This window comes from Podarcis erhardii (assembly GCF_964252035.2).
Source record: "Podarcis erhardii genome assembly, chromosome: 1".
In the NCBI taxonomy this organism is placed as follows: Eukaryota; Metazoa; Chordata; class Lepidosauria; order Squamata; family Lacertidae; genus Podarcis; species Podarcis erhardii.
In genome coordinates, this window is record NC_138497.1 from 110633924 (window position 1) to 110922281 (window position 288358).

General features: G+C 42.7%; 3 protein-coding genes across 15 annotated transcripts; all 3 read right to left on the reverse strand.

Annotated features, from left to right (window-relative positions):
• Positions 1-64434: 64434 nt before the first annotated feature.
• Positions 64435-114723, reverse strand: GRB14 (growth factor receptor bound protein 14). Of its 4 annotated transcripts, none has more exons than XM_081872226.1 (14): positions 114509-114723; positions 107964-108096; positions 87426-87582; positions 77622-77743; positions 74935-75009; positions 72922-73059; positions 72245-72355; positions 71921-72016; positions 70826-70903; positions 69097-69213; positions 68931-69000; positions 68741-68828; positions 67674-67767; positions 64435-64866 (listed from the first exon to the last, which is right to left on the reverse strand). In XM_081872226.1, the coding sequence occupies exons 1-14, from the start codon at positions 114553-114555 to the stop codon at positions 64720-64722; spliced, it is 1473 nt and encodes a 490-aa protein (XP_081728352.1). In that variant the 5' UTR covers positions 114556-114723; the 3' UTR covers positions 64435-64719. The 4 variants fall into 4 exon arrangements, with proteins under 4 accessions (XP_081728352.1, XP_081728351.1, XP_081728353.1 ...); XM_081872225.1 differs by lacking the exon at positions 114509-114723 and adding an exon at positions 111778-112160; XM_081872227.1 differs by lacking the exons at positions 72922-73059; positions 114509-114723 and adding an exon at positions 111778-112160.
• A 9158-nt stretch (positions 114724-123881) lies between these two features.
• On the reverse strand, positions 123882-207017 carry COBLL1 (cordon-bleu WH2 repeat protein like 1). 5 transcript variants are annotated; one of them, XM_081870772.1, is made up of 15 exons: positions 206843-207017; positions 151589-151774; positions 147714-147915; positions 146791-147019; positions 143424-143462; positions 141917-142014; positions 140901-141140; positions 135624-135774; positions 135159-135233; positions 133880-134038; positions 132426-132663; positions 131291-131376; positions 129181-130739; positions 128809-128988; positions 123882-125815 (listed from the first exon to the last, which is right to left on the reverse strand). In XM_081870772.1, exons 1-15 carry the CDS (start codon positions 206887-206889, stop codon positions 125726-125728), a joined length of 3579 nt encoding a protein of 1192 aa, XP_081726898.1. In that variant the 5' UTR covers positions 206890-207017; the 3' UTR covers positions 123882-125725. The 5 variants fall into 5 exon arrangements, with proteins under 5 accessions (XP_081726898.1, XP_081726897.1, XP_081726901.1 ...); XM_081870771.1 differs by lacking the exon at positions 206843-207017 and adding an exon at positions 198410-198621; XM_081870775.1 differs by lacking the exon at positions 206843-207017 and adding an exon at positions 192931-193028.
• Positions 207018-238885: 31868 nt separating this feature from the next.
• On the reverse strand, positions 238886-264564 carry SLC38A11 (solute carrier family 38 member 11). 6 transcript variants are annotated; one of them, XM_081872999.1, is made up of 12 exons: positions 264544-264564; positions 256114-256231; positions 255586-255660; positions 253294-253428; positions 252368-252433; positions 250908-251017; positions 250054-250133; positions 245268-245338; positions 243565-243726; positions 241154-241266; positions 239786-239917; positions 238886-239297 (listed from the first exon to the last, which is right to left on the reverse strand). In XM_081872999.1, exons 1-12 carry the CDS (start codon positions 264547-264549, stop codon positions 239031-239033), a joined length of 1335 nt encoding a protein of 444 aa, XP_081729125.1. In that variant the 5' UTR covers positions 264550-264564; the 3' UTR covers positions 238886-239030. The 6 variants fall into 6 exon arrangements, with proteins under 6 accessions (XP_081729125.1, XP_081729124.1, XP_081729122.1 ...); XM_081872998.1 differs by lacking the exon at positions 264544-264564 and adding an exon at positions 262313-262342; XM_081872996.1 differs by lacking the exon at positions 264544-264564 and adding an exon at positions 257995-258237.
• Between the last annotated feature and the right edge of the window lie 23794 nt (positions 264565-288358).

A 288358-nucleotide genomic window follows, 5' to 3' on the forward strand; every position in this document is an offset into this window, starting at 1 on the left:
TTGTCAGGTTGCGTTCCCATCAAACCATGCCTGGGCTATGGGATGTCATTCCCAACTCAAGAGCTGGAAATTATGCTCTAAGTTTTATTGTTCTGAAATCAGTGGCTGGAACTGGGATCTTGAGATTGAAACAGAGAGCCTGAAATATGATATAGCATGAAGGAGGTGTGACTCTGGAAAAGGGCTGAAGCACTGGAGGCTTAAGGGAGATTGGGACACTGCCCTACCAGATTCATTCTGTCCCTAGTCAGTTCCCCTGCCCCACCTGCTGTCATACTTGCAATCAGCCCAGGGGGTGGTGGTGGCTTAGGGTTGCCATATTTCATGAAGTGAAAATCCAGACACAAAAGTTGTTGAGCTGTTTTTAAGGAGCTGTTTTTAAGGCAAAAACAACACTGCTGACATGGATTGCCATATGGCCAGATTTTCCCGATTTCTGCCCAGAAACTGCTTCCAACTGCAGTGTTCCGGGTATGTCCAGAAAATTCCGGACATATGGCAACCCTATCTAGCTGCTGGCTTCCTCCTCAGCCTCAGTGCCTTTGTAGACTTCAGCAGAGAGGAGGATAAGAACAAAACTAGAATCAGCTGGCTCAACTGGCATATCACTATTCCCTTCCTTATCTGAGGGTGGCTCTTGGGACTAAGCACATACCAGTCTATGGAGCTGACATGGGTAGGTATCCAATGGCACCTGTTTTTGGTCCTCCCACTTGATCTATTCTGGGCTTGGACTTACCAAGCAGGAGCAGTGGACAGTTGACAAATTGCAGTTGGGGGCAGAATTAAGGTCATAGGGGGCACAAAGAGAGCACATTGGATGGAACCCCCTAAAACTGGAGCCAACTTTACATGATGTTTCAAGTTCCTACTCCAGATTCCCTAATATCTTATTATCCCCCATCCAGGCAAGGGATCATGCCAAGTCCAACTTGAGTGCAAAGTAGCATGTCATAGAGGTCAACATTCATGCAAGAAACAACACCACAACCAATTGTTGCACCTTATGCCTTTCAGGACCAGCTGGAAACCATTGCTAAAGAAAGGTTGCAAGAGCAAACCAATAACTTGCAAGAACCTTTTGCTTATTTTTGTTCGTCAGTCCCTCCTTCCCATCTTGTTCAATAAGTAATATGAGCCTTAATGGCCTTTTCAACCTGTGCTCATGCATTGATCTCTCCTTTCCACTCAACTCACTCTGCATAAGACCTTCCCTGCTGAACAAGATGGCCAAACTTCCTTTTGTATTCAAACCTTCTCCAAAACAGATTTCTTCTGTGGGGGAATAAAAAAAAAAAAAAAATCTGCTTCTCACACAGTGACATGCCTTCTTATTGTGGCAAGAACCACGAATTCCAGTGAGCTAAAATTTTGTGACTTTCAGAATCAGGGCTGTCTTGAGCATATGCAGCGCCAGGGTGCAAAGATCCGCCCAGCACACCCCCCCCCCCAGATTGCCCAGTTCCAGGCGCGCAGGAAGGCGGAGCCGGCCGGCCGGCTGCCTTAGTGTCTCACTGGCTTGGTCACCCCCAAACTCCCAACACAGAGCCACCCACAGCAGAAGAGCCCGTCGTGGCGCTCTGACCGATGGGCGGGCTCTTCCCTGGACTCTCGGCCTGGTGCCCCTGAGAGCCCGGCACCTGGGTGCCCTGCACCCCTAGCGCCTATGGGTAAGACGGCCCCACAGGTGATAGTAGGACACATTTTGACAGGAGATCTCTTCATCTCACATTTTTATGCAATCCTCAAAAATATGTCATCCACAATCTTACTGAAGAACATTTCACCTCTATCGTCGGAATCATCAGGAAAAACCCAAACCCTTGCATAAACACATAATAGCTATAAAGTTATTTAAGAGCAGGAGTTAGAAAGGATGGGAAACAGACATCTGGTTGGCCACTGTGAGCACAGGATGTTGGACAAGATGGGCCATTGGCCTGATCCAGCACAGCTTGTCTTGTACTTTTAACTAAAGAGACATGCTACAAAAGGAAAAAAGGAACGAGGAAAGAAGAAGCAAATGAACTTGTGTTCCAATTATTTCATACCATTACATAATGTAGTGACATCATCACCAGGTAGAATGGGAAGGAAAGAGCCCAATGGCAGGCCGTTCCCAGGCAAGCCAATGGATGGGACCCCTCAGAGACAGCCATGAGAATATCATATGGAAGGATTTCATGGCCTGGACACTCCCAAACAGCCTCCTTCTCTCCTTTTCACGTGCCATGGGCAAAATTAAATTGCGGGCACCTCGAGGCCAGAGGCCATGCTTCCCCGTTTCTGCTAAGATGTGTCCAGCACACTTGTTGGATATAAAAATAATAACTAAGAGAAGGATGCAGCATCTGCTCCCTCCTCATAAATAAGGAAGTATGATTATTTTCTATACACATTTATACTGCAAGGTTAATAGGCATTTTGCTGGCATACTTATTTTTAAAAACAGACTTTGGCTTCCAATGCCAGGTCAAGCACATCAAGACTCAAAGGTTGTGAGAATCTCTATATTATATGCACAACAGCCCAGTATTAATTTGCTGGTTGCTCAGGCTGCATATTTAAGTTTGGCTACTGAGCATCAAAGAAAGTGGAGATGCTGCAATCAGCTGTGCGTAGCCACTTGGTGAACGTTATTCAACTGCTTTAGCAGCACCACCATGCATTAATTACAGAAACAGAAAGATTAGCCCTGACATACTTCTCTGTCAGCCGGTGGTCAATAAAATGTTATCTGCCATCTTGACATAATCAAGCCATTCAGCTTTCCAGTGTGCATCAAACGTACAGATCCTTGTTTTGCACACCCACCCACTCGCAACAACAGCAAAATCACTGCCCACAAGGGGTTTCTCTGGCACAAACCCCACTGAAATGAATGAAAGCTGTGCAGTGTGGTAACGGTCCTTTACAAGAGTCTGCTCCCCATCCCTCAGCATCTGCCACGTGAGGTGGCTGCCTCACTCTGCCTCAAGGGCAGAGTTGGCACTGGCTGCAGTTGCTGAAATTCCCCCTCTATACCCAGCATTCCGGAGCATTGCAGACCCTCCAAGTGTCCCTGTTTTCCGGGGACATCGCAGATTTACAGAAGCTGTCCCGGTTTCTGATTTGATCCCAGAATGTCCCACTTTTCCTTAGGATGTCCCTATTTTCTTTGGAGAAGTGTTGGAAGGTATGGTGAGATATCCCTATTTTCATTAGAGAAATGTTGGAGGGTGTGGAGTTATCTGACCCCTGAGCAGCCCTGTATACGGAAGTTATTTTAACGTTTAATGCTTTATTATGTTTGTAGATATTTTGGAAGCTACCCAGAGTTGGGTATGATTAGCAAAATAATAATAATAATAATAATAATAATAATAATAATAATAATAACAATAATAATAGAATAAGACGTCTTTATTTTCATAAGAGAGAGACGCGGGTAGCACTGTGGGTTAAACCACAGAGCCTAGGACTTGCCGATCAGAAGGTCGGCAGTTTGAATTTCCGCAACGGGGTGAGCTCCCGTTGCTCGGTCCCTGCTCCTGCCAACCTAGCAGTTCGAAAGCACGTTGAAGTGCAAGTAGATAAATAGGTACCACTTCGGCAGGAAGGTAAACAGCGTTTCCGTGTACTGCTCTGGTTCGCCAGAAGCGGCTTAGTCATGCTGGCCACATGACCCAGAAGCTGTACGCCGGCACCCTTGGCAAATAAAACGAGATGAGAGCCGCAACCCCAGAACCAGTTACGACTGGACCTAATGGTCAGGGGGCCCTTTACCTTTATTTTCATAAGAGAAATGGAGAAATGTTGGACGGTAGGCCTCTGGGCACCCTATGCCTCATTGCTTTGCATATTTCTCTTGCGCATATAAACCTCTATTCTACACAAATGTCACATTCTCCAATATGCCCATGTGTGTGAGAGAGTAATATAGGACCCTGGCATATATTAGGCTCTTTTTTTCTGATTACACCAAAGTTAAACAAGCAGTGGCTGAGAGCCAAGAAAGAACCCTCTTGTCCGACAGATGCTTTTTCTATATAGCCGAGCACTCTTCCAACTGATAGGAACGATGGTGTCGTTGCAGAAAGAGGAGAGTTAACAAAAGGAAGGGATGCTGTCTGTTTCAACATGGGAAATAGGGCAAAATGCAAGGGCACGGGAAAAATCTAAAAGACAGTGAACTGAGTCCATTTCAAAACAGATAAAACATTAACAGAACAGCCGAACCTTTTGTGACAGATCACACACAAATGGTAAAACAGTAGGCATTTATTTTCATAGCCATCATATGTCCATGATAAAAGTCAAAATAAATCATAAATACTGGCATAAATATAGAGTATGGTATACATATAGCCATGGCTGCAATCTTGTGCCCAATTAAGTAGCTAAAATCCCACTGGGTCAATGGGATGCCAGTCTTTTTTAATTTGTAATGTATCCATCTATCAATTGATTACACTCACATACACGTACACATAAAGGTTGTGTATAACTGCGTACAACTGTTATTCTCCAATGGCTTAAGATTTTTCACTACTGAGTTTTACAAACAGCAGCAAAACCATTTACAGCATTGTGGAGTGCTGCCTCTCCATTTTAAACAAAGCATTCATACTGGAAAATAATGTGAATACTTCAGACATGAAACAATATGCACCTTCTCTAAATTGTTTCTAATGATAGAGGGATATTAATAAAATCCATAAACCATTAGTACTGTTATGGCTGCTTTGTTCTGAATTACACATAGACCTTTTTATGTTTATTCCTCACAGAAAATGCATGAAAAAAATTGAAATCCTCTCTAATTGCACTCTCTGAAGATAGCTGGTAAAATCATTTCTAGCAGCTATAAATCAATTGCAGTATTTAAATGACCTGCCAGGTGCATCTTCTGGGTATCAGACTAATTAAGGGAATGTATTAATTGCAACTATTCATCAACACCACCAATGTTGTTAGGTAACGCTTTCAATGAATCTTTTCACCATATTATCCAGCAATAAAACTGCAGTTTGGCCAAGTGGTAGGGGGAGAGAAGGATGAATTTTAAAGAGGTAAACACATACCATACCTTGTTTCAAAAATTGTATTGGTGCTTGTCTCATATAATGTAACAGAATATGACTAAATACATCAATCCTGCATATAAAGAAGCAACAGCATAAGGTATGTAAAATATTTCGCTTGCAGCAGAAAAAAAAAATCACAATAAGCTGGAAAAAAATAGTTTAAAAGCTAAAAGAAAACAAGACTCTGGGTAATGGCTTTATTAATGTCCTTTATATTTATATTTTCCCCTGATGATGAAGTTACGGATCAGTAATAGGATTTGGCAAGTGATTTGAGTACTTATATGTAGACTTAATACAACTCAGTTCTAATCACTGGAATCAACCACCTTTGGTTGTAATTCCCTGTAGATCTTAATTTTTTTAAGTGCCTGAACCAGCTTGTTCTGGCCCAGAAAATGCTTGCCAGACAGGATATTTCATCCAGGTGTCTCCCAAAACTTTTAACCCCCTTTTATGGAATCTAGTCTCTCCAGTTCCTTCAGCAAAAGTGCTGGGTCGTGGCATGTTCGAAGGCGGACTCTGGTGCCTTTAGAGACTGCAGAACCAAACAACACAAACACAAAAGGGTATGTTGAGTCCTTAGTCCATTTTTAAGGCATGATTGTCCCACAGTCGAAAAATCACATTCAACACTCAAATTTCACCTGTAATTAAGTAACCTACTGAAATATCGTTAACCAAAACTGGGATGCTCCTGTGGGAACAATCACAGGCCTGGCTCATACCATTACTGTGGCCTAATTGGCAGCTTCCATATTAATGAGAGCTGGGATATATACCTATAGCCAACAAGGAGCTATTTTCACACCCCACTCCCCTCCCCCCAAATTTCATAATTCCTTCATGCCAAATAGAACTCTTATTGATTCAGGTCCTAGCTTTATGTACTGTTAATGGCATGATTAACCATCATATAAAGGTTTTTAAATAAATAAATAAATACCAGGTATGGGTAGGGAGTTGTCATCAGTGCTACATGGGGAAGCAAGGTTTAAAATTTTCTCTCCAGCTACGATCTCAGTAAAAAATACTCCTCACCAGTATAGCTTTTCCTAATGCTGTATGTTGTGTGGGGTTTGATTGTTTGTTCGTTATAAAGGTCACAACCATGTTGGGAAGCAGAAACTTGATGACAATCTCCCACCCCAACGCAACTGGTTTAAAAACTCAACAAGGTGATTGCAAATCATGTCACTCGTTTGGCATGTAGCCAGACCCTCGTAATGCTTAGTTTCAACATAATATGCACACATTACAGCCCCTCAGATATGACGGAAACTATGTGGTGCAATGGGGTAAAAGCAGTGAAGCAACAATGGGACCATCTATCTTGGACCTGGTCCTCACCAGCAGGGAGCAACTGATCAATGAAGAGGAAGTACTGGGAACCTTGGGAGGAAGTGATCGGGTCCTCTTGGGTTTCATGACATTGAGGTAAGAGGAAGCTGAGTGCAGTCAGACATGCACTATGGGCTGTGGGGCTCTGAATACAGGTCAATGAAAATGGTGTGGCAGGGAGGATTTTTTAATATTATATTTTATATTTATATGGTTGTAAAGTTTGACTATGGGTTTCCTAGGAGTAAGTTCAACTGAAATCAGTGGATTTATTTACCAAGTAAAAATGCAGGCGATTAGGATCTATATCCCCTGGATACTAATCAATGCTCATTAAAGTTTTACTTCTGTTTGTACTCCAGGCTTCCAGCTACTGCAGCGTTTACAAGGCTTGCTGCGTTATATCCACTTTTTAATATTAAATTATTTTTATATTTATAAGAAAGACCCTATTTTCTTCAAGTATATGATTGTACACACCTTGCACCATGGTTTGAAAATGGCTGTTAAGTGCTCACGGAATGGAACATTTAACTGTCATTTATATATTTAGTCATTGTTATTGCTATTTATTATTCCTACTGTGGGCACAGTGTTCCCAATCAAGGGTCAGGGCTCAATTGTCTAGCGGCTAGCACTAACAAATAACTGAAAAGACAGCTAGGCAAGTCCCCTGTCCCAGAGAGGTTACAGCCATAGACTCAGCAGCGTACTTATGTATTTCTAAAATGCAGACTTCAGCAAAAAAAGAAACATCTGGGAAATCTTTAAAGGGGGGAAAAACTCTGAAGGGATTTAAACTGTAACAGGACTTTATCACAAAGAAGTTTCCCCCTCTCGTTTTTTTTTGGGGGGGGGCACTTTAAAAATTACAAATCTACAACATAGGGCATACTTTTACCTGTGGAAGAGGAAAAGCAGACACTCACAGACCACCAGACATGCCTGACACACTTGCATCAATTTTGTGTTGTAGGCGCTCAGAAGCCAAGGCCAATCACAGCTTCCCAGCAAAACAGAAGTGTGTGCGGTTGCTACAAGTGGCAATCGATGTGTGAATTACATATGCTCTTTCCTAAACAGAAGTGCAATCCATGTGGAAAACAAGATGCGCTTAAGGCAGCCCTTAAACATTCGTGTTCCTTAAGCAAAAAAGGCATATCCATCACTGGTCCTGCATAACCAAACAGGGTTGGTTGGTTGGTTTGTTGTTTTAAATAAGACTAGTTTTGAGAATTGTACCTGCAACAATCTGGGCATTCTAGTTTGGATCATTTTTATGTTCAACAGAAGTGATGCAACATTCTGCAAGCATTTTAAAATACCGGACTTCATGTTACAATGGTTAAAAACGAGTCTCCCGCCCCACCTTTTTTTCTGTCTTAGGTGGATTGGGTTTATCTACCTTTTTGTAGTATACTGAATTGGGTATTTCTCACTTTTTTTTTTTTTTTTTTTTGTCTAAACTGCAGAAATAAAAGTTCACAATAAAAGTAAGATATTGCTCTCGGCTTCCCTTCTCTTTCCCTACTGCTGTATGATCTTCCTTTTGTCCTCGATCCCTCCTTTATCCTTTTCACCTTCTCTTTCTTACTCTCACACTGTCCCCTTGATCCATCAGACGCAGCCAAGCCATCTGATACGTATGCCTGAAAGTAATTTTGGACAGAATCAAAATGCCCTAGAATCCTTAGTAATCCTCCTCAGATCCCTATACTGAGCTCTGGTTAGGCCCTTATATATTCAGCGAACAGCCTTTCAGTCAACCGGTGAGGAAATTGAAAACCTTTTTACAGTAACACTGGAGAGAGATGGCAAGTCGTGAAACAAACCAGTCCGCTAGAAAGAGGGGGAGAGGGGGGAGGAGAAGGGAAGGGTTTGTGCAGAATTAAAGTTATGATGGCCATAGAGCAGCAATTGGAAAGAGGGAAGCCATACTCAAGAAAGCAAGTTGTCCTATGCATGCTTCCATATTTCATAGATAATTACTTCAACTGCCTCAGAACACCTTGCATTTAAAAATTGCACTATAGTAATGGGACTTGTGTACCATATTTCTTTCAACAGCTGGCGAAGGAAGAGTGAGAAGTAAAGTGATAGAAGCAACACAGCTGTTGAAATATATAAAAAAGGAAGGGAAGCGGCAATGCTAATATGAGGCTAAAGAGGGAGCAACGTGGCTGGGCCTGTAAAGGCGCATAGAGGTTGGAAGGGCAGATTTGGGAAGATGCAGACAAGTGGGGTCAGACAGTGGTAATGCGTTGCCTACAGAGGGGTGTTACTTGCAGAAAGCTAAGGCTCCATGAGAACAGAGGCCTGAATTATCTCTGTGTGAAAAGGTCTCAGTGCAGCAGCCCATAGGGTGAGGCCATTTGCCTATCTGGGTGATGACCCTCGCTTCCAAATACAGTGGTACCTCAGGTTAAGTACTTAATTCGTTCCAGAGGTCCATTCTTAACCTGAAACTGTTCTTAACCTGAAGCACCACTTTAGCTAATGGGGCCTCCTGCTGCTGCCGCACCACCGGAGCACGATTTCTGTTCTTATCCTGAAGCAAAGTTCTTAACCGGAAGCACTATTTCTGGGTTAGCGGAGTCTGTAACCTGAAGCGTATGTAACCTGAAGTGTATGTAACCCGAGGTACCACTGTAAAAAGAAGTCTGAGGCTGCAGTCCTATAGCCATGCACCTGGGAGCGGGCCCTATGGAATCCAATGGATCTTCCTTCCAAGTAGCCAGATACAGAAGAGTATGTGTAGGTCCCTGCATTTGACATTTCCCTCTAACTCTTACCTCAGACTTTCCTCCCTCTCCTCAGTCCTCTTGGGATTATATATATTACATACCATCCAACATTTCCACATCAAAAACCTGGATGCAGGTCTTCCGGAATGTACTCCGGGGGTGAGTCACATGACCTGTGCCATGATCTCGCCCCAAGCGTTTCTTATTTCTTTTTCAAGGCAAGATTACAACAAAATGGCCGCCTTGATCTCACGCAATAAAATGGGGTGTCGATTTTTTTCTGGGACACTTGGTGGGTATTATATTAGCTTCCCCGACTCTGTCTCATTTCCCCTCTGTTTCCATTTTAATTTTTGAAGGGCTTTTAAGAGATGGCTCAAGTTTTCTCCTCTTTCAGTTTTGTTTCTTCTTTTGCATATACTGCTTCAAATACATGTATCTGGTGCATATGATCAGCTCCTGGCTTAATAAGCCAGGGCATAAATAAACTCAAGTCCTTTGCTCTTACTTTACTCTTTCTTTTCTGTGAGTGGGAAAGAAAGCCAGGAAGCAGCAGCTAACCATAGCTTCCTTACGTCTGAACTGGGAAATGATGGTTAATGACTTTCAAAAAAGCAAAAATAGAAACCAGTGGGTCCCATAGCTTGGCTTGTTTGGAAGCCATTAACCACGGTTTCTTTGACGTAATGAGAAGCTATGGTCAGCTGTGCATTCCTAACATTCTGATCACCCTGAAGCTCAATTATAACCACTATGTATCTTTGTTCTTGGACATCTTTTTATTAAAATACATGTACTGCTGTAAAGGTATTTATGCTTTTAATAACACTTTATGCCAAGGGTGGCTAACAGTCCATGGACTGGATCCAACCCAACAAGCCACAGTAAGTGTCCCCACCAGCCAGAGATCATCCCTCTGATTAGGAGATAAAAGATCCTTCTAGCAACCCTGTAGAGAAAATCTCTAAAGAGCGGTCAGAGGGATCTTTCATCTTCAGTCTGAGGGCTAAACACCACAGCACTGAGGTCAGAGATAAAAGGCAGCATTTGTTCCCACATCTTCACACCAGTAACAGAGGGATTATATCCTTGGGAAATGCATGGCGGAAGCACCTAGAACACCAAACCAGCAAACCACCAAGTTGGAAGACAGTAACAGGCTTTGGCTTGGTTATGAAGTCAAGCCAAAATTTGTGGAACCCCATGACTAAGATAAACAGGATCAATATTGTTCATTCCACATGGGGAAGCTGAGAAATAGTGCCTTATTCAAGGCTACCTGGTGAGTTCATTGCCAAGGTGAGATTTTACCTGGATGCTTCGCAGCTCATCACTCACACTCATTACCCCTAAAGTGCAGCAGCTGCCGTGTTGCCCTGGTTTGCTCCACAGCAGGGATGGTGAACTTGCAACCGTCCAAACTCCCACCATTCCTGAATGTTTGGCATGCTGGCTGTTGCTCTTAGGGCAGCAACATTTGGAGGGCCACAGGCTCCCCACCCCTGCCTGCAAATAAGAACGGAGGCATAAGATAAAATAAGTGAAAATGAGAATTTTGATGCTTCACACATTAAGAATTGGTTACTTTTATACCCCTGAATATCAGATCTATTTCTCTAACATCTCTCTGTTTGCCTGGGTTAATATTTCACAGCTTAGGCACTCTCGTTCGCTGCATTGTAGAATAGGTGAAGTGCCCAAGAACAACACATTTCCCCTGTTGCTGAAAACTCAATAAATATGATGGAAATGGGAAAGGAATTATATTCTCTCTCATGGTCTTCTTCTGCATGATTAAATCATTAATCATTCTAAACATTCTCCTCTCATGATTCATGAGACCATTCCTATAGTCTTATATATTCCTTTATGACTATATAGTCAGTCTGGTATCTTTGACCCTTTCTTTGCTTTCTCCACCATCTGCCTTCCTCAGGTTTCTTCTAATTAGGCCACTTTCTGCATCCTTCCTCCAGGTATCGTCCTACAGCTGTGAAAGTCTTTCTTTCTTTCATCCTTTCATCAGATCTTACCCCATACATAAGCTTTTCCTTTGTCTCCTCTTTTAAAGGGTTTGGTCTCAGCTATATCTCAGATTCCTAAAGTTGGGTTGTTGGAGGCCATGGAGAATAGAAAGGAGGAGGAGGACGAAAAAGAGAAATATGGAATGATTAAATAAAACATCAGAGTTGTCCGAAACCAGTGTTGCTCATATTGGACCCAGTGACCCTTCTGTGCTGATGAAGATGTCAGGGGGTTGGACTCGATGGCCCTTGTGGTCTCTTCCAACTCTATGATTCTATGACCAACTGCATATAAATAATATTGTTTTATTTTAAGGATTCATTTATTCTAGTGATTTTGTATTTTGCCTTTCAATAAAATTCCAATGATGGCTTTATTTGTTTATTTATTAAACCACTAGGGTTAAATCAGGCAGAACAAATCTTGGCTTAACCATGAGTCCCAGCTCAGATGCTAAGACAACCTTTGGATTAGGTAAACTTGGCATGGAAGTGAAGATGACCAAGCTGGTAATCCGTAACATTACACTGAAATGCCAGAGCAAATAAAACAACTTAAAGCATCTAAAAGAGGTGCTAGCATTCAAGAGGGTGGGAGGCCATCACAGAAAAGACTCCTTCTCCATCTGCTGCAAACAAAATCGTCACTATCTGTCTGACTAGATGGCTCCATGGCTGGATGACTAGAAGGTGTTGATGTGCTGTTTTATTTATATGTTATTATTTCTGCATGATAAGCATGGAAACTAATGCATACTAGGCTAAACCTCCTCCTCCCAGAAATTATCACTGGTGCTTAACTGATGGTGACATCTCTGTGAGCCTCAATTCAGGTGACAAATCTCTTTCCCCACACCTATCTATTTCACTTCCTCTGGAGCAGAACGAATGGTATGTGTATTATGACCACAAAGCAAGAGCCCTGTAGATAGTGACAGAGCTCAGTAAGGTTGCCAGAGACCTGAAGCCAAAAGGCGTCTTACTGAGTATGTCAGAGGAAGCAAGACAAAAGTCACCAACTGTGAGTCAAGCTAGAGGCATTGTGACAGTTCAAGACATTTAAGCACAGAACTGTCCAAACCACAGGAGTGGGAGGCCCTGATGTAAAAAACCAAACCTCCCCTTCTGCAGCTTGAAGGTGGAAGAGTTGCCAAGGCAACACGGTCAACAGATGAATCTTGAATCCTCAGGAGGCGGAAGGATTTAGACCTGGGGTGAAAACCAGTTGTCCAGGTTGGCTGGGGCTCAGGGGAGGAGTGTGGGGGGCTGCCGGGGCAATGGCCCCACACACATTTGGGGGGGATTGCTGGCAGGGTGGTGTGAGGAGGATGAAACAGGCATTCATCTTTCCGATCAGTCCAATCAGACCGATTGGAAGGGCACACGCCTGCCCTGTTGCATCCTCCTCAAGTCGCCCTTCACACACCAGGTACCATAAAGACACACTTTGCCAATAACCTTTGGAACAAAATGTTCTAAGCCATAGATCACCCAGCCCCAATTTGGATCCTCTCACTTCTCCTTTTCTTCCTCTCCTCCTTAAAACAGCTTTGTGTATCGAACATTGGAACTGCTGTGGTGTGGTGTGGTCCTAAGACTTTCCACAGAACTTCTGCTTCCTGCCTAGTTTTGACTGTATTTGCTGCTAAGTTTGACACTTCCCCTTCCACAAGACTCCGGTACCTTTAAAAGTTGCATGATGACAGGCAGAAAATTCACAAGTACACCATTTTCGGTTGTGGCCTTTCTGGGCTCAGAATAGTTGAAGCTGTTACCTTCACGCCTAAAGATATGAGGGGAGGGGTGTGCGGAAAGTCTACTTGCTGTAGTCCTCAAGTTTAAATAAATGGTTGCTGAAGTTGTAGATAAACCACTGAAAGGATTTGCTCTTGTAAGTTACAGCAGAGCAGCACGGGAGAAGGGGTTGGTGGGGAGGATGAAAAATGGAAATTCTGTCTTAACAGGCAAAGGAGGGAAAGAGTTTGACAGCCCTGTGCTATTAGAAACTGAACCAATTCTTGTTCAGCGGCATGAATTTCAACCATAACAGCCTTGTGTTATAATTAATATGGCAAAGAGCTTCCATTTTGTAAGACCCGCAAGTTACCTCTCTAGATAAAAAATTATATTCTATTCTCTCTTTACGTTATGCAATCTCTTTACTGTAAATATTGCTGCGATAAGGAGAGGAACAAACATCAGCACCAGCATTTTGTTCCAAAAGCATCCTGCAGAAATCACACTATGCTAGTGATATTTAATTGTAACATAAAAATTAAACACCATTTACTCGAAATAAAATCAGGGTAGTATGTAAATTAAGTAAGTTTCAATTCATGTCTTCTTACTCACATCTGTTGGCAGTTTAAATAGTTTTAGTGTCATTAATTGTTATAAAAGTGCAAGATTTGCTGTATGCTTGCCACTTAGGACCAAAGGCACAAAAGTCTAATTGAACTAAGTAATTAGTAATTTGTCATTTCCTATTGTCAGCAATTACTTTCTATTGGAAATCCGCACTGAAAATTCTAATTTGAAGTGAGGTTTGCATTTTATTGCTGTCCATCCAAATTAGTTTTAAACTGACAGCTACATTTTCATTAAAAATGTAAAGATATTAAATATACCTGCAGAGACTGAAAGGGAAAGTCTGCTACACATGAGTTCAAACTATATTTTTGACACTTAATGAGGAAAGGTTGAAATCCAAAATACTTCTTGTTATTCCAATGTAAAAAAAAAATAATAAAAAAATAATCGGGGGGGGGGGAATCACATACATGATTCCTTTTCTCCTTTTCAGTAGTTCCATTAAAATCTCATTGGTGGAATAATTCATGTGAGTAGCATTTTTTTTAAAAAATCTCATCATAAATCATAAGATTTCACTTCTAGTTTTCATTTTGCTTAAGGAAACCATACTCCACAGATGCTTTTCCTGTTCCTCTGTAAGATTCTGAGTGCCAAAGAAGGATAGAACTAAGGATAAGGGGGGAAAATGGGTCAGTTCAGATTTTAATCCAAACCTACCTAATTCACAATTCCTGAAAGAATATGCAAACTGAAAAGCAGTTGTTGTACGCACAATTTGCACTTGTTTGAATTTTGCATTCAACCAAATGATGTGAACAAAAAATGCTTATTAGGAGAAAGTACATTCAAGAATGCATACACTGCTGAAAACAACATACAATCCATGCATTGTTATATTAGGCAAAGTTGCATGCATAAATGCATACAAAGGCAATTTTCACATAAAAACTGTATGTAGATTGTTATGTTTTGATTGTGTTTTTATCATTGATGTTCTGTAATGTGTTTTTAATGTTGTATACCACCCTGGGATCTTCTGATAAAAGGTGGTATATAAATTGAAATAATAATGATGATGATGATGATAAATAATAATAATACTGACAAATTTTCATGAAGTGAAAATTTTCATGAAGAGGCAAGTATGAAACTGAAACTGACAGATTTGTCTGACCTTAGATAGAAATATACAGTTTTGTGTGACTTGTCCCGTTAGCTTTTCCCCATGTGACGTTTGATACAAAAGTGCAAGAGTGATTTTTCTGGAGTGTGTTTTTTAGTCTCCATTTAAAAAACCACCAGTGATGGCTATTATGATACATAACTGGACTCACATGGTGGGCAACAGAATATTGTGCTGATTAGCAGGTGAGATAAATGAATTCTGCCAAATGGACATACATACCCCTTCCAGAGAGCAGGCTCCTGCATGGGGAGATATTTTCCTTGCCTGAAGCCAAATATCCAGGGCCTAGATGTTCAAAGCTAAATGGTACTATTGATTCTGGTTTACTTATAAAAGGGAAGACATTAGTCCAAAATCTTTTTCTTTTTTTTACCGCGGAGCTGTTATGAAATTATCTCCTTCACTCCCATTGAGCTCAAACCCTCAAACCATAAAGAAGAATATACTCTTTAAAGGGTAAATGCTTTTGAATAGTTAGGTTTCTAACCACTATATCTGCTTACTTATGTGAAACTGCTATCTCCATGTGCACTATATAACACCTACTTCAACAGGTTTTTAGTATGTGCACGTTTGACAGACTATAGAAGCACACAATCTCAAAAAAGAAAATCAACAAGGAAGCGAAGATCTCTCAGGGTGAGAGAGAAGAAAACTCCCAGGTGAGAGCTTGTAGGGTCCGCCATTTTCTGTGGTTGACAAGGGTTAAGAGCTACCTTTGAAAGAGGACTCTGTGTTTTCTTTTCTCCTTCTTTCTCTGTATTTGCTTTTATTTGGATTGGTTTCTTTTTATCTTATTGTATTATGAAAAAGGGTTAATAAAATCTTAGGGGGGTGGGGAAACAAAAGCAAGGCCAAAACAATATGCTGAGTTCCTTCCTAACATGGAGCCTAATCCTGTCCACATTTACTTGGAAATAAGTCCCATGAATGGGAGTTACTTACAAGAAACCACACGTAGGATTACAGCTTTGCTCTATGTTTTGAACTGTTCACATAAATGTTTCTCACTTCATGAGAAACCTGAAACAATCCTGTTAATGGATCCTTCATCCAAAAGAATGATTTGATTACAGTACAAGGTATCATTAAAAGCAAACAGTAAATGAGAACCAAAGTTAAATTGGTACCAGGAAGAGGGTCATTGATTGTTCTTCTGTTTTGTTTTGTTTTTGCTAAATTCAAACGTAAGAGAGCAAGCCCAGTTTTGGAAATCTGTTAATAGAAATGTAACAATTGATTTATTTATTTTTTAAAAAAAGAATACTCATAGGGAAAAGACAATATCTGGGAGAATTTTCACTCTTATACAACGTTAAAGGAACATAACCTTGATCTGGGAAGGGCTGGCAAAACTGGTAGGGATAGTGCTCAATTATTAACTCACAAATCTAGAAATCTATTGAAGTTACTATGAAACTATGTAAATGCATAATTTGTGTTCTTGATGTCTCAATAATTACTCAGGATGGCACTGGGTCCAAATTGCGTGTTCTCTCTCTCTCTCTCTCTCTCTCTCTGTGTGTGTGTGTGTGTGTGTGTGAATTCAGGTGAAACTAGAATTAACTTCATCAATAAAGGCCATTTCTCTTTGTTGGAAACAGATTGTCTTAAACTATGTACACTGAAAGCATGTACATTTCCCACAGAAACCCATTCTGAGTGCTAACCATGATGTATATCTCAGCTCACTCTATTAAGTGGATATTAATTAACACTACTTTACAGCAGAATTCCTACGAAGTAGCACATATTATATAGACATTAAACCCCAAAGAGCTCACCAAAGAGCTCCTTCTGATTAATGTTGTGACAAAGAAAAGTGAAGAATCGCAATGATTTATCACTAATTAGTGACAGATGTTGTCCACAGATCTTTAAACAGATGAAATGGCCTTAATATTACATCTCAAACACACACACACACACCATGTGGTACAAGCGTGGGAATCAATTATGTATCTATAAGGTGGTTTTTTCTTGGATTCAAGAATCTAAATGCAAAGGGGTCAGCTGGACTGCACATAAGTTGATATGACTGGTAATGCTTTATGCCACTGCAATCAGTTTTACTTATTACTGTATTAATGGGAGACTGATTATAATTGGATGCTTGATTTATGCTAAAATCTTCAAATAGATTGATGGGTTTGAAGATCTGGGAAACAAACAAATAAACCCCAAACCATGGCTTTGCTACAGTTCCAAACTCACTCACTCTCTCTCAGCAATGTACATGCAAAGTGTATTTAAAAACTTCTATTCTGCCATTTATGCAATTGTGCTTAATTGCCAATAAGGCGCTGAGCAAAACAGAGAATTAAATTAAAAGTTCAATAAACACAGATCAATATTCTTGTAAATACCGAGTCTATAAAACGATCTCCTCCTTAAATGTAGTTATACTGCAGGTGCCGTGCCGTATCATCTCTGTTTGAATTTAGCTGATTGTTTTCCAGTCAAGCTAAATTCCTCTCTAATAAAAACATGCTGAAAAATCCAGGCACGATGCCAGCAAAGATTAGAAGCCGGCCCCTTATTCCTAAACTGTTGCAGTCTCCTGCCTCAGCATTAGCTCACAATCAGCTGAATAAAGAAGTCATCTTCCGTCTAACATGTAAATAAATCATCAGCTTCACTTACTTTACCACTGGCTGTTTGTCATTCAGGAAAATAATGGTTAATCAATGGTTAATCAATGAAGATGTGTAACGTATTAGTTTGCAGTCCTTCATCATCCTATTTTCTTCAATTGCCTGGGGGTTTGTGTTCAGTACTTACAGAATCGATTACAATTGGGAGTGATCATTCAGCTCATGTTGAGAGCTGTCAGCTGCGCTTTCTGTAAAGAGTTTTTACCCTTCTGTTTAATATAAGAAGGTAATATTTAGCTGCATCTGACAAGTGCTAGTAGGCATTCAGGGCATGAGTGGTGGAGGAAAAAAGATAGATACGGCAGAGAGATATATACTAAATAACTAAACACAACACTATGCGGCACTTGGTGAAACTAAACTTTTCCTGACTCCACAATAATCATAAGCATTTCTGTGTTGTTGAAGAAAATTAAAAGAAAATAGCCGTCTGCTTATCATGCCTGCAGGGAAGGGCTGAGACAGACAAGTGACAATAACGTCTTTGTGTATAACCAAAGTGGGGGGGGGGAGAGAGATAATTTGTCCATTTTCTTCTGAACAGACACCCAATTCTCCACTCTTTACATGTGGGTATGCCTGACAAGCCTTCTGCCAGAGTCAACAGAAAAGTTTAATATAAACATTTTGCAAAACAGCTTTCATGACCAGCAAAGATAGGCACAGCAACAGCTTGAAAAATCACTTTATTGTGTGAATTGCCTGCCTTTAACTTATTTTTCTTTTTAAAGGAAGTATAAGCATCCCTTGTCACCAATGTTAAGGTTGGGACAAAGCTGGCTGGGCTCCCTTAAAGGCCCCCTGCAAATGTTGCAGTCAATGAATGGAGTTATTTGTGTTAATTATTGTTTTTGTCATTTTCTCTGCAAATCTGCACCACTGATAGTCATTGGGTGTGGGGATGGAGACTAATAATCATTAATGTCTTTCATTAAATATTTACAGTGCAACAGTATTGATTAAAGGGAGGTGCAGTATATAAAAATAGTGTCATCTATTAGCGTTTTAGTTCCAACACCACCCTCTTGTGGCTGAATGCCTGCAGAGATTTTTCTTTCCTCTGCGTGAAACAAAACACGCTGCTGTTATGCAGAATTTTCAAGTTCTCTTTATAGCTGCTTATTATGGAACTTTCAAAACGAAAAGGTATAATCAGAACCTAGGGTTAAACTAGAGGGGATTATGGGGGATTTTCTCCCCTATTTATTTTTAAAATGCAGGGGGAGGTGATTTTTTTTTTTTTTTTAGCAAAAAGGTGCAAGATTGAACCTCTCCTGTACTCATTTATTGCCTCTCCCCTACCCCTTGCAACACATTTCTCCAAGGTAACCTCCTGTTTCACCTCAAGAGCTCAGCTTAAAGAATGTCTTGAGAAGGGGGCACAGACTGCAGAGAGAACCGTTGAGGGCAGTAAGGTAAAGGTAAAGGGACCCCTGACCATTAGGTCCCGTCTCGGACGACTCTGGCTGAGAGACCCGGCGTACAGCTTCCGGGTCATGTGGCCAGCATGACTAAGCTTCTGGCAAACCAGAGCAGCGCATGGGAACACCATTTACCTTCCCGCCAGAGCGGTACCTATTTATCTATTTACCTATTTATCTACTTTCACTGTGTGCTTTCGAACTGCTAGGTTGGCAGGAGCAGGGACCGAGCAACGGGAGCTCACCCTGTCGCGGGGATTCAAACTGCCAACCTTCTGATCGGCAAGCCCTAGGCTCTGTGGTTTAGACCACAGTGCCACCCACGTCCCGTTGTGGGCAGTGGGAGGGCATAATTTCTCCAAATCTTGTCTTTCCCCCCTCACCCACAACTGAATGTGTCCTGGGTCAGAGCTAGTTTTAAACAAACCACGCCTAGCTTAGCCCAAATCACCATTACATCTAGTTCAGCCCTAGCATGAGTCAAGTGCAGTCACGGCCACGTGCAGGCCTGGGCAACTAGTGAATGCCCATAAGCTAAATGCAGAGCACATGTGCAGAGAGCCAGCTGTCAGAGTGTTGGAGGGGGACGAGGGAGACCCAGGTTCAAATCCCGACTTAACCATGAAACCTGTGGATGGTCTTCAGCCAAACAATCACTTCCTCTCATTCTGCCTCACAGGATTAAAAGGAGGAGATGAATATATACCTCCCGGGGGGGGGGGGGGAGAGGATATAAATACAATCAATAAAATAAATATGGAAGCTCATGGAGGGGAACGCTAAAACCTCTGGATGTCAAAGCTTCTCAGGCCTTTCAGAAATAAGTGGAGTGGGTTGCCAGGTATGAGATGGCCTGTAATACACAGTGGTGTCGACTTGCATTCTCCTCAACAAGTTGTCCAGGCTTAGGCATGTAAAACGTGAAACTTTTGCTATGATTAATATAGGTGTTTTATAAAAGCTGAGTCTTGACTTGCAAAGGTTTTCATCCAGTGCTTTAGAATTGTATAGATATATAAAATAATAAAATAAAATAAAATAACACCCTTCATCCAAGGATCACAGTGTGGTTTCTAGTATAAAAACACAAAAAAACCACATAGCATAATAAGAAACAGACTCATAACCCTCCCCCCATTTCATTCAGAGATATATTTCATTGATGTGCATGTATGTAAATGAAATGGGGGGGGGGTTATTGGTTGGTTGGTTGGTTGGTTGGTTGGTTGGTTATTACATGCTTTTGTGTTTTTGTAGTGTGTGTGTGTGTGTGTGTGTGTGTGTTATGCGGTGCTTTTTTCTAAAACAAATGTTTAGGGGTACAGTCATACCTCGGGTTACAGCCGCTTCAGGCTGCATTTTTGGGGTTGCGGACCGCCAAAACCCGGAAGTACTGGAACGGGTTACCTCCGGGCGTCGGCGGTTGCGCATGTGCAGAAGCACTAAATTGCGCTTTGTGCATGCGCAGAAGCACCAAATCACAACCCGTGCGTGCACAGACATGCCGCTGCAGGTTGCGAACGTGCATCCCACACGGATCACGTTCGCAACCTGAGCGTCCACTGTATTCTCATTTTGACTGAAGAAAATCACCATTTTATAGTTCAAATTAGGAAAAATAAATACAATAAATGGACAAAAGTACAAAGATTCACATAATGCTTAGGGGTATGCATACCCCTGCGTACCCACAGAAAAAAGCACTGACTATATGTATATACACAGTTGTCCCCAACAGCTGCAGATAGGCAGGGACATAAACACTGCTAACAGGGGTGTTTTCTGAAAGAAAAGGGGTAAAAGACTACTTGGGGGTCAGAGAGTGCAAGGGAGAGGCTAAGAAAGAAAACTGAAAGTGATCACATGTCATTAGATGGATTTGTACGATATGAAGAGAAACCAGAGTGATCATATGCTGTTATTCCAGTGACTTTTCTTTTTGCCCTTTAGTCAAAAATTAGTTGTTGTTTCTAACTGAAGTAGAACATAACTTAAGCAAAAAAAAAATTTAGTTCATTGCTTCATTTGCAAGGTTTTTTGGTTTAGATGCAGACATTTCTGTTGCATCAAGAAACAGACAGACAGACAGACCATGGCTATATAGCAACAGACCATGGGGATGAATAAATGGTCTTGTGCAATTCAAATAGAGAAGAGAGAAGATGGGGGCAAATAAAGCAGCCACATTTCACCTTTGCAGAAAGGCGAATGAATACAGCTTTGGACAAAAAAACCAACGAAGCACAAAGACCGCAGGAAAATGCCTGTGCTGAACTCTAGTCAGGCCACTGCAGTTTCCGCAGTGGTCAGTCCTGCAACCTTTGTTCTGTAAAGCCACACAGACCAGAAAGCAGAGTAATAGTTTAAGGATAAAAAGGCTGCAATGCCCCATTGCATGTGGTTTTAAAAATTGAGCATCACAATAACACTGAGTAAAACCATAGTGATTGTGGACCCAGCATTAAAACAAAACAAAACAAAAAAGGACTTCTTAAGGAAATTTGACCAATGGAAATTCCAGTATGAACTTACCCAAGCAGCTCCTCTGGAGTAATGTGTAGATTATAATTTAGTTATCCACCAGCTCTCCTTCCTAACACTTTCTGGCTCAAATTGAGATGGGTGTGTGTGTGTGTGTGTGCTTTAAATTGCATATTTGGATGGTAAGTATATTTAGAAATATGCTTTTTCAAGGAAAATACATTTTTAAATAGTTTTTAAAACACAGATTGTGTGTGTGTGTGTGTGTGTGTGTGTGTGTGTGTTTAATTACAGATAAATGCAGAAACAGAACAGAATGGACTTTTTAGCAAACATATGTGAACACAGAATAGAAATACCAAGTTTCATCAATCTGTAGTTAAAATGTGGCTGGTTGTCTAGAATAATACAAGCACATCCCATAGTCTGGAGAAGTCTTACTGTAGAAGAGGGTCACCAAAGGTCTCAATTTACATGACTCAACTCATCTGATATATTTTGGTGCCACTGAATCAAAATTTTCACTTTAATCAGCCATTGGAAGTTGGCTTTTGACAAAAATAGCCTCTGTTGCTACGAGGCATATATTTGTGAATCATTCCTGAAAGGCTCTCTGCAATAAAGATATGACATTGAAGGTTGAACATGTCAATGGACCCATATCTGCAAGTATCCTTTTCTGCTATAGTGCCCAGTTCTCTTAGCTCTATTCAAAATCACATTTGTATCCAATATTTGCAAAAGGCAAATAAAACACATTACACATGTTGCCAATGAAATCATTATGTGATTAAAAAAATACAACAATTTAACATTTTAACATTTCACATAAAAGTAACCAACAGCATTCTGTTTCTGATTAAAGTATTCCTGTGATCATACAGATGTAGACAAGATGGCACCAGCCACAAACAGAAAAGGGAGCGATCAACTGATTCTGGGTAACCTTGAGGTTTGCAGGAATATGAAGCATCTTTTTGGGGAGGGAGAACTTACAGAGAGAAACATTTGTGTGAGAGAAAGAGAAACAGGGCGTATGGGAAAGTGAGATGAAGGAGGAGATGTGGAGGTGTGGAGAGAACCATCTTGTTTTCTGGATAGTTCATTTCCTGGTTCACACTAAGATGCTATTTGTAAATATCCCAAAGGTCAAAACTGAGGCTGGCATATAGAAACCCACAAATACAAGATTTTAACATAGCTGGAACTGGGCAGCCGAGTGTTCTCTCTCTCTCTCTCTCTCTCACACACACACACACACACACACACCCAAAAAATAGAGACAGAAGAAATCAGAACAGCCCAGTGAGAACAGAAGTGATCTATGGGAACAAAGTGTAGACTGGTGGGTGGGTGTGTATGTATGTGTGTGGAGTGGCCAAAACTCTGAACAGAAGAACTCCACCCTGCAACATTTTGTTGCAGACCCCACTTCACTTGTGATAACTCTATATGAAGCATTATGCACCAACTTGCCATGGAAAATACACAAGCAATATATTGTGATCATGGTTTTCTCTGCACTGAATATCTGTACAATGGTACCTCGGGTTACATATGCTTCAGGTTACATATGCTTCAGGTTACAGACTCTGCTAATCCAGAAATAGTACCTCAGGTTAAGAACTTTGCTTCAGGATGAGAACAGAAATTGTGCTCTGGCGGCGTGGCAGCAGCAGGAGGCCCCATTAGCTAAAGCTAAAGCTTCAGGTTAAGAACAGTTTCAGGTTAAGAACAGACCTCCAGATCAAATTAAGTTCTTAACCCGAGATACCACTGTACTTTATTATGCTAGCATCATGTAAAAAGTATAGTGGTACCTTGGTTTGCTACCGCTTTGGATTACAGCCGTTTTGGATTACAACCACGTCAAACCCGGAAGTGTGTGTCCCTTTTTTTGGATTACAACCCATTTTTTTTGAATGACAGCCATTTTTGCGGGGAGGCCACATTGGTGAAAGCGCGCCTTGGGTTACCACCTGTTTTGGTTTACAACCAGACCTCCAGAAGGGATTATGGTTGTAAACCAAGGTACCACTGTATTTATTTGGATCAAAGCTGCTGGAGTTTTAATTCTCTCCCCTCATTTGCTGCTTTCTGGTGCACCGGCCACATCTGAAATTTTCTACAGCATTATTGCAAATCAACTGCTGTACAACATATGCATGATAATACATAATATTAAATAAGTGAAAGGTGATGGATGCATGAATATCAAGATAGCTTCTGCTAGTCAAAATGTGCGCACGATACTTTATACAAATTCATTGGTTTGGGTGAAGTGACTAAGTTTTGATGCTTTGGAATCAAAGTTTTATTGCCGAAGCCTCTAACGAGTCCACATGAATAGCAAAAGGAAAGTTATAATTCAATTTATAAAGACAACTGACAAAATAAAAGTAAAGGGAACAATGATACATGTTTATTGACACAAATGATGTTAAATATTATATTTATATCATCAGCAAAACAATGACAAATGAAAGATTCAGCAAAGGTTACGGCTTGACAAAGTAAGGTTTTTTTGAAATGTGGACCCCAATCAAATTGATAAAAGCATAAATGATGCAACACTTTCTGACACTAAAGTCTTTACTTCTGCTTATATATATATATGGAATCCTCCACTACGGTGGCCTAATGTCAGCATTTGTCCATAAACTCTTTCATAAAACAGAAATGGGAAAAATGATTTAAAGCAGCTCAATTTGTCTGTTTACCTTAATCTTTAACTATTCCCAGATGTCTTAGCTACATGATGTATGACTCCTTATAAAACAATTTTTCAAAGATATCCAAGACAGGGCAGGGGGAGGGGAGGGAGTCAGACTTCTGTCCTTTTAGCCACATAACTTTACTAAACAAGTGACAAACAGCAACACTTTTTAGACTGTCAGGAAAAAAATAATTAACGGGTTGTTCATATTATTTTAATCACTCCTGTCTCTTTTCGTAAATGTCCATATACAACTCATATTCTCTCCTTTAACCAAAGGCCAAAGAAAATTTGGTGTCACAACTTCAGCACTGACAATTGCCAGTACAGTGGTACCTCGGGTTACAGACGCTTCAGGTTACAAACTCCACTAACCCAGAAATAAATAGTACCTCAGGTTAAGAACTTTGCTTCAGGATGAGAACAGTGGGAGGCCCCATTAGCTAAAGTGGTACCTCAGGTTAAGAACAGTTTCAGGTTAAGAACGGACCTCCGGAACAAATTAAGTTCTTAACCAGAGGTACCACTGTACAATCCTACTCCTGTTTCAGATTTTGAATATACAGTTGCATTACACAGCCTGTTCCTGCAAAATTCAGGTTTGATACAACCTCAGGTTATAATATTGAGTGCAACTTGAGATGGAAGATACGGGCTTATGAATATATTACACCGGGGAATGATCATCAATTCATGTGGATGAATGATGCCTTGAGTCCTCTCTGACGAGTATTATTATGGTGATTATCTTCTATATTACAGACTCCATGCCAAAAAAGAGAATAAACCACTGTGACTGTTGGGCTCTTTCTTTGTTCTAGAGTTTTATATGTTTAGAGGTGCCGACTGCTGTTTGTTTTATTACTGGTGGTGGTGGTTGTTTATTTCATTCATGAATACCTTCCTATGGAACATCTCAAAAAGTTTTCAAAACACATAAAAAACATATACGACACTGTCAGTACACACACAGGCACTGTCAGTACCTGGGACCACCCCAGATACAACCCCCCCCCCCCAAATCCTGAGCAAATGAACGAAGTACAACATAATTTCAATGAGAAGATTCCATTTGTTATTTAATATTTGCTTTTCTTCTGCTCTTTTAAACCAGTGTACCAAAAACAAAATAGCTCTCAGTTCTAGTAATTGAAATTCACTTTCATCCATTAAAAAATGTCCCTTGCCAGTTTGCCAACCAAAGCGGGGGGCATCTCAGGCTTCGAGGCCAAATGCCCCTTTGGTGCTTCCCAGGCCAAATACCCTCTAGGAAGCCACAGAAACCCTCAGCAACCCTTCTCCATCCCCTCTTTGGGCTCTTTTGCTTGAATGTAATGTGTTATTGAACTGTATCATTCCTCTTGTTTCCCAGTATTTATTTATTTTTTATTAGCAGCGATAAGCCACTGGAAAGTAGCCTGCAGGCACAGCAGACCATTTCAAAAAGAAGGGGGTGGATGTAAATTCCCACTCAAGGTTTGCTCACACAGTGATACATTAAAATTAAAGGCCACAATCCACCAGGCAGGACATTGAACCAAAATGGGAGCAACACAACTGCATGACAATGCTGTTGAGCTACTCTTGTTCACTCTGATGGGCTCATGCAAGGGGAGATCTTGAGGGACTTGGGCCAGACTCACAGATTCTCAAAGTCAGAGAGTAATTATGTCAATCTCCCACTTGATTTTCCCAAAGGGAAATGTGGCACTGAAACGCCGTGTTTTCTTTAAAAACCTGCCTCTCAATTAATATTCCAGGAAGACAGCTGAACACTATGGTGAAAACAAGCATTTCTCATGAATAGCATTTCCACAAAGTATCGCATGAAGTGTGTGCACTGTTTTAATGTTACACATATATTGTACTGTGCTTATCCACAAGGCAACTAGAGAGAAAAGGGATGGAAATCCCTCCGAAAGAGAAGTAATTTTCATTTGGGATCCCTCACCACAACATCAGCACCCCCTCCTCCACCACCAATTTCTAGGACGAAAATGGCTGTTTTAAAAACTTCAAGTAAGCTTGAGAAACTGACTGTGGATCATGTATACAACACAGGGTCAATGCTGTATTGAATTTCTAGACCATTTTCAGACTACCTTCTGGCAATGGAAGCATTTTGACCACTGACACTCCCTATGGGTATATCTGACTATCCCGGTACAATGCGCCATTCTCCATTATTGAATCTACAACAAACTGCTGTAGGTTATTCATTGATTGAGTGTTTAAGTGTATTCTTTGGGAGTAAATGGAAAGTGAATTCTGTAGACAGCCACATAAAATAAAATTCTAAAAAATCAGCAGAATTCCTTGCTGGAGAGAGATGTGCATTGGGGCCAATGTGATTATTTTTGTACTTGTTTTGTTTTTCTGCATCACTTGCTACCTACAGGAATTATTATTATTATTATTATTATTATTATTATTATTTTGTTCATCTATTGAACAGGTGTGGGTGTGTGTGTGAGTAGTTTATTCTCACAAAAAATTAAGCTATCATTAAGATGACAACATAGGGATATAAGGTGAAAGCCTATCTCTCTCTCCACCCCCAATGTCTTTAAATCAATTATAACAGGCAGACTGTTAATCAACCAACACAGATGCAAGAAGGTAGTCTTTAAGTATTCCTAAAAGAGGCCAGAGGAGGAGGATTAAAAGTGAGCATTTGTTCAGATTTAAGGCAAGTGTTGTGCATGCCGTAACGTGTCTATGCAAATCTTCAGTTACAGCGCTCAGAAAATATTCACAAATCATTGCCTTTCCAGATGTAGCTGGAGTCCAGCTCCTATCAGCCCCACCTGCATGGTCCATAGTCAGGAACAGTGGGCGTTCCAGTTCAGCAACATCTGGAAGGCCAATGGTTCCCCATCCCTGATCTAAACTAATTCAGCAGGGGACCTTGAAGGCACATGAGGGTCCCCACATCATTAAAGAAGTCAGGGTCTGGTCAGGGCCTGGATGAATGATCACCTGGAAAACACACGTGCGCCATTCTGGGTAGCATGATGACAGAAATGTGGAATATAAATAAATTTAATAAAATGCCCATCTGTAAGAGATAAGTCAGCCCGACTTTGTTCACAACACTGTTGCACTACAGTGGTACCTTGGGTTACAAACACTTCAGATTACAAACTCTGCTAACCTGGAAGTAGTACCTCGGGTTGAGAACTTTGCCCCAGGATGAGAACAGAAATTGCATGGTGGCAGTGTGGTGGCAGTGGGAGGCCCCATTAGCGAAAGCACGCCTCAGGTTCAGAACGGTTTCGGGCTAAGAACGGACCTCCGGAATGAATTAAGTTTATAACCTGAGGTACCACTATATTTTGAGTGTGTGGCATATTGCCCCTGGCTGGTATTCAATCTGCTGTAAGTCACTAAACTAAGGGTAGTTTTAAAATAAAACAGAATGTATACATATTACTCCAGAAATTCATTTGCAAACAAAACAAAGCCCAAATATTACACAGCATACACTTACTGTCATTGGTCTTTTTAAAATACAAAACAGAACACTGATTTCTACCATGTATATGAATCATAACATTGCCAGCATTCATCTGTCTCAAGAGACTATGTAGTGCAGCTGCAGAGGTAAAGTCAAACCGCAGGAGAATCACAGCGCCTGCTGTGGCTGCAGAGACCAGTACAGTGGTACCTCGGGCTAAGAACTTAATTCATTCCGGAGGTCTGCTCTTAACCTGAAACTATTCTTAACCTGAAGCACCACTTTAGCTAATGGGGCCTCCTGCTGCTGCCACACCACCGGAGCACGATTTCTGTTCTCATCCTGAAGCAAAGTTCTTAACCCGAGGTACTATTTCTGGGTTAGCGTTGTCTGTAACCTGAAGCGTATGTAAGCCGAGGTACCACTGTAACCAGTTTTTGCTGCATTAGCAGCACCAAAGTGACCTCTCTGGTGCGCAAGCCTGGCCAGTGTGCATGGAGGTCCTGGGCTCCCCAGATGACAAGGACCGCCCCCCCCCCCAGCCTTGCTCATGTGGTCCAAAGGAAAGCAGAGCAGTATGTTTGGCACCGGCATAGTTGCAGGAGTTGCTGGCAGGAGGCATACAAGACGCCATCCAACTGTCTTAGGATTTACTCCTTAGCCTTTTCTTCTCCCGAATATGTCCTGCAATGCAGTGGGTATGAATTTTTCCTCAGGGTTTTCCTCCTGAAGCATTTCTCATGAACAAGTACAGATGCAAGGCAGTGGAGGTTTAAGATCAGAGTTTTCCTTCTCCTGGATGAGAAGGAAACATCATAACATCATAACATCAGCAACATTCATGTATTAAGGCATACTGCTGGCATCAAAGAGTCCTCCACAAGCAATCAGTTCAGATCCTCCTGTCCTCAGTGGGCAAAGAGAGGAAGTTGCAGATGGAGAAAGAAAGAGTTTCAAAAGAAATGGGGATGGCCTAAAGAGATAGACATTTTGGTTCCACCCCACACACTGCTGACATGCAGTCCCCAGTAAATTACACCCAAGGCACTGAGTGACCCTCAGTAGGAAAGAAGTTTACCAAAACTGATGCTCCAATGCTCTGGTTTAGTATAATGCAGATTCCTATGACACAATTCCCACTGCTAGGGAGGCATCTTCTATGGTCTTCTGGAGCCTTTTCCCACCACCACCCCTTACACAACATGAGTCCCTGGGGGAAAGGGAAGCAGGTTGAGGATTCTGCATATGAGCAGAATCAAGGGGAGGGGCCTTCTGGACTTGAATTTTGATCCTGCTCAAAGCAGTTCAGGCAGAAATGCTTGCATAACCCAGAATACTTGCTTCAAGCACCACCTCTTCAGTTGCAGTTTGCCATACTGCAGAGAGCTACTGTTTGAGGAGAATCGGTTCTATGGCCCCCTTGAGCTCACAGAAATAGTTTGGTGGGTCTCTGGATCCTGGCCCATAAATTCCAGAAGGAACACTCACTCACTCTACCATACCAAACGTTTAACTACCTTGTGGATTTTTAGCCATTTAAGAAGTTGCATTCACGAGACCTTGCTTTCAGGACTGTTCCTAGCTTGGGTCAGTTGACAGCCATCTTACATGCTACAGCTTAACTCTTCACGTACAAAAAGGAAAAGGAAAAATCAAGGCAAGTACTTTCTGAACCAGGTGGCACTGCAGGAAAGATTTTCAGCCGAAAGAAATTCTGGTATTGAAATTCTGAGTGGACACCAGGGAGCCCAGCTGGAGAGTGATTGGCAGACTTGTGGGGACTGAGGTTGGAGGTGGGGAAGATTGATGCCTTGGCTTGACACACACAAAGAGGGCTGTGTGTGTGTGTGTGTGTGTGTGTGTGTGTGTGAGAGAGAGAGAGAGAGAGAGAGAGAGAGGGAGAGGGAGAGAGAACCCACCATAAGGCATGGCACTCCCTATAAACATGGGGAATGTCAGTTTACTGTTTTGCCTATGGTACAAAAAAATAATGCTTCATTCAAGTGCTGCATGCCATAGAAAAGAGTAGCATATCTAAAATGTTGCCATTCGCCTTCAAAAACACTGCAGCTCCCTTTATGTATGGAGTGGTGGCTGCTATTGAGTTTTTAATGTAGTATTGTGAAGGGTTTTTTTGGAAGTAGGTATGTGAGACCCTTCTAACCTCTGGATGCAGAAAGTGTTAAAACATGAGCCAGGCTAGCTTCCTGTGTTGAGGTGATCACCTGGCCATTAAGAAAACAAAGGAAAGGGGCTCTGTGCCAAATGGGTGGGGCTAACAGGGATAGTTAGAAGGACAAAGCCTGAGTTTTAGTCGAAAGTGGGCAGTGATGTGACCTAGAAAGAAAGTAGCAAGCTGGAGAAAGAGAGAGTCAGAACAATGTTTGAGAGAAATGATTGATTTCTGTTTGAATCCCAAGGCTACAGCTATGGGAGAAACAAGGCCCTTTGGGGTGTTAACGCTGTAAATCCCTCCATCGTAGGCTCAGGTTGTATATATGTGTAAATAAACCACATATCATAAAGACACCAGAGTCTCCACTATGCCTCATTTCCAAAAGGGAACATGAACCCTGAAATTGCGTGCCGCTCAGAGATTGGGGTAATGTGCAACAGTATTGAGACCAAAGCTTCAAGAGACTGAACTGTGCTAACAAAGAGGGTCCTTTTCCACACACACAAAAATCAGATTTTAGGACACTTGTGTAAACACATTTTCATAGCAATCTCTCAAGCTTCCAGAAAGGCACTGCTCAGGTTCGTTGAGTAAAGCACACCGGCTTTAAAAACAATTTACCAAACCTGTATAAAAACCTTGGTGCAATTCACAAACCCTCCAGTCAAGTGGGCAGAGACGACTAATAGTTAACACCCAAAGGAATTTAAAGAGTTCATTGGGAGTGTTGCATTAAAAGACTTTAAAAAAAAAAAACACCACCACCAAATGCTTCTCTAACCACAAGATTCATGCTTCATCAGGAGATTCTAGCTAGACTCTATGGAAGTTTTCCAGAAAAAGAAATCACCCACATTGTTTACCTTTTAAAAATTAGAAACAGGAAGGCAACTGAGGGTGAAAAGGTGTACTCTCAAGTCTTAAATTCATCACCAAGCTTTATGATCTTTTAAAACCCAGAGGGAAATTATGAGATTTCCCTTTTTTATTCTTGTTACCAAACCCCGCATGGGGTTTTAAAGATGGGATTTGCCATTTTACACAGTGTTTGCCATTCACCCCCAGATTAATCATAAGGACCTGTGGGTGGGGAGCATTCAAGCTTTCTAGCAGATGCCGGCATTTTGCTTCCCCCAGATGATGAGCAGCAGCGCAGGCAATTCACACCCCTGCTGTTTTCGCTGCACACCTGCACCTGCCGTGCCTGCAGCCAGTGATGGAAAGGAAAGGTGAGAGAGAGAAGCCACCTGGTCACTGCCTTCAGAGAAACCTTGATGTAACCTCCTTGGTAAGCAGTGAGTAGCAGGGAGGAGACTTGTCCACAAGTCAAAGAATAAAATTGAGATACAAGAAATGTAGGAATATCCTGAAAGGCATATTGACAGTAGGGAGCCCTTGTGCAGAAGACTCTTTTCCACATGAAGGAGGTCACAAAGTCATATGCATTGTGAATTTCTTTCCCTCCACTCTAGGGGGTGTGTGTGTGTTTAAGAGGAAGTCCTCCCCCCTGTCACTGCTGTACTACTATAAACTGGCAGCCTGGTTCCATCCGACTCCAGCCTTGACGCTACTCATCTTTGGAAGCGGAGTGCTAACTTTTGCTCATTCCCAAATGATCTTGTGTATGTTTATGTGTGTTGCGGGGTGGGGGGTGGGTGGGTATCATTTTGACTTTTGCTGCAAAGTGACAAAATGACAACAGGTGATACAGCAAACAGGCAGAGAGGGTGGGGTGACAAAGTCGAGGCTGCTACTGGTACTAATGTTCCCCACATTTCATTTTATTATCTGTTTTAATTACGGATGTTTGTACAACTTCTTCTTTTTACACTTTGCAAACCACTAAGCAGCCTGTTTTGGAGTTATGTAGTATATAAATTCATAAAGAACAATAGTTCAGAGGTGCTAAGACAGCTGCATTACAGGTGGAGCTTCTTGCTGGGTGGGTGTGGGTGGGTGTATGTAGATCTCAAGAAACGTGTCTGCAGCTGCTGGAGATGCTCGTTCCACCATCCTTCCTATCTGTTGCCTGAGACAATTTGTCCACTGTGCATTTTGGACTCACAGCTGTCCATAGAAGCACAGGTCAAATCTGTGTCCGGGGCAGCTGTTTACCAGCTCCATCTGGTACATAGGCTGAGACCCTATCTGCCTGCGGACTGTCTCGCCAGAGTGGTGCATGCTCTGGTTATCTCCCACTTGGACTACTGCAATGCACTCTACGTGGGGCTACCTTTGAAGGTGACTTGGAAACTACAACTAATCCAGAATGCGGCAGCTAGACTGGTGACTGGGAGCGGCCGCCGAGACCATATAACACCGGTCTTGAAAGACCTACATTGGCTCCCAGTATGTTTCCGAGCACAATTCAAAGTGTTGGTGCTGACCTTTAAAGCCCTAAACGGCCTCGGTCCAGTATACCTGAAGGAGCGTCTCCACCCCCATCATTCTGCCCGGACGCTGAGGTCCAGCGCCGAGGGCCTTCTGGCGGTTCCCTCATTGCGAGAAGCAAAGCTACAGGGAACCAGGCAGAGGGCCTTCTCGGTAGTGGCCCCCGCCCTGTGGAACGCCCTTCCAGCAGATGTCAAAGCGATAAACAACTACCTGACATTCAGAAGACATCTTAAGGCAGCCCTGTTCAGGGAAGTTTTTAACGTGTGATATTTTACTGTATTTTGGGTTTTTATGGAAGCTGCCCAGAGTGGCTGGGGAGGCCCAGCCAGATGGGCAGGGTATAAATAATAAATTATTATAATATTATTATTATTATTGGTAGGGCCAGACCCATCTGGAGCTCTGCTCTTTTCTAGAGAAAAACTACCTTGGATATGTGCTTCATAGGAACCTAAAAGTAGGGAATAAAGATGAGGATGAGGGGAGAGAGAGAGAGAGAGATCGAGGGAGAGAGATCCCTGCACAGCACTAAGAAGCCTTTATCTCTGTATTTACTATCAAGTGATCCCATGATGCATTAAAAAGGTGCACTATCAATTACAGCCGCACATTCAAGGGAAGATGGCAGGCTGCTTTCCACTGGGTCAGACGACTGATCCATTTAGCCTTTGAGAGGGACTCTTGCTCCCTAGTGCTGCCAGACATCAGGGTCTCTCCTTCTCTTTCTTGATGGTAGCAAATTCAGGCATTAAGAGGAATCCTCGTTTCCCAGTAGTGCATCTCCTGTACACATCCAATATACCCAACCTGTGCTGTGCTGAAAAGTGTGCAGCTGCACATAGAAATGAGCCATAGCACCAGATGCCTGAATTTGTCTGTTTTCTATTTGGGATTGTTAGCTTCAATATATGGGTACGCCATGTAGGAAGAACTGCAGGTACACGTAGTATAGCCCCACGGGTTCCATTTTATGGGGTGAGAGGAACATATATCACAAAGATATAGGACAAAAATGGGAGGAACAAAACCAGCTCGCTGTTTTATAGGGAATCTACTAAACTATTCATTTCCCATAACTTGGTTTCACAACCTTAGCTTTAAACGCACAGCCCTTCACATTTTATGGAAAACAGCATTGATCAGGAGTTATATAATAATGGCTGAATGTGCCAAGCTCAGCATATATTTTTAATTATCACAGGCTTTGTCATAGGCTACACACCAGCAGCCGAGCAGTGCAAATTAACAGTAGAAATACCTTTTTTAAAAAACAAACTCTTTCAAAACCATTATGTTACCCATATCCGTATTATCTGTGTCCGTTTTCAAAGCAAACAAATAATGATGATGAAATGCACACATATCACGCAGCTGTTATATATTAAGGCTACTTATTCTGCGCAAGGAAATGGGGAGGTGGTCGAGCTGTGAGCTTGTAGAATGGACTGTAGCACTACAGACATTCACAATGTGAATGTTCCCCAGAGTTCTGAGAGAAAACGCAAGTGAACAGGCTGCACTAGAGTCTTCATGCATCATGTGGTTGCTGTTCTTCGTTTTGTTTTACTGTTTTAGTTTGTTTTAGTGTGGCAATTTTAAAAAAAACTAAGCACCCCAATACCTGCAGTCTGAGTGGGACGCGGGTGGTGCTGTGGGTAAAACCTCAGCGCCTAGGACTTGCCAATCGTATGGTTGGCGGTTCGAATCCCCGCGGCGGGGTGAGCTCCCGTCTTTCGGTCCCAGCTCCTGCCCACCTAGCAGTTCGAAAGCACCTTTAAGTGCAAGTAGATAAATAGGTACCGCTTTCTAACAGGAAGGTAAACGCCGTTTCCGTGCACTGCACTGGTGCTGGCTCGCCAGAGCAGCTTCGTCACGCTGGCCACATGACCCGGAAGTGTCTCCGGACAGCGCTGGCCCCCGGCCTCTTAAGCGAGATGGGCGCACAACCCTAGAGTCGGACACGACTGGCCCATACGGGCAGGGTTATCTTTACCTTTACCTTTTACCTGCAGTCTGAAGTGGCACAGCCCACACCACCACCTCTTAATTCTTAAGAGCCAATGCATCATCTTCCAGAGGTTCTGGAGGTCACCTCAAAAGTGCATAAGAAGAGCTGGATCGTGCCAAAAGTACTCTCCCCACTTATGATTCTCAGTGAGTTTTATTCAGAAACACGCTGCCTCTTACACTGGAGGGACTTGCTACACAGCTACCACGGCTTGTAGTCACGAATAGTCATATCCACCATGAATATGTCTAAACCCCTTCTGAAGCCATCCAAATCAGTGGCTATCACAACTTCCTGAGGAAGTGATTTCCGCAGGTTAACTAGTAGAATTTCCTTTAGTCTATACAGCATCGTCCGGCATTCAGCTTTGTCAGAGGACCCAGAGAGGGAGAACTTCTCTGTGTCAACTCCCACAAGCCTGCAGCCAGCACAGCAAATCCTTGGGGATAATGGAAATTTTAAGGGTAGGTCAGGGCTAAGCTAAAGCATTGATTCCAGCAGTAAAATGTAAGTTGTTCATTCATTTATAAAATTTATACCCCACCCTTCCTCCCGAATAAACCCAGAGTGGCAAACCCTAGAGTGATAAAACAAAACAGTCATACCTCATGTTACATTTGCTTCATGATACATTTTTTCAGGTTGCGTCCTACAAGTACTGGAAAGGGTTACTTCCGGGTTTCACCACTCACGCATGCGCAGAAGCGCTGAATCATGCTTCGCACATGCGCACAAGAGCCAAATTGCACCGCACACCTGCGCAGATACGGCGCTTCCGGTTGCAGGCTTTTCATGTTGTGAACGGGCCTCCGGAACGGATCCCGTTCGCAACCAGAGGTACCACTCTAGAAATGAAGAATTGACTCTATACTGAAACTATACAACTGCTATTGGCCTCAGACTATATGATCAATGGTTAGGGATGATTGAAACTGAGAATCTAATGGATTATAGGTATCAAATTGGGGAAGGCTGGTGCATAGGATTGAAGCCTGACTCCAGAAGAATTTTTTAAAAAACCAAAAACTTATTGCTGATTGAAGCTTAGGATTCCAGAACAATTTGCTTCTAATATAGAGAATTCTTCTGGCGCTGCCTGTCCTAAATCGTCAAGGCCTCCAGTTTGAGAACATGTGAAGACCCGTGACAGATATATTCTGTTAAAGCCAGCCATTCATACTATACCCACTGAAGTATAACTCTGATAACTGTTAACTCTTAGTGTTTAAGATTAATGCAGGAGGAAATTGCTTTGCCCAGCCATGCCTGGTTTTATTAGGTATGGTGTCTATTTTTCGGATTAAACATAAAGCTCCTAGCTCCGACATAAAGTCACCCATGGTCAGCAAGGGGAAAGTATGTTCAAGATGGCAGACATCTAAGACAACTTCCACATATACCTCTTTGAGGGTTGAGCCATGCAAAAGAAAACGTTTTCACATTTTTCAGCTTCACTTTGATTTGTGTCCCATGTAGGAAAGGCAGACATGTTGTACAATAATTGTGTGTTCACATAGGAGCTGCCATACAATTTTAATACAGTTAAACCTCAGATCCCGAACGCCTCCGTTTTGGAACGTTTCGTCTCCCGAATGTAAAAAACCCGGAACTACCGGTAAATGCTCCGGTTTTCAAACAATTTCCGGAAGCCAAATATCCAATGCAGCTTCTGCTTAAGTGCAGGAAGCTCTTGCAACGAATCGGAAGCCGAGCCTCGGTTGTCAATTTCGGAAGCCAAACAGGCTTCTGGAACAGATTACGTTTGACAACCAAGGTTTGACTGTAATAATTATTATAATTTATTCTTCGCCCATCTGGCTGGGTTGCCCCAGCCACTCTTGAATAACTTTTCAGCATCCAATAGAGCTTCTTGTTACTCCATGAGAGAAAAGGATTTGGTGGGTGTGAAATTCAGAAAATGTTGGTATAGGGGTTGTCGGAGCCTCCGCTACGACTGAGCTACTCCTCCGGTCGAGTCCTTCGGAATCGCCTCCGGCGATGATTAACGACCAGAGCCTCTGATAAGGCTCCAGGCACATTCCCTCATTATGCAGAGTATCCAGCAGCAGGGAAGGACGAGAAATTTGAGCAACATTGCTAGGTTTTATTTCTAACTACGCAGACAGAAAAGAAATATACATGCTCTCTCTGTGAAAGCAGAGAGCAACCGGAACACAAAGGAACAGAAAACCAGTAACGTCACATCCGTCTCCCATCTTCCGTGAGACTTCCAACAGCCTGGAATCTCTGGAATGCAAACCAGAGTCTTGTGACTCCAAGCACTGCACAGTGGCAAAACACAGAAACCAACAGGGGTATGAGAAAGATGGGGAAATAAGTTGCTCAAGGGACTGAACATGGATTTTCCAGGTGACTCCCATCCTTTCATTGAATAGACTCAGACCTGCTTCACTTCAAGTAATGCTGCTGTGTCATTCACCTAGACCCTAGGCTGTGGCATGGAACTGCGCCCTAGACCCTAGACTAGGGGTTCTCAAATTGTGGTCTGTAGACCACCAAAGGTCCATGAGCTTCATTCAGGTAGTCCATGGCCTAGATTTGAGTTTGAAGATGGGAGCTGCTACATCCATCATATTAAATATTTTATTTTCAACTGTATTTCAGCTGCTTCTTTTATTTCTTATATTTTATTTTGTGGTACTGCCACTTGAGGTGTATGGAATACAATATATAATAAAGTAAGGAATTAAAATACAATTAAAATCACACAGTATCTAGTACAGCACATTACAATTACCACAGCAGGCAGAAAAACCATTAAGTGGTCCACCAAAACCATTAGCAATTTTCAAGTGGTCCTGGGGAGAGCGAGGTTGAGGTTACCACCCCACAGTCTGAGGTGAAGGAGGTGGTGGCCAGAGACAGAGCCTTCTCAGTAGTGGTACCCTATTTATGGACGTCACTCTCTAAAGGGATTCGCCCAGCGCTCACTTTGTTTTCTTTTCATTACCACGAGAAGCATTGCTCTCTTCTGCCTTGGTCAGACCACACCTGGAGAACTGTGTCCAGCTCTGGGTGCCACAGTTTAAGTAGGATATTGGAGCATGTGCAGAGGGGGATTCAAGTCACAAGAAAGGAAATTCAATCTAAACATCAGGATGAACTTTCTGGCAGTAAGAGCTCTTCAACAGTGGAGCGGACTCCCTTGGTCGTTGGTGGACTCTCCTTCTTGGAGGTGTCTAAGCAGAGGTTGAATGGCCATCGGTCATGGATGCTTTAGTTGCAATTATTTCATTGTAGGGGGCTGAACTAGATAACCCTTCCAGCTCTACAATTCTATGGTTCTATGAAGTGTTTTTTTTTAAAAAAAAATCTTTTGGGCTTTCTTTGAAGCTTTAAATTCTATTCTGGGATCTGCTGCTTTATTGCTAAACTATTCCTGTGTGTTTTATTTCTGTTGATTGCATCGTTGTTTTATTTTGAGGGGGACCAATTGTTTGAAGCATTCTATGTAAATGCAGCTGCACAACACAACCATTTAACATGGAAATTAAGAGTATATTGAGGTATATGAACCTATGATCAGGTTAGGTGATAATGGAACTAACTATACTATTGAAACTGTGCTTTAAAAAAGAAGAAGAAGAAGAAGAAGCATTTCACTATTTGTTGAACTATTTTTAGTCAATCCAAATATTATTTCTAATCCTTTTTTAAAAAAAAAATTATCCAATGCAGCAAATATACATTTGTCACTATCTTGATTTATTGGAGAGGGGGAAGAAAAGCAGGTTAATTGAACCGATTTCATTCAATATTTTCCCAACCTTAATTGTTAGAGACACAGATAGGGCTGTCATGATCAATTATACTGTTTTCTTGAAATCCCCAAAGATGGGGTGCTTGGGGGGTGCACAGTTAAGGAGCTTCAAGGCCTAACCTTTCATGTGTGTGCTAATTGCAATCTTTTATTGGCCAGAATATTATACTTCAAGATATACCAAGGAGAGCTCTGAAACCTTTCTTCCCTTTGAAAGGTTAAAAAAAATGTTCTAAAAACCTAGCAGGGCTAACCCATCTCTCTCTTTAAAGTCTATTTTTGGCTAATTCTTTCTCTCCTTCCCCCACCCCTTTGTCTGAGGTCAAACCAGAGAAAAAGAATGTGAAGGATATGAACGAGAAATTTAAGTTTACTGGCCTGGGGTGCAGTGGGGGGGGGGGGGGGAGGGGACGGAAACACAAACGGACAGCGGCAGACGCCAGGAAGAAATTGCAAGACCAAAGCAGTAAATTCTCCCCACCAGCAGAGGGAGCCTCTGCACTTCAAAGGATAAACTATGCCTGTGAAGAAGCCTTTGCTGCTGTTTTTTAAAAACACAACTGCACAAAGCTCTCTAGAAGCAGCAGACAATTAAAGCATGCTAACAGATTTGTAGGTGCTAGAAAGCAGGAGCAGAGAGACAAAAGGTTTTTTTGCTTAAGCACCAAATTTTGAATCTAAGCCGTATCAGAAGTTCTTTGGGTTAGAGGGGAATCCACAAAATGGAGAAATTCAGAAAACGTCTGATTAGGGATCGCAGTGATCTTCTGAGTAATATAAGTGCCACCGAGAGAGGCTGAAAGGAACAGCTCTCCCTGTGTGTTGCTATTTTGAAGGCCAGCATTCAATTCACACCAATATAATTACTATTATTATTATTATTATTATTATTATTATTATTATTATTATTATATTTATACCCCGCCCTCCCCAGCCAAGACTGGGCTCAGGGCAGTAACAACCAATAATAAAAACAAATTGATTGAAATACAACTTAAAAAACAAGATTAAAATACAAGATTAAAACATTAAAATGCAGCCTCATCATAGGAGGAGAAAGGAAAAAAGAAAGAGGGGGAGGGAATCAAATTGATTCCAAGCCAAAGGCCAGGTGGAACAACTCTGTCTTACAGGCCCTGTGGAAAGAAATCAGATCCTGCAGGGCCCTGGTCTCATGAGGCAGAGCATTCCACCAGGCCGGAGCCAGTGTTGAAAAAGCCCCGGCTCTGGTTGAGGCTAATCTAAATTTCTTAGGGCCTGGGACCTCTAGGGTGTTGCTATTTTTGGACCTTAAGGTCCTCCGTGGAGCATACCAGGAGAGGCAGTCCCGTAGGTACGAGGGTCCTAGGCCGTGAAGGGCTTTAAAGGTCAAAACCAGTACCTTAAATCTGACCCTGTACTCCACTGGGAGCCAGTGCAGCTGGAAAAGCACTGGGTGAATATGCTCCCATGGCAGAGACCCTGTGAGGAGCCTCGCTGCAGCATTCTGCACCCGCATAATCTCCAAGGGTCCTGATTTTCCAGGGACAGTCCCAGAATTACAAAAGCCATTCCGGCTTCTGGTTTGATCCCAGAATGTCCTTATTTCTCCTGCTGGTGCTGTAGCCACTGAGCTCAGGCAGGACAATGAGCCGGCACTTGTCCCAAGCAAAAGCTATAACTGCAAAGGAGCATCTTGCTGCTACTCTGTGGCCTCTTCATGGCTGCCACTTCTGGCTTCCTTCCTTGCGCAGCTCATAACATTCTGTGAACAGAGTTGACACAACTGCAGCCACACGAGTGTATGGTTACGCACACACAACTTCCACTGGTGTCAGTCATGAGGCTGGGGTAATGCGAAACAGCATTCAGCGGTGGCCAACGCAAACTTTTAGCGTGGGAATCAAAAGTGTTTCTAGCTGAAACTGCAGAGGAATTTTAGGTAGGCAGAATAAAATTACTAAAGCTTGGACTTTGGCCAGGTCACTGGCATTAACATTCCTACTCCAGCAAAAAATAAAAAATCCCATTAAGACATTAATGACCACAAATGGCCAAGACCTTGATTTGCATCTCATCGGAAGGAGCTTAAGTAGGCCACACTGTTATGTATCCCTTCCCCTCTCACACATCAACCCCCACCCCCCAAATTAAGCCATCTTAATGGGGCAATTCTTCCAGTTAAACTTTGGGTTGAGAACGACTTAAGAGCAAACAGAAAATGATCTATGAGCCAGTCCGAAGAAAGACCCAAGAGCAGCCCCCCAGCCGAGGTCAGATTCCTCAAGCACAGGCCATCCAACTTTTGGAGAGCGCCTGAGAAATGACTAAGTTAAAACCTAATTAAAATAAACATGCAGACAATAGCTTTTGATGCCACTCAGCAAAGATCACTCCTTTCTCTGAAATTAAGATACACCAATTCCAGGAACCTAAACTATTTTTCATCCCCAGATTTGGAGGGCAAGCGCACGGCATGAGCGGATGTGCCAAAAACATGTCAGTGGTGCATACACTGATGAGAAAAGAAGGGGAAGACGGATGGTCGTGCTCCTGATAATTTATTTCTATACTCAGATCTACAAGCGGCAGGAAAGCCGAGGGAGGGAGGAAGCAGAGGTTGCCAGTCGCCTCCTTCCTCAACAGCCACAAGGATGTTTAACTGAGCATGACTCATCTTCACAGTGACTAGTCAGCCTATAGACAATAAAAGGATCTGGCTAGCAAGGAAAGGTCAGTATAGGACACGAAGCAATGGATTTCTTTTCTTTTCTTTTAAGAAAAAAAAAAGGATATTGCAGGGTTACAACAAAGCTACTTTGCTAGGCTGAGTCTGTGCCACAATTATGAATGCGCTCCATTATTAATATGCCGTTGTGATTTCTGCTCCATGCAAGGAATGGATAATGATATGCTTTGGCGGGTGTTCCGGTGCCCCAGACCACAATGGACTAATTTCAAGAAAGAACAGAGTGCTGCAGAAGCACCAGATAGATACAGAAGCCACAGCAGAAGATTCAGATATTACCTTCATCTTAAGATATACCGCTATTTCCCCCATCTCCTACTTACTCGGAATTCTCTAGTAATTTTTAAGAGTGCTTTACGGTCTTTATTGTGTTTACCTATGAAGTGGGCTATTCCCATTTTACAGATAAGAAAGGGAGAGAGCTGGGATGAGCCTGAATCAAGTCATAGTCCCCTAAACCCCTTTATTCCCCATCTGTCTGCTCCTCAAGCTCCTGTGCTTTGTTTGAGAAAATACAAAAACTTAGCCTCTAACTTTGTGGTAGACTTGAGATTGCCTGCACAGGGAGCAAGATTCCTTCTGACAGCAAAGCCAGAGACCCTCTTATCCCCCCTCTTATTGGAGACTATCTTCTACTATTTGTCCATACTACTCAGTATGGTCTACTCTGAGTGGCAACAACTCTCCAAGGTGAGTCTCAGACAGAGAGAGGACTTTCCCCATCACCTGCTTCTTGAAATCCTTTTTACAAGCAATTCCAGGCCTGAACCTGACACCTTCTGCACACAGAGTGTGTCCCTTGCCACTGAACAAAAACACTTCTGCCTTGCATCCTTTGCTATCTGAATCTAGACAGCCTTGATGGCTCCAAGATCTTCTGTACTGTTATCCTTTTACCTGTACAGCATGCTTATTCCTCGGGGGAGGGGAATTTTGCACCTGTAGGCTAACTGAACCAGCACTTTTAGAAACCTGTGCTCCCTGGGACAAAGTGACCACTTGGCATCTGCATCTCATTCAGAGAGGTTATCTGCATTTCGAGAGGGAAGGGTTGACCTGCCATCTCTACCACAAGGACCGGGATGTGTGTGTCTCCCTGTTCTGCCTCAAGGTCCCTCAACACAGGTTGCTCCTCTGTGGCATTTGGCTTGGGGAGCTCCAGGTCAGCTAAACTGGTGGCTGGCAGTGGCTGCTGAGACCATAGAACACTGGTCCTGAAAGACCTACATTGGTTCTCGGTACATTTCTGAGCACAATTCAAAGTGTTGGTGCTGACCTTTAAAGCCATAAATGGCCTCGGCCCAGTATACTTCAAGGAGCCTCCCCACCCCCATCGTTCAGCCCAGACACTGAGGTCCAGCTCCGAGGGCCTTCTGGTGGTTCCCTTCCTGCGTGAAGTGAGGTTACAGAGAACCAGGTAGAGAGCCTTCTTGGTGGTGGCACCCGCCCTGTGGAACGCCCTCCCATCAGATGTCAAGAAAATAAACAACTATCTGACTTTTAGGAGACATCTGAAGGCAGTCGTGTTTAGGGAAGTTTTTAATGTTTGATGTTCTATTGTGCTTTTAATTCTGTTGAGAACTGCCCAGAGTGGCTGGGGAAACCCAGCCAGATGGACAGGGTATAAATAATAAATTATTATTATCTATTACCCTCTTAAGAGGATTCCTCCAGCTGAGACATGACACTACCTAACAACAACACCACCACTAGCACCATGAAACTTTGAAAAGGATATGGGGAACATACTCAAGTTATATGAAGTGCTAAGCCCACAAGCAAATATATTTTCACCCAGAATTTGGGCAGTGAGAATAAATTATTTGAGATTCAAATGGGGGAATGGAACGGAGCACAACTTCAGAGACATCTGCATCCAGGCCTCCCTGCTAACCAAAGTGGTGGTCAATCTACCACTCCTCTGATGATTTTTGCAACGAGCCCTGAGCCAACGGCTGTTCCCTTATCAGTACAGACTGTACAAAGTTCGGTGAAGTAGAGATTTGTGGCCAATTCACAAAGACATTTTTATCAAGCGGCAGTGGCAATCCGAGGGGGGGGGGGAGGAAATTCACATGGATCTGCAGAATTAATCAAACTGAACATTTGCTATGAATATTCATCCCCACTGTAATTAATATATAAAACAGTTTAAAGGATAGAAATGACAGCAGTTTCTACATTTCTCCGAGCCTCGTGATGAAAGTCTCATTGCCTTCCTTATTTCTCTCCCCTTAGGGCAAGGCTGCGCCAAGTCATTTCCCCATTATCTGTCTCTGAAACTACTAGTACAGGAACCTGCTGCAATCGGAGGTCCTGAATACTTTCCTAGCGATTCTGGAAGCCAATTGCCATCTTCATGCAGCAACTGTAAATGCTAGGGCTACATTAGTGTTATACTAGGCATTCCTGCAGTAAAGGTAAATGCAAATTGGAACTAAGCTAGTCTAAACTGTCAAAATGTCGATTGCAAACCCCTTGGGGCAGAGACTCTCCTTTTATAAAGTGCTATCATGCTCCTTGATGTCACTGTTATGGCTCAATATTATAATCTAACTATCTCAGCTAAATGTCTCTTTCCTCTTTTAGTGGCACTAACCAAGAGGCATCCACCATCAATGATTTGCTCTCAACTCCTGGCAGTTGTGACTCAGGAATGAGCTGTACAGTGTATTAGTAAAGTCTGTAACTTGCCCCCCCCCCCCCAAATCTGGCTACAGATCTACTCCGAATTTGCATTTCCCTTGTAAGTTGTGGCAAGGTGGGGCTTTTGTCTGTCATGCATCATTCCCTAAACTGATTTTGAAGTTGCAAAAGCTAAGAATTCTGGGGAAATAGAACTCCTGACTTTGCAGCAGAACTGAATATATAGAATTAGGAGTATGCTAGTACCAACTGCTTGATTTTTTTGGGGGGGGGTGTAGCTATTTAAAGCAAAGGTGGGGGACCTGCAGCCCTTCCAGATGTTGCTGGACTCCCTATTGAGCCACGCTGGCTGTGGCTGTTGGAAGCTGGAGCTCACCCACATCTGGAAAGCCACAGGATCCCCACCCCTTTGAGTGTGATGCAACTCTTTCAATCAATTTATGCTTATCTATTTCCTACTGCCCCCACCAGCACCACCACAATCAGTGAGCAGGTATCACCTGCACATGGCATCCCAGAAACTGAAACGTGTGTACAGGTATATTCTCATTTGCAGGCTAGAAAGCTCATTCGTGCCAAGAATCTGCAACATTTGCTTTGGAAGAATGGAGTTGAATTTCTACAATTTATTGTCAGGCACAGAACATCCAGAGTGAGGAGTCCACTCCTTATTGTCCAAAGTACACTTGCAAGTTAGGGAGAGGCATGTCCTACATCTCTGAGCTACTCCTTGACTCGGCACCAGCCTGACGGATCTCTCTCCCCTCCTGCACCTGTTTATCATTCTCCAACCCTGCAGCTTCTCCTGCGTCTGATCTCCCGGCTGTTACAGGTTCCCCCAGATCGCCGATCCCTTCATCCAAGGCAGTCTCCAATACCCCCCTTCTCATCAAGATCCAGCCCCCACTCCTCAGTGGCCAACCAGCCCCTGACATTTATTAACTATCGTCACCTCTCACCAAGATATGCAATAAATAGTAGATTTAATAATTGATTTAATTCTTTGGCTACGGTCATATCAAATTTTCATATGCATTTTTGGCTGTCATATTTTATTATGCAATTACTTTTCTGCCTTGTTTTAACAGGCATGTGGGAAATAAACACTGTTTTCCCTCCTTAAAATGTCAACCATTTCTTACACATTTGCCTAAATGTGCATTTTATATTTGAGTTCCTTTAACAATGTTTTCTTTTGAAATGATTAAGATTTTTTTAAAAAAAAAATTGTGAATTTTGCTGCGACAAATGTGCATTCTGTAGTTGACCTTTGTAATGTTTCATTTTGGAATTTTTAAGATAATATTTTATTTGCCTGTTAATTACATTTCTTTGAATGTATACTTTTATATTTAGCTTTCTTCAGCAATGTTTTTTCCCCTGGATTGTTTCATCTGATGTTTTAATGTGCTGTAAGCCAGACTGAGATTTTTCCCCCCTTACAAATATAAAGCGGTAAAGAAATGAAATAATTAATAATAATAATTATAATAATCTACATACTCAGGGATAGATCCTCTTTCTGCCTAAGGCAGGCATGGGGAACCTTTGACCTGCCAGATGTTGCTGAACTACAACTCCCATCATCCCTTGCCATTGGCCATATTTACTAGAGCTTATTGGAGTTATTTCCTCAGAAATAAATGTCACCAGCTATCCTTATATCTCTCAGTTACTCAAAATACTACTCATACTCATATAATGCTAAGTGAGATAGTAATAGACTGAGAAGAAATGTGGAGAGGACCAAATTTAGCTCATTGCCCAATATATCAACAGGATTTGAACCCAAGGCTTTTAAGGCGGAAAGGAGATATAAAAGACAGCCTCATCCCCACACCTCACAGTGTCGATCATATTTTAATATTAATTAGTCATTTGGCTGATTATTCAGTCAAAATATGCTAGACCGAAACAAATTATATTCTTAGCACATATTTCACATATTGGATCAAGTCTTGCAAGGGTTTTCTTTTATTATTTATAAGATCATATGATGCCTTCCTGCAAAGACAGAGAGAGGGAGGGAGGGAGAGAGTCTGGCATGAGGAAAAAGGTAAAAGAAATGCAGAGAAATGAAACAATCAGATATTCCCTAATGATATTTTAAAATAGAAAATTTTGCCACTGCTACATACAGCATGTTCCATCTTTTGAGATTTAATGGCTCTCTTGTGATTTAATGGAGAATTACTTTCAGTAATTGATTATTAAAATTTAAAATTGCTAACCATCTTCATTATTAGACGAGTGAACATGTTATCCTTGTAATTAAAAAAAGCTTGAGATTCGCTTTCATCCTGTTGACAGACTGGGCAGACAGGCTCAGCACTCTAGCCTGATGGTTTCGGGCTGGCTTCCCTGTTTGACAAAAATAACCAGCACGTTATTTTGCGATAAAAATGCAGAACATCCGCAGAGACCGAGCAGAAAATAATGAACAAAGATAAAATAATAAGAGAAGTGACAAAGCCTTAGAAGCTAATTAAACTGCTCAGGCCCAAATGTTGCCTACTCTCATTTGAGAAGCGCACATCCTATTTCCTTGTAATAACATATTTTGCACTGCATCAGAAACTTCCCCACTCAGGGAAGAATTGAGTGTGGAAGTAGGGCCATAGCTCAGTGGGGCAGCACCCACTCTGCATGCTGAATCTCTATCATCTCCAGATATGGGTAGGAATGTCAGTCAGTATAGTTAAAGCTATGGTTTTCCCAGTAGTGATGTATAGAAGTGAGAGCTGGACCATAAAGAAGGCTGATCGCTGAAGAATTGATGCTTTTGATTTATGGTTCTGGAGGAGACTCTTGAGAGTCCCATGGACTGCAAGAAGATCAAATCTATCCATTCTTAAGGAAATCAGCCCTGAATGCTCACTGGAAGGACAGATCCTGAAGCTGAGGCTCCAATACTTTGGCCACCTCATGAGAAGAGAAGACTCCCTGGAGAAGACCCTGATGTTGGGAAAGATGGAGGGCACAAGGAGAAGGGGACGGCAGAGGACGAGATGGTTGGATAGTGTTCTCGAAGCTACCAGCATGAGTTTGGCCAAACTGCGGGAGGCAGTGGAAGACAGGAGTGCCTGGCGTGCTCTGGTCCATGGGGTCACAAAGAGGCAGACACGACTAAACAACAACAAATTTAATTTAATATTGTTTCAGAGCACTTATCAATAGCTGTGACGTTGCCTTGAGTATTGCCACACAATGCTTCAGTGTTGACCTGCAGAAAAAATGAGCTGAAAGTGCAAAGGAAAGTTTGAGTGCTTGGAAACTAAAGTGTAAGTGGTCACAATTTATTTACTTACTTACCGTATATACTCGAGTATAAGCCAACCCGAATATAAGCCGAGGCACCTAATTTTACCACAAAAAACTGGGAATACTTATTGACTGGAGTATAAGCCTAGGGTGGGAAATGCCGACAGCTGCAAAGGCAGAGGAGGAGGAACAGTCCAAAAAGGCTGCTTTTGGGCTGCTCGTGCCTCCTCCTCTGTCGACAACAGCTTCTGCCGCTTGCAAGGGCAGGCACAGGAGCCACGCTTGGCAGAGCGGTGGCGGCATGAGCAGCGGCAGAAAACAGTAAGTGGGACCCTCACTCAAGTATAAGCCAAGGGGGGCTTTTTCAGCATAAAAAATTGTGCTGAAAAGGTCAGCTTATACACGAGTATATACGGTAATTTAGATCCTGATCCTTCAACATAGATTTATGTTCCCAGGGCAGCTAAACTATATTATTATTTTGAGGAGGGAAGGAGTGGGAGAAGAGGGGAAGAAGATTGCACTGGCAATGTTTAGCCTTAGTGCGATGCAGAATACAACGTTGTTGTTGTTAAGAAAGAAACGAATGAGTAAATATAAAAGCTAAAACAGCAAATTAGGTCAACAAACTGAAACAGCAACTGCTGAGTTGAATGCCTACGCTGGGAGCTTCTAAAGGTCTGGGAAAATAAAGATTTTTTGCCTGGGACGTAAAAGATAAGTGTGCCTCCTCTGGGAGGGCATTCCAAAAGCAAGGAGCCACCACATAAAAGGCTCCTAGTAGGAGACTATGGAATATGTTTATTGCTGACACAACACAGAAGAAGGTGCCTTAATTTAACATTTCCATGATTAGGGGCATTAGCAAATTTATAGGCACCTTAGCTTTCTACTTCTATCTGAATATATATATATATGGTTGGATCCAGAATTTCCATAAGCACAGTGCCACATGGGGATGCTTCCACTGTATGTGTTTTTTGACCTTAACCCTGTTCCTCCTCCTGCTTCTGCCTCCCTTTATGCTCCCTGAAAATCTGTTCTGGAAGACTGGGAGACCGAGGGCACAATTTACAGAGCTGTTACTTGCCAAACGGGGCAGCCATTCATTCAAATCCTAATATATGTATCGCTTACTGTCAGGGTAAAACAAACATCACTGCCGATTCCTAATGCCACTCACTGTGCTCTCATATTGTCTCCAGGCTATCATTTCCTGGGGGATCCACACTTAAAATGTTACCCCATTAAATTCAGAATCTGCCAAGCTACTCTATACCCTGCCTGCCCCCAAACGCCATAATTTACTGTTTTAATTAATGGAAAGTGTGTGCACAACATCTGTTAGTAAATGGCAACATGTCAAAATCAACAGCTATTACTGGACGACGATGTTTTTCTTTGTCTGCCTACCAGCGAAACTGGCTTAGCCAGATCGTGGGAGAGAACGTCCCCCACCATTTCCCTTCCCCTTATTCAACTTTAGCAAAAAGTTGGATCTTTCCACTACTCTCTCAAGAGCCTAGTAATGTTATTTGCTCAATCTTTTTGTGTCAGCATGGATAGAAGCAATCTCACTACAATGGAAATGGCAGATTGTGAATAATTAACATCAGGCATCAAGGCATTGACATGTCATTCACTGGTAACACCATGGGACGGAATGCCAATAATACTTTCTAAATATGCCATAGAGGGAATTCCCAGATCCTTAACAGAGTATGCCTTGATACATAATGTATAAGGAAGCATCCACCTTCGCCTGCAACAACTGTGCCCAGATGAGAAAAGGTAACTGCATTAGCTGTAAAATATTGAGGATATTGGCTCCAAGCATCAAACAATTTTGTAGAGTTAAAAACACACACACCATAAGCAGAGTAAAGTTTTTAGGGTAAACTTCAACCTTTTGTTGAAAATGCCATACATTGCATAAGCAAACGGTGATGCAGTTCTTCTTTTCAGAAGTGAAAAAACCAGATATTCACATCCTACAGTGCAATAGCCAAAAAAGAAGAAGAAACTGAATCATGACTCAGACCCAATAAAGGAAAGCTGCTCACAGGAAACAGGATTCCTTTCGTGAATGGATTGCTCCCTCCATGAAGATAAAATTCTCCTTGTGGAACCTCCTACTTGGTCCTGCAGTCAATCAATGGAGCTTCAGCTATTGAAACTGTGGAGCTCCCCTCTCACAGCACCATAATCCTCCTGGGGATTCAAGCGCCCTGTATCCTCCATCAGCTGTCATCAGTTCAGTAGGGAATGAAGGAAGGAGACGCCAGTTGTTTCGAAAGAAATCAAGATAAGCACTTGGGAAACTGAGTGCCGCAGGTACAAACCTTTAAACAAATTCATTCTAATCTGTTGTTTCTACTTTCAAAGAAACCTTAGAATGCAACAATGTTTTAGTAAGTGACACACACTCACACATGTCTGCAAAAATGTCAGTGTTACTTCCCATCTGCTTGGTAATGTCCTTCTTTGTTTAATTGGCATAGTTTAATGTGACTCATTATGTAGTCGGTTAACAGCTCTCTATTAAATGCAAGGTGGACATTTTCGATGCTTAACTTCAATTGCTTGCTTTCCCCCTTTTTGGGGCAGGAAATTCTGTCTAAGAACAGGAGTGTTGAGAAGAGGAGACAGACCTACGAATAATTTCCAGCCCTATGATCCGACGACAGAGCAGCAATAGTAGCAGCTGCAAAATTTCTGTTTTAGCAAGCTTCATTTCATTCGAATGATCATGGGGTTGTTGTTTTTTTGGTTGTACCACCCATTCTGTTTAGGATGGTGTAACAATAATTTAATTTGCAAAACAAAAATTAAAAGAATTTAAGTGCGTGGACTACATCCCTCCCTTACTCTGTCTCACTGTTTATTGTGGTAGCCCATTAGATAGTTTAACTAAGCATTGTGTAAATAAGAGAATACTTTTGTCCATCCTGAGTCTCCCACCATTCAGATTCATTGGATGACCTCAGGATGACCTCAGGACCTCCCCAATATTGTGGGAGGGGAAAAAATATTTTCCCCGTCCACTGTCTTCATAACATGAATAACTTGATACAACTCTATCATACAGGCATCATTTTGTTTGCATGCCACCTTTCCATAGTTTAAGCCATGCTCAAGGCAGCTTACAACATGGAAAAAAAAAAACACCACACAGAATTACAAACGTAACAAAAGTCACAAATAAAACATAAAAAGTGCACAACCAAATAAAACAATTTCCAGATAAATCATAGTAAGATAAAGAAACAAAAAATAAAATCAACAGCAGCAGCAACAACCTCCCAACAAAACTCCCCAAACCTTGCCCCAACCCAAGACTCTGTTCAGCAGCCTCAGCTTTTGCAGCTGGAGTCAGTCCGGGCCTTGCATTCCCAGGCCAGGTGGGAAAAGGTCTGCAAAGCAAGGAGCAGGTCTCCCAGGACTCATAGCCAAGACAAATGCAATTACAGTCATACCTCAGGTAACAGATGCTTCAAGTTGCGGTTTTTTTTGGTAACGGACCGCTGAAACCCGGAAGTACCGGAACAGGTTATTTCTGGGTTTCGGTGGTCGCGCATGCGCAGAAGTATTAAATCACATTTTGCGCATGCGCTGAATCACATCCTGTGCGTGCGCAGATGCGGGTTGCGAACGTGCATCCCGCACGGATCACGTTCGCAACCCAAGCATCCACTGTACTCACAGTATCATGTTCTCCCTTATTCATTCTTTTCTAACCTAAAAGTTGTGGGTGTTGTAGGTTTTCCTCATAAAGGAGTTACTCCTGATCATTTTGAATACCCCTTTCTGCACATTTTCCAATTGTGCCATATACTCTTTGAGGTGAGGCAAGCAGAACAATAATCTATTAGGCATTACGGCATCATTTTCAATTCCTTTCCTAACAATCCCCAACTGGAATTTCCCTTATTCACAGCAGCCATACATTGGATTGATGTTTTCATCCAGCTCCTCACCACAAATCCAAAATCCCTTCCTCAATCAGTCACAGAAAAGTCAAATTTCACACTGCACTATGTAACCAGCGACAGAGGAAGTATGCCATGTATAACTGATGACAATATTAGCTTTTCCCTCCAGTAACTAATATATGTAACAAGCAAAAACGATAATGAGAACAACTACATTCTAGAATGTGATTTTAAAAAAAATTAAAAGAATGAGAAAAGCAGTAGAGATTTGAGAGAGATGTTATTTTACATCAGAAGCTGCACCTTCCTCCAAAAATGGATTTAAAGGTGATATGCACACACAGAATTAGGAAATACCAACCAACAATAAGGGAAACAAAACTATCCAACCAGCTAGAATATAATTGTAAATGCTTTGGCAGATAGAAAGGGTTCTAACCTGTTGCTGGGAAGAGCAGAGTGTTTGGTTGATGGGAAGGACTGGAGACGAAGGGGAAATGCCTGGGAGAAGCACACCTGAAACTGAGTTTATTTCTGCTCCTACTTAGCTGGGAGCTGCTTGCACACAGGTGTGATCTGGAGAGCGAAATCAAGGGGTTTTCAGCCTTTGGTTCTAAGCCAGTGAGTGGGTCATCAGTGAACCAAGAACACCTGCAGTTGTTGATAGCAGGCAAATATCATAACCACTCAAGCTCAGAACTTGACAATGGCTGGCCTTCACATGACCATTTCAGCTCATCAGTGGAAGTTCTCAGATCAGAAGCTTTGTGACTACAGCAGAGACAAATTGTCTTCAGAAGATGTTCTCACTCTGACAAGGTGTTTAGCCAGTTGGTATGTGATTAGTCCTGCTGGGATCTTGTCATTTAAAACTTGTTTTTCTTGGGGCATTATTGTTCCTTAAGGCACATTTGCTTGTTGTTTGAAATAGGTCATGTTACATTAACAGCACCTGTGCTTGGGCTGCCATCATTCTCTCTTACCTCAAAAGAGGACACCTGTGACTGGGCAGTAGTTGTTATAATCATATGGGTCCAGGAAGGATCTCACCTCCTTCAGGGTGACCAGGATGACTGCCTTTCCCAAATAGGTATCTAATCTTCTGGATCCACTGCCAATTCCCTTTGGCTTGAAGGGGAAGTCAAACTGGGGAAGGGTCAAGAATACAAGTGGTTGGACAGAACTCTCCAAGTCCACATCCTCATTGTGCTACATCTCTGCCACAAAACAGGAGCAGAGAGTGCTCTGGATTCTTCCCTCTTGAACATTTGCCAACGACAGCATCTAGGTTGCAAGGCTAGTAAACTTGGCACAACATTTCATAAATCTACTATTGTCACTTTCAAGTGAATTGACTCTTTATTACTGACTCCTTTGGGGGGGGCGTGTTTGAAGAACATTCCCTGAACTACAGCCATTAGCATACAGGCATCCCTAAGTGTTGATTATGAATGAATGTACATTCAAATAAGGTCATACGAGAGTGTCCCAGAGCTTGGTAAGCAAAGCAGAGAGCTAAAAACTCTCCACCTTGCATGGGTGGTAAGATCAATTTGGCATGCCTGCTTCTGGAAAAATAGAAGTGGTCACCTGGGGGCTGTACTGAGGTTGTTCTGACTCTACACTATTTTGGCTTTATGCTCAATTCTCAGACTACCTGGGTCAACTATATATTAAAATTTGAGTTTGAAAATAAAAACCTACCTACAACTTTGCTCAGAAGCACAAAGATTTGTATTGCTCAACGAAAGCCAAGAAAATTCCAAGTATGCTTTGCTAAGAGTGGCTGGGAAAACCCAGCCAGATGAGCAGGGTATAAATAATAATTATTATATAAATTATTATTATAAGGAAATACAGTGGTACCTTGGGTTACATACGCTTCAGGTTACAGACTCCACTAACCCAGAAATAGTACCTTGGGTTAAGAACTTTGCTTCAGAATGAGAACAGAAATCGCACGGCGGCAGTGCAGCAGCAGCAGGAGGCCCCATTAGCTAAAGTGGTGCTTCAGGTTAAGAATAGTTTCAGGTTAAGAACAGACCTCCAGAAAGAATTAAGTACGTAACCAGAGGTATCACTGTATAGGAAATCTCCTTAATGATCAAAGTAACTTATGAGAGAAGAGCACTAATTAATCAGCAAAACAACCTGTTTATTGAAATATGGGTTCTCTTTATCAGCTATTGGAACAGGAAAATCAGTGACAACATCCCCCTCCCTACAATTTATTCTACCCTATTTAACTTACCTTATTTTTTCTAAATCAATATAGCAAATTTCAAAGCTTTTACAATCTCATGAAAAAGTAGGGGGGTGGGGGGGGTGGGATAATGAAATCCAACCCTCTAATACTGTCTTTATACAGGATAAAGAAGGGCTGATTCTGATGTTTAAAAATAGGATGGGCTGTGGGTTTTTCGACATATTTCTAGAATATGATGTAAGAGAAGGGCACTTGCCAGTATAAGAATCTAAAAGCTAGGTGTGGGGATTCATAAATAGGGTTAACAGTAACAAAAAAAGAGAGGTTATTTTAAACAGCTCATTTGTAAAAAAAGAAAGTCGAAACCCAGCCTGGAAGTTAAAGTAGCAGCAATTAGTTTCATACCTACAGCAAATTTCATTGAAGTTTTCCTTTCCGGTGTCTTGTAAAAAGCGAGAGAGAAAAGATGATTGGGTTTGATCCAGTTGCCAGGGAAGTCAGTGTCATAACCACCAGTGGCTTCCAAGGGAACAGGATCAGACACCTCTTCGGATTTTAGTTTTAAAGTACCTACATGGTTCCAAAAAGATCAAGGCATCGTTCAGTGTAACAAAGGGGCCTCAAAGCATAAATCATTTCATAAACGTATTTATAGGATCAGCTTAGTTGTCTGTCCCCCCCCCAAAAAAAACCCAATGTTTGTGTTACCTTCAGCTTCTTTAGGTTAGATCCACTATACTAGGCTTTATACATTTTGTGCAAATAAATTTACCAACATTGCATCCTAAATTCAGAGATCGGTTGTGGCAATGATTGATGACAGGAGACTTAAAATTAATGTCACATGAGTTACATTGACCGACAGACTCTCCGCATAGCTCTTAGACACGAATCACGAACAGAAGCAACATTTAGAGAGGCAATGGGACGAACTTGCCTTCTGTGTTTCTAATCCTGTATGAATATTCTCCCGAGAGCATCTCTGGTTCTAAACATGAATTTACTGTTGTCACAGTTAAATGGGAAGATATGTAGCTCCTATACAGTATCAAGAAACATTCTGCATTGTTTGAGCACTGTCACCCAAACATAGAAGGACAAACGCACTGCCGGATTCAGGCACATACAAATAGTCTCTTGGCTCCCTTCTAGGCTGAGCAAGAGCCTATGGTTGTGACTTTTAAGGAAGCATACTACTGCAAGCTTATGGTGCATATACGGTAAACAGATTTGGAGAGATGCAACATTTAAAAACAACACATCCTCCAATTATTTGTGGTTCAAATCTTTGATCCTCCCTCATAGCACAGTTCTCCAAGAATCTAAGATACAGGTGTTATTCAACAATGCAGCAGTGTCTTACCTGCATCATCCCTAACGTAGCTGAGCTACTGCTTCCATCGTCCCTGACCACTGGTCATGCTGGCTGGGACTCATGGGAATTGCAATTCAACAGCAATTGGAACCTTACTGCTGTTTGTACTCTGACCATCACAATAGACCTAACTATTGCTCCAGTCTGCTAGGCAGATTACCCAAGGAAGAGAGGGATTTCAGGAGGCCAGTTCTGTGTGGCTTTTAGGGATTAGCTGGGTGGAATGAGAGCACACATCCATGACCCTGGAAATAGTTTCTTTGGATATGGCCTTAAATGGTGAGATTCAGATTTTTGTGAAGTACCCTCTTAACGGCCAGGCTACATATGACATTAACTATGTGGTTTAACACTGAGTGTATCCTGGTTTTTAGACTACCAAGGAGGGTGTGATCAGGAATGAGACCATGGGGTGGGGCAGAAAACATATTGCAATCCCAGAAAACATGCCACCTTCTCCGATGTAAATGGACAACAGCACAGCAGAACAAAAGTAAGGCTCATTCTCCTGTTCACCATGGTTCCATTATTCTCAAAATGGAAATGAATGCACTTAGAATTAGAATGGTGTTTGAACCATGCCATTTGGTTCAGATCAGTTTTCACAATTCCAGGATTTTTGGTAGGTTCCCTAGCATACCTAAAATCTGCCCCAGACATGTGGGCCCTACATTAAATGATGCATCCACACAGCTGCACTCCCAGTTACAATGATTCCATCAGAATAATGTGAAGCAGGCATCCCCCACCGCTCTCTGTTTAGACAGCAACTGTGCCTTTCCCTCCTCTGCTTTACAAAATTGATTAACTGCTCATCCAAGGCCAGTCTGGGGAACCATTGGCCCTCCAGTTGTTGTTGAACTACAACTCCCATCCTCCTTGACCATTGCCATGCTGATTAGGGATGATGGGAGTTGTAGTCCAAAAACATCTGGCAGACCAAAGGTTCCCCAGCTCTATTAAAGCAAAGGTAGGTAACATGATGCCATCCAGCAGTTTTGGACTACAACTTTCATCATTCCTTACCTCTGACCATGTTGGTTGAGGTTGATGGGAGTTAGAATCCAACAACATCTGGAGTGTACCATGCTGGTCCTCAATGTTGGGTCTTTAGATGCTGTTAAACTATAACTCCTATCAACCTCAGCCAACCTAGCCAATGGTCAGTTATCACTTAGGTTAGGGTTGTCATATTTTAAAAAGTGGAAATCAGGACACAAAAGTTGTTGAGCTTTTTTGGCAAAATTGCAAAAACAAATTCAGGTTTTGAGCTATTTTTAAGGGGGAAAGGGAAAAAAACACTCCTGACATGGGCTGCCATACGTCCGGATTTTTGCAATTTCCACCCAGACATTTTTGCAATTTCCAGCTATGTCCAGGAAATTCAGGATGTATGGAAAGCCTAAGCTAGGTTACACCTGATTTAAACAGTCACAAACTTGTATTCTCCTTTGTATGCCTGGTGCTTTCTTCTGCTCTGTTCCAACATGTATGAAAAGTGAACATCTTTGGTAGTAGACAACAGAACATTTAAATAAAAAAAGAGCCACAACTTGGGCTGGAAAGTAACAACATTCTCCCGTATCATCCAATATTTATGTAGCAAATATCTTTTGCAAGTCTGCCATTTACTGTGTTTTCCTTTTCCTCTTAGCAGTCCAAGATTATTTAAAGTGGAAACTTATATTAGACTTCCTACAGTCTGTACATGTCATAATAAAAAATATACATCGCTCCTATCATCATGGAATAGATAGAATTGGAGAAAACTCAACAGGTATGGCAAATGATGTAGATTAGGGGAAATGATCTTTTTTGCTGTTTCCGTAGGCTCTAAAACTGCAATTGTTGATGCACTGTATATCACCACTTTTTGTTATTTATAAAGTGTTGCAATGTGACAAAGTAATGCTATCCATCAGGATTCAATCTAAGATGAATCTGGCAGAGGGAAGTGGAGTGGAGTGGATGACATTTCTGTTGTTCATTCAAGGTGGCAGCTTGGGAGATTTTGTAGGAAGAATTTTTAAACCTTGTTTATTCAATTTTTAAAGTACATGGATTACTTCACCAAGCAAAATTGAAATGGGGTTCCAATTCAGATAGTTGCAATAAAGAGATAATTTCTCTGCTCTTTTTGCAGTTCCCTTATATACATCTACATGTATACATGCCTGTGTGTGCATATGAGAGAGAAGAAATAAGAATTTCATATATTTATCTCTTTTTCCTCATCTGCATTGAAGATGCAATTGTATGCATAGTGCATGACTCACAATCAGAGGCATGGAACCCAACATAACTGAGGTCTGAAGACCTATAAGCCTGGCACAGGATGGCTTCTTTAAAATGCAAATGCCAGTTCTTCATATTTTAACATAGTTATGGATTTTCTATATTACTCATCCTTCTAGATAGTGTTGGTTGTCTCCACCCTTATTTTAGGAAATTATTTTAGAAATAAGGTCTTGTTTTATTTTTTAAAGCCTGCTTGTTTCCTGTGTCTTGTTAAGGCCAGAAAATTGCAAAATGCTGTTTTGCCACTTTTCTGTGTTATATATATATATACACTCTAATATATACTTCTCGCCCTGCTTCTTCTTCATTAGAATTCCCAGCCAATTAACATGTCTCAATGGCCTTCTCTATTGGCTATAGCCAAAGGAGCACCAGCCAATCATGCCTGTTTCCAGTGTTGTTCACCTTTGAACAAGTAAAATACATTGCAATAAGTCTTCTTGACTTGTATCACCACAGCACTGCTTAAGAATTGGATATTGCCTAACTGGGGAATTATATACAGCCATGGAGACGTGTTCTTCTTTATTATAGGTTTCTTACTGTAAAGCTACGCAGGTTGAGAGATGTATAAGGAACAAGGATCATAATTTAATACATGAGAAAATTGAAATGCCTTAGGACAACAGCATAACTAATGCCAGCTAATGTACTGGATTCAGAAACGGAATTCATTCTCTTAACTTTTTTCCACTGTTCACGAACCACATTCAAAATACATTACAAAAAGAAATGAATGTCTGTTGGAGGCCAATGCTAGTTTGAAGAGCATAGGATCTAGTAAAGACGCCAGTGGGAAAACCGGGGGGGGGGGGGGAGAGAGAGAGAGCAATTGTGGGGTGCTCCCACACGTGCCCCATCAATGAGATCCATCTACCCTCTTTTGGAGCAGACAGATCCTAAGAACGTAAGAAGCAGCTGATGGAACAGGTCAATGGTCCCTCATCCTGTTCTCACAGTAGCCAACCAGATGGAAGCAGGATCCAAGCACGAGAGCAATCTCCCCTTCTGTGGTTTCCAGCAACCTATGCACAGGCAAAAGGAGCATGGGGTCGAGGACAGGTATTTGATGCACAAGTCATGCACACAATGCTGTATCTATTTAAATACATACATACATATGTATATATTTGAGAGTAAGGTGCACACGAGTCAATGATTCACTCCTGAATCCTGTCAAATAGTGCTGTGTGGAAACTCTGGGAACCAGTCCTCAAATCAGTCCTTACTATAATTATGTCCCCATGGTGGAAGGACGTGTGGATCCAGAATTGGCCTCCACAGTCACTGTTAAAACCGTGTTTATGGAAGACAATCTTACTCAGCTACGAGTGATCGCCAAAAAAGAAGACAACGACTATAATTAGGATAAAGGTAAAGGTACCCCTGCCCATATGGGCCAGTCTTGACAGACTCTTGGGTTGTGCGTGTCGGAAATGAAGCCTATATCAGGAGTAACTGGCAGCACTCCCAGGCACCCAGCTTGGTTTCCTGTTGACCTCCCTGGCTGCATTCCCCAGCAAGATCCAGGCTAGGTTGTGATAGGCAATTCTTCTCAGTGTGAGAAGAACACACACCCTCTTTCCTGCCGCCCCGGCAGGGGAAAGAGATAGACAGAAACGTATTTACATGCCTTTATTTCTGTCTTTGCAGCATTACAGAAAACATGACTGCTCTCTTCAAGCTCCAGCAGTCGAGAGACAAACACTTCCTGTACTTCCTGTACAGGAACAAGAGGAAGAGCTCATATTACACTCTGAGCTACTTCCGGTGCTTCGCACTGTGAATTGACTGTCCCTCTGTTTCCCACGGACAGTCCCATCATGTGATGTTTTCAAGCTAGCAATTTGCAGCTGCATTGCATCCATATCGTAACAGTGCGCTCATCTCACTCTAGAAGCCGGGAGCCAGCGCTGTCCGCAGACACTTCCGGGTCACGTGGCCAGCATGACGAAGCTGCTCTGGCGAACCGGCACCAGAGCAGCACACGGAAACGCCATTTACCTTCCCGCTATAAAGCGGTACCTATTTATCTACTTGCACTTAAGGGTGCTTTCGAACTGCTAGGTGGGCAGGAGCTGGGACCAAACGACGGGAGCTCACCCTGCTGCGGGGATTCGAACCGCCGACCATGCGATCGGCAAGTCCTTGGCGCTGAGGTTTTACCCACAGTGCCACCCGCGTCCCTATAATTAGGATAACTCTAGGCAATTTTAGTGCATACTTTCATAGTTTTGTTGCTGATTTGGTGTATACTCTGCCTTTCAGTATATGAGAAGACTTTTCAAAAAGAGCACTTAAACTTATAAATATGTTAGGCAAAGGATTCATTTCACCATTTAATTCTGGCATAATCCCCCCCCCCCAACAGTCAAAGTACCTTAGTGAATGAAAACACTAGGCAGGTGCCTCTCCCTGGTGTCAAGGCCTAGGTTTCTCAGGGGAACTGGGCAAGGATGTAGTGGATATATCTGACTAGGAGGAGACTTTTGAAACAGCCCTCCTGTTTATGCCTCCTCAGAAGGTCCAGCAATAGAGGAGCCAGTGATACATGGGCTTCTCCAGCCTGAAGAGGCTGGGAGTGGGGATGAAAAGTGTTTAGTTGCTCATGAGCCATGAAGTAAGTGTCTGTTAGCACAGAGTGGGGCCCTCTTTGTGGTCAACATCATGAGCAACATCATGGGAGAGGTGTTTCTAGGACAAAGGTGAAACTATCAAATTCTCTTGTAATTTTTCCTACAGGATGTTGTTAATGTAATCTTGCTATATTTAATAGTACTAAAATGCTTTATTTCTTTGCATGCTGTTATATTTGCTATTGCATTGTTTTAATGTGTTTTTGCACTGTTTGATTTTGAAAAACATTCCTCTTTCTTTGCTGCAAACACGTGTGTGTGTGTGTGTGCCTGGCAAAGTGAGATACAAATAAAATTATGAATGAATGAATGAATGAATGAATGAATGAAATGGGGGTTGGATCTGTTTGCTAAGCCACTCGATTGCTTCAGTGTCATATTTTGGTTATAAATTGGAAACTCTAATTGTCGTCCTCACTGCCATATAGCATTGCTTGTTTTATGATGGAGTTGTGGATTTGTTCATGTTATTTACTGAATTAGTTTTAAGGAGGCTGCAATTTTTGTGTTATCTTTTTCCTGTATATTTTTCATGTCATTTTATTTCATTGTTCCCTGCTCTGGGATTGAAATATCCAACGAAGAACAGATTATAAATACCCAAGAAAGAAAGAAAAAGAAAACTACCTCCACAGTACCCAACGGTCTACCTTTAAGTTGTTACAGGAAACACATGTAACATTAGACATTCTCCAGTAACTGGCATTCAAAAGCGTGCCACCTCCAATTCTGGAGGTGGCACGCAACCATCCTGACTGGCAGCCACTGAAACCACACCAAGACATTGCAGACCTGTACCAGCATATCTGACTGCAGAAAACAGAAACATGCCTGAAATAAATGCCATAAATGCCATCATATTTTGGGCCATTGCACAGGAGCCGCAACTGAATTGCACGACATGGCAGAACCGGGCTATAAAATTACTGTGCGGATAAGCCATTGAAGGACAAACAAAATGATAGCATAACAGCAAAGAAACCGCTACTTTGCGATCACTAGTAGACAAGCAAAGGGAAACGCAAGGGGCTTCATCACTTCACATTACCATTCTGAAATAAAATAAGGAGTTAGCCTCGGTTCAAGTGAAAAATAAAGAGCAGATCCAGAACTGATGTTTATGTGACAAAAGTAGCAATAATGTATCATTTGCCCGAGAAGTAAAATTGACAGTTATTACCAAGGGTTATCTGGTAGCAAATCACATTGTTCAGGTGGCAGGAAGGGCAAGAAATAGCCTATTTGAATATCAGAAATTATTTCCCTTTTTGCTTCCATTCTGTCCTCAGCTTGTTTTCCCCAAGGGATGACGGTTAGCAGAGAGATTATGAAAGTATTATGAAAGCACAGAGAGGAATTTTCCTCCCCGATGTGTTTTGTTACCTTAGTTCTCTGCTGTTGTTTTTCTCTTACCACCACCTCTGAGCTTTTCAAGATCTCCAGGAGCAATTTGATATCAGAATATTTTATATTCCATCCCTTAAGATGTTGTACATGTCAATAGACTTCAGTATGGGAAATGTCCTGCCCAGCCTGATATTGCAGAAATATCTGCGCCTTTGCCTTCCGAGAAATCTACGTTACGACCTAAGTCACTTTCTTAGCTAAGAGGAACCTGCTTCTCCAGGCCTGTCTTTAGCCCAGGGAGATAAGACAGCTGTTTCAGCACCTTGGATAGCTCTAAGCATGGTTGTTGCCCAACAGAAGCTGGAAGTTGACTGCTGCCTTATGAATTCCTCCACTCAAATGCTAGGCTAGACTACCTGCTGTGAAAGCAAGCCCTTCTTCTCTCTGGCTCCTCACCTGGCACACTCCCTGAGTCAGAGAGGAAGAACTGTGGAGTGGAAGGTGTTTGGCTCATTAGCTGAAGTACCCACCTAGGATTCACCTTGGGTGAAGAATCAGGAACCTGGTGTTGTTTTCTCAGCTTGCATTGGAAAAGCCCTGGGCTCAACTGGCTCATCCTCCTCCAACTTGGCTATTGCTTGAGCCCAAGCAAAAAGGTCTACCTATCACGCTGTCCAAAGTGGCCAACCCAAATACTCCAGCAAGCAGGACACACTGTTGCTTCCCAGCAACTGATGCCTAGTGGCTTGCCATCTCTGAACATATACATTTAATGCAATGTGTCATTGTCATTGTCGTTGTCATCATCATCCCCCTTGCCAGGGCTGGATTAACCATTAAGCAAAATAAGCACATACTTAGGGCATCATGGGAAGGGGGCGGGCACCAAAGAAATTTTCCATTGCTGGATTTATTATGGACCATATGGTGCATCTGAAAGAAAAGGCATCCACAATAAATGAGAAAATTACACATACACACACATACACACACAATAATAAAATAGTAATAATAGATATAGATGGTATACATTAATATTGGGAATACAACAAAATAGAATCTGGTAACTAGTAAGCTGGCACTTGGTCCATGGATGTTCATGCATTTATATTTTGAATTGGATATATATGGGGGCACCAAAATCTTTTAAGTGCTTAGGGCCTCTAAAGTCTCAATCCGGCCCTGCCCCCTTGCCCCAGTTCATGTTCTTAGTGAGCTAGTCACAAACCAAAAATCTCTATCTGAATTAGTCACTGCTATTACCCATGTATCTGTGAAGTTAGGTTTGTCACAACATCCATCACCTTACTGATATTCCACCTCATTTGCAAGTTTTGCTACCCATTCACCCCATTTGGAGAAATCCTTTCTTTGGGAGCTCTTCACCACCCATCTGGGTTTACGCCACTCTGAGTAAACCGCAAAATTAGGCTCGTGAAATAGCACCAGTCCCAATACATATCTTTGAGGGAGCCCACTTTCTATTCTCCTCCATTGTGAAAACTGCCTGTTTGTTCCTCCTGCGATTCCTGTTGTTTAAGCTGCCTCCTAATTCATAAAATCAGCTTTTAAAAGTATATGCTATTTCCTATTTAACCTCAGCTAGTAGATAGTTATTGGGCTAGTCACCATAAATAATAATAATTTTATTATTTCTCCCCCACCCATCTGGCTAGGTTTCCCCGGCTACTCTGGGCGGCTACCAACAGAAACAGCTCCCATGCATATCTGAATGTACAAGTACTGTTACATCAGTAGCATTACGAAACTCGGATGAAAAGAGCCTATTCGTGTCTTCCTGGCAATGGAACCTGAAGGCAGAGAGGCTAGTCTGTTGCTGGCACTGTGATCTATCCCAAAGTCTTTGGAATGGAAACCAATCAATCAAAATATGTAAGTGACACTCGCCTGTTAGCAGCTGTTTGCAAAGCATTCTCTCGAAAATTTGAAGGTGAAGCGAACCAAAGCATGAAATGCAGTACAGATATTGCAAGTGCCTGAGAGAGGGCATTCCCTCCCCCAGCCCATAATCTTCCCACCCTCCCTCTTCTCAAAGGGTGCAGGAGTTCTTCCGTTCCTGTTAAAAGCAATTATGGTTTAAAGGAGACATTTGGCGACACGTGACTTGACGGGATAAAGGCTAGGAAATTTGGCAGACCCCGTTGTGAACGTAAAAAGTATAGAGCTCCCCCTCCCCTCGAGATCTGATAAGAAATATTCTTATTTTCTTAGGACTAGACTTATAGTTCTACCTTATTCTGAGATGAGAAGGTGTAGCTGCCAAGACAGACGAAGCATGGAACTTGTAAGACCTGTGACGGATCAGAAGAATATGGCAGTGTTACAGGATTCCTAACATGTTTTTAAAAATTGTATCACTCCAAGAACTCCCGTTAAGACTGGTATCCCCCAGAACTATTCTTCTACTCCTAAAAGCTAAGGTGGTGACAGAAAAAAAGATACACAGTTAGAGTTGTAGGTACTGTTAGGTATGTAAGTGTATCTCTCTCTCTTTCTTGCCTCTCTGAAGTATGAATTTCGATGGAATGAACTGAGCCGTCTTCAAAAATTGCTAAACAGTGGAACAATTAGCACCGATCATAGGGAAAGCTTCCCAAGGGGCTCATCTGAGAACCATCATTCTCTCATATATATATATATATGTCATTAACTTTGGAGTCTTGAATAGGATCCCCACCTTCCTAGCATTTCACAGTCTTCCTTTTGATGTCCTGCAACCCTCTGACCCCCTGAAAACTCTCTCAGTTCTGCTTTTATAAAATCTTTCAGGCTCCCCCGCACACACTTAATATATAAAAAAATTAATTATACAAATCATTAGTATTTTTTGAAAAAGGTAATAGAATGGTTCCAAGAACAAGCTTCACAGAGTATCTGCATATTTAATCATCTGCGTTAATAAATATTTAATCGTTCATTGAATTCAGGTTCTGTCTTGAAGCTTAACTTGATAACAAACCTTGCAACTGGTAGAACTAATTGGTACAGAACAAGTGAATAATTTATAGGGAGAAAAAGCGCTGGGTTTTCGGAAGGTGCGCAGAGACCAGGAAGCCACAGCTGTTTCTGGGAGCTGACAGGAAAACAATGGCGCCTTCTACAAATTCCATAGCACGCTGCTGCCCTCCTGAGGCCAACATTTACCATTGGTTCATATGTCTTAAGAAAGGGCTGTAAGGCCGACTACAAAGTCAGATCCATTAAGTTTTAAATATTCATGCATTTCATTAAAGCTATCATAATTGGTCTACCGTACACATTGATTATGCACAGACCATCAAGTGTTTAACCTCTGAAAGCTTGCGTGCGTATTTAAATATATCTGTTATGTCCTGTCTTGGTGGCTTCAGAGAAATCTCCAGCAACAAGGAGTTGAGCTAGGCCAGGGAGGGGGAAAGAGAGGGAATGATAGCGCAGGGCTGAAGGAAAAGAGAGAGTGCCTCCAGATGTTTCAGAAACAAAAAAGAAGTGGGGAATATTGCATTAAGTTTCCCTGATTATAATACCAGTGCTTCTGTCCCATTTGCTAACGTTCTTTTCACGCTGAAGTACTTGTTGTGTTATGGACCTGTGGCTTTTTGAGCAATATACAGTGGTGCCTCGGGTTAAGTACTTAATTCATTCTGGAGGTCCATTCTTAACCTGAAACTGTTCTTAACCTGAAGCACCACTTTAGCTAATGGGGCCTCCTGCTGCTGCCATGCCGCTGGAACACGATTTCTGTTCTCATCCTGAAGCAAAGTTCTTAACCCAAGGTAATATTTCTGGGTTAGCGGGGTGTGTAACCTGAAGCGTATGTAACCTGAAGCGTATGTAAACCTGAGGTACCACTGTACCAGCATGTCACACTATTATTCACACCAGCAGCAGTGGGTGCCCCAACAAAGAACATCATTGGACGACGTCATTACTCCTCACCCTTTCCACAAATGCGTGCTTCTGTTCACCCATGATCTCTCCATGAAAAAAAAAAAAAAGAACTGTGCAACAGTTTACTGCCCAAAATTTTTTCACTTTACTCCCACCATTTACCAAATCTGTTGAAGTTTCAACTGGCAAACTTTGAAACAGAATCCAAAAATACAGTGCAAAAAATGTGCCACATGCCGATTGGTCTCACTGCACCCCACCACCATGTGTGCGTCTTTTTTATGGTTTACAATAATTGTGTAAAAAGGATTTGCCTTAAAATGAGACACACCTTGAAAGGGATAAAGGAAACTAGTGAAAAAGACATTTATTGGCATTTGAAAAATACTCCCTAGGATTGCAGCGTTACAATTTCAGCTTCAGATTCATTTTGTGGAAGATCAACTGTTGATTAGCCAGCTCTAACACGAAAGTACTGGATTTTGTTTTGCTATGGTAAATACAAATCCTTCTTTGCGAGCTGAAATTTACATTCACTGGCTTTTTGTTTACTCCCTTCATTTACAAAACTTCTTTGTCAAGAGGAACATTCAGCCTTTCTATCCTACGAGGCTTTGGTGAGGTGTTAACATTTTGGTTAAAATGCAATTCGGGCACAGTAATGTTTTAACTTGCAAGGTAAGATGCCTTTATTGAGCTGGTAGAACTCCACTAGTTGAATGAGATCAGAAAATCTGGTGTGGCCATCATCCAGCGTATAAAACAGCTTGCCTTCCTCTTCCAACTGCAAGAAGAGGAAACACCACATCAACAATAATTTCCATTGTGCTCTGCCATCCTTATTTCATTCATCCAGCCTCTGCGATGATGGTTAGGTGGATACTCATTTGCCACTAAGAACATCAAGACCAAGTGTAGATTGGGACTTTAGATTCTCCAACACCTAAAGATCAGCTCCCATCATTTTGGAGCCTCATTTTCAGGCTGTGATGTTGGATCTCCATGTTGCAAAAAGTTTGGAGGGGGCATTGCAAAACTGAGTAACGTTTGCCCATTCGGGGGGGGGGCAGGGGGAAGGAAGCACACCCTTGTGTTGCCAAGGCAACAAGAAGATGTGCCCCTCTTTTTCTGTGATGTGCCGTAGCTTCTCAACAAACACTGGGAGCTAATCACTTAAAGGCTGCAGTTCTAAGACAAATAATAAGGAAGGGGATATATATTGCTTTGAAGGTTTTTGCCCATTGTCACTGATTTGCTTCTTCGTTTTTGTGATGTTCTACTGGTTAATATTATTTGCCTTTCTCACCAAGAAGGTAAGCCATAAATCTGAAAACAAAGAGATAGATTTGAATACGCTTTGCTTTAACTCTGGAAGCCCTTGCATATGCCAGGCAGAAGAATGGCACAATGCGGGAAGCTTATCCAGAGATCTGATATTGCTGAAAATATATTAGGAGGGATGAGCAAAGTCTCAAAAGCCACAGGGCAGACTTCCAGCATCCGCAAAATTGGGCCTGCGTTCCTTGGATAGCTCCATTTCGCCCATCCCCATGTCCAACAGGAGCATCGGGCAAAGCAAATGAAGCACATGGGTGTCCTTCCCTTTAAAAATGTTTTCCAGTAGCCCATTCTAGCCTTTCACGGTGCAGAACTCGGCTGCTTAACTATACCTACCATATTTTTTGCCCTATAGGACGCACTGGCCCATAGGACGCACCTAGGTTTTTTTGGGGGGGGGAATAAAGAAAAAAAATTATCCCCCCCCCCAGCCGCGGCTTCAGCACGCCCAATGCTCCGGGCAGCAGGCTGCTATCTCACGGGCTCCCCAGGCTTGCTGATAGCTTCCTGAAGCCTGGAGAGCGAGAGGTGGTGGGGGATGAGTGTTCAGACCCATGGGCCCTCACTTGTGGGGTGCCTCAGGGTTCCGTCCTCTCCCCCATGCTTTTTAACATCTATATGAAGCCGCTGGGAGAGATCATTCAGGGGGTTTGGACTGGGTGTCCATCAATATGCAGATGATACCCAGCTCTACCTCTCTTTCAAATCAGAACCAGTGAAGGCGGTGAAGGTCCTGTGTGAGTGCCTGGAGGCGGTTGGAGGATGGATGGTGGCTAATGGATTGAGGTTGAATCCTGACAAGACAGAAGTACTGTTTTTGGGGGACAGGGGGCGGGCTGGTGTGGAGGACTCCCTGGTCCTGAATAGGGTAACTGTGCCCCTGAAGGACCAGGTGCGCAGCCTGGGAGTCATTTTGGACTCACAGCTGTCCATGGAGGCGCAGGTCAATTCTGTATCCAGGGCAGCTGTCTACCAACTCCACCTGGTACGCAGGCTGAGACCCTACCTGCCCGCGGACTGTCTCGCCAGAGTGGTGCATGCTCTAGTTATCTCCCGCTTAGACTACTGCAATGCGCTCTACGTGGGGCTACCTTTGAAGGTGACTCGGAAACTACAACTAATCCAGAATGCGGCAACTAGACTGGTGACTGGGGGCGGCCGCCGAGACCACATAACACCGGTCTTGAAAGACCTACATTGGCTCCCAGTACGTTTCCGAGCACAATTCAAAGTGCTGGTGTTGACCTTTAAAGCCCTAAACGGCCTCGGCCCAGTATACCTGAAGGAGCGTCTCCACCCCCATCGTTCTGCCCGGACGCTGAGGTCCAGCGCCAAGGGCCTTCTGGCGGTTCCCTCATTACGAGAAGCAAAGCTACAGGGAACCAGGCAGAGGGCCTTCTCGGTAGTGGCACCCGCCCTGTGGAACGCCCTCCCATCAGATGTCAAAGCGATAAATAACTACCTGACATTCAGAAGACATCTTAAGGCAGCCCTGTTCAGGGAAGTTTTTAATCTGTGATATTTTAGTGTATTTCTGGTTTTTATGGAAGCCGCCCAGAGTGGCTGGGGAAACCCAGCCAGATGGGCGGGGTACAAATAATAAATTATTATTATTATTATTATTATTATTATTATTATTATTATTACTAACGCTGCCCCGTTTTCTGATAAAATATAAGGAAGTTGTCCTTGCCTTTTGACTCTCAACAGATTCTACCAAGTCCTAGGACACTCAAAACATATGGGGAGAAAAATAAAACTAGAACGACAGGCCTATAATCTGAAAGAGAGCATATATACAATACATTCATATTCTCTCTCTCTCTCTCTCTGTCTCTCTCTCTCTCTCTCACACACACACACACACACACACACAAATCTTACAAGGAAACTCACAAATCTTACAAGGAAAATACTGCATTAATTAATTAATTAAAATGTGCAAAACACCGTAATTTAAAACTAGATAACACTCAAAATAATGTGTGTTTGTGTACATACATACGCACACTCGCATTTGGATTTAAGAAAATGCAGAGACTATCGTAAGGAGTTCCATTAGAATTCCATTTTCATGTGTGAGAGGTTTTAATTCTCAAACCATCACTATTTCACAGAAAACTGTAGGCAGCATGTTTTAGCCATTAGAAACAGAATGAATTACCAAGAGGCATGCCACCGTTTTGGCAGTAATATAAAAACCATTGAAGAAAAAATTTACTACCGGTCCACAAACTTGCTGGCTATACTTACGGGTACAATTTGAAAGTGCTTTATTTTCAATCCATGGCTCAGTGACAGCACAAAGGTTTTGGGGTTACTCTGGCTATCCCGTACCAAGAAAACACTAGGAGGTGAAGGAAAAGAAACAAGTATCAAGCACTTTGAAAATCTGGCAGCAGTGAGTTGCTGTTAAAGTTTTGTAGCTTTCCTAATAAGCATCAAAGTTTAGGGGCAGAAATAAGTACTTGTTCATGGCAAAGAGACATTATTTTACCTACTTAAGTGGCAAATCTGTGACAGCAATAAATAAATGCATTTTCAGCCTCTCTTAAGATCACTGTATTTCAGCACTCCATCTAGTGGCCAAAGAATGAAACCCGAACCAAACATTCACCTGTTATCCAAGATCGATGTGTTATCTCAGCAACTTTGTGGTCCCAATTCCACTGTTTGCCAAGCAAGATAATGGGAACGCAGAGGCAGGGCCAAACATGTCAAGAGAGGCTCAGTGGTTCTGTTAGGGTGGGTTGCTATTCTAGGCTGCATCAACAGAAGTATAGAGTCCTGATCAAGGACACTAAATTTAGGAAACCACAAAATACAGTTGTACCTTGGATCTCAAATGCCTTGGCTCCCGAACAAATCGGCTCCTGAGCAATCGAAACCCGGATGTGAGTGTGCTGGTTTTCAAACAATTTTCGGAAGCTGAACATCCGGAACGGCTTCCGATTGGCTGCAGGAGCTTCCTGCAGCCAATCGGAAGCCACAATTTGATTTCCAAACATTTTGGAAGTCAAACGGAGACTTCTGGAATGGATTACATTCGACTTCCAAGGTACGATTGTATCCAGAAAGGTCGTGACATCCAAGCTGGTGCCACAAACTCTCTCACCAAATTTAGGACCACCTGTACATTCTTTCAAGGCAGCCACTAGCGTATCATCTGCCTGTTATGTCTGATTTCGTTTTATCATTGCGACCCATGGGAACAATTTGACTACTCAAGCAGTTAACAGTTAGTCCAGTTTTAATATTATTATTATAATAATAATAATAATAATAATAATAATAATAATAATAATAGTTGGAACTCTTACCCATCTACCAGTCCTTGTCGCAAAATTAGTTGGTGCGCCTCATCTCTAGAGATCTTATGGTGAAACCACGGTTGTGAACTGTGTATGGCTGAAGCATCAGGAAGAAAGGGGAGGGAAAGTTCTTACTAGGATCATTTTTGTGTATGACGATAGTGTTGCATTCCATGAGACCTTCTGGAATGGTACATACCTATATTCGATGACACATTCTGCAGAGTATTGGGACTACTGTGAGCACCAAGTCGCAGACACCCTTTTTTCTACATGGGAAGAAAGAAAGAAAATTGTAAATATTTCAGAAGAAAGAAAGAAAAAAACCAACAGAAAAAAAACATTGTAATGAACTTTTTTTCTACCCGCCATGCTAATCCTTCTTCCACTGCAACTGAAAGGGCTTCTGTGGGGTTTTCAATCACTCTGGATTTATGTCCTGTGAAGTCCATGGCCACTAGAGAATTCTCTGAAACACTTCTCTGCAAAAAGGAAAAGGAAAAAAAATCCATTTAAAAACAGCATTTGGCTTCTCCCTGAACCACTCTCAGAGCAATAATAATCTTTGCATCTATTGATTAGCCAATTGGAAACTATATTAAGAATAAGGCAAAAGTGTTCTGTATATATATTGCAATAAATATGTCCTGAGGGATTATCCAGCTATCAGGATCAGAAAAAAAGATATTTCATATATATAAGAGGGTTTACACTCTGCTCTCTGCTTATTCGACACCATAACAATTCTACTCGTACATCTACGGGGAGGATTTTACGGTAGTTAATATAAAAATGGGCAAGATAACTTTCTGACAGCCCCTGCAACAGTGGGAAGCAAAAGAAGAAATAAACGCCTATCTGAGGAGGACCACCTATTTAAATGGTATTAGGATGATGGCAAAAGTGGTAAAAAGAATTATCTACGTCCGGCAGCTAAGTGGTCTTGCCCTATCTCTTGCTGGAACGTGATGGATTCTAAGAGCTTATTCTGAGCCCTGTAACTAAGTGAATAGAGAGATGGTCCACAGAGGGCACAGGTGGGCAACACATGAGCTAGATGTAGCTCTCGGTCACTCTAGGTCCCATCACTTCAGGTGGGGTATCATCAGCCAGCTGGCACCACTGATTTCGGCACAGGGAGAGTAGCCTTTTGTCCACTGGGAAACATTAAACATCTCACCCGACAACAGCAGTGCTCCCCATACAGTGGTACCTCGGGTTAAGAACTTAATTCGTTCTGGAGGTCTGTTCTTAACCTGAAACTGTTCTTAACCTGAAGCACCACTTTAGCTAATGGGGCCTCCCGCTGCCACCGCCGCTGCGCGATTTCTGTTCTCATCCTGAAGCAAAGTTAATAATAATACCTGAGGAATTATTTCTGGGTTAGTGGAGTCTGTAACCTGACGCGTCTGTAACCTGAAGCGTCTGTAACCCGAGGTACCACTGTATAGCCAAAATCACTGCAGACAACTATCTTGGTGGCATCAGGAGCACTGTGAGGCAGGTTAAACACTGTATCTGTGTGCAAGAGGTGGGAAAGTTTGTGTGTGCGTGTTTATACGTGTGTGTGAGGTTTTGTGTGTGTTTTTTGTGTGTGTTTGTATGTGTGTGTGTGACTGTACCCCCCTTTACCCACCACTACATGTGGGCCTTGGCCCCCCCCAAAGCTTGTCTAGCTCAGAGATATAGGAACTGTCCCCCCCCCCTTTTGTTGAGCTTGCATTGCACTCTATATAGAAGCAACCCAAATACTTCTTTCCAGCAGCTGCTAAGATACAGGCACATATCAAAATGGACGAAAGCATCTCACTGAGGTTCATCCATAGGATCCTGTGCATGGTTCATGTAAGGGGAGCAGGGAGCTACGGTTAGTTTTAACATCTTTGACAGAAACACTATGAATTAAAATAGTATGAACTAAATAAATCTTTGCAGGTAATGGGATGCCCTGAGATCAAATTACAGCATAATGTAATACTCTTGCAATACTATGGACAACCTGGTGGATAACTGGGGCAGGATGGGGGCTGGGAGAAAGCAGCAGGCCAGGTTTTGTGGATCGGTATTGCTTCATATGAGCTGAGAAGTACTTACCACAGGTGTGCTCAGAGAAATGCACCCACTTCTACCTTGATAGGGGTGCATGTAATTCTGGTAAAGCTGCATCCCATACTACAAAGAAGAAGGATAAGAGCTATTACAGTCTTGTGGATTTCAAGATCAACAATCAGAAAGTACTCACTGGTGAATTGTGCCAACCACAAAGTGGGTAATTTCCATCACACTTTGCCTCTCCCCACAATCTGTCCACCCCCTTTAAAAATAAAAAGAAGCTTTGAAGTAGTTAGTAGGTAGCTACTTTTCTGTTTCCAAGATAAGGATGCTGACACTCCTTTGCAGGGAGTTTTAAAAAATATTTAAGAACAGAAAAGCTGACCAAACTGTCTACCTACGCCAGCATTCTCCTCCAACAGTAGCCAGCCATATAGGTTTGGTTCCTTTCCCCCCCTTCCTGGAACATTCACCATTTCCTACGCAACCCATGGAAATTTCCCCTGGGGATTGGGGGACTGTTTAGCATGGCATGTGATATAATTTCTAAACTTCCCTCTTAATATTACTGTAAAATTGACCTGTATTGGCAAGTAAGCCTGAGTGACTGCAATCCTAAAATTATTTCCTAGGGAGCAAGCCCCACTGAAGTTAGAGGGTCTTACTTTCAAGACCTTTTATTCATAATAACCATTACTAAACATTTTATTTGTCGTGTCTATATGCTTTAATTATTAAAGGATAACTAAGACTCATACACAACCACAAAAGGGGGCGGAATAACAATTTTCCAGCTAATAAGGTATAAGAACCGCTAAGGTTACTCTGTTTAACTTAGAGAAGTTTTTATTTTACTGTCTATTCACATGGGTTGTCACTGTTTAGCCTGCTGTCTTAGTTTATAGGCTTGATCATTTTCTATTTTCATTGTTTATTACTACACTGTCGGCTGCCCTGGAAACATAAAATTTATGATGGCAAGTGTGGGGTATAAAAGTATGTATGTAAAAACAGAAAACACAGAGCTTAAGGAGACTGAAAATACCATTTTTACCCAGAGGCTGTAAAAGAGGAATGAGGCATTTTGTATACAGAAATAACTGGCGAAGACAATTAATAGGAGAAGAGGCCATTTACCTTAAGCAACCGAATTGCTGTCACCCAGCAGGTCCTATTTTGTTCACTTTCTGCATAAAGTTGTTTCAGGTCTCTGGCTCCTCCTGCTTTCTGAGGCTAGAAGGCCACAGCATATTGTTTTAACATTAATTCATATCTTGAAGGCAATACCTGTTGAAATAAAGGCCACTAATTCTCCCATTTCATAATCAAAATTTCATTTAAAAAAATTAATTTAATTTCAATATTATTTTTCCTGGTGCCAATTTTTAACAGAAGTAAAAATCCTCCCCCTCCCCACAAATAAATATGTTTTATTTATTATCAAAACGGTTAGGCATTTACCTTAAAGCAGAACCCATAGCTGACTGGCACTCCAGATATCTTTTTGCCTGTCAAAGACACATATATGTCACTACTGCTGAATTCACTGAAAAGCTGCAGGTGCCTTGGCTCCTAAAAGGAAGAGCAATATAAAACTATTACGGACATCTTAAATTGTTTACACCAAAAGGGTGTAAAGTATATAATTCCCCAAGTCAGCATCTAAATGATAAAAGAAAGGTGTTTCAATGTAAGGTGCAACAACTTACTTTACTGAAGTGAAGAAATTTCGATCAACACCCATTTATTATTATCCCTTGTGAATTTATTAGTCACTTTCTTTTGCCAATGGCAACTCAAAGCAACTTACAGCCTTAAAACCAGAGTAATGCCTATGCCAGCCTTGGCCAACTAAGTGCCCTACAGTTGTTTAGCAGCCTATTTAAAAGAGACATGCTAAAAATTCACTTTGCGAGTTAACTCTGCAAGTTATAAAAACCACTTTCATTTATTCAAATATTAACAAACAAAACCTCCATGCTTGCCTGCACCATAAATGTCTTCTTCTCTTTTCAGCATCAACAAAACCTGAGGGAGGGGGAGCTTGGCTTTTTCAACAGGACGTAAGGAGGACAAAATTATCCCTTACTGTGGAGAGAATATGATGCATACTGAGCTCTACCATTTGCCAACCTTACCTTTGACGTCCCCTTAGTGGAAAAATACAGACCCGATCTTCGCAGCAAAAAGTACATCCTTTTCCAGGTTTTTTTCCCTTGCTCTTTAGCATGTAAATAACTGTGAATTTCAGGATATGTACTGGAACTTAAAAACATCTGAAAGGGAAAAAAATACCATTTTGAATCCCACAGGAACAGACCTTTATCCAGCTACTCCTTCCTGTGCATATTTGGGAGCTCTGGAATTGCTTCGGACTGCGCCGACAGGCGAGGAGTGTGAGTTCTCAGAAGCCTGTGGGAATTCAGCTGCTAATCTGACTGAAACGGAACACATAATTTGGTTTCCTATATTGCTAAGCTTTTTGCTAAAGGACCTCAGAGCTTCCACACACTCTGAAAACACTTTGCACGCTGCTAATGTTACTAAGGATATGGTAAAGGTAAAGGTATAGGGACCCCTGACCATTAGACTCTGGGGTTGTGGCGCTCATCTCGCTTTATTGGCCGAGGGAGCCGGCGTACACCTTCCAGGTCATGTGGCCAGCATGACTAAGGTCCTGCTTGTGGACTTCTCAGAGGCTTCTTGTTGGCCACTGTGAGAATTCGATGCTGGACTACCTGGGCCTCTGTTTTGATCCTGCAGAGCAGGGCTTTTGCTATTGTTATTATTTTACTTGTTTTACTGAGCTCTACCATTTGCCAACCTTACCTTTGATATCCCCTTTGTGGAAAAACGCAGACCCGAACTTCACAGCAAAAAGTACAGTGGTATCTTGGTTCCCAAATCAGCTCCTGAATGCCGAAAACCCGGAAGTGAGTGTTGTGGTTTGTGGACGTTTTTCGGAAGCCGAATGTCCAATGTGGCTTCCACTTGAGTGCAAAGTTACTGCAGCCAATTGGAAGCTGTGCCTTGGTTTTTGAACAGTTTTGGAAGTCGAACGGACTCCCGGAATGGATTAAGTTCGAAAACCAAGGTACCACTGTACATCTTTTTCAAGAGCCCCCCGCCCCCGTTCTTTAGCATGTAAATAACTGATGCTAACAGAAGTAATAACTTTTTTAAAAAAAAATATTTTCTAAGGAACCAAGTCTGTATGCATCTCATAACCTGTTTCACAACTCCTGTCTGGGAGCCCACCTGTGAGAACAATCAGATTGCCAGGCACATGGAACAGGATATCTTATTCAAATGACTTCTAGTGGTGAAATAATGTGAAAACTATTCAGTGGAGGCTGGTCCGTTAAGACTGAATGTTGCATTGCCCCACCAACCTCAGCCTGCCCACACCTGCCTGCCTCCTTACTTAGACCAGTCATGAGGGTGGTACTACCCAGTGGCATAGCGTGGGTTACCAGTGCCCGGGGCTGCTCAGAGGGGAGTGGGAGGGAAATGGATGGAGTACGCATGCACGTTCAACTGTCTAATGGCATCCATGTCATCCAAGAAGAGATTGCAGCCACAGAGATAAGGAAAGAGTCGTTCCATTGTCTGAATAGGTCACTTTCTGGTTCACATGGAGAAGCCATTTTCAACAGAGCCCAGCGATGCAAGCATGCAACTCTATTGAGGTAGCACTGGGTGTTGAAATCTTGCACGCCCTAACAGCCCTTGTGCCCCCACACACGATGCCACCGGTACTACATGTCAGCTCCCCCCTCCTCCTTAGTTTCAGTCTTGCCCCTTATAGCAGGAAAGAGGATGAGGAGAAAGTTAGAATTAGTTGGCTCTGCCTGTCATGGGCTAAGATACCATTCACTGATGGTCATCCAGATTTCTGTCTTAACATTTCTAATGAGCACCAGCCATCACTGGCTATCCTTAAACCAGAACTCCCCGTAGAACAGAATGTGAGGGTGAAGAGGGAGGTTTGTTTTATAAAGCACTTAAATTTGGGGAACAGGTAGGGACCATGCCATTCTTAACAGTGCTGGGCCATGCCAGCCCTATTGTTCTGTCAAACAAAGGCAATGCTTGACATTTTCAGACACACTCAGCTGAGCGGTCCCATTTTTAAAACATCAACATCTCACCTGCAGTATTTGTGTGTGGCTCATGGCTCCATTGATCTCATTTGAGAGGGATATCAGGTGTGCAGGGAAGAAAGTCTGTTAAAGAAAAAACAAAAGTACTAGAAGGGTTCAGGAAACATTCACAGATGCACACCACATTTAGTTAGAAGGCCTAGATTTCATTTCCTTTATACCCTGTTTATGAGCCCTCTTGTAAAATAAGAACAACAGTAGTTGCCCTTGCCTGAAAACAAGGCCTTACAGCATCTGCTTATACCCTGAAGAACCAAAGCTCAGTGGGAGATCACATGCTTTGAATGCGGAAAGACCCAGGTTCCATTCCTGGCAGGTCCAGTTAAAAGGATCAAATAGAGAGAGTTGCCTGGGCTCTGAACCAGTGGTTACCACCAGAGTAGACAAAACTGGGCTACACTTTATATTTGAGTTTCTTCAGTAACGTTTTTATCTGGGTTGTTTTATTTGATATTTTAATGTGTTCTAAACTGCTCTGAGATTTTAAATCTATAAAGTGCTATAGAAATGAAATGAATGATAATAGTGATAGCTAGAGAAATAATCTGACTAAAGGCAACACCCGGTGTTCTTAATGCTTTACTCCCGATAATAAACAGAGGGTCTTCCACGGCATTCAGAACATCAAGAGGATTAGTACTTGGGTGGATTTGTTGAGCCATATGTAATCAGGGTTTTCTTCTCAAAGAGATATCTAAAGCTGCCACATTCAGGTAGAATGTACAGGTGTCTCTCCACTTATGCTTGCAACCATGTTTATGCGTGGCGCCAGGAAATAATTTAACAAATCAATTTAAACTGGAAAAAAAGGCGCAAAACGGACTGAAAAGAGTGGGGAAACGGCAGAAATGGCACAAAAAGAGCGGGAAAACAGTTAGCAATCCCAGGAACCTTTGCAACACCTTCAAGGGTTTCCAGAGGTTTAAGGGGTGTTTACAGGCTTCTTAAGAGTGTGTTCCCCACAATACACAATTTCAAATATATATGCAGTACCTGGGAATGCAGCCCCCACGTAAGTGGGGAGATGTGTGAATATGGGGGTGGGACAACATTCATGTGGCCACCCAGGCAGTGGCGTGGGCTACTACTAATGGGAACAGCTTTGCAGAACTATTTGCAAGTCTGCTATACTCTGTTTGAGCAGCAGCAGCAGTAAGTAAGATAAAGAATCTCAACAGAGCCCAAACTCCCTGCCACTTCTTCCACTTATTCTAATAATGCTGTGTTGCCTTGTTAGGTATTTGGCAGAAACTTGTTTCATCTGACCCTCAGAGCCTAGAATTATATCCATGTTATCAGGGTGTGGGTGTATGTGTGTATGCAGTGGTACAGTTACTTACATTTCTTGGCAATATTCCGGTTTTAGCTGGGTGCCATAACTGATGACTAGCCACCCTAAATATTAAGGATTAGTACAGTGGTGCCCCGCAAGACGAACGCCTCGCAAGACGGAAAACCCGCTAGACGAAAGGGTTTTCCGTTTTGGAGGCGCTTCGCAAGACGAATTTCCCTATGGGCTTGCTTCGCAAGATGACAGCCCATAGGGAAATCTCCGGGACAGTGGGGAAGCGCAGCTCGTCTTCCCCGCTGTCCTCGGACCTCCTCCGAAGCCTGGCGGCGGGGCGGGGACACCTCCTCCCGCCGCCGGGCTTCGGAAGGATGCCCCGATGCCGGGCGGCGAGGCGGGAACGCCTCCCCCCGCCGCCCGGCATCGGAACGATGTCCCGAAGCCGAGCGGCGGGGCGGGAAAGTCTCCCCCCGCCACCTGGCATCGGAACGATGCCCCAATGCCGGGCGGCGAGGCGGGAAAGTCTCCCCCCGCCACCCGGCATCGGAACGATGCCCCGAAGCCGGGCGGCGAGGCGGGAAAGTCTCCCCCCGCCGCCCGGCATCGGAACGATGTCCCGAAGCCGAGCGGCGGGGCGGGAAAGTCTCCCCCCGCCGCCCGGCATCGGAACGATGCCCCGATGCCGGGCGGCGAGGCGGGAAAGTCTCCCCCTGCCGCCCGGCATCGGAACGATGTCCCGAAGCCGAGCGGCGGGGCGGGAAAGTCTCCCCCTGCCGCCCGGCATCGGAACGATGCCCCGATGCCGGGCGGCGAGGCGGGAAAGTCTCCCCCCGCCGCCCGGCATCGGAACGATGTCCCGAAGCCGAGCGGCGGGGCGGGAACGCCTCCCCCCGCCGCCCGGCTTCGGGGCGGGAAAGCCTCCCCCCGCCGCCCGGCTTCGGGGCAGGAACGCCTCCCCCCGCCGCCCGGCTTCGGGGCATCGTCCCGATGCCGGGCGGCGGGGCGAGAAAGCCTCCCCCCGCCGCCTGGCATCGGAACGATGTCCCGAAGCCGGGCGGCGGGGCTGCGAAGCCTGGGCGCGCTGGCAACTCTCCGCAAGGAGCGCCCAGGCTTCGTCCCCCCTGCTTGCCTTCCCAGGGGCTTTTAAATCGCCCGGACAGCGGAGAAGTCCTCCGCTGTCCCGGGCGATTTTAAAATGCCGCCAGAAGAGGTCGGGGGAAGGCGGTTTCCATAGGAACGCATTAATTGATTTTCAATGCATTCCTATGGAAAACCGTGCATCGCAAGACGAAAAACTCGCAAGACGAAGAGACTTGCGGAACGAATTAATTTCGTCTTGCGAGGCACCACTGTAATTGAATCAAATCAATATACAGTCATGACTTACCTCAGGGTTTTTGAAGAACTCATATTTGGCATAATTCTTTCTAAAATAAAATCTATTGCCTTCTTCAATTCCCCATCTTGACTGGATTTCAATCATCATTTCATGGTCTTCAATTATTCTCTCTGTGTAATAAAAGAAACATAAATCCTAGCAATTCTCCTAAATTAATTCACCTCCAGTGGTAAAATGCAAGAATTTGTATAAGTCACTCAAGATAATGATACTACAGTAGCTGTTGTGAAACTTTTGAAAAGGGCTGAAAGGCAAGAAAGAAATGAATGACAAGGAAGGAAGGAAGGAAGGAAGGTGAAAGCAGGGACAAACAGGCTGGGTCCTGCATCTGGGCTGGCATGAATATGTCCCTAAGGGTATGACAATGTGTGTAGTTTGGCTCAGTGAAAGATGTCTGACACTCTATGTACTATATTCATCTAACTATGACCAGGGCTGCCCCATTTTGTTGCCTGAGGCAAAAAACAAGATGGCAGCCCTGGTCCATTCCACATACAGATGCTGACCAGGCAGGCTGTTGAATTTTTCTTCAACACTGGTAATGGAAGACTGTCCATTGGCAAGTCTGGCTCCAGCTACTACTCATTTAATACTTTTACCCCCCCCCCCACTTCCTCACTGAGTAAACCAAGCAAACCTTCCACAATGAGAAAATCTAAAAATGAGATGCACCAAATCCATTGTCTTGTTAACGAGGCCAGTCGCTATGCAGAACACACGCATCTCCTTCCTTCCTGTCATACACTTGCTCAAATAAATTCACACTGGTAGATATCAACCTGACATAACGAAGGCCACTTTGCTGCAAAAGATACATTTAATTTTCATGGCAGCAGAGAGATTGAAAAACCACGCTGAAGACTGAGCCATGTCTCAAAATATGCTTCTTTAAGGACTTTAAAGAAAGCTTTCAAACTGGTCTGACATTTAAGTGTGGTTACATGGATGTCAAAGTGACATTTATGAAAATGCCACCATTTGCAGGTTTGGAAGGTGCAGAAAGTTTTTGGGGTGTTTTTTTTAAATGTTGAATATATTCAAGAGAGTATATTAACCCTTTATCTGATTGCATTACGGATTATTTAAATGAACAGTCATCATCACCATCTTGGAATCAGAGCTGATATCTACAACATGGTTTGAGCAATTTTCCATTTCCTACAAAAACAAAAGCTACATCAAATTTACAAAATTACGACAGCATTCTTGGTCAACCAATACTTCGAAATGCTTTTCAATCAATTAACAAAACTGCCAGAATAAAGAAGAGTGATAGAACATCAGAAAGAATTCATGGTATAGACCCCAAGTCAGGTCTATACATCTAATGGCCTATCAAGTTAAATGCAGTTGTATATGGTGGTCTACCAGGGACTCGTGAAAACTCCCATTCTTTGCTGCCTGCAGGGAAGAAAAACAGAGAAATGCAGCCCGCAATGCATAGTTAGCAGGCTGCATTCACTGCGCGGCCTCAAGTTTTGTGCAAGCCTATTCTACGCCATATGTTTCTAATGGAGTGTTTCATCGCGTTTATCACAACCAAAGCTAGTTCCATCAAATTCTGCCTCTGGAACAAAGCCCAAGAGATGCCAAACCGTACTTCTTTTGAAAGCCACATCTTGAAAGAAAATTCTAGAAGCTCTTCGGATAACCTGCACTGTTGCTTGGCAATGGGCTCCAAGGGCTCCTCTGTGCCCACCAGTCCCTTCTGTGGGGCCCACAAGAAGTTTCAGTAAACATCCCCACAATGCACAAAGAGACTTGTGCTCTTCTTGCTCAGTTCCTGTCTGATCTGGCTTGATCTCTCCTACACAGAACAAGTCCCCCTACATTTCACTAGAAGCCAGGGCTAGAAATCTTCTCTCCCTTCTGTTCTGAACAGAGGAAATGTGGAAAGGGCTTCTCTTTGTGAGCAAGTGTGCTGGTGGTCTTCCATCCCTACCCAACTGAGGGGAAAGTGAGGGAAAGGGATGCCTGCACCATTTTGTGGTCCTGGTTCCTTCCCTGCTCTTTTAGATGTGGCAGCCATTTTGTGTTATGACATGCCCCCATGGCAGCCATTTTGTGACTGGTGCCCACAAGCTTCCAGGAAGGCCCGCCAGAGCGCTGGGGAAAGATTTGCCCAAAAGTAAAAAACACATATACCCCTCTTGGCCACCTTGGAAGAATTGGGAAAGCTGAAAATGCACCCCCACAGAAATTCTAAAGAAATTCTGAAGTACCCTCTGAGAACGCAGAATAATGGAAGCCTCTCTCGAAGGGGAAGAAGACATTTGAGAAACTGGAGGACAGATTTCAGCACAGCTCTGTCTGTAGTTATTCCCTCCATCTTCTCTCTTATACCCAACTCATATCTAATCATAGTCAGCAATGAATCAAATCTATTTATTTTTGTTTCTTGCATCAATGGCTCTGGTCAAGCATGTTTATAGTCTTGTTTTTAAAAAGCACAAGGTCTCGTGGAGTGGCGTTTTCCCCATTTGGAATTCCCGTGGGCGAGGTTTGGGGAAGATTAACAATGTAATTAGGCAGGGAGTAGTTATATTGCTTCCCAATACATAAGCCCCACACTCTCCGCACATCTGTTTGGGAAAAACCTCAATTGAGAAGAAGCTATGGTTTGGGGGGGGAACCCGTAGCAGCAATAAAAAGAGAAATGTGGGGGTTACAAATGTGTTCACTTGGTGTGATATTTTGAATGAATGCTCCCTTGTGGTCTGGTTTGTTGAATTTATATACCACCTCCCCCAAGGACCTCAAAATGGCATACATAGTTCTTTCCTTCCACATTTTTATGCTGTGAACCTTCGGATGAAGGGCAATATACTAATCATCAACAACAACAACAACAACAACAACAATCCTGTACTATATTAAAGGGAGTTATGATGGCCAAACTCCGGGACCAGTATGAAACACATGGTTAACTTCAGTTTTACCATTTCAGCCTTCAACTAATTCAAAAAACTAAAAAACAACCAATGCCAGTAGAAACCACAAATTACTGAAATTCTGCACTTGAGTCCCTTGCTAAAAGTTAGTAAAGTATCTGTAAGTTATAAACAACAGCGACACCTAGTGGGCATATCAATGTTCCACACATACATGCAAAAGAAAATATTAAACACCCCCCCTCTCTCTCTCTCAAAGCCTTCACACAGGCAGCAGTGATGTTGTTTAAAACACCGTCAATATTTTCCTCCTTCCCTTTATTTATTTAATCTATTTATATGCCACCCTTTATCCAAAGATCGCAAGGCGGGTTACAGTATAAAAATGAAACATTCCTATACTGTGCAAATTTAACAGCTTAGATTTATAGCAGTCCTGAAACTCCCATCCACTGCCGGCCCTGCCATTAGGCAGAGTGAGGAAGCTGCCTCAGGCAGCAGATTCTGGGCGACAAGGAGCAGCGGTGGCAGGAAGGCCCTGGAGGACACAGCTGTGAGCTCTGCAGGTTCTTCCCCTGAGCCCCCTAAGCTAGCCTATTGCCTGCGCTGCAATGGAAGAGGCTGCTGTGAAAATAAGATTCAACTGCCCATCTGACCAGCTTCCGTACATAGAACTGGAGAAGAGAAGCAGAACCAAAAGCGCCTTCCACCAGCAGAACACAAAGTTAAGCTGGTGCAGAAATCCCAGGAGTTGCTCTACCACCAACCTGAAGTAGCATAATATTTCACTGACCAAACAGGTGGTGCAAGTCAGGGGTGAGGAACCCCACACTCAGGGGCCAAATGCCAAAATTCCAAAACCTTCAAATTCTCCCCAGGGCCACAATCCCCTCTCCCTAGGATGGAGCCCTTCCTTGATTGACCCTGCTAGGGACTTTCATTGGGTGCTTTCCCCCTGGCTGCAATGTGCTCTTGAACTCTCATAATACTTATTTTTTTATTTTACTTTTCTTCATTAAATTCGCATGCCACCCTTCACCCGCAGATCTCAGGGCATTTCACTGCTTAAAAAAATGCAATACAAAAGCACAAAAACACATTATAAAAACAACAACAACAAAAACCAAACAAACCAATAACCCCCTTCCCACAAGCACATTTTAAAAGGGGTATAAGATCTTAATCAGCCCAAGGCCTGGTTGTTATCATCATCATCATCATCATCATTATTATTATTATTAGTTTGCTACCCATCTGGCTGGGTTGCTGCAGCCACTCTGAGCAGCTCTCAATAGAATATTAAAAACGCAAGAAAACATCAAACATTAAGAATGTCCATATACAGGGCTGCCTTCAGATATTTGTTTATGGATGAAGGTTTTCGCCTGGTACCTAAAGGCATATAAGGCCTCTTGCATGCTTGAATAGAGGATAGAGAGGGGTGGGTGGGTGGGTAGGTGAGAGGGTGAGAGAGAGAGAGAGAGAGAGAGAGAGAGCGCTGCATCTAGCCTGCTGCACAAAGGTAGCATTTATATTCATTGTTCTGCTCACTTTTGAACCAGGCCTCTAGCCACCACTGGCACTGGCATTCCACTGGCTTGGAATGTTGCTGAGAAGGGAACACAAGGTTCCCCATTCCTGGCGATGGCAAATGCACTCCCTCTGGCACCAGTGAAGAGCTCTAGGCAGCTTTCACCACCTCCAGCCTGAACTGAGCCTGCTTCACAATTTCCTCTTCATCGGGTAGAAAACATGTAGGCAGGGCAGCAGGAACACTGGGTTAGTTAGCCTGATCCTCTGATTCAGCACAGCATGTGGACAATTACATTGAAAAGTTATCGGGGGGGGGGAATTAAAGAACTTACGAATATTCAAAACATCTGTCAAATCTGAATACTCGAAATGTTGGATTTTGAACATGCAAACTATAATAAGCTACCTGGCATGCTGAAAAATTGCCCAGAATTCCATTTATGTTTCAGGGGCCAGGTTTCGATGCTTAGAAATTTTGGAGCTCCGAGTTAAGAGAAACCATGTAGTAAAAGCCCTGGAAAATTTACAAGGGAATGTTTTGCCAAACAAACACACACACACACACACAAAAAAAAGCGGGGGGAGAGAATAATTTAGACCAAAAATGATCAGCAACGGAAATGATTTTAGAAGGCTCGTGTTGGCCATATTACAGCTGCACAAATTAGAGTGTTAAAAGCAGCTGGCACCACATTGCAAAACCCCAGAAAGAGCAATGTTCTAATAATTAGCATGGTGTGTAAACACTTAACACACACACTCATTACAAAAGCTGACATGTGATTATTGCAGTAAATAGAAGCACCATATTCAATTTGCGATGATTTATAGGTTCGGGCCTTTTATTCATGAACCACTGGAACAGCTGCTGGGTCTGTTCGTAAGAGAGTTTGGAGCACAGCTACCATGAATTATTTATTCCTGAACTAGTAAGTAACACAAATACGTCTTTCGCTGTCTCTTACTGAAAAGAAACATTTCACTTCTGTAATGCAGGGGTAGTCAACACAGTGCCCTTCCAGATGTTGCTGAACTACAACACCCGCTGGCCCCATCTGTCATGGATGCTTTAGCTGAGATTCCTGCATTGCAGGGGGTTGGCCTGGATGACCCTCAGGGTCCCTTCCAACTCTACAAATCTATACAATGGTAAGGTAAAGGTAAAGGGACCCCTGAGCATTAGGTCCAGTCGTGGCAGACTCTGGGGTTGCGGCGCTCATCTCCCTTTATTGGCCGAGGGAGCAGGCGTACAGCTTCCGGGTCATGTGGCCAGCATGATTAAGCCTCTTCTGGCGAACCAGAGCAGCGTACGGAAACACCGTTTACCTTTCCGCTGGAGCAGTACCTATTTATCTACTTGCACTTTGACATGCTTTCAAACTGCTAGGTGGGCAGGAGCAGGGACCGAGCAACGGGAGCTCACCCCATCGCAGGTATTCAAACCGCTGACCTTCTGATCGGCAAGTCCTAGGCTCTGTGGTTTAACCCACAGCGCCACCCGCGTCCCTCTATACAGTGGTACCTTGGTTTAAGAACAGCTTAGTTTATGAACAACTTGGATTAAGAACACTGCAAACCCGGAAGTAGGTGTTTTGGTTTGTGAACTTTGCCTCACATGTTCCATTTGTAAATTGAGCCCCCCGCTACTATGGGAAAGCACGCCTTGGTTTAAGAACGCTTTGGTTTAAGGATTAAGTTCGTAAACCAAGGTACCACTGTAATTCTATGAATAGGAGAACCTCTGTGAGAGGCCAACATTTAATGGGGTGCCCTTAAGCCTGCAGGCTTTAGGAAGGAGGCACAAGTCTCCGCCAGGGTGCTGGAGCCCTCCCAACTCCTTCCCAAAGCCCAGTAAGCGCTTGTCCGGCTCTGGGAAGGAGGAAGGAGGACTCTTGCAGAGCCCTCATGCCCCCTTCACAGATCTGGGCAAGTGCTTACCAGAGTTTGAAAAGGCGTTCTCCTTGGTTGTACCTAAATCCACCTCTGTATACACAGAACTGAGCCCTAGCCAATTTGACATCACAGCCAAAAAGGACCATGAGCCAGGCTTCTCTGCCCTGACCAGACCTCAAATGATGGGCATGGTCTTTCATTCTACTTCTGGGGTGAATGCTATTCCCGCTTTGTCTGTCTGTTACTGCAGGTTCCCCTTGCGCGTTTTTAAAGAATGCAATACGTGAAAGCGCTTAAAGCCAGCATTAGATCTGAGGCTTACTGGGCACCTAAAATCTGTACTTATCTTACCGCTCATAAGCGATTATACTAACGACAAGCTGCGGCTCCAATACGCCCGGGCAAGCATTGCTAATGTAGCACAAGCTGTAAAAGTTCCATCTTTCACGCTTATTACTTAATTCAACACAGCTTCAGAACCGCACAGCTCAAACGCTGCTGGCATAGCACGGTTTGATCTGGGCTTTCAGAAGTTCAACAGCCACAGTTCTGAATTCCCCACGATTGCTTTAGTGGACTTTAAATCAAATCTCAGCAGGATAATTTATGGCCCTGTAAGAGGATGCCGACAAGTCTCCTTCAGTGGAACAAAATGTAATTTAGAAGACAAGGCATTCACTATCCACACTGAAATATGCAGTAGGCTATCACTACTGTAACTGCAGCACAGTCAACAATGTCTTTGCAGCAATATTTTTGGCTTTCTGTGCAGCGGGGCTGATGTATGTGCAATGAAGAATGCAAGTTTACAGATTTAGGAGTCTGTTGTTTTTTTTATTTGAAAAAATACATCCCCCTCCCCCCCCAAAAAACCTCTAGAAATATTTGGATGAGTTGTGCATTCTTATCCTACTGTGAAAGACAATGCCTCCCCCCCCCCGATAGGATAGAATCGGTGCCTTTTTCTGGGGGTACTCAAGGGGACGCAGCATGGGAACCTTTTTTCCTAGAAGAAAAGCACTGGTTAAAATTGTGGCACTTACTGTAACTTCATGGTGAATACTGGCACCTTTTTTTCCTTAAAAAAAGAAGCACCAGATAGGGTGATATTTAGGCTTCTATCCAATGCAGTGCTAAGCAACTGGATAGTTTGGTTAGAGCATGGTGCTGATAATGCAAAGGTTGTAGGTTTGATCCCCTTACGGGACAACTGCATTTTCCTGCATTGCAGTGGGTTGGACTAGATGATCCTCAGGGTCCCTTCCAACTCTACTGTTCTATGAACTGCCCTAACAGTGCACTTGCATGGCAAGACCTTTTTTTTTTTTTTTTTGAATAATATTTATTGAATTTTCCAGTAAAACATACCAATACAAAACAATTACAATAAAGACAAACACAAACAAAAAACAACAAGTATAATTCCAAAAATTATTTTCTCAACCTAATTTCCCCGACTTCCTCATAACTCACCATTTTGTATTCTAATTTCATTATCCCGTCAGCAACTCCATTCCCTTATGTCCCAAATTTTTTTAACAAATTCCATTTTCATACTCTAATATCTCTGAAAACCACCATATTTTTAAATCCACGTCAATCTAACATTCCTTAATCTTATAGTATTTATTAAGATAGTCCTTAAATTTCTTCCAATCTTCTTCCACTGTCTCTTTCTCCTGGTCTCGGATTCTGCCCGTCATCTCTGCAAGTCCCATATAATCTGTCATCTTCATCTGCCATTCTTCCAGGGTTGGTAAGTCTGATGTCTTCCAATACTTTGCAATGAGAATCCTTGCTGCTGTTGTAGCATATAAAAACAAAGTTCTATCCTTCTTTAACACCACATGACTAACCATGCCCAGGAGGAAGGCCTCTGGTTTCTTCAGGAAAGTGTATTTAAACATCTTCTTCATTTCATTATATATCATTTCCCAGAAAGCCTTAATCCTTGGGCATGTCCACCAGAGGTGAAAGAATGAACCTTCATTCTCTTTGCATTTCCAACATTTGTTGTCTGACAAGTGGTTAATTTTTGCAAGCTTGACTGGGGTCATGTACCACCTATATATCATTTTCATAATATTTTCTCTCAAGGCATTACACGCCGTGAATTTCATGCCGGTGGTCCACAACCTTTCCCAGTCAGCGAACATAATATTGTGACCAATATCTTGTGCCCACTTGATCATAGCTGATTTAACAGTTTCATCCTGCGTATTCCATTTCAGCAGCAAGTTATACATTTTTGATAAGTTCTTAGTATTGGATTCTAACAATTCTGTTTCCAATTTAGATTTCTCCACCTGGAAACCAATTTTCTTATCCATCTTGTAAACCTCCATTATTTGATAATAGTGAAGCCAATCTCTAACTTTGTCCTTTAGTTTCTCAAAACTCTTCAATTTAAAGTTACTACCCTCCTGTTCTAAAATTTCCCAATATTTCGGCCATGTGGACTCCATATTAAGTCTTTTCACAGCTTTTGCCTCCATTGATGAAAGCCACCTTGGAGTTTTGTTCTCCAGTAGGTCTTTATATCTAATCCACACATTGTACAATGCTTTCCTGACAATATGACTTTTAAAGCCTTTATGAATCTTCACTTTGTCATACCACAAATATGCATGCCACCCAAAAGAGTTGTTAAAACCTTCCAAATCTAAAATTTCTGTGTTTTTAAGAAGCAGCCAATCCTTCAACCAGCAGAAAGCTGCTGATTCATAATAAAGTTTCAAATCTGGCAGGGTAAATCCCCCCCTTTCCTTTGCATCAGTTAAAATCTTAAATTTTATTCTGGGCTTTTTGCCCTGCCAGATAAATTTAGAAATGTCTCGCTGCCATCCCTTGAAACACTCCATCTTGTCAACAATTTGCAATGTTTGAAACAAAAATAACATTCTAGGCAATACATTCATCTTAATTGCTGCTATTCGGCCAGACAAAGAAAGTTTCAAGTTAGCCCAAATTTCTAAATCTTTTTTCACTTGGTTCCAACATTTCTCATAGTTGTCTTTAAACAAGTTCACATTTTTAGCTGTCATATTAATCCCCAGATACTTTACGCTCTTAACCACAGTTAGACCTGTTTCATCCTGAAACTTTTCCTTCTCTCGCATGGCAAGACTTTCAGCCCTCTCCCTGCACCCCCATCCCACTATGAAAGATTTGGGGGCATGCGCTCCCATTTAACAAGTGTAAATCCTTGCACTGGTAGGACAGTTACTTAGTACTGCATTGGTTGCAAGTGTTTCTGTGTGTTTGTGACACCCAACGAAACATACAAAACAGTGGCTCTAGACTCCTAGAGACTTCAGGCACAGGTCCGTGACCTACAAATGCAAACTTAGGTCTCTGAGCATATTAAGAGTGCAGATTAAGAAGAACAGACAATCCGAGGCCCAGCACAAAAGAACTGGAGCTCCCCCTAGCAACATCTGTAAACGACACACTTTCTGAAGCAAGCAGTACTTACCTAAACCTAAGGAAGTGAGATGTTCAAACATAGTCCAGCTGTGATCATCCACATAATGGTTCTTTAGTATGAGCAACTGGCACAGATCTCTGGCTGTTATATCACTTGGTACTTCCAAAGCTCTGCTAGAGTCATCCTCACTATATATTTTGATTACCTGTTAAAAAGGCAAAAGAAGATTAGCTGATACATGCAGACGTGTAAAATGTGAAAATGTTGGTTTCATTAGCAGGTGATTTTGTTTTATGCTTGCAGCATGGGGAGAACCTTCCTCTGCAACAATTGCTCTGTGTGTAATATTTGACACAATTACTTCCAGTTTAACAACCATCTATAGATATAACTTGGGGGGGGGGGATCCAACAGATACATAAATATAGGCAGGGCTATTTTTCTAGAAAAAGAGTTGCCGGAACTCACCATGAACAACTCCCTTGTTCGCTTGTAATGGCATCAGCACCCACCTGAGATGTGCCACTACCAAAAAGGCCCTCTGCCTGATTCTCTGTAACTTGGCTTCTCGCAGGGAGGGAACCGCCAGAAGGCCCTTGGTACTGGACCTCAGTGTCCAGGCAGAATGATGGGGGTGGAGACGCTCCTTCAGGTATACTGGGCCGAGGTCGTTTAGGGCTTTAAAGGTCAGCACCAACACTTTCAATTGTGCTCAGAAACGTACTGGGAGCCAATGTAGGTCTTTCAAGACTGGTGTTATGTGGTCTCAGCGGCCACTCCCAGTCACCAGTCTGGCTGCCGCATTCTGGATTAGTTGTAGTTTCTGGGTCACCTTCAAAGGTAGCCCCACGTAGAGCGCATTGCAGTAGTCAAAGCGAGAGATAACCAGAGCACGCACCACTCTGGCGAGACAGTCCGCAGGCAGATAGGGTCTCAGCCTGCATACCAGATGGAGCTGGTAAACAGCTGCCCTGGACACAGAATTGACCTGTGCCTCCATGGACAGCTGTGAGTCCAAAATGACTCCCAGGCTGCGCACCTGGTCCTTCAGGGGCACAGTTACCCCATTCAGGAGCAGGGAATTCTCCTCACCTGCCCGCCTCCTGTCCCCCCAAAACAGTACTTCTGCCTTGTCAGGATTCAGCCTCAATCCATTAGCCGCCATCCATCCTCCAACCGCCTCCAGGCACTCACACAGGACCTTCACCGCCTTCACTGGTTCTGATTTGAAAGAGATTTGTTTTTATATTAGCAAAAATGCCCGTTATTACGAAAGGGTGCGTACGAGAAGAGAACACAAGAGACTGCATTCAATGCATGACTTTGTGAAAGCAACAACTCTGATGCGGAAGGGGATTTCTCCTCCCCCTCTGTCCCCCAAATCTGTGCTGGGGGTTCCCCTGCCAACTCTTTGGAGCACATTTGAGGATGGCACAGAGCACATGCAGGGTGAAGGAGGGGAAGTTGTTCTGCTCACACTTTTGTTGTCGATCACTGCCCTTTGCTGCAAGGGCCCTCCAAAGGGATATGATGATGCATGTTTCCACCCATTGCCCTCTGATTCAGCACACTGATATGACACCATGCGATGTAACATTTGCAAACACAGAAGTGTTGCCTCCGTTGAGGAACGCCACATCATGTGTACCTCTTTAAAACACTTCAAAGCAGCAGCCCAAGCATTTTCCATCCTATCTTTAAAGCAATTTTTAAAACTCATGCATCTAACAACACTCACACACACACACGAAATGGTAGAGGAGATTCAAATGCAGGGCACAACTTGCAGGAAGAAAAGCTGTCTAGACCTCAGGCATCTGTGTATCAAGTTTAGTTTGTGGGATATTACAGAAAAACTCAGAACCCACATTTACACATAATTCATCAAAGTCGCTTCAGTGCTGCGTTAAAAAAAAAAGTCTTTACTACCAAAGGTCTGTAAGCAATTCCTTATGTGCAGTTTCTAGGCTACAATACTCTTCAATCTGCATCCACAAAAGAATCCAAATGTCCACTCAGTCAAGATTTACTGCTGGCAGAAATAACTGTTCGGTAGGCCACCCAATATACTTCCAAGGCAAGTTAACAGTCTGAAGGTTAGATTCTGACCTTCTGGAAGCCTAATTTATTTGAGAGAAGACTAGGACAAAGACATGGAGCGCCGGTTTCCTCAATAGCAAGAAATCTGTTCCCTCTCCCCCTTTCCAAGGCAGGGAGTTCTGCCAAGGAAAGAGGATTATGAGCACTGGATGCTGCTAGCCTTGCCAATTTCCTTGGTTACTATATGAAGAATATTCAAGTATTTGGAAGAAATGAGCAGAGGGGTTGGAAGAGAAATAAAAAATCTAAGTGGGGGAGGAGGGGACGACGACAGGGAGAGGTAGAAGCCAAGGAAGGTGGTAGGCATTGGCTCATTACCATGTTCTTGTTCAAGGGCATCTAAAACATTTTCACTGATTGTGCCTTTTTCCGTGCAATTGCTCTCATACAATATAGCTGTTAGCTCAGCTTTCCTTTTAAAAAAACGAAACCTCATAAAGCTCCACGAAGGTCACTGAAAGATATCAGAAAAGAAAAAGGAAAGGAATCAAAGCACACGCTGCTGACCTTTGGATAAAAAATGTGTGCACTTCAGCAAAAGGGTGCAGTGTTCTTTCTTGTTTATTTGCACCCTGCTTAATGCCAAAACAGGCTTCTAAGTGGTTTACAAAGTATTTAAAAAGTTTCATTTCCAGCATTTATATCCTATCCTTCATCATTAAAATGACCTCACAACAATAAAAAACACTTCAAACCAATGTTTTTAAATTAAAAAATCATTTTTTCAAACAACTGCAATTTAGTACATAAATTATTCTATCGCCACACCACTCCATGGTCCAATGACCTAAGACAAAAGGCCTGAATTAAGACAGGGGTTTTCAGCTAGAAATGAAAGATGGCCCAGTGTTGGCACCAGATTGACCTAAGAGGAAAGGGTGATCCAAAACTGGGGTGCCACTACAGAGAAGGCCTTTCCCCAAGTCCTAAACTGAAAGGCTTTTCTTGGTGATGGTATAACAAGAAGGGCCTCCATTCACAAATCAAACAACATGGTACGTCCAATATTACAAACTATCATGCAAATGTATAAGAGGTTAACTTGAGCTCAGCATAGGAATCTGAGACAAATAACTAAGGATCCTGTCTGAAATTGCTTTCAGTTTGGGCATATACACACAAATACTCAGAGCAAACCACTGCCACTAACTGTAATGAAGTAAAGTAGTGAGGTATTATAGACTTGAGAGGACGGAGGTCAGGAGTAAATCAGACCCCGACTCTACAGCAGAATGAACTGCTACATGTTATTTGCAGAAGCATAATCCAGAACATGAGAACCAAATACCACTGTCACCCAAGAAGCATACACACATATTAAAAGGCCCGAATCCGCTGCTTAAAATACTATCTTCCTAATTTTAACAGTGGTTTAGGTCTAGCAGTTCACTAGGAAAGGCTGTCATCACATTCATTTCTCTTTTCAGGATTCTGCCTCTCTTTGAGGTCTTTCCAACTATAGCTTTAGTTTCAGTACAGCTCCCTGGATAACAGTACACATTGGCAGCACCCACAACCCATTTAAACAGAAAATGGTGTGTTATTCCAATTTCCAGTGACACACATTCTAGTTTTTATCTTCAAAGTTTTAAACATAGCTGATACTGGCTGGAACAGAGTTCAGAATGAGCAAGTCCCTGATCTAAACCTCACCACTGCCCATAACCACTCTGGCTGGCAGGGTTGTCAACTTTTGAACCAAGCCCTGTGCCTTTAACTGTGATCCAATTTGCAGCAGCTGGCAAGCAATATTGATCTCCACCTGGTGGGAAGCTTCGCCTGCTGGTTTCTGTAGATCAAAGGGATGTTAAAGGCACAGGAGTAATCTACACTATTTTTTACGGTGAGCTAGCAATTCTACTAGGAGGCCTCAGACAAAGCACTATATCGCCTACAACACTTTGCACAGCTTACAAGATATACCGACCAACCTTGCAGGATTGTTCTACGGCCTGTGGAGATTAAAACTGAAATCCTACACAGTACACACTTACTTGGGAGTAAAACCCCATTAAACTCAAGAGGGCTTAAGTAAATAGTCATAACACAGTAATAGTATTGCAAGGATGGGGGGGGGGGGCATGTGCCCCTTCCAGAAATGGCAGGACTGCAACTCCCACCAGCCCCAGCTAGCAGGGCTAACAGAGAGGATAATGGGAGTTGTAGTTCGGCAAGTCTACTCTAAGTTGTGAAAAGTGTCGGGCACATGATGCAGTTGTACAATGGCACATTAGTACAACTGCAAGCCAGACACTATTTGAAAAGACATCGGTGCTAATAAATTTGTGTAACGAAGTGCAATGGTGTGTGTCAGTGCTAGCTCCAGGATTCTGGGGGTCCTCAAGCACAGCAATCCCCAGTGAGCTTCCCTTGCCTTCTAAGAGGTGAGCCATGGAAACAGAGAATTGTCTTAGGCTGTATCTGATCTTGCATATCCCGTAAAGGTAAAGGTAAAGGGACCCCTGACCATTAGGTCCAGTTGTGACCGACTCTGGGGTTGCGGCGCTCATCTCGCTTTACTGGCTGAGGGAGCCGGCATACAGCTTCCGTGTCATGTGGCCAGCATGACTAAGGCCGCTACTGGCAAACCACAGCAGCGCACGGAAACACAGTTTACCTTCCCGCCAGAGCGGTACCTATTTATCTACTTGCACTTGGAGCAGGAACCGAAAAACAGGAGCTCACCCCATCATTGGGATTGGAACTGCCGACCTTCTGATTGGCAAGTCCTAGGCTCTGTGGTTTAATCCACAGCACCACCTGCGTACTAAGTGGAAAGGGCAAGCCTGTTCAGGTGGAGAGCCTTCTGCTGGTTTGCAGGGTCTGGCAAACGTCTCACCTCATCTCACCACCCTCTGGAGCCAACCTTGTTACCATCATTCATGTTTTGAAGTTTCAGCGGAACACAGCATAGGAAGCGAAGTATCCAGACATGTCCTCGAATCGGTTAACAAGCACTTGAATCATGTTTTGGGAGCGGGGTTATTTCGTGCGACTTTTATTTGAGAGATCTCATCATGAATGAAAACTGATTCCCACGTTACAGATATTCCCCACCCCTCTTCAGCTTTTGTGAACATTCATGATTTCAAGTTCAGTAAAGGTAGAATGAAGAGTTTTTGAACTTCTGGGGCTTTTCCTTCTCCTGAAATAAACTCTTGGCCTGTAACAGGTTAATGACGGGCAGAAATTCAGCACATACCGCTTTAAAATGTTTAAAAGCCCTGTTGAATGTTTTGGCTGGTTATTTCTGGTCAGCTTGGGGAAAATATGACTTGATCCCCAAGTTGTGCAGAAATAAACCAGCCAAAACATAAAACAGGGCTTTTTAAATTTTTTATGTATCTAAAACGCCTCAAGTTTTCACTGTGAAATGAATTATAGCAGCAATATATTTCACTGGAGTGGCTACAAGAACAGAAATCACCACACTTACGGACAGGGGAGGAAAGAATCTAACATTGCTTACATAATCTTAATCAAAATACTAAAGCCCCATAATAATAATAAATTTATTATTCATATGCCACTCATCTGACTGATTGCTAACTACTTCGTAGACAAGGGATTGCCACAAGCCAGGCCTCTTTAAAAAAAAACAAACAAAAAACACCACCTAATACTCTGTTGGGTCTCACACACTACTTCATTTACAGTGACCATATTATAGAATGTCAGTACATATAAAACAACAGGAGCGGCTTTATCTACATATCAAAGCAGAAACAGCAGCAAGAAAAAGGCTCAGAGATGTGTTCGGGGTTTTTTTAAGTTATCCATTTATTTCAGTCATTTCCATCCTGCTGCCCAAGTTCCCAGGGCAACTGATGAACTGCATAATTTTGCAAGGGAGCACACATGCTAAATCCTCAGGAAGGCTGGAGATCCCACATTTAAATTAAGAGGAAAGGCAGCAATTTATGCACAGCGTGCCTTTCACACTGGATGCAATACTTATATTCTACTTTTGGGTAACCTCTGCTTCCAAAACAGAGACATGCCTCCCCCTGCCCCTCAGCCTCCAAAGTCACCTACCCGTTTTTGCAGAACTATTGGAGTAACCACAGGCAAGGTTGCCCTTCTTCCGTACAAGCTCATTTCTGTCGGTCACAGGTAATTTAGCTTAGAAACTCTTGTGCGGACCACTTGCAAAATTAAGAAGACCAAAAAAAAAAAAACCCTCTGTGGATCCGCTCCCAGCCATCCACACCTTAATGAGAGTCGGTGCATAGAGACGACTAGCAAAGCAATAAAAGGCATGCTGTTTCAGTGAATCCACTCCTTCGGAAAGCCAATTAAGGATGACTCCCAGACAGAACTAGCCAATGGTAGGCCGATCGGGATACATGGGCAGGACTCCTCCTCTGTCCTTGGAAACACATTGCGATACTTCTGCTTTTTAAGTTTAAAGACCCAGATTGAACAAGCATTTAAATCACTCAAAATCTCATCTGCCTACAGTGCCTTCGCCGCTGCAGCGGGGAGTTGCATCTTACTCCTCTCCCAGATAGATTAATTGTTTCAGTTTGAAATGAAAGACACACACTCCTTACCTCCAAACTGTTATGCAACCCTTAGAAATGGCATGGATTGGAGCTGAAAATATATGCAACATGCACATTCCGGACCTGCTTTTTTATCAGACAAGGATATATTCCAACAACAAAGGGAGGGAGTTACATACTGTACTGCTAAACTGGTAATAGATTTGGTCCAGGAGAGTCAATTATCTTCCTGTGTCTCAGTTGCTAACTTACTTACTTACTGAGCTGGTCACAAAAATAGGCCCCAAAATTCCCCACCTCCCATTTATGGCCAAGCCAGGGTAATTTCTTTTTGTGCCAATAAGGGCAGACAGTTAAATTGAAGCAGTAGCTTTGACAATGGGATATTTCTCTGGCCTTTGCTTAAAAAGAGGAGCGTCTATTGCACACTACAGGAAAATATACAAGCATATTTTTATAGCACATCCCCGAATAGCTCATAGCTCCTTCAGCACTCAGGACTAGTAATCCCTGCCAAAACTGCTGTCGTGTTTTCTTGAAATAGCTGGAATGTAGCCAATGACAGACAATAGACAAGAGGGTTAAAAACACACATACAAAAAAACAACCTCCAGGTCTCATTAGTTAGAAATTTTAAAGAATTAAGTCTTAATCAGTTACAAGGGAGGAAAGACCATGCCAATATATCCAATAACTCATTTCTTAAATACAGGCACACAAACATGCTGGAGCATGTCTAGCTAACGTTATGAAGCTTATCCTTTTTTTATCTCGGTAAGCCATTCACAGAATTAGGTTTATAAATTTTGATGGGGACCAGACAAAAGCAGTAACCTGTGATCATGATCTGGCAGTCCTTAAACCACAACACAGGAACACAGTGTTACAAAACTTGGGTGTCTCCCCCTCTCTCTGCCAAGCGATGGCAAGAGCCCACGGGGTCTTAGGCACTCACACAGGATCCGTGCTTCTTTGGAGAATTGAAGACGCATCGGAGACTGTCGTGGCTTTAAGAAATATGGTTTATTTACACCTTCAGTCTGCATGGAGGGAGTCCAGATGTGGTCATTTCATGGCAGCAGCGCAGGCAGCCTCAAGCCTGTCCAAGATGGATCTCAGCTCTTCTTCCTCCCAGCAACCCTTGCCCCACACCCCAGGCAGTTACCCTGGCAACCTTCCAAATCTCCCATCTCTGTTCACACCTGGGGCAAGGGGGAAAGGAGTTTTCTTGTATTGTTAATGTCCCTCAGCTGTTCTAGCCCAGCCAGGTTGCTTTGCATAAGCGAGCCCAGGAATTCCTTTGAAGCTTGCATTCTCCCTTCATATCACAAATAACCAAAATCCTAGCATTTATTAATTTCTAGGGTTTACCCTAAATCTATATCACCAGGAAGCTCCCTTTTATTGAGTGCATCAAGCTCAGTCTTACCTCCTCTGACCTGAAGCAACTAATCAAGGTTTCAGATAGTATCTTTTCACAGCATTACCTGGACACACCAGGGCTTGAACTCAGGACCTCCTGCATCTCCCCACTGTGGAAGGACGTCTGGATCCAGAATTGGCCTCCACAGTCGCCTACGGACACACCTCTAAGACCATGGAAGATAATCTTACTCAGCTACGAGTGATCGCCAAAGCAGCAGCAGCAGCATGGATAACAGGGGCTCTACCAATGAACTATAGTCCTTCCCCATAGCCTTAATTCCCTAGTGATTTGCCTTGTGCAACAAAGAAAGGTGCAATGTGATAGAATCATTTTTTGCTCCATAATGCCAGTCAACAGAAGGCTGGGCAAATAGGAAACTTTGGAGATTCAGCACTTCTCAGCTTTCTACATTATTTCCCACCGCAAGCACAGTCTCTTACATTCTCCGCAAGAGAATTTTTTATTTTAAGCATTTAAAATGTTTGTGATCTTATAATGTGAATTGCATGTCTTCTGGTAGCTGCTCAGCTAGTAATCACTCAGGGCTAGAAATACACTTCATTATGTCTAGTCATGGACGACTCTGGGGTTGCGGCGCTCATCTCGCTTTACTGGCCGAGGGAGCCGGTGTTTGTCTGCAGACAGCTTACGGGTCATGTGGCCAGAATCACTAAGTCGCTTCTGGCGAACCAGAGCAGTGCACGGAAACGCCATTTTCCTTCCCACCGGAGAGGTACCTATTTATCTACTTGCACTTTGATGTGCTTTCGAACTGCTAGGTTGGCAGGAGCTGGGACCAAGTAATGGACGAACTGCCGACCTTCTGATCGGCAAGGCCTAGGCTCTGTGGTTTAGACTACAGCGCCACCCGCTGCTATATGCTAGGTAACCGATTCTAAAAAGTTATGTTCATTAGCTACCTAGGAGAATTGACATGTAATATTCGAGCAGCTAGGAGTGGTACTGAGTCTTCCAATTTCACCTCTATTTAGAGGTTATTTATTTAAAAAAATAGGACACTACAGTCACACAGGGGGTGGTAAACACCTTTAAAATATGTTCTTATTTGGCAGTATCTATAAACAGGCAAGATCTTCTTCTTTTCCTATTTCCTTCATTATACAATTCAAGCTGTGCTTTGATACCCCCCTTTATAATTTTATCCATTTCATTCACTCCTGATATTTAATTTTTCTTCTGACTTTATTATCAAAAGCCCCTTGTGTTGAACTTTTTGGTTAATGTTTGTTTTTCCCTTTGTGAACGCTCTATGGCATTACATGTTGTTGGCCTCCATCTGTCTCGAGAGACAATGGAGTTCACCTCTGCAGGGGGGAGTCAAACAGCTATCTTAGCAGCACCGAAGTGACCTCCCCAGTGCACAAGCCTGTACAGTGCATATGGAGCTCCTGGGCTCAGCCTCATCCACGTGTCAGATCAATAAACTGAAACCAGAGCTATGACAACTCTAGTCTCCAGGCTTCTGTGACATCCCATCAGCTCAACCAATGACTAATGAGAAGTCATTCACTTGTACAGTAGTTAATACACAGCACATACACTTTAGGAGTTGCTCTTTAAGATCCTGCGGGAAATCAATATACTAGCAAATCCACATACTTGTTGTGGTAGTTTGATGCTTCTGGAAGCCCCAACTAGTCCAAAATGCAGCGGCTAAGCTACTAATGGATGCAGATGACTGATAGCATGTAACATGTCTGCACTGGCTACTCATATATTACCTGTCCAGGTTCAATGCTCTTGTGTTGCTATACAATAGCCTGAACAACTTGGGTCCAGGATACCTTCAGCACCATCTGAGTCCTAATCCCAACTGGATCACTAAGCTCATGTAGACAACCACTGTTGGTTTCCTCCCCAAGTCACAAAGGCTTGTCTAGCCTCAACCAGAAGTCAGGTGTTTAGTGTCACTGGTTACACGCTGTGGAATGCTCTTCCAGCAAAGATTCAGCAGGCATCCTTGCTTCAGACTTTCAAATGTCTCTTGAAGACATTGTTTTATGCCAATAGGACTAAGTGGTTGTTCAGACGTTTATTGAGTAGCCAGTCAGTTTAATGATTGTTCTGTACTGCTTTTAATGGGACCAAAATTTAGAAGGATAGTCAGATATAGGACCCTGGGTGCTGCTCTCTCAAAGCTTTCCCTGGTTTATTGCAACTAGGGAAGAAAATCAATGTTCCTCAAAAAGCATGCATGTTCAAGCAAATAGTCTATATGCAACAGCATCTTTGATTGTGAAAGATGGGGAACTGCTTGCAGACCCAGCCAAAGTCATAAAAAAAAAAATCTGGCTTGGAGGGTCAAACATTTGCTCCTTGTCAAATTACCTTTACATCAGAAGCCATAAAGCCAAATACAGCACAGCAATTCTCAGTTTGTTGCCAAAGTAAAGAGATGCTCAGCTCCAACCTTGGCTCATATCACTACACTCAAGCAGCAGCAAATCCATAGTAACAATATAATCACTTTCAGCATTAGACTAAATACCCATTTGCTTTATTATCTTGAGGCTTAGGCACAGAATCTGGGGCTGCTTTGTTTTGGAAATTTCCACAATACAACCTCTGCTCTGCTGCAGCTCGTGAAATGAAGTTCCCTTCCCCTACACTAGAAATCCAGTGCCTTTAGTATTGGATCATTTCAGCTATCATTGCTAACGAAACTGAGTCAGAAAAAAGTCCCAATGCTCTCTGTGGGCTCAGTCCAACTGAGCTCAGCATCTCACTGAACTGTCAGATGAATACAGCTCTGTATAATATAATACGCAACAAGCCCAGTGCTCTCGGGAAGCTGCTTCCTTAATGGCTGCCCTAGACCTCTTGTGATGGGCAGGTGGATCTGGGTGTTAGAATTCCTGCTCCATTATTGCAGTCATGGGATTTTTGTCTATCACATGACGGTGTGTGTTTTGACTCCACAGTGGGAAGTGACGGAGACATGATGTTTGTGTTACTGTGTTCCGTGAAGTGGGACTATTGTCCTTTGTTCTTTCTCTTTGCTGTCTGATGCTAGAGAGAGAGGCAGTCATGTTGCAGTGCTCCAAGTGTGTTTATATGTAAATAAAGTAGATTAGCCAAAATGCTGAGCTGCTGAGGTCTGTTAGGCAAGCTGCGAAGACTCTGCGGATCCCTAAGTGTGCCATTGTCTGTTGGCATCGGTCGCTGTGATGTTCAGGCAGAAGAAAGCTTTTGAAACTCCCAAACGATTGACCAGGAGGGAGGGAACATACCAGTCGGGCATGTGTCTCTGCCAGGGACCTACTTGAGTGTAGGACGAGCTGCTGACACTGGGGTCCCTCCTCCACCATAAAATTACAGCATTATTATCATAGAACCATAGAATTGTAGAGTTGGAAGGGACCCTGAGGATCATCTAGTACAGTGTTTCCCAAACTTGGGTCTCCAGCTGTTTTTGGACTACAACGCCCATCATCCTTAGCTAGCAGGAGCAGTAGTCAGGGATGATGGAAACTGTAGTCCAAAAACAGCTAGAGACACAAGTTTGGGAAACACTGATCCAGTCCAACCCCCTGCAATGCAGGAATATGCAGCTGTCCCATATGGGGATCAAACCTGCAACCTTGGCATTATCAGCACTACACTCTAACCAACTGAGCTATCCAGGCTCATGTTAACAGACCTGGCTTCCCCTAAAGAATCATGGGAACTGTAGTTTAAGGGTGTTGAGAGTTCTTAGGAGAATCCTATTCTCCATGCGGAGCTACAATTCCCAGATGTGTCAAACTGCAGTGTCTGGGTGAACCAGTGACTCATCAGACATTGCTAGACTCGCATCAGCTCCAGACAACATAAGCTAAGCTCAGAAATAATGGAATTTGTAGTCCAATAATATCTTAACAGTCACGGGTTTCCCATCATTTTGTTAAGACAACAAATCGTTTTCAAGGCTTTCCTGCTTTAAGCGCTTGCAAATATGAAAAGTGAGGCATGGGTTGTTGTTTTTAGGAATGTCTCTCCAATGTTTGCTAGAATTTCTATATCCTCATTATCACGGGCTTGCAGCTTATTCACAGCTCTGAGCTCTCATAAACACAGCATCTTAATAGGCTATTTGTAGCTCATGGGATCACCATACACCTTGGCTTGCAAGATTTTTCTTTTTCTTTTTTTAAGATGGTAGCTGACTTTCTATTGCTAGACCTTGACACCAACATATCAGTGACAAGTTCAGTTGATGGATGTTGTACGTATATGGCTATTTGCTTGTTAATTAAAAGAATCTCTTCTAAATTACTACATTAAATCTGGAACTTCATGTTGAAGACAACACATATGGTACCATGAGTGAAATGCTTTGTGGGACGGTACTATGGAATAGTTGAGGGTTCTGTATCCTTTATCTTTTTCGCATAAGAGAGGTGAGGAATGGAAGTGGGAGAAGTTTAAAACAGCCATTTTAAAAATTTATTTCAGTGTCTTTATTTCAGTTACCTTCTTGCTATACTCAAAACAACGGCAGAAGTTTGAGTAAACAGGGATGGAAGAACACTGAGACAAAAACAGTGGCTTTAAATAATGGCAGAGGTTTGAGTATAGCAGGAATGGAGTAATGCTGAAGGTTTTTTTAAAAAAACAAGCGAACAGTTTTAACAATGAGAAATAGCAGAGAATGGTACAATATAGAAGCTCACACCACAAAGCTAATATCACAGTGGGTGCCCTAAATACGCAATGCACTCCCCAAAGAAATTTGCCTGGTGCCAACAATTGCATTGGCTGCCTATTGTCTTCCAGGCCTAATTTAACATGTTAAAATTTAAGGTGACCTGCCTGAGTTTTAAGATCTGCAGGTGAAGTTTAAGATCTACTGGTGGTCCCCATGCCTAATGAAATATGTGAGGCAGAGCCAGGCTCTTTCTGAAGTGCCTCCCTTGCCTTTTGAACAATCTCCCTTCTGAGGTGTGCCTCACTACAACATACATGTCATTTCACTGGCAGGAGAAGATGCACTCCTTGCCTAGGCCTCCAGGGAGGAGCAAGGGGCATTGGGCATTTGAATTTTTTGCTGCTGATGATTATATTTGTAGCTGAAGTCTGTATTTTGCTCCACAGTTGTTTAATCTTATTGTTTAATTTTTTGTTTGAACTGTGAAGATTTCCACCCGGTGACATTTAGGAGAAGGGCAGGTTATAAATACAGTACCTTTAGTAAGTAAATGAATGGCACATAAATGGCTTTGTGGGACATCTGTGGGAGAAGAAAAGGCTCAGGAGCAAACCCTACACAAATCCAGAGTGGAGTCCCTGAGGTTGGCACCTTGAGTGCCTCCTTCCCACAACTCCTGCAGTCAAGCCAGTGCTTTCCTTTGGACCACATCATCAAGGCCAAGAGGGAGGTCTTGTCATCTGGGCAGCCCAAGGCCTCCATACACACTGCCCAGGCTTGGTCACTTCAGTGCTGCTAACGCAGAAGTTTGACTTGACCCCTGGAGGCACATTCCATTTCCTCTTGAGACAGATGGATGCCAACCAATCAAAAGGTACAAACACCCTCTCAGATCAAGGAGTAAAGAATCCAAGACCAGCCAAGTTATTTTGGCACCTGAAACATGACACCTTCCTTTCACAGAATCATAGAATTGTAGAGTTGGAAAGGACTCTAAGGGTCAAGATGCCCAAAATCAGCTGCCCAAAGCTACCAACTTGCTGCTGGGTAAAAGCTACCCACCCCTGCTGCTCCGTACACGGTACGCCATTTTAAAAATAAAAACCAACAAGTAATTTTGTCAGCACCATACCTACACTTCAATAAGTTCTCGGCACATTTTCTATTTTTATTTCTCATCATCTAAACTGCTCAAGCTCACCAAATGTATTTGCAAGACTGAACAATTAAGCAAAGCACTTTCTCCATTATAAGAATGTGAAAATATTCATGCACTTCATGGTCACAGCCTATTCAGGCAACAATGAAGAGAGGGAATCAGGTGTGAAAGGCAAACTCCCTTAACGTAAGGAGCAATTGCTAGAAATCTGAAGTTCATAGGCCATTTATATTTTTAAAAATATTCACTAGAAAAGTAGCTGTTTAGCTAGGACAATGAACTCTGGGATCTTGTTATGTTTGCTTTCCAATTAAAAGAGAGAGAGAAATGAGAGACTATGTATGTATCAATATGAGAAACCTCCAGAGGATCTGGAACATTTCAGAAAAATCTGTTGTGTTGTTTTTTGCAGAGACATTAGGCAGCAATGCTCTTCTATGACTATTTAAGTTTTGCAAGCCACCATCCCTTATAGTTTTATCAATTCCCATGCAAATACGAAACATAATGGCAGGCTACACAGAAGTTCCAGCCAATCTTTGTAATCAACCCAATGCATGCAAGGTCCCTTGGAACTTGTCCTTACAACAGCAGCTCTATGTGATTCCTGCTCACCCTACTTTATGAAAACCTAAGAGGGGAAGAACCCAAGAACAGCCCAATGGGGGACTGAGCATGCTCAGAATGCTGAGTGAGATCACATGGCTGAATGGCCGGAACCCTGAACAGGAGCATTCCACACTGCAACATTTTGTTGCAGGACCCATCTATTCTAGCTATCCCATAGTGGTTCCCACATAAAGATGACCTGATCCAAAATCCCACATAGGAACCTGCCTTTTACAGATCCATGCCATTGATTCTTCTAGCTTAGTATTGTCTACACTGATTGGCAGCAGCTCTCGGGGGTTTCAGGCAGGATTCCCCCCCCCCCCGTCTTTTATACTTTATTGTCACTTGTACAACTTGTATACAGTGAGATTACACGAGCACCCCCCACTCAGCTCTCTTAGTCTTAATTCCCCTCGTTTACTGACACACACCCACCAAACCCAAAAGTCAGTTGCCCTGTTGTTATCTTTTCATTCAGTAGCCTAACAGCCCACGGATAGAAGCTGTTCTTTACCCTGTTGGTGAGACTAATCATGCTTCTATATCTTCTGCCTAAGGGCAGGAGATCAAGAAAGTGCCTGCCAGTGTATGAATCATCCCTGAGAATTTTCCTCACTCTGCTGAGGCAATGTTCTTCCGCAATGTCATCCAGTGGATTCACGGGACAGCCCATAATAACTTGTGCTGCATTCACCACCCTCTGTAGGCACTTCCTATCAGTTGATGTCAAACCAGCGTACCACACCGTGATGCAGTATGAAAGGACACTTTCTATTGTGGACCAGTAGAAGGAGATCATCAAATGTTGATTGACATCGTTCTTTTGCAATACTCTGAGGAGATGGAGTCTCTGTTGGGCTTTCTTAACCACCTGGGTTGTATTGATTTTCCAAGTAAGGTCTTCACTGAGATAAACTCCTAGGAATTTAAAGGAAGAGACTCTCTCCACACAGCCCTTCCCGATGTACAGCAGAGCTAGTCCTACCTGGAGATTAAACTTAGAAACTTCATGCAATGCAGTTGAGTTGCAACCCTCTCCTACATGTCCCTGCCCCCATGTTGTTGTTTTAAATCCTTCTTGAGGCTTGCCTGCCATTATGCAAAAGAAACATGGGTAGCATTGTCAACCCAGGATGAAGATAATCATGAGACAATTCTGTCTTCTTAAAAAAAGGTAAAGCTAAAGGTACCCCTGCCCATACGGGCCAGTCGTGTCCGACTCTGGGGTTGTGTGCTCATCTCGCTCTAGAGGCCGTGAGCTGGCACCGTCCGAAGACACTTCTGGGTCACGTGGCCAACGTGACAAAGCTGCAGCTGGCGAGCCAGCGCCAGCGCAGCACACGGAAACGCCGTTTACCTTCCCGCTATAAAGCGGTCCCTATTTATCTACTTGCACTTAAGAGTGCTTTCGAACTGCTAGGTGGGCAGGAGCTGGGACCAAAAGACGGGAGCTCACCCCACCGCGGGGATTCGAACCGCCGACCATACGATCGGCAAGTCCTAGGCACTGAGGTTTTACCCACAGCGCCACCCACATCCCTTCTGTTCTTCTTACCTCAAGTCAAATATTATACAGTGGTACCTCAGGTTACATACACTTCAGGTTACATATGCTTCAGGTTACAGACTCCGCTAACCCAGAAATAGTACCCCAGGTTAAGAACTTTGCTTCAGGATGAGAACAGAAATCGTCCTCCAGCGGCGCGGCAGCAGCAGGAGGCCCCATTAGCTACAGTGGTGCTTCAGGTTAAGGACAATTTCAGGTTAAGAACGGACCTCCGGAACGAATTAAGTACTTAACCTGAGGTACCACTGTACTTGCCATGAGTTCCAGACTTCACACTGAAGGGTTGGGGTGGGTGAGGGCAGAGAGCAACAATCTGTATCAAAAAAAATGTCCTGTACCATACATTCTTTCAAAGTTCCCAGTATTTGGCTACATTCTAGCATTAGTCAGCACCGAGGTTCAGTCAACAGTTTTTCTAAAATAAACCATGGGGTTTATTTGGTCTATTGCGATGAAATTATCTACAAATTATGAACAACTAAGAGTGAGATAAACATGCAGAGAAATGTTTCCGCAGAAGAAAATGTTCCTGGCTTTAAATACCCTTGAGTTCTGTTTTGGCACTTGCAATCGTGTTCCAAGGTAGCCCACTTTGCCTTGAACTGTTTATTGTGGGGAAGTCACAGCTAACTTATCTTTGACCAAAGCAAGATTCATCCTTCAGCTGCACATTTACCTTCTATTCACCCCCCCCCCCGATTTATTTTAATTCATTGTGTCCCAAAGCAACCGACGTGCCGCTGAAAATAGAGGCATATTGAAATACGGCTGTGCAGGCCCCAATCCCCGAGCGGTGAGAGTTCCCACATTCCTTGGGCTGGGTCTCCCTGGAAGGAAGCACATGGCTGCGGTGCCTTTGTGATAAACGGCTCACAGCATTAACACTCCCCACAGATCTTGTTCCCTCAGGGCCCCTTTCCAAGCCATAGATTTGGTTTCTGCACAAAGAGCAAGCCAGGGGTGTGTATCTCTTCCAGCTCCCAGATACCACACTGAGCGCCAGCCCTATTGTTATTAAAGTCTCCTATGACATCATGTCCCGTCCCCCAAATCTCCATAAGTTTCTATGACTCAACATAACAAACACAGCATACTTGGCTGACAGGTCTGAGCATTTTGGCAGCTTTTTTTCCGAGGGGATATGATCCTGGAGTTATAAAATCATGGGCAAGATGATATCTAGACTTAACTCCCCCCCCAACTCACAACAATACCTTAAGAATCACCTCTCCCCATTAAAACTGACCCGGACCCTGCGCTTGTCATCCGAGACCCTTCTCTATGTCCTCCATGCCGATTGCGGAATGCTCTCCCCAGAGAGGCTTGCCTGGTGCCATCACTACATGTCTTTAGGCACCAAGCAAAAACATTTCTCTTTACCCAGGCCTAAGGCTATTAAATATGGCGGTCGCTTCACTGCTCTTTTAAGCCTTGCTGCTGCCTGCCAGAAGTCTGGACTTCGGGAATGTTCCATCAGGAAAAGGATTTCTGCTTGCTCAAGAGAATGTTCTCCCCGCTCCCCCCCCCCCCGCCAATCCTCCCTTAAGACTCTAATGTAGACTCACTAATTCCTATGTACTGCAATTCTAGGCACGCTTACTAAGAAGTTCTACTTCATTCCATGGGATTTACTTCTAAATAAATGTGCAAAGAATCGTCCCTTACCTGAGAGTAAGCCTGAGTGAAGAGACTGAGAAACAATCCACAGAAAGGCAAGATAGACGGAGATCCCTCACAAAAGACTTCATCAACAACTGTACACTAGCCTTCACATTTTGTATACCTTCCAACAGTATGAGATTTTGTTTTAAGAAAACTTTCCCAACTCTCACCAAGTCACACTTCACACCTTCAAGGACTCTGGAAGCATTTGACCTAATCCCTTCATTTTTGAGAAGTTTTTGCTTTCGCAATCAAATGTAACCAAGCTGGACTTTCTAGGCAACTTTCCACTTGTATACATTGAATTTGATCTCACAGTCATCACTGTTCCCAGTGAGTTCAACAGAACTTCTAGCTCGAATCTGATCCAGGGCACCGCTTGCGACAGGGTCCCCTCTGGCTGTTTCCACAACCCACTGTTTCAAAGCATTTGTGGTATGTTCTTTTTTGTTGTAAACAAAACTGTACTTACCAAGTCAATGAGAGGGTAGCTGAAAGCACATTCTATCTCAGCAGTGTCAGCAAGCATGTGGATGTAAACATTATATACCTGGGCTTCCAATGGTTTTTTCACAATTAACTTGAATTAACTTTATCAGTCATGGGACAAGAGGACAGGTCTTCTGTAGGCTAGTTGCTGGTTTAAGATCAGGAAGCAAAGAGTAGAACCAACTTTGGGAAGCAGATCCAAGGTTTTGCATTGGGACCCGTGCATTTTAACTTGTTCTTAATTGACCTGGAAGGAGCGAGCAGTTTGCTGGTAACACCAAATAACTCAGGGCGGTAAAAGCAAAAGGGGGTTGCAAAGAGATTCAAAAGCTTCTCTCCAAAATGGGTGAATGGCCAATTAAATAGCAAATGAGCTTCAGTTTAATTAAGTATAAAGGGATGCAAATTGAGGCAATCAGTAAGGGGCTGTGGTAGCTAAGTCAGGAAAGAAGTAATTCCATGTGCAGCAGCTGCAAAAATAGCAAATTCCATGCTAAGGATTATTAGCGGAGAGAGAGTAAACCAGATAGCAGATAATATTTTTGTTAAACAAACCTATGATGTAGCCACATTTGGAATCTCCTTTACAGTTCTGCTTGTCCTGTCCCCAAAAGTTGGAAAAGGCACCGAGAGGGGAAACTAAAATAACTGAGGGGCTATGATACCTTCCTTATGAGGCAAAGGTAAATCAATTTACAAAAAGGATGACAAATAAGAAAGAGCCATGCTGTTGCAATAGGGGTTCAAATGCCAGTTTACCCTAAGAATTGTTTAGTTATAATAAAATCAGAACTGAGGGCTTACATTGTTACCGTAACAGCAACAATTATGGCAGGCATAGGCAAACTCAGCCCTCCAGATGTTTTGGGACTACAACTCCCATCATCCCTGACCACTGGTCCTGTTAGCTAGGGGTGATGGGAGTTGTAGTCCCAAAACATCTGGAGGGGCGAGTTTGCCTATGCCTGAATTATGGCAATAGTTCTTCCCTGTCATGAGCCATGAGTCAGCTTCGCCTGCTGAACAGCAGCCTGAAGGGGGAGAAGGCAGAGTGACTCCACCTGCAGCTGATCAGCCATTAAGGACACAGTGGAGGAGGTGCTGATGAGAACCAGCTGGCTTCAGTCTTCTGAAGCAGAGCTTCCAGCAGCAGTCAGATGCTGGTAACAATGCCTGTAGTTCTTGGCCCTGTCTTGCTGCTTCCTGCTCTCCCTTGGCTCTGTGATCATCTGGATTCCCTGGCCTCTGGGTAGGACATCGTGGCAACAGTTTCATAATATTCAGCATGGCAATATATCACAGATCACAACGTATGGGTGTGCTATGTACAAAACCATTATGTGGGGGAAACTGGTCATTGCTTCTCTCATGATTCCTGCTGCCCCTGTTGCAACAGTTGTAACAATAGGTTAAAAGTAAGTGAAAATGGATCCGTGTTTTTTTTTTTACCCCTAAGTAGTGGCAGTCGCCAAGACATCACCCTGTTCGCCTCTACATAGTTCCATCCTTATTTCAGACATCATGATATATAGGTACAGCATGATGTTGAAAACCAGACCTAATCAGTATCCTAGATGATGGTTCCCTACTTCAGATCTGCTATCATTAAATTAATAAAAGTAGCTCAGTTCACCCAAGCTTATTTCTCGCCTCCTTATTTCCCTGGGCGATCACAAAGCTTTACTGAATAAAGATATGATTAAGAAGAGTGTTGAAGGTGTCAGAATCTAACAGTCTATATTTGGGATGGGGAACCAGCAGGCCTCTACATGTTGCTACAGACTACAACTCCCATCATCCATGGCCATTGGCTGTGCTGATGGGAGCTGGAGTCAACAACATCTGGAGAGATAACAGAGTCCCAACCCTGGGCTACGACATGGGAGATTTGTATAGGCAGAAGGAAGCAAATGAGTCTAACATCAAATTCAGTGAAACTCACCATTCAAACAGAATAGATATTATTATTATTACTACTACAGTGGTACCTCAGGTTACATACGCTTCAGGTTACATACGCTTCAGGTTACAGACTCCACTAACCCAGAAATAGTGCTTCAGGTTAGGAACTTTGCTTCAGGATGAGAACAGAAATCGTGCTCCAGCGGCGCGGCGGCAGCAGGAGGCCCCATTAGCTAAAGTGGTGCTTCAGGTTAAGAACAGTTTCAGGTTAAGTACGGACCTCCGGAACGAATTAAGTTCTTAGCCCGAGGTACCACTGCACTACTACTGCACTGGAATCTTGCGGCAGTGAACAAACAAGAAAACATTTACTGTGCTAACTGCAAAAGCAAAACAAAATCATTCAATCTTTTGAATGTGTTCAGTTTTATGTACTGGAGTAGTTTTCTCAACAATTTGAGGGGGGAAACATCGTTTTCTTTCGCACTTTAACTGTCAGAATTGAGTAAGGCTTACCTGTTTTATCCTGGGATTTGCCTTGGGCAACAGGCTGGCTGACAAAACAGATGTAAACGGAGAGCAGCAAAGCTCTGGGAAGGGATTTGGTATGGATGGGATTTCTAGTACATCAAGTTCTGTCTTTTTCCCCCTACGTTGAGAGATAATAATATATAGTTCATACAAAACAATTCTCTAATTCCAAGCTAAAATGCAAAAAATACAAGAAATGAAAAATGCTTGTGAAGGGAAAAATGTAAAGCTGAAAGACGCAGAGATTTCATTAGGTAGACTTTAAAGGTAGCAAGACTCTGAATCTCAAGGTCATGGGTCTGAGCCCCATGTTGCGCAAAAGATTCCTGAACTGCAGGGGGATGGACTAGATGACCCTCGTGGTCCCTTCCGAATCTACAGTTCTATGAATCTATTAATTCAATAAGCACCAGTTCTATTGTCTTTTCAGGGGCTACTGAACACCCTTTCTCTTCCAGCAATCCTTTTAAGTCTATCTTAAGTGTATCCTAGATTGGATACAAACTTGTTTTTACATGTTTTTACTGCTGATGATTTTATGATTTTTAAATTATTAATTACTTTGAGATGTTTCATGGGAAGTTATTCATAAATGGAATGAAATTAAATAAGTAAGCAAATAACCTAACTAGGCAGTTGCTGCTCAGTTCTGCCCGATGAAGAGTTCTGTGCACTTTCAAAGCTTGCACAGTCACTCCCAAAACCTGATCCGCTAAAATATCTCATAGATTCTGGGAAATAACTTTCTGTAAAGGAAACAGTAATTGCTTCTGTGACAAGAACAGTGCTAGAATATTGGCTATCGTTGGCCACCATTTCTCATTAATGACTTAGCCAATTCAAAGTCAAAATAATGCAGGTTCAAGGGTGAGACAAAAATCTTAAGCACCATAGAACAATTTCCAGTGATGTCTTCTGGTTTGGGTAAGCTTGAAGTTACAGTCTTAATCCTTACAAGGAATTATATTGTAAAAAGTTCAAGTGAAACCAACCATAGTTAATTGTTAACTTATGAGGATCACAAACATTCTGCTTGATCTCTTGAAGTGAGATCCACCATGTTCAATGGGTCTCATTCCAAAATATGACTGCATAAAAGGGCAACTTTAGGCTTGCATACTTACTTTGGGTAAATCCCATTTAAATTCAAATTAATATGAACACAATCCAGGGCTAGCCCTAGTATGAACCAGTATAAGAGAGCTAGTTCAGGAGGCAAATAATACAAGGGAGTCCCATTGATGGTCAGCACCATTCAAATGTTATGTTTCGCATCACAAAATGTCTTGAACTGTCCCTGGCAGGGATCAGGAGTGACATTTCAGGTAATCTCAAGTGCATTGTTTAAGATCTTTTTCCATTAAAGCTTTTAGAACAATAAAAACACGCAGTTGTGCTGATTACCCATTACCATCAGCACCATAAATACTGACGATTCTGCTTTAAAGTTACTCTTTAACTTTCCTGCTGCTCTTTACCTGCTAGGCACCTGGAAGATTTATGGCCCATAAGGAAAGTTTCTGCATTTATTAATTTCATAAATAAGCAGACAGTGAAAATTCAACAGAATAATTTATTCTGCCTTTTTACATGTACGCAATTATAAATCCATCTGACTACTTTACTACAATACAGCCTCAATAAATAAAAAAAACCATAGAATTTATATACTGCTTGATTGCGAGAAATCTCAAATGTCAAATACACAAATGTCTCTATATACAAATAAGTCTGTATAACCCATCTAATTTAAACAGTCAAAATGCAAGTCTAAAGAGAATGCTACTGGAAGAACCTGGGTGTTTTCAGACTGCCACTTTTTCAGGGGGGATCCAATCACAAACCAATAAATTCAGGTTGCAAAGTTAAAATTAATTTGAAACTCATCTACTGTTGTGTATGCTGATGGGTTTGGTTGGTCTTTTTGGGCCAGCTGGCCTCCTGTAGTTTTTGCCCCATTCTAGCTGCTGGGTGGAGCTTTTCCCTCAGTCTAGTTATGTTATAATAAAGCAAGGTTTTGTTTGAAGGCCTGGGGTATGTACAGTATTGTTTTCTCCCTGAACCAACACAACATGCACAACCATTCTCCCTCCACAACACACAAGTCAGACTTTTTTGCAATAAGGAAATGCCTTATGCCTTATTTTGCAATATGGGAAAAGCCCTGTAAAGTGGAATAACACAAGCTGCTTGACGGACGTCTGATCTCCCCACACATATCAGAATGAATGCTCCATAGGCAGCAATTATCACCTGATCTCCCCAAGAAGTTCAGTGCAAACAAATCAGGTGGTCTGGAAGCAGCCCCAGTCTCATTAAGCATGACAAAAGTGAACATGAAACAATGATGCCTCAATTCACTTTCAGAAAATTATCCTTGTCACTTGGCTCCTTGTCAGAAAGCTCTTTTGTCATGGTAAACAGAACCCAGTACTCTCTATTCCCCAGGTAAGATTTAGCAATAGAGTGCCCCACCCTTGAGTGTGGAAAATGTTATTAACATAAAAGAATGCCAATCACTATTTCACCCACTGAAATAGTAACTTTTAAAAATCCATGCAAAGTGACAGTTTGATGGGATTTTCTACCACATACCTTCAACCCAATTTTACTTCCAAAATCGAATCCAATATATAATTACACAGGCCTCCGAAAAATTTCTAGCAGTTCTGTGCTGATGTCAACCTTCCCCCAATTGTTCAAAGGCACCCAAGTTCTTTGCCTTGAGTTTCACCTAGTTCAGACAGGGCCCCTGCCAGAGATTCTTTGGCCCACAGAAGCCCAAGGGGAGATCACCTGTTCAGAAGGGAAGGATTGCAAGCTCTGATTCTTGCTGGGCGGGGGGGGGGGGTGAATAAGGATGAGGGAGGCCCTAAAAAAAAAAAGGTGAGGGGGGCTGTGGCCTTGCAGATGATGCCGGAATGACTACCAGCAGATCCAGCCAGGATGGCCAATAGCCAGAGATTAGGAGAGCTGTAGCCCAAACTGGAAGTTGTCCACCATGTTGTCCACCCCTGCTCTAAAATGAATGAACTTTCCCCCTGCTCGCCAGAGTCTTCTCTTGAGAATCTACCTGCTCATCTAATAACCCAGCATAAAAGGTAAAGGTAAAGGTAAAGGGACCCTGACTATTAGGTCCAGTCGTGGCCGACTCTGGGGTTGCGGCGCTCATCTCGCTTTACTGGCCGAGGGAGCCGGCGTACAGCTTCCGGGTCATGTGGCCAGCATGACTAAGCCCCTTCTGGCGAACCAGAGCAGCGCACGGAAACGCCGTTTACCTTCCCGCCGGAGTGGTACCTATTTATCTACTTGCACTCTGACGTGCTTTTGAACTGCTAGGTTGGCAGGAGCAGGGACCGAGCAACGGGAGCTCACCCCGTCGCGGGGATTCAAACCGCCGACCTTGTGATCGGCAAGTCCAAGGCTCTGTGGTTTAACCCACAGCCCGACCACCGTCCCTGTGACCCAGCATAGAATCATAGAATTGTGGAGCAGGAGGGAACCCCGAGGGTCATCCAGTCCAACCCCCCTGCAATGCAGGAATCTCAACTGAAGCATCCATGACACCCATCCACGACGCCTCCAGTGCTAACCAGCAGACATCTCGGCAATTGTCCTCTTCCCATCATTAAGATACACTCCCCCTGCACATGGAGGCTTCTTCCAGTAGCTCTCCCGGGGCTCTGAGCCGCCCTCTTTGCTCCCTACCTAGGATCCCTTAACTTGAAAGGATGCCCCTCCTTTGTACTTGAACCCCCTCCCCCCCTTTCCACTAGGCACCCAAAGCGGCCAGGTTTACCTGTCTTCCCTGAGGCGAGCCGAGAGGAGGGGCGGCGCTGGCGAGAGCCAAGGCGAGAGGGCGAGCTCTCCGAGGCGGCGACCCCCGCCACCCTTCGGGGAAAGTCCTCCGCGGCGCTCCACCGCAACCCTCCCCGCGCTGCTCCGCAAACCTGCCGCCACAGGGGTGGCCATCATCCCCCCCCCCACAAGCCGGTTTCTTCTGCTGCTGCCGCCGCCGCTCCTCCTCCGCTGCAGCTCCTAAAGGCACATCAGCACCCCTCCTGAACCGGTCGGGATCCCGGGGCCGGAGGTGCCCGCTGGCGGCTGCTCGAGCGCGGGAGAGACCGGCCCCGGCAGCCCCGGTTGCAGCGCACACCTTCCCTTCCTTCGCCCGGCTCTCGGCCAAGCCCCACGTGCGGCGTTCAGCGAGAAGGGGAGGAGCCGCCCGAGAAGCCAGCGAAGAGGTGATTCCCCGCGAGGAAGTCCGGGGCGGGGCTGAGGGGGGGGGGGAGAAGCCAGGGATCGGGGGGCCGGAGGGGCTGCCGCGGGCCGGAGGGGCACGGGAGGCGACCTCTCCCACCCACCCACCTAACTGGCACTTGAAACCAGATCGCGGAGGCTGAGAGAGCCACTACACACTTACCTGGGAGTAACGCCACCGACCACAATAGGACTTACTTCCGAGTAAACATGCTATGAGGGTGGATGCGCCCCCCTCACCCCACCCCATAATTGCTCTCCTGTGCTGCCAATTATTACGGAGAAGTGAATCCCATTGATTCCAGTGAGGCTTACTAGTTCCTTTAATAATCTGTCCTCATCTTTTATCTAGCGCTGCACAATTTTGTACAGTTGCACAATACCGCATTGTCATTTTAATTTATTATTATTTTTATCCTGCAAGCTGGCCCATAATGTTTTGGGAGTTTGTTTTGCCAGAGGACAGCATGTAATGAATTACATAAATAAGGGTGCATATAATTTCGCTCATGCATACCTTCTGACATTTCTCAAAAAAAATAAATGCTATTCAATAATAATAATATAATAAATTTTATTATTTATATCCTGCCTATCTGACTGGGTTGCCCCAGCCACTATGGGCAGCTTCCAATATATATAGATGTCTTCTAAAGGTTATCTTCTTGGCTCAGGGGTCGCATAATTCCATACTCTCCAACATTTCTTTGATGAGAATAGGGACATTCTAAGGAAAAGCAGGACATTCCTGGATCAAATCAGAAACTGGGAGGGCTTCTGTAAATTTGGGTCTGTCCCTGGAAAATTGGTGGGTCTGGCTCATGGAGCCTCAGCCTCTCTATACTTACTCAGAAGTCCCAATTATGTTGAAAGGACTATCCCTGGTCAACCTGTAGGTCAGGCTTCCTCAAACTCAGCCCTCCAGGTGTTTTTGGCCTACAACTCACATGATCCCTAGCTAGCAGAACCAGTAGTTGGATGATGGGAATTGTAGTCTCAAAACATCTGGAGGGCCGAGGTTGAGGAAGCCTGCTGTAGGTAAATGAGTAGCAAGCAGTGGCCCCATAGGAGGTCTCTGTGCCATGAATCCAGCCCGGTCAGCAGGGCTCCAATGAGCATTGCAGTGTTGAGGCCCATGAGCATCTCTGCTCTCACTGGATATGAGCACAGCCGTAAGAAGAGCACTGCTGGATCCGGCCAAAGGCTCATCTGGTCCAGCACTCTGTTCCACCAGATGCTTGTGAGAAGACCACCACAACCATCTGCTTCTGCAAAGAAGTATCTCTTCCTAGATAGTGTGTGTGTGTGGGGGGGGGAATTATGGCTGGATCCAGAGAAGGGTAAGCAGCAATCCACTCATGCAAGAGTCTCTCACACCCCCTCCCCCCCGCCCTGCCCAAAGCTGCTTCCCTTGCAAGACACCTTTGGAGGATGTACTGTATTGGGTGTTACCATGCAGCGCAGAGCCTGTTACACAGCCATGTTGTGCAATTCTCTTTCTTTAAATAAAGATTTTATCAAGACATTTCATAAAAGGTAAAGGGACCCCTGACCATTAGGTCCAGTTGTGACCGACTCTGGGGTTGCGGCGCTCATCTTGCTTTATTGGCCGAGGGAGCCGGTGTTCAGCTTCCGGGTCATGTGGCCAGCATGACTAAGCCGCTTTTGGCGAACCAGAGCAGCACACGGAAACACCGTTTACCTTCCCGCCAGAGCGGTACCTATTTATCTACTTGCACTTTGACATGCTTTCGAACTGCTAGGTGGGCAGGAGATGAGACTGAGCAATGGGAGCTCACCCCTTCGTGGGAATTCGAACTGCCAACCTTCTGACTGGCAAGTCCTAGGCTCTGTGTTTTAACCCACAGCGCCACCCAAGTCCCTAAAGACCTTTCATAGTTCGATACAATTAAAAAACGAACTAATCTAAACACACACAGAGAGAAGTATGCAAAGTCCCCTCTCATAGGTAGATCTTAATTTGCCCCACACTGAAAGAAAGAAACCCTACCAGCTCTCACCTGGGAGCTTCCCTTCCTTTTCCCAGCCCCCCAACCTGAGAGATCTTCCCTTCCCCTCCTCTTGCAGAGGGTCCTTCACCAACCATCCCATCACCTTCATATGTATGCAAACCCCTCCTTAACCCAGTGTAGAGGATTTAAAAACACACAAAAAGCAGAGCAAAACAAAAGCGAGAACAAAGCAGGAAAGGAAAGATAAAAATATTAAAGGAGTACATTTTTTTAAAAAAAGGAATAAAAAATGCTTACCCGCCCCCCAATATTTTATTCAAGTTGGCACCGCTGCAGCTATCCATCTGTCAGCTGTATCTATAAGAATATTCTGAAGAACTCTTGTTGTGCAATTCTATAGTATTAGCTGGCTTGCTATTTTTCAATTTCATTCACAATTTTTATTGACAATCAACCTGGTTCAAAACATCTGCATGTTGTGCCAGGGTATGTTCTTGAACAGAAGCTATTTAAAAAAAAAAAAAGGAAGAAAGCAATTCACGATCTCAGTAAATCTTACCATAGTTTGTTACTAGTTTTAAAAGAGCAAAAATAGAAAGTTTTTTTAAAAGCAGCTTGTTTGGAAAAAAAAAAGGTTTTTTTAAGGAATAAAATGTTGGCTGATGATTATTCCAGGCGTAGAATGAAAGCTTTAATGTGGCGCTATCAGTGGCATTTGTGTGAGGGGGAGCAGGATGCATGTGGTTGTGGAGTTGCTAAAAACAGAACAATCAAGAGACCAAAGGATTTATCCCCAGGCTTCCCTTTTCATGCTGCATGATGTGCCCTAGATGTGATTCTGTTTATGCAACTTACTAAGTTTATACTTTACACTTTACTGGAATGCAGTTTTTCATCCAGCCACTTGCCAGTTTTTAAAGGGAATCCCATATAAAACCAGCAATTACTTTAAGCCATTGTGTTTTATCGACACGTTTTCTATAGTTTTAATTTGAACACTGTCATAATTAAAGCTTCCTCATTTCATACAGTCAGACTGCCTGACTCACAGCCCTTTGGATTCCCTCTTTATGAAAGGACACCCACGCATATATCAATGTTCCTATAAAACCTGGTTGGCTTTAATTAAAGTGGCTCAATGTGGAGGAAGAAGTGAATGAACCCTCATATTTTTGTACCTTCCACACATCTCACCTTCTACGCTGCATTTTAAATTATCATCATCATCATCATCATCAGTCAGTCAGTCAACACAGGATTTATTCTAACATGCAGCTAGGCACTTTTTGTGCCATGTCAGAAAATGTCTGGAAGGCCAAATAATTTGTGATGCGGCTGGGCATATGGGATTTAATAAGGAGCTAGGTAGTTTCTAAAAAAGAAATGGATGAGCAAAGGAACTTGTAGGTTGAAAGGATGTACAAAGGATAGGGAACATATGGGTTAAAAGAAAGCAACATAAGCAATTTATCCTCTGCCCTGCTCAAAGCCTCCCTATGTCTGCAAGGAACTCTTTCCAAAGGCAAAGTGGTACAGTTCAGTGTTCAGCAGCCTGTGGTCCAAAAGCTGTCTCCAGAAGCTACAGTTCTCCTCAGGCCTTGCATGTGGTTCCTTCCTGCTCAGTCCTTCAGTAGAAGAACTTAGGCCTTCTACTGCTTAAAACTACTTAGCAGTTAGTGTTCTCTCTTTTTTTTAAGCAGGCCAGTTGGCAGATTAGGGGACAGGCCCTCAACTCTTCTTTCAGCTCTCTCTGCACATGTGCCTCCTTGTCCTTCCTTTTCCAACTCTTCTGTTGCTTTTAAAAATTATAACAGCAGCTACAGCGTAGGGCAGGTCTCTGTTTTGTTATGCTACAGTCCCCTCTTGAGAGTCCCATGGACTGCAAGAAGATCAAACCTATCCATTCTTAAGGAAATCAGCCCTGAGTGCTCACTGGAAGGACAGATCCTGAAGCTGAAACTCCAATACTTTGGTCACCTCATGAGAAGAGAAGACTCCCTGGAAAAGACCTTGATGTTGGGAAAGGTGGAGGGCACAAGGAGAAGGGGACGACAGAGGACGAGATGGTTGGATAGTGTTCTCGATGCTACCAGCTTGAGTTTGACTAAACTGCGGGAGGCCGTGGAAGACAGGAGTGCCTGGGATGCTCTGGTGCATGGGATCACAAAGAGGCAGACACGACTAAACGACTAAACAACTACTACAACAACACAGTCCCCCAGGTTCCTGGAGCTTTGTTCCTTATTCTTTTTGCCCTTCACTTATCCTGGAGAACTTAACCTTGAAGAAGACTCATTTCACATGACTAGACTTCTGGAACGTTTGTAGCAAAAGCATGCCATCAACAGATCACCCTAATCTGTGAAATGCTTGGGTGATGATAGAGTCATAGAATTGTAGAGTTGGAAGGAACCCTAAGGATCATCTAGTCCAACCCCCTGAAATGCAGTCCCATGTGGGGATTGAACCTGCAACCTTGGTGTCATCAGCACCTCACTCTAGCCAACTGAGTGATGTTAAAAGATTTCACCTGGGGCCAAAGGGATGCTCATGATGGTTCTTGGCACATGTCATTGGGGAGAACATTTCACTGAGGGGGAAGGGTTTTTTTGGGGGGGTGAGATAACAATGTTAAGTAAATTGTCTTGGTTGGCTAGCATGCTTTTGAAAAAGAAGTGGGCACATATAGTGTTGATCGAATCATCTGTAAATTAAAATACAGTTCAGAAGCAACTTTCCTAACTATTCTAACCATTCCTGTTAATTAAAACATCTCCATTCAGTAGTTGCTTAGGAGACATTCCAATTTCTAATCTAGCCATTTTGCTACTGCTATATAAAATAGTAGCTTTTGCAGTACAAATAATCTTTCTACTTGATGGAATCTCTAACAAGCATTTCAGCAAGCAAAAGGAACATCATGTTGTAGTTCAGAATAACCAGATGAGAAGGCTTTTTGATTATATAATATAATATTAACATATGAAACGGGGGTTTGAATCTAGATCAAAATTCAAACCATCAAATTTAAAGTGGGGTTTGACTGAGGAGCAAATAACTCTGGTGGTTATGGGATCTGAGCCACAGAAACGAAGGTCACAGATGCATCCTTCCCATGGACAATAAATCCCACTGTGTTCAGCGAAGCTTCCTCCCTAGCAACTGTATTTATTATTTTAGGATGAGGGATGTTCATATAACATTACAGTATAGGCCCCATTGAAGACAGTGGGACTTACATCTGGGTAAACAGGCATAACATTGCACTGTAAATTGCAGTATAGAAAATTGCCATTCCTAACTAAGGAGGGACGCAGGTGGCGCTGTGGGTTAAACCACAGAGCCTAGGACTTGCCGATCAGAAGGTCAGCGGTTCGAATCCCCGTGAGGGGTGAGCTCCTGTTGCTCGGTCCCAGCTCCTGCCAACCTAGCAGTTCGAAAGCATGTCAAAGTGCAAGTAGATAAATAGGTAACGCTCCGGCGGGAAGGTAAACAGCGTTTCCATGCGCTGCTCCGGTTCGCCAGAAGCGGCTTAGTCATGCTGGCCACATGACCAGCATGACTGTATGCTGGCTCCCCCGGCCAATAAAGCGAGATGAGCACCGCAACCCCAGACTCAGTCACGACTGGACCTAATGGTCAGGGGTCCCTTTACCTTAGTTAAAGGATATAACCCTATGCGTTATTATGTGGAAATTAGACCATTTGGACCCATATTACAATAAAATCCACAGAATCTCTGCAAGAGCCATCAAAATGCACAAATGTTACAGTATTTCTATCACAAGTTTCCCACATGTCTGTTTGTGGGAAAATTAGGAGAATTTAGAAATGGAGTGCACATGAATCCTCTATTGATATGTATATGTACCATTGATATGTATACCATCTCTAGGACATGGCATGACTTGGCTCTACTGCAGCCCTTCTCACTGGTTTTCTTTCTTGTTTTATACAGGATGAGATGACAAAGATGCCAGCATTGCCCAATAAATCTGTGCAAGAAGCAAATACTGTTTGACATTAAAAATCCTGCACTATTACAGCCCAATTTAAGAGGCAATTTTAGGAAGCCAGAACACACACAAAAGGCATTGACTCTCATAGACAACTTCTACCCAGGAAATTGCTCTGCTTGCCACTTTGTGATAAACCTGAAAGCATAATTAAGGCCAGTAAGTGCATTTTAGGGTTAATTTTGCAGCTGTTCGGATTGCCTTATTGTTACAGCAAAAGTGTTAAGCAAAGCATGACATCTCATTTTAGAAAGGGCAAGGTAGTCAGGCCGCAAAGTTACAGTAAGAGTTCCTGAAAATTTTCAAAGCATTAGAGAGTTATGCTTTTGCACATCACAATAGCTGTAAATTGTACAGTGTTTTCCTTCTTCCGCGCCCCCCTTATAATATTTTTCCAGCACTGGCTGACATGGTGGGAAATCAGATGTTCCCACATTCAGCCATGCAGACAGGAAGATCTCTTGAATAATAAACGCCAAAATAAATGCAACCATTAACATGAGCCTCATCTGCTGGACTTTTCAGTCTTGAAAAATCTCTGAAAACATCTCTGTCTGGAACGTAAATTGCAACGGAAGATATAAATACATAACCTTTACATCCACATGACCTCCCCGTATTTGGCAAACAGCTTTGCAGCAAACAGCTGAGATTTCTTATTTTGTGCATGTAAGTGGGACCATTTGGAAATGTCTGTCAGATTGCACTGGAGAGGACTGGTGGGTGGTGGAAGAATTAATTGCAGGCGAGTGTGTTTGCAAAGTAGAAGGTTGTTGCTAGGTTAAAAGGCTTTAAAGACTTAGGACACAAGTGCTTGATGCAAATTTGCATATGACTATTTATATGCACGGCCAGGGGTCCCTTTACCTTTACTATTTATATGCACAGGTGCAAATATACTTGAAGAGAAAAACCTCTGGCTCATGCTTGCAGGCCTTACTCTGAGTAATGGGGTGCAACATGATGCTTTGAGCCAGTACACTGGATGGACCCTCTGGAATTTAAGATTGTGAGCAGCTGGGGTCTCCATTTTGCATTGTGTCCAGCTGCTCTGTAAGCAAAGGATGAAGGGCCCCCATGAAAAGCGTATGAAAACCGCTAGTAGCATGAGTTGTGGATAAGACAGACAGCAGCTCAGTAAGGCAGGAAGTGATGGCAAAGAGGCTCTGCCTGAGGTTCTGAAGAGTCCATGGGTAGGCAAACTAAGGCCCAGGGGCCGGATCTGGCTCAATGGCCTTTTAAAGCCAGCCCGTGAACGTTCCTGGAATCAGCGTGTTTTTACATGAGTAGAATGTGTCCTTTTATTTAAAATGCATCTCTGGGTTATTTGTGGGGCACAGGAATTCGTTCATTTTTCCCCCCTTCAAAATATAGTCCGGCCCCCCACAAGGTCTGAGGGACAGTGGATCGGCCCCCTGCTGAAAATGTTTGCTGACCCCTGGAGTGGACAATATTATGTTAAGGGTGAGTTGGCTGAGTTGAATTTTGCTATTATAATGATAAATTGGGGGGAGGGAGTAGGTTCTATAGCACATAGCTGGAAAATGTTTCATAGGACTGATTTCAAATGTACCAGTGCTGCAGAGGTACATTTGAGGACAGTCCAAGATTTCACAGACAGTCCAAGATTTCAACAGGGGATACCTCCCCTCCTACCTGGAGATTCACCAAACTTCTATTACAGTGGCCTCCAAACATTTTCCCCATGGACCATTTGAAAATTGTTGAAGGTGTTGGTGGAAACCCCCCCCCCCCATTTTGCAGCCAGTGTGCTGTGTTAGATGCGGGGCGATTTTTAATTGTGTTTTAACTGCTTTTAGTTCCTGTGTTTTATTGTATTTCAGTTTAGAATTGCATAGAAAGCAAATTATAATACAATAACGCAATGTAAGAAAGACACAATTAAACAGAATTAAAAATCAGTATGTTTAATGTAATGGACATGCCATCTCCTCTGTCTTCAGCCACAAATCCAGACATGCTATGGACCACTTGAATGAGCTTACCAACCACTGGTGGTCCACAGACCACAACTTTGAAACCTTGCTCCAATATACCATAAAAGTAAATATAAACAAAACTGAAAATTTGACATTAAAAAAAACAGAGAGAAAATTATAGTCATTGCTATTAAAAGATGGAGTCATCTCCTTTGCTTTCCTCAAGGTTGGAATAATTCAAAAATAGCAGAAGACATTTGGGGCTTTTCAGGTAAGTTGTGAACTCCTTTTGGCTTCCTCATCAGATTTTTTATTCTCCTTCAATTAACAATGTAGATACTAAATATGCATAAGTTGTATGAAGTCCTTAATGTTTTATTGTGTTTTTAATATCCTGTTGGAAGCCGCCCAGAGTGGCTGGGGAGGCCCCGCCATATAGGTGGGGTATAAGTAATAAATAAAATAAAACAACAACTTTTGAGAACCCTAGCTGTCAGTGGTGGATGAGGCTACTGGACCTGATAAGACTTTGCAGATCACAGGGTCATGGTCAAAAAAATATCATAGGAGTTGGCCAAGTTGCTTTTGTTTTCTCCCTTTCTTCCTCTCTTGTAAAGATACTGTGCCTTGCTTTGGTTCAGAAGCGGTTCCTGCTGTCACCAGATATTCAAAGTTGTATTAATACATCTAAGTATCTTACCTTGGTTGAGAAGGGGTCCCTGTTTTCAGAATTTCTCATGTGGCTTCATGCCATCATAGCTGTGTGCGCACTGTTTTTCTTAGGCTCACAAAGCCCTCTATGTGTTGTAGTGAATGCTGAGAGAGGAATGATCTTGTCTTCTGCAGGAGGGGGATCCATAGCTGGGATGGCTTTGAATGCAGGAAGTCCCACTTTCACTTCCTGACAACTCCAGCTAAAACGATCAGGTGACAGGAAAGAGTCGCTCCCAGTCAGAATTGACAGTGCTGGGCTAGATGCAGTCTCAGCTGATGCAAGGCAGTTTCTTGTTACTGAGCACCCTTGCATGATGCACTCTCCTATTGCCAGTCTCTGGGTCTCAAATGGATGTGAGCACAGGCCACGTTTGGAAAGGACACAAAGGTCTGGTAGTCCTTTAAAGAATTAGGGCAGACAACCTGTTTATTGAAACATTCACCCAATTTTTTTGCAGCTAGACTGCTGGCTGCTTAGCAAGCATTCATTCTGGTCTGTGGAGAGGATAGCATTGTGTCAAAGCAAGTGTTATCCCCCAGTTTCCACTACATTTTCCCATTTCCCTTACTGCAAAAAGTCTGTCATTTGAGGGGAGCAGGTTTGTAGTGCACGACTTCCCAATCAAATACAATTGTGCAACCTGAATTTGGCCATATGTGATTCAACATCAAAAGAGTGACAGCCTGGAAAACAGGGGTTTTTTAAAAACACACACCAGAAAACCACATTTGCCTTGGTGACCATTTCCATTATTATAACCAGATAACCATCAGGCTCACTGGCAGGTATTTATTTCCAGCTGATATTATAGAATATTGTTAGTGTTTATTTATAGCTGCTACAGTTATTCCGCACAATTACCCCCTACCGCATTTCTTTAATAGCAATTAGACAGGTTGCCTGTGATTAGAAACTGTAAACTATTTGGATGAACTTCACACTTCAAAGTGATTCTCCATCCCTTGAATCTTTTAGCATTTCATTCAACACGAGATCGTTCTACGAAAAGAAAATCCAAATTTAGGTTCTAGGAAACACAGGAGGTCTTCTGCCTGCTGTGCCTCTTTCCCTAATTGTGTCAAATTATAGAAGCAGAACCCTGTACTATTTTTGCATTTTAGCTGAGACAACTGAGAATTTTTAATGTGCTGTTCTCAGCATGTTACACATCTGCGCCTTAGCAGCAAAATTGAGTATTCAATATTTGTAAAATTCTTCTCATATTAATTGCCTCTAAGGTCTGGCCAGCAAGCAGTCTCAGGGAATCCTACCTTTTCTCATATGAACCTGCCCTGGGCTAAGGGCAGACAACATGGTTTCTACCAGGAGCAAGACCCTTTTAAATAATAATAATAATAATAATGTTCCTTTTTGGTCACTTTTCAGAGACATATAAAAATAATTGATATGTAAAGCAAGATGATTTTGTGCACACAGGCTTGAATTGATGGAATCAGCCGCTATGTTGCTAGTCAATTAGTAGGCATGCACCTGTTTAGTGTGGACCTTGGCAATTTCGCCTCCCAGCATTGCCTGGGAAGAGCCATTGCTCAGTGACAGAACACATTTGAATGCAGAAAGTCTCGTTTTCAATTCCTTGCATGCACCTACAGGCCAGTTATAGAACCTAAGGTAGCAAAGGATGGGAAAGGCGTTAAGGATAATGATTTAATTTCCTGAAATGGGAATGTTTACTTATGTTAAATTACTGCGTACCTTTAACACGGGTGTCTCTCTCCCCCCCCCCCCCCCGGGCAGTAGCTCTCATGCAATTGGCTGACTGTGAATCCCATGACAGAAGCATCCCATTTCTGTTGTGACTATTATTCCAGTAAATGTTGTTTTTTAACCACTTTCTGTTTCGTGTGGTGAATGAAAGAGAGAGGGGAGAATGGCTGCTGAGAGAGGCTTCTCAGGCTACTACTGAGGACAGTGTTGTGCCAGTGTGATCTGTCTGAAGTGAAACAGACTTGTTCCGGCACTGACGGAAAGCCCAATGGAAAATTCCACCAGCGAAGGGACTGATAAGTGCTCTTAGGTCCTCTTGCCCTGATTCTATACCCCCCTCTTCAGTGTTGGGGGATCCTTTGAAACCAGCTTCATAAAGTCTTCTGTCTATGTGAGAGGCATCGGTATATTTAATTTCATTCTCTTTATCTTTCATCATTACCAACCTTTACCAACTGTGATGTTTTATGTCAACATAGTATACAGCTACAACTACACTCTTCTTTTTACTACGCAAATGAGGCATAGTCCTTTTCCACCTCTCCTCTATTCTATCTGTGATTGTTCTTGCTGCTTCATTGAACTTGTTTCACTTTATCTTTCTCTGCTTGCAAGTAACCAAAATGGGATACTCATCTGGAAATAATGCCTTGAATAACAGTTTTTTATACTTCCATCTCGCTACTGGAAATGCCACACAAGACATCCAAAATGTTCATCTAATTTATAGCTCCATTGCATTAGTGACTCAGGCAGCAAACCTATGTTTGGTGCTGCTTACCAGGAGCTACAAGGGGAAATGGTGAGGTCAGAGGGTGCAACCATACAGGTTAAACCAATACAGCAGGCATAGGCAAACTCAGCCCTCCAGATGTTTTGGGACTACAACTTCCATCATCCCTAGCTAACAGGACCAGTGGTCAGGGATGATGGGAATTGTAGTCTCAAAACATCTGGAGGGCAGAGTTTGTCTATGCCTACGATACAGCATTGCTGCTGGTGCATTTGCATCAAATCAACCTCGTTGCCATCTCACCTACTGCCAGTAATGAGCAGTGATGTGGCCAATCAAAGGTCAGGTATGTAACAAAGTCATTCCTTTAGTTACCAACTGTGTATTGCATGCCTTCCTTCATTCTGGAAGTCCGGGGGGGGGGTGAGGGGAGAGTGAGCGAGCGAGCGTAGGAGCTTACATGATTTTTTTGGGGGGGGGAATAACAAGAATGTTCTAAAACGGTAAGTCGTTCAACGTAATCTTTTAAGAATGAAACTAAATACAATTACTTTTATTTAACAAAACCGTAATTATTTAGAAAATATCCCAGTATTTGCAGCATATATCTACAAATTCAGTTGCTTGATCAGAACTAGGATCACAAATAGATCTTGTCACACAAATGCAACATTAATTGGACAGGAAAAGATGAACAGAAAAAGAAGCGCCGCTGAGCATTTTGCTGTCTTGCACATAGCTGCTCAACCTAACATGTCTATTTCAGTAGCAATTTTTAAATTTCACAACTGTAGAATTTATTAGACTCGTAAAACTACTTCATTGACATTGTGTTGTTTAAAGTGTCATTAAAGAAGCTTTTATAATGCAGAAATCACCACCACCTCTTCTCCTACTTACAAAAAGAGGAGTTTGGGCTTTATTTTGTTTTGCATCCCCTAGCTTTAATTTTTTGAACTTAAAAGAAATATTTTAAAAGTTACCTAAACGTGAAATAAGATACTGTTTTTTTCTGAGAACAAGAATAAATTAAACTTGGTAGCTCTGGGCCAATGGCCTTGAGAATGCCTCAAGCTGTACCTGAGCCACAGTCCTCTTTTCCTTACCCATAAATTTGTATCAAGTGCCAAATAAGGTTCTGGAGTCCTCACTGCAGTTCAGAGCTGTATTAGCTCTCGAGAGAGCGCTGCATGTCAGCTAACAAAATTTCCCATATGCTTCATTCTGCAGATCCCTGCCCGTGCCAGCACACCCCCCTCCCTATTTTTGCTCAGCCATCACACTTGCAGCACGCTGAGAGCATGGGGTATGCTAAAGGTAAGCACAGGACAGTAAGAAAATAAACACTGATTCCTATTCATACCTACTACCTGTTACATTTTAGATTGCGCAAATCTGCCCTCAACGATTCAGCTCATAGAGCAAGGCCAGAGAACCTGTGGCCTTCCAGATGCAACGCCCACCATCCCTGACCACTGGTGATGCTGGTTGGGGCTGAGGGAGCTGGAATTGTACCACATCTGGCCTCAGTTTCCCTGCCCTGTCCTAGAGGTTGCTAAAAAGTACTCTTACCATGCTGCTCAGATTCTTCTATAGAGGCCTGGGATGCTGACCAAGTTACTGCCTTTGGAAAACAACTGCGATTTTATCAGCATTGTTACAGCAGTTAAGGCACTTTCTAGTGTGCATGAAAACACCGTATAACAATGCTAGTATTTATAAGAAAACTCACCTTCTATTTTATTTCTTCACTTTGGTACTGGAAAATATACAAAGGCCAATAATGCTAATCCTAAAAAGACATGATCCAGCCAAAGTTAAGCACTTCTAAACCCTACTGATTTGAATACAGAACTTAAGCAATCGATGGGATTCTGAAGCAGCATGACTTTGGATGGATCTTGTCCTGCATTTTTAGCAGAAGGAAAGGAAACTTGTGCAACTGCATTTCTAGAGAGTACAGCAATAAATTTCCAAGGCAACAGGTGTCAGAACTGTGCATGTAAATTCATGCATTTGTGAACAATATTATTAGGCAGTTAAGAGCTTCATACATTAGCATCATACAACATATTGCTAAACATAATTAATTAAGGTTAAAGTGGAAATCAACATTACCAGATCACAGCAGCAAAAGAACGAAACTTTTATGCCATGTTATGCGTTCTGAAGCAGCAGTTTCAGCTTTAAAAGGGCGAAAAAAATATTGCTATAAATTATATCTATTCTAATAACTCTTTCAGGACTTCCATGAAGTTTCTGTGCTTCACTTGACAATATATACCATCGCAACCTTGCATTTACACACAGTCATCAGCAATATGCAATTAACCGTAGTTTTATGCAGTAGTGGATAAAGTGCAAAATATTTGGTACGAAGTCCTAGTGATTGTTGTATCTTGCTTCTACGGACACTGAGGAATTGAGACTGGATCTTCCGTTAATGGCAACTGTATTTGACGGAGGTGCAACCTGAGAGAGAAAATAAGGTAGTCAGGTAGATGGAAGACCTCATGCAAAATGGAAGTCACCCACCAGTTAATTTATAATTGCAACTGTTTTGAATGCTGTCACTGAGAGTAGAGCTGCTGAAATAAACTGGGCCTATGCATCAGTCAATTAGAGTTCCTTAGGAAGGGCGGGATAAAATGCAGCTACATGAACAGATCTACTTACACCCTCCTCTCCAGAAAGGTCTGATGCATCTTATACTAATTTAAGTGTCAAAATGCTGGGAAACTCAATTCACCACCTGGGTACATCAATAGATGTTACTCTGCCTTAGGTCCAATTGCCATATTACTAGGGATCTTCGGGGCACACCAGAAATTTAAGAGAGGTGCATGGTTGTTCCACAAAAATGCATGGCCTGCCTTTGTTGAGCTAGAGTCATAGCCACTGAAGAGCTACACCCCTGTGGCTCAGTTTCACAAAGCCTATATAATATTGGTTATGTTTGTGTGGTAAGAATTCATATGGTAACCAGCCTAGGAAAGAGACTCAGGCACTGAGCTTTCATATATACTGTACTTTTCTGTGTATAAGACTAGGTTTTCTTACTCTAAAATAATGTTTAAAATCTGGGGTTGTCTTATACATGGATGTAAGTCCCCCCATTTTCTTAAATCGAAGACTCCCAAAATAGGCGTCTTATACATGGAAAAATAACAGTATATATGCCTGTCAGTGTTTTTAGCCAATGATTAAAGCCAGAGCTATGATTGTTAAGTGAGTTGTTTGGACACCAAGCAATAGGAATTTATTACTTGTTTCTCTTTTAATTCTTGCTCCAATTTGTGGTTTCATGTTCCCCACAAAGCTGATTACTTTAATGATGTCACTACACACTTGCCTCGCTCCTGTCTGCTAAAGCTCAACTGATTTTCAACATCACTAAGTAAAAGCTAGCTAGTTGAAACAGTCTGATCAAACATAGGGTTCAATATGCACTCAGCCGCATGAAAAATATATAAAACCCATGTTTCCAAACCACACGAGTGATTATTTATCTGGAGAACATTTATTTCTTGCCACGTCACTAATTTTACTGTGCACTGTAGACTAGGGCTGGGTGGAAGGTTAATTTGGACCCGCTGACAGATCATTGGATGACTTGCAGTAGATTTGGCTCTGGCTAGAATTTTCTCAGATGTAAATTTTTGTCATTGTAAATGACAGCCATCCCAGTGCATGTTTTGTGGGGTGGGGCACAGGTAACTGGGCTCTGCCCATTGAGCCACCATTTTGCATCTGGCTTTGTTCTTCACCAAGCCACTGTTTTCCAATTGGCTCAAATTGGTTCTGGAACCTCCAGGTTCTAGTTTTTTTAAAACATAGTTCCAAGCAAGCAAGTTTGCAGATGCCTGCTGAAGACAATACAATGGGCCTATGCATTCATTTGATTATTAAACTGAAAGTAATGCCTTAAGATGTGTGAGCCCAAGGGAAACTAACAGGGAGAGTTCAGTCATATGATGGAAATATTCTGGAGAGAGAGAAATAGTTTCAAACCCCAACCTCATTTGACCCATTTGGTTAGCAATTACTGCAAGCTTTATTCAGCAGGAATAAAACTGCAGCACAAAAGACCACAGAGTTTGGCTCTGTACCCTAACGAGTTATTAAAGCAAGTGGGGGGGGGGGCAAATGCTTGGCTGAATGCAGTGGCAATTTTTGCCTTGTTTCTTGAATGCTTGGCGGATGCTGAGAGCACCTGACAGACCTTTTACCCAATTTAATAGCACAAAGCATTAGCCGAACTTTGCCATTTAAATAGGAGTTAAATGTCCTTTCACTTGTTCTTCACACACAAGTGAATGCAGTAACTTTGGGTCTGCTGACTTAAGTGTTTAATTCTTTCCCCGTGCAATACGCCTTGTTTTAAAAGTTGCAGCAACGTTTTACAGACACTGTCTGACTTCATCTTCACAAGAGGCTTAAAAATAAATTTGATACCACACTTTTCTCACCCCAGCTTCACTTCTTCATACTGTAAGATAGTGAATTAGCACAGTCATTATCATGCTACTTTGAAAGAAAGAAAAATGGTCTCTTAAACAGAATATAACTGAGGGAAACTTGAAACTCCTAGAAAAAAATGACTTATACTTGATTATGTCAATACTGTCTGCATTCTTTGGTACTTGCTCTCCTTATGATGCTTCCTGGGAAGCGATTCATAAATTCATTAATTAAACAAATGTGGGATGGCATAGGAGGTGACAAGTGAGAGAGACAAAGTGGGATTAAATTTTGCATAGCACAAGAATAACAAAAGCAGAGAAGGAAGGAGATATTTAACTATATATGCAGTTTGGGCTGCAGAGCTTTAAAAAGGCATCTCTCATGACCATATTCTAGTCATGGAGAATTCATAATAGGATAATATGGCGGGGCACTGTCAGAATAATTTAAAAAGTTCATCTTCTTGCCACAAACCAAATAAAGCACTCTTTTTTAAAAAAAAAAAAAAAAGACCCCAGGATATTCAATTTCCAGCTCTATATGGATGCCTTCTTTCCCCTAACTGATGAAATACCTTTCTGAAATCTGAGACAGGAAAGCAGAGCATTAGCAAGGAATTTTCAAATTCTGAAGACAGGTAGGAGAGGCAAGGTCCTTTTGACCTTGATCTTTAAAGCTTCTTCCTAACAGCTGTTTCAATGGAGGATTTGGCAGAGGGAATCAGCCCATACACTTTATGCCAAATGTATGTTTAAGGGAAAAGCTGTATACACTCTTTCCTTTACTCAAAGCCAGCAAGAACATTTTGCAACCAGTCCTTACATCTCCCCTATTGGCACTATTCAGAAATCACACTCGTGAGATTCCTTCAACAAGATTAATGCCAGCACCGATTGCTATGGTGATTTTGAAAGTAAGCACTGTAAATCCATTGTTATTTATTTTAATGATGAGAAGGAAAAGGAAAGGGGAGAGGAGGGGAAAAAACCCAACCACCTCACCCTTCTCAATTTGGCAGCAGCTTCTCCCGAGCGGATTGCAGCCAGCAAGCTCTGGTGGATCTGTTCCGGGTCAGGGCGCTGGAGAGCCGCAGCAATCCCTCTCTGACAGACGGCAGTTGTTGGGTGGCCAGATAAAGAGGGCACCTGCCTATTTTGCTCATTGGTTGCACAATTATTTTTCTGTTGGAAGAAGAAGAAAGAAAACCATTGCCCCGAGTGAGCTCACGCTACCTTAGACAGCAACACGCAATGCAATGCACACTTTTAGTGAACGACAGAACAGTTCTATGTCATTTTGCAAAATGCCAAGATATATGCATGTATGAAAGCACTGCGTGGAAGTTGAGGACAAATGTTATTGTTGGGTTTTACCTTGTCTGCAAAATTCTGCTGCAGCTGTCCAGTTGGGCTCTGTAGAGGAGAATGGTTCTTTATCTCCGTGTTGGGCACTGATGAGGAAAGGTCAAGGGACAATTGCTCTTTCAGTGGCCTGGGTGCACATGTTTTGCTGAACGACTGCGACCTCCTAACTGCCGAAGATACAGCAAGAGCAAAAGGTGACGGCCTGGAGCTGGAATACGGTTGCGGCAAAACGAAAGTCCTCAGGGTTTTCAGATTTAATGGAGGAGGCTGGGAGCAGGGGGAATTCAGAGGTTTGGGCATTGTTACAGGAGGAGTGGTGACTTTTGTCTTTTCCTCGCTGTGTCCGTTTTCAGTCTTTTCCTCTACTAATTGAGAAGGAACAGTAACTGTCCTAGGAAATGGAAAAGAAGTATGATCTGGCGAGGCCAACTTTTTTTCTGGCTCCATAGTCTTAGCTTCGTTTTGCGTAGAGCTACTAATGGAATTGCTTCTTGCAATCGCAGACGTTACATAATGAGAAGAAGCTCTCTTTTGCATCTGTAAATAGAAGTTGCTTGGTTTTGCTGTAGGACTTAAGATCCTTGGTTTTTCTTGCACCGGTGGGGGCGGACTTTTCTTCTCCGTGCTTAGCACAAATGGAGCTGCAACATGTTGCGGACCAGGTCTGTAATTCTCCCCTTCCATTTTCCTGCCTTCGGCATTAGGGAGAGGAACTGTGGCATTATCAGCACTGTATGTTTTATGCAGTGAATCGTTCCCTAGCAACGTAACTTCATGTCTAAAAACAGGTCCTGTTGGGCTCAGGCTTTTGGAGTTATTAAGCATTTCTGTTTGCATACCAAATTCCTGGGAATTCTCCTTGGGAGACATGTGCAAGTGGGCCGCTTCCCGATCCTCTGCAGTGTCGGACTCCCAATTCTTCACTATCTCCAGAGATTTTGGAGGCACTATTTTATAGGTAGTCATTCCAACTTTGGGTATGTAGTCTCTTGTAATCTCATTGGAAGGTTTAGGTTTAGGTTTAGAGTCTTGCCAGTGAGGTGGGTAACCTTTTGGAGGAGAACTAGCAGGGTTTTTGATGACTTTCTGTGGTAAAATGGGGCTATCCTTTTCAATTGTGTTATATTGGTTGTCGTTAGAATTTGCTCTGTCATGCGCCGATTGTTCCCTCTGTTGGTTGAACTCTGTCATAGTTCCTACGGTCTCATGTACCCTGCTGAGGAGCCCTGAGGGTTGGTTCTCCTGAGCTGACTTGTGCAGGTGAGTTGAATCTTTGCGTGTGACCAGTTGGCAGCCTTGAGGACCAGTACTCTCCCTTACTTCAGTCTGACCCAAATTACCGTCGGGTGGGGTTGCCTGAATTGCAACATCCTGAGTCTTTACTGTCTCCACAATGGACTGATCCCATTGTTTATCTTGCACCCCTAGACATGCTTGAGGGCTGCATTCCTGATTTATGACTATGTTATTTTGATATGCTTGGCAGTTCAATGATTCAAGCTTGTTACTTTCTCTCACATCAATATTACTTTCTTCTGTTGGAGGAAGAAATTTTGCTTCACTGTGACCTTTATAAAAAAAAGGAAACAAAAATTTGAAATTAGCATTAGGATCAAGTTGTTTGAATCATGAATCACTCTTTTTCATTCCAAATTGTATTAAAATGGAGCTAAACTTTCCCAGAGTACAGCTTTTTGGTACATAGCTTTTGTAGTCTTAAGTATATGTCATAGTATATGTCATATGACAGACATGAGAGGTTTTTAAAATATTAAAAATATACATATGCTTTATATTCAGGTTTCTCTGAGCAACTGCAAGGACCCATCAATACCACTTAGGAAAAAAATTGTGGAAGACTCCTTTACATTTGCCATTCACACAATGGGCTGCATCCAATGTAACACTACATGAATGTTCCTTCAGTGCAAGGATTTCTGCCTCCCCGACGTACCTCCAGGGGGAATTCCCATTGTGCAAGCAGAAATCTTTTGTGCTGATGGGACACTGTAGTCGGATACCACCTGGTATGTTTGAACAGACACCAACAACATTGCCAGGATTCCGCTGGCAATTGTGCAAATACATCTTGCACAAATAACAATATAAATTTACTCACCATTGCTTGCATTTGGCTGCAATGCTCCAAGTGGCTTAGCACTGCCAAGTGTAATATTTGCAATGAATACTTGACTATGTTGAGCTCTGCAAAACATCACACCATAACAATAGACAGACTGGCATCAGTAACGTATTGAGAAAAACACTCAAATTCTATTCAGGCATTCTTCTCCTCATGTGATTACATCCTGGCCCCATCCCATGCATTACTGCCACTGCTTCTGTACCCCCACCAGGTGTTAAGGACTCCAGACAAACCATGAGCCGAAACCAAGCTATCCCATGGTTTACGGACTGTGGGTTGGTAGGGAAAGCTAAACCATGAACCGGGGTTTGGATGACACAACAAGCTAAACCATGGCTTAACTCAGCAAAACTGGGTGCAACCTCTTTCCCTGGTGCCTACACATTTGCTTGATTAGGCTAAGCCACGGTTTGCCATAACATTAAATGTAAACAAGGGCACTGAGTTTCCAAGTCTCAGTATAAACGTTCATGGGCTTTCAGATGCATGATGTGTTATCCTAAGTTGGCAGGTACTGATGATACACATAAGTAGCAAAGAAAAAGTAGTGAGCTCAGAGGGAAATGAAACACACACACACACACACTGTTATAATTTGAATTATGTAAAATAATTTTAGTGACCGTTCACAAAGCACTACTGATGATAAACACAAACATTATGGCACTGGCAAAGTTAATTATCACATGTAGCAAGTTAAAAAACCCACTATCTTGATTGAGGCCAGAAGTGTGATGGAAATGAACAAGTTCAATTCTATCAGTTCAAGTTATGCAGCGGTGTCACACTGGAGTCTTCTTTTGGAGTTATTTTGTTTGGCGCTAGAACAAGAGGGTGAACGACTTGTTTAATCATAAGTAACTCAAAGAAGAAATACTGCTACGGAACTCTGCATAAACACTGGGTGCATTGCTTTGTACTTCAGAGCACCAATGCACCACTTTTCTCAACCCCTTCTCATAGATAAAAGTATTGATGTACAAAGATACCATTACAGTGGACAGGATACCTTTGCAATCGCAAACATAGGCTCAGCGATCAATCGCTCTCCTTCTAGGATATAAAGGGGGCTTACCACCATTTACAGAAAGAAGCCTGATGCACTCACTTGTCACGTGCAGTCTTATTTTCTGCTTCTTCATTTGAGTCTTGCAGAGTATTGTCACGCCCAGTGCTAGGATCTGAAGCCAACGAAGCAGGCTCGTTTTTCTGAACGCCCCGTGGAATTTCAGGAGTACTGAAGGAGATGGGGGCCTCTGGCATAGTGAGAGGAGCCCCTGCACTTTCTTCATGCATTTCTTCCTTCTCATCTATCTCCTCTAGACTATATTCGGAGCCTATGTCAGCTACGCTCCCAAGGAAAGCATAAAGAGCAATAATAAGCCAATATAAATATATCACATTACATTGTTAAAAATAAAAAAAAATACCATCCCAAATGGAAAATCAGAGTATGCTTACTAAGGAGTTTGGGGTGTGTGGAGTGAGGGGGATTCTTGTCCCTGTGGCTCAAATAGTTTAAAATTCTGATAAATGTGAGTATAGATCAGCAGGGCAGGGTGGTAGGTTTTGCTCTTATGGAGTAAAAGCTTGTATGAGCAGAGAAAGACTGGCAACCACTTGAAAACATTCCTACCTTAATATCTCCTCATTCAGAAGATAATGAACTCATAGGAAGGCGACTTATGCACCAGGAGTCAGTTCGTTGGCTTATCTAGCCCATTGATTTTCTACACTTACTAGCCGCAACTCTTCAGGGTTCAGGCAAAACTCTTTCCCAGCCCTACCTGGCGATGCTAGCGATGGTCCCTTCCGCGAGCCAAACATTACCTCTACCACTAAACTACAGTGCCTCTCAACACGTTAACAGTCCTCTTTGTATTATTCTTTCATTTAATATTTCAGATTTATGTAGATTCCGGGGGGTGGGGGCTGCTTGCATGAATCTCTTACAGCAAAGCAACAATAAATCACGTGGCACTTTAAAGTCTAACAAAACTTATTATGGCATAGGCTTCATAGCCTATGAAAACTGCCTAACAGCCTGATCATAATTTTGGGGAGAAATCAGCTTCCTCTGAACCCCCTTAATAAACCAACAAGCTGAGCATAAAGGTGATCTGCTGCGCTTTAAACATGGCAGTTGGAAAGCAGGGCAATGCTCTCTGAAATCATCAGTGAGAGAAGAGCTAACTGGAATTGTACCATGGGGGCCCATTGTTGTGGCCACCTACCCACGACACTTGAAATGAAACTGAATGGAAAACCCTGATGTAGCTGCAGTCTCTGAGAGCGCCACCCACAGGTTCCTCATCCGCTGCTCTAGAACCAGCTCCTCCAACCTGTTGTCCTCCAGATGTTGTCATATTACAACTCCCGCCATCCCTGACCGCTGAGGTTGCTGGGGGAATTGGAATCCAAAACATCTGGAATGCACCAGGTTTCCTGAAGGCTGTCCCAGAAAAGATACCCAATTGCTTTCCCGACTGCATTATCACGATAACTTTTGCGCAAGTAATCTAAATAAACCACTCCTAAAGGCAAAACATGACAACCACCTACATTTAAGAGACACTTCAGACTCATCGGGATTATCAGCATTAGCCAGATTAGTTTCATCTGGGACTTGCAGCGCATTGTTTTGGTCATGATTGGTTGGCTCCAAGCTGCACGAGGCATTTGTTGTTGACACTGTGCTCCCAGTTAGATCAATTACATTGCCTAAGAAGCAGGTTAGGAAACAATACAATGAATTAGCTCGCATTAATCTGATCACTAAACACAAGAAAATATGAGGAAGGGATAGTAAATGTAGCAGAAGTGCAGCCATAGCAAGTTAGTTACATTAAAGGAGCTTGCATTACACTGTGTTAATAGGGCTGAAGCATTTAGTCGATTAATCAAATTGAAGCAAGTTGATTGATTACAGATGTAATCAAGGGGTTTTTTTTTAATAATAATAAAAAACCCACACAATTCGCTTTTAATACAAAAGAAACTAAAGGAAGTCAGCATCTTGAAAGAGGCAAAACCTTCATCCCTTTCACATGGACAGCAATGCCTTTTCCAAAATCGTGCCTGCTGCAAGAGGTGAATGAATCGTCTAAACACAAATAATACCCTTTTACTTCAATTTTTAATTTTTTTTTCATAGATTCACATTTAATTTATTAATCGACTACTGTTTATTTAATTGCATGACAGCCCTACAGATATTAGATTGTATGCATGTTTGAACTTGAGTTGTGATCTTACTTTTGATCTTACTACTCAGAATTACCACCAGCATGGTGACTGGGAATGAGCCTTCTTCCCTACTGCAGAGTGAAATGACAGTATTAAATAGTTGTTGTTTTTTTAAAAAAAACCCACTCAAACTGGATGCACTGCAGACAACAGGGACTCAGTTAAGACTGGTGAAGAAAAAGCGATATGTATGTGTTGTATGTGCCCCATACAATATTTTGCCACCAGATGACGACGTGGCGTCCCGTTTTTCTCTACCTGTTTTCCCTGTTCAAATTAACAGCGCTTCAAACTCAAGTTCAAACATGCATACAGTGTGTCTAGATCCAGCCCAAATGTGGCTGTAGGGGGAGCTACAAGCAAAGCTGTTCTAAGTTACTTCTGTTAATGTTTGCAAAGAAATGATCCTTTAACAGGCTGCTGAAGCAAAAACCATTATTAGCTGTTTTTCTTAACCCCCTTGGGGTCTTTTAAAAACCGTATGTGTGGCAAGTGACTCTCAGCAGCAGCAATGGTGATGGGAATGGAATTTTGTGGCCATGCTAGTGGCTAGACCTATGCCTGTCTTTCACTAAATGACACATGGAAAAATTACCTGTTGGAGATGGTGCTTCTGAGTAACTTCCTTTGATGCTGCCTTCTGCATGAATTGATTCTGCAGACTCTGATCCTGAAATGTTAATGCAGTTTAGAATACTAGAGGAAACATTTCCTATTCTAACGTACTTTAAATACAAACCTATATACATAGACATGGTCTAAAATTTATAGAGTGGGGGAAATAACCTGAATAAATTTTGTCAAAGATGAACAGGCATGAAAAATTGTCAGTTTTCTATTTCTCTTGTGGGACATTCCTACTTTTCTTTCCTGAACACGTTATATGATGAGTCTCCTCTGACTCTCTCTCTCTCTCTCTCTCGTGTGTGTGTGTGTGTGTGTGTGTGTGTGTGTGTTTAACCTAGACACCATTACTCCCCAACAGAGCAAAACCGCCTCAAGATTAAGCTGTGAATTCAGAAATAATATAACCTAACCTAATTTGTGTTGTAAAGATTACCTGTCTCAATGCTGTTGTCACTTTGGCCTTGCAATTTTCTGGGAGGTGGGGTTGGGGCTTTGCGCTTTGCTCGCCTCAGAGAAGAATTGACGGAAGATGTGCCACTGAGCTGAAGAGAGCCTGTCCTCACTATTCCTATTCCCGAAAGTCCCTGGGGAATTGGGGGAGGGTAGGAAAAACAAAAAACAAACAAACAAACATCAACGATGCAGCAAAAAGATTAGTAATTTGCAGAAGCAAAAATGTGAATGTAATGAACAATTCAGCAGCCCTATAACAGACACTTAACATTTCTCATAAGTGAATCAGAAATCCAGTTCAGACATAATGCTAAAAATTGGTGGCTGAACGATGGTTTAGCACAGCCTTCCCTAGCCAGTGGTCAGGGATTATGCGAAAAGCAGTCTAATATACCACATGGCACTCTGTTGGGAAAAGCAGCCTTATCATTATGAGAGTGAGATGTGGTGAGCCTTCAGGCAAATTTTTAATGTTTTATTGTGTTCTTAATATCCTGTTGGAAGCCGCCCAGAGTGGCTGGGGAGGCCCGGCCAGTTGGGCAGGGTATAAGTAATTAATAATAATAATAATAATAATAATAATAATAATAATTTAAAAATTGCTCCTTAAAAAAAATATGTTCTTTTCGTGACTTTTAACTGGAGATCTAACTTAGGAAGCAGAAGAAGAAAATGCCACAAAACCAGTAATCTCCTGTTGCAATACCAATGAGAGTTAGCAATTTCCAGTGTGATGCAGCAAGTGTCCTTATGAACCAAACATTCAGTTATCAGAGACTTAACTTCTCGCAAACAACTTCTGCATGGACAGAATTCTCCATCACCGCCCACCATCCAAAAAATAATAAAAAAGTCCCTGCATATAGAAACTCATGTCAGTGAGAAGTGTAGTTTTTCCTTTCTCTCTGAATTCCCTCTATGTGAGATAGGTGGATGGATGGATAGATGAGCATTTAAACATGTAAACTCTCTCCCCCCTTTTTTCCAATGTGAAGAAGAACAGTTCAGGCACGTTACCCCCTCATTTGCTCTTTGTGAGAGTTGCGCCCACTTGTTACTTGGAAACAAGCACCAAGGCTTGCACTAAGATTCTTTGTGGCTCCGAAATTTAGAACAAACACTCAAAATGTCAGCAAACCTGAATGTTACAAAGCAACTTTTATTTATTTTTATTTTCTGCTACTGCCCAGTCTAGCAAGTTGGAGAAACTAAGAAGGTAACCGAAGTCTTATATTTTCCATTTAAAAATAGTTAAGACTGCAATAAATGACACAGTAGAGTCAGTGTTTGTTTTTGGCTGGTTTTTTCCCCTTGCTGTTGTCTGATATTACCGTTCTGGCATGGATAAACAGCCGCACTTTTATCAGAATTGAGCAAATTGTTCAGTTTGGACAAGGACGCTTCAGTAATCTACTATAAAGGCAATGCAGCAAGAGACGTTTTGTTCGCATTCTCCTATCTAACAACAGATTGTTAGTGCGCTGTCAAAACTTTGTGAAAAGGCTTCATTCCAAACAAGAGGGATGTAGGCAGGGCTATTGCCAGACTTCAGGAAGCCCTCAGCAAAATCCAGTCAACGGGCTCCCCAAAAACCAATTCCCCCACCAGCCACTGGATTCCCCTGGATCCCTATAGTGCTACCATCCTCCTCTTTCCTCTTGATCACCCTTGTCCCAAGGAAGAGCCAAGGAAGAGCCAGCCACTCCGGTCTAAGTTGGTAAGGAAAATGCCTCTGCCACCACAATGGTTTGTTGCAACAACTAGAAATACTTCTTTATACTAGCTTTTATTTTATTTTTTTTAAAAAAACTACATTCAAAAGGCCTTTCTAGCTGTCACAGCAGCATGGACATTTTCCAAATCACGATTCCTAGAATGCCTTCCTCAAAACCCACCTGAGGCAGCAGGTAGAGGAAGAAGAGGAAGCCAACTAAGGATGTGCACAACAAACCAAGAAATTACTGTGGGATCCTTTCTCAGGGCAAGCCTGCTTCCCCCATCCTCTGACAGATACACTCAGAAATGATTGTGCTGTCGATTTTGCCCCCCACCCATACTTCATCATCTGTTCTTACATGTTCCAAGACGGGCAGAACACCTCAGGCCCACTGGACGAATGTGGCCTCCCCAACCTCTCTATCTGACCCTCAGGCCTCACCCCTTCCCAGGTTACAGCCTTTCTAATCCTGCTCCTGAATTCCTCCTGTCTGCCTGGAATTTGTGTTACAACTCTTTCTTGCCTGGAGGTGTGGGTTGGCGTTTAAAAGCTTCTGGCTTGTGTGTAGCTGGAATATTATTCAAAGGTAGAAGTTATTCAGTTACAGTGGTACCTCTGGATACGTACTTAATTTGTTCCGGAGGTCCGTTCTTAACCTGAAGCGCCACTTTAGCTAATGGGGCCTCCTGCTGCTGCCGCGCCGTCCCCGCCCAATTTCTGTTCTCATCCTGAAGCAAAGTTCTTAACCCGAGGTACAATTTCTGGGTTAGCAGAGTCTGTAACCTGAAGCGTATGTAACCCGAGGTACCACTGTACTTCACCAACTTTGCCTCTGGCTCTGACCATTACAGGCATTTGCTGCCCCCCCCCCCCGCCAGAAGGTGGTCCACAAAGGATTGTGGCTCCTAGTCCAAAAAAAAAAAAGGTTCCCCATCTGTGCCCTAAAATAACATTATTGATAGCAGATTAGAAAAAAGAAAAGAAAGGCTAGCAAGAAGTTTAAAAACCACAGCACAAGAAACACAAAACAGTAATTTACTGCTGCAATGAGATTTATGGGGAAACCTTTTAAGAAGAAGCAGGAGGTTATTGGCCTGGGTCCCAACTTGCACTCATGGAGTGAGACTTTCCATGCTTCTGTTGTCTAATACAGTTGTATCTAGGAAGTCGAACGTCTTGCGAGTCGAACGTTTTGGCTCCTGAACGCTGCAAACCCGGAAGTGAGTGTTCTGGTTTGTGAACGTTCTTTGGAACTCGAATGTCCGTCACAGCTTCCAATTGGCTGCAGGAGCTAATCGGAAGCTGCACCTTGGTTCCTGGATGTTCTGGAAGTCAAACAGACTTCTGGAATGGATTCCATTCGACTTCTGAGGTACGACTGTAATTGTTTCAGGTATGCTATCTTCCAAGATGATGCCTCCCAAAATACTAAAACCAAAATTGCATGTAACACTGAAGAGAAACAAACCATGCATGTTGGTTCATGTGCAATGCTAAGATATCCCTGGTCTACAAAGTAGGGAGAAAAATGGAAACTGCTCTAGCATGACTAATCTCAATAGGCTTCTATGCCCTGAATTTTTACTTTCGTTGCTGTTGCTGCTGTGTGTTTTTTTTACTATGGCCCAAATTTGCCAAACTTCAGACATTTACACACTGAAAAGAAGAGGGGGGGGGGGAAAGACCCCGTCTTCTTATTTTATATTTGGAGCACATTATCTTTGGACCAGTAACTTTTCTCAGAATGAGGATCTTCTCACCAAGACGCAAAATCCCAAACCTCTGTTGAACAGCACACTCTGGTGGCTACTACTTAACAGAAAATAAATTCCTGTGTTATTCTTGATTTGAGTAAAAACAATATTAACTGAAGGGCCTTGCATCCAATTCATCTCTTGGGCCTGTTCTGTTCTTCATCTTCCTAGCATGCTCATAGGCTAACGTATTAGAAACGATGGCTTTCATTCTCAATTCAAAGTCATGTCTGAAACACAAATATGCAGTGCTCCAATTTGCACTGCCACATTTAGCTTTGAACTTTAATTGGAATTCACAACTGACAATCTGTGCTTTACCAAGATATTACCCACTGCATTAATTTCCCCCAAAACTGTGCTAGAATAAGTTCAGCACATATTGGGATTTATAGATAGATTTGACCTGGCAGCCTGCTTCATAACTTCATTAAAATGCATTATTACACAAGCAGGCAATTTTATTAAGATAAAAACATGAGTTTTGAACATCCATGTTCTTTCAGTAAGGAAAATTTAAATTTCCTTAAGGCTCTAACTTGTTCATCATAACACAAAGATTTGAACTGTTAAGGAAACCTTTTCTCAGTAACAGATTTAACTGCATTTTTAAAATAAAGGGCTAAGAAAGGCAATTTGGTAGTGACATAAAATGTCAAATCCTTCTCCAGTTACTGAATATGTTAATGCAAATCATAATTTCCCCATATTTAATGCAAGTTTAAAGACTATCAGTTCAGTAGAGAACGGAGGGTTCCAATTCCAATTTGTTATTAACAAGTTTTAAAAGAAGCTTTTTCCCCCAAAAAAGGTTTGTTTTTTAATAGAACGAGTGGCTGCACTTAAAAGCACTGATGCTTAAACTTGCTTCAAATTATCTCAATAGCAGGATTTAGTATTACTGAACAATGTCGGACTTCCACCAAAAGATTAATTTTAATTTCCAAACTCAACTTTTAAAAGGACCCCTTTGAAAATAACTGACTAGCCTTTTCACTTAATGTAACATGCCCCTCCCTAAGCATAGTGTAGACATACACCCCACCTATTTCAATTCAACCTATTTCAAAGCATGGCTGAGTTAGATTTAATTTACACTTTCCCAGTGCAGCAACTGCTTTCCCAAGTGATCTCTTGTCATAATGGCAAAGTGCTCAGCTGGTGGGTAAAGGTAAAAGGTAAAGGACCCCTGGACGGTTAAAGCCAATCAAAGGCAACTATGGGGTGCGGTGCTTATTTCGTTTTCAGGCTGAGGGAGCTGGTGTTTGTCCACAGACAACTTTCCAGTTCATGTGGCCAGCATGACTAAACTGCTTCTGGCACAATGGAACACCGTGACGGAAGCCAGAGTGCACGGAAATGCCATCTACCCTCTCGCTACAGCAGTACCTATTTATCTACTTGCACCGGTGTGCTTTTGAACTGCTAGGTTGGCAGGAGCTGGGACAAAACAACGGGAGCTCACTCTGTCACAGGTATTCAAACCACCGACCTTCTGACCGGCAAGCCCAAGAGGCTGTGGTTTAGACCACAGCGCCACCTACATCCCCCTTTTTACATGTGATGTGGCATGGAATGTGACCACAAAGGAAACTGGTTTCGAGGCCACGGCAATTCCAGAGACGGCCTATAAATTAGGCTCCAAATTGTGGTCTGCTACAATTTATTCAGAATGTATAAAGCAATAAATGTTCTTGCTTATCTGTTCCGTAGCTAAACAGAAGTTGCTCTGATATTATTCTCACAGCGGAAACTTAAAGGAAGGACGAGACTTTTGACAACCAACCTTATCAGTTTCATCCACACTGCTGGATTTCACCACGCATGTCATGGGTCTGCCCTGGGTTTGTGCAAGATCCTGGGGCACACTCTGGGAAGCAGGCATTGGAGGCAAGGGCGCCCGTCGCTTCTTCGGCATTTCAGAGGGAAGGGTATTTGAGTCATACTGCTTGGAGATGGTATTAGCTCTCATGCCAAAGGTTGGTCTTGGCTTATTCATTAATGGAGTTGCTGGAGCGCTGGCAGTCTTTTGAGAAGGGGAAAAGAGGTCAACAATTAAAAAATAATCTGAATAGATTTTAGCCAATGTACTTCTCTACACCAGGGGTTCTCAACCTTCATTATAGGACTTAATTCAAATTTACCATAACCAGAACAGAAGTTATTTCTCCGAGGGAAGATCCTAGGGTTACTACAGTAATCAGAGTACAGGTATCATTTGAATGAGGGTGGGTGGGTGGGTGTGGGTGTGAGTTGTTGCCACTGTCATCAGCCAGCCTTGAGTGTACAGTTTTCTTTATTCAGGGAGAACGTTAAGCCCCCACAACTGTAACCTACAAGTATCTAAGGATGAAACAGATCGAAGTGAGAATAGGGCCTTTAGGCCATGCAGGACGACATTATCTTTAGGCTGCAATGCTAAAAACACTTACTCAGTACTAAATGCCATTTAAAACAATGGCACTTATTTCTGAGTAGGCATGTGTATGATTGCACTGTTCAATCTTCTAAGGAAATACTTCCTGGAACAAAAAAAAAAACTCATGAAATATATTGAGTGAAATATGATCAATCCGCAAAAAAGAGGGCACACAGTTTCATGGCAGAAACTGAAAAAAATGTCATGGGGCAGCTAGTTTAACAACACATTTTTATTGCCAGTCCAGATAACTTCGAGAAGGCAGAAAAGATGTTGGAGTCTGCTTTCTCCTAGCAACTGTCTGGATCAAGAGTGAACTGTAGAGGATCCAATTGTAGGGAATTTCTATCATACATTAATATTTGTAACTTATGTTGTCTTACCTGTTCTCGTTTCTTCTTGCTTCTCTGAAAAAAGCTGAAGAATCCTTTGTTTTCTTTTTCCTTCAAAATATCCGAATTTTGCGAGTTTTGACAAGAGTCTAAAAATAAAATACATTACTTGATGCCATCATTTACAGACTGTACTGTTTCTTTCCTTTCCTGCATCTCTATTTCTATTACAAAATATTTCTTTCAAAAAGAACATAATTTATAGAATACCATGTTCTCTCCTTTACATGATTCCCTTCCAGTGATCATAACTATTGGGAAAACATTTCATTATGCAAGGTAAAAAACATAAAAGCTGCAAAGCACATTTAGTCTGATTTTAGTAGTATTTTTTTTTTCTTTTTAAAAAGAAAAGTCACTTTATTTATACCAAAAGTAAGATGTAATCTACGTATCTTTCCCAAGCAATTAAAAAGACAAAAGTAATAATGCAAAACCCCACGACCCTGACTGAAAATAAAACAATTCTTAAAATTGTTTTTTGTTTGCAATATTGTTTAGTTTGGAGTTTGCTTTTTTTTAAAAAAAAAAAAGTTGCAAGTCACTTCAGGTGCCTGTGAGCAGCGAAGCAACCCATAAATATTTTAATAAACAAGGTAATAAACAAGTAATCTAGTTGAGGAAAATTCCTTTTCCATCCAAATACAGTGGTACCTCGGGTTACATACGCTTCAGGTTACAGACTCTGCTAACCCAGAAATAGTACCTCAGCTTAAGAACTTTGCTTCAGGATGAGAACAGAAATCACACGGCAGGGGCATGGCAGCAGCGGGAGGCCCCATTAGCTAAAGTGCTGCTTTAGGTTAAGAACAGTTTCAGGTTAAGAACAGACCTCCGAAAGGAATTAAGTACGTAACCAGAGGTACCACTGTATGGTAGTGGATAAGCTTTTAAGTGTTTCCAAAAGTTTGTCACATGCATCTTTAGAGGTTTTGCAGATAAGCCCAAGTGAATGTAATATAGATAAATTCCACCTAATTGAAACCAATGGTTCAAGAAATACTATATAATGTTAACCCGCATAAGACAAGCCATGCTGTAATTCAAAGATGGCAAAACCACAGGCCAAATCCAGCCCATCTCAATCAAACTAGACTCCTTTCCTGGCCTCCAGAAAAATTTGGGTGCATCCTCTTCCTCTGTAGCCATTGATAAGTGGTCTTACTGGTCAGAAAATAGGAAAGAGTGCAATTTTCTGTTTCTTGAGAATGAAGACCTTTGCAATGCTGCCATTCACGACAAAAGAAATAACCCATTTTAATTCCCTTTTTTTAAAAAAATAACTCCTCTGGTGCTGTTCAGTGAGTATTCATGGGCTATTCTAAGTTAGGAAAACTTGCATGCCATACCAAAATCTGTGTTGCTTACTCTTCTAACAATAATTCAGACAAATCTCATTCATATTAGAAGATACTTGTTTGTCCTAATACTTGTTTAACTGGGAATGCCTGTGTTTAAGAATATTACATCTTTCACTCTGAGGTAGGTACAAACTCACCCTGTAAAGATGAAAAGCTGAATTCAGCAGTCGGTGTGACTAGAGAGATGGAGAGGGGAGGAAGATGAAAACTTAATTATAGTGACAATGCTTCCCAAATAACTCCTTCATCACAGTCTCAAGCAAAGGAACCAAAGGCAAGTTCTCAAAATGCAGAAGTGTGTGAAGTGATCCCTTCTATCAAATTTCACCAGGAAAGAAAGAAAACATTGTAATTTAAGCAAGGACGGCCAACTGGACAGAGCAGGCACCTGGCTCTCTGCCCCAGGAGGCACCTCTAAATTTGGAAGTTTCTAATTTGGAAGTATTAAAAACCAAATGAAATTCACCAGATCTAGCCATCTAAAAATAGTGGCATCCATTGGCATACGACCAGACCAAACTGTCAGACCCAAATGCTTCATAGGAAATAAATCATGAAATGAAGGGCTGATTAGACGTAAACTTTTTAAGAATAAAAGCTAGAATTCTAAGTACAAAAGCAAGGAACATGCAGGTGATATTAACCACCACTTCAGACGCTGGCATACTGTATTTGTAAATTTAATATTTACTTTTTACTGTATAAATTGCCCCTCCTAAAAATTTCTACCATGCACAAATCTCTTGCAGGATATAACAAAACCATGCTTTTGAGAGCTGTTTTTTGTTGTTTCCTCCTCAGCTGTAAAATTAATTAACAATTGTTATTAGTAAAACAAATGTTAATAGTTTTAAAAAATACAGTACCATTCAGTTCTAAGTATGTCAGTATTTGGAAAATGGAATTCAGAGGCAATTTTGTCTTTTTTATTATTATTTCAAACATGGGACTCAAAACAGAGACCTGAAAATTATTTTTAAAAACCACACTGGTATTATGAAGATAGCTACACAATATTAATATAAAATGGGCTTCTAACATTTGGTTTATTAACTTGCTTTAAAAAAAATCTATTGCATTTTAAAAATTTTGAACAGCAGTATGTGACAATGGAATGAAGAGGGCAATCTATATAACTAAGTTTATATAGTTTTGGAAATGGATAAATCATCTCTAACTGCTAACTTGTTCATGCTGCCTGAAGGTAAATTAATGTAAGCTCTTATTTCGGTGTGTATTTGGCTCCATCTAGAATTATCCAATAAACTAGTCTAGAACTCACACCATGATCAAAAGAACTTTAAAAGGACAAGCTTAACAAGATAAATTAAACGTCTCCCTTGTCCAAGGGCAGTAAACAAAATGAAAATGGGTGCTTACCCCTCAAATTAATAGCTTCCATGATGAAAGGCTTCAATAACTTCTGTTTGAATTTTACTGAATGTTCAATAAGGGACCCAAAAATCCCTGATCTAAGCAGGCCAGAATACTTAACCGAAACAAAAACACAAAAAGTGACACACCCATATATTGAGGAGGTATGTAAGACAAGAGCAGACCTACCCAGTTTCTGTACATGTGGCCTGTCCAGAGTGGAGGCAGGAAACCTGTTTATCTGTCAACCTATTTATCTGAACAACCCATTTATCTTAAAGTATTTGAACAAACATAGGAACATAGGTAAAGGTAAAGGGACCCCTGACCATTAGGTCCAGTCGTGACCGACTCTGGGGTTGCGGCGCTCATCTTGCTTTATTGGCCGAGGGAGCCGGTGTTCAGCTTCCGTGTCATGTGGCCATCATGACTAAGCCGCTTCTGGCGAACCAGAGCAGCGCAGGGAAACACCATTTACCTTCCCGCCGGAGCGGTACCTATTTATCTACTTGCACTTTGACGTGCTTTCGAACTGCTAGGTTGGCAGGAGCAGGGACCGAGCAACGGGAGCTCACCCTGTCGTGGGGATTCGAACCGCCGACCTTCTGATCGGAAAGTCCTAGGCTCTGTGGTTTAACCCACAGCGCCACCCGCATCATAGGAACATAGGATGGGGCTTTTTACAGAGTCAGACCATGGGCCCATCTAGCTCAGTACTGTCTAGTAGCCTTGCTCAATATGGTGCCCTCCAAATATTTTGGACAATAACTTCCATAATCTCTAACCATTGGCCAGGATGACTGATGCTGATGACAGCTGTGGTCCAAAAACAGTTGGATCCCACCAAGTTGGCAAAGGCGGACTAGTGCTTAGCTCTCCAAGGTTTCAGACAGAGATTTTTCCCAACCCTACTTGGGAGATACTAGGGGTTGAAGCTGGGATCTTCTGCATGCAAAATGCATGCTCTACAGTCCTCCCCTAACAGCAATCCTATATGCACTCTGATACCTGAACAGTCCTTTATTTATGAAAGCTGCCATGTCAGCTTCTCACTATAAAGGGAACAATGATAATAAAGCAACCATTAACAATTGCTACTATCCTGAAAAATCAGTTTTATGCATGCAAGTTCAGGAACCCCTAGAGAGGGTAGGAAATACAAAGGTCAACCTTTGTGCCATTTTTTCCCCTTCACAAAGACAGATGGTGCTGAGAGGGAATGGAAAGAAGAACCTGGTGCAGTGGCTAAGAAGCATCGAACTGGGAATTCGCCAGTGCGAATACTATGGCAGCTCTGAACTGAAAGGGGTTCGTGGCCACTTTTTCTGTGCCTCAGACTTACATCAGCAATTCAGAAATAATAATACTGGATCACATTACAAGGTCTTTGTAATGGTTACAGAAGGAATTCATGTAAGATAATTTGCACACCCCAAAGTATTATATCATTGGTTGTCATCAAGACTCTCTAAGTGCTGAAACTGTTGGAGAGAGAACAGAAAATTTGCTATTAGTCTTAATGAGGTATGGGGAGGCAGGCACAATATTGATGCACTCTGCTCCCCACTGTAGGACAAGTAGCAGTGGAGGCTTGTCCATTGGGATGAATGGGGCATTGTCCCAACTACTTCAACCCACCCATAGCCAGCCACAACCTCCCTGCCTTTTTACAACCAATTTAGGATGTAACATTGGCTGTCAGTTTCCTCCTCCTCATTTTCAGCACAGCCCCTGTAGAAGTCAGTGAGTCTGGGGACAAAAGTAGAATTAGTTGCCTCTGCCTGTCGCTGGCTCCGGTTCTGCTTACTGTCTCCCCGGCCTTCACACTATGAGCAGCAGTAGCAACTTTGGGTGGGCAATTCTGATTGAGAAAACAGTGCAAGGAGAATAAAGAGAGTTGACAATCTCTTCCTCGGCCAGGTTGCTCCGACTGAGCCAATTCATCCCTGTGGCTAAAATATTTTTAAATGAATAAAAGAAGATACCAAGTCATCGGTTTCTCACATCGATGCAGACTGAATGAATGCAGAACAAGTTAGTGAGCGCATGTAGGTTGTACTGCTTCTGAAGATATTTGCAGCATTAACTTTCAGGAATAGTTTTGGTAAGAGACCAGTTTATAAATCTTACCTCTGCTGACATCCATAGCATATAATTCTCTGAGCCCAAGCTCATTTAGGGATTTGGTCAAGTCAAGAGTTTCCTGAGATTGGTAAGTCTTCAGTAACAGAGTGTGTAAAGGGTCAAAGTCACATTTGCTGCAGATGATTTGCATGATATCTTGCAGTGGTGCATGAGGATTAACTCTGACAATAGTCTTCTGTGTCTTCTTGTAGTTTACAACGACTCTCACGGTTTGCTGAAACAAGGGGAATTTTTAAAACCGATTATAGTCTTTTGCTTTCTGAAAGACACTCAATCCATCAAGTGCACTGAGTTCATTGCTACTAATAACTTTCGCAAAACATTTCATGGGGCGGGGATGTAATAGAATTCTCATTTATACCCCATATTCTTCCAGCTCTTCTCAGTGTGAAATGAAGATTTGGCTTAGGCCACCGCTATTAAGATTCAAGACTTGGAAGAGGATATGAACAAGGCCTCCCCAAATTCAAATATCCCAAGGATTTGAACTCATGAACTGAATATGGCTCATGTGGTAGTGATGTCTCACCCCTGGTTGTCAACACTTTCTCTGCTCTTCATAGAACTCACAGGGAATGAGAGACAGAGAACTGAGAATAAGCGAAAGGACTTTTTGCACTTGCTTAAGGCAAAACCCATGCACACCCCTCCTTAAAGCGGATCACAGCAGGTAGGAGCCCATGGAATGAAAACCTATCTCCCTCCCTAGGCAACCACTCAGCAATTCATCTCTGAACTCAGAGCTGTCACAAGGCATGCACTACCAAAGACAAATATAGGTTAATTTCCAGTGACTTTCATATGCAATTTTATGAACAAATTCTGAATGATGCTACTGCCTCCAAAAGCTTTAGAATTTAAATGAAAAGTATTTAGGAGGTAGAAAAAGTTTCTGTAAAATATCTCACCTCTGGGATGACAGGAGTAGGCTTCTTTTTATCCATCTGTTTTGGCTTTAAAATCACTTTGTCGACTTCAAGCATCCCAATGGGTGTATTTGGTTTGAATTTGATCTGCTTTTTCTCGACTGTCATCAGGTCTATGGTATGGCTGGCAGGATTCAAACGGTATTGTGCACAAAGGTATACCAGTAAGTCCATCATTGGTTTGCTGGAATAAAATGTTAATATGACTATAAATGGTTATTATATAATTTCCCCAAAGGTCATTAAGAAAAACTTGGTTGTGGTGGAGGTCTGGCTCTTGAAGACGCTCTTGCCTTGCTTGAACCAGAAGACAATTATGTACAGGCAGCTCCCCATTTGCATGGGGGATGCGATCCAGGTCATTGCAGGTGTCAGCCCGCCCCACCCCCACTCTGCCCCCTTGCAGTGCACGCGTCAGTGGTTGCACATGCCTTCGTTGTGTGCAAAATTATCATTCCCTGTACAGTACATTTCAGAAGATGTAGGCACTCTCAAGACTACCATATTTTTTGCTCCATAAGACACACCTATCCATGAGATACACCTAGTTTTTAGAGGGGGAAAGCAAGAAAAAAAATATTCTGCACAGAGCATGTAAGCGACTCTCGCTTTTCTTGCTTTAAAGCAAGCAAAGTAAGAGCTGCTTACATGGCTTCTCTCCCACTTTGCGCAGCTCTCACTTTGCTTGCCCATCCCTCCTCCTGCCTCGCTGTAAAGCGTGGCGACTCCGGAGCAAGAAGAGGAGGAGACACCGGGATAGGTGCTTTGCTTGCTTTACAGCAAGGCAGGAGGAGGGGTGGGCAAGCAAAGTGAGAGCTGTGCAAAGCGGGACAGAAGCCATGTAAGCAGCTCTCGCTTTGCTTGCTCCCATCAGTCCCTCCTCCCAATTCACTGTGAAGCCAGCAGAGGCGCTGCGCAGCTCTCGCTGAAGCCAGCAGAGCAAGAGCGATAGCTGCGCAGCGGCTCTGGCTCTGCTGGCTTCACAGTGAAGCGGGAGGAGGGACAGAAGGGAGCCCTTACATGGAGCCCCTTCCGTACCTCATCCCGCTTTCCTGTGAAGGCAGCAGAGCCAGAGGCGCGGCGCAGCTCTCGCTGAAGCCAGCAGAGCAAGAGTGATAGCTGCGCAGTGGCTCTTGCTCTGCTGGCTTCACAGCGAGCAGCGGACGGGAGCCATGGCTCTGGCTGCAGAGGCATCTCTTAGCTCGCGACTGCAGCGGTAGCCGAGGGATCCCTCTGCTACCCAGTGCATTCACTCCATTTCCCCTTACTTTTTAAGAGGAAAAAAGTGTGTCTTATGGAGCGAAAAATACAGTAATTTATTTCATTGGGACTCAGCAGTGTCTGTAAGGCAAAAGCCACTTTCAACACTGTCGAGAAATAGTGCGGTACAGAGATATCGAACACTTTCGTAAGATTAAAACCCTGCAGAATGTCTCAGCGACTGTAAAAAAACAGGCAACATTCCTACTCAAGTTTAATCTACCGCACAGTAACGTTCAGCATAGAAGCTTTAAAGTTGCTCTTGGGTCAACCCTGATAATGAATAACAGAGATTATGATGAAATATTTTTTCCACCTCCTAATTGGAACAGCTTACACAACGCCTCCCTGAATTATAAAAAAAGGGCCTTGTTGAACGCAAGGCTCAACAAAACATTTTACCAAAAGACTACCAAACAGCCTAAGAGCCAAGAGTAACTTTAAAAAAGAAGAAAAAATATGCCTTCCACACTGCTTCCTCCCCTGTGACTGGTTGCTGTAGTGGGAATAGCAGGTCTCTTGACTACATTTCTGAAGGTTTATGGAGTTTGTGGCGCATTTGGCCTTGCACAGCAAGACAGTTCCACACTAGCCAATTGCAATAAACAGAACCGGTCTTCCTGAAATATTTTACCCAATCACTTACCGTAAACCTTATTTTTGTACGCAAGTATACAAAAGAGCAAATCGTATTATAAAATGAAACGATTCCCTCCTAAAACAGCTTCAGGAAGGGCAGGGGATGCAGAGACACAGCCCATTAAATAGTTAAGCACTGACTGGTGGTTACTTATTTAAAATGCTAGGACGCATACCTAATTCCTGCTGGCTCATGAACAAGGACCACCCAGATATAACTAAAGACTAGTAAATACACATGCAGCTTTTCTTTGCTGTTTTACAGTCTAGTGAAAACAAACTAGTACTTTTACTACCGCAAACCCTGTATCAATTCTTGTAAGTCTTACCATGCTGAACTTAAATGACCTGTACAAAGGCTCCACTTAGAAGGGCTCCCAAATCACAATTCTTTTAAAAAGCTAAATTTGCCAAAATACCCAAACAAAATATTTTTTTTCCCGCCCAAAAAGCTATGATTCAGATTATATTTTTATTTCAACTGCCTGAGCAGAATTTCATTGCAAGTAAACATTCAATTCAATTAATTAATTGTTTCATCGGTCTAAAATTCAAGCGTGAAAACATCAGTCACCAAATCCTGTATTTTGCACCAAACCTTTTTTTCTATTTCAGCATCTATTCTGCAGTAAATACAAATTTTAAACTATTAACTGAAAGCAATGTTCCACCGGAATTGTAGCAGCCTGCCAATCATGTTTGCACATATTTTCAAGGGGGTTCCAGTATTTCAAATTAGGCCGCATTTTGGAAAATTACTTACTGGGTCCTATTCCTAAGTAAAATTCTGAGGAAGAAACACAGACAGCCAAACCTAACTACAGCAGCGACATCTGCAAATCCACTGGCCAGGGATATGTGATAAATAGAATACCTGGCACCACACAGATCATTACTGAAAGATCTAATTTCCACTAAAGTTTTGGAGCAGGTAAGAAACAGCAAGGATGACTTGCACGATGCCTTCCTTTCCCGACACACTACACAAATGAAAGAATACCCAGCCCACCTTCCCAGAACTTTATTCAAGATGCTTTTCTTACGTAGCAGATGGCTTAAACAGCCATCATGTTTTACACCAATCTTCACAGGTTTTGCTGCAGATTTTAGCATCTAAAGAGTAATTTAGAGGTCCTTGAAGGGCCTCACTCTAAAATGGAAATAATCTGGGCAGATTTATAGGCAAGAAAATGTTTCTTTCACTTTTGTTGCTCATCGTTAATTATTACTGAGAACTGCCTCCACTTTCCCCCCTGTGTTCTTTCAATTTTATCATTTTGGCCAATTTCCACAAACTAGAAAGAAGTGTGCATAAGCCCCCAAATGCTGTTTTTTAAAGGCTCCAGGGACCTCTGCAAACTTTGCCCTAGCTCACAGGAACACACAGCTCAAGGAAGCTCTTGACCAAGACTTGGGAGCAACAGAGCTGTGTATCAACCTGAGCTAAAGCTTAGGGCAAAGTTGCCTTACTCTCTGTAAGCCTTCTCTTTGGGCCATGTGACTGTGCCTCAACCCCACTCTCAGTCTTTCCTAGCCACGTGGAAGGAAGGTATTACATTTTCACTCAATCCAGCCAGAGAGTGTTTCCTAGAGTTTTGCCAGACAAGCTTAGCTTCCCTTTGCCTTGGCATTTCCCTGAGCTGTGCCCCACTGGATAGCTGAAGGGCTTCACTATTCCCCGAAGTCTTAAAAATCTGTCTTTGGGGACCTCTGGTTGAACTGCAATTAAGTTATCTAGGACAAAAAAATGAAAGGAACAAGGCTCATTTAAACTAAAAAACAAAACAAAAATGTACATCGGCGCAAGATAACAAAATCATGTGGGCACAAACAGCTTGTTGGGTTTTTGGATCACAACATAGACATTATTGGATTTCCAGGTTCAACATCCAGGTTGAAATTAGTACGTGCTAAAGCACTTCTGCTGCAAAACAGCATGAATTCTTTCTTAAACGTACCTGCCATTAACAGTAGTAGACTTGATCACATCACCTGGGAGAACCACAGACAGCTCAATGTCTCTGTCGATTATGTTTTCTTTTTGCTCCATGGTGAAGTTAGTTAGTTCTGAATCATCAAAAGAAGAACAGTCAGTGATCCTTGTCTCAGATGGAGGACGAGGAGCTTTTGGCTTGGCTTTCCGTCTGAAATAGAACATAAATTTAACGCAATTAGGAAAAAGCGTATCAGCAGAACAGTACTGAACACTACAAGGAAGTGGGTAAAGGCTTCAGTGCTGGAGTCCTGGATGCAAGTGAGCTGTGCAGTTCCTGAGTTGTCTGCTAAATCCGAGGGAAACTCCCTGACCAAACTGAATTACCAGTACAGTGATCAAGCAATTCAAGGATTGTTTTGCAAAGCACCCCAAGGTTTCCTGAACAACTATGCTGGAATTGTGTCTCTCTCTCTCCCCCCCCCCCCGCCATTAAGCTCTTTCCCCCTCCTGGTTCACACAATTGCCTTTTCTTTGCAAAGCTGCACTTTAAGAAGTCAAGTTTATCTAAGAGTCCAGATCCTGACTTATTGTATTTGGGAATTCTCATTTGAATGCACAGGACTGTGATAAGATGGAACAGATATTGGTTCTTCAGGGTTTTGCCAGTCTGATTTTGGACATCCCTTTGCAAACTTCCCACTTTTTGGAAGCAAGGACAACTGTGATTGTGATTGTTGAGATATATATGAGACAGATATATTTAACCTTCTCCAAAGTGCATAATCAAACAATGCAGTATTTTTAAATTTCTCTCTACCCCTTTAATATTTGCTTTTCACAACATGTTACATGAAGATGGTAAGCTGAACATTACAGAAATATACTACAATCATATTAAAATCAGCTCTGCGTCACATATTTTAAAATGTACAGCACTGGACACAGACATTATAACATTTACTTAAACACACTGCCAAGTATCTTTAAAGTATGTTGCACTATAAAATCTGGTAAAGGAACACGGGCAATACACAACTTAGTTTTGCTCACCCTTCCATCTTGCAGTAAGCCATGGGGATAGGAACAGCTCTGCAACGGCAATGATTTTGGGGGCAGGGGCGGGGGGAGGGACATGATGGTGATATTAAACACTGGATCTGAGGCAATGCAAGATTATATTTGTGTCTGATTTGTGAAGTCTGCTTCGTTTTCATGCAACTTCACTTAGCAGAATGTTAGAGCAAACAAAAGTTAAGTAAACACCTGTGGGGGAGGGAGGGGAAATTGTTCTCAGAAAACACAACTATTAAGCAATTTAGCCTTGAAATTGAACAGCATGATGCACGTAGCAGGAATGACCAGGTAAATACATGAATACAGCAGGAAATCATGTGTCATCTGTTTTGAAAAGTAAGACTTGATTAAGGCTGCAATTCTGAGGCAGCTTGGAGTGGGGGGGGGGGTTCAGAAGATAATTAAACTATCTCATCCAGTGTCCCTCCAGACATGTTGAGGGTAGAGAGCACTCTTGTGTTCATCTATTCCTTTTTTTTAAAAAAAAAAAATTACCCTTCCCCTCTCATTATTCCCAACCCCATATTGTAACCCCAAATAACTCAATGAGAGAAAATTTTGATTGTCCCAGCCCATATCTGCATAGTATGTAAAAGGTAAAGGTAAAGGACTCCTAGATGATTAAGTCCAGTCAAAAGCAACTATGGGTTTGCGGGGCTCATCTCACTTTTCAGGCCGAGTGAGCTGACGTTTGTCCACAGACAGCTTTCTGGGTCATGTGGCCAGCATGGCTAAACTGCTACTGGCACATGGAGAACCGTGACGAGTTCCACAGCGCACAGAAATGCCATTTACCATCCTGCTGCAGCAATATCTATTTGTCTACTTGCACTGGTGTTCTTTTGAACTGCTAGGTTGGCAGAAGCTGGGACAGAGCAACGGGAGTTCACCCCGTCACGCACACCTGAATTGCTGACCTTCCGATCAGCAAGCCTGAGAGGCTCGGTGGTTTAGACCACAGCGCCAGTGGTTTAGACCACAGTTTAGTATGGACCCCTGTGTGCACAGAGCATTCCGGTACCCTTATGGCAGCCTTACTACTTGATGCACTGGCCTCCGCTGTGACAGATTCACCAAAATTGGAGTGAAAGGATGTCCTGTCCTACTGGACGTCGTCCCCATGAGTAAGTACTTCCAGTAACGTGGCACAGCAAAGAACTAAACTAGGTTCCAGAAGAGACTAAGGTGATCTCCATATATAAAGCCCAGGCTTCCACTCTCACTCCTCCCTCCCTCAAACCGACTACTATAATTTTCAGATTCACAGAAAAACAGTGACAGAACCAGCAGGAAAACAAGTACGCTGCTGCACATATTTTATAACAGAGGTGGGGATCCAGTGGATGTTGATGGGACTTCAAGGACAGTATCCAACTGGCACATCTCAACACAAGGATTTCTAATTGAGCAACAGAATGTCCCTCCCTCTTTGCCCCCATCACCTCAAATCTGTTCCCGAAAGTTGGTGGAACCCCTAGAACAGATTTAGGGGGCACATGGGAGGGAGTGCAGGGGGAGAAGTTCCCCTGCACAAATGAAACAATCCCAAGTACCTTCAGTCCCAGCCAGCATGGGCAATGGTCAAGGATGACCGACAGAATCTAGCAGCAATTCAGAGAGCCACGGGTTAGCCTACTCTGCTTTACAGAATGAAGATGTCAATAATATTTATCATCCTTCTGGAACTGGGTGCAAGAAAAAGTGTGAGTAGACAACTGAAAGGAAACAAGTGAGAACAAGAGTGCATGGATGTGTGGTGTTTCTTCAGTCTGTGTTGTCCACCCCCAACCTAGAGGCTAATCTGACAGTCAAGAGTTGTGCCTCGCACAGACTGCATAATTGACATGCAACACAAAGCTCATCTTGATTCAGAAAGCTCTGAAAAGAAAACTTTCAAACCACAAACAGAATACAGTACTGAGTTATGTGAAACTTCAGTGTTTATATTTAGAAACGTAATTCTAAAAGGAGTGTGGGAAAACAAATGAATGGTGCATGGGAGAAGAAGATAAAAACCAACCAACTGGGCAATTCATAGCATTCTGAAGACGGTTTTTCCAAATGCAGTCCTTAGTTTATTTCTTAAATTTAAAAAAATGCCAATTTATGAAAATAATGAATCATTATCACACAACTGTCAACATGGTATGTCCTCTGATCATCATCCACCTACATCTTGGCTGTGAGTCCTGGAAGACTTGCTCCCTATCTTACAGATCTTTTCCCACCTGGCCTGGGAGGGCAGGCCCAGACTGACTCCAGCTACAAAAGCTGAGGCTGCTGAACAGATTCTTGGGTTGGGGTATTGCTAGGGGGTTTGGTTGGGAGTGCGGTTGTTCCTGTTTTTGATATTGATTTTTTTGTATCTTTATTTTAGATCTTATTATGATTTATATGGAAACTGTTTAATTTGGTTGTGTACTTTTTAATGCTTTATAATTTTTTGTTGATGGCTACTTTTGCTGTGTATGTAGTCGCAAGCCACCTTGAGCGTGGTTTTAACTACGGAAAGGCAGCGTACAAAAGTAAAATTATGTACGTATACTGTTACAAAAGACAGTGAGTTTTTTGTGATCTTAACACTATACCATGAGCTCCATTAGGAAAAGGCGCATAAGGGGCCCACTGGATCAGACCAAAGGTTCATCTAGTTCATTATCTTCTTTCTCACAATGGTTAGTCATTGACTATTTTGAAAGCATTTACTGAATATTTGGAAGGAGGGATGCCATTTCTTTGTTCTTTCTCCAGACACTATTTTTAGAAAGGCAAAAATTATAAATATTTATGTGAAGTTCCCAGAGCCTTGAGGACAGAGAAGGGCATAAAGCTAAAAAAATAATAATGCATAATATTAAAGATGCACAACCACAGCCTGGAGTGCCTCATGGGAATTTCTCTCTTTAGAACTTCAATGTAAACAAAGTAAACAGGAGAACTATAGACTTATATATATGTGTGTGTGTGTGTGTGTGTGTGTGTGTGTGTGTGTACGGAGAATTTAGGAAGGATTGGGGAAGTTCTAATCCCTGAGATTAGACCTTTGCTTTAAAAGAAGAGGAGGGGTTTTTTTTGCCTTAAAAGGAAGTTGCAACTTTCCCCAAGCTTGTAGAATGGGTGGATTGGGGCAAAGCTACAACACACTGGATGAGGGACTGGGAAGACAGCTATTTCCCACCTCTACTGTTTCTCCCCCTCCTCTCACATTCAGCCAAGCACTGCCCTCCCGTCTCTGATACAGTGTGAGGTGTTTCTGGTCACCCAATGAATTTCTGTGTAAGCAGGATCTGGCAAATGCTGCACGACAAATGGATACCTGTGTTCTTGGGATAGGAAAGCAATCCCCTGCCCTTATTGATTATCGACATACAAATTGCAATTTCCTTCCCACCTGCTTGCTTTCTGCCAATTCCGACCTATTCCATGCGATAAAATAAAACCTAAACTGAATACTTAAGGATTTCTAAAATAAATTTTAAAAACAGGTTTGCATGCGCCAACACACACACATATCACTTTCTATAAAATTCGAATCTTTGGTATCGGAAGCACATTTCATAGTTCAACCATGCATTGTGTAAAGAAGTACTTCGTTTTTTCCATCCCAAATCTTCCAATGTTCAGCTTCATTGGATTGCTCCAGGTTCTAGTATTATGAATAAGCAATAAAGTAAACCGCAGTAAAGGACTGTGTTATTCCTCTCTTGTAAATGACTAACAAGTTCCATTGATTATGGGGTAGTGTGTGCCCTTTTTTTAATTTTTTACTTCCAGCCAAGGAAAACATTTCCCTCTAATCCTGAAGGAACCCCTGGACTCTCCAGGAAGGTCTGTAAAAGATTCCTCGTCTGAAACACTGGGAAGCCCCTCCAAATCAGTGCAGACAACAGTTAGATGGACCACTGGTCTAACTCTGTATAAAGGAGTTTCCTATGCAGCTATGCATCAAGTATTTCCCTTAAATAGCTTTTATACCTTTGAAGGGAAGAGTGATTGGCCCCGTAAAGCATGATAATTAAGCTGATAATTTAACAGAATGCTGGAAAACCCTTTTTTGTACCACATTGAAGCCAGAAGCCAGCTCCACCAGTTGCTCTCTGCTTCTTTCCAAGCAATTGGCACTGACCCCTCCGCAGATCCGATAATATGACCTTTGGACAGCAGCAGTCCTGGAAACAGAAACGCTTTTCAGCTGGCTCCAAGTCCAAATGACATTTTCTTACTTCAAAAGGCCAAAAAAGCATGCTTTGAGCAGCAGGTTAAAGCCAAATCTGTCACAGATATCCATGCTTTCAGCCAGTGTCGTTATGGCACCTAAGGAAAGTGTGTCAGACCCTGCAATAACTTGGGGGAAAAAATCCACTGTGTAAGCCTTTGTTGCCCGATTCCATTGCTGAAGAGAGCCACTAACAGTGAGGCTCCAACTGTTAGCATCTCGGCCATTTAATTAAAAGGCTCCTGCAGTTTTTAAAACGCACTTGAACTTCTGCAGTGTTGCATGACTGCAGATCAATCAACATACATACTAACAGCAAACGCGTTCTCCAACTAGCTATCATTACGCAGCTAAAACAGCACCATCCACACACAAGAGGGAGGTTATCAGCAGGTTTCTTGGAACCAAAGCATTTGCAGAAATAGAAAAAACTTTAGCGGGGTGGGGGTGGGGGCTTAACGGGCAGGACCCCTGAAAGATAACCCAATGGAGGATCCAGCAGACTTAGAAGGGAGGAATAATAGAATCACTATAGCTAATTGTTGAGCTGGAAGGGACCTTGAGGGTCATCTAGCCCAACTCCCTGCAATGCAGGAATCTCAATTAAAGCATCCATGGAATATCCTCAGAAAGGTCATAGCTAGCTAGCTGGCAAGCAGGCAGGCAGGAACTCTGAACAGGAGCATTTACGTGCCGCAACATTTTCTTGCAAGCCCCACGTGTAGCCCAGCAAAGAAAAAAAGCTGCAGTCAACCCCAGGAGAGAACTAAGAAAACACTGGGTTAAATAAATCCTGCTTGTGGCAGTCCCAATCTGGACTGACACCACAGCCCAGCAGTAGCCAGGGGTGTTATATAGCTATGAGAAGGGAGGTCCCAATCATAGCATTCAAAATTATATCTACTGGCATCAATTCTAGGTTGACCCTAAATGTACCTTTCACTAAGGAAAACAAGGAATGAAATTAGACTGCCACCAGAAAAGCAAGGAAAGGAAAAGAAACAAGCTAACAGGCAGTAGGAATTTTTTTTCTATACAAAATACTTTTAATCTTTTAAATCAGTTTGTTAGATCTTGCTTTGTTGAATCAGCAGCATTATCCAAATAAATAAGTACAGACGGATTTATTTGGTGTAAACAGGAGTTCAGAATTACAAGCTTCTCTTTCTTGCACTTTCAAGATAAGGCAGAAATAAACATGGCAACAATAAAAAAAGTCATGGTTCCATGCATAAATTTCTGTTTTATTAATATTACGGGATAATAGTGAAAAATATTATTATTATTATTATTATTATTATTATTATTAAAATAATGAGTGTCGTTTGAAGGGAATTGCATGCCAGCAATCTGGGAAGTTTTGCAATTTAAACGACTGCCTGGCCCCTTTGCAGTCAGCTGAATAAGCTGGAAAGATTAGGGAATCAGCTGAGGTGTAAGGCTGAAGACACAAGGCGGGGGGGGGGGTCAGAGACAGACCAATGTACACCCTCACAAGCAACGCATCCAGATAGCGATACATTTGGGAATGTCTGTGCTATTTTAGCTTTTCTGCTTCCTACATGACAGACATGCTGGCTGCTTCAGGAAACACCCCGACAAGGCAAACAGGAAATGAGTGGCACCAGCACCAGTGTGAGAAGAACAAGACATCTGCCTGTCATCTGCAATATTTTACTTACACTGAGTGAGACAGCACTTAGCAGAGAATGCAGGAAACCTGCCTTACAAAAGTTTATAAACGAAGACAGTTGGCGTGCACACACAGTTTCAGCTGCAGGAGGGTTCGAGAGAAGAAAACCAGCAATGTTTATATTTGATGGCGTTTAAAGATTTGATACCCAGTTTATTTAGCGATATCCCTTGAAATACACCAGCAGTGTTCTACTGAAATTTAATGTGTGGTGCAGAGTAGTTCTGTGCTTGCACAGAAGCTTGCAGTAGATGTAAACTGTGCTGTGGCCTTAAAGAGACAAAAGGAACATATTCTGGGGAGGTGGGGAGATGATAAATTATTTATATAACCTGCAATGCCAGGGGCTTAGATTCAGGAAAAGTTAAGCACTTTTAAACCCCATTTATTTCAGCATATGTGTGGGTTTTTTTCTGTTAAAATCAATAGTAATCCAGGGTACTCAACTTTTACTAGATCGTGCCCAAGACTTCTACCACAGCCTGAAATTTTTAGTGCACACAATTTATTTCAAGGATTTACATCCTACACTTCAATAAATTCCCAGTACAATGTAAAATACAATGAAAATGAGAATATTAAAATTACACAGTTTAGAGGAGCAGCACAACAGCAGGACAAATATATATTTAAAAGCCCAGATCAGATTAAAATGTCTGGAATTTGTTTTAAAAGGTTCTTGCCTGACAATGAAATATTAAAATAGGCACCAGGTGAAATTTCCTAAAGAGAGTATTCTATAGTCTAGTACCACGAGAAAGAAGTTCCTTGCCCAAGTAGTCAGACACCAAACCAACAGCTGCTAGGGTACCAATAGAAAAGGCTTTCGCTGTATATCTTAAACTTCTGAAAGCAAGCAGAACTGCCACTTCCTCCCTAATGCTGATAAGTCTAGCTATGGGCATCATAATCTATGGCACGGTATCCCCTGTCATTCATTTAAACCAAAACTTCCAAATACAAAACCATTTTGCAGATACCTTCAGATAACATTGCTTTAAAAGACACTATCTCACTAAGCACTGCTGCAGGAAATAGTCGATTTTGCACATGTCTAAATGAAGTTACTTTATCAAAGATTTCAATCTATTTTAGAAAGCAAGCAACCGACCACTCAATTTGTACCATATAGAATGATGGTATAGCTGCTAACATCCATTTCTAACTCAAGTCATGGGAGTGGGGTCCATTTTACAAACTACAGTGGTACCTCGGGTTAAGAACTTAATTCGTTCCGGAGGTCCGTTCTTAACCTGAAACTGTTCTTCACCTGACACACCACTTTAGCTAATGGGGCCTCCCGCTGCCACTGCACCGCCGCTGCACAATTTCTGTTCTCATCCTGAAGCAAAGTTCTTAACCTGAGGTAATATTTCTGGGTTAGCGGAGTCTAACCTGAAGCGTATGTAACCCGAGGTACCACTGTATGTGCCACAAAATCTGACCAACCATTAAATGAAACGGAAGAGAATCCTTCGCATGCCTATGTGGAGGGTAAAACTTTCTTCTGATTGTACATGTATAGGATGGGGCTGTGTGTTTCTACTTCCTTGGAAATTAAAAGTATAAGGCACAGAGACAGATAGGAGGGTAGCAAATATACCGGGTAGCAGGTGAAGAAAGAGGTGCTATCCAGATAGGGTTGCCATCCATCCCTAGAAAAACGTGACTGTCCTCCCCCCCCCTTTTTTGGGGGAGAACAGTGTCCCCCTGTCCTGTATGAACTTCACGTATTCAAGCTCCTCTTCTTCAAAACTGCACAGGAGATGGTGGGTTCGGTGGGAGGAGAGCCGAGAGTGAGAGCAAGAGTTATCGTGGGATGCCAATGCATCTGTGGTGGCTTTGCTGCTCAGTTTATACATTACAACAGTGGCAGAGTAAACACTTTTTGTGGCTTTATCCCATGGTACTGGGATAAAGGAAACAGAATCATCTGGAGGAAAAAGAATTGTACAGGAAGGCCCACAATGATTTGCCTGGCCTGCATAGGGCTGTGCCTTTAAAACTTTCCGTCAGGACAGTAAAGCCACAGAAAACCAGTTTCCAGACCACTGCTGTAACATATAACCGTCACATTTACAAAACTGACAGAAGACTGGCAGAGAGAACTACTTTGCTTACAGCAGTTGGTTTATATATATATATATATATATATATATATATATATATATGCAGGTTTTGGTGTCCTCGGGTGTCTTCCCGTGTAAAAGTTGGGGTGTCTAGGCGACGTTTCGACGAGGTCTCACTCGTCATCTTCAGGCTGGTGCTTTCGGCTTCTTGTTACTGGAACAGAGCAGGATCTCAGTGTTTGAGTTCCTATAAATACTGTAGAGGGGGTGTGGTGTATAGCCTCCAATGTTCTGGGCAGAGAGGAAGTTCCCAGGCTAGTGTGCCTTTTCTTCTTTTGTTCCTTAATTACTTGAGAGATATCTTGAGTGATTTCTTGAGTGATATCCTGAGTACCACTTAGGTGGGTCATTAGGTGTGGATTTGTTGTTAAAGTCTTTGTGTCTTGACCTCTTGAACTTTGTGAAGAGTTTTCCTGAGAAGATGGCTGTACTATACTTAGTTGTGCTCTGGCTTGGCTTCGTGTATAGGGGCGAGCTGTGGTTTTGTGGCTTGTGTCAGCCAGATCTGTGTAGGGATTGCAGGGGGGTGCAGCATCCGGAGGTGCCACCATGGATTGGCTACTGGATGGTGTCTGTAATTCATCTGTGGAGAGGGTCTGGGTTTGGGTCTGGTGTGGTTGATTGGTGTTGGCGTTCTGTGTGCCTCTGGATCTGGTGTCAGTTTTTGTGGGGAGGGCTAATTTCCAGATGTCTGGCAAGCGGGATGTGTCGTCACGCTTGTTCATGTTGTGAGGGTGTTTCTCTATCTCGATGGCTTCCATGATTATTCGTATAGTACAGCCATCTTCTCAGGAAAACTCTTCACAAAGTTCAAGAGGTCAAGACACAAAGACTTTAACAACAAATCCACACCTAATGACCCACCTAAGTGGTACTCAGGATATCACTCAAGAAATCACTCAAGATATCTCTCAAGTAATTAAGGAACAAAAGAAGAAAAGGCACACTAGCCTGGGAACTTCCTCTCTGCCCAGAACATTGGAGGCTATACACCACACCCCCTCTACAGTATTTATAGGAACTCAAACACTGAGATCCTGCTCTGTTCCAGTAACAAGAAGCCGAAAGCACCAGCCTGAAGATGACGAGTGAGACCTCGTCGAAACGTCGCCTAGACACCCCAACTTTTACACGGGAAGACACCCGAGGACACCAAAACCTGCATTCCTGTACCCGTGAAAATCTACGAAAGCAAATATATATATATATATATATATATTTGTGTGCCTGAAGTTGCTCCCCAATGTTTGCAAACATGCCATTTGGATTTATGTGCATGAGCAGAACCTGAAATTACGCACACCACAGCAAATACCTTTTAATGTGTTCTGAGTGATTGTTTGCAAAATGTGACTTTTAAATTTTTGGCCTTTAAATTTTTCTGGTGGAGGGTGGGGAGATGAACAAAATGTGTCCATTTACGAAGATACATCACTTTGGTGAAAGGAAGCAGAACGCGATGCCTAAAATACAAGAACCAAGCCCTGTTTTGCAACCATTCTATACCTCCTATATCTTCACAAAAGTCATGTGAGATAGCTTCTGCTGATACCTGATGACTGGTCCAAGTTGAGAAGTGAAAAACCATAAATTACATAAGTGAGTTTAAAATGTGAGGCTGTACACGTTGAGGAGATGCTGAACTTAGTGCAGACACCTGATCAGCAGAGCTCTCAGCAGCCCTGAACTCCTGAGCTCAAGCGATCTGCCAGCCTCAGCCTCTAAGAGGAGCTGGATTGCAGGCATAAGCCACTGGTTCTTTTGGAGATATCCAAACCGAGACTCACAGCTGCAGCTTTGAAATAAACCTTTCTTTCTTTTTTAACTTCTCCACCCATTGCCCCTTGTCATTTGGCTACGAGGGACAGCATTTTGGACTTTTGTTCCAGTAACCGGGAGGGAGTGGGAGAGAAAGAGACAGAGAAAGAAATATGATGGCGAATTAGTGCTTGCGATAAACAAACAAACAAACAAAAAAGGAGTTAAATGTAGGAATCAAGGCATGGAGTGTTGGGAGGGGTGTTTGCTTTCCTGGCTTTGTGTGTGTGTTTAATTTCACATGTCTCGCAACCACCTGCTGCCGCAATTCATCATAATTATTATATTGCTTTAAGAGTTATTCGGGATTATCTTTGGTTTGCAGATACCACTAGGAATGCAATGCAATACAGTGCCCATCTCTGTGTTGAAATTATTGCTCAACATGTTAGAAAGAATGCTAGCAACACTGCCTTTGCTCCAACAGCCCTGTCACTAGCAGGCCAGCAACTTGCAAGAAAGAGCTGGTTTGCCCAAGATGTGCACAACTGTACTTACTACGTGGTTACAAACCAGACAATGGAAGAAAGGGGAATGCTAAGCTTCTCCACCTGAAGTGATCAACTCTCCCAAACAAGACATCTACCAGTCTCCTGGCATCCTTGCCGGCCTGACACACAGAAGACAGGTTCCTTGCAGGGTGGTGATTCTCTGACAGGCAACACACTCCAGAGTACAAGGCTGTCTCATGTGACTCTTGGTTACTAAAGGAGGCCAGCATCCCATGCAACTTTGGCAAATATGTGTGTTCTGGGGTGTATGTGTGTAATGTCTCCACTAAGAATGGGGGAAAGGACACCCCTTTTGGAGAAAATCTGATACACTCTCTACTTTCTACTTCTAGAAAGTAGAATCATAGAATTGGAAGGAGTCAAGAGGGCTGTCTAGTCCAACCCCCCAGTAATGCAGGAATCTTTTGCCCAACGTGGGGCTGGAACCCACAACCCTGAAATTAAAGAGCCTCATGCTCTACCAACCAAGCTATCTTATTCTCATCGAAGTGGTAAAGCTCTGTCTGGACAGCATCATTTTAGTCATGGTCTCGCATGAGTAAATGCTCCTTCATATGAAAAGAAAAAGAAAGCCCTTATTGCCTATAACCCTCAACAAGGCTATTAATGCAAAAATAAGTAAATATGTTGTAAAGTGCAAGTATCCTCATCCAGTACAGCCCCACCAACAGTTCTGCTACATCTTTTCCAGAAATACTTTGTGAATTGCTGGCTTATAAATGAAATATTATTGGGTGCCAAGAGGTCTAACAATCAGAGTTGGGGGTCAAATCGTGCCTCGGGAAGCCAGCTATTAACAGGATACCTCTGAGAACATGCTCAGTAGGAATATTCAGCACTCCTCATACATACTAAGGTCCTTTCACTTCGTTCTCACCCATGCCAGAAAAGAAAGCCTTTAGTCTTCTCAGCAACCTCGATTATTTTGTATGTAATATTAAGGGAAGGGGCACATTTTGTTGTTGCTAAAACAGCTGAGAGTCAAAAATCCCTACCCAAACTACTAAATTCCACTGGAAGATTCCAATCAACCTTCAGCTTGCCCTCATATAATAATGCATGTTGCTTAATATTAATTTTTGAAATGTAGCAGAAAGTTAAGTTATTTTTACCCCACATTTGTTCTATGGACTCTCTAATACTATGATGTTACTAATAAGGAAGGCAGAGAGAGAGAGAGAGAGAGAGAGACAGACAGAGAGAGAGAGAGAGAGAGAGAGAGAGAGAGAGAGAGACCGTTTTCTTGGCCATAGCTTATTGCTACTATAAATTGGGTCAGATAATAGTTCTTAGCCAATATTAGCTATTGATTGTTCTGTATTGATTTCAACAGGCTCAATAATAAAGGAAGAACCACTGTAATATTTCTGAAAATAAGCAAATATTAAAATCCTAAGACTGACTTAACAAATTCCAGTATGCTCCCTGAAGCTTTTGCTAATGGATTTTTATTCATACATTAACAAACAAACAAACAAACACATGTTAATCTAGCAAAGGTCACAAGCAAAATCAGTATTCAGGTTGGAGAAGCTCAAAAGAATGCACTTACAGCCTATTCCTATGCATTTTTCATTCAAAATCTAAGTCTTACTATACTCCATGGGAGTTACTTCTAGGTACGTATGAGCAGGGCTGCAATCTTAATGCCACAAAACTATGCAAAATTTGCGCAGTATTTTTCTGCTTTGTTACAGGCCTCAAAGGCAGAAAGCGCCAATCTATCTTCCAAACCCTTACATATTTACTACTTCTACTTGTAAGAATTTTAAAGTTTGGAAATACAGAAACTGCATTAAGCAGTCAATGGTAAAAAAACACCCCCATACACACTCCCGCCCTCAGACCCCTCTATACTCTTAATGTCTCTAGCTGCATGCCGCAGGTAAGCCACGTAACTAGACTTACCTCAGGTATTTTTCCAGCAGTAGGTGCCTCACCAGCAGCCGTTCTGGTGTATGGCTCTGAAGTCAGCTCCAAGCATGGAATACAAAGAGCACTTTTACTCTCCTCTTAGTACATGGAAGGGGCGGGAGGGAAAACACGGTTCAAAGTCCTATTTAAACAGAACATTACAAGCCGCTTCCTAAGTTGCCGGTAGCTCTTATTCCAGTTCTTCTCCCCATGTTTACAGCTACGCCTGTGGAACAACCCATGGAAATGCCTCCAAAAGCGACACAATCTCCACCCAAATTCTGCTTTCTCTTCCTTTCTGGAGAAGAGAAAGAATGCTTCCCCAATAACAGAAAGTGTGCGTGGAAGTTGACAGTATTTATTCCCTGCCTCTAAGGAGGCACGAATAAACCACGCCCACTTGCTTCTAAAATCCCTGTAGAAAAAGAGGAAGGCAAAAAGAGGGGGAAAGTTCCTTCAGTTCGACAAGCCAGCACCTCTGAAGCAGCTGAAAGCTATGCAAGGTGTTGGAAAGCCCATCCCCATCAGAGTAGAGACTCACCTGTTTCTAAACTTAGTTTCCAGGCAAGGAAGGTGATAAGATTACCGTAAATAGCGTGTGCTGCATGTGAAGACATTTAATGGCAAGCTGCTATCAAAAGGATTGGTTTATTATCCTGCTTCTCGTTCAAATGGAAATATCTTAGGTGATTTTGGGGTTTGGGGTTTTCCTTTTAGTTCTGGAGATAGTGTTGCATTTCAGTGTGTTAATTTGTCGGTTTAAAGTTGCGTATATAGTTATGTGAATACCGGTAGTTTATTCACACTATTTGAAGTAAAGTTAAGCATAAATAAAACAAACAACGTTTTAATAAGCCATCTAAAACACAAGGGGGGGGGGAGAGAACATATCCTCAAACGATGCAGAACATTTCACAGAAGAGGAATATGAAGTGAATTGATTGTTTATTCCTATCAATTACTAATTGCTAAGTCAACTAGCATTCAAGGTGATATGCAGAAGATACACCAAAAATATAACATTATCGGTTAAAACCCACAATAAAATACAAACAAAATGTAAGTCTAAGACAGATTTGATGTTCAAAATTACAATGATATGAAGTGGGAATCCCCAATATTACCGCATCCCAACCCCAAACCGAAATATTTCTGCTCAGGACTCCGTCTACCAGGAAATTAAAGTTTTAAAATACTATTTAGGGCTTGTGGAGTAGGGGAAGTTTCAGCAGAGAAAAGGGACACCATCTCCTTTTCTGGTCCCCTAAAATATTCCTGCATTGTACTATACAGTGGTACCTTGGGTTAAGAACTTCATTCGTTCTGGAGGTCCGTTCTTAACCTGAAACTGTACTTAGCCTGAGGTACCACTTTAGCTAATGGGGCCTCCTGCTGCTGCCATGCGGCCACCGTGCAATTTCTGTTCTCATCCTGAAGCAAAGTTCTTAACCTGAGGTACTATTTCTGGGTTAGCAGAGTCTGTAACCTGAAGCGTCTGTAACTCGAGGTACCACTGTACTAGATCATGACTAAACAACCTGTTCCCCTCTAAATGTTGGGCTGCAACTCTCATCATCTCTGACCACTGGCCATACTGGCTGGGGCTGATACTTGTTGAGAGTCCAGCAACTTAAGAAGAGCAGCATGTTGGACACATGGGCAATGCATGAGTTGAAAGGAGATTCCATATTGCACCTCCCATCATATCACATACACAAAACATCTCTGATGATGTGGAGCAGGATGCACAGATCATAGCGCACCCTGCGTTTCAGGCATAGACCGTTAACCCAGAGATCGAGTCACAGAGTCCCCCGTCTCCTGTCACTGATCATCTGCACATCAAGGATAAGGAGAGTTCTAAAAACACTATTGGACTTTCAGCTCTCTAACTTGGTGCAACTCAACAGACAGAAAGGCAGGCACAAAACTGCACAAGTCCTCCAGTGACTAATGCTTCAGTCAAACATCAAGGAGTGGCATGTGTCTTGAGGATCACCGGGTTTAGGTGTGGAATGACAGGTGGAGATGGATGAGGTGGGGGGGGGGAATGGAGGGTGGGGCTATATCCAAGGAACAAGGAACAGAGGCAGGAGGAGACAGGTACTTTCTTCTCCCAGGATATGGTTGCTCTGGACGGGGAAGCAGAACTCCCACCTCCACTCTTCTCTCCCAGGGAGAGAGGAGAATCAATGGAATCCAGGGAGAGCATCAACCAACTGCTGGGGGCAAAGGGATGGAGTCAGAGCTGGCCACCCAGCATTTGGTGCTGCTGTCATTGGGGAAAGATCTACCCTCTGCATGACACAGTGTGCATCTGCATGCTCAACTTTCTCACAAAGCAAAGGAGTCTCGTGGGTAAGCTTGCCTTGCCTATCAGAGCTTGGGGGGTGGGTATGCCAACCCATTGGGACAACTCCGATTCTTTTACTGCCTTGCCCCAGACTCAAACTTAGGCCACTGCTTATAGCCTGGCTACTTAGCCTGGCTAGTCTTTCCTTTCCTGTCAAACAGCCCAAGTCTGCTGTGACTCACTGCCAGCTGCTGAGACAGCACCTTTACTGCGCCTCAACCATCCTTGTTCTTAAGTAACAAACTCTGTCATCATCGTGGTATGAGCAACAGCCAATATAAGCAGTAAAGGAAGAAACAACCGGCTTGTCATCTTTTTAACATGTCTTCTTGAAACAAACACAAATAATTCAACAGAAAGTTATATTCAAAGTTTCAGCAATGTAATATGTAAATTAAATGAGGAAAAAAGGAATATTGAAGTTTGGGGATGTAGTACAAAATTAGCAGCTTCAATTTATCATATTTTGTCTCCCCGCTCCCACCTCTTTTCATCAAAAGAAGGGAGAGGCTTGAAACATACAGACTTAGTAAGACCTACCCATGGGGAATGTATTGACTCTGAAACAAAGACACACGCCTGATACAAAAGTAGTCTAATTGTACAGAACTCTACACCCAAGTTATTTTAAGAATCGGTCTTTGTTAAAAAATTGTTGCAACTTGGGTGTTTCTCTGGCAAAGTCATTTTCAGATATGTTGAGATTCTTGATAAATTATGACATCAGTGTACTTTAAAAATCATAGCATTTGAAGACTGAACATCTATATTTAGACAGGGGGGGAAACACTCAGTAAAGTTTAGCCCAGCATTCATTTATATTATTTGCTTAATTTTTTTTAGAATACAGTGGTACCTTGGTTTTCGAACGTCTCCACTGACGAACATTTCGGTTTTCAAATGCTGTAAACCCAGAAGTAAATGCTTTGGTTTTTGAATGTGCCTCAGAAGTCAAACATGAAACGCAGATTCCATAGTTTTACGTTTTGAGACTTCCGTATTGAGTTTTCCATTTTTGAACGTTTTGGAATTTGAACGATCTTCCAGAACGGATTACTTTCGAAAAGTGAGGTACCACTGTATAATGAATTCATTAAAATTAAACTAATTTAAGCACCAGCCGCATTCACTATTCATTATGGCTTGAATGAATATAGAACTAAAATCCCTGGACTAAAGTTGCTTCCAAATTGGGGGGGGGGGTCCTAGGTAAAGGTAAAGGGACCCCTGACCATTAGGTCCAGTCATGGCGACTGGGGCTGCTGCGCTCATCTCGCTTTATTGGCCGAGGGAGCCAGCATACAGCTTCCGGGTCATGTGGCCAGCATGACTAAGCCGCTTCTGGCGAACCAGAGCAGCGCACAGAAACGCCGTTTACCTTCCCGCCAGAGCAGTACCTATTTATCTACTTGCACTTTGACGTGCTTTCGAACTGCTAGGTTGGCAGGAACTGGGACCGAGCAAGGGGAGCTCACCCTGTCGCGGGGATTTGAACTGCCAACCTTCTGATCGGCAAGTCCTAGGCTCTGTGGTTTAACCCACAGCACCATCCGCATCCCTAGCGCCACCCACGTCCCTGAGGGGCTCCTAGTGCTACCCAAAACTTGTTCATCCACTGTAAGCAGAATTACAACTGACTTTTCATGCAATCAGGATTACTGTGCTTTTTATTACAGGAATATGATAGCATAATAAGAAAAAAATGCATTATACTGCTATTGTGTTAACTGCATTTTTTAATGAAAACAAGGCATACCATACCATAATGCTAACTGCATGATCATACAATATTGTTAATTTTTGAAAATGAATTTAGAAACTTTTTAAATATATTATTAAAATAATAATCATAATATCATAGCATTATGGTGGCATAGCACTGCAGGTCTTTCATTAAAATAGCCAGCAAAGTGTTCTAGTAACCCAAAATGGGGTCATAAAATGATATAACCTGCAAAAGGTTATAAGGAATTTGTGCTAAGTCATTGTATGTTCACTTTTCTAATGTATCACTGACCATGTCAAAACCCCATCCTTTTAAAATGCCAAAAGATTAGCACTAAAGGCACCTAAATCTGTAGAGATGCACTATTCTCCTGTTCTGGAAAGTGATGTGCGTTTCTGTCGCCTAAGAAAAGACAAAATAACCACAGGGAAAATACAGAATGACAATGAAGCTGGTGTTTTCTAGGTACTCCATGAAGAGAGAGTGAACAAAGAATCGCAGTTCTGAACACCTAATGTGGAAGCACTTTAAGTAAGTCTGCAATCCTACACACAGACAGATGCCTAAGAGCAAGTACCACTGATTTAAAAGTAACTTATTTTTAAGTAAGCACACATGCAGTTATGCTGCCAGTTTTCCAGCTGTTCTTAATGTTCCTTTCAAAGTGTAAAAGATACATAAAGCTCAATATTTGTATAATTGAAAAACTAAGAAACATCACATAGAAGCAGCCAGTAGCATTTTTAAAAGCAGCCTCAGCAAGTTAAATTAATCCAAATATAAAACGAGCAAATCAGACTTCAGCATTGGGGAATATTAGAATAAATTTATTTGTAGTTCACAGCTATAATCCAGGCAGGCAGTTATGAACCTCTAAATCCCACGGATGAATCATGGACTGCAGTCCACGGCTGAGATGTCTGCAATATGATATTTAAAATATCCACAACCAATAAAGAATGACTAAGATTTTGCGTTTTTAAAGCAGAGCTTCAAAGGTTGCAAAATAAATAATACAAAAACCAGCCAACACTTTGAATATCAAGTTTCTTTTGTCATGTAAACATAAGCTCACCTCAAGCATGGTTACAAGATAGCATTAAGCCATAACAAAGAATAGATTAAACAGAGACACTGACAACTATCGATACTGACTATATAAACTTCATAACCTGTGATACCAGACCTCTCCAGCTACTAGGATATACAGTATACTCACATAAATCAGTCTGCATTATCAACACTAGCTTTAAAACACTGGAATTTAGTGTACCCAATCTTCTTAACGCAGAATGCCTCTTTTTTCCTTTTTTTTTACAAGTTAAATATATTTATCACAATGCACTGAATGTTCAGCTTACCCCAAACTCGACACATGTTGATTCTTCAACACCACCTCAATATATACCCCTAAAGCATACATATAGACGAACTGACCATCTCGCCTCATCCATTGCTCTTCAGCTAATTACATCATTAAGCCTTCCTATTTATAATCCCACTGCTGGACCAAAACAACCTAGATAACACATTTACAGATTTGGATCGTCAGTAATCCTGACATGTCTGCTTCAGCTAATTCCAGAAACTGCATTAAGCAGCCTAAATATTTTCTGGTAGTGCATACAGAATAAAACAAATCAGTGCAACCTGATGGGTTGCAATTGAAAGTTTAAAACATTGGGAACTGCTAGTAATGGAAAGATCTACTTCCTGCTACGGAAACCTCTACTTGCATGAAGTATGCATCTAAATACCTTGACAATAGCATCGAAGTAGCCCATGTATCCCTGTGCTGAAGGAATCTGAGTGTTCAATCAACTGCTTCTACTGTTGGAGGTTTTTCTTGGAACCAACAGGCGCTGGATACAGAAAGAAGCACCGTGAACAAAGGTGTATTGAGCAGGCAGGAGGCACAAAATACCAAAGAGATAGCAGCCCAGGAAAGGCTTTGGGAAACAAATGCATTCAATCATCCCTTTACTCGGGCGAGTAAACTGTGGAGGGGACAGAATTTACGCATGTGGATGCAGGTGTTCTCAATTTCAATTCTGGGTACCTCTATTAAAAGAACGAACAGGAGGGGGGTAGGCATTAGAAAGGTGGAATGGAATAAAGGCCTGGAATCATAAAGCAATTTCAAATATTTGCAGCATTGTTAAAAGTCACCACCTTTTGTTTCAAACTTAACTCGGAACCATCTCAGATATTTCCACCTTGGGGAGCTGTTTATTAAAAAGTTCTCCCATGAAAAAAATCTCACTCGTTAGGAGGGGGGAAATTTGCCACCTCGGAAGAGGGGCATGATTTGCAAACAGGAATACCGCCCCTAAAAGCGTTCAGCTTCTCAACCAGGGTTAACGCTTGAACCAGTCCTCTACATAGCTGGAAGCCTGTGTAGGGAGTTGGCTTGATGGACATGGAGATGGATGCTGTTCCAAGCTCACAGAACAAAATACTGGAAATCAAGAGTGAGAGTAGAGGACCAAGGTGACTGCAAGCATATGAGCCTGCACAGAGAGCAAAAGGCAGGAAACGAGGGCAAGAAAAAGTCATGGGTGGAAGGATGAAAGCCTTTAAGTGTTGGCTTTAAAGTAGACATAAAGCAGCAAACAGACAAGGATAGCGAGAGACCTGCTTAGGAGGAGGAAGACACCTTTACAGCAAAAAGAAATATATTCTCAGCACAGGAATTTTTATTTGAGTAGGGAAAGGAGGTAGAAAGCCAGTCCAACCAGAGTAATTAAGATGGTGGAGCACAATAGACTTAGCACAGAAAGGAGACAGCAGAGCAAGCTCAGCAAGATCAACCAAAAGGCCATCAACAGGCAACAAATCTGGAGAAAGATCACCTGCCATCTGGTACCCACTGGAACTGGTGGGGCAGAAGGCAGGAAGCTAACAGCAGATGGCGCCAGAGTCACTGAGAAACAGAACTGACTAGTTCTTGTTCTGTTCCCATCCTTCTCTACTAAGGGCAACAGTGAGACTAAGAAGGAGAAAGCTCACAGCCAGTGCCAGCCCCGGGACTGGATGTAAACAAGAAGGCAGACATGTAAGGGCTGGCTGGCTGGCTGACGGCGGGCCAAGATTGAGGTGGCAGTGCCCTATTTGTCCTAATCAACCAGCCTCCATTGCCTGCTGCCTTACTCTCAAAGAGAAAAGAAGATCAAAACCAGAATAATAGGCAACATTCCTTTTGAAACACGCACCAGCACCAAGGTATAGAATGCATTCACACAGGAAGGGGTTGAGCCAATGCCAGTGGCTTCAGTTAGTGAACGACTGATATAAAAAGTTTTCATAAGAAGACACTTGTTATCCACAAATTCAGTTATCCAAACAAAGAATTATGACCAAACCTCACTACACAGCTGATTCCGATATCCTAAGAGTCAGAGATTGCCCACTTCCTTACTTTTGTGGTTTGCTGGTCAACAGCAGTCACTTTCAGGAAGAAACCATGGAGAGAGATTAGACAAATCAGTTTGTTTGTTTTTCAATTTCTCTTTTGCTGGTTCGCTGCAGCCATTTTTGAATGAAACCATGGTGTGACTGGAGATCAGAAATATTCCTGTAGGAAATAATGGAAATCTGCAGCGTTATATGAATGCTCGCCTAACGAACAATTTCCTGGTAAAAGCTGGACCTGTGTGTATACTAATCCACGTTTGTTACTTCTCTAAAATTCCAAGCAGAAAGCTTGGAGTTTATTGAATGGAATGTCACTTGGACAATTTGGAATTGAAGGAAATCTTTAATTTATTTGAGCTCTGATTGTGTAAGGAAATTTCACTCATGCAAGTTTCCAGATCTCAGCTCAGTATGCATCGTAAGGAAGGACACAGAAGATATCATCACTAACTCTTGGTAACCAAAAGACACTTACCAAGAATACTCCAGGAGGTTTACTCAGCTCCTGCTAGCGTACAGTACAGTACAGTACAGTACAGTACAGTACAGTACAGTACACACAACTGTATTAGTGCCACAAAACAGAGCCAACAGCACATGCTCAAAAGGCACTCAGCCTGAAGTGCTAGAATTTTTATGGAGGGGAAAAATAACATCCTTAACTATCACATGGTACACTGTGCATTTCCTATGTGGGAGAGGGGTTCTCTGTGTGATCTGACATAGTCCTTTGAAAAGGTACCAGAGAGTAGCAGAAAGAGTTGGCTCCAAGAAGGATATTGTGAAATGCATCAGGGCAAGTGTAAAATAAACTTTTCAAAGGAAAAAAAAAAGCACTGGAAAAGATTTGTTTCTGGACCCCCTGCATCACAGCACAGATGACCAGAAGGAAATGAAAGAGTTTAAACACAGAAAGGACATGTGGCAAGTTGGTATACAGTCTCCCAAAAATCTTCCTAATTCTTCTCTTGACTTGGCAGCTTGCCTGCCCAGCATCCATCTCCTTCGGCTGAAAAACAAAGCACCCCACAGATAGGTGCCTGGGATAGAAGGCAAGCAACCTCAGGCATCCAAGTGTGGTGTTTTGTTTCCCAGTTGGAGGAGAGCAGCAGCAGTAGCTGTGCAAGTAGGGAGGGACGAGAATTGACAGGTCGGTGTTTGATTGGCTGATATTGCTAGAGGCCCACATTAACTGACAGCCTGAATTCGCTGGAGTGCTCGTACAGTATTTTTCAAAATACTAACATTACAAGTGAGGCCATACCAACTTAAAAACCCCAGAACTCAGCAAAACCTCAGCAAAATTGTTTTAACAATTTCCACCCATTACAGGAAGAGTTAGTATAGTTGACATCTTGGTAATCTTAGACGTCGCCTAATGTTTTTCATTACACAAATGCCTGGTTTTTGGAAGTTCGGAGCAATCCATTGAGATTATGATGTATTTTGGACAAACACCTTTTCTTTGCCTCATTAAACTGCCTCAGGTATGGTTAAGGCACCACCTTGCTTCTTTCATCTCGTTTGCCTCCTAGTGGCATGGCAAAGAGACAAATTAAACATTGAAGGGCGAACTCTGATGAACGCTGCTTCCTTGCTCCCGGGTGTCTAGTGGCCCAGATTCTTGTAGTCACTGCTACGGACCAAAGATCATCTTCAGATGCCTCAAGAATTTTCACCACAAGCCCAAAGATATACAGTTATGACTTTGTATTCGGTTGCAAGCATATTCACACACATCAGCAAACAAGGTTTATGTCAATTCTGTCTCTGCACCTCTGCTGAATCAGACCAAAGGTCTGTCTAGTCAAAGCATCCTGTTTTCACAGCTCATTCTGTAGGCATGAGTATAACAGCACTCTCCTGCTGTTGTCCCCCTGAGGACAGGCATTCAGAGGTTGCTCAGTTGCTGTTCCTAATCCATATATTTCTGATGGGTAGAAAGTCTATCAATTAGTATTTCTAGTATACATTTCTTTCCTACTTTTCCCTCACCCTGCAAGCTGCATGCATGGTTCCCACTTCCAACCTCATTTGTTCCTCACAACGATCCTGTGCGGTAGGTTATTTGGAGAAGGGGTGACTTAGCTTCATGACAAAATGAGGTGTTGGACCTTTGGTCTCCTCAGTTTTGGTGTATATGGTGACCATAATCAGTTGTTGTTGTTGTTGTTGTTGTTGTTGTTGTTGTTGTTGTTGTTGTTGTTGTTGTTGCAACTATTATTAAAATTTTAACAGAACAGCAACAAAGCAAACCTCATCCAGAGTCACAGACTACACGTCATATATCAGTAAACTAACTCTGTTCCTTATACCTAATTGGGCATATTTATTTCTTGAGATTCTGGTACAAAATCTCTTGTTTAACATGGGAGCTCACAATTAAACCAAAAGAATCCCTCCATAAGGACCCCTGAAAAAGAGGATGAGCTAGACTCTTTATATAGTGGGCTTATGTAAGATCACAAATAACTGACTGAAACTCCTCAGTTTATCAGGCTTTCAAAGAAATGTATCAACAACTGGTTTAAATTTGATTTTAGACCAATTTTAGGGATTCCACACACACCCTCCATGTTAGTTAATATTTTAATTGGCTAAAATAACCCCAAAGGTGGCTTGGAACACCTAAAACCACAAAATTAAACCTGCATACAAGACATCTTGCTGGCCAAATAAAACTATACAGAAACTTAATATAGATTTGTTTAAAAAGGAAACAAATAAATTTAAACCAGCATCTAGCTATGCTGCCACCTAGTGGGTTGCATTTGCATTGCTCCGGAAACTTTTCAAAGGCAGCCTCACATAGGAAAGCATTATGGATAATAGTAGCATGTTTCGCTCACTTGGAAAGTGATTCATAAGCAAATAATAATGCCTAGGCATGTATAACTGTGACCAGAGTTGTCACGTCTGACCTCTGTTGGTTTAAGGAGGATAACTCCCACCAGGAGTTGTTTTTGCCTTCTCTTGACACATTGTACAGTAGTCGGAAAAGTCGCAGCTGGAGAAATAGTCTTTACCTATGCAACTCCAGGCACTTTCGCAGGAGCTAATCCTAAGAGGGCTCTGGCCTACCTCAGGCCTTAAGTTTCTTTCTTCTTTCTAAGCTGCAGGTTTTTCACACTTATATCAGACCCTTCAACTGCCCCTATTTTTCAGAGCCAGTCCCAGATTTATAGAAGCCGCCCCAGTTTATGATTTGATCACTGCTTTTCCTTAGGACGTCCCTAATTTCATCGGAGAAATGTTGGAGGGTAAGGAGTTAACTGACCAAGCCACGGAGATAAGTAATTATACAACCTTTAGAAGACATCTGAAGGCAGCCCTGTATAGGGAATTTGTGTGTGTGTGTGCGCGTGTGTGTAGCTGCCCAGTGACTGGGGCAATCCAGTCAGATGGCTGGTGTATCAAAATATTATTATTATTATTATTATTATTATTATTATTATTATTATTATTATTATTATTAATTATTATTATTGTTAATAATAATAATAATAATATCATGGATGTCCCTATTTTCATTGGAGAGTTCAATGTAGTGCACATGTTCCCCTGTCCCTATTTTATTCCCAGAACTGCTCTGTGAGGTAGGTTAAGGTAAAAATAATAAACTTGTTCAAGATCACACAGCAAGCTTTGTGGCTAAGCACACATTTTTACCTGGGTCTTCTCAGCGCTAGCTACACCAAACTTGCTTTCAAATGGGCCACAATATGGGTAACACCATAAATATTACAGCAATAGTTCCTTTGCACTGGGCTTCACAAAAAGATGCAATCACCACACTCATTTGAAAAGGAGTCTTTTTTTAAGGCAAAAAAGAAGAAGAAGTAGTAGTAGTAGTAGTAGTAGTAGTAGTAGTAGTAGTAAAATAAACCTCATGGAGTTATTCCAAACCCCCACGTTATTATATACTCATAACTCTTTTAAAGAGTCACCTGAAAATGTAACAGCATTCTTTTAACTTAGGTCTGGAGGTTTTTTTTGTTTTTTTTTTAGTACTCTTTGCCAAACTCTTTGCCAAAATATTTCCAAATTATAGAGGAATGCAACTGCTCCCAACACACACACACACAAACCAGAGCACACTTGCTTTAGCATATTACTTAAACTGTTAAATCTTCATAAAAATGAGGTAATTGAGCTAAAATGTGTCAGGGCATCAACCAAGCTGCAAACTATTTCTAGTTTTTCCTACCCCAGGGGGGCAGTCGTTCTGAGAAGCAGAATCTACTTTGTCAAACAAAAAATTCCAAAGCTCAGTGTTAACTGTATTGCCTTGCCAACTCACAACTAAACTTCAGTCTCTCCAGTAAAAATGTTGTTGAAATAAAAAGCTTGGGCAAAAAAAACCCCCAAACACACAAACAAACCCCAACCCTATAAGATTACATTATGACTAAACTGCACAGCCAGCTACTAATTGAGGTCTTTTGGAAAGAACATCTTAAGGAGGCAATGATCAGCTGGTAAATTAATAACAGGAGCTCCTGATCACTGGTGCCAGGATTTTAAAGGCCTGATTCAAATCTAAGTGAAGTCAAGGGGAAAACCAGCTAACTTCAGGGATGCTATATCAAATCTAATTCCATTTATAAATATGCTAAAGAAAATATTATTTCCCAGGGTAACTCAATGAAATGGGGCTGAACAATCTTACAAGATGTATTTTTCAATACTGTAAGCATAGCACAGGAAAACAAAAAAACTTACAAGGACTGACCTTACAAAAAAAAAAGCAAAAAAAATAAAAGCACTAAACTGAAATTCCAGGTGTATTCGTGTGCCCATGTCCTCTTGCTGTGCCCTCACGTTTTCCTGAAAATTCCTTCAACTATTATGGTGCTCTGTATTCCTATCACCACCCTAGGATAAAATTAATATGGATATGCTTCTAAACCCATTCTGAGTGAGCTAAAATTAACCAGGCGTCTCAAAGTGGGTTTTAGGGGTGTCCTACCAAACTCAGGTAGAGAGAACATAGAAGGAAATTCAAAAGGTAGGGCCACGAGGCAAACAATGTCATTTTATTTATGTATGGAATTTCTGTCAGGGTGTTCCTCCCAAGGAGTGGCAGACAGCTGCTCATAGACACTTCCAAACTGGGCAAAGATTCTGCACCGGCCCTAATATTTATTTGACAGAATTGGAATATGGAGAGAGAGAGAGAGAGAGAGAGAGAGAGAGAGAATATTCCTTCGCCTGTTGAAGAAGCTAACAGATTACTGTACAGTGGTACCTCGGGTTAAGAGCTTAATTCGTTGTGGAGGTCTGTTCTTAACCTGAAACTGTTCTTAACCTGAAGCACCACTTTAGCTAATGGGGCTTCCTGCTGCCGCTGCACGATTTCTGTTCTCATCCTGAAGCAAAGTTTTTAACCAGAGGTAATATTTCTGGGTAAGCGGAGTCTGTAACCTGAAGCGTATGTAACCTGAAGCATATGTAACCCGAGGTACCACTGTATTTGACAACTTCCCTAAAGATGATCAGTTGCACCACAGAAACTAACTTACATATGGCACCTTTACATGACTTGTTGTTTTTTATTTTTCAAACGTGGCCATAACACCTGGAGCAATGCTGGTTCCCCAGATTTCCCATATCCTCTTTCTCTAAAGACTATTGACCAAGAATTCTTCACAGACATGAAATGGGGGTGAGGTACAAAAGTCAGCTTTCACCTTCAGTGAACAGTTCAGAAGGGGAACTGCTGACCAGGGCTGTCCAAGGCTTCTCTTTATTGCTGCTTCTTAGAGCGTACAAAGTTTTCTACATAATAGCTTCTATATTTTGCTAGGATATTAGGAAGTAAGAATACACACATCACAGAATCTCTTCACATTATACTATTCTCTGCAAAGCCACATTTTGTTTTGCGTTTAACTTAGCATCTTGTTCATGCCTACAATTATCAAAAATAACATCTAGGATATTACGAAGCTGCTTTAATGAACAATGTGGTTATGTGTCCATCCGTCCCCAAAGATTAAAAAAGCTTTCCTATTATAACAGAAGACAGAACCTGAAAGACTTGTTCTCACATCCCCTGGAGACCATAAAACTAAATATCCACCGCATAGTTTTACTTGCGTCATGTCCAACTGAAATACTGGACAGTACACAAATTTTGATCTCCATCACATGCAGGCACACAAACAATCATGGGAACTTGGGAGCTTAGCTGTACATCTGCTCTCTGTTTATTGTTTATAGAACAGAAACATCTTCCTTTTAAAATAAAATACTTTTTATTTGAACAAGATCAGATAAATACAAAAAGGACAAAAAGAAATATTTGGAATGCTATTAATGAATGACTACTTGGTACCTCTGAAATACAGTTGCCCACACACATCTACATATCTCCTAAAGAGGAGAATTAGTCTCCAGAGATATCTCTGAGTATACACAGAACCTGAAAACAATAGAATGTATTATATATTCCCAGACTATGAGGAATATTCTCAAAACCAACCAACCAGAAAAGAGGCAAACACGGGAGTGAAGGAATAATCTTTTATGTGTATGGTTTTCAAACCAAAAGAGGAGCATTCTCCCCAGCTTCAACTACTACATGGGATTTATAAACAATTCAGTATGGTACTTGAATTTGTAATCAATAACTGTATGGGGAGCTGGCTTCAGGCACCAGGCCCGTGGGCAGACCAACTCTGTGTTACCAAGATGGCTGCAAGCGTGACATGAAGGCTGGCAACATCAACTCTGCCATGTAGGCATCCCTTGCAGATGACCACAGTACCAGAAGACAAGCAGTCAAGTTGTGTATCCATAGCAGTGACCAGAGGAGGGATGGCCGCTGGGATAAGAAATGCCATTGCCCATCTGCATCAGCACAACTGGATGACTTCCTCTGCCCTAACTGCAACAAAATATGTCTCTCCTGCATCGGTCTCTACAGCCACAGCGAGTGCTGCAACCTTCCAACAGCTTGCCCTCTCCCCCAAGGGTGCACATTGTCTCCCAAGAGACAGACAGATGCCAACAAGCAACAGCACCCTTAGCAACCAACCTGTGCTCATTTGCATTGTTGAGAGGATTCGATAAATCAGTACAGTGAAAATCTTCAGAAGTAGTGTTACAAGACTAACTGTATCACACCATTACTGGCAAAACTCCTTTATCATGCTCCCATTCTTCCAACTGTAAAAACAAACATGCAGACAAAGGTTCACATGATATTTTGGCACACCAGGCCAAGTTGTCAGTGACTTGTTGCCATTTGCCACTTTTAGAGTACCATTTGTTTCAATTAAGACCATCCCAGATGCTGGGCAATCTTGAGACATTATTTCTATTTTTGGCAGAATCACACAGCACTGACTCTTACTAAAAATAGAGCTTCCTGCATGACAATTGCATCAGATTCCTGCATGGCAACTATAAGAATACCAAGCCTTTCTCTTGTTGCCCACCAATTCATGATTTTGTTCTATAACTTCCATACGTCGTTAAATGCTTCCTTAAAGGAATATTTCTCCGGGTTCTGTGTTACCCTCCTTTCAAACTGTAAGTTTGACTACTTTCCTATGAAAGAAAGCTCAGAAACTAAAAACATGCAATAGAAAGGAAGTTTTAACAGTTAAGTGTGCGTCATATTCCCTTGGCAATAATGTGGAATTTCCAGTAGGCATTAATACTCTGTGTGGGTGCATCACATAGAATTTTTTCCTGCCTGGTTTGGAAGGGGATTCCCATGAGAAGGGGAACCCAGGACATCTTAAAGACTAAATAATGGTTGCTCCCGAAGTTTTCACCACTGAACTGCTTCTGGGCATTGTGACATGGCAAACAAAACCGCAAAAAGCAACACAGATGAAAGCTCCCTCACGGTAGTTTGTCAGGTGATAAATTCTCATATTTGTTTTATTTTATATATTTATTAAATTTGTTTACCTGTAGGTTACAACAAAAAGCTACAATATAAAAAGCACAAATTGCATAACAAAAAATAATTAAAACAGTTAACAACACAAATGAACACAAACTAATAAAAAATACAATTTCCGGCAAGTCCCTAAACAATACCCCAGCCCACAAATACGAACTACAAAGTAACGTATAACATTCAAAAACAATTTTAAACAACCCCACAGTTTCTCTACAGCAAGTTTCAAACAAGCCAGCTTCTAAATCTAGGTACCAATGCTGTCTTAAAGATTCAACACAACCCCTTGTACAGACAACACAGCAAGCTGTGATGAAGCAGAAATTGAAGCTTACAAACTTCTTTTATTTATTTATTGAATTTGTATATACTGCCCTATACCCAGAGGTCTCAGGGCGGTTCACAGAACAAAACTCATCCTCTTGACTGGACTAGAAATGGACAAAGGAGAGTGAACCCAAGATTCACAGTGGCTCGTTCCTGCTTGTGTACATCGTGGTGAACAAATGAAAATCTCTTCTACACTGCACTATTAGGGGAACATTGTTATGTGGCGATAAGGAATGGAGCTTTCTCCATGGTGGTGCCCCACTTACAGAAAGCACAATAAGTGCCAACACTGTTATCATTTCAGCATCAAGTTAAAATTTGTTGGTTGTGTTAATTAAGTTACACTCGGGGTAGACTTACTGAAACCAGTGACTTGACTAACGAAAGTCAATGGGCCCAACTCAGAGAATGGCTTAGTCAGATACAACCAAACTTGTTTGCCTGTGAATTTTACATGTTCGTAAGCTTGATGGTGTTTTTAGCTGCCTGTTTTTGATTAGCTGGTTCTACAATTGTGTATCTATATTTTGTTTTATGCTGGGCCCCACCCTGGATGGTATCTTTGCTGATGGACAGCAAGTAAATCCTTCAAATAAACAACCGAAACTTATGGCTTAACACAATATGTAAATACAGCCATTGTTTGGGATCTTGTGCAATTCCTTTTGTTTCTTACTGATTAAGTTCTCTTTCCACTTTAACCCTGAGGAATTAAAGAAATTATACACAACAGATAATGTTTCACTAAATATTTGCCCAGAGTTCTGCTGATATCCTGGGGAACATCTATAATCCGAAACCAAACTCATTCAAACCCCACCCGCTGTATGTAGCTACAAATACTTTCAGATATTCCCAGAACTTCTTAAACATCAAAGAAACAAGAAGTAAACAGAAAGCATATAACTACTTACTTGTTTTGAGATAGACCATTAGTATTGTCTATTCCAAGATGGGAAACCTGTGACCCTCCAGATGTTGTTACACTACAACCACTATTATCCTTGTCCATTGGCTATTGGCTGAGGCTGATGGGAACTGGAGTTCAATAACTTTTGGACAGCTACAGGACGCCCATCCCAGTTCTATTCAGGTTGGCCCAAGCTCTCCAGGGTCTCTTTCAGCCATGTTACCTGATCCTATTTAACAGGCATTTATCAGGAAATTACACCTGCAATCCCACACACGAAGAGCTATCCCTACTGAGCTCTATGCTCATCCCCAGCCATTTTACCAAGTTAAGAATATAGTGGCCCCTGGTGACATAGCCTACAGAGAGGGCTGGGCTGGCAAATGTTGCAGCAAATAACAAATGGATGAGAAGGGACAGAAATAATAGACTAAACCCAGTTGTTGTAAACTCTTGTGTTCTTTTGAAGAACACACAACACTTATTTTGTAACCAGAACTAAGATAAATTTTATGCAGAACTAATGATTGGTAAACTGTTCAAGAGCGAGATTTGAGCCAGGAGGTAGCATTTTGTATGCAGAAAATCACGAGCGTTAATTTTCTGTCACAGAAAGAAAAAATGTAAAATCTTATTTTGAATGGCACTTTAAATGGACATAAGGTTTTCTTTTATTTTTAAACACCATGGTGAAAGGCTATTCAGGCCACATTATCCAGAAGCTAAATATGCGATATGCTGCTGTTCTGCTCAGTTTGTATTCTAAAGCAGATGCTGTTTTTGAAGATGAACAGCAGATAAATGCAAACCAAATGTCTGACAAGGAGCAGCTTCAAATTATGCAAATATAGCGTGATCATAAAAGGAATAAGAATTCTTCCTAATGCCTATTTAAAGCTGACTCACACAGAAGTTTCAAGTGGAAAACTCAGTCCACTGAATGTCCATGCCAAAAGGGTGTTTCCCACAGCTTATTTGCCTGTAGCACATACAGTTTTAGACTTTGAAAATTAATAGAGAAATAGGGACTTCCGGGTTGGCGCCATCGCCGAATGGCGGACTCCCTCCGAGCTCCGGAGGGAGCCTGCTCAGCAGGGGCTGGGTCCTACCGCGCCGGCGACGCGGGGACCCTCAAAAACCATGGGCACTGAAACCCATGGACATGGTGACTCGGCTGGCACCTTTTGCGCCCCCCGACCCGCGAAGGAGCCTTTTTAAAGGCTACGGAACGGGTGACGGGGGGGTGGTGCTTTGAGTCCTCCGCTTCCCCTGCCGAGCGAAGCCGCATGCCATTCGATGGAGAGCGCTGACTTCTTCTATTGAAAATTTGGACTTAAAAGAATAACCCGTGAGTAATTGGAACCTGGACTAAAAAGGGGGATAATTTTTTTAAAAAAATTCGGAGCGAGCGGGGGAGGTGCAAAAAGGAAGTCAGCCCCCCCCCCGTCATAGAGGAGTTAAAGTAAAGGATTTGACAACTAAGATCGAGCGCAACCCTATTTTGACAAAGTTACTAACTTCGCGATGGAAAATTATAAGACTGAGCTGGAGGAGAAAAGTGGAATTGAATCAAAAAGCAACCCCCCCCCCCCAGAATCCTGGGAGCGATTTGTGAGAGCCCCGGGAGAAGAGAAAGAGAGGTTTTGACAGCTGTCAAAGAGCTGTCAAAGCGGAAGAACAAAAAAGAGAACTTTGTTACGAGGACTTTGCCGGTTACATTTGTTATAAATTGGATATAAATTGTTTAAAACAAAGAATAACAAGTTATTTTGACTGGTGGGCGTGATCTGGAAGGGAATTGAGTTATTGCAATCCACCTAGAGGAGCTGAGGGATATTACAAGTATTGTTGGCTTGGAACTTGAATAGAACTTTTTATCTCCTGGGAAACTGCAGAAATGGAACACTATTTTGTCTACAGAGGTCTACACACTAAAGGAGACAATAGATTTATCTATTGAAGAATGGAAGGGACTTGGCATAATGTTTTGTTCCTGAATAACAGAGCCTCTGCAGAGGAATTAGAAGCTTTTGGAATTAGACCATTTGTGCAGGAGAGCAGGGAAAAAAAATAAAAAAAAGGAGGAGAGAGATCAACAAGAACAACAAGAACAACAAGAATTGGATAAAGTTGGAAGTGGGAACATTTGGGACATCCAGATTTGAAAGGTCTAAAGAAATAAAATTGGAGTTTTTACTCCTAAATATAAAAATCTGGATGGAAGAAATGGGCCTTTTTGAGATAGACTCCTTCCAAGATTGGACATTCGAAATTAAAGATGACTGGTAAAGGACTATGGCCTAGATAGATGTGGGAGCTCCAGGAAGACATCAGACGTTGATGAACATTGGGAACGCAACCGGGAAAGGGGGGAGGGAAATTTGGAATCCAAAGGGTGTAAAATTATATTTGATTATCTTAATTATATTTTATAATTTTATTTTAATTAATTATATTTGATTATTTTAATCTGTATTGCATATTAAAGGAGGGAACGCGCGGAAGGGAACAGGTCGCTTTTAGGGGATGGGAAAATATTTTTAAAATTGGGCTAATGATAATAAGTTCAAAATCTGGGATAAGAACTTGCTGAATTTATTTGTAAGAATTGGAATACAAGAGGGGGAGGGGAGGGGAAGTCCTGGAAAGATGTTATTGAAAATAAGATTTTAAATTGGGATGTTTTGTTCTTTTTATTTTGCTGTAATTGGAAATTTCTAATAAATATTATTTAAAAAAAAATGAAAATTAATAGAGAAATAAATTAAATTGCCAACCACGGTTTCCAACTCCAAGGCTCTTTACCCTGATCTTTGACAACAGAGATGCATATTTTCAGGACCAAGCCTATTTTTAATCATTGAACTTTTTTGTAATTGTTAAGTTTTGAAAACTGTTTTCAATGCTGAATTTTAAATTGTTGTAACCCACCCACAGCCCATAGAGTGACGGGCAGATATTAAGTTAAAATCATTATCGTTTTGCAATCACAAGATTGGCCTTGTTAACAACGCGGTTCAGTTGCACGTGGGTTGTTTTTTTTGTTAAAGTTATTGCATGGCCAGAGAGAACTACCCTTAAAATAAACATTTACAATAGCTTGCTTGTTTGCTTAAAAGCATTTCTAAATCACTTAGTATTTTTGAAATCTGTAAGCGATGTAAACTATGTGATCCTGCCTGCAATTTTCATGTCTGCCTCAAAAAATGTTTTTTTTAAAAAAAGTTATAGAAGTTTCCTGAAAATAATGATGATGATGATGATGACGATGATGATGATGTGTCCAGCACAAATGCCCGAGATATCTATAATCTGGCAGGTTTTATCCACAAGGACTATTGTACTTTGAAGATTTCATCTACTTTCATCTCTAAAGAAAGTTATAACCATTTTTTTAAATTTCCTGCAGCAAAGGGAGTGAGGAAGGCAGGTGGGTGAAGCAGACTCAGATGAGCCATGAGTCAAACTGGTCAGGCTACAAAGGGCTTGAGACCAAGACAGCATGTTTTTTGTAGCACCAGACTGGGGCCCAAATCCAGTCTTGTGGCTGGTGTACGGCCCTGGGCAGAGGTGACATGAGCAACTTTAGCAAAGGGAAGTGGTGGCCAAGGACCATCCTAGGACTTCCTCCCCTGACAGGAAGGAAATATGAACACAAATGTGTTCTCCTAGAATAGCTACAGTCCCTGATAAGCATCCTTTGCATCCTGCTTTCCTGATCCAGCAGGATGAAGACCCATCTCAGGCCACAATGGAAAATATGGCAATGCCCCCATCATCATCACCACTGGACAGTCTGCACATGTGCAGCTATCAAACAAGGAGTCTCGAGAACCAAAACAATGGTGCTTTTTGGAAGAATGCAATGGGCTATTTCCATGTACATATATGCACACAGAAAGTGTTTGGTACACCTAGTCCTGTATTATCCATTCTAACTGTTAGGAGCACTTCAAGTTCTTAGGCAGAGAACCTTCTCATCGCTCGCCACCTGATCCTTGACACTGAAGATGCCAAGGGTTAAATAACAAGAGCAAACTGTGATGTTCCTAGTTGCATCACTGTGTTGGGAACATAAGAAGCTGCTTTTGTACCAGGTTGGACTGTTTGTTCATCTAGCTTAGCACTGTCTTCTCTAGGGTTTCCCAGACTTGAGTTGTTTTTGGACTACAATTCCCATCATCCCTGACCGCTAGCCCTGCTAGCTAGGGATGATGGGAGTTGTAGTCCGACAACAGCTGGAGACCCAAGTTTGGGAAACCCTGGTCTACTCTAACTGGCAGAGATTCTTCCACATCACCTGCAAACCGAGCCCTTTGGTTTGCTGGATTAAACATGGGACCTTCTGCATGCGAAGCATGCGAGCTACCACAGCTCCCCACAGTGCTACATCGACCACTTTGCCTAGCACAGATTGGCAAGGGAGGAAAAGTTATGGAGGAAGCCCACAGCCTTGACGGGAAAGACCACAGTTCAATGATAGACCATGTGTGTTGCAGGCAGAAGGGACCAGGTAAAATCCTAGGCAACTCCAGGCAGATCTGGGAATGTTCCCTTTCTGGAACCCTGGTGAGCTGCCAGTCGTCAGTGCAGACTCTGCTGAGCTAGATAGACCAATGGTATGGCTCCGTATAAGGCAGCTTCCTATGTCCCAGACAGATGTGTTCTGCAGTCTTCTCATGGAAGAACATGTAAAAAAAATAATGAGCAGAGATTGGAGCAAATTAAAATGGAAATCATGCAGCTGCCTTCCACTCAAAACACACACACAGCACTCAAAGAATTATGGAAAGAAGCCCAAAATTCTGCCTTATTATGCAGTAAAAATGTTGGCAACTAGCCTAGAGGCTAACAAAACCTGCTGGACAGGGATTTCCCCCCCCCCCCCTCCCTGGTTGGTTAGCAACCCTAACACAAAATGGACACCCCCACTTCAAACTGGAGGAGGAAGAACCTCATGTTATGATATTCCCCCTTTTATTTAATTTAAAAAAAACCCCTGCATGCAAAAAACTAGTACAGGAAAAAAAAACAGCTAGTAGTACAAATTCCACCATCACCACACTTGACTGTGTTCTTTTCCACCTGCAAGGAGGTTTTTTTTAAAAAAGGAACAATGAATATGTGCATACTTGTCCATCTTTTGCTGCATGTATAGATCTAGTATAAGGACCAGACTAAACAATATGAGAAAGTTCTCTTTTAAAAAAGAAAAGAATTGTAGCTGGTAGGGGAGATGATTAAATAACTAGCACTTTCTTTTATTTTTCTAAAAGTAATGGGAGTCTGTTGCCTCTGCATAAATATTCTACAGGTTGTCCTCAATATAGCAATTTCAGATCCCCTCAATTTCTCATTATTCCAATCTTAAGCTCAGTTCTCCACATCTCCACATCAGTCTGAGGTGCGTTGGTTTGTTTTTTTTTAAAAAAGTTCTGATGTGCAAAAATCTTCAACCCTTTAGTGCATATGTCTCCCGATACATTATTATATGCAATTTCGCCCAGTACACTCATTTTTCAAGTAGCTATACACATTTGTGGACACTCCCCCTGGTATATGCATTTGTGAACACATAATTTGGTTGCAGAATTTCATTGCAAAATCTGGAGGAGTGTGAATGGAATGTCAAACGATGGCTGTGTTTGCATATCATTTTGGGAAGGGAGAATTTGGGGGAGCGGGAGTTACTTTTAAATGCAAACTGAACCTAATTTCTCCCTAATCCTTAATCCTCAATATCACAGGGGTGTGTTGTTGCTTTTTTTGCTTTTTACCATTGTGACTTTTAAATATATTAATAATTGTAAATTTTTGTGTGTGTGTTTTCTAATAGAAAGCCTGCTGAAAACATTTTAAAAGATAATACAGCGAAGTTTTAAAATCACTTTCGGTGGAATTTTAAGTCTTAAGACAATGTATATAGCAAACTCCTATACATACATTATTAGACAAATCTTTTCATTTATAATTTTAAGGAATTGCAGGAGCAAGTAATCTTTAAAAGGTTGAGAAAGTAAGACACTTTGGAAAAACTCACAGACCACACTTTAAAAAAATACCCAGGGAGGAACATGTCCTCAGTAAATATGGTGACTTACTATTACTCAATGCAATACAGTTGACTAAAAGGTCTAACACTTCCTTCTATAAATAGAAACACATCCTTTCATTTATACTGTAAGGGTTTATTTTTTAAAAAAAGAAACAGAACCAGCATCCTGTTTTCCTCCTGTAAATGCAGCTATGTAATTAGTATGCATGCTTTGTGCATCACTGTTTCCACAAATCCTTTCCAGTCTTCACCCTCCAACATGGCAAGTACTTTATTTTGGGGAGTGTTAGTTGCTGAGCTGCTAATTTCAGTTTTACTTACATGGAACGTACTCCCCCCCCACACACACTTCCCCCCTTTAATGTAATGGTATGTCCATATCTTCTAAAAATCACAAGATCTGTGGAGTTGGGAGGCCACGCCACACCATCTAATCTGCTCCCCTTCTCCTCTGTTCTGCCATTAAACAAAATAAAACCCTCTGATTAGTTTGGACAGATTTATTGTACCCTCTCCTCTTCGCAACCATTTGCCACTTCCTCTATTATTAGGCCTGGGTAGTGAATGAGAAATCGAAGTGCACTTCCATCCACTACATATATCTCAGTAATTCATTATCCTAATTTCTTTGGGGAGGAAAGAAGACCTTGCACAAATTTTATCGCTTCATAACCTCACCTTTCAACATCAAAAAAACTAAGATCATGGCCACTGGTCCCATAACCTCCTAGCAAATAGAAGGGGAATAAATGGAGGCAGTGAGAGAGTTTACTTTCTTGGGCTTCACGATCACTGCAGATGGTGACAGCAGTCACGAAATTAAAAAACGCCTGCTTTTTGCGAGAAAAGCGATGACAAACCTAGACAGCAGCTTAAAAAGCAGAGACATCACCTTGCTGACAAAGGTCCGTACAGGTTACAGATGCTTCAGGTTACAGAGTCCGCTAACCCAGAAATAGTACCTCAGGTTAAGAACTTTGCTTCAGGATAAGAACAGAAATCGTGCTCTGGCGGCACGGCGGCAGTGGAAGGCCTCATTAGCTAAAGTGGTAGCTCAGGTTAAGAACAGTTTCAGGTTAAGAATGGACCTTCAGAACGAATTGAGTTCTTAACCCGAGGTACCACTGTATAGTTAAAACTATGGTTTTCCCAGTAGTGGTGTATGGAAGTGAGAGCTGGACCATAAAGAAGGCTGATCACCAAAGAATTGATGCTTTTGAATTATGGTGCTGGAGGAGACTCAAGATCAAACCTATCCATTCTGAAGCAAATCAGCCTTGAGTGCTCACTGGAAGGACAGATCGTGAAGCTGAGGCTCCAATACTTTGGCCACCTCGTGAGAAGAGAAGACTCCATGGAAAAGACCCTGATGCTGGGAAAGATTGAGGGCACAAGGAGAAGGGGACAACAGAGGACGAAATGGTTGGACAGTGTTCTCGAAGCTACTAACATGAGTTTGACCAAACTGCAGGAGGCAGTGGAAGACAGGCGTGCCTGGCGTGCTCTGGTCCATGGGGTCACGACGAGTCGGACACGACTAAACGACTAAACAACAACAACCACCTCATCTTACCACCGAACCATCCATCCTTCAAGGCAAAGAAAGAAAGAAGGAAGCCAAACCTAAAGTCTTGCAAGAAAGCAACACATGTGCATAGAAGGTATCAGTACTAAGGTAACAAAGGATAAGCTGAAATGAAATGAACAGGTAAAAACATTAATGGAACGAAGAAGGGGGCAGTGTGCCCAATGGGCAGTGCAGTTTGACAGCCTGCTCAGAATGTACATGCTTTAAGCATGTCAGCAGCTTCGCCTATCTCACACAGTTAAGAATTAGGATGAATGTAGGAACTTTACATTTCTTTATGAACACTTCCCCCCCCCAAAGAAACTATCTAACCAGAGTTAAAAATAATGTTTGTCTGCATTTGTGTGCATGTAAGTAGTATTAATTTCATTACATATAAAGCAACCAATATACTATTCCATAAAAAATATAACGAGCTGCCATTTCACTAATAAAAGAGTTTCTTTCTTTTTTATTAAAATGCTAGGCAGTGAGAGCGACCTATGAAACTCTCTTCCAACTATTTTCTGGAAAGAAGACATGACACACATGCGTCCCAACGTCACCCTCTCTCTTGGCTCAGTCCACCAATAATTCCACTTTTAAAAAACCGTTCTCTGCTATTTCTGCATCTCGGCTACTCCCCCGCTGCAAAACGCAAAGCCAAAGAGTAGGTCATATTATACACATGGAACCGAACTATTACGTGTGTCACTGTACAGCGATTTATGGACGCATACCATTCTTATGCTGTCCTGTTTTAAGAAACAGAAATATCCACAAAGTATTCCTCTATCCATCCACTCCAGATATGGAACAACTGCTGACAGTCCACACCAACTCAGTTTTCAAATAGCATTATGCCAGAGTTAAAAACAAACTATTGTTTCGTGTGAACAAGCAATGTGCTGGTGCATGGTCAACATGGTTTATTTAGAGAGATGTCACATGGTTTATTTAGAGAGACAGTATGCACCAACAGGCTGTACATTCAACATTTAACCATGGTTTGTTGTTAACTATTATTTAACGAGACATGCTAAACAGGCCATAGTTTGCTCTCAGACCACAGACTGAAACTGGGTCATGATTTTAATCTCTGTTCTGAGAGCCAGCTACGATAAGCAGTAACTGTAGCGATGCCAATGATTTGGCAATCAGGCCAGCAGGGCATGTTAGCTTACCCAACAAAAACCACTCCTAAACTCTTAGTAACATTCCACAGTTGTCACCCATATACAGGTTCAATGAAACACAATCTTTACCTAACTGTGACAAGGGTTTTTTTCTCTAAACCAGGTTCTAGTTTAACCCACATCATCCTTGCTGTTGACAGCAGCAAAGAACAGTATGATGATTGATTACTGATACAGGATTGATTCATGTGAACAAATACATTTTGTTGGAGCAAGTAATCCATGCCACTTTTTCCAAATACAATCCCATAAGTCAATTTGCTTTTTTAAAAAACCAGCTTCAGCAAACAGGTCCATTTCTAAACATGTTTTGTGGGTGACCTTTCAATAATAAGACACTTTAGCATTTGTATCCATGGGAATAATTTGATAAATCACCCAAAATGAGTGGCCTGTTAATGCAAATATTTTACCTAATGTTTTGGCTTCTTCCAAATCTCTGGGTCACGCCAGTCTGCTGCACTGTTTCCAATACACCAAACCCTAAAAGATAGGCTGTGCTAAAATACCAGTGAAAGAAACATCCATTGGCATTATCTGAGAAGCATCTGGATTTTATCTTCAATCTTTTGCAAAAAAAGAAAAAGAAAAAAGGAAAAAAAGGAAAGAAAGAAATCAGGACATAGCTAAACAATCTAAGTGGATGCAATGTGACAACAAAATGTTGAAATAAAGCCATCTGTTTCGCATCAGAAGTTCAGATGTCTGGTTTTAAAAATGTAAAAGGGCTTTATCCAAATTAAATATTTAAAAACTCATATACATGAGTGTAAATTTTTCCAGAATGCCAACTTTTGACATACCAGAAACAAGGTTACAACAAATGGTGTTAGCTGTGTAACTAACACCAAAAGCACAATTAGGAAACCAGTATCTGACGTGGTGACAGTATATTGACCCCTAAGGCTGTTTACAGAATACCAGTCAGCTACTAATTTTACCAATGCATTTTAAATTTTTGTTTAACTACCGTACTTTCATTTTCACGGGCTGAAGAAGCTCACTGTTAAATCAGTATGCAGAGAAAGTAAAGTTAGTTGGTAGAGCACAATACTCTTAATTTGAGAGTTGTGGGTTCAAGCCCCACATTGGGGAAAAGATTCCTGCACTGTGGGTTGTTGGGACGAGGAGACTCTTGTGGCACCTTCCAATTCTACCATTCTATGATTCGAGGAAATAATTTCAGGACTACATTAACCTTTGCTTACCCAACAGCCTGAGTGCTCACTGGAAGGACAGATCGTGAAGCTGAGGCTCCAATACTTTGGCCACCTCATGAGAAGAGAAGACTCCCTGGAAAAGACCCTGATGTTGGGAAAGATGGAGGGCACAAGGAGAAGGGGACGACAGAGGACGAGATGGTTGGACAGTGTTCTCGAAGCTACCAGCATGAGTTTGACCAAACTGTGGGAGGCAGTGCCTGGCGTGCTCTGGTCCATGGGGTCACGAAGAGTCGGACACAACTAAATGACTGAACAACAGCAACACCCAACAGCAAGTATTTCACAAGTTTCCACATTAGTTTTCAATCACCAATTCAGAGGCAAGCAATATCTTAAACAAAAGGCCACAATAGAACTGAAGCAGCCAACCAGGTACAGTATAAAATATTTAAATACAGTGCATACCCAAATGTACATTACTGTATTCAATTTGTGCCCAGTGAAGTAATATCTCCGTTTCCTAAAAGCAGGACGAAAAATGCAAACTCTCATGATGCTTTGGGGATGATCAATATAAGGCATCAATTTACACATTTTAAAGATCTGGTAATCAAACTGATGGCTCACGAAGCTATTACTCTTTAGGTTCCTGATTCATCAATTAATATAAAACATTGGAAAAGTTCTTTTTTATATATGCTTTTCAATATAGTATTTTAATATATATTGATATTCATTTTAAATATATGCTTATCCAGATTCCCCGAGTTCATTTATCAATTAGATTTGAATACTTAAATGTCTAAGTATGGACAACCTATTGATTCATCTTTGTGAATTTCAAAATTATGATGGCGACATGAACATTGAATGAATGGTTTCTTCTGATTTGAGACTTTATAAACCTGTACTAAAGAAAGAGAAGAAACCTCAATATTCCGGAGGGGAAATGTTGTGGCAAATTCAGTGCATATTTGCCACTTCTTGCTCACCAGGACTAGTACTGCAGTATTCTGTCATCAAAATCTCTCCTTTAATTCCATAGTTAAAATCTGATGAGAGTAAATATGGGGGCAAGGGATGCCAGCATGTTACAGAGAACTTAACTCTGTTTGAAATTCAAGGTCTGAGTTAGATATGTTCATTATTATAGTTATTTTGCAAGTAACTTTGCTTTTTTTTTCTTTCTATCTGAAACTTGTTGATAAAAGCTAACTAAGAAAAAGCAATTATACATCAAACTGCAACACAAAGTGGCATCTTTGATGAATATGCAACAGAACTTCATCAGGGGACAGGACATAAATTAAAAGTGTTATTGTTATTGTAGTCTTCACTCTGAAAGGACTGACTACACCAACAAAATCCCAGCTACTTACCTTCTGAAAGCAAGCAGAGTTTCTATGACTGCATCAGAGTAATGACTACTTGTATAATGAGAAGGAGGGAGGAGGGAAGCCTCCGAGCTGTCACAACAAAAGTGAACTTTCTTCTGGGAACCCAACCTGTTGGTGTTGAGTAAACTATTCAAGCCCTGCCTGTACACTACACAAAGCCTATCCTTTACCAGCCGGCAATATTGCAAAGGGTGATTCTTTCAGCTGTTCCATGAACACGATTCCCAAAGGTTTACACAACTATGCCATAAACAAATTTGCTCTGGGCTGAGTTTTGGCAAGCTGGAAATCCTTCCACAACCACAACCACCTCCCTCTCCTGTGCTAGTTTTGGCTGCTTTTCAGCGCAAGGAACTGTAGAATGAAGAGCTGGCTGTTTGGACGATGGAAAAGAATTAAAACCAAGGACTACACCACTATAAATAGAGAGAGAGACCAGAGTGGGTTTTTATGCCAGGTAATTTTTGGGTGTGTTCCTTTTCATCCCAAGAAAAAGAAGAGTATTTCTCAAGCTTGCAATGTTCCTGTGATTTGTAATATTTATTCACAGGCACAGTAAGGCATCCTCACTATTAAGGACTGGAAGAGCAATATCAGGAGAACGATTTTTTAATACTTGCACAACCATAAGGGAAGAGAATGTTAAGGCTTCTTAATATCCCAATAAGCACCTCAGCTTCATAGTGTTTGGCCATTCTGATAAACAGAGAGCAGAATTTAGAAACGCAAGTAAACTTAGAAAGCACAGTCTTTGTGTTTCTAATTCATTCTAAGAGGCATTTTAGGGTCCTGCTTTTGTATTTACTTGCAGTCAAGGATAGTTATCAGCACCATATTTGTGGTACTGTCCGGGTCTAGGAAATAAAAACAGTATACAGTTAGGACTTTGGTTGTCTGATTTCTGTATTCTAGATATATTATCGTGGTGGCAACTCCTGCTTCTGCACCTACTGTAAGGATTACATGGTGCTCTGTGGCTCTAGGGTAGGGCCTGGGCAGGCATTACACAGCAGAGCTAGTCAGCTGCTATGTGTTTATCTGCTACTCACCTCCTTACAGATTAGCCCACAGATGCTATTTAGGTGGCTCAGGCTTGAGCCCTGGCTGTTTGTGGCTGCACAGTCATACCAGTTGCCCTGGCAAGTCCAGGTGGCTTAATTACTCCCATCTTTGCTCATCCTACTGGTTATTTCTAATTTCGGTTATTTTAATAAAACTGCAGCGTTTAATCTCCAAATCTCATGTCCACCTCTTTTTACAATTTTGCACATCAATCTATTTGAACTAAAGCTGGACAGACAAAAGGCACCTCAGGCTTTACCTTGGTGGCAACTATTTCCATTCCAATACCACTTGGAAATGAGAGAAACAGAAGAACTACAAGTCTGGTCCTCTGTAACACACATTTTGACTCGTATTTTATAATGATCACCAGTTCTCATGAGTAAATCAATACGTTTGATGGTGAGTTGATGTGGCCTAGATATGTGACACCAACGTCTACAATTGTCAATGAATTCAGAGCCATGATTTCAGCTGATAGGCCATACATCAGTGGTAGAGTATATGCTTTAAAAGCAAGAGGTCCAAGGTAGAATCCCTGCCACCTCCAAATAGCACTCTTGTCTCAAACCCCGGAGAGCAACTCCCAGTCACTGTAGTCAGTACAGTGGTACCTCAGGTTACAAATGCTTTGGGTTACAAACGCTTCAGGTTACAGACTCCACTAACCCGGAAGTAGTACTTCGGGTTATGAACTTTGCTTCAGGATGAGAACAGAAATTGTGCTGTGCAGCGGCAGCGGGAGGCCCCATTAGCTAAAGTGGAACCTCAGGTCAAGAACAGTTTCAGGTTAAGAACGGACCTCCAGAACGAATGAAGTTCTTAACCCAAGGTACCACTGTACTCAGTTAAACAGTCAATGGTCTAACTCAGTGGTCTCATTCACACATAAAGCTGAAATCTGAACCATAGTTTAGTGTTATGAGGACAAGTCACAGCAAGAATGAGGCTCATGCATCCTACCTGGCTCGTTCTTCTCCAAGAGGAGGTGGTTTAGAAGCTTTGGCTTCCATTTTAGAGTAGCCATGGTTTGTTCTTCATAACCACACCCAGACAAACTGAGGTTAATCACAACTGTGGTTTGTCAAAACAAGCCAATTTCAAACTGTAGTATATGAAGTTGGCTAGGTTAAAAAAACAACCATCCAGTTAAGATTAACTACAGTTTGCATTTCCGACAACACACTAAACTGCAGCCAATCTGAAGTGGAAGCAGAAGATTCTCGATCTTCTCTCAGCCACACAGGGGTTGGAGCAAGGAAAGCACGTAAGTCTGCAGTTTGCTGCACCTGACATGCAGCAAACCAAGGGAGCAAGGGACCAACAACGCAAGGGAGATTTTAAAATCACTTTCCTGAATTGGCCGAGATACTACACACTTAACTTTTATATGTTCCCTAGGCCACAAATGTTGACCCACCTAATACTTAAAAAATAAAAAGCACCCACACACCTCCTATTATTACACAACATAGCTAAGCAAAGACACAATCTGCATTATTCTGCAATATCAGATCTGTTCTGCCTGTCTACCTAAACATTAAACATATTAAGTGGCTTTTGCAAAAGTTGGTAAACTTGCAACGCTGTCCTAAACAATAGGGAGGTACTCAGGTATTCCTCTCCCTTCTTTGTCTGATTTAACTCTGATTGAAAAACAGCTGCAAACAATTTAAATTGGAAGCATGTGAAAGTCAGTGCAATGACAACAAAGAAAACAATATTCATTGTTATCTGTACAACAGGAAGAGCCTGTTGTAAGCTTCCCACCACATTTCTGGTAAGATTAGTGGCGGAACCTGAACCTATTATGGCGAACGATTCCCAAAGCTTACTTAATCTTTTGCTTACTTACTCAATGGGCACACAAACAGGAAGTATATTTCTAATACGTTTTGTGAGGAGCATATAATTATTTTCCAAAAGGATGCAATTTTTATGTTGGAAAGTTAGGGAAAGTATTCTGATTTTAAAAACAACCAAGTCAGAAAGGGACAGATGACACACACACACACAAGACTATTTGCAGGGAATATTTGAAACTAAGCAATACAGCCATTTAGACTGAAACCATGGAAACTCTTGTGATCCGCTTCTACGTTCATCTTCTGATTCGTTTTTGGTCTATGTGCTAATTCAGATGTGTATGTACATGGTTTATCCTACACCACTCAGGGACTCATGTGCATGCTGAACATGTGAGCTCTCTCTGTTGGGAGTAAGGGAATGTACTGGAGATGATGTGAAACTCTGACAGTTAGGGTGATCTGCACTGGTTTCTTTGGTCATTTAGGTTACCAAGCAATGGCCATGCATGCATTAACTCAGCTTCAGCTGCCTTCTTCTAGTCTTTTTAAACTTTCCCAAGTGCTTTGGACTATAATCAGCTCCAGCCAAACATGGCTAATGGTCTGGGGGTGATGGGAACTGTAGTTCAAAACACCTGGATCGAACCAGGTTCGGAGAAGCTGCCTTATTCTATAGGATGAGTTAATGTTTCATTAGAGAGAGAGAGAGAGAATCAGAAATCAAAATCTCTTTGTACTTAGAAGACAAAACTCAGGACCGAAATGGCTAAGAGTTCCAGACCCTTCACTGCTCTCTTGTTACAATTCCAAGTGTTCTTAAGATGCACCACTATTAACAGAAAAGGAAAAGTCACAAAGTCTTCCTCAGAAGCACACAAACAAAACGGCACTGCATCTTAAAGCAACACTGTTTAGGTTTTTAATTTTATCGAGGCAGAATTTGGGTAAGTCATCAGGCCACATCAGAAATTCTTTCGGCCACTGGTATTTTAAGGAATGTCAGAACCCGGCTTCTGTTAGTCTAACACAGAACAAGCATTGTTCACACTGCTCAGTGGGCTGTTCAAAGACGCCTTTTAAATAAGACTGAGCCACGTTTCCCATACTAACAAAGTAGATTACTTAACATCCAGCACATCTTGGGCTTCCAAAGATTCGCCACCACCTCCCTGGCAAATGGCAGGTCTTGTCTTACAGGCTGTTAATCGTGCAGTTTTTAAGCTTATGAATAATACTAATGGTTCTTGGGTTTTATTGCAATATGAATTAATTGGGTGTTTCTTGTACAGCCTGTTGGAAGGGACTGTTTTATTTTAGGCTTCTGGGTTGTTTTGAACTGCCCTTGTTATTGAGCAATTATGAATTGACATTTGTTTTACACTTTTTTTCTGTGGTTGGATTGTTTCATGTATTGTTTTTATCCATTACTTTGATATTTACTCACTGCCTTATTGTGATTTATATTCTACATAATGAGATACTATAGAGACCGTTTCTGATTTCTCTATACAGTGGTACCTCGGGTTAAAAACTTAATTCGTTCTGGAGGTCTGTTCTTAACCTGAAATTGTTCTTAACCTGAAGCACCACTTTAGCTAATGGGGCCTCCCGCTGCTGTTGCCACGCTGCCGCCGCACGATTTCTGTTCTCATCCTGAAGCAAAGTTCTTAACCGGAGGTAATATTTCTGGGTTAGCAACCTGAAGCGTCTGTAACCTGAAGTGTATGTAACCCAAGGTGCCACTGTACTACCTCCACTGTCAAAGGTACTATGCCTCTGAATACCAGTTGCTAGAAACTACAGGAGGGGAGAGTTCTGTAGTGCTCAGGTCTTGCTTTTGGGCTTCCCAAAAGGCATCTTCTTTGGCCACTGTGAGAACACAAATGTTGGGACTGGGTTGACCACAGGCCTGATCCAGCAGGCTCTTCTGCATCTGGTATACCTGCACACTGTCTCGCCATAATAGTACATGCTCTCGTTATCTCCTGCTTGGACTACTGCGATGCGCTCTACATGGGACTGCCCTTTGAAGGTATCTTGGAAACTACGACGGCCTCGGTCCTGTATACCTGAATGAGCGTCTCCACCCCCATCATCCAGCCCGGACACTGAAGTCCAGCGCCGAGGGCCTTCTGGCGGTTCCCTTACTGCGAGAAGTGAGGTTACAGGAAACCAGGCAGAGGAACTTCTCGGTAGTGGCACCTGCCTCGTGGAACACCCTCCCATCAAGGCAATAAGCAACTATTTTACTTTTAAAAGTCAACCCTGTTTAGGGAAATTTTTAATGTCTGACACTGTATTGTTTTTAATATTTGGTTGGAAGCCGCCCAGATTGCCTGGGGAAACCCAGCCAGATGGGCAGGGTATAAATAAATTATTATTATTATTATTATTATTATTATTATTATTATTATTACTACTACTACTACTACTACCACAACTAATCCAGAATGCAGCTGCCAGACTGGTGACTGGGAGCGGCCACCGGGACCATATAGAACACCAGTCCTAAAACTTATACATTGGCTCCCAGTACATTTCCAAGCGCAATTCAAAGTGCTGAAGCCCTAAACAGCTTCAGCCCTGTATACCTCCATCGTTCATTCTGGAAACAGATCCAGCTCTGAGGACCTCCTGGCGGTTCCCTCACTGCAAGAAGTGAGGTTACAGGGACCAGAGTTGGATTTAAACTACTGTGGGATGCAAAAGTCCCTGTCAAAGGCCTCGCCTTCTGCCAGGTTTCAACCTCCCTCGCAATGCCACAAATCTTTCCACAAATGCCAAACATGCCCCAGTGTTATTCGCAAACTCTTGTCCACTGCATTTTAATTGTGTTTATGAATAAGAAAGAATAATGCAGATATTACTCAGCAATCTTTCACAAGTCTTAAGAATTTGCTGAAGAAGCATTCTCTCTCACATAGTTCTCAGTATTAAGAGTTCATGAGAGCCCTGCTGCACTCAGCCAAATCAACAAAAGAAAACAATTTTTCATCATATTCAGCAGCTGACAAACATTCAGGCTCCCTAGGGCAACACCTCCCAGATAGATGAAGATTGTTCCCTTAATCGCCGCACAACCTTCAGATCATTCTTAAAGAAAAAACACAATCTAACAGTGTTTATATATAAACAACTGGCATATAGCCACTGTTATCTATATGACATAAAACTACTTAGGCGCTAAATACTTTAACCCGCACTGCCTACCAGGCATGCTTACTCATGCATTAGTGTAGCAGTTGTTCCTTTTTCTTTTCAAAGCTGGCATCTTTTTTGTCATGCAAAACACAAGCCTTCAAGATGCAGATTTATGCTACATGTACAGGCGGTGACCATTTTAGATGCATCCAACTGACGTGTGATTGTCAATTAACAGGTCCTTTTGGATCTGGAAGAAGGTAGGACAGGGGCAGAGCAGAACGAGGCAGGGGGGCCACGTTTATACATGCTGCACCAACGCATGTGGTGGCCGGGAACAGAACCCCCACGCAAAATGGTCAACGACTTTATCCAAAATGTTGTTTAGGCCTCAACAGGCTGCACAAAGAAAACCAACTCCTTAGTTTTCACTGGAAAGATTGTTTTGAGATGGACTGTCTCCTAGCAGTAAAGCTGCTAGTAGGGTCCAGTATGGCTTCAAACTTAGAATAAGAACCTTGTGTTTCAAACCAAAAGTCTGTGACTGTTTTAAGCCAGCGACTGGATGCAGTGGTAGGCTGGGTAAGGGTCAAAATATTGAGACAGAAGGTATCTAAGAGCACAGTGCTGTTCAGGGGCATTGTTTTGCCTATGGGTGCAATACTAGCACACCAGATTTACATATTGCTAACTGCTTTATTCTATATTTATGCATTTAATATGCCTTTTGTAATAGTATGGTGTTCTTGCTCTTTACCGATTCCATTTCCTAACTGTTTTCACACCTAAAACAAAATCACAACACCAAATTGTCAAAACAGTTTTTCCAAGTATAAAAATGCTTAGCAGTAAGAGCTGTTTTCAAACTTAAGAATAAAAGCACCATACTATTACAGAAAGCACCCAAATGCATTTATATTTTCCTGCAGAACACACATATACACAATAACATATTCAGTAATATTCTCAAGTTTTGGACCTCTTTTCTCTCTTAAAATATACCTTCAACACATAGTCATCCATAAGCCCTATCATTTGTTTATAGACTTCTGACAGGACAGCATTCATCTTGAGCTAAATTCTACTTGCACACCCTTGTTTCTGCTCCACATGTGCACATTATCTTCCCACACATCTTTTTTTTCCACCCTGGTAGCTACATTCCCCAACCCCCAAAAGCTCCCTTGATCTGCTTCCCACAGCAACACTCTCCAGTGGTGAAAGGCTACAACATCAGCACTGAAGATATTTCAAACACGCAATGAGGATTTCTGGCAAGCTATACTAGGAACCACACCAATTCCTGGACACAGCAGGATTAAAAACACTACAGGCCCACGTCTTAGGCCTACTTGGCGCCAGCTTAGTTTCAGAACAGAGAAGAGGTACTACAACTACCAAAATCACTTTCCACCCTCCTTACCACGAGGTCATCTTAGCACCTTCCATGATAAAGCAATAAAAGAAAATTAAACACTGGGTTTTGAAACTGCCCGCTTGGAATTATGTCCAGATATTTTCAAAGGAAACGTTCACACACTGCAGTTTACAGCCATCTTCTAAATTTCAACTGGCTGCAGTGCATAACAATTTTGCAGGAGAAAGGGAAGTGCTTAAACCTGATTCTGAGCAGCCAACTTAAAATGTATAATCGTATTCTTTCAGGTCGGACTGGTGGTTTATTTTTTTTAAAAAATGCACTGTGATGTTCGCTAGCCCCTCTTCAGGCAAATAAATAGTGAAATTTAGGGGGCCTGAAGCACAGAAAAGCTAGTGCATTCAGGGATGAGAAACAAATGGCTTAACTGCAAATTTTTGAACCTGAGGGTCTGGGTCCAAGTCTGACACTCTAACCCAGGGTTTCCCCAAACTTGGGTCTCCAGCTGTTTCTGGACTACAACTGCCATCATCCCTGACTACTGGTCCTGCTAGCTAGGGATGATGGGAATTGTAGTCCTCCCAACAAGTTTGGGAAACTCTGCCTCACCACTATGCTACAAGGGCAGCCAACATCATACACCCCAGTATCTTCTGTTTGTATATGTTTTTCAGAGCAGGGTTTCCCTAAAGAAAGACGACTAGTGTCTGCCTCACAGCTGTTCACCTCCCGTCCTCATGGGGACAGGCCAGAGCTCAAGCCATTTTAACACATTTTCCTTTAGACTGGGTTTTTGTAGCCAGAGTTAAGCCAATAGCGTTCCTGCTTAATTATCATTTATAGCCTGTCCCACCTGAAAGGCTCAGGGTGGGAAAGATAAACAACAGAACAAAACCTGAACCTTAATGTAAGCAGAACAGAATTCCAGTATGGTAAAATCCATAAGCAAGAACCATGCGATCCTCTGTCCCACCTCCCACTTCTCTTGAGAAATGCCAATCTTCCCAAGCAATTATACTGATCCTATCCCGACTTCTCTTGCAAAACAGATCACATATTTACCTAAGTGTGCTTTTCTGTGCATTTTATTCAGCTTTGAATCAATTTGTAATTATCTATACAATATTGTTTTCATCATAAGGATACGGCTTTTTGCAAAGAACACAAACTTCAGGGAAACAAAGGCACACAGATAATAACAGATACCAAAAAAAAAAAAAAAAGAAGAATCATCTGAGGAGTATGTCACTACTGAAAACATTAAGAGCAACAACAACAACAACAATCATCATAATAACTCTTCAAACACTAGAAGCAGCAAACGAACTAGGGAGGTAACTGTACCTTCAGATGGCAAGGGAGTCAAGAATGAGCTAAAGAAGGAAAAGGTGATTAGAACACTGACCTTAACACACTGCCCTTAAAACGGTATTATTTTTCACTACTTAGAGAAACTAGGATGATTTAAGTGCAACACATATTTGTTGTCTATATTCTCTCCAAGAGTTGCTGCTTCAGTTAAAAACGGCTTGTGGGAGGATGAACAAGCTGCTAGGAAACATGAAGTTACTTGGGCTATGTGGGGAGTGTACTTCTGCAACTTAATAGTAAAAAAATCAAATGCAACAGAAGTCATGTGGCTGCCTCTAAAGCAGCTTCCCCGTACCTCTTTCCTCCCCTTCTCTGCCCAGTAATATCCAAGAAACCAAACCGTGTGATAGGACTTCATCACACCATGAATTTTTCCCACCCCCAGAAACAGAAGCTAATAAAGTGGAATGGAGAAATGAGCAATGCAATGGCATCGCATCATACATTTCAGTTGCTGCTCCTGTCAGCAGTCATATGATCCCTACTGTTTCTCATTCCAGCCTCCAGATGATGTTTACAGCCGGAGCATCTGCATTTTGATGTTACAATAAAGGAATGCACATGCATATTTCATTCAAAAATCAATTGCTTTCAGCTAGCGTGGGGTTTAACTGCCACATCCATTCTAAGAACATATGAACATCAGTTCATGGAAGAGACTGCCTTCATTGTGTTGTTCGTTCATTCATTCATTCATAGGAAATTACTATTACAAACACTGTCCCCTTTGGGGGATTACACAATCTTTCCAGTAACCTCGTTCAGATACGGAGGCGTGGGAACTGCTGTGCTGCAATAAAATGTTTCAGTGGATCGTGTTTACCAGTTAAATTCCAACAGTTAAAAAATAATAATTATGGGAAATAAAGATTAGTGGATACCAAGCTACTACAAACCAGGGCTGAACCTTACACCAGAAATACACAACATGTTACTCATTTATGACTTAGCAAGGGAACTTAGCTGAGTCACTTGATCTTGTATATGGATGGGTCTCTCCCCCCCCCATATCTACAGTATTTCCTATGGTCGCTATGGCAGCCCCAAACAAATGAAAACACAACAGTGAGTTGAGGACAACGTGGATATGAAAGTTAGCAAATATTTCCTTTTCAACACCACATTTTAGAGAATGGAAGGGGGGGGGAGGCAGAAATCTTAAAAACACATATCGTCACTGAAAGGCTATAGGTGATGGTTTTCTCATCTTGTTCAAAGCATACCTCCCTAACAGCACATCTCAGAAAACACTAATTTAGGGGACTGAATGTACTTCACCTAAAGGACATTCCTAACTCGAGGGTGCTTCAGCTCACATCATTTCCTACCTAGTCCCCACAGCTGACATCCACTGGCAAGGGACAAGAGAGAGTTGCACAGTCCAGAGATGCTAGTATTCTTGTGCACCATTTCCTCCGAGTTCAATAGCTGTTTGTATACATCTGAACATATAAAAAGACTACCTTATTCCAAGTCCACCTTATACATGGGTCCATCTAGCTCATTAACCTGACAGAAGTTTTCCAGGGTTTCAGCCAGCAATCCTTCTCAGCCCCAACCAGGGACCTTCTTCACGCAGAACGTATGTTCTACGTTGTGTGACAGCCCTTCCCTAAAGCAAAGCTACCTCAGTTTTGCTTCTGTGCACGTGGCCTTTATAAGCAAACTTCTCTACAAAGTCTCTACAACTCTCCCACGTACAGGGAAGAGAGACAATGATGTTTTCTTTAGGATTTTCTTTGGTATTGTTCCTGAAAGAGCTTTGACAATATAATCCTATTCACACTTACCTAGAAGGAAGCTTAACTGAGCAAAGTGGGACTTGCTTCTGAGGAAACCTGTATACTAGGATTGCACTCTGGCTGGCAACAGCTCTCCCAAAGTTTTAGACAGGCATCTCACGCAGCCCTACCCAGAGAAGCTGGTAAATGAATTTGAGATCTTCAGCATGCAAAACAAAACCTGGAAGAGTGCTACACTGTCATATCCTAAACGGAATAACAATCTGTTTGCACTTCCCCCAAAAATGACATGTCTAAGACATTTTATGAGTAAGTGGAGTAGAAATGCACGTATGTTTTAAGTGAAATATATGAACTGGGGCATAACAAAGGTCACTTGGCTTATAGCTGACTTTTCTGTGTATTTATTCTATTAAATTTCTATCCTGGCCTTCCTCCCAAGGCAGCAAACATAAAAAATAAAACAATAAAAAATACAGACATATTAAAAATATTTCAAAACAATTTAGACTGTGGCAGTCTAAACCATAACCCCAGAGGTATACAGTGGTACCTCAGGTTAAGAACTTAATTCGTTTTGGAGGTCCGTTCTTAACCTGAAACTGTTCTTAACCTGAGGTACCACTTTAGCTAATGGGGCCTCCTGCTGTGGCCGCACCGCCGGAGCACGATTTCTGTTCTCATCCTGAAGCAAAGTTCTTAACCCGAGGTACTATTTCTGGGTCAGCGGAGTCTGTAACCTGAAGCGTCCGTAACCTTAAGCGTGTGTAACCCGAGGTACCACTGTAAATTTAAGAGTCCTATGAAAAGCCAAATGATATCCCACCATTCTGAATCAAAGTAAGGGGCACACACAAAGCAGAGGGACTTCAACCTAAATGAAGTTTGCTAGGAGGCACCAGGTGCCTTGAAACAAAAAAAAACCCCCATCAGCCACTTATCTGTACTATTTATATCCTAGTCTTCACTCCATGGAGCTCAGAGCAGCCTTCCATATGGTTCGCAGGTGGTCTACCAACCAGGAACCGTTCGGGGCAGATGCCTTTTCACTTTGTTGAGCCACTTCATGTCCCTTCGGAGTGTTCATTACATCCTTTGGCGCTGATCCCAAAACCACAGCACATGCATTTTGCATTATTGTCTTGTTTTTATTTAACAGCCTTTGTTCGCATTATTAAAGCAAGCAGCACTTGAGTTCTGATTTGTTCTTCTTCCGTTACAGTTTTCCTACTTGCTGTGCTTCAGCATGGACAACAGACAAGAAGCAGACCCATTCTTCTCTTTCCAACTTCTCTTTCTGGCTCGCAGACACGGCGAGTACTCTCTGCAATACTGTCAGCTAATCCAGACTACTAAGAAATATTTCTTCCACATAATTAAGCTTTTAAAATAGGCTTGGTGTCCCAACAGATTTCCTGCCTATAACCAAGACATATTAACGTACAATGATATGAAAGAACAGGTTCTGGCCTGTTGCTAAAGTAAATTCCTATCATAATCTACAGGGGAAAATGAAATCTGCACTTTTGTGCTTCCACTATACTTGCACACAAACCCGACACAAAAGACAGATTAGATTATTTTCAGAGCGGCGTACTCTGTTTCACACACCCTCATTTATACCTGCACAAAACGAACAATGAAATGCCTTGGGGAAGAGACTAGAGTGTTACTTAGCCTGGCTACATTGCTACTGGTTTCTTTGGACAAGGCCAGCACCTGAATTTCTCCAACAATATTTTCAGATTGTCAAGCTGCCATGTGCTGAACTACCTGTTCTTTTATTTTGTGTACACAAACGCTAAGTACAGTCAGCACACTTGTTAACTCTTCAGATGCAGCCCCTGAGGAGGAAGTGAAAAGAACTGGAGACACAGGAACAACATTCACCCTTAATTCCCCTTGGAAGCATGATTGAACCTAACTATTCCAATGGACTGGAGGCAAGTTTCAACTTTTCAGTTTAGTGGCTTTTTCTTTTCAGTAACCAAAGGATGATAAGGAGAAGACAAAGCACACTTGTGAGGTTATTCTTGCGGTGCCTTCCTTGCACTACTAGATTATGCATTTTTTATTTTGTTTTAAGGTTTTCTTTATTAGAAGCACAGCTGTTCCCTCCACTAACACCCCACGTATACTTTCCCTGTTCAGAGAGATTTCCCTTCAACTCTACATCACAGTCACATACATGCTAAAGATGGTTTGCTACGTAGCACGGAGATTTTCAAACTCTGTGCAGATTCCTAAGCATTCCCAGGTATTGCCTTTCAAACGCTCGAGCCCAACAATTGCCTTTTATGAAGCTAAGTTGACCTGACCTCCATGGGTGTATTTACTGAATCTGAACAGGGTGCCTTGTAAGGTGCATTATTTTTTCACCAGAACACTCTGTCCACATCCCCTCCCTTTTCCCTCTCTCCAAGTGTTTCCACATTGTATTTTACTTCTAAGGATGGGTTTCTCCCACACACAAACTTTTTATAACAGGAAAAATATCAGCATTTTACACCAGATTGGCTCTCCATTATACCATAGAACGCCTTTCACACACACACACAAAAAAACCTCACAAAACCAGGCTGCGATCCTGTGCACACTGATGTGGAAATGTGCACCATGGGTATTCGGGTTTTATGCCTTTTCATTGAGTCCTGATCTGCTTATTCCAAAGTAAATGCCCCACAGCCTGCTCCCTGTCCCAAGCAAGTGTGTATACTATACACTGCTTAAGAGATACACACACATAGATAGATAGATAAACGTGAGTATGAAATACGTGCTTCTTACAGTGCGAGTCTAAGCAAGCATGCTTACTCAAAAGTACTCTGGCGAGTCTTAACTGCAATCCCCAAACAGAACACCCAAAACTGTCAGGAAGAATCAGAAACTAAATCCAAAGAGGAAATGCCCTGTTCGACTAAGAGCTGTTCGACAGCCGAACGGGTTTCCCTTGGGACATGGCGGTCTCTCCTTCCTTGGAGATCGGGTGACCACCTGTCGGGGATTCTTCGGCTGAGATTCTTGCACTGCAGGGGGCTGGACTAGATGACCATAGGGGGTCCCTTCCAAATCTACATTTCATTGATTCTATGATCCCAGCAACTCTACAGACCACGTTCTTCACGTGTTGAGGTCGCTGTCGAGTCAAAACCACCACCACCCCAAACACAAACGCCCCCCCCCCCGCTCCACCTCTATTGAAACTCTCGACCTCTTGGCCAGGGCAGAAGAAAAGGAGGCGGAGCGCGCCAGAAAGGCAACTTGTTGCAACTTCGCCAAGTTGCTCGATCAATCCGCAGAGGCTTGCAAGGGGTGGGGGTGGGGGTCGGGGGTGGTTTGCGTTGCTTCCGCGCGCGTTGAAGCAGACGGCAAAGGCTGCGGGTGCCGCTTACCCGGAAGGAGGGAGGCGAGCCGGTGCCGCGCACGTCTGGCCGTCCATTCCTTTCGGAGGCGGCTGAGGCTGCAAGGCTCCAGGTGGAGGAGCTTGGAAGTCTTTTCCGGCGGCGAGCGAAGGAAAACGCCCCGGCCGAGGCGCGCAGGCAAAGGCAGCCGCCCGCCCGTCTCACCTGCGGCGGCGGCGGAGGGGCAGAGCGCGCTCAAAGGAGGCGGCAAGGGCTGTCGTCCCGCCGCCCTGGGAGGCAGCAGCCCCGCATTCTTCGCCTCCTTCCCCGGCTGCGGCTGCTGCCCTCGCGCGCCCAGACGGTCCGCTCTGAACCTCCCTCCCTCTCCCTCGCTCCTTCCTTCCTTCCTTCCTTCCCTCCTCCTCCTGCTGCTGCTTCCCCTGGGGCTCAGCGGGAGCCCGGCACGGAGCGCCAGAGGGATGGGAGGCTGCCCTTTGAAACCACACCTTGGAAAACTTCGCCAGCGAGTGGGGAACTGGCAGCGAGGAGCCTTCCCGGACGCAAACGCCAGAGGGAAACAGAGCTTCCCTGTTCCTCCGCGCTGCTGCTGGCGGTGGCCGCCGTCTCCTCCTCCTCCTCCTGCCCCCCCCGCTTCGGGAGCCCTCGCCGCGGCTTCCCGCCTTGGCGCACACTGGCTCGGCGCACGCCGCCGTCCCTCCGCGCGTTTTCCGGGGCTCAGCCTCGGCGCTGGAATTCCCCCCTCTTTGGACCCAGCGAACTGCCGGAGCCGGAGCAGCAGCTGTTCCCGTTAACGGGCTGCTCCAAGCTGCCGTCCCCCATTCCGGCCGCTAGGGCGGGAAAGCCAAGCGGACCGAGAGCCCCTTGCAGGTGGGGGAGTGGGAGGGACTGATCCTGCAGCGTCTCGCCCTGCGCTCGTCGTTTCGACCTCTCCTGCTCTTTTCCCGCCTCTTCTGCTGGAGGAGAACGCTTCGTGCAGCCTGATGAACCAGCGGTTCTCAAACTTTTTCTCTGCGCCACACTTTGGGAATAAAGAATTGCTCGCGCCACTGCCCAATTTGCTATTGATAAGAAATACGCTGAGAAACGAAAAGAAAGAACTCTTAGCAGTGCTTGATTTAGAACGCAGAGCACAACTACTTTATAATGTGATCGTGGGACGTGCAGAAAGTATAAAACAATGCAGCTATAATGAATGAATCATTCCCAAAATAGAATGATAATTGAGCCACTTACATGTGTACCTTAAGAATGTCTAAATTATTATTATTACCCTTATTGATTATTATTATTTATTTGGCTTCCAACCAAATATTAAAAACTCGATGAGAGGTGTGAGCTTGCTATTGCCAGGAAATCTCATTTATTTAGGTCCAGTTTGAGACAGACAAATTCTCATCAACACAAAGAAGCTTTTCTCTTTTCTGATCTTTCATATTTGTTGAGAAATGAAAATCCCCATTCACAACAATATGAAGCTGAGAAGGTAGAATAGCCGATGCCCCTGAGTATCCATATTCTGCAAATAAATAATAATAATTTGATACTATACTACACTGAAATGTTTAAATGTTTCTTTGATGGTCCTTGAATCTTCACACTTGCCATCTTTTCCTGCCACACCTTGGAGAACTACTGCTCTAGCCCATAAAAGCCCAGGCTACATTTAGTTATTATTACATTTATACAGGGTGAGTCTTTTAAAAGAGGCCCCGTGGAACATGTGTACTCTGTATCCATGGGGCCTCTTTTAAAGGACTCACTCTGGACTTCCACCTTTCCTTAAAATGGGTACATTGCTTTTTCCTCCCCTTGTCCTTATCATCCTCACAACAATCCAGTGAGGAAGCTTAGGCTGAGAACTGAGAACAAGCCCAAGGTCATTCAGTGAGCTTGCTGACTGAGCAGGGATTTGAATATGTATTGGAGTTGTGGAGAACACAGATGAGGAGACTGCTGTTGTGCTCATGTCACAAGGACTACCTGATTCCTGATGTTCCACCTTGATCACTGAGATCCTTTGATGGGACACTTCTGTTGGTTCCCCAAGTCCCTGGGGCCATCACCAGAGACAGCTTTTTCCCCATGTGGCAGGCCAAGCCCTGTGGAACTCCCTACTGGAGCGATTCAGTAGGAACCATTCCTTCATTCAGATGCCTCTTGAAGACTTTCTTGTTTGACAGGCCTCTGCGAAATGAATTCTCTTTTTATCCCAGTCAGTATCTAACAATGTTTTTAATTATGCTTTTATGGATCTTTGTTGCTTTTGTTTTTATATGCTGCATTCTGCCTTTTTATATTGTGGGCATGCTTTTTAATGAAAGTGTGGGTTACATATTTGCACCTGGCACCGACTCCGAGGGGCCAAGATAGTTTCAGATGCCCCAAATGTATTTTTTAGGGGGCTGGGCTCCCTAAATTTTCAGAGGGAGTTTGGCTCTGCCCCCTGGCTCCTTTTGATGTCAGGACATCGTGTGACATCAAGGGCCCCCAATCCTCTGGAGAAGCCAGACCCTCTGTACATTTGTAAATAAATTTCCTTCTGGAGGGCTTCTGATAGACATCTGGTTGGCCACTGTGAGAACAGGATACTGGGATAGATGGGCATTTTGTGAGATCCAGCAGGGGTTTTCTTATGTTCAGTTGGCATCATATGATTGCTGTTTATCTGACAAATGCAGATAACCAAAACTGGCTTTGTGTTGGACTTGTTTTTGGTCTCCTTAAAGCTGGCAAGAAGATCATAAATGTGACTGGTTGTCTACGTATTACATAACTGTCCTTTCAAGAGATCTTAACAGTACCTAATCTCACATCAAAAGCACAGCACATTACATATATGGATAAGTAAGCCTTTGTTCTCGTTACGTTCACAGTGCATACCACATAATGCAAGTTGCATAATAAAAGGAAATGGGCAAACAATGGTTTTTATATCTTTTGTTGATTTTTCAGCCTGCTCCTTTGGTAAAACACACAAACGCACCGGAATCTGCCACTGTGCAGAATAGCTTAAAGTAACGATGGCATAAGGAAAATCGACGGGTCGTGCTTCCCCTTATGAAATGAATGTGTTTTCTCTGGAATTTTCAGATTATTCAAAGACTGAATGATTATTATATATATATATTTTTTTTTGGCATGGATGCTCCATTTTGCTCCTTGCTTGCTTACCAGGTATCTACATCCTGATCACATGTTGTTTCTGAAAACACCCTGCTAAGCTGTCCTAGTTCCCAGCCCAAGACAAAAACTGCTAGAGAATCGGCTGGATTTCCATTGGTGCTCTGTCGCCTGAGTTCCTAAAAAGAAAACAGTCTCTGTTAAGTCCCTGTAAGGTGAACAGTCCTGGACCTGATCGGTGGCTATATTGATGAACACTGGCTTTATTGAAATCAAAAGGAGTGGAATTATACTACCTGTGCCTGTTTGGGCTCCTCTTTCTCAGGGCAAAATAAAGACAGAGAAGGGACCAGTGGGAAATTTCCATTACTGTGAATGAACTTACGCTGCTCTCTAAGCTACAGTTCCCTGAAGCATGGGACACATTGGCATTATTCCTTTATCACATGTGAATGGAGCAGTGCCCATATTCCCAGCTGTGAGGAAATGCAAAAGACACATCAGCCACAGCTGCAACCAGGAGAGTACAACTGTGTCAGCTATATGCAAGTGAAAAGTCTTTTGTGTGCTTGTTTTCCCAAGCCCCATCCACTTGCACTTTCGGACTGCAGGCACAGATCATTTCTATTAAATCAACTTTTATTCCACTAATATTCTATTAATTCAACTTCCGTAAAATGGTTTTGTGCTTTTTCATGTTGTTTGTGGGGGTGCATATGACCAATTCTCTAATGCAGGGTAGCAAGAAAAAAAATAGTGAATCCTAAACTGAGTGCCCATTCAAGTCATTTAAAATTTTATGTTCAATAGGCATAGGGTGTCTGGTTTTTGTTTTGTTTTTTTAATACCTTGAGCATCACTGGGGAAAATGTTTATAGGCTGCTGACAATGAACAGTTGAATTGTCACACCCTTTGTGCTGTGGCAAATTTCAAGTGCAGAGTGAAAGTAATTTCCCATGAAATTACTCCTGAAATCCTTTGCATTTGTCTTTCTGTGTGTGCAGTGTGCATGTGTACACATACTTTTGCCTATTAGAAAATGTTCAGTTATTTTCAGCTCTAAATAGGTCCTCTTTAGCCTGTCACTTGATTCTACAAAATTGCTTCTTCTGATAATACAACACTTTCTTCGATGCCTGTATTGCCTCCTCAGTGTTCGTTTTGATCTCAGGATTACATTGCCCACCCAAAAAACCAGTGAATTTCAGAGCATTTGTTGCAATCAGTTCATTTTTATGCCCCATAATAATCTGATATGTAATCCATGCTCCTGAGGAATAATCATATGTGGCCTGAAATACAGGGGCAAGATTTCAGCTATCCCCTGATGGCATCTCCACATACAATATTATTTGGTCATTCAGTTGCCACTTCTTGAGTAGAAGCCAAATGTGTTGCATAGTTCTTTTCAGGATTTAATTTGCTGATGAAAAGAGGTACGTATTTTAAAAATACATTTTGCAGTGTAGAGTATGATGGCAAGTGTTTTATTCCAAATTCATATTAATTTAAAGCAAATGCTTTGAAGGGAATTTCTAACATCTCTGGTGTTATAAAAGTTCATCCCATGATCTTTTGAATGGCAAAAAGTCACAGGATTTGTAGAGAACAGAGGCCCCCTCTCTTGTTCATGTTTCCAAAGGGATGGCTTGCTTCCCATAACACTACGCTAGGGTTCTGCTACAGGCTATTTCAGGGTTGAATATGCCACCAACTATTGAGCCATTTCCTGATCAGATTGTGCAGAAGGTGTTCTGTGTCTTCTTTGAGTAACTAACTAGCACATTCAGGAAAAGAAAGGAATTGAATTCTGTACCTCTCCGATGAAAATAGGGACGTCCCATTCCATAATGATAATTTTACTATTTATACCCCATACATCTTACTGGGCAGCTTCCAGCATATATAAAAGCATAATGAAACATTAAACATAAAAAACCTTCCTTATACAGGATTGCCTTCAGACAGCTTGGGGGTTGGATAACTCCATACCCACCAACATTTCTCTAATGAAAATAGGGACATCCTAAGGAAAAGTGGGACATTCTGGGATCAAATAAGAAACCGGGACGGCTTTTCTAAATCAGGGACATCCCTGGAAAATAGGGACACTTGGCAGGTCTGAGATCTTATGGGTCTGTACGCTTCACTTTGGCTGATTTGCCCAAGTATACAAACAGGTCAGAAAGAGAACTGCCTTCTATTAAGGAGAGCCTCCAGATACTGCTGGACTACAATTCCCATCATCACTTGCCATGTTGACTGGGGCTGATGGGAGTTGGAATTGAGCATGATATGGAGGGCCACAGGGTTACCCATTTGTGGCCTCAGCTTTGAGCGGGAGAACAGGAAGCCATGTTGAAATGTGAGGCAACAACTGTATTGAAGGATGAGCAGGAACTGTGGAGGCAGCACAAACTACTCCATACATTTAGCAGAGATGGGGTGGGATTTCCTGTCTTTCCAGAGTTGTTATTACAAACAGACAGGACACTTCAGCTGGGTTCATCCCAGAAATGTGTGTGCACAATAAGTCTACACAAGTCATTTGATAAAGAGCTCTCCCCTGTGTTGTATTACATATTAAGCACTGCAACTCTGGGGTTGTTCATGCCACTTATCCCAAAGTACAGTGGTACCTCGGGTTAAGTACTTAATTCGTTCCGGAGGTCTGTTCTTAACCTGAAACTGTTCTTAACCTGAAGTACCACTTTAGCTAATGGGGGCCTCCCACTGCCGCCGCGCCGCCGGAGCCTGATTTCTGTTCTTATCCTGAAGCAAAGTTCTTAACCTGAAGCGGAAGATTCATGGGCTGTTTCCACCACAAGTTTGGAGGCACAGACGGAGCATAATTTAGTGTTATGCCAGTAACCCTTGACACATTACTCCCCCTTGAATAGGATACTTTCAAGGAAAATACTCCCTCGACTCTTTGAAATACCTAGGGAAGATAGAAGAGTGAGGTAAAGAGAGAGATGACTCAGTAATTCGACAGCCCCGCTGATGCGAGGAGGGGGGTTGGAAAATGCTGCAGAGAATCTGAGGACTTGGAGGAAATGGCATGTTTGCCCCTCACTAAGCAAACCAAAATCAGCGAATTCTTTTAGGGAAAAACAAAGGATACTTTTAATATACCAACTTCGAATAGCTTCTCTCCACTAGCAGAGATAATTGATAAGGAAACTACACCGAAGGAACTATCTGCTAAACAACCCACTAACCCCTCAAGCAACACCATCACGAGACCAAAGGGTCCTAAAAAGGTTCCAACTATGCCCACCGTTCCTAAATGATAACTGCATCCCAGATGTTGCGGAGGGGGGCTTAATTTTTGGAACTGGATGTTGGGGCAGTTAAGGTGCTGCATTGTTTAGGAACAGCAGGTGGATGTTCAGTTTCACTGAAAAAATGTTAGAGGACCAGTGTGTTGAGAGAAGAGGGATAAAATGGCAAGTTTCCTCTCAGGTTTTCAAAAATGACCTGGAAGTTGCTTTTGACAAATAAGTCAGGCTTCAGCATAACACCAGGCATAACCTAATAGTTGTGCTATCTTCTGCAGCACTCTCAATGGTGATGTGGTCAATCATTTACCCAAAGTACTTACCCACAGCTTGTATCTTGGCCCACTATATTGAGTTAATGTACTCACTGCCACCTTCAAATTTCACTGTGGTGAGTGGTGCAGAATGCTTAAGGTTTATCAAATTCTATCCTGTGTTAGCATAACTTGCAGGTACCAGGGACAGCTTGTTACAATTTATACTAATCATGTATTAATCAAACCCCAGAAGAGTTGCCATGTTTGTCTTTTCTAGCAAACCCAGCCATTAGTCCCACAGTCTCTTAAAGATGAACAATTTGTGTGTGTGTGTGTGTTTCTGCATGTGTTTGCACGCATCATTCGCAACGTTGTCTTTAAAACACATTCTATGTTTTAAAATTTAGTACAATGGACTTTGGAATAGCATTGTGCAAGCTGGGTGTGGATTATAAAAGAGAAGGGTGTTTTCCTTGTTAGATTCATATTATGACTCACTCAGCTAATTAGGTGGAAAATAGAGGTGCTTTATTCTATTAATAAAGTACAGATAGACAGCATTACAATTTTGCTGTTGCAGCGCAATGATGAAACACAGGACAATGAATCGAGATCTTTTAGGATCTTCCTCTCCCAAATAGCTTTGCATTATTGTTATTATTTTCAGATAGTTTTTGTAGCATTCTGTTCAATCAGTGTGTTCCATCATGTTAGCCTCCAAGTATCTCTTTCAGGGAACAAGTAGGGGCAGGTATACGCCACATGAAGTATTGCTATGAGCCAATAGTTGTTTCTTCATTTTAATCATTCACCCATTTGCAATCTACCCATTTAATTAAGCCTCAAAAGTACTTTGTGGTGGTGGGACGCTCCTCCTTATTACTTCATGCACTCTTACTCAAGGTGCACTTTGCAAAAGAAAGAGCGATGAAGGAGAATAAGCAGGAACAAGGACTCCCAAATTACTCCCCGTGGCAGCAGCTAACCTGTGTGGTGAGCTCTTCCTTTTGCTCACCTCACCTTGGAGTTATATATCTATATATTCCATTTCACAATTGAGGCTTCTCCATGTGACAAACCACTGCAAAACAGCTCAAAGCATAGAGAGAACTACTTCTACAGGAAGACAGGGATAAAACCCTATAGCACCCCACTTCCCACATTTTTCTAGGATGAAAAAGAACTCCTGGTGAGCACTCTGGGTTCGGTCCGTCAACCAGCCACAAATCCATGTAAACCGTAGCATAGAACTCAGCTATACAGCTGCAAATAAAACATTCCAAATGTGCTGTAAAGTGCAATATACAAATGTGACACTAGATGGTGAGACTGAGCTATGCAAAATTCAATTTATTTCTCAAAATGTTTTTTTAAGAAAGCATTTTCACAGCGTTTTTAATAGGCATGTAGATTCCACCATAGTCTACCCTGCATTTTACAAGTTTCTCCACAAGAATGTCATTGAAAGCCTTTCTGAAACCGAGATAAGCTACATCCATGACATTTCCTCGGTCTACTAAGCTTGTAACTCCATAAAAAGTAAGAAGTAAGATTAGTATGTCATGACTTGTTTTTGAGAAACCCATGCAAACTCTTAGTAAACAAAGCATCCTTTTCTAACTTAGGTCCTATTCTAGGACCTTTCCTGGTATTAAAGTCAAGTTGACCAGTCAGTAGTTACCTGGATCCTCTCCCGCCCCCCACTCTGAAGAATTGGCAACTTTTGGCTGCCACCATTCCACAGGGACCTCACCTGTTCCCCAAGATTTCTTTAAAAAATTATAGAGGAGCCTCTGAGATTACATCTGCAAGTTCCTTTAGTACCCTTGGCTGCAGTTTACCCAGCCCTGGAGATCTGGATTCATTTAAAGTAGCTATGTGTTCCCTCACCACCTCTTTTCCTATCTTGAACTGTAGTTCCCTCTTTGTATTATTTATTCTATTATCAACAGGTTGGGCACTGTTTTCCTTTCGGGAGAAGACAGAGGCAAAGTAAGTGTTGAACAGTTCTGACTTCTGTCACCCGATAGCATTGCTCTGTCTTCTTCATAAAGATGACCTACAAATTCCTTGTTCTTCCTCATCTTTGAACATAGCCTCCCGAAACCCCCCCTTTTATTATTATTTTAAACTTCCCTTGCAAGCCTGTATTCATTCTGAACATTAGCCCACCTGACCTTCTCTCTCCCTAGCTACCCCTTTATATTGTTCCTTCATGATTTCTTTCTTTTTCCATTTCTTAAACATGTCCCTTTTAAATCTTACTCATCTGAAAGCTCCTTATGCAGCCGTGCCAGTTTCTTTAGATGCCTTTAAATGCGCACTCCTCCATTGTCTCCTGAGATGGACGGATGCCAACAAATTTTCTTTCTTGTTGGAACTGTTTGTGATTGTGACCTTTAAGAAACTCCCGTCCATCATGAACTCCTTTCTCTTTGAGTATTTCTGACCATGGGATCTCACCTAGTAGTTCCTTATACTTTTTGAAATCAGCTTTCTTAAAATCCAGAGTGCATGTCTGACTGCACTCAGTTTTCCCAACATCCCTGTGCTGAGTTACACACACACACACACACACACACACACACACCTGTAAAAATTAATCAACCTTATCGTGCTGATCAACTTTATCACAATCTGAGTCACCCTGGTACTGTCTTCAGTCCCTAAGAGTATAGAACTAGTGGCTTGACTACTTACAACATGATGAAGACACTCTAAAATGTAAAGATTTGTAAAGGTTTCAGCGGTGGTGGTGGGGGGGTTTGAAGTTCCCACGATAATAAAATTTTCGGCAGCTTCCTAGTGGCAGGGTAGCATGTGCAGTTGCTTTAAGTAAACATGCTTAGTAATGTCTTTCTTTTTGTTATTCCTTCTTCCTAAGAAGTCAACAGTGAACAAATCGACTCAGAAACATTGGAGACGTTTATATGTTTTGCCTGTTATCTTGTTGAGACATGGTCAGGATCAGTGCAATGAATTCCATGATGATTAATGGGGCTTTTGTTAACCATTAAATTATAATTGCTACCATTGCAGATTACCTGTAGGCTTAAGTGTAAGTTGAAAAAACAGTTGTGGAGATATTAGAGAAAGGCCTTTGCTGAGGAACACGAAAAAGCTTGGGTGAGTTGTAAAAAAAGTGGTGAGTGATTTGCAAATCAGGAAAGGCTATGCCCTGGAGTAACCAACTACGACGATAATTGTTCCTGTAAACGTTTTGTATGTGCTTCAGAAGTGAAATAAGGATAGCAGTTTGTCGCAACCACTTGTATGTCAAAGGCAGCCATGTCCTATATGACAGATGCAGTGGTACCTCGAGTTACAAATGCCTCAGGTTACAAACTCCGCTAACCTGGAAGAGTTACCTCAAGTTGAGAATTTTGCCCCAGGATGAGAACGGAAATCGTGTGCAGGCAGCGCAGCGGCAGCAAGAGGCCCCATTAGCGAAAGCACACCTCAGGTTAAGAACAATTTCAGGTTAAGAACGGACTTACGGAACAGATTAAGTTCGTAACTGGAGGTACTACTGTAATCCTTTGTGACCTCAGTTCTGTAAACAGAGCTACACTGAATTCACCATTGTGGGTAACTGCCATGAACCCAAACACAAATACCCACATAAACTCTCCTCCATTATTTTCAAATTTGGACATAAATTGCTGATTTCAAATCAAAATGTTTGAGAAAAAACAACCAGTGGGTTCCCACTGGACTATACAATGCCCATGTCTATTAGGCAATGATTGTTATTACACATAAGCTTTGCTCCCTTTCCCCCACTGTCATTATTCCTACTGAGATGTCACACCCTATCCCGGGAACAGCTTCTGCCGCATGTAAATTGCTCCACAAAACTCACTTGTTCTGCTGAGCTATACCAAGACTAGTAATTATTATCCATCCCTAAAGTTGCTCAGGGCAGTGTACACTGTCCCTGCCTTTATGCCCTTCACAACAATTATGCAAGGTAAATTAGGCTGAGAAATAGTAACCAGTCCCAGGTTGTCCAATTAAGCTTTGTGGTGGTGTAAGGATTTGAACTCGGGTCTCCCCACTCTAACCACTGAACCACACTAGTTGGTATAGTGGAGATTAACTCCTCTGTTCTCAGATACATTATTTCAATTAATCTTTCGTATTCCAGCCAATTGTGCAAAAACAATGCCTCGCACCACTAAATGACTCTGAAAGGGAAAACACAGTTGCTTCCACACCAGAAGAGCTAGAGTAGAATAAAACTATCCAGCACTGTCCTCCTCGTGGCTGAGAAGCCCCATTCCGCAAAAGTCTCTTTCCGTGTTATCAAAAGCTTCTTGCTTGCAAGTCAAAGTGAATTGTCAAAACATGTCTACTCAGAAATAAGTCTTATCCAGTTTCAAAAAGATGTCGTTTGGATTCTCTAAAATAAGATACAGTAATACCTCTTGTTACATCTGCTTCAGGTTGCGCATTTTCAGGTTGCGTCCCGCGGTGACCTGGAAGTACCAGAAAGGGTTACTTCCAGGTTTTGCCGCTCACGCATGTGCAGACGCGCAAAATCACATCATTCGCAGAAGCAATGAATCGCGACCCGTGCATGTGCAGACCACACCCCGAGGCTGGCTGGAGCACATGAGTCCCTCTCCACAAGGAGCGCAAGCGTACCAACACCCTTTTTTCTAGAAAAAAGGCACTGGTCTAACCCCTCTGCAAATAAATCAGAACAAATGCTCAGTGAATAGCCAATGTTGTCTAACCTCTATGCAAACTTTGTGCCATTGGATCAGGATAAATGTTCAACAAGCGTGCTGTCTGGAAGCAACCCTAGTGTGCCTGAAGAAAATCCACTACAGTGTTACCTCGGGTTAAGTACTTAATTTGTTCCGGAGGTCCCTTCTCAACCTGAAACTGCTCTTAACCTGAAGCACCACTTTAGCTAACGGGACCTCCTGCTGCCACTGTGCCGCCAGAGCACAATTTCTGTTCTCATCCTGAAGCAAAGTTCTTAACCTGAAGCAATATTTCTGGGTTAGCGGAGTCTGTAACCTGAAACGTATGTAACCCGAGGTACCACTGTAAATGCTGTTGAAATGTCGTAGAATTGTAGACTTGGAAGGGACCCAAAAGTCATCTAGTCCTGCTGCCTGCAATGCAGGAACTTTTTGCCCAAGGTGGGGCTCAAAGCCATGACCCCAAGATTAAGAATCTCATGCTGGACTGCCTGAGCTATCAACTGCAATTTCTATAAATCATGCACAACCTTTTTAAAATAATAATTTAAACAAATATTACTTTTTTTAAAAAAATAATGTTTAATTTCCAACCTTCGTTCCTTCCCCCGAAGGCACCATTTCCGTAACAAATTGCTGGATTAGGGTGCTTCAGTCCTGTCTAGCTTGTTCGTATTTGCGAGCCTAATTCAAATGCCTATATTGTTGACAAAGTTTGCAAAAGTGAAAGAGCATTACTTGTAGATCTTTTGATTTCCATTTATTCAGCAACAGGTTGTGCCAGTAAACTGCTGCCCCAGGCACCCATCTTGACATCCAAATTGTCACTTGTTAGTAGCTATCCAAATTATGACATTAACGGCATAATAAAATATCCTCCTGTTATGTAAAAGTGTTAAGAAGCAAGTGATTTTATCCATGTCATAAAAAATTTTTTTTTGGGGGGGGGGAGGAACATGATAAATAAATCCTACTTTTTGCTCTGTTTATTATGGAGTAAAAAAAAAAAGTATTCATATGCTAATTGTAGTGTTTGCTCTCTCTAGAAACAAAGTCTACATTGTTCTTGCTGCTAGTGAATTCAGTTATTTATCCCCAATTAGAAAATGTGCACTAATTCAATTTATATTGAATTGAGATGCTGAAATATATATATACATACATACACATCAACAACAAAAAACATAGGGACTCATGCATCAGGTGTTTAACCTTAGCTGTTATACAAAGATATTCAGAATTTACACTGCATCTTTTTCCTGAATTCATCACACTAAAGCTGAGAGTCAGATTCATTTGGGATTCATTGATGCTTTGGCAACTGGTTTTGCATTCTGACCAAGGCCTGCATGACTTGTCATTTGACAAGTGAAAAGCAGTCCATCAGCCATCTATGGCAGCCCACTAAAGACTGAAAAGGAGCCTCTTAGTTTTAGTGCCTGGGAGATTGTTGGCTGGTGGACTGTGTTCAAAACAGGTAAAGGGACCCCTGACCATTAGGTCCAGTCGTGAACGACTCTGGGGTTGCGGTGCTCATCTCGTTTTATTGGCCAAGGGAGCCAGCATACAGCTTCCGGGTCATGTGGCCAGCATGACTAAGCTGCTTCTGGAGAGCCAGAGCAGCACATGGAAACGCCATTTACCTTCCCTATTTATCTACTTGCACTTCGACATGCTTTCGAACTGCTAGGTTGGCAGGAGCAGGGACTGAGCAACGGGAGCTCACTCCATTGTGGGGATTCGAACCGCCAACCTTCTGATCAGCAAGCCCTAGGCTCTATGGTTTAACCCATAGCGCCACCCGCGTCCCTATGTTCAACATAGTGGGTCATAAATTAGGCCTGTTGTAATTATTAATTCAGTTCAGCACTGGTGAAAGATTCTTAACGGTGCAGCACCATACCCTCCAACATTTCTCCAGTGAAAATAAGGACATCCTATTCCATGATAATAATGACAATAAATTTACTATTTATACTCCACCCATCTGACTGGGTTGCCCCAGCCACTCTGGGCAGCTTCCAACATATTTAAAAATGCAATACAGTGGTACCTTGGGTTAAGAACTTAATTCGTTCTGGAGGTCCGTTATTAACCTGAAACTGTTCTTAACCTGAAGTACCACTTTAGCTAATGGGGCCTCCCTCGGGGGTTGGATAACTCTAACATTTCTCATATGAAAACAGGGACATCCTAAGGAAAAGCAGGATCAAATCAGAAATCAGGAAGGCTTCTGTAAATCTGGGACTGTCCCAGGAAAAGAGGGACACATGGAAGGTCTGCTGTTCATTCCACACCCAGTGCCTTTCCTTCCTTCCTTCCTTCCTTCCTTCCTTCCTTCCTTCCTTCCTTCACCCCCAATTGCTTTCGTTTAACGCTGTGTATGTGGATTTATAAACAGCTCTACGTCTGCACCGATCCTTCTATGTTTCAGGTGCCTGGGGCAGACAAAGCTAACTCTACCCAGGCATGGCATCAGAATACCAGACATCTCCCATAAGGCAGTAATAGATGCTACGATCATCTGTCTGAGAGGCACTTCTTAGAAAGCCTGACTCACAGCCAGCATCAAACATGGGAAAAACAGAAGATATGATGAATCAGACCAGCTACTGCTTCTTCCTAGACCTGAAGCCCCAAGCAGGAGCCAGATGCTTAAAACAGCCATATCCTAAATCACACCAAGCAGCTATAACTCCTTTCAAATGAAGTTACAGAAAACAACCCAGAGCTATTTCCATCCATCTCCCCAACTCCCTTTCTCCAAATTAACTGTTTGAAACCACTTCCATTAAGCGACGACATTAGAGATAACACAGCCACTTGTCTGTGGAGATATATGAAGACCAGAGCATCATTAAAACGGCAGTTCTACAGGATGTGGTAAAACTATCTTTTCACGTGGTGTTGGTGGGGAAGTTGCATTCCAAAGATAGAAAGAAAAACCCCTCAGTTATAACATGCTAAGTGAAAGGTGTTTTGTGTCCAAGGAGCTAGACCAGAGGTCAGCAAACTTACTGCGCCTTGGGCTGGTGTCTCCAGCGCCAATTGCTCAGCGGGCCGGGGGGGGGGGAGCATGTGCCCATACGCATGCGCACACACTATTTCCAGCACACTTCCAGGTTGGAGGAGCACCGGAAATAGCTTGTGCTAGGGGCCTCCTCTAACCCGGATGTGCACCGGAAATAATGCTTGCGCATGCGCAAATAACGTATGCACATGCACACAAGCTGTTTCTGGTGCTCCTCCGACCTGGAAGTGGGCAGCTGCGCAGCGCAGTGCTGGTAAGAGCAGGCAGCGGGGGTCGCCGCAGGCCAGATAAACAAGTCCCTCAGGCCTTATCTGGCCCGCGGGCCTTAGTTTGGGGACCCCTGAGCTAGATTTTCATAAGCGCACACTCCAGTTAGAATGAGTGGTGACTGTATGCAATTTAGGTCCCCCCCCCATACACATATATTGCATACACTTCAAGTGCCCCAATTTTCCAGGGACAGTCCCAGAATTACAAAAGTCTTCTGTTTTGAAAATAGAATGTCCCATTTCCCCTGCCAGTGATGCTGTTGCTAAGCTCAGGGTGGAGGATGAGTGGCCTGTCCTGAGCAACGGTGAATGCAACTGCAGTTGCTGCAAAGGAACATCCTATGACCTCTCCATGGCCGCCACTGCTGGCCTCCTCCCTTGGGCAGCTTGTAGTGGCTTCTGGAGGGTGGGTGAGGAGGAGGAGACTGTGGCTGCCAAGCCCCAGCCCTGTTAGTATATATGCATAATATGTGTGATTTTGTACCCATTGCTTGGCTGAAGAATTGCAAAATTTGGAAAAATGCAAATTTCAGCAGGGGGGCTGTGTTTCATTTTACTTGTTTTGCAGGGAGCAAATTAGGTAAGCTCCCTTAAAAATATGAATGGGGTGAAATTTCTCCTCCCCCACCCCCACCCTGGACATCCTTTCCAGGGTCTCGCTGCCTAACAGCAGCATTAAAAATGCTCTTTCTTTTTCGGGAGGGTGAATAATTAGCAGGTCCCCTGAATGATATCAAAAAGAATGATCTTCAGGAATTGCCTCCAAACATTTACGACGTTCAGTTTCCCAACCGAGAAGCCATCAATAACTTTTTGTGAGGCAACTGAAGGGGAGACTGTTGTTCAAGCAATTTAGCAACAGCTCTGAAAGGATAGATTCCAGAAATGTATCTGCAGTGGGGAAGCTGTGAGGCATTCTCTAGGCGGAATGCAGAAATGTGCCACTCCCATGATATGCCTGATTATTATACGCACAAGAATGTAACAGATGGTTGACTCTTACGTTTCGCCTCTTCCCCTCCCTTCCCTCTGACATGCTCAAATCCGATGTACTGGAGAACTTTGGTGAACTTTTTCAAAAGGCAGCTGGCAAGATTTACTGGCTTATTTCTACGTCATTCAGAATTATATTCTGCCTTTCCACAGTGGTGGCGAAGAACAATTCTAAAACACAAACATGCCATACACAATGACGATAGAATTTAAAAGCAATATCAGAACTTGTAAAATCAGAGGGTGAGATTTTTACATGCTGAAGGTAGATGACTTTTTGACAGAAGACAATAATGTGCCTCCCCAGAAATTCCCACTCCTACGGCTAACAGACAAACTGAAAGGGCAGGCCCTACCATTAGACAGAGTAAAGCAGTTGCCTTAGGTAGCTGATTTAAAGGTAAAGGGAACCCTGACCATTAGGTCCAGTCGTGACCGACACTGGGGTTGCGTGCTCATCTCGCTCTATAGGCTGAGGGAGCCGGCGTTTGTTGCAGACAGCTTCCGGGTCATGTGGCCAGGGTGACTAAGCCGCTTCTGGCAAACCAGAGCAGCACATGGAAACGCCGTTTACCTTCCTGCCGGAGAGGTCCCTATTTATCTACTTGCACATGATGTACTTTCGAACTGCTGGGTTGGCAGAAGCAGGGACCGAGCAACGGGAGCTCACCCCGTCACAGGGATTCAAACCACTGACCTTCTGATCGGCAAGTCCTAGGCTCTGCGGTTTAACCCACAGCGCCACCTGTGTCCCTTAGGTACTTGATTTAGGATGTCCTAAATGGCAGAAAATTGCTGCTTAGTTTATTATTATTATTATTATTATTATTATTAATTTTGACTGCCACAGAAGGAAAGAGGAATTTGCGAGATATACTGCCTCAGGTGTCAAAATAACTTGGCCAGCCGTGGGTATAATGTGCCTTGATCTGGGAAGGGAGGGCAGCAAAATTGGGCTAGCCCTATTCCTCCTTGGTTCACAGCTCAGACTGCATGTACTGTCAACCAGTGCTATTTTTTTAGAAAAAGAGGTGTCGGAACTCACCATGAACACCTCAGGCACCCACCGGAGAAGTTCCAGAACCGAGTTCTGGTGAGTTCCAGCTGAAAAAAGAAGCAGCAGCCCTGCTGTCAACCAACATAAAAGCAACAGTTTCCCTCGTGGAAACACTATTTGTGAAGTTTGTGGACTGTTGCCTGAGGTGGAGAAAAACTCCCAGAAAGACACTTCTGTCAGAGAAGGTAAAGGATGTCAGAACAAGTCTCTCTCAGCCTGCTTTAGCTTACATTCCTGTATCTATTCCATTTGATGAATCTTGTGGAAGCCACCATGGGTAATTTTTATTTGAAAGGGAGGAGTAAAAATATAAATAAAATAATCCTGACAATCAGGCCCCTTTGTATGTGTGTGTGTGGCCTACCCATTGGCGACTGACATTCTTCTATTGTGCTGGTCATCCTGCACTGCGCTACATCAAGCTCTCTGATAGCAGTGTTGTAAGCACAAGGGTGAGATAAGGACAAGCTGTTTTTAAAGTCTAGTGCTGTAATAGTTTTATTTTGAGCAACTGCCCTGTTTTTGAAGGGAAAAAAGACTCTTGGTAGCTGCTCACAATGTGCAGAGGTCAACAGATCTCACCCATACTTGCAAAGAAAATTAGGAAACAACTGTTTTTTTCCAGACATTAAAAAAAAAAACATGCTTATTGCAAAAACAAAATAGCTGCTTGGATGGAAGGGAGCTTGAAGTGTTCATTTACTAAGGGGAACACAATGTCCAGTATCAGTTTACGTTCTAGATCAGGCTTCCTCAAACTCAGCCCTCCAGATGTTTTTGGCCTACAACTCCCATGATCCCTAGTGGTCAGGAATGATGGGAATTGTAGTCTCAAAACATCTGGTTGAAGAAGCCTGTTCTAGATTAAGAGGAGGGGACTGCCTTGGGAGGTTGTGGTCTCTCCTTCATTGGAGAGGTTTTTAAGTAGAGATTGGATGGCTATCTGTCCTGGGTGCTTTAGCTGAGACTCGGACTGGGTGACCTTTGGGTGATCTCTTCCAACTCTACAATGCTATGGTTCCATGAGGTACCGTACTTGACCGCTTAATGGTCACACAGTTTGTGCCCATTTTTCCTTTCCCAAAAAGGGGTGTGTGACTATTATGGGGTAAATTACGGGGCAGAGGTAGAGGAAGGGGTTGCAGACGGGTAGCCGAGGTGGTTCACCTGCTGCTTCCCCTTCTTGGCTGGGTACCGGAGCGAGAGCCCAAGGTGAACAGCAGCGGCAGCAACAGGAACAACATTAGCAGCCTCACCTCACCTCCTCCAGCTACCTCTGCTTCTTGGCCAGATCCAAGTGAAAGCCAATGGCGTAAGTTTAAAGCAGGAGCCGCACGCCCATACCACCTCCTTGCCTCTCGACTCTGTGCAGCCCAAGGCGGCGCAACAGGCCTGGCTTTGCCTTGCCTCCTCCAGCTACTGTACGTCCGCTTGGGCTAGCAAGCCAATGAGCCCTCACTGCCTCAGGAGCCGCCAGGAGCCCCCAGGCTGACCCCCAGCTCACCTCAGAATTACCTCTGCGACTATTACTCTGGGACTGATTTTAGGGTCCGAAAAAGGGGTGTGTGACTATTACGTGGTGGCGACCGATATGCAGTGAAATACGGTACAGTGGTACATCGGGTTAAGAACTTAATTCGTTGTGGAGGTCTGTTCTTAACCTGAAACTGTTCTTAACCTAAAGCACCACTTTAGCTAATGGGGCCTCCCACTGCTGCGCCGCCGCCGCACGATTTCTGTTCTCATCCTGAAGCAAAGTTCTTAACCCGAGGTAATATTTCTGGGTTAGCGAAGTCTGTAACCTGAAGCGTATGTAACCTGAAGCATATGTAACCCGAGGTACCACTGTATTTGTATCTCACTTCCACAGCAAACTGGTCCCCATAGCAGATTGCGGCTGTTTATTGGAAACAACAGAAGAGTATTGAAACAAATTTTTGGAACACTGCAACGAAACTAATGCAGAAACAGGAGCCAGAAGCTTTTGACTGATAATAAATTCAAATCCTAAGAATTAGATGTGGATGAAAGCTTGGGCGAACACCACATTTTCAGTTGTCTAGTTACTACCTGGAACTTTTGTGCCAGGTGCCAGATCTCTCTGCCCTGCTGCCATTGCAAACTTACTTTTTGTTTTCTGGAAACTTTGCTGATATTTGGGCACCATAAAGCACAGTATGGGTTGGACTCATTCACCCGCCATCTTAATTTGCCCAGAGGCACATGCTGGAAAACACACCACTCTGCAGCACCCCTCCTACAAAATAAAGCTAAAAAAATATGTTTAAAAAATCTGACCCAGGACATTCAACACTTAACAGAAGCTAAACTGCCGCCACCAAGCCTGTCTAAGGCACTCTGGCTCTGGAATACATTAAACCAGGAAAAAGAAATCATCTTGGTCATTTCAACAGAACTGAGCACACAGATGCAACCCAAGGGCATAAACACAGGCTGCTGCCAGAACCACAAGAATAAGAAGTGCAGCTAATTCTCTCTGCCTTGGGACCAGAGGCGAGACATGCACCCCAACCCTCTACATGTCTATACACAACCGAAGTCAGGCTGTAACCTAACGCACTTCTACCTGGAAACAAATTTCTTTGCTTACTTGGTGGTGTTTTATATGCAATATTGGGTGAATTTTAAGCAGATATAGATAGATGATAGATAGATAGATAGATAGATAGATAGATAGATAGATAGATAGATGATAGATAGATGATAGATAGATAGATAGACAGACAGACAGACAGACAGACAGACAGACAGACACACTCATTCATTACATTTATATTGGATTTGTTTGATGACAGTTGTGATATCTTTGTGGCAATGGCCCAGTGTGGTAGATGGCAGCCTTGCAAACCGAAAAGTCTGTTTTTAAGTGTGGATACCAAATTGTTGGTAGCAACCCATTTGCTCTGTGCTTAAGTACAGAGTGCCACCTGGTGGTTCGTTTCTGTCCCAAGAGCAGCCTGAGCTGCTGCTAATTTCACAAGGTGATTCAAAGTTAAAAGTGTCACCACTTGGACACTTCTGCCCGTCCAGCCGAGAGAGTTGACATTTGCTGCATTTACAGATTTAGCTCAATGTTTCATCAATTCAATACCAAGCTGTTACAGAAATTAAATATACAGCCCCTCAAGGCCTAATTGTAACATACCAAAACCGCTAACACACTGGATCTCTGAAACATGTTCCTCACCAATGTATTGCTTTCAAGTGAAATCTCAAGTAAGCATATTTTATCCAATATAATTCCTTAACAATTAGTAAGTTACTACCACAGTCAAAACCTGGCTTTCACGTCTCTCTTGTAACTGCTTCAAAAGTTATTTTACAGATTCTTTAGGGCAGTGGTTCTCAACCGGGGTGCCTTGAACAATAATCAGGGGAGCTGCCTGGTGGGGGAAGCCATGGGCAGCACCAATCTCCCTCCCTCCCTCTTCTGATGATTATCAATGCCCCTTCCACATGCATAGCCGCAGCTGCAGCTGCCTGCTTTGGTCAAGGGTGCTGTGGTGTCAGGGCTGGAGTCAGGCATAAGTCAGCAACAATAAATCAACCAAAGTTAGGGAAATCAACTCTTTATTCAAGGAAACAAACCTCAGCTCTTGGCCTAGTGGTGTCAGCAACTCTTTCATGCCCTGATGAAGCAGTTGAGAGGACTGAAGGCCCCCACCTTCCCAGTGCCCGCTAGGAATCCTCCTCTCCGGGGTCTTTCTTGTGCAGCCTCAGACTGTGTCTGTGCCCAACCCCCACCTGCTCTGCCCTTTTCATTTATCTGCAAGTTCTAGGAGACCAGGGGACGGGGAGATCTGATCACAGCAGGAGGGGAGCGGGTTCCCTGGATTCTTCAGGATGCCTATCTTCGCTCTGCCTCTTGGCCACCCTTCCCTTCAGACTCCAGAGTCTGAACCGCTCTCTGCCACAGCCTCTTCCTGCTCACTAAACCCTGTCACCACTTCTGCTGACACCTCCACCTCCCAGTCTGCTCCACCTTCTTGTTGCCCTCTAGATGTTACCAGACTACAACTCCCATCGTCCTTGACAGTTAGTCATGATGGATGGGACTGATGGGATCTAAACTTCCAGAGGGCACCATGTTGGCTATGCCTGCCTTAATCCCTAGGTGGGTCAGAGAGAGGGTTAATGAGATCAAACGAAAACAGCCTACCGCACTACTTCATTCTTCTCCTTTCCCCCCCCACAATGCGATTTTCACACACCCTCTCTCACCTCTGCCTCGTCTTTTAAAAGCTGCCCAGCGTCAAAGTTTATTTGAATTCATAAGCTCCGGAATCCGCTTATCCCAGAGCTTATCCCTAGCCTCTTTGAGAAATGGGCCCACAATACAGTTTGCTGATGAAACAACATATGGCCAGTTATGCCTTGATACAATGAACGCTTCCTTGGCTGACTGGAAACTGATGTCTCCTTAATCTTGTCTTGTCTAAATTAGAGTCGCATGCATGTGTGTGCGTGGGGGGTGGGAGAGAGATAAAAACTAAAACTTCAACAGCTTGTAGCACCTGAATCCAAATGATCAGATCCACACTGGCAGCTGGATGAATTGTGGTTCCTCAGGACACATGAGATCACAAGTTACGGGAAACCACCGTTAAATAATATTGTCAAGTGTCCCGTGGCATTGACCACTATGTTTTTAGTTACAATGGCCCTGGCAGAAATCTCCAATTAACTTGGAAAAGTTTGCTCCAGTATGTATTTACAGGGCCCTTACATCACCCTGCCAAGGCACAATTATTATTATTTGACATCACTCTGATTGTGGTGAGTAAATTAGACAAACGCTCCGAACCTGGGAGTCTATCCAGCAGAGGCATTTTGATGATCTAACCCAGAGTTACTAAGAATGTTTGTTAAATGAAATGGTTTCAATGGGTGATAATTGAGAAAGCTGCAGACAGTGTCTTCCAGGGTGAAGACCACTGTTCGCTGCAGAAAGTTACAAAGATCTGGCAACATGTTTTGCACATGTCCTTACACGCTGCAGAACCACTTGTATACTGAATTCTTTAGAAGAATTTAACAGTAATGATAACAATAGTGTAAGTGTGATTATTACAACTGTTCTATATGATCTGTTTTTAGGATTAAAGCACTCCACATTGGGTCTCCTTATTTCAAAAAGTTGCCCCAATTTGACACATGATGGGATTTTTTCTAGTTGTTCAGAATTGACCTTGTTCGCATCTCATGAAAACCAAAGTATGGTTTATCAGGACCGTGTAAATATGTTGGCTCCTGGAGAGGAGTTTGTGGCTGTTTTCCTTCTCAGTGCATAACAAATAAGCCAAGGTTTGGCTTGCCATATCATCTGAATTCAGAATCCTGATTAGGGTATTTCCCTAACTATGAGCTGTAACCATATGGAAAGCTTTGACTACAGATCATGGTGAAGGAGGAAAGAGACCTTAACCATGATCCCAGTTTGGATGACACTCTAAACCAGTGTCTAAACTTGGGTCTCCAGCTGTTGTTGGACTACAACTCCCATCATCCCTAGCTAGCAGGGCCAGTGGTCAGGGATGATGGGAATTGTAGTCCAAAAACAGCTAGAGGGCCAAGTTTGGGAAACACTGCTCTAAACCAAGGCTTGGCTTAGCTGCTGTGCCCCCCTGAGCTAAAGAGCTTGAGGAGGAGTGAAGTGTATATTTAAAGCACCTAGCTTTCCCCAAAGCATCCTAGTAACTGTAGTTTATTAAGGGTGCTGGGAATTATAGCGTTGCGAGGGGTAAGCTACAGTTCACAAAAGCCAAAGGCTGTTTCCAAATCTCTCATACTTTTATGCAACAGAAGGAAGCCCCTACCTCTCCTTGTCCTATTCTCCAATTTATGCTCCAAGGTCACTCAATTTCTCATAGGAACATACACAGAACCATTGGTGTTTAGCAGTGATTCTCCAGGGTTCGAGGCAAGGGACATTCCCAGTCCTACCTAGAGATGTTGCAGGATGAACCTGGGAATTTCCATACATACACACAAGAACTCTCTCCCACTGAGCTACAGTCTTCCCCCAGTCACAGACGCAGTGCTTACACTACCCCAAAGTGCAGGTCTTAAGAAGACAACCTTGCTGGATCAGTCCGAGAGTAAAACACACCATCCTGTTCTGGGAAGCCCCTGGGAAACCTTGGAAGGAGGAAGTGCATCTGTACAGGAAGTCATTAAAAGGAACACTCCAAGATACAGAAAGGCAGTGCTGGACAAAGAAGAATATGAAGAACAATGCCTACAGGTAGTGATGCAGACAGATCAGGAGCCTCTTAAAGCAGGTCAGGATTGCACATCATTTACCAGGGTGTAGTCTGAAAGCACCATTTTGCTGATGCTAAGCAGATCTGGGGCTGGTGGTCAGTGCCTGGGTCAATGACCACATGGGAACCGCATGTATGCTGCCTTGGGTTTCATGGCAGAGGAGAAGAGGAACATAAATTTAAGCATCCATATCTTTATGAAGAGCCCTCTAGATGCTCAGCCTGTCAGCTCTGATTAAACCCCAGCACACATGAACTTAAGAAGGGGAAATCTGGCACTCAGGGATCTGGGGTGATCCCTGTTTCCCCACTAACCCATAGTGATATAATGCACAACAATGAAAATGTTTCTAATCTGTCATTTGCTGACTATTTCAGGTGCCCCACGCCCTTGCTGAAGCCATTTCTACATTTTCCTAATCTCATCCAGCCTGTAAGCTTCAGCTCATTATGACTGAAGCCATTTGCCAGTTTGTCAGGGGAAATTATAGTTTTGAGTGAAATGGTGTGTAATGAGCAAAAAGAAAAAGGGGGGGAAAGGCCGGAAACTAGACAGTCTGCTTTTCATCCAGCACCATATAATCTGCAAACATGCCCCTTTAGATTAACTAATTAGGTCTCCCTGAAGCTGATTACAGTCAATGCAGCGTTTGAACACACCCGATACAGCAGCAGCAGCAGCAGCAGCAGCAGCAGCATCACAACTACTCTAAGACCACAAAAGACCACAAAAGGAAAAGGTTTTAGTTGCAAAGTTTGTTTCAACTTGTCCCCTCAGAGGCTAAAGGCAAATATTACCTGCACATCCTTTTGGTGAAGTCCTATCTCCACAGACAATCCTTATACCCAGTACCAGAATTCCCAATCCCAGGAGATAATATGCAAAAGGCACTCCTGCACCTTTAATCAAGCAACACCTGCTGAAAATCCCTCTTTTACTGGACTATTAAAGGTGCAGGAGCCCTGTTCTCTTTTGCCACCCTAATTCTGGCTCTTTCTTCCCTCCATTCTCCTAAATGGTATTCCCAGCCACCTGCTCCTCTTCGTTCATGTGGTTTGAAATGCAACAGGAAAGCTGGCGGCCCCCATTTTCCTTAAGATGATACCCCAGCAGACAAAGAAAATCATGGCAAGATGTTGGTAATAAACAAGCAAAATGGAAAGCCTAGGACCATCATGCCTTTGCTAGGAGCATCCTTTCCATGAAACCTGGCTAACTGATGCAGGAGATTCATCTCTGGATTGGATATGGCTTTGTTCTAGGTCACATCCACGCATGCATTTATGGGGGGGGGGGTTAAGGAGGGTCAGTTGTGGGGGGGAGTGAGAAATGTCCTTATTTTCACCTGAGGCATGTTGGGACGGTATGTGATAATGGCTCTGGCTTACCCCTCACAACTCCTAGGATCCATAACAAATTACAGTTCCCATGGTTATTTGGATGAGTCCATGTTCTTTAAATGTAAGGAGTGGATGAGACCCTAATCTAGCAAGGCAGTTCTTACCTTCTTAGGCTCCGAATTGCTCTTCCTGTGTACTTTCCTTGGCCTCAAATCATTCTGCAGCATTAAAATAATATTACAAATACGAAATTATCTATGTTTTTTCTCTCTCTTCCTCTCTGTAAAAGGTATTTAGTTATTATGCCTAGTTAATCCATATTAATTACATTTTTTTCGACATTTCTCACAGACTAAGTAGGTTAGTTTCAAACAGGGTTAATCCTCCAAATCTCTACTAAGAGCTAATTTTAAAAAGCCACCTTTTAGAAATGTAATATATTAATACAGCAAATAAGAGGGGGGTGGGTTGGCAGACAACACCAGATATGCAGTATTTTTGGGTTGCCTCTCCCAGGTTGGGTACACCTGTGTCTAAAATAGCAGCATGGGTGGAGATTGTAACATGGGAAGAAAAGGGGTTGCTTTCTTTTTTTTCTTCTTCACAGCTGCCCACAAAAAAAGGACTCTGGTATGCTGAGGCAGTTCCTGCTTTTCAGCATGCCTGTGGCTGTCTTATAAATACGTACAAATGTGTACAAATAGTTCCAGTCACATGGTTTTAAAGAAAGGAACGGCAAATTGTAGAGGCATGCCCGTGTGCTTAAATGCAAAGGCTGGTGCAAAGACCCTAGTCCTCATGTCAAGACTCCTGAAACTAAGCCTTTTTCACGAGGCCTCAGGCTTTTAACTATCTGTGGCCTTTTTGCATGGATGGGACGTTTTAATGTTGTTCTTTTTTAAAAATATAAAAATAAAATGCTGGTTTTAATGTAGGTATGATTGTTTGTTTTGTGTTCAAATGTTTTTATGTTGCCCTAATGTTTTGTGAAAGGGTCTGTGTGTGTGTGTGTGTGTGTGTGTGTGTGTGTGTTTATGAATGTTTGTGTATCCTTTTCCTCCTGGCCTCTGAATCCTTCCAGACACCTCCATTTGCTGGAGCTTGGAAGCAGCATTTAATGTTCTATGTGAGGTTCTCTCTGGTGCTGGTAGCCTGCCAGGGAAGTGGGAAAGAGAAGAGAAGAGGGAGCTTTGGCTGACTCTTTGATGTACATCATTCTAAGGAGCCTGGGGCCTGTGCCACAACCGCTCCAATATGTGAGTCTATATGTGAGTTTGTAGCCATGGTTACCGCTGCTGGGCCCTTGCAGGACTTGTCTGCTGGCTTCATGTGTACGTGCTATTCTGTCCCCTGGAGCTGAAGATTAGGTAGAGGCTGGTGTTGAAGTTTGGGTGCGTGGTTTTGTTCAGTGTGAGGGGGAAATACTATTTTTTCACTCGTTTCAGCCGACGGTGGATAGATCCTATATTAGCACCCCCACACAGAATCCACATTATTAGTAGTAATGGGCTGCCAATTTAGAAGTGGAGGAAAAGATATTTGAAATACATTTTGTCACTCACCATGAGCATGCTTCAGTAAGGTCTGTGGCGACATTTCTCATATTAGGCTGCCTGAAGACCAAAGGCAGGCATGGCCAAACTTGGCCCTCCAGATGTTTTGGGACTACAACTCCCATCATCCCTAGCTAAGAGGACCAGTGGTCAAGGATGATGGAAATTGTAGTCCCAAAGCATCTGGAGGGCCAAGTTTGGCCATGCCTGCCTAGGGGGAATGTGGCTGGGGTCTGCATATTGGCGGTGGACAAGTCCAAACATTTACACGCCCTGCACACACAAATCAAACACACAGTTGATCATGACTACATGGCTATATTTCTATGGAACAGAGGAGCAGCATGTGAAATAGTGGGAAGGGTACGTATGGCTAGATTAAGAATCCAGGGTGGCAGGGGGAGGGGGAGGGGGAGGGGGAGGGGGAGGGGGAGTTCAGGTTCCCCACATCTGCTCTGCACTAAAGAATTTCAACCATGATGGTTGTTTTAAAAATGTGCTCTAAGCGGTTATAGTCATTTTACAAGCTTTCATATAACGGTGTGGTGCATTTTAGTGAGCCGCAATTGTAAAAGGCTGGAAGGCAAGTGATGTCTACTTTACAGCCCTAAGTATAACATTGTTAGGAGTGGGGCAGGGGTAGGCTTCATGTCTGATGGATCCAGTGTGGATTCCATTCCTGGGACTGCCAGTGTGCATTCCATTCCTGGAACAGCCAGGCTAGCTTCCTGCCTGGTGAGGCAATGGTCCTCTTAAGTATGGGCCATTAAGGTAACGAATGAAGTGCCTCTGTGCCAGCTAGCAAATGGGTGCACCCCCCTCAGTCACTCAATTCACTGGTGGTGAGAAAGACAAAGACCAGAGTTGGGAGCTGTGTGTGCAAGCTAGAAGCGGCCAAGAGACACATGCTATGCCCAATTTCTTTTGGGATCCAAGGCTGTGGCTACGGGAGAAGACCCTCTTGGGGTGTTAATGCTGTGAGCCCCTCCATCGTAGGCTTAGGTTGTATATAGGTGTAAAATAAACCATATATCATAAAGACACCAGCGTCTCCACTGTGCCTCATTCTGAAGGGAACCAAACCTTGGGTAAGCGCCTGGAATCTTGCCCTGCTCGGAGACTGGGGTGGCGTGCAACATTATATTGGTCTGTACACTGGTCCAAAAAGCAGCAGGAGGCTTCTGATGTTGATAGAAGCCATCTGGCCTACTAAATTAGAACAAAGCTCAGCCTCAATATTTATGTTCTGTAATGGCCCTTGTTATGCTCTTGCTTGTTTTGAAGCTATATAACTCAGTCGTTACTGAGATGGCCTAATACAGGGTTTCCCAAACTTGGGTCTCCATCTGTTTTTGGACTACAATCCCCATCAACCCTGACCACTGGTCCTGCTAGCTAGGGATGGTGGGAGCTGTAGTCTCAAAAAACAGCTGGAGACCCAAGTTTGGGAAACTCTGGCCTAGTACGTGTGTGGAGAACCCTTTGGGCCTACAGCTGTTGTTGAACTACAACTCCCAAGAAAGAGGCATTATCACATTCCAGCCAGGTAACAGCACTTGAAATGGACGCAAATTGGAACTGGTTAAGGATGTCACCTGGAGAGAGGAAGTCTGGATCCTGAGGAGAATCCTGAGGCTGGGACTAGACTTGAGGCTAAGACCAAACTACAGTGTACCTCAGGTTACATACGCTTCAGGTTACAGACTCCGCTAATCTAGAAATAGTACCTTGGGTTAAGAACTTTGCTTCAGGATGAGAACAGAAATTGTGCTCAGGCGGCGTGGTGGCAGCAGGAGGCCCCATTAGCTAAAGTGGTGCTTCAGATTAAGAACAGTTTCAGGTTAAGAATGGACCTCCGGAACAAATTAAGTACATAACCAGAGGTACCACTGTATAGGGAAGCATGCCTTCTCTGTTAACATATTTAATCGGATGTGACTTTTCCAAAATGCGAATAAAGAGAATGTATTTGTAATGGGAAGCATAGTTGTTCGTAACTTGGCAAAATGTTTCTTCCTGAGGGGTTTGCAATTCGTATTCCATGGACCGTCAACAGTCTCCAGCTCATTTGCCAATGGTTCTCCAAGGACAGCTCTTGCCATTTCATCTTGGCTTCTCTACTGTGTTTCCACCAGTTAAATCCTATTAAAATGCAACAGAAATCTGTTCTAAATTCCCTCAACAGATCTTTGTGGTATAAGGAAGCTGCCTTGCAGGGTTTTTATTATTATTATTGAATTGCCTTGTCAGCGTGATGGAGGTAACCACATGTCATAAATGGGAAAGTGCTCCACAAACTAATCTAATTATTATTATTATTATTATTGCAGTACAGTTCCACTAGGCAAAAGAGGAGGGAGAAGCCCCCACTGCGCCGAAACTCTTTGCTTTAGACATTCGGTAAACGCTGCCGGAGTCAGTGCCTGATTCCAATTTATGATATGGAAGCTGTTCCCATAAATAGTTAACATTTGGCTTGAGTTTGGAGGCTGATTAGAAACATTTCAGACAAAATTTCCTGTGTTTCGGTTTTCTTTGTGTTTCACTGCCAGCTTTTGCTTCTGTATTAAATGAACCTGAATATATTACTTTAGGCTATATCCTGCATTTTAGATCCCCTCCTGCCACATTTACTCCCCCCCCCCCCGGTCCTCTTTTGCATTCTGAAGAGAAAAACAAATCATAGAAGAACTGCTAGCCTCTGCATACTTGCTTTGATATCACTTGCTTTGAAATAAATGGGGCTTACTTTGAAGTCAACATATGCTGGAGACAGGCAATAGGCTTTTGTTTTTAAGTTTTGACTCTCACATGATACAGTAGGGATACCCAACCTGGTGCCTTCCTGACATTGCTGGACTAAAACTCCCATAATTCCTGGCCACTGGCTATGCTTGCTGGGACTGATGGGAACTGAAGTCCACAACGTCTGAAAGGCTCCACATTACCATCTATGATAATTGAGGGGTTTTTGGCGGGGGGTTGGGGGTTGGGGGGGGGTTGTGCTTCAAACTAAAGCTATACAAGGAGAAATGATTTCAATAAAAACAGAGCTCAGTGTCCCAAATTTGTGAGGATAAAAAGTGAATTACAGATAAATACTTTTACTGTGCAATCCTATCTACTTCTCCTCAGAACTCCCATTGAGTCCTAAATACTGTAAGTGTATTTATGGTATTGCACTGCTATTTACTTGTTAGCCTCCTGGGCATAATACAATAATGACTTGTTTTATAACATAAAAATGAAAGGTCTCAAAATCTTTTGGAGAATTTTAGTAGAATCAATTAAATTAAAGATGGGAACCCCCCAAAGACATCTGAGTATGAAGGATTGAAAGTTCCTTTGATTTGCGGACTTCCGGGTTAGCGCCTCCAGTAATGGCTGAATTCCTCTGATCGGGAGGAATTCACCTCGTGGAAATCTGGGTCTGGCCGCCATGGCGAAGGCAGAGACCCACTAGAAATCACAGGCGGGTGAAGCCTGTGAACGTGGGATTCGGCTGGCACCTTTTGCGCCTCCCCTACTCGCGGGGAAACCCGGTTTCGGGGATCCGGAGCGACGTGGGGTGAGCGGCGCGGTGCTTCGAATTGACTGCTTCTTCCACGGAGCGAAGCCGCATAGCTGTTGCTGGAGAGCGCTGACTTTTTCCTGTGGACAATTTGATCTTAAAGCAACTACCCGTGAGTAGAGCAGAGAATTGGATTTTTAAACGTCTTAATTTGGTGCCGAAACGGAGAGGTCTAAAACAGGAAGTCCACCTTCCCCTTTTGTAAATAGATTGAAGCAATGAGGATGCAAGCTGAAGTCTCAGAAAGCCTATTGTAAAGGACTAAATTTTCATCAGTAAAAAATACTAAACCCCCCTTGGTGGCAGGAGAAGAGGGGGGAAAGTTTTGGACTGAGTATACCTGCAGGAGAGAGCGAACAGAGTTAATATACCATCGCTCCGATCCTGGAAACAGGCTGCCAACAGGACTGACCGTGATTAGAACGTTCACTGACAGTTAGTTTAAATAAGAGGAATACATTGTCTCCATTGTCTCCGTCTGCGTTTAAAAAGGAGTAAAAGTAACAGAAAATTGAAACTAACTTTATTGTTTGAATGGAGTTTAAAAGGACTAATACAAATAGAAACTGTTTCCCTCTAGAGGAACTGTTTCCCTCTAGAGGAAGCCTTTGAAACTGTCACAAGAGTAGAGCTGGGGGAATTTCCAGCTGCAAGATAAAAACCTGTGAGATTCTGGGGACCTTGAATTGGTTAAGAATGTTGACAGAAGAGGCCTTAGTGGTTGTATTATGTAAGATAAGTGACTCACTGGAACAACTTCATAAAAAGGTGGATGTGGTAACGACCAAAATTGACAATTTGGGACAAAAAGTGAACACCAATATAGAAACTATTCAGAAACTGACACAGGAATCTATTTTGACATGGCAAACTGCGGAGAAGGCTAGGGAGAAAGTTATTGCCGTTGAACCTAAAGTAACACAATTGGAGAGAGAGAGAGTCCCAGCCTTACAGATGCAATTTGATGACCATAAGTTGATGCCTGCTATGATTGAATTTAAAGAAAATCAGATTTCGAGGATCAGAGCCCTACCTGAACTGGAGAAGGAAAGTTTGATAGATTTCCTCACACAGGAATTTGATGACTTTTGGGACCGGGACTTGGGTCAAGAAGAGATTAAAACTGTGAGGGCTTTCGGACTTGGAAGAGGAGGGAAAAAAGAGAAGAACAAAATAAGAGACTGTTGGAATTACCAGAGGAACTTAGAAGAACAACAGTCAATAGTGGAAATTTTGAAAGACGTCCTGAAATACCTTTTGGATCTTAGATTTAACTACGGAGATTTGGTTGCCCTGTCGAGAAGGAATAAAATCATTTTTAGGTGGGAGTTTCCCTGAGATCTACTCTTTAGCCTCAAAGGAAGGAAAAGGAAAATAAGATCAGTGGAAGACAAAGTAAAGTTCATGTATAAATATGAAGAAGACTCGCAGAAGGGACTTGGAAAAGAGTTAAGAGCATCGGACAGAAGATCACCGGGTTGATGGACTATAGGGAATTGGCGGATATGACTGGCAGAATCCGGGACCAGGGAGAAGAGTCGGTGGAAGAAGATTGGAAAAAGTTTAAAGACTATTTATAAAAATATTGTAAAATTAATGAGTGTTAGAAAAATGTTGGAAAGGAGCTATATGGCTTTAGTAGAAATGTTACAAGGAATTAAGTACAAATAGATTATTAGAGTATTAAAGGGAAAATAAGGTTAAAATATGTTAAGACAATTATATATTAAAGGGAAAAATAAGGTTAGAATATGATGTCAAAGCGATAAACTACCTGACATTCAGAAGACATCTGAAGGCAGCCCTGTTCAGGGAAGTTTTTAATATGTGACATTTTAGTGTATTTTTCATCTTTGTTGGAAGCCGCCCAGAGTGGCTGGGGAAACCCAGCCAGATGGGCGGGGTACAAATAATAAATTATTATTATTATTATTATTATTATTATTATTATTATTAAGATAAATTACAGGACAGAAAACATAGGAAGATGGAAAGGAATTGCTGAAACAGTTAATTAAAGTGGAATACAAAAAGGGAGGTGTGAGGAGGTCGTTGAAACAAGTAAATGAAAGTTAAGATATTGAACTTATTAGATGTGTTTTAAATTGTGTTTGTTTGGTTTTGTTAATTTAATGTTTTGGGGTTGGCGTTGTGTGGTGTTTTTATTTTTGTATTGTATTGTATTGTATTGTATTGTATTGTATTGTATTGTATTGTATTGTATTGTATTGTATTGTTTAACTCTTTTTTTTCTTTCTTCTGTAGTCTTTAAAATGTTAATAAATATTATTTTTTTAAAAATATGAAAGTTCCTTTGATTTGCTAAGAGATCTCCTCAATTTCCCATACTTTACTCAATCATCCGTTAATCTGGGGTGAATTTTACACCACCATTGTGATGCTATTGGAAATATGAAGGTGCTAGTAAACAACAAAAACTGTTTCTCTCCTTCTAGTGGGAACCAGCTCTCAGTTTAGGCTGTCCAATAATACAGCAGCTGGATCCAAAGAAATGGGGTATCTGCTTACATACTGCACATACTGGAGAATATACTGCATTTTTGCAATTTAGGGAGAGTTCACAACTGCAAAAACCGACAACGTTTGCAGCTCAGTGTTTAACTTTTATTATATCTTGGAGGGGGGGAAAGAGTACGTTTAAAAACCTGAAACGCACAATGGACTTCACAAAAACGTTTTTTTAAAAAGTTTATATTTGCACTGCTCTTGTCTGGAAGGCACTGTCTCCTAGGGTTGGTGAGTTTGCGGAGAAGACAGGACTGTTTGGTTGTAGAGTGAGGCATTTCCAAGGAAGCAGTATGGCATTTCTTGCCCATGGCTACAATCCTGGGGATGCAGGACAGTCATAACGAAGCCTACTATCATCACTAGCACCCCAATGGTAAGGATCAGGGCAGAGAGAAGGTTGTCAGAATGGGTCCATCGCTCCTCGGAAAACCTCAGGTAGCAGGCGGCAGGCAGGATGAAGACCAGTGGAGTAGCACTGAGCACCCCCTGCAAGCAGGAAGTAAAACACCAAATATGCATTTGTGGTGTGTTGCAGAGGCATGCTCCTGAAATTAATTCTATGCAGAGAGTTTAGAAGGAATGGGGTCGAAATCACAACGAGGAACCAGTGAACTTAAGGAACTTGTTCAATGATTTCGGTGGGCAAAACTTACTCTGGGCAAGACTTAGCGGTTGTCAGTTACTCAAACATAAACAAAAACAGGCATCTGCAAGACTCCTCAGGATGGAGGAAGCGACTTAATAATTTTGCTTGAACAGGGGCTTTAGAATGCCCCTTCATTTTTCCCCAGGGGGAAAAACTTATTTCTGTAGCTTCAGACAAAAAGTTCATCATCTTGCCACAAAGAAGCACAGCACCAAATTTCTTCCTTAAGCATATCCCATTAACACAATAACAATTTGAGGAAACAGTCTACTTCATTAAGCCAAAACAAAACAAAAATTTAGTAGTTGTAAAATCCCCGTGCACTTACATTTAGCTCTAAAACTATTCCCAGGCAATCATACACTAATGATACACTTGTCGCTAAAGCAATGACGATGACTGTCAGAGCAACGTGGCAAATGGTTGTAAGGTTTCCATCGAAGAACACGTTTGCGAGGACCTGAAACAGAAGCACAGTTCTAAGTACTGTTATGATGTGGCATATTTTAATTTTCTCATCCTAGGGTTATGCACGAGCCAAAGGAATGGATTACAACTGAACATCAGACTTCAATGAAAGCCCCTTGCCCCCAAGGCACCCAGGTTCACATAATTATTTATTTTTTAAAGCGTTTCCAGAGTAACACATAGCTGCTTTTAAATTGGCCAAGTATGATTTTTTTTGTACAGCTGGAAAAATAGATCAATATTTAGATTATGGACTGTTTTTTGTTTCATTTTCATTTTTTTAAAAAATAAAAACAAACCTAGGCAGAGGGTTAAGGATCCCGTATACATCAGGACCAAACTGAGGTCATGTACTTCCAAAAAGAAAACAAACATTATCTTTGTCTGTCAATTAATCTACGTTCTGAACCTCTCCGAGATCTATGGGTACAGGGTGGTATACAAATTTACTAAATCAATAATCAAATAAATCTTACATTTCCATGAGCGTATGCTTATTCCAACATTCTATAAAAAGGATGCAAACATTTCAGAGAAAGTTTGTTGGATTTAGTTCCATCCTATCATATCCTACAATAAGTGATTTTGTACATAATAGTAATACATCGGAATCCTTGGTTACATATGCTATGCCTTCTCCACTGAGCCAGACAGCACTTGTTGCTTCCCATTTTCAGTCACTAGTATATGTGATGCTGTTAACTTAATAATATGGCTACCATCTTTTTTGAGCAACCACCCTCTGCACACAATGCCATGAAGCAATGGAAATTCCAGGGCATTACATTTTGGGAAAACTAAGATGGCGGCGAACCCTGCAGTCACCCAGAATGAATGAATGCATCACCGAAAGAAGTGGCCCCCAGCAGTTACCCAAGAAGATTGGGTGGTGTCACTGAGTCTGCTTGCATTGCAGCCATTGCTTAAACTGAGGAATATTCAGTCTGATTAGGTTTCTGTCCAATATGTCCTATTGTCTATTTCAGCCAAGGATGTCAATAAGTGGACTGAAATTAATTCTGCAAGAGGATTCATTGCATCTGATTTCTTATTATAGCAACACAACATAATTGTAATTTCCGTAGCAGCAGTGTAGAAAACATTAATTTGATGGAACTATGATCTAAAACTTCATTCTTGGGCACTTATCACAGTTCACTGCATTGGGGGCTTCAGAAATTAACGGTGACTCTCTGCACTCTAAGACACAGGTGCGATTAACACTCACCTCTCTGGTAACAAAGCATTCTATTGGAAACGTTAAGATGACAGTGATTCCATAGCAAAACCTCCCAAACGTGGCAAGGTCATCATCTCGGCAATAGTTCTCAAATATGTCTCCTGAAGAAGTGGCAGACAATGAAATTAACTTTGTAATGTGAAAGAGAAAACAGAAATTGTGAATACAGACCCAAGCATTCATGAGAACTTTTAAATTTGTTCTCAGTTAAATTCCGATAGATCCAAAGAACAAACCTAGACAGCCACAAATACTGGCTGGATTCCAAAGAGCATCTCTAGGCAGGCTCTTTCTTTCTTTCTTTCTTTCTTTCTTTCTTTCTTTCTTTCTTTCTTTCTCTCTCTCTCTCTCTCTCTCTCTCTTTCTTTCTTTCTTTCTTTCTTTCTTTCCTTATCAAATCACACTGTGTTTGGGAAATCCCCTCTGGTTCAATAGTGGTTTGCCACGAGACACAGTGAACTTCTATTTTTGAAACATATGCCTTCGGTGTATGGCCCTAGCAGCACAGACCATTTCTGCTGTGATCACTCTACAGAATTTGTTCTTAGCTGTGCATGTGAGGGGCATTGCGTATTTTCTGCTATTGTGGTTTTGTGTGTGTGTGTGAATCATTTCCAAAAACTAAATCTTGCAGCTGAGCTTGTGCTCAGCATCCTTTGCACACCAAGGTTGCTTTTACTGTAGGAGTATTCCTGGCATCTGAATTGGGGTCAGGGTGCAAGGTGCTTTCAAGATGAATAAAAACGCATGGTCGAAGCAGACAGATTTCCTCTGTAGCTGTTATTCTTGTGACAAGAACAATCACTTAAGGAAGAGCAAGGCAAGGAATCTGGGCGCACACACTTCCCATGCCGCAGGATCAAAGCTGGAAGGCTTCAAATATCCAACAACCTCTGAAGCATTTGCTATGTGTAGGAGTGCTTACGGGAACTTTGGAATGTTACCTTAGGGGTTTTCGCACTCTGCGCACAGAACTATAATAGATTGTATGTGGCGGCTATAGCAAAGGGCCTGGGGTGTGGCACAAGTGAAGAACTGTAGCCATTGTCCGCATGTCCTGCTTGAAGGCTTCCCAAGAGGCACCTGCCTGGCTATGGTGGAAAACAGGATGCTGGGCTCATGGGCATTTGGTCTGATCCAGCAGGGCTCTTACGAATTATGTTAGCTCTATGCCCAACTCCACCTCTCCCCCATCTCATGTGCAAGTCTTCAAGAGGCAGATTCCCCCATACAAGGTTCTCTTCAGACATGGAAGTAAATAGATTGAGAAGAACTGGTTCTGTGTGATCTTCTACTCCAGGAGCAGGCATCATCCTGTAACCTTCCAGGTGTGTCCAACTCCCATCAGCCCTAGCCAGGATAGCCAATGGTCAGGGATGACTGGAGTTGTAGTCCAGCAACATCATGGGAGGCCCACAGGTTCCTCATTTCTGTTCTACTCTTCATCTGGTACAAGCTGGATTGGCTTGGCTGGTAGAATACGAGCCTCTCAGGGTTGTGGGTTCAAGCCCTATGTTGGGCAAAAGATTCCTGCATTGGCATGGCACCAAAGAATATTGTTTTACAGAATTCCTCATGCTCCTGCAGCCTGGCAATATCATGTTTCTGTTTGTTCAAGAGGTTTCTCAAGGAGAAGAGTATCCTTGGGCTTCCACCTGGTTTGCTCTCACCTCATCCAAGGAATGGAATTGGCCTTTCTGTGAGTGGAATACACCTTCCATATGTGAAGGGACAACTTCAGCACCAGTTCATAATAATTAGCATTATACTTGCTCTTTAGAGCAATATGTTGTTGTTGTTCTTTAGTCGTTTAGTCGTGTCTGAGCAATATAACTACTTCCAATTCAGGATTATCTTTGGAGAATCTTCAGTATGTAAGCCTGAGGTGTGGATATATAGGAAGCCATAAGGCTGGAGTGGGGAACCTCGTGCCCAGGGGTCAAATATGGCCACACCTGGTCTTCAGTCACATCCCTCAACTACCTTACTTCAGGTCCTCCTTGAGTGCATTTGCCTGGCTAGAATGTGCCCTTGAACTCTTGGCTGCTGGGATGGAGAGAGAGAAGTGTGCGAGTCTGTGCCAAAACTGGGCTACTGTGCAGAGGTAAAGCTTACATGGGTTTCTCCACCCAATTTTGCCTCTGGTCCCACCCATTTACATGGCCCCTGGAACCTGCTCATGTGGGGATTTTGTTCTGAAAATAGGTCCCCTAGATACTTTTTGGGGGGTTTGTTTTTGAAGTAGGTTTTGCAGATGCTGAATTGTGTACCAGTAGTAAATCCTACACAGAATACCCACAGTCTTGGGTGAGGGAATCTAGGAGAAAAGCTTAATGTGGGTGAGAACTGTCAGAAAGCCAAGGTAAACAATAACTATAACCCGGAACGGAATAACTTACCTTCTGTGTATTCTCTAAAGGTCACATACCCGCACGTAGCGAACAACAAGCTGACAAACACAGCAAACGAGACGGACACATGCGTGACACGTGCCCAGTTGCTGAGTGTGGGTTCTTTCAGGGAGCCGTAAATTAAGAAACTATTGTGGTGGCAAATGAATGCTGGAAGAAGCACAACAGTATTTTTATTTTTAAAGCAATCATGTGCAATATACAGTATATATTACTGAGTCAACTAGATTTGGGACAAATGTACTGAAAAGAAGAAAGGCAGGCTATTGAAAACAATGGGCTTGAGCCAAAGTAAAGCACAATGGAAGAATTGTGTACATGTTTCTTGCTCCCCCATTGAAACTGGTGAGAATTAAGGGCAAACCAGATATATGTGCAATGCTTGGCTGCTACTGAACGCTTCTTTAGCCTGCCTTGCAGAACTTTCCCATGTCCTGACGTCACAACATTCTGTGTGTCACAGCTTCTACACCACAGGATTGGCTGCTGTCGGCGGAAGGTAGGGAAAACACGTTGTGTTGCGACATCAGGACATGGGTAAGTTCCATGAGATGTCACTGGAAGTGGGAACCAAATAGCTAGCAGCAGCCATGTGTTTACTATAAGGCCTACTTTTGACCCTTAAAGTGCTTGACTTTGGTTGGGTCCAATGATGGCGTTAGTACCCCCTGCTCCACTTGATCTACAGTGGAATAAAGTAGAGGTGCTGCTGTGGCGACCTCTGGGAGCAAGAACGTCTTCCTGAACACTCTCTAAGGAATTCCCTAACTCCCAAAATCTGTACAGACGGAAATGTCTCTAGGACGTGGCATTTTTCTTCCCTCAATGTTCCCACTACAGAAATGTTGCACAGTAGGGCTGGGTGATCTATTGATATGTCATCCAAAACCGGTTTGAAATCCGTATCGTGGTATCAGTTCCATAATTTTTGACCTGGCAATATACTGCAAATCATGATATGTGTGTGTGTGTGTGTGTGTGCGCGCGCGCGCACAGGCTATACCAAAATCACCATGTGGGAAAAACCATGAAGCCAGCCAATGCTTCTACATAGCTCCATCCTTATTTCAGTCATTGTGGTTTATCAGTATATTGCAATGTTTAACTGGTGATGTATCACGAAGCTGAAAACGAGATTATTGCCCAGCCCTATTGCACAGTTAGAAGAAACAAATTTAACAAGCGCTTCATTAGGGAATCTCGTTAGAAGAGAAGCACAAAGGGAAAGAAGAAAATGGGAAGAACCTTCAAAGTTGGTCTGATCAGTAGAAGAAAGGGTGTAATCATTCAGATCTGTTTTGCCCTAACACAAAGACAAAGGACAAATCTGGTCAAGGGTTATCCTTGTACGTTACAAAATCAGACCCGGATTATTCCAGCAAAGATGGTGATCAGGTGGGTAGCTCAAAGGGATAGCAAAAGGGCAGTACTGCAGATATTGTTGGAATATGGTTCCCATCATCCCTCGCCATCAGCTGTGTTGGCTGAGGATGATGGGAAATGGAGTCCAACAACATCTAGAAGGCCACAGGTTAACTGCCCCTGCTCGACATTTCCCACAAATCCATCAACGTTCGCAAGAAAAATAAAAACAAATCTGGAAGAGTAAGAATCTCACTAATGCAAAGGGAACCTAAAGGTGCTACATGCGCTGCAGATATTAAAGAAATGCCGCCAAACATGGCACATACCAAATGACATCACCCCGATGGCTTGGGCTGCATTGGGTTTTGCAAACACCCACGGATTTTCTGTTTGGGTTCTGGAAAAGAAAGCAGCATTTGAGAGGTTGCCACTTCCACCAGGAGTAACTCTTTAAAAAAGAAAAAAAGAAAAAGCTGAAAGTCAGGAGTAGGGAATCTGTGGCTGAGCAACTGTTGGACTGACTCCAACTCCCATTAGCCCCAGCCAGCTTGGTCAGGGGTCACGGGGGCTTTCCCCCCAGCAACATGCTAGCCACTCTTGCTCTAAACAAACTGCCAGGGCAGTCACAGAACCACAGAACTGTAGAGTGGGAAGGGACCCTGAGGGTCAACTAGTCCAACACCCTGCAACACAGGAATCTCATGTCAATTGAAGCACAAACACTGAAGAGATTTTTCTATGAAACGGAAAGTAAAAAGGCTCCCCCCTTCTGCTGCCTTGCAGCCATCCAGCTGTTTTCTTGTTAACCCGAACTATAGTTAGCGACAGCAAAACTTTCACATCTCAGTCTACCAGCAGCTTTCTGGACTTGTCTGTGCTCAGTTTAACCTGCCTCGGGCCCCTTGAGGAGGGCAACGGGGGCACAATAGCCTAGGGTCTCATACCTTCAGTGTTGCAAATCAACGCTAACAAACTATGTTCTAACTAAGAGAGAAAATGACAGCGGCAAAGGGTGCAGTGAGATAGGAGAGGCTCAATTGGATTTGTAGTCCCTGGCTCTCTCAGGCTGAAATCCTAAACACACTTATTTGAACGGGGTTCCTTCTGAGTAAATCTGTGTACGATTGCTGCCTGGGAAAAGCCCTTCCATGCATCATTATATTCATTCATTCATTCATTTCATTTCATTTGTGGTGTCGTGATTAAGAGTGGTAGACTCGTAATTTGGTGAACCGGGCTTGCTTCCCCACTCCTCCACATGCAGCTGCTGGGTGACCTTGGGCCAGTCACACTTCTTTGAAGTCTCTCAGCCCCACTCACCTCACAGAGTGTTTGTTGTGGGGGAGGAAGGGAAAGGAGAATGTTAGCCGCTTTGAGACTTGTTCGGGTAATAATAAAGCGGGATATCTCCTCCTCCTCCCAAGGAGCCCAGGGTTCTCCTGCTTCCATTTTTATTGTCACAACAACCCTGTGAGGTAGAGTTAAGAGTGATTGACCAGCTCAAGGTCACTCAGCGAGCTTCATGGCTGAGTGGGGATTTGAACCCCGTCTCCCAGGTCCTAGTCCAACACTACCATGCCAGCTCTATACCCATACGTGACGTTACAGGCCGAAGCAATTCAGGTTCCAAAGCACAGTCAAAGCTGTGCAATGCAAACAAATTTTTGCATAGCATGCCATTTGTGCATTTCTGAACTTAAACCACTTTGAATTTGGAAGCAGTCCAGATGAAGCTCGAGAAGAGGGAGCTGGCACTGACTTTTCAAAATTTGACTGGGCCAAAAGATTCCTCCCCTCATGTAACACTGCTCCATGCCAGCGGGGGGGGGGGGCAGGGGGGTTAGAGAATGCCACCTTTCCATTATCTCCCTACTTCCCAAAATATACAGCGTCTTCAAATATAATTTTGCAAGTGAAGTCGTACCTCGGTTCCCGAACGCCTTGGGAGTCGAATGTTCCGGGTCCCAAACGATCGAAAACCAGAAGTTGAGTGTTCCGATTTTCGAACGTCTGACGGGGCTTCCACGGTTTCCGAATGGCTGCAGGAGCTTCCTGTAGCCAATCAGAAGCTGTGCTTTGGAAATCGAACGTTTCAGAAGTCGAACGGACTTCCGGAACGGATTCTGTTTGACTTCCGAAGTACGACTGTATACAGTTGCCTTCAAACAGGAGTGCAATAAAATGAGATAAAAACATTGCCAGAGGGCAGAATGCCCACCTTCAATAGTCAGGGGCTTCAGTCCTCATCTCTCTTGACAGGGGAGGCTGCTGCCACCTGCCGTCTCAGCCGCTGCACTTTCAGTGAACTGCAAAGCAGCAGCAGGACACAGCTGCCAGGCCAGAGGACAGCGCCCAGCTGTCAGGCTTTATCTCTGCCGCAGACAAATTAGCTTTTCCAAGCACCATTTACCTGGGAAGATGCAACTTCAGGTTTTTTACTCTTGCCAGTTCTATGAAGCTCCCCCTACTCCAGAAAGAGTTTCTTTTGACATCCAATACTCTTCTCAGGTATCAATCAGAACCTGCAGAGCTCCTTAGCCACCACCTTTTCTTTTATAAATAACCCACCATTTATTAATTAGCAGTTATGCTGCAAATTATTCCAGCTTTGGAAATAAATGCTAGTGGCATTTATGGCCCATTTTACTGCCTCAAAGCAACACAACAGCTAGGTATTGAAATGTGTTTCTTTGCTTATTTACAAAATGTCTGTGTGTGTGTGTGTGTATGTGTGTGTGATTTGCAATATTCCCACCCATATACATTTCCAGGCCAGACAGGATGCATTCTGCTTTGTTCCCGACAATGCTCCTAAGGCAATCCTTATACATGTGTACATTTCCATTGTCTTTCAAGAGGAAATAGAAGCAAAGTGCTGAAATATCGCCAGAATTAAGCGTCCGTATAACTGCTTTTCTGAAGCAGGAATTAAGGCTGACTACCTTATTAACTATCACACAAACACACTCTCCTAGGCAGCTGCTATGTCCATGAGAAAAATAACTCAAAAGTTATTAGGACCTACTAAAAATATTACAAAGGGTCAGCTTTTCAAAGGTGTTTGGAATCCTTTCTCTCCTTCCATGTTTTACTGTGTAGCATCCATTTGTAAGAAGAGTTCTGGTAATTTTGAAAGCTCAATCCCTCCATTTTAATATGCCCTAATAAAGGTCTTAACTCTTCTGTGACTAATTGATGTGAAAGAAAAGCACTTTAAGTATGTGAAAAATGCCGTTCTTTCAAGTAACCACAGGGACCCAAACATAAGACATTTGCCCCTCACCCCCTTTGCTGGTCATGGCTGGTGTGAGAAAAGAAATGCTTCTGTCAGGAAACTACAGAACACTGAAAAAAGTTTAAATATTATGGAAACAATAGCAGGGCATTTCCTCCTACACCCCCCCCCAAATTTCATAAATAACACATGCAATTTTAACTTTTTCCATTACGTGATGTAATGGCAATTTTGAAATTTTAAATTTCAGAAAGACCATCGGTCAGTGGAAAATCATCTGCTTTGCCTGATAAAAGCTCCAGTTTAAATCCCTGGTATCTTCAGGTAAGCTTGGGAGAGACCCATAGAGACACAGAATCATAGAGAGACACTGCCAGGCAAGGTAGACAATACTGAGCTGATTTACTATTAGACAGCTTCCTAAGTGGAAAAAGTTCATCATGGCTGCTCCCATATCCATATTCCCAACAAGAGCCCAAAAATGCAAGCAACTGTTTGGATCTAGTATTTCACACACACACACACACACACACACACACACACACACACACAGAGGCTAATGCCCAGTTTATTAGGCTCAGTATGACTGCAGTTCTAGTTTCCTGGGAATAAGCTCCAGTGAACTCAGAAGGATTGTAAGGCTCAAGTTGCAAGCTATACTGAGCTTTGACCTTCAGCCCTCTGAAACACAACTTTCAGCTTTTAGTTAGGAATACGAACAATCTTATAGGGTTACTATTTAAACGGCTAGTGTAAAGTAGGCACTCTATTAAAGAAAAGGTGAGTAATACCCAGCCTCTGCATGATTATTTCCCTCGTCCCTTGGCTTCACTAATCAGTCACAAACAAACTTGGAAGCCTCCTTATATCCCTATAACAACAATCATAATTTTTTTATTTGTACCCCGCCCATCTGACTGGGCTGCCCCCCAACCACTCAGGGCGGCTTAATAAAACATTAAACAATAAAAACTTCCCTAAACAGGGCTGCCTTCAGATGTCTTCTAAAAGTCAGGTAGTTGTTTATTTCCTTGAAATTTGGTGGGAGGGCGTTCCACAGGGTGGGCACCGCTACTGAGAAGACCCTCTGCCTGGTGCCCTGTACCCTCACTTCTCACAGTGAGGGAACCACCAGAAGGCCCTTGGAGCTAGATAAAAGTGCCAAAGCAAGGTCAGTTTGTCAATTATCCTGGTGTACTAGCTCTGAAAAAGAAAAATGTACTTGAGCTGCAGTTCCACTACACTACTGGTTTCAGTTCAGGCATCATGGGAAACTGATTAAGGAGCCAAGAAGTCACCCTCTTAAGTCTGTAGCACAAGTAGAGGTGGGCGCACTCAAGCTCATTTCTTTGTCATAATGTCAGCACCACCTGAACTCACTGCTCATTTACCACCAACAAACCATCGCTTGATGGAGCATCTGCATTACATCTGAATAGATTCTTTGTCTCATTGTCAAGCGATATTTTCTGGAGAGCACCAATTAAATATCCTATGAGTAGGCAGCATTATTTTCCCTGTCATCTTCTCTTTCTGTATTGTTTCAGTGGGCTTGGATTTTCCCCCAGCCATTTTTATTGTGAACACCAATCCAGGTGGCAGCTGTGTGGGCCGAAAAAATCAGAAAAGGCCCTTTCCATCACTACCGTGATTCACCAAATCACCAAGCGTAATTCAAAGTGATGTTGCCATGCTGCAACTTTCCTGCAATTTGGGTTTACTGCCACAAGAGGCCTTCTTTTGTATCTTAAAACAAAACATGCAAACTCAGCTCTCCCTCAAGCTGGATCCAGCTCTCTTACAAAGTATCAACTGCCTCTAACCGTGACCTTTATTTCTCCCAAAGAGATTATGGAGAACGAGACAAGATTACTTACACCTGTGCACTAAATGTAATTGCCCTTATAATCCCAAACACCAGGATGAGGACAGTTAAAATCAGAGAAACCAACGATACCTGCGAATAACAATAAAAGCATTAGCCGATTATGCCCATTAGTGGTCAAACATTTTAGAATTTCCAAAAGCATAATCCCGTTTGTCAAAGAAGAGAGAACAGAAATTTCCATGGATGACAGGCCAGTATAATTAAAAGACCTGCCATTCAAAATGTATATACAAAAGAGGGGGAAAGGCAGAACAAAAAGTATTTGGATTCCAGTCTTCCATCCATATTAGAACCAGCTTAGTTTCAATAAGGTGGCTGCATGATGTGCCTTTAAGCCATGTTCATCTACCTATGGCTATCACATTTATCACACAGAGGATACCTTCCATGCTGCAATGTCATACCATGTGACACATTTTGATAACCCTCAAAACACATAATGCAGGCATAGGCAAACTTGGCCCTCCAGATGTTTTGGGACTACAACTCCCATCACCCCTAGCTAACAGGACCAGTGGTCAGGGATGATGGGAGCTGTAGTCCCGAAACATCTGGAGGACCAAGTTTGCCTATGCCTGACATAATGTGTCTGTTCAACCTTTTTCTCCTCCCATGTGTTAAAACACTTACCCAGTTATCAACCAAGGTCAACCTCCCCAACCTGGTTCCTCCCTCAGATGCTTTTGACTACAATTCCCATCGTCCCTGGCAACTGACCATGCTGGTCAGGGCTGACGTGGTCCAAAACACCTCAGAGAGCACTAGGTTGAAGAAGTTTGATCTGACGCTATTTTCATTCTTAACCCAAATGGATAAGTTAATTGCTATACAGTAATGATTTACCTTCCCCAATTTTGATATATTTCGAAAGAGGGAAAGAGGAAGGGTGAAGATGATGGTGACACAGAGAATAATGACATGGCGACCAATGAGCAAATTGTCTTGATCGACTGCTTAAAAAAAAAGAGAGAGAAATGTTAAGATGCATATTTCTGTAAGAAATGGATGTTAGGTTGCTCATTAAATGTGAAATGCACATGATTTTTTAATGTGTTGGATGTCTAAAAATCTGTTCATGAAATGAGGACAGGTAGGAGGGGAACAAAAAATGTGCGATTTTTGGAATATTTATATAGCACCAACAGTATTTAGGACAAAGCACCTCAAAATACTTGCCAACACCATTTATGCTAAGGAGTTATATTACAAAAACTCAGTCTGCAATCCCGTGTCATTGGAGTAGACCTCATTGAACTCAGTGAGGATTACTTTTAAGAAAACATTACAGGATTACACCAATACATAATGTACAGAATGCTTCAGCATTTCCCCAATTATTAATATTAATATAAAAAGGGAGGTATTATAAAGCACAAAGTTTGCAAGCATGTCTTTTTTCAAAAAAATAAGCCGATAAACTTATAGCAATTATTTATACCCAGTATAATGAAAGGTGTACTCCATATTAAATAATGCAAATAAATGTATGCATGTTTGTTTCATATAAATGATCTCTACTGCCGTGCTTTTATTGTTAACTGAATGTTAAAATTTATATTTTGTGCAAATAACAGTGTGGTTGAGGGTGCCATAGGTGGTGGATGACAAGCAACAGACTGCAGTCATATATGCCTGGAGAAAGTGATTGCAGACTATGAAGAACACCATAAATGCTAGGCATATCTACCCAGAGGGAAGTCCTATTTAATTCAATGCTCCCAAAGTATGTGTAGGACTGCAGCCTTAGTTATGCAGGACTCCAAAGCTCCACCCCAATACAGTGGATCCTTCTGGAGACAACATATCCCTGCATTCATAAGAACTAGAAACATGTCTTTTGAAATTGAAACCTGAGATTCTCAGAACGGGTCAGGTTATAAATCAGATACAGTGGATACAGTTTAAGAACAGTCCTGTTTATGAACAATTCGGTATACGAACTGCACAAAACCGGAAATAGTATTGTGGTTTGCGAACTTTACCTCGGTCTAAGAATGGAATTCGAACGGTAGAAGGGCACCGGCGCCAGGAGGCCTCATTAGGGAAAGCATGCCTTGGTTTAAGAAAGGTTTCAATTTAAGAAAGGACTTCCGGAATGGATTAAGTTCATAAACCGAGGTACCACTGTACCAAAATCTGAATCCCCAAGATATACCAAGAAAATAAAAAAGTATGCATAACTTATGGTGAGTGTCACAGCCCTTTACAATATTCAATTCGTGGGCAAATATTTTGATCAACTTTCCTAGCAAGTTAAGTAAAAACATTTATTAATCAGGAAGAACAAAAACTGATCGACTCACCTCCAGGAATTCTTTGGAAAACTTTAGTCAAAGTGTCTCCTGTTATAATGTTGTAACTAATCATGGCTTTAAAAGAAGAAGCTACTTCGTTAATAACTCTTTGAAAAGATAAAATGAAACCTAAGCATACACTATGTGGAACGAAACTGTGTCAGTGAAAAACTATGCCTTCTCCGAACATGAAATGTATTTTATGTTCAATACTTTTAGGCGAATTTAACCACTAAACTTGATGGGGCTCATTTCAAAACAGGAAGCCTGCCTGCCTTCTTCCTTAAAACCAACCTCTTCCTTACTCCTCCTCCTTCTCACTGATGCCCTTGAACAGCTCAGCAACGGAGGATGGGAGCAACACTAGAATGTGTTGGCCCTGGCTGCCATTGGCTCTGGTCCCATCTACTGTCACCTGCTCTATCAGACCCAAAGGGTCTGCCCCCACTGGGTCTGTATGAGGGGCTTCTAGGGCCACACAAGGAGGCCTCACCTCTTGACCCCAAGTCTGGTGACCCCACAACCCCTCTCATGCAAATTATCAGTGCATGGGGGCGCTGTTAAGAGCCCCTCTTTCACCATCCAGGGTTCCAGCCAAACAAAGGGGAAGATTAAAAGCTAAACCTGGACCAATTTAATTTATGTATTTCACTTACACCCCACTTTTTCCTCCAAGGAACTCAAGGTGGTGTACATGGTTTTCTCCTTCCTCATTTAATCCCTACAACAACCCTGTGAGGTAGGTTAGGCTAAGAGACAGTGACTTGACCTAAAGTCACTGAGTGAGAGCTTCATGGCCAAGTGGGGATTTGAACCCTGGTTTCCTAGGTCCTAGTCCAACACCCTAACCACTACACCACAGGGGCTTCCAGTTTTCTTCTTTCATAGACTGCAAAAAGGCATTGTTCTTTAATGCATCTGCAAGGGGACCTTACCAATGAAAGGGTATAAGAACTGGAGAGCTGAGAGAATTAGGTACCCTACAAAACCAAATGCTTTATGGACCAGAGCCTGGTAGCTGTTGGTTCCAGACAGGTTCCCTCCTTTAATCAACAGGATAATAGAATAATCTGTTGAGGAGAACAAGAAACATTCTATTAAGAACAATCTATTTGGGATCAATTTCTCATGCATTATTCTCTTGATTTTTTGTTTTTATTTTTAAATCAGACTGAAAGAAGTCACAATGGAGAATACCTGGGAACACAGAATAACAGGGGAAAGGAGATCTTACACAAAACCTGCGGGAAACCAAAGAAAAATGTCTTGGTAACACAACTACATCTCCAGTGTCCATTAGGGGAGGAATTGCTAGAGATCTTCTGCAATTATTTCCAGAGAGCTGACCTATTTATTTTGTAGGTCAGGCAAGGAGAGCTGCCTTTGATCCCTGTTACTGCCAGGCCAGTGGATCATTCTTTCAGTCCACATGTGCCCTCGCAGGCTGCACTGGGTGGTGTCAATTAGCATTCCATATCCATCTCCAGAGTCACAGGCTCCTTCCAGTGCTGTTAACTAGCAGCCCAGTCCGTGCCCATGTAAGGAGCAGGATATAGGAGCAAATGGACTGCCCTGAGGTCTGCTAGCATGGCTAGGGTACAAGCTTTAGTACAAATTATTTTTAAAAGGATTCTCTCCCATCCCATTTCATCCTCACAACAACTGTGTGAGGTTGGTGAGGCTGAGAGACATTTAATGGTCTCTGATGTCTCAGTGAGTAGGGATTTGAACATGGGTCTCCCTGGCTCTAATTTGCCACTGCACCTAGACAGAGCCACATATAGTTTTAAAATTTGTTCACAAGGATTAATAAGGGAATATAATAAGTCAGCAGAGCACATGGAACTGATGTGTAATAGATTGGCATGTTCTGTTATAATGGGTAGAATAGAGATCCCCCCCCCCACAAATGCAAAATTAGTTGCACACTATGAATTGCATTGTGTCCCTAACTGATTCTCTCCAAAAGAGATTCCATGGTTTAAGTGCTCTCTACAAACCAGAACTGCAAAACAGTTTGATCCTATTTGCAATCCTAGTTCACAGGAGAAACTATGCTTTAGAGCGGGATTTCCCAAACTTGGGTCTCCAGCTGCTTTTGAACTACAGTCCCCATCATCCCTGACCACTTGTCCGGCTAGCTATGGATGTTGGGAGTTGTAGCCCCAAAACAGCTAGAGGCCCCCAGTTTGGTAAACCCTGGTTTAGTGTCCTCTGCACTAGGCTATGTGAAAGGTGGATGGGAATGCTTGCAATCATCTCTTGTTCCTGTTCCAGCAAGCCATTATTCCATTCACTAGGAAGATCCTCTCTGAGCCCTGCCTCCTTTCGTGGTATCCTAATATCGCATAGGAAAGGACATCCAGTGCAGAACAGTGCTCTACTTTTTAAAATCACCTCAGAAGATTAAGCGCTTTTCCTGTACACTTGAGTAAAAGTAGACGGTTAAGTCTAGTCAAAGGTAACTATGGGGTTGAGGTGCTTATCTCGCTTTCAGGCCAAGGGAGCCAGCGTTTGTCCACAGACAGCTTTCCGGGTCATGTGGCCAGCATGACTAAACCACTTCTGGCACAATGGAACACCGTGAAAGAACCAGAGTGCACAGAAACGCCGTTTACCTTCCTGCCACAGCAGTACCTATTTATCTACTTGCACTGGTGTGCTTTCAAACTGCTAGGTTGGCAGGAGCTGGGACAGAGTAATGGAAGCTCACTCCGTTGCAGAGATTTGAACTGCTGACCTTCTGATCGGCAAGCCTATGAGGCTCAGTGGTTTCGACTACCAGCACCACCTGCGTCCCAGTGTGACACTTGAGTAACACTGCATGGAGAGACCTGCCCTACTGTTGTGTCCCCTGACTGCCCCACCCATATGCTGTCAACGCATTGGGGAAGATATGAAGGGCAGAAAGCTACCTAATGCATACAGTCTGTTCCTGTGAGCTGAAAGCTGGATTCAGCAGAAATGGAGCCCATAGGGCTAGCCCACATGCACCCAAAATTCCCCCTTCAGACCTTTGCCCAATGTGTGGACGGTGAGGGGGGGGGGCAGAGCATGTTGGGGACACCACAGAGGGGCTCTCTCTCCAAGCAGAGTCGCTTGCGTGGAGAGAAGAATGCCTAATTTAGGACTTCTAGTATCAATGAAGACATTTTGCACATTCTGCCCATCTTAATTCCTGAACCTCTCTCTCTACTGAATGACAACGGCCACTTTTAAGGCAATACCTGTGATATAAGCAACAGCCAACAACAACAGTATTCCCAATGGAAATCCAGCTTGCTTCAGAGAATAGGGCAGGCCTGTGAAAACGATGCAAACAAACAAATTAGATTGGAGGTTCTCTCCCCCCTCCCCATGTTCTCGCCACTTGTTGATCCTTCCAGATCCTCTCCCATCTTCCCAGGGGCTACTTAAGATCTGAGGAAGCCCAAGCCACAGGAAGCTCATGCCATCGGCTCCTGAATCTGGAGGGAAGTGGCTGCGAGTTCCTATCCGTACACCAACATATTTGTAAGGTCCCAGGAAGCTGTAGTATGGCTTACTGTGTCATGTAAAGCAAGCCATTGACAAAGTCAAATTTTAAATATACAAACAGCCCATTAGGATCCCTGATCTTGATTGACATTAATCTGCACTACTGTAATAAAATTACAACCCCCCAAAATATGATTGATAGTAAGTCCAACAAAATAATAAACTGGAGTGAAATTTATAGTAATTAACTGGAATGAATAATAAACTGATGCATTTACCTATCATACCAGATCCTATGATAGAGTTGATGACATTAAAAGCAGCTGATGAGAGGTTGCTAGTTCCTCCTTTGTTTCTCGGTTTACAAACCAGGGTTGTTGTTTCATCCAGTTCCTCCTATTTCAATAAAGTAGCATTGATGTCAGTCTAAAATACATTCACTTAAAAAAAACAAACCACCACTTTTTTTTTATCATTTAACAAAACTAAAAAGACAATGGACAGTGTTCTCGAAGCTACAAACATGAGTCTGACCAAACTGCGGGAGGCAGTGGAAGACAGGAGTGCCTGGCGTGCTCTGGTCCATGGGGTCACGAAGAGTTGGACACGACTAAACGACTAAACAACAAGAAGAAGACAAGGATTTGGTTTTGGAAGGGCCTCCCTTCCTCCCTGAAACAAACACATACCAAGTGACATGGAAAATCTTGGCAGTCATAGAATCACAGAGTTGGAAGGGACCTTGCGGATAATCTCATCCAACCATCTGCAGTGCAGCAATATGCATTGTGGGTGGCGCTGTGGTCTAAACCACTAAGGCTCTTGGGCTTGCTGATTGGAAGGTCGTTGGTTTGAATCCCCACGATGGGGTGGGCTCCCGTTGCTCTGTCCCAGGTCCTGCCAACCTAGCAGTTCGAAAGCATGCCAGCGGAAGTAGATAGATAGGTACCACTGCAGCGGGATGGTAAATGGCATTTCCATGCGCTCTGGCACTTGTCATGGTCCTCCATGTGCCAGTAGCGGTTTAGTCATGCTGGCCACATGACCCAGAACACTTTCTGTGGACAAATGACAGCTCCCTTGGCCTGAAAGCGAGATGAGCGTTGCAACCCCATAGTCACCTTTGACTGGACTTAACTGTCCAGGGGTCCTTTACCTTGCAGCTGTCCCATACAGGGATTGAACCTGCAACCTTGATGTTATCAGCACCAAGCTCTAACCAACTGAGCTATCCAGGCTGACATTTTGTATGCATCAGAATAAGGACTAGATTTTGAAAGTATATTGGTTTTTAAGTGTTTTTGAAAATTTGGGCACAAATGTAAGTTTCCTGCCCTTTACTCTAAGATCCTAGGGCACGTACTTTTAAACCTTTAATTGCTTTAACGATTCAATCCTAAACACACTTACTAGCCCCATCAGATGGTAGTTCGACTAATTTATTCTGAGTAAACTCGCACAGGATTGTGCTGTAAGTCCAATGTGCTTCGCAGGGTGGTATATCTGAACAGCAAAGGGAGCTCTTTTAAATCTAAGGAGAGCTGGGCACCCACCACCTGATCGTCAGTTATCAGAAAGATTTTGTTATCACAATACCCCTTCTCCCCATGCAGGCCATATCTGCGTAACATTATATAAATATACATTTTGTTTTATCTTAGTTGCGGGGTGGAGGGTGGCCACTGTCACACACTGACAGTTTCTATGAGCCACAGGTGAGAGCTGAGTGCAGGGTTGGGACCAAAGGTGGGCAAACTACCCCAGACATGTCCCCCACCAGAGGTACTGCCCCTCCCCTATCACCCCAGGAAAGGACTTTGACTAGGTGGCTAAACCAGGTGAAGGTAGCCAATGGGTCTCAAACCCTCGAGGAGTTACAGACTTTTTTGGCATGCAAAGACAGGCTCCGGTGGATTGAGCGGCCAAGTTATGGCTAGCTCAGATGGTTAGAGTGCGGCGCTGATCATGCCAATGTCACGGGTTCGATTCCCATGCTATTCTTGCATGGCAGGGGGTTGAATAAACTCTTCCAACTCTTATGATTCTGTGAAATAAGCGAGGTTGTGTTTCTTCAAGAGAAAGGAGGAGTTTGCTTTCCTACCCTAGGCGAGGAGAAATTCAGAAAACTTCCCAGGATCCCAAGGAGACGCGCGGCTTACCGGGTGGGCAGGGCTGGTGGCGGGCGACAGGGGGCGCTGGGCGAGCTCTGCCATGGCGGCTCGCTCGCCCTGCTGCCCGGCTTCCCTCGGAGGCCCCTCTCCGGATCCCGCCTGCAGCTCTCATGAACGGAGCGAGGCGGCGGGACAGAGGCTGCTGGGGACGCCGAAGGAGAAGAGCGCGCCGGCTCCCGGGCTCCGGATCGGGACGCGGCAGCACGTGCGCGCCTGGGAAGGGCCAGGCCTCCCGCGGGCGGAGGGAGCCGCGTGATCTCCATTCCCCGGAGGGAGCGCCTTGGAAGGGAGCCCGAAAAGGGGGGTGCGGGGGCGGATGGGGAGTGTCGGAAGGCCGGCGGAGTTTTCTCAGCAGTCCGCCCATTTTGCATCAGAATAGTTGAGTTGGAAAGGGAGTCCCAGGATCATCATGGGCGTAGCTGGGATTGGGGGGGGGGGCCGCAGGGGTGGCAGCTGCCCCTCTAAATCAAGCAAAGAAATAAAAATATTAAAACTAACCAATTGCACCGCAGGTAACTCTGTCCTGTCCCCACCCCCCCAAAAAAACTAAGCTTGCCCCCCCCCAATAAACGCTGGCTATGTCCACGGAGAGTAGAGTTCATATAGCCATCATGGCTAGAGGCCATTCGCAGCCTAATTCTCCAAATTAAGAGCCTTGGGTCCCTTTACCTTTTTATCTTGGTGGCTAGGGCCGCATTTGAGGAAGTGCTTCCCATATTTTAGCTATGCACTTCACGAAGAAGAAAGTCTCGTGTCTTCCTTGCAACAAAACACGGTCAGAACGGAATGGTTCGAATAAAACTGAGGTCAAAACTGAGAAGGAAAGACAAATTGGCCGTCTGTCCAGTCTTTCGCTGGTAGGAGATGCTATCATTGGGAATGCTTGATAGATAGGTAGCTGCCAAGCCTGATGATGAAACATTGGATCCTGGACCTGCAAAAACTGAACAAAACTGAAAAAGCCTTAACATGTTCCGACAGCAACTCTCCCCCCACCATAGGGTAGTTGTTGGTGGTTCTTTTTCTTTCCTTCTTCTGTTATTATTTTTTTAAGTGATTGTTTCATCTCTCTCTTTTTTGGTTACAAATATGTATACGTACCTATCTTATTATGGGAGATTAAATAAATAAGGTTTCAAAACAAAACAAAACTGGATTGAAAAGCCAGGTGTGAAAAAAGGAATACACACAAAGTCCTGGTTATTTTTGAATGCTCCTAGACTACCTATATAGGCATGAAGAACCGGTAGCAGCAACCAGAGATTTACTTCACGGTGAATGTTGACTGGCCTTGTTTTTCATATGAATAGTCAATATCACCAGTGAGCTGCTCTGATATTTTGTCGGGCATATGATATCCAGCCCAGCCTCTGGTTTCTGACAGTTATCAACAGATTTGTGAAATTAAAGTTCACAACACCATCCTGTTTACTAGCTGAAATAGAAAATGCAGTGAAATTCTGAGGTTGAAGCTGCCTCTTTTATACATGAGGCATGTGATCATTTTATACTTCCCAAAGTACCATTTGGTTTTGGCATAGCAGTTTTCATCAGATACCAGGTAACCCTCAGGAACCTTTTAACAAGTGACCGGATTTCCCACCCAATAGTTACCTGTTGTTTTTAGTGAGTCACCAAATGCAGGAAAAATCATGGAAAGAACCTCCATGAGCTTAGCAAACAAATGTGTTTTGTTATCCTTACAAAAGGTCTGTTTCCTTTGTTCAATGCCTTCTTAAAGAGGTGTGTAAACAAGGTAAAGCAGAGTTTAGAGGCAATTCCTTAAAAACAATTTAATTGTTTCTGGTTCACTGAGTCTGTCCATATATTTCATCATCTCTTCTCTCTTCACTCTCATGGTGTTCGTTTATTCTTGTTTTGATCTCTCTGATCATCTACAATGTTATTTTGGGGACTTTGAAATAAGTATAAAATATATTCATGCTACTGTCTCTAAACGCTGGTGGCGCTGTGGGTTAAACCACAGAGCCTTGGACTTGCCGATCAGAAGGTCGGCGGTTCGAATCCCCATGACGGGGTGAGCTCCCGTTGCTCGGTCCCTGCTCCTGCCAACCTAGCAGTTCGAAAGCACGTCAAAGTGCAAGTAGATAAATAGAATCATAGAATCATAGAATCATAGAGTTGGAAGAGACCACAAGGGCCATCGAGTCCAACCCCCTGCCAAGCAGGAAACACCATCAGAGCACTCCTGACATATGGTTGTCAAGCCTCTGCTTAAAGACCTCCAAAGAAGGAGACTCCACCACACACCTTGGCAGCAAATTCCACTGTCGAACAGCTCTTACTGTCAGGAAGTTCTTCCTAATGTTTAGGTGGAATCTTTTTTCTTGTAGTTTGGAACCATTGCTCCGTGTCCGCTTCTCTGGAGCAGCAGAAAACAACCTTTCTCCCTCCTCTATGTGACATCCTTTTATATATTTGAACATGGCTATCATATCACCCCTTAACCTCCTCTTCTCCAGGCTAAACATGCCCAGCTCCCTTAGCCGTTCTTCATAAGGCATCGTTTCCAGGCCTTTGACCATTTTGGTTGCCCTCCTCTGGACACGTTCCAGTTTGTCAGTGTCTTTCTTGAACTGTGGTGCCCAGAACTGGACACAGTACTCCAGGTGAGGTCTGACCAGAGCAGAATACAGTGGCACTATTACTTCCCTTGATCTAGATGCAATACTCCTATTGATGCAGCCCAGAATTGCATTGGCTTTTTTAGCTGCCGCGTCACACTGTTGGCTCATGTCAAGTTTGTGGTCAACCAAGACTCCTAGATCCTTTTCACATGTACTGCTCTCAAGCCAGGTACTGCTCTGGCAGGAAGGTAAACGGTGTTTCCGTGTGCTGCTCTGGTTCGCCAGAAGCGGCTTAGTCATGCCGGCCACATGACCCGGAAGCTGTACATCAGCTCCCTCAGCCAATAAAGTGAGATGAGTGCTGCAACCCCAGAGTCAGCCATGACTGGACCTAATGGTCAGGGGTCTCTTTACCTTTACTGTCTCTAAAATATACATTGTTACTGTCTGTAATTGTTTGATTGGGCCATAGATTCGTAGACCTCATGAGGGAGGGGATTGTTGGCATTAAGTATGGTAAAGCCATATTGACTCAACCCCCATCACTTTTCCAGCTTGTATTTGTGGAAGTTCCCTGCACTTCTCAAACCCTTGTTTCCAATAGTTGCACTAAAAAACATGGACGAGTTGAGGAGGTGGCCTATTTCAAAAGGTCAATTTATTACTAAATGTGTACAAAAATCTCCTCTGCTGGGGAGAGGGCACAGGCCAGACAGCCTTTTTTCTAGCCCACTTTGGTTGGTGCCCTCTACTCGATAAAGGAGATTATGGGGACTCCCTGAATGGTCAGCTGCATTGAATTCTGAAGCCTAGGAAAAAAACCTCTTGACCAGATAGGGAATACCCCAATTGCCTTGCTAAATATGGGCTGTCCATATATCCCAGGAACCTAATAATCAGACACCCCCGATCAGTTCCATTCAAAGCTACACACTCAGAAGTATTCTGTACTGTGTGTGACCAGTCAGCTGACGGGCTCAGAAACTTAAGGAGAACCTTCCACTTGGCAGCAGCTTATGCCTCTTCCCCCTCCCTCCCTCACTGCAACTGCATAGATTTCCCACTGTTATTATACATGGCTGGCTTATGATAGACCGCAGAGGTCAAAATGGGATCACTTCACACGAAATTGGCGGCTTTGAAGCAGTGCAAAATAATAATAATTTTTTAAAACCCCAAAGGCTTTTGTGAACCATCTCCCCAAGGTGTGATGGATCTCGTTGCTGCAATTGAAGAACAGCATTCCGTCTTGTCATAAAGATTTTAATTTCAAATCTGAGATCTGTGCAGTTTCCAATGGTCCACAGTACTCCAATTATTCAATGCTTTGTGTGTGGGGAGGGGGCACTGAGTCAAGCATGGGTGGGCTGTTCACATGAAGCTCGTACCAAAGAGCAAAATGAAATCACTGACTGACTGAAAATGAAATCTAGCAGTTCTCCTTTCTTCAGGTTGAAAGAAGGCTAACCCTTTAAAGTTATTTTGATCTCTTTGTATGCTGATCTCTTTTTAGTAGAAAGAAGAAGAAAAAGAAGAAACTAAATAGTTGAAAAGTGTAGTAATAATAATAATAATAATAATAATAATAATAATAATAATAATACCAACAACAATGAATGCTTTCTGGTAATTTGATAAAGCTGGTGGGTACTGCCAGAATATAACTTTTTGTATACTTTTTACTTTGGATGGTTCCATTTTCTCAATATAATTCTTACCATGGATCTTTGCATCCAGTGCTATTTTTCTAGGAAAAGAGGTGCCAGAACTCACCATAAACACCTCCCCTTGTTCTCTTATAATGGTGATGACGCCCACGTGAGAGGTTCCGGAACTGAGTTCCAGAGAGTTCCGTCTGAAAAAAAGCCCTGTCACCCATTAAAAAATGATGTATGAGGGTGAATGGGATAGTTTTGGGGAATACTTTTAAAAAATACAATACTAAACCCAGTCTGCAAGTGGAGTAATTCTATAAACAACAGTTAAACACAACGAAGAATTACAACAGGGGTGAGCAAACTTTTTTAGCAGGGGGCCGGTCCACTGTCCCTCAGACTTTGTGGTGGGGCGGACTATATTTTTTTTTGGGGGGGGGAATGAACGAATTCCTATGCCCCACAAATAACCCAGAGATGCATTTTAAATAAAAGGACACATTCTACTCATGTAAAAACACGCTGATTCCTGGACCATCTGCGGGCTGGATTGAGAAGGCAATTGGGCCGCATCTGGCCCCTGGGCCTTAGGTTGCCTACCCCTGAACTACAATGAGAAAACTAAGGAGGGGTTATATACTGATATGCAGGTACATTCTCTGGGATTTCATGTCCACCCAGACAACGGCACCTTCTTAGGTTTTGGTTCCAGGACAGAGAACATTTGCCAGGGCTTGATAGGATGAGGTCCAGTGAGTCCCTATCCCAGGCTGCCTTCTATGTGCTCTCAGTGGGTATAGTCATGCAAACCGTAACTAGGCGAATTTGACAAGATGGACCCTTGTCAAAACACAAATTAATTTAAAACCCCACTTTGTGACTCAGTTCTCTCTTGAATTCTCCCACATGTTGACTATGATCACAGAATGCTTCCTTATATAAGCTCGGGTTTTGTCTGTCTAGGCCAGTATTGTCTACTCTGACTGGCCAGTGGCCGTCCAAGGTCTCAGGTAGAGGCCTGTCTAATCAAACCCTACTTGAGATCCTCATAGCTGGAGATTTGGGGGCTTGGACCTGGTATCTTCTGCCTGTAAGGTCTGTGAGAAAGAACACAAACTTCTGAAACAACCTTTTTAAAGCATTAGGTATTTAAAATAAAATTAAAAAATCTGAAAAACGGCTTCCAAAGCTGCAAGGGCCTCTGGGTCACAAACCCAGCATAGGAAAATTCCGCTTCTTCAGGTAGAAAACTGTGGCAACCTTTGCATCAGACAGTCACCCTCTGTGAAATGCCACAGGCTCCGAAAGATCCCTCCGTTTTGTTTCTAAGCTACCACTTGCTGCATTAGTCATTTCTGCCAGCTGCCCACAATATCGATATTTTTATTTCTTGTTATGTATTCTCCCCCCACCCCACGTTGTCTCCATTTCTAAGGCTGGGAGAGAAACACAGTCCTGCAACCCACACAGCCATCCTAAATATTGTGCTTTTCTGATTATATCCTTTCTATTTTATAATGTTTTGCCTGCTTTTATCTGTTGTTATTTTGAGCTTCCAGATTTGGGGGGTGGGGTGGAGGGGGAAGGTGGTTTGTTGTGGCTGAAGCACGAGAAAGCTTCAGAAATTCAGAGATGTAATTCACGTAACAAATCCAATTTGTACAGGACACAGCTTATTTAAATGAGCAGAACCCTCATTTAAGGGCAAGAGAGAATGTTTTGATCCACTTGTACTCGGGAGCAGCTAGACTGTGTGTCCTAAAGACAAAATTATCTGGCCAAGTTGTCCTGGAGTGTTGTCATAGGCGAAAGAACACCCAAGTCACATTGTGGTTTGTGCCTCCCAGTCTCCTGGAAAACATTTTCCGACCTGTCTCTTGCACCGCAGTCTGCAAGCAATCTATTTGTTTTGAGTAATAACTCCAGAGTTAAGCTGCACAACAGGGGTGGGAATCCCAGACCCTCCAAATGATTCAGTGGCATCTGAAAGGCTCACCCAACCGCTGTTGGAGGTGGGAGTTTGCTTTCCTTTGCACAGAGCCACTGGCAACCTCATCCCAAGCAACTTCAGTTATGTTCGGATATCTCTGAGTCAAGTTTAGACCTATTAAGGAAGCAGGGATTTCCAAACTGCCATGTGATGATGACATGCGCTATGTGAAAATGCTAATTATACTGTGCCCGTTCATTCATTATTTAATTTTTTTTAAAAAGCAGGTCAGAGAGGAAAGGAGGTCTTTTTGTCTCTCCCCCTCCCCTTGCAGAATCACATGGCTCCTTTTCTCATGACTTACTTGCATGCCGATGCAGCTTGTGTCTTCTCTTCTCCCTTACGTCCCTTTCATCCCACTCGCATCAAGTCAGACTTTCAGATCTTCAGAGCGGTGTTATACAAACAACTCTATTATTCATTGGCACCCCCACTTCTCAGTTTCCCTCCTCCAGAGGGCTTGTTCTAATTTGTGGCTTATTCTAGGATAGCCTTTCAGATGTCAAATCCTAAACTTAAACGCCCTGGGCACAGGCTGAGGTAAAAATTATTTCCAATTATATACCCCTACAATTATGTGCCCATTAACTCAGTTTTATTCAATGTAGAACCACTGAAATTAATGGAGCTAAGCAATGTTCATTAATGTTAATAGGTCCACTCTAGGTAAAACTTAGCTGAATAACATCTTATGTTCAGGGCCATGGGTCAGCACCCCTGGGCATCTGCACGGTTCCATATCCATGCAGGGACACCACTGCTAACCCCTGGAGCCTCTTAGCCCTGCTCCCCCTCCTTGCTCTCAATTAATGGACTGGCCGGATGGTGAGGAGTGGTGTGAGGCACCAGCTGGGGAACCTCCAAGGGAAGAAAGCTCACAACCCGGAGATTGGTTGTGGGACAACGACAAGTGGTCAGAGGGAGAAGATGGAGCAGACTGGGAGGAGAAGGTGTCAGAGGTAACCAGGTTTAGTGAGCAGGGAGAGTCTATGGCAGACAAAAGTCCAGAAGCAGGAGGGAGGCCAAGAGGCAGAGATTAGTCAGGCTGGCGAATAAGCCAGGGTGTCTCCCTCTCCTGCTGCAACAAGCTCCTCTTCTCACCCAGTCTCCCAGAAACCAGAGAGGTATGAAATGGGAGGAGCAGAGGCAGGCCTGTCGGTATAGTCTCAGATTGCTTAGGAAGGACTTGGGAGAGGAGGAGTCTTAGGTAGCTGTGGGAAGACCCTTCAATCTCCACAACTGTCTCCCAAGGGTAAGCCATACCATGAAGAGTTGCTGTGGCTGGCACCCCTGAGCAGACGCTGTATCTTCTAATAAACAGTTGACTTTCCTGGCTCGCTCCAGACAATTAAGATAATTTTTTGGTCCCATGCTGCAAGTACCTAATGAATTACTTCAGGCACAGGAGTGACGCATGCGGTGGTGCCGAGCAGTGGAGGAGTGACACTGGTAATGCTATTGCTTACCTCAACAGGGCTGGGAGAGGGCAGGGTGGTGGCTGCAAGGTCATGACAGCACAGGTGGAGCAAGAGGGCCACTTCTGTGCTCCCACCAGGGCTTCTGCCTGGCTCCAGACATGCTGCTGCCTGACCCACTCCAGCGCCATCCAGGTATGGAGCAGTCACACTGGAGGGCAGCTCCACAGTCCAACCCACCACACACAAACACCACTACTGACAGAGCAGCTTGCAACAATTGCAACCTGATGGAGCAAAAAAACCTGCTAGCACGTTTTCAAAGCTAAGCAGGGTCCAGCATAGTTTCAAATTGGATGGGTGACCGCATGTTGATATTCCTGCATTGCAGGGGGTCGGACCAGATGACTCTGGGACTCCCTTCCAACTCTGCAATTCTATGGTGTTACGATTCCAATCCAATCAAAAATCACAATATCATTATGCATTCAACGAAAACACAATAAAAATACAACAGAGGCAGAGGTAATTTGCTGCTCTTGAACCAACATGTCAAGCAAAACACAGTTATCCTTCAAGATTTGCACTTTTCTGAATTTTGTGGTGCACATCTCCAACCAAATAACGTGTACAATAATGTATCTATTTTAGGGGAAGTTGCATGCAAAAATATGTATACTATAGAAGACATTGCACTAAAACATTGACAAATTTTCAGGAGTTATTTTTTAAAAAAGCTATTTGACAAAGAAATAATAATGAAATGATTGGAAAATTAGAAACCGAAACCGACATATTCACTCCTAGTTGTGTTTAAAGGAATCTGTTCTAGTACAATAAGACAAACATGGTTCCAAGAACTCAAATCCAGCCAACATCCAACTGCGCTTTGTTTGCAATCCATTACCTTAACCCAGCTGAACTTTGTTAAATGCGGAATTAACAATAGTTATAGCTCTCCTGTCCCAGACATTTGCCTTGCTTTCCCACTCCCTGAGTCACTAGAGGGCAACATTTGCTTTCTTATTCAGCATCTCATTCACAACAATAAACCCATCATCCTAAGCTCCCAATATCAGCAGCTGTTAGTTGTCCCCCCTCCCCACAATTCATCGTATCAATTATTTTAAGGCTCTATTACTCTCCCAATTCTGAGATGTGTAACTTAAAAAGAAGACAAAACATTTATTGGTTATTGGTTATTTATTTACTGAAATTGTAACACTTGTCTGCAAAAGGCACTCTTCATAATTGCGGAAGGCACTTTCTCTAATTATGAGATTTCCCAATCCTGTTTGACAGCTTTAGATGACTTGCTGTTCAAAAGCTTCATTTCTAACTTTTTTGCTATTCTATCAGAACGATGAAAGGACTCCCAGCACTGTCTGGGGGATAGCTTTGATTAGTTTAATCATTTTATGTCGGCAGACAGCACAGAGTATACTCTATTAATGGTTATTGAACAGCTGTTGAGCTCGCATTGCGCTCAGGCTGTAAAGCAGGCAGCTTATATTCAAATGGAGGCAAGTAAAACCAAACGACAGGAATTACTAGTTGCGTTGTCAATTTCCCCCAAGTGTACACGTAATTTAATTGTACTTTTGTGTGGTTTCAGTTATTAGGATGACAGAGGATAGGATATTGGCAGGAAGCTATTAATTATTTGGACTCCAAAGGAAGTGAGCTAGTCTGCAGCTATTTGAAGCACACCATTGTATTATCACAGTGACTGTTGGCAGTACAGTCAAACCTCAGTTCCCGAATGCCTTCGTTTTGGAACGTTTCGGCTCCAGAACACCGAAAACCCGGAAGTAACTGCTCCGGTTTTCAAATGATTTTTGGAAGCCCAATGGCTTCTGAACTGTGTTTTTCATCCCCCCCCCTTGACTTTGCAGCCAGCCCATTGATCCTCGGTTTTCAAACTTTTCAGAAGCCAAATGGTCTTCCTGAATGGATTAAGTTCAAAAACCAAGGTTCCACTGTACTATACCTAATGTGACTGCACTAATTGGTAATTATAGAGTTAAATATTGTATCAAATTATTATTGGGTGGAGCTAAGACTCCACCCTTTAGCTTGTTATTGTGGTTGCTTTCATTTCCCTACATAGATGTGTATTAATGCTGGTGTTTACTGATGAACAGGCTATGATGCTAAGTCCATAAACTGGATCGGAACCTCCATGGGTAATCTGGATAAGGTGGGGTAGGGTATCCCATTGAAGTGAATTTTCCCTTAGGCAAATTGCCGGCATGGAAGAAGAGAAGAAGAAGAGTTTGGATTTGATATCCTGCTTTATCACTACCCAAAGGTGTCTCAAAGCGGCTAACATTCTCCTTTCCCTTTCTCCCCCACAACAAACACTCTGTGAGGTGAGTGGGGCTGAGAGACTTCAGAGAAGTGTGACTAGCCCACGGTCACCCAGCAGCTGCATGTGGAGGAGCGGAGATGCGAACCCGGTTCACCAGATTACGAGACTACCACTCTTAACTACTACACCACACTGGCTGTGCAGGTGGTGTATGTGATATGAATTGGGGCAATTGTGTGTGTGTGGGGGGGAGGAATGTAGCCCTGCCTACACCCCATGCTAGGATCCTAATCCAAATCTCACACACCCACACCCATGCTGGCAAATTTTGTGTGTGTGCTTAAATCATCCTGCTCTTGCGAGTTAACATATTGTCCAGCTTTGTCCTGAGTCCCCATGCCCTCAACTCTTTCCTTCCCCAGACCCCGCCACACACAGGAAATTAAAAAGCAGTGCCATGGAACATTTAGGCAGCCACGTTTAGAACATGTCTTTATCTGTCGGAGTGTTCGTTTATAGCCCTGGTCATTCCACCATGTTCTAAGATGCAGGAAAGCATCCTATACTGATTTTGACCCACAGTTCCACATCCTGCTCAACTCTGTATAATTCTGCTGGTTGGGGTGTGCTGAGGACAGGCTAAATATACCTCCCGAAAAGGCAGTGGGGGGGGGATATTACAGGAGTGGTGTGTGGGCACACATTGTCCTGAACTCCCTGGGGCTTCCTGTTGTCAGCCATGGGTCCTCGTTTTGAATTAGGCACAGTTTCTATGTCAAAAGCACACATCACGAATTGAAATGGCACATCTGCTCCAAGAAGGAAAAGTGTATAGTCAAGAGAGAGGCTATATACAGTGACTTTTTAAAAATCCTGAATTTGCAGGGAGCTGCATCTCAGCAGGGAAGGAAGCAGATAGAGGTGTCTGCGCAGAGAGCCCTCAGAAGTCTAAAATGAGTGGGATCCAGTGTCATAAAATAACACCCCCCGAAAAAAACCTACACCAGTCTAAACAACTTATTTCTCATAGCCATCCAGTTTCTTCTAGATCAGGATTGGGCAGACTTATCCAACCTATTTTATGGGGGGGGTGTTGTTGCTTGAAACCAGTTCAACCAACCTGAGCCAGGTGGAAAAGGAATATTGTTAGAATCAAAGGTTTTCTGTGAGCAATTCTGAGCCAAGAAACTAGTTTGCAGCATTGGAACGGAACTGGGTTCAAATTCCTTTCACAGAAAAGAGCCCACTCCTAGTGAGCTTTCTTCATTTCAGCAACCTAATTTAGGAACCAGAAGCACTTGCTGCTCACTGTGAGATCTATCAACAGATCCTGATCTACTTTCTGGCCAGCCCTGACTCCTTCAGATCACATGAATTTCTAGCCTTCTAAACCCTGTGACAGGCGATAACTAGGTTGAAGTGGGGGAGGCCCCTCAAGGAGCCATCAACCTCTAAATCTCCACTAATTGCAGCTTTGCTCACATGGATAATACATCAGTCACAGGCTCACAGCTGAATCTTCAACAATTAGCAAGCATCTCCTGTAGTTTTGGTTTTAAGAAATGGAGAACGCTGCAAGCTGCCAACCGTTTTACTCCTGCCATCTAACTGAGAACTTAACTCTTAACTTAACTCTCCTTACTCCCAGGAGAGGGTATTGTGGATGGCAGCCTAAGTGCCAAAGAAAGAATGGAACCGTGCTTTCTGATAGGTCAGCCTGTTGAGCGAGTCAACTGGGTGCGTCAACAAAAGGTCTAGGCTTCTGTGCAGTCTGTTTCATCTGTAAAATGGACAATACTGCTACTTACCTGCCTTGCATATACAGGTGAAACTTGGAAAATTAGAATATTGTGGAAAAGTTCATTTAGTTCATTAATTCAACTTAAAAGGTGAAACTAATATATGAGATAGACTCATGACATGCAAAGTAAGATATGTCAAGCCTTTATTTGTTATAATAAAGGACTTATTGAAGCACAGTGGACCAACACCAGCTGATGACATGGCTCCCCAAATCTCTTTTCTGATGAGAGCAGCTTTTGCAATTCATTTGGAAACCAAGGACCCAGAGTCTGGAGGAAGAATGGGGAGGCACACAATGCCAGATGCTTGAAATCCAGTGTGAAGTTTCCACAGTCTGTGTTGATTTGGGGAGCCATGTCATCAGCTGGTGTTGGTCCACTGTGCTTCATTAAGTCCAGGGTCAATGCAGCCGTCTACCAGGAGATTTTGGAGCACTTCATGCTTCCTTCCGCAGACAAGCTTTATGGGGATGCTGACTTCATTTTCCAGCAGGACTTTGGCACCTGCCCACACTCCCAAAAGTACCAAAACCTGGTTCAATGCCCATGGGATTACTGTGCTTGATTGGCCAGCAAACTCACCTGACCTGAACCCCATAGAGAATCTATGGGGCATTGCCAAGAGAAAGATGAGAGACATGAGACCGAGCAATGCAGAAGAGCTGAAGGCTGATATTGAAGCTTCCTGGTCTTCCATAACACCTCAGCAGTGCCACAGGCTGATAGCATCCATGCCACGCCGCATTGAGGCAGTAATTGATGCAAAAGGGGCCCAGACCAAGTACTGAGTACATGTGCATGCTTCTACTTCTCAGAGGTCCAATATTGTTCTATTTGCAGTCCTTGTTTTGCTGATTTCATTTAATATTCTAATTTTCTGAGATTGTTAATTTGGGGTTTTCATCAACTGTATGCCATGATCATCACAATTATAACAAATAAAGGCTTGACATATCTCACTTTGCATGTCATGAGTCTATCTCATATATTAGTTTCACCTTATAAGTTGAATTACTGAACTAAATGAACTTTTCCACGATATTCTAATTTTCCGAGTTTCACCTGTAGGTGACGCTGTGATGCCAAGCAAATGGTTGTCAAGTATTTGACAGTTGTAAAATATTGTCAAATATACCATGAATTCAGAAATGTGCAAGTACTGGCTTGCTTTTCTTACTGCACCATGTCCTCAACTAGTAACAAGGGCAGGAGTAAAGGTTTCTTGGTCTCCTGCACTACAGAATGGATACACATACCGCCCCCCCTACATTTTTTCTACATAGAACTAATATTCACCTTGCTTTAATTACTACGGACATGATTCAGCCCAGTTGCGGGGGGGGGGGGCGGGGGGGGGAGGATTAAGTGAAGGAGCTCATCATGGCAACTCCCATAGCTACACCCCAAGGAGAGTACAAAAATCCCAGGTCAGTATATTGATCTGTTATTTCACAGAGAGGGAAGGAGTGAGGGAGATGGCTGCAGCACACAGGATAATATACACTTTATTAGGCTCATGGTGGTGCTCCTGTGAATTGTTCCCTGGTACATCTCACTTGCAAAACACGCTGGGTAGTATTCAGCTAAGTTTTACTCAGAGTAGATCCTGTGAAATTAATAAACATGACTAAGTGAGGTCGATGAATTTTAATGGGTCTACTCTTGAGTAAATCTTACTTGAATACCACCCATTGAGCTTTAACAAATGATCTGCAGCTAGCTAAAATGGAAACTTGTGCTTTTAATGAGAAAGGGAAAACGACTTGTAAAGATGTGTTCACATTTAAACTGCTAGTGTGAAGCAGGGACCACAGCAAAGCAAAGGAAAGCTGTACCCAACCTCCACTTAAATTGCTAATCTGTCACAAATGTGAAAACTTTGTTATCACGTCATTCGCTTGCCAGAGGAAGGAGTCTAGCAGGTGATATTGTGTCTGCTCTGAAGAACACCCCGGAGCTTTGCTCCCATGAAATTCCCCTTTCATTTGACTTCTACCCTAAGTTCCAGCCAAAGTTGGAAGAGTTAAGCCTTTGTTTTTTACATATCAAATGGCCAACCCAACAAATCAGTTTGGGGGATAAACCAGTCAGATGCCCTGGTGTTCACCTTTTGGAATCATTGTGTACTCATACAAAGCAATCCTTTCTTATTTGGAAAACAAATCTGAGCTTCAACGAAGCATTATGTAATTGATTTTTAATAGCAGTTTCAGTTTCATTTCAGTCCTCCAGAACCATTTGGAGAAAGCCTTGCGTGGGAAACAATCTGAGCAAACTTAGAACTTGTTAATGCGGGGCCTGGATGTAGTTGCTAAAAAAGACATGCTATGTAGGAAGAGCCTATAATTTTCAGTGCTATCTTTGGACTTGGAGGAATGCCCAGGATAGGGACAAATTGAATTGTTACCGCGAAAAAATTAAGAATCACCTTCCCCAGCAATAATGATTGCATGGGAATAATTTTTTGATAGTTACATTAAAACACATTTTTGATTCCTGTATGTAGTAAAAAAACAACAACAAACCCACACGACTCCATACCCTCCAACATTTCTCTGATGAACATAGGGATGTCCCAAGGAAAAGCGGGATATTCCAGGATCTGTAAATCCGGGATTGTCCATGGTAAATAGGGACACTTGGAGGGTCTGCCACATGCCCCAGCTGTGGTCACTCCTTTATCACTTGGGGCAGGTGCTGAGCATAGACGGCTTTGCAGGGTACCAGCCATCACTGTCAAATACTACTGTAGCGCTCAGAGCAAGGCATACAGTTTAGTAGGCAGAACCTTCATTGCCGTGGGCATTTGCTAACCCAGAAGTTATTCTCATCTGCAAGAATTCTGTGAACCAAATTGGTAACACTATTTATAAACCACGTCCCAGCATCAATGGAATCATAATGAATTGTTCCAGACATTAACTAATTTTGTTTGTAGTGCCGAGGACTAGGCTAAGTCTGGTTGTTGACACAAATTCCTCTGTGGGTAATAAGAAAAATCTATGCACAAGATAAGGCAGCTGGGAAAGAGAGAGAGAAAAATACTGTTCCACATAGTGGATGCCATTGCTATAGGCACTGGTGTCTTCCTTGCAGAGTGCAGGAAAATGAATAATATAACCGTGTGACTAATTATTAATGATTTTGAGCGGAGGATAACACACCAGGTTGGGAGACAGAAAGCAGAATAGTTTTAATGTTGACAGCAAAGCATAGAACTTTAAAAAGACACAGAAGCTTGAGAGCTCAAGCAGGGCGGAAGTACAGCTACGTGGGAGGTGAGGAGGAAGAAGATGCAAAAAGAATATTGTAGAGAGAAGCTGAATCCTGAAGCAGCATTAAAGATTAAGGGTGTGGAGCATGGACCCGTGTTATGGTCCTGTATCTTCCTCATAGAGCTGCTGACGTAATAAAACCAAAGTGATGTATGCAGAAAACTGCCTATGGGCTCATCCGGACGAACAGTTTATTCCTCATTCATCCTGATTTGTAAAAAAAGAAGGACTTTTTGGGGGGACAATATTTCTATGATATATTAGGAAACTTGGAATTGGATTCTGTTTTGCACCTTGCCCTTTAAGCATTTGTGGTTTGTTTGTCTTTTTTTTTAAAAAAAGCTACCCTAAAAAGAGAGAGAGAGAACAAGATTGAGAGAGAGTTCCATTATGCACTCGAATCCCTCCCACCAAGCAGTGATGGTCTGGGATAACAACACTTGAATCTAGAGATGCTACTAAATCCTAGATAACTAAGATTGGGGAGAGGACCTTCTGAGGTTCTGTGAATGCACCCAGTCAGAGCCCAAAATTGACTCTGATTCCTGCATCGCAGGGGGTTGGACTAGAATAGATGACCCTCGGGTCCTTTCCAACTATGATTCTATGATATAATTCACGGTCTGTTAAAAATAAATCAGGACATGCATGGCTAGCACAAATTGCCCAACCAATTCCATATCTTATGCTACAAACTAGGAGGACCAGAAGCTAATTTTTAAATAGAAAAAGGGAAATTATATGTGGATTTCCAGGGTTCTGCACCATTTCCCAGATTTTGCAGCTGAAGTAATATTCTATGCTCTGCCACAGACTCTCAACACACAGATTTTTCCAGATGCTCTTAATAACCGCAGGTTTTTCCAGATGTTCTTCATAAGGCCAGGTGCTGACATAATTAAGAAGAGAACAAAAGTGGTTTCTGTGCCTGATGTCACTTACACTGCCATGTAGGAGTATATACTATTAAGAACCTGGCTAGATCTTAGTGGTAAAATCATGGCAAATTGTTATGCATGAAGCACACACTTCTGGGATGAATCTGAGCATATATAACCTAGGGTTACTAATAACTAGCCTGATTGACGTGATTTGTTGGCATTTTAAATGCACCAAATTCCATTTTGAGAGGCAGGGAAGCGTGAAGATTGCTAACCTTGTCAGCCCTACTTGATATGCTTATTCTTCTCTTATTTAGAAAGCAAAATGCAGTATTTTCCCATCAACACGACCTCCTTTCTAGTCATGTCTGTACCAAATGGTTGTTTCCCAGTGACCTTTCAGCAAACAAAACTATCCTGATTTGAAACAGTTCACTCCCTGTACCAAATGGAAGCCATTGTGGTACCCTTCACATATTCTGGATTTCAGGGCCCAGCTCCACTACTAGGCAGAGTGAGAAACCGCCTCAGGCGGCAAATACTTGATGGTGGCAGCGGCCATCTTGGCAGTAAAATGTGTTGGGCCAGTAACATCACCCCTGACAATTGGTCGTCCTGACATGAACTGACAGGAATTGTAATCCATATCTAGAGAGCATCATGTCTGTTCCCCCAACAACTGGCATAAATTAGGAAGTCTTTGCTTCCTGGACTCACTAAATTTCCCAACATTTGGAATATGTTGAATCTGAACTAACCTCATTAGGATGGAAATGGAAAAACTCAAAATAAACTTTCATTCCCTGATTGCCTTTTCACAAGCCCTGCCTCTTATGGTCTTATGTGGCACTGTGTGTCATGTCCATATGATACCTTTCAAGTGCATTCAAATCACATTCTTTCCCCTCAAAGAATTCTGGGCACTGTAGTTCATCCTTCACAGCATTACAGTTCCCAAAAACCTTTAGCAAACTACAGTGCCCAGAAGTCAAGGGTAGCTTTTCCTTTCTAAGACTTTGGACTTTAAATTGAGCTTTGGAAATAAATTTTGGCTCACAAGACTCTGAGAGTTTCACCAAGGCTCAAAACCTCAAACAAATGAAGGCAAGGCATGAAGATATTTTAAAGCTCCCTATTAATAAAACAACTACAAACATTTCTAAATTGCCCAGGAAGGTAAAAAGGTAAAGGTAAAGGACCCCTGACAGTTAAGTCCAGTCATGAACGACTCTGGGGTCATCTCATCTCATCTCATCTCATCTCAACTCATCTCACTTTACTGGCTGAGGGAGCCGGCGTTTGTCCGCAGACAGTTTTTCTGGGTCATGTGGCCAGCATGACTAAGCTGCTTCAGGCAAACCAAAGCAGCACATGGAAAGGCCGTTTACCTTCCCGCTGGAGCGGTACCTATTTATCTACTTGCACTTTGACGTGCTTTCGAACTGCTAGGTGGGCAGGAGCAGGGACCGAACAACGTGAGCTCACTCAGTCACGGGTATTCGAACCACCAACCTTCTGATTGGCAAGGCCTAGGCTCAGTGGTTTAGATCACAGCGCCACCCGTGTCCTCCATCCAGGAAGGTAGTACAGTCCAATAACAGGTACATTATTTTCAAAGAACCCTGTGTTTTTTGGCAAAGTACGTTTCCCTGCCCCCAAAGGATCTCCAAGAAATCAGCATATTTGGGGTGAGAACAGTGCAAAATACCAACCAGCCCTACTTTTATAATGGCAAGGCATTTGCTGCTCCTATTGAAGAGAGTTTCAAATGCGCATGAAGCCTGACACATCTCCTTTAATCTTTTCCTCTGAAGTCTGTTTCGAAAGATTTGTTTCTCGGAATTGTTTATGAGAAGGCAAAGCCCTCCTAAGCACACCAGCCCTGAAATCTTTTCATCAGCTAGTTGTGTTCTCCTGTGCACCAAGCTATCCATTGATCTGAGTTCTTTATGCACTGACAAGGCCATAGCAGGATCTATAACAGTGCTGCCATTTCATTTCACGCAGAGCTTCAGAATTCCCTTGGCACAATTATTCTCTTTAAGAGCTCTATGAAGGTGTCATTCCTGCATTACGGTTATGTAGCTGAAGGGACTGGAAGAGGAGATGCTAACTCTCCAAGACCCCCTTCAGGGTCACTTCCACACCACACATTTAGCACACATTTAAAGCACATGGTTTTCCCCGTAGAATCCTGGGAACTTTAAAACTATGATCTCCAGCACCCTCAGCAAACTATAATGCCCAGGATTCTGTGCAAAAACCCCTGTGTTTTAATTGTCTATTAAATGTGCTTAAAACATATGGTGTAGATATGCCTTCAGTGACTTGATGGCTAAGTTTGGATGATGATGATGATGATGATTAAAGTCTACATACCACCCTTCATCATAAGATTCCAGGGCAGTTCACAGAACAAAATACAAGAGACAAGATAAAGACACAAGGGAATAATTAAGACACATTTAAAAGGCTGTAGAATCTTAATCAGCTGAAGGCCTGGCTGAAGATGAATGTTCCTGGCACCTAAAAATATATAACGACGGCACCAGGCGAACCGACCTGGGGAGAGCATTCCACCATCAGAGAGCCACTACAGAGAAGGCCCCATTCTTGTGTTGCCCCCCCCCTCCAGACCTCACATGGAGGCAGCATATGAAGAAGGGCCTCAGATGATGGATGCAGAATCCATGGGGAGAGGTGGTCCTTGGGGACTGGGTCACAATTCTCTAAAGACCATCTTTTGCCCTCGAGGACTCTGTGTGGTGGGAATGCTGGGCAGTGTGTTAAGGGTTGACATGCTGGCTAGGCTTCCCCCATCTCTCTCACCTACAAAGAACCCCCTCATCTCAGTTTCAGACACACAGGCACACACACCCTTCTCCTCGTCTCTGTCACTCATACAGTCATGGCCCTGAACCAGAGAGCCTCAGATGCAGAGTCCTCCTAGAAAGGTAGCTCTGAGTAGCAGGAGATGGGTCCACTCCCTGGTCCTCCTGGAACAGGAGCTCTGAGAAGAAGGAGTCCTTCCTATGGGGAGCCACAGCCCAAGTCTTGTATCATGAACTCCAAGGAGAGAAGCACTGCCACAGTACTCCCATCATTCAACACAGGCTTGTTAGAGAATTAGGAATGTCTTGGATAGATTCCCAAGTATTGTATGAAACCCTGCTATCTAGAAGAAGCCAACAGGTTGGAAAGGCACTGGCTCTTTAACTGGTCAGGTGCAGCACTCAGGGGCCAGGGGAGACTTCCATCTTTGCTACATAATCCAGGCTTCACAGGCTGTGAAGATGACTTTCCTGCCTCAGTGGCAAGGCTGCTAGCTATAGGTTAAGCAACAAGGTGTTGTTTTTTGTAATGCCTATCATAATTATCACAGGTATGCTGATTTCAGATATCACTGCACAGTTATTTGACCGTGTTCCCAGATAGTGTGCAAGAAGAACATGCTTAATGCCATTCCCACTGGTGTTAACAAGGGTTTGTGATTTTGGGCTAACTACCCTGAATCAGCCACTTCTGATGTCTGCGGTAATATAAAGTGGTATTTAGCCAACGGGGAAGACTCTTAGGCGATTTCTGCCTCACAGATAGAACGTTCTGATCCTTCAAACAGCTTTGCGAAATTTCTTTTTTTTTTTTAATAAATATTTATTAAAGTTTTTAAATATCAATGCACAAATAATAAACAGTCTTACTTCTGTCACAAACATAATTTCATCACTTCTTTGGACTCCCTCACGTCTCCCGCTCCCATTTACATCGTTAAAGGTTTTTTCCAGACAAATTATCAACTTGTTTACAATCTCATGTCCACTCATTCAAATATAATCTAGTACTTCTTCCAAAAAAATTTATATTTTCTTTAGTCTCACTTATCATCAAATTTAAATCTAATTTAGTGGTGGCCAATTTTTTATAATCTAGCATCCTTCTTAACATTCAACCAAATTACAATGTTTTTGTAGATACATCTTGAATTTCTTCCAGTCTTCCTCCATCTTCTCTTCTCCCAGATCACGGATTCTGCCAGTCATCTCGGCCAGTTGCATATAGTCCATCAGCTGCATCTGCCACTCTTCCAGTGTGGGTAGATCTTGAGTTTTCCAGTTTTTTGCGATGAGTATCCTTGCTGCCGTTGTTGCATACATAAAGAATGTTCGGTCCTTCTTTAACACCTTCTGGCCGACAATACCCAGAAGGAAGGCCTCTGGTTTCTTAGTGAAGGTATATTTAAATACCTTTTTCAGCTCATTATATATCATTTCCCAGAAGACCTTCACCCTAGGGCATGTCCACCAGAGGTGAAAGAATGTTCCTTCATTTTCTTTACATTTCCAACATTTATTATCAGACGAATGGTATATTTTGGCAAGTTTAACTGGGGTCATGTACCATCTATATATCATTTTCATTACATTTTCCTTCAGAGCATTACATGCAGTGAAGTTCAGCCCAGTGGTCCACAACCTTTCCCAGTCCTCAAACATAATGTTATGCCCAATGTCCTGTGCCCACTTTATCATAGCTGATTTAACCATTTCGTCTTGTGTATTCCATTCTAACAGCAAGTTATACATTCTAGATAGTACCTTAGTCTTTGGTTCTAACAATTCTGTTTCTAACTTCGATTTCTCCACCTGGAACCCTAACTTTTTGTCATTTTTAAAAACTTCTTTAATCTGAGCATAATGTAACCAGTCTCGCACCTTATCCTTCATTTTCTCCAAACTCTGCAGTTTCCAATTGTCTCCATCTTTTTCTAATATTTCCCAATATTTTGGCCATTTGGCCTCCATATTGGGTCTTTTTCGGGCCTTAGCTTCCAGAGGTGAAAGCCACCTTGGAGTTTTATTTTCCAATAAGTCTTTATATTTTGTCCAGACGTTAAACACTGCTTTCCTGACAATATGGTTCTTAAAGGCCTTATTGATCTTAACTTTGTCATACCATAAGTATGCATGCCAATCAAAAGCATTGTTAAAACCTTCCAGGTCCAGTACGTCAGTGTCTTCGAGAAGTAGCCAGTCTTTTAGCCAGCAGAAAGCTGCGGCTTCATAGTACAACTTTAAGTCTGGCAGGGCAAAGCCCCCTCTTTCTTTCGCGTCTGTTAATATCTTAAACTTAATTCTGGGCTTTTTGCCCTGCCAGACAAATTTAGATATATCTTTCTGCCACTTCCGGAAGCACTCCGTTTTGTCCACAATCTGTGGTGTTTGAAACAAAAATAACATTTTTGGCAATACATTCATCTTAATAGCAGCAATTCGGCCTAACAAAGAAAGCTTCAATTTTGTCCAGCTATCCAAGTCTCTCTTAATTTCAGACCAACATTTTTCATAGTTATCCTTGAATAGACTCAGATTTTTTGCTGTTATGTTTACCCCTAGGTACTTTACCTTCTTAACCATAGTTAGTTCTGTTTCTCTCTGAAACCGTTCTGACTCTGTATCTGTCAAATTTTTTCCCAGCACCTTGGTTTTCTGTTTGTTTAATTTAAATCCCGCCACCCGACCAAAATCCTGAATCAATTGTAATACTCTTTTCGTACTAGATTCTGGCTCCTGCAGGGTCAAAACTAGGTCATCTGCAAAAGCTTTAAGTTTGTATTGTTTCGCTCCGACCTGAATCCCTTCCACCAACCGGTCCCCTCTGATCATGTTCAAGAGCACCTCCAGAACCGAGATAAATAACAGAGGGGAGATCGGGCAGCCTTGTCGTGTTCCTTTTTCAATTTTGAACTCTTCTGTAACCACATTGTTAACTATCAATTTGGCCTTTTGTTCTGAATATATTGCATCAATCCCATTCTCAAACCCCCGTCCCACTCCCATTTCTTTTAAGTTTCCCTTCATAAATTTCCAAGAAATATTATCAAAGGCCTTCTCCGCATCTATAAAAATTAGCACTGCTTTTGTATTTATATCTGTTTGCAAAAGTTCCAAAATGTCAATAATGTTCCTTGTATTAGCAAACATGTGTCTACCTGGGAGAAAGCCTGCTTGGTCTTTATGAATTACCTCGTTTAAAACTCTTTTAAATCTACTTGCCAAAACATCTGCAAATATTTTGTAATCCACATTTAAAAGGGAGATGGGACGGTAGTTCTTAAGTTGTGTCTTTACAGTTTCCAGTTTAGGTATCAATGTGATAAAAGCTTCCTTCCACGATTCCGGCGCCCTCTTCCCCTCCATAATTTCGTTACAGACCTCCATCATTGGTTGGATCAAGTAGTCTTTTAATATCTTATAATACTTGGAAGTCAAGCCGTCTGGCCCTGGAGATTTGCCCAGTTGCATGTTCTGAATGGCTTGTTCAATCTCTTGTTGTGTTATTTTGTTGTTCAGGATTAATCTGTTTTTTTGTGACAACTTTGTTAGTCCATTTCTTTCCAAAAATTGTTTAATCTCAACCTCGTCTTGCGGCCCTTGAGTATATAATTTTTTGAAGTATCTCTGGAAGCACTTTCTAATTTCCATGGGGTTCTGAATATTTCTTCCTTCAATTTCTAGATTTGTAACTGTATTTAATTTTTGTCTCTTCTTCAACTGCCATGCAAGCAGTTTCCCACATTTATTCGCCGATTCAAAAGTTTTTTGTTTCATTAATTTAATCTTCCACTCTATTTCCTGGTTTATCAATTTAGAATATTGTGCTTGGTATAGTTTAATTTCTCTCAGAATCGGCTGTGACTTCGGATTTGGTCTTAATTTCTTCTCCAATTCTTTAATTTTCTGCAAGATCTTATCTTTCCTTTCATTTTGTGTCCTTTTCTTTACGGCGTTCTGTTGTATCAAGAACCCCCTCATCACAGCTTTGCTTGCGTCCCAGATAGTTCTTTTTTCCACCGTAGTGTTCATATTTATCTCGAAGTAATCCTTCAGAGTTTTTTGGGCCTTCTTAATAATCTCCTGGTCTCTAAACAAATTGTCATTCATCTTCCATCTAAAGGAACCGGTTGGCAATAGTGTCATGTCCATCTTCAGCGCATTATGGTCGGAGCAGGTCTTTGGGCAGATTTCCACTTTTCTAACCTTGGGTGCCAGACCTCTAGTTATCCATATTTGGTCGATTCTTGTCCAAGTCAGCTGGGCTTCAGAGAAGAATGTTCCCTCTCTTCCCAGGGGGTTCTTAGTTCTCCAAATGTCAATCCAGTCCATATTGTCTGTCATTTCAAAAAAAGTCTTTGGTAGTCTGCCGTCTTTTGTGACTTATCCATGTTAGTCGATACGACCCCATTCATATCTCCCATCATGATGATGTTGTTGTAGTCCAGATAGTCCAGCATAATCTCATGCAACTTCTTATAAAATTCCGATTTCCCGTCATTTGGTGCATAAATTCCTAGTATCAGAATCTTTTCTCCTTGATGTTGTATCTCAATTGCTAATATTCTTCCATGTTCATCTTTGAATAAAAAATTAGGTGACAGGCTCTCTTTTGCATATATCACCACCCCTCGCTTCTTTACTCTGTCCGAAGATATAAATTCTTGGCCAAGTCTTTTGTTTATTAACACCTTTCTATGGAGCCTAGTCACATGTGTTTCTTGTAAGCAAATAATGTCCAATTGTTCTTTTTTTAATATGTGAAAAATTTTCCTCATTTTTTCCGGGATGTTACAACCATTAATGTTCCAACTCAAAAGTTGCAGAGACATCCTGAATAAATCTGGTTATTTTTCGGGGGGTGGTACCTTATTCAAAGGATCTTCGGGATCCAAGGGTGCAGGTACCTCTGGTGTTTCATTTTTTTTAAAATAATTTTTATTAATTTTACAACATAAACAAAAAACAAACAAACATAACACGACTTCCCCAAACCTCCCCTTCACTGCATCCTTATTTTAAAATTTTTTTTAGCAATCCTTCATCCCTTTTTATATTTAATTCTCTTTAAAGCTTTTTTTTTTTCTAAATTTCAATTTTTACAGCTGTAATTCTTTATATCCAATCCCTTGACATCTTAACATTCCGAAATTTTGCAACAATTTTTAAGATAGATTTTGAATTTTTTCCAGTCTTCTTCCACTGTCTCTCTCTTCTGGTCACGGATTCTGCCGGTCATCTCTGCCAGTCCCATGAATTCAGTCACCTTGGTCTGCCATTCTTCCAGAGTAGGTACTTCTTTAGTCTTCCAATACTTCGCCAAAAGAATTCTTGCTGCTGTTGTTGCGTACATAAAGAATGTTCTATCTTTCTTTGGAACCGTTTGGCCCACCATGCCCAAGAGAAAAGCCTCTGGTTTCTTTATAAATGTCCACTTAAGGATTTTCTTAATTTCATTATAGATCATTTCCCAGTAGGCCTTAATCTTCGGGCAGGTCCACCAAAGATGATAAAAAGTTCCTTCGCATTCATTACACTTCCAGCAATTGTTATTGGGCAAATGATATATCTTTGCAAGCTTGACTGGGGTCATGTACCACCTATAGATCATTTTCATTATATTCTCTTTCAAGGCACTACATGCCGTAAATTTAATACCTGTGGTCCATAACTGCTCCCAGTCAGCAAACATAATATCATGACCAACATCTTGTGCCCACTTAATCATAGCTGATTTAACCGTTTCATCCTGTGTGTTCCATTTTAGCAGCAAATTATACATTCTAGACAAATTCTTAGTATTGGGTTCTAGCAATTCTGTTTCTAACTTTGACCTCTCCTTCTGAAATCCTAGTTTCCTGTCCTGCTTAAAGGTTTCATTAATCTGGTAATAATGTAACCAGTCTCGGACTTTAGGTTTCAATTTCTCAAAACTCTGTAGTTTCAGGTTTTCACCATCATATTCTATAATTTCACAATATTTTGGCCAATCTGAGTCCATGTTCAGTCTTTTTACCGCCTTGGCTTCCATTGGTGACAACCACCTGGGGGTTTTACTCTCTAACAAATCTTTATATCTATTCCATACATTATACAGTGCTTTCCTGACAATATGGTTTTTAAAGTTTCTATGTACCTTTACCTTGTCATACCATAGATATGCATGCCAACCAAAGTTGTTATCATAACCTTCCAGATCCAGAATATCTGTATTCTCAAGAAGTAGCCATGGTTTCAGCCAGCAGAAAGCTGCTGCTTCATAGTAAAGTTTTAAGTCCGGCAGGGCAAAGCCCCCTCTATCCTTTGCATCGGTCAGAATCTTAAATTTTATTCTGGGTTTTTTGCCCTGCCAGACAAATTTAGATATATCTTTCTGCCACTTCTTGAAACAATCCATCTTGTCTAAAATTTGCAATGTCTGGAACAGAAATAACAATCTCGGCAGTACATTCATCTTGATAACAGCAATTCGGCCTAACAAGGAAAGTCTCAGCCTAGACCATATATCGAAATCTTTCTTCACTTCCAACCAACATTTCTCATAATTATCTTTAAATAAGTTCACATTCTTAGATGTTAAGTTCACCCCCAGATATTTTACTCTTTTTGCAATTTCCAAACCGGTTTCTCTTTGAAAACTATCTTTTTCCCCCATCGTTAGATTTTTTTCCAAGACTTTTGTCTTATGTTTGTTTAATTTAAAACCTGCTACTTGACCAAATATTTCAATTAGTTCCAAAACTCTTTTTGTACTGGCTTCTGGCTGTTGTAGTGTCAAAACTAGATCATCTGCAAATGCTCTTAACTTATATTGTTTAGTTCCGACTTGTATTCCTTTAACCATCTGGTCCCTTCTAATCATGTTCAGGAAAACCTCCAGTACCGATATAAACAATAGGGGGGATATTGGGCATCCCTGTCGTGTCCCTTTCTCTATTGGAATCTCGTCCATAACCATACCATTTACAATTAGTTTAGCCTTTTGCTCAGAATATATTGCACCTATACCATTTTCAAAATTTTTGCCTACCCCCATCCCTTGGAGATTCCTCTTCATAAAACTCCAACAAATGTTGTCAAAGGCTTTCTCTGCGTCCACAAAAATCAAAACAGCCTTTCTATTTATGTCAGTTTCCAGAAGTTCTAAAATGTCTATAATGTTCCTCACATTGTCTGACAATTGTCTACCTGGTAGAAAGCCTGTTTGGTCCCCGTGAATCTCCTCCAACAAAACTTTTTTAAATCTTTTTGCTAAAATGTCTGCAAAAATTTTATAATCCACATTCAAAAGTGATATAGGGCGGTAGTTCTTAACTTGATGTTTCTCAGTTTCTGTCTTCGGTATAAGTGAGATGAATGCTTCCTTCCACGATTCGGGAGCCTTTTTCCCCTCCAAGATTTGGTTACAAACTTCTTTCAATGGTTGTACTAGCCATTCCTTCAGTGCTTTATAGTATTTCGCAGTTAGTCCATCTGGTCCTGGTGATTTCCCTAGTTGCATATCCTGAATGGCACTCTCTATTTCTTGGTCTGTAATTTTCTCATTCAAACTCCTTCTGTTTTTTTCCGAAATTTTTGGTAGACCGTATTTTTCAATAAATTCTTCTATCTGTTGTTCATTTTTTGGCCCTAGGTACCTCTGGTGTTTCAGGCCCTGGAAGTTGATCAATTCCTTTGTGAAGGTCCTCTCCGTATGCGTTCAGAAATTTATCTCTATCTTCCAATGTTCTGATTTTGATCTTCTTCCCTCTAAAGGTAAAAGATAATCCTTGGGGGAATTCCCACCTAAAGATGATTGAGTTGTTCCTTAGCAATCTTGTCAGCTCCAAATAGTTAGATCTGAGATCCAACAGTTGTTTAGGAATATCCTTGTAAATCTCAATTCTTTTGTCCGAAATGTCCAGTGACTTTCCGTAGTGTAGGCCCAAAATCTTGTCCCTTTCCTCCTTTGACCTCAATATTATCAAACAGTCTCTGGGCTTCTCTTTCTTTATAAGTCTTCCAAGCCTGAAAGCTGAAACAATTTTAAAATCCTTTTCCTCTATGCTCCAAAATTTGGAGAATTCTTTGGTCAAAAACTCAGCTAGGTTGCCTTCTTCCACTTCTGGTATCGCCCTTATCCTTAAATTACTCTCCTGGTTCCGCAGTTCGATCATAGATAGATAGGTCTGGTGTTCACCTACTTGTTTACAGAGTGGTCTTACCTCTTGTTCTAAATTTTCAAGTTTTTGGCTGGTATCTTCAGCCAATTTCCGATTTTCCCCTGCAGCCTCCTTCAATTCTCCAATTGCTTGTGTATTCTGTGCTACTTGTCCAGTTACCGTATTTTTCGCTCTATAACACGCACCTGACCATAACACGCACATCGTTTTTAGAGGAGGAAAACAAGGGAAAAAACATTCTGAATGAAACAGTGGATGTATCATTTTTGTGCTTCATGCTGTGGCCACAGACATGTGATCTGATGGTGAATTTGGGCTGACCCAATGCAAAAATCCTGAGAATCCCTGTGCATCCATGGTTTGTAACCACGTTTTTGCACCATTGCAGCCCCAGGCAACAGTGGGTGCGTGATTTTTGGGGGGCAGGCTGTAGCCATGGACATGCTATGTGCTCTGATGGTGAATTTGGGCTGACCCAATGCAAAGATCCTGAGGATCCATGTGGATCCATGGTTTGTAACCACGTTTTTGCACCATTGCAGCCCCAGGCAACAGTGGGTATGTGATTTGGGGGGGGGCAGGCTGTAGCCATGGACATGCTATGTGATCTGATGGTGAATTTGGGGTGACCCAATGCCAAAATCCTGAGAATTCCTGTGGATCCATGCTTTTTAACCACATTTTTGCACCATTGCAGCCCCAGGCAACAGTGGGTGCGTGATTTTGGGGGGGCAGGCTGTAGCCATGGACATGCTATGTGATCTGATGGTGAATTTGGGGTGACCCAATGCAAGGATCCTGAGAATCCCTGGGGATCCATGCTTTTTAACCACATTTTTGCACCATTGCAGCCCCAGGCAACAGTGGGTGCGTGATTTTGGGGGGGCAGGCTGTAGCCATGGACATGCTATGTGATCTGATGGTGAATTTGGGGTGACCCAATGCAAAGATCCTGAGAATCCCTGTGGATCCATGCTTTGTAACCACATTTTTGCACCATTGCAGCCCCAGGCAACAGTGGGTGCGTGATTTTTTTGGTGCAGGCTGTAGCCATGGACATGCTATGTGATCTGATGGTGAATTTGGGGTGACCCAATGCAAGGATCCTGAGAATCCCTGTGGATCCATGCTTTTAAACCACATTTTTGCACCACTGCAGCCCCAAGCAACAGTGGGTGCCTGATTTTTTTGGTGCAGGCTGTAGCCATGGACATGCTATGTGATCTGATGGTGAATTTGGGGTGACCCAATGCAAAGATCCTGAGGATCCCTGTGGATCCATGCTTTGTAACCACATTTTAAGTGGGGAGCGAAGGAAAAACAAAGAAGGGACATTAGAGGGGTGTGCAGAGAAGCAGCTGGCTAAGAATGCAGGAGAGGGATTTAACGGGAGGGAGGAAAGAAAGGCAAAAGTTTCCCCCCACCCAAGCCAGCCATCTCTCTCTCTCTCTCTCTCTCTCTCTCTCTCTCTCTCTCTCTCTCCCCTCCCTCCCTCCCCCTCTCTCGCCCTCCCCCCCTCTCTCCCTCCCCCTCCCCCCTCTCTCTCCCTTCCCCCCTCTCTCTCCCTCTCCCCCAGCAGCACCGGAGCTTGCCTGGAGGGGAGGGGCTTTCCCTGCTCTTTGTTCCGTTTCAGCAAACACAGCAACGAAACAGAGGAGGGTGGGCAGTAAGACCCTGAGGCAGAATGCAGGAAAGCAGCCGCTTCCTCTTTTCAGGTTTCGCTTCTCCGTGCAGCGTGCAGCGCCGCGATTTGATTTTTGCATGATTTTTCGGCTCCAGGGACCACACATTCGCTCTATAACACGCACAGACATTTCCCCTTCCTTTTTAGAAGAAAAAATCTGCGTGTTATAGAAGGAAAAATACGGTAATTTATTTAAACATTCTGTGTTTTGGTCAATTTTATATGTTTGCTCGTCGGCCTTCTTGTCCAAAGATTCTACTTTCTTGTCCAGAGATTCCAATTTTTCAAAGATTTTCTCTAAAATAGCAGTGCTTGCCCCAGAGGCCATATCTTCCAATTGTAATTCCTCAGTTTCTCCCTCCCCTGCCCGTGGCAGAGAGGCAGCTTCTTCCTCAGAAGGCCAAGTAGGCACAGATGATCTACGTGCCTGTGAGGCTGCGGTTAAAGTTGTCAAAGTTGTTTGTCTAGCTCTTCCTCTCCTTCTTGCACCACTCATTCCAAAGTTATCTAAAAGTCAAGGTCAAGCTGAGTTGTTCCCATGAGAAAGCAGCGGCCCAGATGGTAACAGTCAAACAGAGGGCCGGGAAAAGGAAAGTAAAATAAAAGTCACTGCTGTAAGTCCCAAATCCTCTAGGGGGAGTTTAAAATATTTCTAAGGAAGAGATCAATTCCAATTAAAATAAAGTCAGATTTCAAAGTCCAAGAACCTTCAATAAAAAATTTTTCAGCAGAGTTAGGATTTAATACAGCAACAGTGTTTCTAATGGTGCATACTGGTAATCCAAATGCTTCAGAGTAACAAGTTCAAACTCTCTCAGATTGTTTCAAAGTTCAGATTCAAAGTATCCAAGCTGCAAACTGCAAACTGACAGCTCAATTTCTCAGGCAGCTCCAGCACCTGGGTTTTTTAGTTAAAATGTAGCTCCAAGAGAAGAAAGGTATCCCCATGCAGCTAAAACTCATAAAGTCCAGCACATGAAATTATTATTCCACTTAAGGTAAAGTTCAATGGGTGCTCAGATCAGTTAGTTTAAAAGATCTCTCTTTGCCTCCACTCCTCCAGCTCTTTGCATTCAAGTTCAACGACAGCAGAAGACGGACTTCCTGTTTTTCGTCACTCCGCTTTCAGCCAAATTCAATACTTTAAAGTTCCAAATTGTACAGAGTCTTTTATTTACTCACGGGTTGTTGTTTTCAGAGCAAAAATTTCAGGAAGAAAGGTCAGCGCTCACTGGCAACAGCTACGCGGCTTCGCTCCGTTGATTGCGGAACGACCCTCAGCGCCGCTACCCCCTCCGCGATCCAGAGCCCCTTACGGGGTTCCTTCAACGTTTTGAGGGCAGCTCCTGGCGCCCGCCGGGTCCCAGGACTGCAGGCTTCTGCCGCCTGCGGTTTTCCGATGTGGGTCTCCGCTTCGCCGTAGCGGACGACCCTTCTCAGCGGAGCTACCCTCTCCCGGTTAGAAGAGGGCAGCCATTGCCTTTTCGCGCCGCCTCCGGAAGAGAATTATTGTTAGAGAATTGTTAGAGAATTAGGAATGTCTTGGATAGATTCCCAAGTATTGTATGAAACCCTGCTATCTAGAAGAAGCCAACAGGTTGGAAAGGCACTGGCTCTTTAACTGGTCAGGTGCAGCACTCAGGGGCCAGGGGAGACTTCCATCTTTGCTACATAATCCAGGCTTCACAGGCTGTGAAGATGACTTTCCTGCCTCAGTGGCAAGGCTGCTAGCTATAGGTTAAGCAACAAGGTGTTGTT

Coding starts and splice junctions, on each gene's coding strand:
- GRB14 (XM_081872225.1), bottom strand. CDS start 111,953: ATGATGGCCACCCCTGTGGCGGCAGGTTTGCGGAGCAGCGCGGGGAGG. Junction 108,097..111,777: donor GCTCGCCTCAGGGAAGACAG/GTAAACCTGGCC, acceptor CTCTCAACGTAG/GGGGAAAAAGACAGAACTTG. Junction 73,060..74,934: donor GCCACACACAAATACTGCAG/GTGAGATGTTGA, acceptor TTTCCCTTTCAG/ATGTTTTTAAGTTCCAGTAC.
- COBLL1 (XM_081870771.1), bottom strand. CDS start 198,606: ATGTTTGGCATTTGTGGAAAGATTTGTGGCATTGCGAGGGAGGTTGAA. Junction 143,463..146,790: donor TGCTATGGATGTCAGCAGAG/GTAAGATTTATA, acceptor CCATCTCTCTAG/TCACACCGACTGCTGAATTC. Junction 135,775..140,900: donor GTGTGGATGAAACTGATAAG/GTTGGTTGTCAA, acceptor CCAATTCCCCAG/GGACTTTCGGGAATAGGAAT.
- SLC38A11 (XM_081872996.1), bottom strand. CDS start 258,048: ATGGCAGAGCTCGCCCAGCGCCCCCTGTCGCCCGCCACCAGCCCTGCC. Junction 250,134..250,907: donor ATATATCAAAATTGGGGAAG/GTAAATCATTAC, acceptor TGTTATTCGCAG/GTATCGTTGGTTTCTCTGAT. Junction 241,267..243,564: donor CTTTAGAGAATACACAGAAG/GTAAGTTATTCC, acceptor CCACTTCTTCAG/GAGACATATTTGAGAACTAT.